The sequence below is a fragment of the Aptenodytes patagonicus genome, chromosome Z, assembly GCF_965638725.1.
Source record: "Aptenodytes patagonicus chromosome Z, bAptPat1.pri.cur, whole genome shotgun sequence".
Lineage (NCBI taxonomy): Eukaryota > Metazoa > Chordata > Aves > Sphenisciformes > Spheniscidae > Aptenodytes > Aptenodytes patagonicus.
Genome location: NC_134982.1, coordinates 67,926,494 through 68,214,851, shown reverse-complemented (window position 1 = coordinate 68,214,851; position 288,358 = coordinate 67,926,494).

Sequence of the window (288,358 nt, the reverse complement as noted above, 5' to 3'; positions counted from 1 at the left end):
GAGAAGTTTTCTTCATACCTAACTAATCTCCCCTACTACCATTTAACTATATACTTTGTCTCAAACTTGGCAAATATGGAGAACAGTTCTTTCCCTTCTTTGCAGTTGCATTTTACAGAGTTACATTGCATCACATCTCTTCTGTTCTTTCCTTTTACCACAACACTCATCCCCACTGTTTTTGTTTCTTGATCATGTTTTAGAATCATAGAATTATTTAAGTTGGAAAAGACCTTTAAGATCATCGAGTCCAACCATAAACCTAACACTGCCAACTCCACCACTAAACCGTGTCCCTAAGTGCCACGTCTACGTGTCTTTTAAATACTTCCAGGGACGGTGACTCAACCACTTCCCTGGGCAGCCTGTTCCAATGCTTGACAACCCTTTTGGTGAAGAAATTTTTCCTAATATCCAATCTAAACCTCCCCTGGCACAACTTGAGGCTGTTTCCTCTCGCTCTATCACTTGTTACCTGGGAGAAGAGACCGACACCCACCTCGCTACAACCTCCTCTCAGGGAGTTGCAGAGAGCGATGAGGTCTCCCCTCAGCCTCCTTTTCTCCAGGCTAAACAACCCCAGTTCCCTCAGCCGCTCCTCATCAGACTTGTTCTCCAGACCCCTCAGCAGCCTCGTTGCCCTTCTCTGGACACCCTCCAGCACCTCAATGTCTTTCTTATAGTGAGGGGCCCAAAACTGAACACAGTATTCGAGGTGCGGCCTCACCAGTGCCGAGTCCAGGGGCACGATCACTTCCCTGCTCCTGCTGGCCACACTATTTCTGATACAGGCCAGGATGCCATTGGCCACCTTGGCCGCCTGGGCACACTGCCGGCTCATGTTCAGCCAGCTGTTGACCAGCACCCCCAAGTCCTTTTCTGACAGGCAGCTTTCCAGCCACTCTTCCCCAAGCCTGTAGCGCTGCACGGGGTTGTGGCCAAAATGCAGGACCCGGCACTTGGCCTTGTTGAACCTCATACAATTGGCCTGGGCCCATCGATCCAGCCTGTCCAGGTCCCTCTGCAGAGCCTTCCTCCCCTCAAGCAGATCAACACTCCTGCCCAACTTGGTGTGGTAATTTTCTATCTATCTGGTCACTTCTATGCTCTCTTTTCAGTTGAGCACATCTTACAGGCCAGCAGGATCTTCCAGGGCTGTGTGCAGGACAGAGGGATTCCTCTGTGTGCGTGCTGCATCCCAGCGTGCAGTGCTGGTACCTCACCTTCTGCTTGTGGTCTCTGCTTATCCCCAGAGCCAGAGTTACTACCTGGCCAGTGTGATATATCTGCTATATGGCTATCCCAAAGTAAATGCAGGATTTTATTTCTGTCTTTATTGAATTGAACCTTACTTTTCTTCTTCTCTATGTCACCAATCCACTGGAATCCTTACGGTTTCAAATCATATTCTCCAGTGTGATTTCAGTACACCGGTATCTGTAGTCTCTGAATTGGGTCTTTTCTGGCATCGAAATCATGAGTGAAATTAGTGAATGATATTTTGATACCTGATTCAGTAGGGTGGTAAATTTAAATTTTGGGATATATTTTTTGTGTTAGTCATTACTGAAATCCTCATAGATAACTGATTTAATCTCTTACTATCCTTTTCTTCTATCCTTCCTATCCCCTACTGTAGCTTGCTTTTCACCTGTAATGTACTTTTTTATCAAGGAACTGCTAAATCTGTGAATTATTTTCCTCTTAGATTTGTAACCTACAGGGCGTAATCTACTGCTTATATGAAGTTTCCTTTACTAAATTGAGTTGTCATTATTTTGTTAGTTTCCTCTCATAAAAAAGGCTATGTTTACAGATAACATTATTTATTACTTCTAGTAACTATCTGCTTTCAAGTGCTAAAATACTTTTGAAAAAACAATAATCATCATGGCTAACTTTGTTTTTCAGGCTCGGTTTCTATGAAAGTGTTTTTAGGGCAAAACAGCTCATCCATTTTTGTGGAAAGACTTTCAGGGTTTAGTACCCCCTTAACTATTTTGTGTTCTTTCTAGCATTGGGATCCACTTGCCAAAGCAGATATCATCCATGTGGATGTGTGGATGTAATGTGATCATTTGTCATACACAAAGGGTAAACAGCAGCATTTTGACTCTATCAATCGTACCTGTGTAATACATTAATATAATTTTTTTGAGCAAACTATGCAACAGCTGGCAATAGAGATGAAGATCCTGTAAAAGAGTGTGACTTTGAAAATGTAATGAAACTGAAGAGGTAACTGCAGCTTGTGTCTATTCAGAATGCGGAAAGGCTTTTTTTTAGGAAAGAATGTTTTTAAAGTTTTAAAAATGTCTGGTCATTTGCAAAAATTGAACCAGTTTATAGCGTGATTGAGAATGGACCTGTGCATGCAGAAAGGTTGGAAAAGAGTATAATAGCTGTTGAAATGCTGAGGGGAAAAAAAGGTGACTTCACTGAAATGTGTTGGGTGACGTTGCTTCTAGACTGCTATATAATTCAGTTCCTATTAAACCAGTAAAGAAATATAGAGAAATGTTTGGAACTTTTATATAATCTTCTGCTCCTAAACCCCTTAATGATTGCAGAAAACTTTCAATTTTGACTGGAATATAAAGGAACATTGAAGTATGAGTATATTAGTGTTAATTTTACCAATATTTCCAGGTAAGAAGTGTTTTGAATAAGAATAAAGGACTTTGTAACTCCATAGTAATGAAATAATCTAAACTAAGTAAGATCTGAGACTGGTTTGATCCTAGCCAAATCCACTGCATTTGTTGTCATAATTGCTACAGATGTTAAGGAACTGTGACAGCTTGATGTAATCTCTGATGGGTCAAGATGGAGACAACACCTTTAAAGACTTTACTTCCATCATGTGAAAGAGTGCTAGAGAGCAAGTGACCATTGTCCCAAATACAAACTATGTGGGAATCCAAATAAATTGAAACATGAAGATTTTGTGGATGAATGCAATAAGTGGAATTGGCAGTGTAATGGCAACAAAGCCATGTACAATGCTCCTGGCCAGTTATGGAGCATGCAGCTTTTTCAGTGCTAAAGCAGCCCATTCCAAAGGACCTGAAATGTTTTGAATGGCTTAACCATGGGCTACCATTATGGGAGTGGGTGGGGAAAAGGAGGTGGGAAGGGGGAAGTGTTAAGGCTTGTTACCCAAGAGATGCAAAACTTGGCAAACTCCAGCAAATCTAGTAGCAGTAGTTTAATCCTTAAAACATGTCCTTTTGTTAGGCATGACCCATGGCAGTTGGGAAAAAAGACCCACTGTTCTGATGAGGAAGGGTTTGTGCTGATGTGCTGGGTTTTGTGCTGGAGTGACTGAAGTGTGGGCATATTTAACATACCCAGAATGGAAACAGAGCAAGACCTTCTAGCAAAAAGGCAGTAGTGGACACAGTATGAGTGTGTGACTATCTAAACCGTCATGGCTGTTTGCTAGCTGAAAGTGAGCCAAAACCTTACCAAATACATTTTAAACTCCATACAGTTTAACACGTTTGCTGAAGAAAGCTGTCTAAAGATGGCATTAGCAGCTTATGAAGGTAGGGTGTGGTGGAATTTGGCTCTGATTTGTGCTGGTCACCTATACACACGTGGTTCTGAACATGCAGTTTTCAGATGAGTGATGCATGTCTACCAGACTGATGAACTAGCACCTGGTTGTGTCTATGGAAGGGTCCTTCTAGAGAAATTTAACAGTTATAAATATTAAATCATTTCTACCTCAACTAAAACAATTGACTTTTTTTTTCCAGGAAGGAAATGTTTGTCTGCATGTGTGAGATTTTCAAGACATAAGTTGTTTTCAGTTGTCATCTTCCCCTGTCTTTTTGCTACTATATTTTTTGCTTAGTGAGAAAAAATACAGAATGTGCACCCAAATTATTCCAATTAATGAGTCAACTTCAAGCATTCTTTCTTAAAATACAGTTGTCTGCTACCGTTGTTTGTGATACCCCCAGTAGGTTTAAACTGCATATCACAAAGCATGGTATATCTGACTTTCAGTGTTTGAAAACCAGAGTTCTGTAAATGATGCAGTCAATACATGTGAAACACTTGTATTTAATAAGGACTTGCAGAATCCATGCTCTGAGTATGACTTCATTAAACTGCAAATGGCTTGCAGATTAAGTTATTGATCATCTTTTGCAAGGCCTTGAGATGAAATTCTGCAGATCAGATTGAATTTGAATCCTTAAATGTGCTGCGAGAGACATCCATTTATAGTAGCATTTTGCCAATCAATGAAAGTAGGAAAACAGTACTGGAAGAACTTGTATATTCATTTGGCTGTCAGTGTAGCATGAGTACCTCAGAAACCTAAAATTTCACACCATCCAAGATCTTGAAAGCTACATATTATTATCCTCTCTATCCCATTTTCCAGACCTCTTCGTGGCTCTGCTCCTCATGCTTTTGGTACTTCACTCATTATTACTGAACTGAGAGCAATGATAATTTCTCACTGTTGCTGGTTTCCAATCTTTTTGTAAATATGATGCATCTGAGAGAGCAGAGACACTGCTATCATAGTTATTCTTGTTCAAGGACACCACACGGTCTGCAGGCCACATATTTGTGAAGTAATTCTTTCGGCTTATTGGACACCACTCATGCAGCACGCTGACAGGGCAGTGAGAGGCAGTGAAAGCTTGTGGCTTCTGTTTCTGTCCCCTCACCTGCTTTGCAGCATCAGAGTGACTCCACTGCTTGAAATGCTACTTTTGTTGAGGGTACAGGATGGGAAGGAGGGCTCAAGAAGCTCAGAGGAGTTGGAAATATAATTGACAGGTCAGAGTTTTTAGTGGCTCATCTTCTTTTTTGAATCACATGACTCTCCACTAAATAGTCATTAGACAAAATATATAATGATGCTTAAAAAGACAATCGTGAATAAAGAGATACAGTTTGATGTTCTCAGACACTGTGGGTGTGCAGGCCAAAGTAAGGTCCATACTATAGCTCCTTCTGACCATGCCTTCTTGCTCTCAAACCTCAGGAGGAGAAGGAGAGAGGTCATAAATTTCATGATGGAGGTAAAATTAGCATCCATGGAAAGTCCTTCATGAAGTACAAGTTCACAAGAGTCAGTCTTGTAGACTTTATTACAGTATTATGTGAACCTTACAGAAAAATTTTTAAAAATTATGTTTTAATAAAGACACCTGTCAGTATTAACTAACATTAGGTTCAATGCATTTACTTTTGTTAAGCATTTTTACCCTATTAAAATTTAGTTAATTTTATTGTTGCTGAATGGGATGTTCTGTGATTGAAATGAGAGTTTGTTAGTTGGTAGATTCCACTGAACAATATTGATTTTCATCCTTCTTATGGAGACATAAATATTTAGCATTTCTTTTTCTAAATTAAATGAAAAATATGCAAGATGTTCATTAATAGTCGGAGTACTATTGCTCTTAGAATTCATTTTGAACTAGGTATAGTGGAAGGAGATTGTGGAAAAATCAGAACTTTAAAGCAAATAACACAGATTTGTAAAAAGACATTTAAAAAAATTGTTAAGGTTTTCTGAGAATCTGGATACCAGAAATCACATAGCTTGAAAGTTCTTGAAGCTGTTGGGTCCTTTCAGATCTTAGCTTTTTACTATTATTGTAAGGCCTTTGGCCTCAAGGCAAAGGCAAGAAATTTTAGGTACGATATTTATAATCACATATGTGAGTTGGTTATAATGTAATGTACTTTGTTTATATCCTAATTTTCATTGTGTTAATGGGTCTACTGCCTTATTCATCCTTGAAACTACAGATAACTTTGACTGAGTTTTTCAAAATGTGGTCCCAAAGCATGATTCTAAAACTAAGGATGTTAGCCGCATGCAGAAAATTAAGAAGTTGTATTCACAAAGTTTGTGATTATGTACACCCGCATAGTTATATTTGCATTTTGAAAATAAGATGATCTGTTTGCACCTGTAGATCCTTGCATGGTCTAACTTCTATGCATACATTAGACATCTTGCTTTGCAAAACTGGCTTCATACTTCTAATAGAATCATAGAATCATAGAATCATTGAGGTTGGAAAAGACCTCTAAGATCATCGAGTCCAACCATCGACCCAACACCACCATGCCCAATAAACCATGTCCCTAAGCGCCTCATCTACTCGTCTTTTAAATACCTCCAGGGATGGGGACTCTACCACTTCCCTGGGCAGCCTGTTCCAATGTTTAACCACTCTTTCAGTAAAGACATTTTTCCTCACGTCCAATCTAAACCTCCCCTGACGCAACTTGAGGCCATTTCCTCTCGTCCTATCACTAGTTACTTGGGAGGAGAACGACACCCTCCTCGCTACAACCTCCTCTCAGGGAGTTGTAGAGAGCGATGAGGTCTCCCCTGAGCCTCCTTTTCTCCAGGCTAAACAACCCCAGTTCCCTCAGCCGCTCCTCATAAGACTTGTTCTCCAGACCCCTCAGCAGCCTCGTTGCCCTTCTCTGGACACGCTCCAGCACCTCAATGTCCTTCTTGTAGTGAGGGGCCCAAAACTGAACACAGTATTCGAGGTGCGAGAAACAAATTCAATAAAGTGTTTGACATGTAACAATACACAATGTAACAATACACAATGAGTGCTTTTATGGCATTATGTAAATAATGAATAGAAATTTGGAAAGTTGAATGGGAGTATTTTAGTACCAAGAAGATACAAATCATCTTGAGTTTTTTGGCTGTATAAAGTGTTAGTTAAGAGAAAAAAAATGAGTTAGCTCATATCTCTGTAACAAAACGAAGATCCTCTACAGAGGAGACCTCTCTCTGTGCCTTCCTTAAAAAAGATAGTTTATTCAAAGAGTATGTTGACTTTTTGTTGGCACCAGCTGTAGCAATGTCAGACACCACAATAGATCAAGTATCTGTTTAAAATAAAAAATCTGCTAGTGTATGAACTTTTTTTTACACAGATCCTAGACCACCATGGCATAGAATGTGAGTAACCTCTGTTTTCTTGCAACCTCCTATTTATGAAACTTATCGAAAGAGGGGTCATCTATTCAGATCACTGTAGCCTTGCCCGCTCTCAATCAGTACCCTCACTTATTCAAAACCATCTGGGTTAAGCTGAATGTTGCCATCTTCCATACTTTATGTGATGGCATCTGGTCCTCATACTTTGTCATCTGTATTCTCTCCACCACTGGAAATCTTGTAAGTACCTGCTTCAAAGAACAGACAGGTTACTTAATTCATTTGTATGATGATATTAATTCCATCTTCTTGCAATATGAGTAGCATTCCGTTTGTCTTGTACCCAGTGTAATTTGATTTGGTATGGTTTATTTTGCATGTTATAATTTTAAACATATTGGATGTTTTCATTTAATTCTTGTTACATGTGTGTAATTGAATTGGATCTCTTCTGTGGATTGAGTTATTTGTGTGAGCTGAGGTTTGAAATGTTGGTACTGAGGTGTTTACCAGGTCAAAGTATGTTGTTTAAAGCAGTATCTCGGTTTTTGACAGTTTGGATGACATAAGAATAAAATACCACAAAGGCAATGGAAAACAAAAAACTAACGGAGAGAGAAAAAAATTCAAATTAGAGCAAATAAGAATTATTCAGGCTTCTGCAGTTATTACTGGTTTATGTCAGAAATGAGCCTGAGTATAATTAAAAGCTGATTTCAGAATTTATCCACAGCTTTCTTTTTAACATGAAAAATATGCATGTGATTATCTAATTATCTTAAACTATTGGAAAGAAGAATTACTTTCCCCAAATTACAAGCTCACTTTCCAGAAATGAGACTGTTAAATGTTTGCTCTAATGTTTCCAGGGCTGCAGTTGAAACTTCACTGTTTACTTTCTCCAATGGTTAGGTGCTTTTCTCTGGAGCATGAAAGCCCAGTTGTTCTGCTGTTCTCTATGGCCTGACCAAACAGTTTAGGGTTTTTTTTAAAGGAAGTTACCAAAGAACAACTGATCTGTTTCCCTTCATAAATCTCAAAGGCTATTCACTCCAGTGCTTTAGCAAAAAGACTTTTAAGTGCATCAGCAGTGTAAAAAGTTCAATTCACGTGTGTTTGTTTGCTCTAATTACTCTGATCTTGATTTGAAAAACCTGTAATTTGGATCTATTGAATCAGGGGAATTTTCTCCCCCAACTAGCTTTCTCAAGCCTACAGTCACTTGGGGCCTCTTTTCCTTTGTGCATGTGTTCTTTCTGGCTGTAATCTCTGGTTTCGTTCAGGAAATTGTCCTCCAGAAGCACTTTGGGAATACCTGCAACTTTCAGACTATTCAGGTCAAATACGACCAGAGGCCCTGTTACATCCTGGTACAAAATATTTTAAAAAGTGGGGAATATAAGCACAAACCATCCTGTCAGTGTCCTTTACCTCACAAACTGTAGCTGCATGAAGGGAACCAAAATAACACTCTTTGCAGCACCGGCATGCCTCTTGTAGGGTCCAGAAGGCAAATACTGAAACTGCTGGCATTTTCTATCTGAAATTTTATTGGGTTTTGTCTCTGGACTCCTACCTATCCAGCCAGGTCCTTGCTGGAAAATGTCCCTTCAGCCTTTAAAAAGGAGAAGGTGTTAGCAATCTTTCTTTTGTAGTTCATGTGCCAATCCTTTCTTTCTTTTTCTCTTCATTTTATAACTGAGTTAAACATTCGTTTAGAAGGAATTCTCTTGGCCCCTTAATGACTGAATGAACTCAGCTAGGAAGTTAAAGGTGAAACCTACTATGCCTTTCTGTCAATCGCTTCAATTAGTCAGTTGCTCGTATTGGACCTCCCTGAAATTGTCTCTTTTGGTCTTTACCACCCGCTTGCACTTTTCCCTCATGTGAGCTTGAAAGTTTGTGTCATTTTTGATAGTAATGAGTTAATAGGGGAAATATACCATGCTACAAGTCAAATGAGCACATAGATAATGAGCCAAAGCATCAATGCTTGTGTAATAGCTGATTGTAGTTCTAGAAGGCTGTAAATAATCTTTGAGAGTATACTGAAGACAAATTTATTTTGACAGTGATGGACTCATTGGTTAGAAGTTTTCAGATGACCTTTATCCAGTAGTAAGTTGTGGATACCCTTCTAAAGTTGTGGGGAATGATGTAATTTGTGGCATAGTGTGATGAAGATATAGCAACATCAACTCCTTCCACCATTTCAGAATGTTTTTCAGTGTTTCCAATTGTGTGTAAATCCATGAGGCGCTGGATTATGCTGGAAAAATACTGGAAGGCAGATATGTCTCAAAAAACAAAGCTGTTGAACTATTTTTTTTTTCTATTCAGACAGTTAAAGCTAATAGTAATTACACCTAAAAGCAATGTGTTGGTTCTTCCCTGACAAGGTGACAAAGTCTTTCAAAATCTCCCCTCACTGACAACACAGAATAAATGCATACTGAAGTATAGTGATTGTGTTATAGTTGTGTTCGTCTAAAACTGTAAGTGAGGAAAAGTTTTGGGATTTGTTAAACCAAGTAATAGATTTGGAAAAACAGAAAATCCATTATATATTGAAATCAGATTACATTCTCCAAAACTTCAGAAAAACACTGGAGGTTTTTCTAAGATGTTTACAGAACACATACTTTTATTTACAATGACACATTTTTTCTTTAAACGTAGCTGCATATATTACTGTGAATAAGGTGAGATTATTTAAGTGAGATTGCTAGGCGTTCGTTCTTTTTGTTCAAGAATGTCTACATTTACACAAATGGTGTAATGGTGCTTTCTGAAGAAAGATATAGTATACAAAATTGCTGGATGAAGAATGATAATCCATCTAATTTATTTTCTGAGAATGTAGTATACTGGCTGATTAACCTTATTGGCATCTTTCTTCCACTTGCAGGGTGTAGCTCTGGAAAGGGATTAAGTGAGAGACAAAGCTTTTATTTTTTTAGAAAATGCTGATTCTGATTTTTTCATTGGAAAGCAGAGATAAACAGTACAATCCTGTGTATAGGGGTGCTTATATGTGAATGTGAGTGGCATATATATGTGCGTGTGCTTGATATCTAAAATTTTTAGGAATTGTGTTGCAGGAGTGGCAGAGGTGAAGGAATAAGGAGTTTCCGACAGGAATGTGTCGAAGACTCTCGGTAAGGACAGTCATTTCAGCTGCAGACAGCAGCAATTTTGGAATGCAGACCACACAACTGGGATTTGTATGTGTGTTTGATTTAAAAATAGAACAAAATGGGAAGGCTTAGAGAAAGATGTGAGCAATGACCAGTCTCAGTAACTTGTATGGCTTTTCCACATTTTGTGGAACAAACAGCTATTGAAATTTGAGCACACAAAGCATGTAGTAGATTTAGTAATGACAAGCAGTGTCAGCACACTATAATTAACATAGGGTGGTATAATTTATAAGGAATGTACTATGCAGTTTAACACCAACGCAGAGAGGAGAGAAAAAATTGTTATTCTGAAAAATCAAAAGTGTCTCTTATCCTTAGATGTAAGCATTTTATTTTTCAAATGCTCATTACATTTTTTGTCACTAACAAAAGACCTCAGTCATTTTGAGTTAATGCAGTGGCAAACAAGAGTGAGTCATGAAGATGACCTCTGTCCTTATGCCTCCATATTAATCTGAAAGGGAAAGTCTCAGCAGACTGTTTTTACTGTACATAATTAAGCAATTCTGAATGCTCAGTGAAACTTGAATGGTATGGCATAGAGCCTGGTAATATGACAGTTAATGAGATGAGAATTACACTTATTCTGCCTCTATAATAAGTGAAAGCTTTTGCCTTCAGATTGAGGGCAGACAGATACTGAGGTATTCATTAAAAATGCTAAAACCAACAACAAGGGCACTGTTCTGTGTGTCTCTGTTTTATGACTCTCTCCAAGAAAGGAGAAACTAGATGAAATTATTTCTTAATTATACTTATTCAATATCTGTAATAAGCTGTGACATTTGCATTCATGGTGGACAAGACTAAAAAGGAGACATTCAGGAAACTGCTGACAACACAGGGAGTGATTTATGCTGCTGTATCTTTCTTTCAGAGTCCAAAATATTCAGACTGGCTGAAGCTACATAATTAATTTCACTCTATGTCTGTAATAAGAAGATAATATTGCCTTGAAAAGACCTTTTTGACTTTTTCTCTGCTGCCTTTCTACATTCATATTCTAAATAATTCTCCTTTGTGTCATTCTTCTACTTGCCATTGGTGTTTCTTGCATATTTTCAGCATGATGTTCTTTGCAGCTATGTATAATACATACTTGGGGAAGGGTCTCTCCAATGAATCACCCAACTTGACTGATATTGAGAAAATGTATTTGGATTTTCAAAATTGCCTTGATTAATGTTGGTAAGCACAACTACATTTAGATTCTGTGTTTTTAAAAAATTTTTCAAAAAAAAAGATCATGAAAGAAAGTGTTGTGAATGATTTTCTGAATGTTTATTTACATGGTATTAATACCGGAAATCTCAGTAATTACCTAGGGTTAGTTAGGTTGGTTATGTATATTTGGCTGCAGTCACAGAAGTCCAGACACCTCCCCAGAGAAGAACAGTGACAAGACCATGTCCACATGTGAAAATGTAATCAAGGCCAGAGCTCTAAGCTGTAACCCTGCAAGCCTACTGACACATCACTGTTGTGTTCAGATTAGGGCTTTGGTCTTAGATTGAAGGAGGCAGCTGGGGCACATTCTTCTCCACACTGCTCTGTTCCCCTGGTGACTTGAGCTAACCTCTTTGATTTCTCTCTTAACCTGTTTACACCTCATGAGCATTCAGAGTCTCTCTTGCCTGGTTTTGCTGGCCCTCCTCCAGCTGGAGGGATTCTGAGATGCTGCATGGAGACTATCCAGCCCCAGGTTCATAGTCTAACTGCTGAAAAAGGCTGTGGATGAAGATCCAAACCCAGACTTAGACCCAGGCATACATTCCTTACAGGTGTACTGTATTGTTCAGTAATTCAGAATCCTCAAAATTCAGAGGAATTTTGTCCAATGTTGGATCACATGAGCTTACTGTCACTGCTTTTTTTACAAAGATGCAAGTGAAAGCCAACCAATTTCAAATGTTTTGAGCTCTAGAGGGATACTGGTTAATAGGTGACTTATAAGTTACACAGAGATTAGTCTTTACCAGATGGAGTCATCTCATGATCAGCGGTTCATACAAAACTACTTTTGTCAATTGTTCCAAAAGGAGATATACATGAACTTCTGATCCACAGAGATTTGTTCTGTTCCGTTTTTCTTAAATTGAAGGGTACTTTTGCAAAAAGACCAGGAACTGCATGTGCCTAAGATGTATTTCTTTTATTTTGCAATGGCTTTCAGAATGATTTTGTTTCAGAATTTTGTTTCATAGTCAAATTTATAACAAAACTAATCTGTAAAACATGAGGTTATACTGTAGTATCAGCAGAGGGGTTTAGTTCAGATGTGATGTATTTTAGAGTACTTTGAGATGTTAGGCTTGAATCCAGAAAAGTGGAACTTGAGGTAAGGGTCCTGATGATAGCCATGTAAGCTTTGCCTGAGAAAGGGTTGCGGGACTAGGGGTGTTACACTGTTTGTTTTTCACTGACACTCGGTGTACACTTCAGGAGAGAGAAATGTCCTTTCCTGTTGAATTTTTTTTCCCTTGATTATTATAAATGCTGCAAACAGCAAGTGAATTTGTGGAGGAGGGGAACTGAGAACATTTTGTAATTCTTGAAAGGTTAATTGCACTATTTATAGACCTAACTGCAAAGGGAAAAAACTCTCAGCGTGACCCAGCAAGGTCAGTGTAGTAATAGCAACCTAAATGGAGCTCTGACCAGTCATGAATTACTGTCTGTGATACTGGGAATGCTGACAGTTCAATCACAGCACTGTTTCAATAGAGAACTCCATATATTTAAAGCGCTGATACTGTTTTCCCTCTAAATGACAGGCTTGACAGATGGGCCGAAAGCACTGCAGACGTTTGAACAAGGAAATAGAGAGGGAGCCTGCTGGAAGCAGGGCTTCACGCAGCCAGCCGCAGATGATGAATAGAGTGTGATTGTGTCTGACAGGTAGTAATATAACTATTCATTCACCACAGAACACCTGGAGCACACTATATTAAATGGTACAAGATGGAGAGATTCTGTGACAGGAATGGGAAGTGTGAATCCCACGCTGAGTTTAGGTACAGCAATATAAAAGGTCAGGGGTCGTGCAATATAAACTGCCTGAGAGAAGGCTGTAATTAAATTATTTGCTTACTAAAGTCTTTCTAATGTTTTGCTAACATGTTGCCAGGATCATTATTTCAGCATGTCTGCGTAGCTGAAATGAAAATAACAAACGCCGCTTTGCTGACTACCGTGCTCCCGTTTTGTGTTTGCAGGCTTGCTAATCAAAGTGCCATTATTATTGCACAAAGCTGCTTCAGAGAGCAGGGGTGAGAAGGGGCAGAAATGCCTAATGGCATTGTGAGTCCTAGAAGCTGTGTGCTGTATTTTGTCTCATATTCTGAAGCTTGTAGCTGACCCTATTTTAGGGCATTTGGGGCCAAAAATCTGCTGTGTGCAACAGGGCCCTAGAGAATCAAAAAATACTGCACTCGTGGGTAATGTGGGCTATGGAGCTGTGTAACATCACGATTTTTTTTTGTGTACTGTAGCTTTAAGTTCCTAAAAAGCTTGTCTGAGCTGAAAGAAGCTGCCATTTTCATCTTGTTATGAGACAATTGTAATTCAAAGCCAGAGAAACTTCATTTTGTTAATAATTGTTTTGTTCTGTTTCTTTACTGAGGAGCACATCATGCTTAAAGCCTAGAATCCTTCTTTATGTGTAGAAAACCATGACCTGAGATTAGATCCGATGTCAGTATGAGTTGGAACTGAGCAGCAATAAGTTGGCTTATTATATTACCGAATGTTTTCCAGACAGGAGCTATGGAAAACTTCAGGAACACTTGATAATCTATTTTTGGAGTATACCTGGGATAATTAGAAACTTTTTGGAAAATTTCCATGAATATTATTGTGTGAGAATATGTGCTTCCAATAAATAATATCAAAAAGGAAATCTTGAAGTGAAGATTTGTACTGCAGTTCATGTCTTGCTGAGCAGAAGTGTTAACCAATCTTTTTCAGTATACTTGTCATCTACCTGACCATTGACAACTCTTAAAATGTAATCACAAAAATACAGTGTTCTTTTGAAAATATAGACAGCTAATGCACATATAGTCCCTTCTCTTGTATGTCCAAATGAGGGCTTTACTTTTGCAAGCGTAGGTGAAAAAGCAAATAAAAAAATCAAGCAGGCTTAAATTTTATTTATTTATTTATTTATTATTTCACTTACAGGGAATCTGGCTCATGGTATAATTAGAAATGTTACTGTGGAGGTGGTCATGCATCATATCACTGTCTTTTGACCTCAGATTTTTGAAAAATGTTGAATAGAAAAGTTTATGTTAAAAATATTACTTTTGTCAAAATTTCAATGTCTAATGAATGTATTGATTTTTTTTTAAGTCAAAAACATCAGAAGGGATGACTACCTAAAAACACTCTGCTTTTTGCTAGTTGAAACATCTAATTTTATGTTAGGTACTTAACAGAAATATTTTAATTTCATCCCTCACACTCCATACATTATTTGGCATTATACAGATAAATTATTTCACATTAAAAACTTATGTTTTCAAAGCAACACAATGTATAGTATCAATTAGTTATTTCTTGATTTTTCAGTTTGTATATGCTAAAATTGTAAGTAGTTTTTAATACTGGTTTGAAATAAAAAGCAGAGTTACATTCTGCCATAGAATGGACATTCCAGTTTCCTTTTTAATGTAAAATAGCTAGTGAGGTTAATCTTGTTTTCAGTGCAGTTGAACTCTTTGATCCTGAATCCACTCCACTTAGTTTTTTGCTTCTACTTTCCCTCAATGTCTTATTATAGCAATACTGACATATTTTAAATTGTTTTGAAATTGTTCTGCAAAATGTTGATTCCAATTGGTATTGCCAAACACTATGGTTGGGTGATTTTATTTAGCATTTCATGTATTTAGATAATCACTTCAGATATCTCATGCAACATAATCATGAGAACCATACCTCTAAATATACACAGTGACATGACTGTTGACTTGTCTTGGAAAGTCCTTGTGAAATAGAGTATTTAGTTGTTGATTTTCCATAGAAAGATATTCAGCAGCTTTCATCTCAAATTAGTTTTGCTTGTCACTTTATTTGGTGAATTCTCTGGCTAGGTCAGTTACTGTCTGAGTGCTTACTTAGTGACCTTTCCTGAAAGCAGAAGGCATGGCAGGCACTCTTTCCTTTTTTTGTTTTCCTCCTTACATTTCCAAATCTGGCAACATAAGTAGTAGTTAAAGGATAACAGTAAATAAGCAAACTTAATTAAAAAAAAAAAAAAGAAAAGGAAAGAAAACCACTTTTGTGCCACTAATTTTTTTCTATAGATTCAGTATCCCTTTTTCATGAAAATAAAATATAGAGAGAATTGTTCTATATGCCTAGCAAATTAAAGAAACTGCTCTTGAACCTCCTGCTGTTAGACTTGGTATACTTGGCATTTGTCAGGGAGTGGCCAAAAGCATTGCAGCTGCTAGGAACTCTCTGTTTCACCAGAAAGATTCATCAGGGTTGAAACTGTATTGGACTGTTTTCTTAAAAAAAATTGCACCACCAGATTGGCTGGTGCTTATTAATTTTCTGTTCTATCTTAGACCTTGTTGCAGCCCAAATTCTCATTCTGTTGGATCATCAGAAATAGATAATAAAGTCAAAACTTCATTGACATACAGCATGGATTTTTTTAAAATTTATTTTAAACAAAATGAGCAATATTCCAGGTCTGCAAGTCAAAAGGGTCTATGCCTCTTTTCTTTGTCTGCCATCCATTTGGGAATATTAACTACAGTGTTTGTAACTCTGCACTGAGGCTGCACCTTCTTTGAAGAAATTATCTGCTTTTTTAGATGTTTTTTACATTATTTATTTTAACAAACAGTTTATCACAATTTATTGTGTAAATTATTAGAAATATCTGTCTGTTACATTAATTTGCTTGGTTTCCTTAATAAGGAAAGGGACATCTGATTATTTGGTATATAAGGAACACGGGTAATGTACAAAACAGTGTCACTGAGCATGAGAGACCTGCAAAGGTTTCTGTTGAGGGAATTGAAGACAATTGCAGCCTTGCATTAGCAGAATCTTAATTACCAAATAACATTGTTTTGCCAGGAGCAGAGATGTTTTTTCTTCCTCTCAATGTTTGATGGTTCCTTTCAGTATTAAAGGAGGTTGCAGATATGGCTGAAGGAAATATACCTGGTAAATTCATAATCTTTTGTGGGTATTTAAAAACTCTCCAGCAGGAAGAAAATTCCTAAACTGGGTGATGTCATTAATTTAATGTTTTGCAGTAGGATGCAGTGACAAGAGATGAGAAAAATTGATATTTTTACTGAGAGGCTTACATTCATTTTGCTTTTCAGTGTCTATAAGAAGTTACGTGGTAACCAAATGGTCACCAAAACAAGGACTTTATGCATGGTTTATGAAGACTGCTGTGGCTATAGAAGAGTAAAGAGTAAGCCATAGAATGAGGCTATCCTCCCTATCTACAAGATAGTTTCCCCTCAGATAGAAAGATGTACTCAACTTTCATTCCAGTCAGTTCTTCCCTGAATGGTGGATACAGTTAAGTCAACTTTCTCTTTTTCCTAGAGCAGTTCCATACAGCACAAACAAAAATTTTGCTGTCATTTTGTTTGTGAGTCTGTCAACATCACCATGTGTCCACATCACATATGAAAAGAGGGAAGAGAAGATGAAAAGTCTAACACCGATATCTCTTGTTCTGTGGATCTGCATTTAGTGCATATTATGTAAAGTACAGCAATGATTCAAAATAATTTCCTTGTCTGTTCTCATTTTAACTGTCTGATGAGATACTCAGATGAAACTGTCACAGTGGCATTCAAGAGAGATGCTTGAAAGTTGAATACCTTTGTTTTTCAGATCTCCCATATGTACAGAACTTCTTTGCATTTCTTGTGTTTGCTACTAAATTGGATGCTGGGATGCACGTGGCATGTGCTCAACATTTTAGGACAAGAATACTACCACTTACTGAATAGACTAGTGGATAGGGATTCAGGAGGCCTGAAATTTCCCTTAGCCTACCAGTTGCCCACCAGAGTCATTGGACCATATCCTCTGTTCACATCAATGTCTAAAACTGATTGAGGAACTTTCTTGACAGTGAATGTTCATTCTTCAGGTGCCTGCCCTAACTGAGTAGTTTAACTGTAAAGCTCATCTTTGCATGGTCAGAACCACATGAATGTATGTCTCCTCAGGATTCATCAGATCACGCAGATGTTCTTTCATCTGCATTTTCTCTGAGTCCTTAATACAATTAATGTCCTCACTTCACACGTTATTTCAGGACAGAATCAGGCTCCCTAAAGATGCATTTTTCCCGTTTACTTCTGGATCTCTTCAGAGAAGGGAGAAGAGCAGAAGGAAGGGATGTGATGTGGTGTAATGTGATGCTCACCTTTACACAATAGTCTATTACTCATCCAAATGTGGAAAGAGTCGCTGCTGGAAAAAAAGAACCTGAGATTTGCCTCTTCTGGTGAGTGCAGTAACAACTAGTCTACAAAACTATCCTATTCTTTGTTGCTCAGCACATAGTGACTATAGGACCGCGTCTTTTGTCTGAGGAACAGGCAGCTTGCTAGTTAGGGTATTTTCCTGGTAGTTAGGAGCTGTGGATTTAAACTTAGACTGAATTTGGGTCCCCTGATGTCAGATGAATGGTCATATCAGTTTGCTTACCAGTCTGTATCATGCTCTTTTTTTTTTGTTTTCGTTTTCATAAAAATGCAAATCCTGTACTTTCAATGCCATGGAAATATTATTTTATTTCTTTTGTCATTTGTCATAAGACAAATCAGCTGTTGAATACAGCCCAAGTGGCATGTGCAGGCTATGATCTGGAGCCATGATTTGCTGAAAGAACAAGAATGTTCTTTACCAGAGGGAATTTAGCTGATCCTTCAAAGACAGAAGTAGTATCAGCTATGTCCCCCAGATTTTCTCTCCCAGTGGGAACTGTCCCAGTTTAAACATAAGTGCATCGGAAGGAATTACATAAATAAGTAAAAGTTGTGTCTCCTCCTTCTCTCTCCCCTCCCCACAACCAATGACTAATGAAGACACTCTCTAGGCTGAGACCAAATATGCCTTTACGGATGTTCTCTCATTCAGTACCTTGGGGAGGAGCTTTCTTAAGGAAAAAGTGTGGAACAGTTAGATTCTGGCACTTTCTGTAACCATTTCTGTTAGTGTCCTCTGCAATTGCTACTGGTATGTTTTCCTCCCACCCTCCTTACAAGTGAACTTTTTCTAGGAGATCATGGGTCTGACATACTTTTGATTAAGTACTGAGTACTCTTTTCCTCCAGCACTTTGACAAATTATTTCTTTGCTAATTTGTTATTTACCCAGATGTTTTCAGTTCATGTATCCCCCAAGGGAGGAATTTTATCCAGTTACCTACTAATGTTTGTAACTTTCCTTTTTGTGTTAACATTGTTGGTTTTGGCAACACCCTACCTTTTGTATCATTGCTCCCTTTGAAATGAATAAATGTCCTATATTTTTTTTCATGTAGAGCATGCAGATCAGAGTGCTATCTTTTATTCATATGAGAATTTTATCAGAGCTAGCTGGGTTATTGTCATTCTTTTTTTCAAATTACACGTATCTCTGCAACTTGCAAATTTTTGCTAAGTGATGTAATCTATTGCATTTCTTGAATCTCTTTTCCAGTCTCCAGGCTTACCTTGGCCTATGTTTATCACTTCCCTATGATAAAACAGTTTTATCACGTCCATGTGTTTTTTTACTTTGATCCTAATTTCCACATGTCTTTCTTCTTCAAACATTTTTTCTTGTAATATAGCATTTTATTTTCTGAGCCATGTCTTTCGAGCAGAGTCCACCCTTGTTGGAGTTTCTCTATGGACCTGGTGACTTTCTGTGCTACTTCTCACTGCTTGTACAAAGGGCTGACTCTGGTTCTTCTGATGGGTTTGACATGTTCCAAATCTCAGTGATAGTTTGATTTCATAGGGCAAATTTGGCTTTTCAACTTTATGTGAGTTAGAAAAGATTGTACTTTTCTATGGTTCAAAAATAATTTTTGTTTCCTAGTAAAAGGTATTCCTAACCAGCCTTGTTTCTGTATGGAACTTAGTACTTAAATTTGTATTAAACAATTTCATTTATGTAATTAACAGAAGAATATTTAATGTATTCCAGAATTGGCAGTTAGAAATAAAGCTGCCTCTAGTCCATCTTCCTCTCTTCCTAACATCCACTGCTTGCAAGTGTACAGTTGTTCTCTAATAAGCCTTACTTATGTAACATACAATACTCCAAATTTCTGTGAATTTCAGCTCTGAGGAGGATTTTAACTGGTTCCTGCTTCTAACCATTACTTTCAGAGTTCTTTTATTCAGAGTTCAGAAATCATTCAAAACCTGGCTTCTGGCTATTTGCTTTATTGTCAAATATGAGCTTTTTTGTAGACAACAACCAGTTCCAGTTGGTTTATGTCAAAATCTCTTCAGGCACTGAGAATGGAAGTAAGAGAACTAGAAATTTAGAAGTGGTTTCAAAGCTATAGGAAACTAAAGTTGTTGGTCCAAATAAAAAAAACAGTTGGATTCTGGGGAAAAAAAAAAAGTAAGATAGAGCTGGATAATTTTGTGGAAAGCTTTGTATCTTATCATGGCTTAAGAACAGAAACCATGAGCCAGTGACACAAAGGATCCATTCTAGTCAGGGGCTTTGTGGCTTAGCACAGCTTTACGGAGAGAGGACCTGGTTCTCAGTGCTTCTTTTTATCTTGCCATTTGTCAAGTGCACAGAGGGTCTACTGGCCAGAAAGTCTGCTGGGGTCTTAGTTATGTCAAAGTGAACTACTGATACTTTGGAAAAAAAATAAGGAAACTGTTATTGTTTCAATTGAAAGGGCAAAGGAACTGCTGAAAACTCAAGACCTTTGTTTTATGCTGAGGTTTTTTGGGTCCTCCAAATCTTTAACTGCTATGGTTAAAGGTTTGTCCATGGTGCAGCACTTGATTGCTCTTTTCCTGGTGGAGGCCCATGGCTACCAGCTTACAGAGGTAAAGAGAGACACTACTACTTGACCCTGATAAGTTGAGAGACTCGTCTACACCCTGAAAGCCTGAAAGACTTAAATGTGTATCTACTGTACAATACACCACAGTGCAGGGACCTCTTATACAGTGTTGATTGATTTAGCATTGTAACGGGAGACAGAACAGCTGTAGTGGTACAGTGTTGTATTAATATTGTGACAAAGAGGCACAGTAGTTTATTGGATGTATATCCACTGTCCTTGTTGCTGCTTCTTGCTATATACGCAGGACTTTATCTTATTTCATTTCTTAGCCTATCGCTTTCGTTGAACAAAATTTTAAAATCTTTCAATATAGCCTGCCTTGAAGTAGGTAATAAGAAAATATTTGCCTGTTGTTGTAGCTTAAAGGGCTGCAGTCTTGTTTGTCTTTTTCATACTGTGCTTTGTTCTGGAAGAAGTGCTCCTGTAATTAGACAATTACATACATTTAAGTAGAGAATTGCACATTTCTATGTGTGGTAGTATAGACTGGATAATATACCAGTTAAATAGTTAAGGACCAAACTTGGATCACGTATGTTATAGACTCTTCCGTCTTTGGTAATGTCTCATCTTTATTGACTGGAAGAAGTGTTGAAAGGTAAATATCTTCTTAACGTCCTTTGTGGTGAATATTGTTACTGAGGAATCTTTCAGCTTCTCTGAAATGTCACCTTCATTGTTTATAGCTGCCTTTCCTCTTGGGAAGTCTGCAAAATCCATCATTGTCATCTGGACTTTTTTCTTCTAATAAGTAATTTCTTATGCATTTCTCTCAATGGATTATTCATTTATTAAGGTTTTGTGTAGCCTTCCCAATTCCTGTCTTCTGTTTTACCCTGTACCATTTTCTATGTGACTAATTTGAACTGTGTCTTCTCAAGCTTTCATGTTAGCCTTCTGTAACCCTTTCAGCTGAATGTTTTTATGGTTTTGCCACTATCTTGCTTTTGTGTTTTTTTGTTGCTATTTTGTCTAAAAGGATGTATCTCTGCTGTGATTTCATGCTGGTATGGTTAAGCAGCTTAATCCCATTTCAGAGAATTTCAGTCTCCGTTTTTTGCTCTAGGATGTTCTTGCTTAGGTTTCTTGTCCGAAGTTTAAGTCAATGGTTCTCAGTTTCAGTATTTCCTCTTAAAACAAATATTAATTTAAGCAGGTTGTGGCCAGTTTTACTCAATGGATGATCTGCAGATACTTCCTGGACTTGTTCCTGATGTTTAATAATAACAAGCCCTCTTGTTCACTCCAGAACTTGCTATTCTGAGCAGGTAAATACAGATATAGATTCTGAAAAAAAGTTGTGTGATTTAAGAAAGAATTTTCTCTCAAATCAGATTGGCAGGGACTGTGTGAGCAGAGTAAAGGACTATATTTATTTACTGCCTTACTGTGTGGTATGGGACACAGGGATGTACTCAGTGTTTTTAATGTATGGAGAAACATTTTTTTGCTTAAGTGTAAGGTAGAGTTGGAAAAGATGTCCAGTGGACTCATCTGAAGTAAATGTCTATTGCAAGGTGACCTCTAATTTCGGGGACTAGGCTTAATGACTCATGGTCTGTTCCAGTTCTATGGACTTTATCTGAAGGTACAATTTGACCAATTCTGAGCTATAATATAGTTTTTATTTATCACTGCTTTGATCATGCTTACAGCTGTGCTCTGCAGGTTTTTCATGATCTGGAGATTACCAGTGATACCTCTTGTAATTGTAACATTTTTGAGACTTTGTCATCTTTTTATTCAGAAAAGGATCTGGTTAGCTATCACTGTGATATCAATTATGTAATAATCATGACACTTCAATGAATAATTCTATTGTCATTCAACTGTCTATATCGGCAACATAGTATCACTGAAATGTTTCTGATTATCCCTTACATTTCTATATTTGATGGCTATGGAGACCGTAATTTGTGTGTTTTACAAGTGAATGTATTTTATCCCTTTTCCTTTCTACATTGCATGCATTGTTCAGCCAATATACTTGAATTTATGTTCATAGACTGTAAGCATGAGACATCACTACAATCCATAATCAGGCCATTAGCATTCAGCTCATGCAAGCCAGTGTAAGTACAATTTTCAGTGGCCTAATGTAACAGGTAATCATAAATTAGTATTTGCTTTAAAACAACACCAGATTACGCAGCCTGCATGCTTAAGGAGAATGACTCAGTAAGTAGTGCAGCTCTGTAATGAAGTGGGAGCTCATTAAACAGATGCTATCTACTTCAGTGATCTACATAAGCGGCAAACAAACCAAATGGAAATGTTTCAACAGAACACTGCAGTCAACCAGAACAAGTTCAGGTTCATTTACTGTGGCACCATCTACAGAAATTAGTCACAGTAATAATTGAATAGTTGCTCGCTAATTTATCATTTTACATTTGTTATTGCATTTGCATAATGTGTTGATTTTTTATGTCTTTGGTTACATTAAAATGCCCTCATCTGTGTATACAAAACGAGAACACAGTGATTTTAAGATTCATCAAACTGGCAGTGTTCAATGTTCAGTGCATGGACTGTGTTTTTTAAAAGTGTCTCTTTTTTCTGGTTTGTGTGCTACATCTTTGCAAATGCAGGCTTGTAATTAGTATTTAGGAAAATTGAAATGTTTATTTTTTATGAATTATGCGGATAAGAGCAATGACTAAGCATCCAGTATTTCTAGGAGTAATGTGCTAGAAATGGCATTGGATGCTTTTTCAGTAGGCAGAATAGACAGAAATAACAGTCCTTTAGAACTGGACTCCATGCATAATTTCAAAGGCCAGTATTAGTTTTATAGTGTATTACCTGAAGGACATTTTGCTGACTTTAGAGGTTTTGCAGCTGCTGGGGAAAAACAGTACGGTATAACATTGTTATGCAATTCTGTTTGAGATGAATGAGATGGAAAAAGGCTAATTACTAGAATTTGAAAAATAAAAATAATTTTTGTCATAGTTTCAACAATCTCTGATATGCATTAGTTGCAGGTTTTACACAGTGTGTGTGAACTATAGCTTCTAAAATGGAGATAAATGGGTTCTCATTTTTTATATGGTGGTATTTTTATTACACTGTTTCTGGTAAGTGTTGATGCAGCGAGGTACTATTTAGTGATACAACACCAGGCAGAATGCTTTGCTGCTTCAATGAGACTTTTAATGTTGTTAGACCTTTTGAACACTTTTTATAATGCTTTATCTTTTGTTTATATCTCTTCACTTCTAGGAGAACTTTGATCCCACAGATACATCTGTTATCCTGTGAATTCTGACATGTTTGAGTTTTTGTGTCCTCTGCAACAGCTTTTACTGTTGTGAGCACTTGTCAAAAATACCTATTTTGTAAGTAGCCAAACATAGTGCTTGTGACCTGTATGCAGACTGTGTGTAGAGTAACTGTAGTAGCTTTCTTTTTCTGTGCAGATGTGTCATACATGGAGTCCTAATCACCAAGCATGTGTAGATGATCTCACTGTTGGTGAGGAAAAGAGAAAAATTTACAAAACACTAGTGCTTAGCTTAAAAAAAAAAATAGGGGCAAACATATATTTATCAAACACCTTCCAGCAAAACTGGTTAGAGTTCTTACAGGAAACAAACCCATATACTTGCTAGTAAGATGCAAAGTGTATTGTCAAAGTGAAAAGCACTTTCTGTAAAATGTTCACAAAACATTTTCAGGCCACATTTTCTGTAAGTTCATTCATGTGTTCCACAGAATGAACACATGAATACAGCTACATTTATAGCTAACTCTGCTTCAATAACCTGCAGTGTTAACAATAATTCTGTTGAGATAAGTAGTTAGAACTTGCACATTCATGAATACATATCAAAACAATGCTAACAGCAACAAGTAGTAGTTAACAATACTGTAGTCTCTTTGTGCTAATCTACTGAAAATTTGCATGGATATCTGTTATAGGCATAGATTTGTAAATTATCAGCTCTCTGGGATTTTACCTGGGTTATTCAATAATTGCAGGAAATTTTAGCATGCTTTTTTCCTCCAATCAATTAAAGGAACTAGAATTTTGGTTTATAAACATAAGCTTACATGAAAACATGCATACTCCATGTATCTGATGTGTCTAAGTAACTGGAATATACCAGGAGTATTGAACTTCTGGTAAAGGCCTACTTTATACTTTCAGTAAATATGCCTATCATCAAACTGTGGGAGACAAAGTAAAAAATTTTCAATGACAAAACTGTATAAGCCTTTTGTCATGGTTTAACCCCAGCTGGCAACTAAGTCTCACCCAGCTGCTTGCTGACTCCCTCCAGGTGGGATGGGGGAGAGAATCAGAAGAGTAAAAGTGAGAAAAATCATGGGTTGAGATAAAGACAGTTTAATAGGTAAAGCAAAAGCTGCACATGCAAGCAAAGCAAAACAAGAAATCCATTCACTTCTTCCCCTCAGCAGGCAGGTGTTCAGCCATCTCCAGGAAAGCAGGGCTCCATCATGCGTAATGGTGACTTGGGAAGACAAACGCCATCACTCCAAACGTCCCCCTCTCCCTTCTTCTTCCCCCAGCTTTATATGCCGAGCGTGACATCATACGGTATGGAATATCCCTTTGGTCAGCTGGGGTCAGCTGTCCCAGCCATGTCCCCTCCCAACTTCTTGTGCCCCCCCAGCCTACTCACTGGTGGGGTGGGGTGGGGTGAGCAGCAGAAAAGGCCTTGACTCTGTGTAAGCACTGCTCAGCAATAATGAAAACATCCCTGTGTTATCAACACTGTTTCCAGAACAAATCCAAAACATAGCCCCGTACTAGCTACTATGAAGAAAATTAACTCTAACCCAGCTAAAATCAGCACACCTTTCCAGCTTATGGAGTATACCAGTACAGCAGAAGAAAGCAATAAATCTGGAAAATCTAACCCAGGGTGGCTTCCTACAGTCCCTTTCACTTTATTAATCTAGTTTATTTAGAGTATTTTAAAAATAGGCCATCAAGTTTCATGCTGTTTGGATGTTTTTCCAGCATTTCCTCTATGAAGTGGATGAAAGTGCTTACAAACTATCCATATTCCTGCGTCTGCTAACGTGTAAACTATAGTTCTGTGTGCACCTCATGAAGATCTAGGACCAACTATATTGAACTTCCACACTTAGTTTATATTAACATTCAGTTGCACATTGCAGTTCTGCACAAGAGTGATGAGCAGTTATTGACACCAATTGAATTTAACTTTTTTCCGACATACAACAAGCTTCTGGTTATATCATTATCCTATATAGTTAAATTCAATCCATATAAGTAGCACCTCATTAACAAGAGGAATGAATGTAACTGTGAAGGAAATGGCTGAAGAGAAGCACAAAGAAGTACAGGTTGAAGAAACTTTCATTTTAAAATGATACTTTAATATTAGATTTGTAGGACCTTCTGCCCTTCTTTTGGTTTACTTTTCCAGTCTCCTGGAATAAATCAAATAAACTCTGACTCAGATAAATATATTTATTAATTTTTAACAAATAGGTCTTAACAAGTCTACCTTTGAATTTCACCCTAGATTAAATCCTTTCTTTGTTTAGTTATCCATCCCTCTCTGAAGATTGCTTGTGCTCCCACCCCCTTCCCTCCCTGCCCCCGCCCCCGAATAACTAGAACAGTATTAGTACAAGCTCAAGAGACCTAGATGCTTTCTTTGCTGAAGCTCTATTTCCATCACCAGGAAGCGATGATGATATGCAGCTGCAAGAGTGTGTTTCTACCAAGTCCACTTGCGAATGACCAGTCTCCCCTTTGGAGAAGACAGCATGACATCTATTTTCTCCTCGGTTTGCTTCATATATTATCTGCCCCTTGCACTCCAATCTAGCTCTACAGTTATTGAGACTTTTCATCTGGGGCATATCTTCTGATACGTTTGCTTTTGATGCTGAAATTTCCATTGATAGCTTTCAAATGCTCAGAAGAATCTGCAGCCACAGCGTAGCCTATAATGTAGACCATTTCACATGTGCAGATCTATTTGAATAGATTAATAGCACTGGTGGAATGGTGATCATAGAACTTTGATGCTGGTTTACCTACCACTTTTTCAGTGGAAATTGTGTTAAATAGAGTGCTTATTGATATTTTCAATAATAAAAATGGAAAAAAATATATTTCCAAAACTAAAAATAGGTCTACACCTTCTTTTCCTAACAGATCCAGTAAATTCATTGTAGTAACTTGATTAGTTATCTGGAGAAGTATTTGCAATTACATGAAAATAATACAATAAATATATGACTTATACGACCTTATTATTCCTTTCTCTGCTTTCTGTAGTTTTGTTGTTCCTGGTCTCTCCCTGGGCTTAAGGCCATCATGTATTTATGTTTACTGAGCACACTTATTACCAAGCACACTTAGCTTCTCTTCTGTCTTGCATATTTTGTTTCAAGCTTGTCTTTCTCATTCTGAGTGTATCAGTATCTACTGCCTAAGTGTTGCCTACATTGTGGTTTTGTGCTTGCCATAGACATCTGCGGCAGAATGGACAAACCTAATATCTCACCGGGGAAATTCTGGCTAAAAGTATTTACCAAGCTAAATACAGCAGCTTATAAGATATGGCAACTTCCAAACTGAAGCCATTTACAAGTTTTTTTCTATCACGCCAAGTGATGAGCATACAGAACCAGATCAGCTCAAGCAGCAGTTTTTCGATAGGTGCCTTATCTGCAGATGGTTCTGGGTCAAGCTTTGTGGAAGGGCTGTTTGATGTATAGTGCATGTTCTGCTGCAATTCAACCTTGAAATATGGGGTTCAAGTTTGCCAGTGAGGATGCTCAAGCATTTATGTTTTCATCCATAGCATGTGCCTAACTTTAAAAAAAAGAATGGTTTCTGCAGTGTTTCAAAAATATCACAACAGACAGAAAATGTGAACCATTATTAATTATGTTAATATCAGCTTAACTGTCATTGTTGGCATCACTGAGAGTGAGTCTAAGCCTTACGAGAATCCCTTGAATGATTGTATGACAGTGAATAAGGTTACAATTTTACAAAAAGCATAGAATGAGGAGTATCTGCTCTTTGGGAGTAGCTAACCATTTCCTTCTGTGATAGCCAGCCAATGCGGAAATTGGGCATACACTGCAGGCTAATGAGCTGCATGTCAGAAGGTGAGCAAAAGAAATCACTAAAAGGGGGGTGGGGAGAGGAAGAACCCTCTCCTACTTGTGCTTTTCAGAAAACAGGAGAAAAGTCAAATTTCAGCCAGGAAAGAGATGTCAAGAAAGATAAAGAGGTATCTGGGCTTTAGTCTGTAAGCTGTTAGAGAAAAAGGAAATAGATTATTAGATTACAAGGGTGTAACAAGCAAAGGTACAGGTTAGATAGCTTGGTAAATGTGCAAATTATGCTTGTGACAGTCAAAATCAAAGGAAAGTACAAGCAAGCTCGTTTGTTTTTCATAAAGAGCAGTCTGTAATGAATAGAAACTGAAAAGGTTGGGCAAGTGCAAGGTAAAGCTAATGTGGACCAAGTGCTGGCGATTTGATTTGATCTGGGTTTGAACCACATTTGCAACTCAGCAGTGATTTATGAATACATCTTTTCGTACCAAAAGTATGAGTCTCTGCATGTCCTCTTTTTCCCTTCTTTGATACTTTTCAGTTATTCACATTGCTGCTACTTACTCCCTGTGAAGTGATTTAAGCCTAGGTCACACAGAAAAATGATCCAGAGGACTTCTCAGAGTGTTTTACCTGTGTTTTCAGTGGCTGAACATAACTCTTACATGATTAAAGGGTTTGTCTGGCAAACTGGATTTTTAGAGAAAGGATGTGCTTTTACAGATCTTTGCTCTTTTGCTTTCCTCCTCTGACTTTAGGCTGTCAGTAGCCAACCCTATTTGCCATTTCAGTTATTTATTTTCCACCCAAAGGCTTACCAGCTTTTTGAAAAACATACCCTCTCCTTCCTTTCCTCACCCTAAAAATGCCAGTCCAGGTCTATCAAACTCAGGTTTTTTTGCATAATAGTTTCCTTTGATAACAAAATAAAAATAAAAGTGTGTGGTGTTTACTTTTACTCTGCTCCCACTGTATTTGTTTTGTGTGCATAGGAAGGTCTGGCTTCTTTTTGAGTTTGGGAGTGGTCATGGGAGATAAGGGGAGACATTTCACAGAGCATCTCCTAATGGCTGCCCCTGTCCAGGTATCGGAGACTGAGGAAAACTCTTCTAGCCAATTTGCTGGTTTTGGAATTATTTCAAATAGGTTTGCTTCAGACTTGAAAAGAGGGGATTTTTGGAAGTTTTTTCAGAGAAGCTGAAAACATGGGAAAACACTGTGTTTCTGAGAAGAAAGGAAGGAAGGACAGGAGAACATGAACAAGACCAAGATTAGAAGAAAGAGATAGTATTCAAAATGCAAAAATGAGTTCACTGCTATTTCACCATTAATCTACAGCATTGTGCATATAACAACCCAGAGTAGAAGAAATATATGATGTAACTTAATTGACTGCCCCTCTACTGCTTTCTTCCAAAATAAAAACCAACCAACCAAACACGAATTTTGTTGAAAGAGTCTAGGAAGAAATGGGTGTTTCAGATACTCTGAGACACTATGCATATACAAAGTCTCAGCTACAATTTTGAGCTAAGGATAATTGACATAAATGCAGAAATAAGCAGAATAAACATGCGCTCCAGACCTTGCAGGTAACTTGAAATCCCAGTCATTCTTACTTCTTGTTATATTCAATGATGTGTCTTCTTACTGAAGAGAAGACAGGGTACAAACAGTACTGCAGCACTCAGAGAAGCTGCTGATTCTCTTTAATATCTTTTCTAGTCAGAATGTTGTAACTGATCAGTTTTATGTGCTTGGAGAAGAATTTTCAAAATTATATTGTGTACATAGGACATTTTTATGTGAGAAGCAGAAGAGCTTATTTTTGGAAGACAGGAGAGGAGCAAGAATAAATTGCCTCAGCTTTGTCCTAAGTACATTAACTTGCTAGAGAGATGAAGAAAATGACAAGAACAAAAATTGCAAGGGCTAAGTGTTACAAATTTTGTGTCTGTCAGCCAGAAAAACAGAGTGTCCATGGTTGTCACAAGAGCACAAAGGAACAAAGAAGACTTCTGGTTAAAGAGAGAGATTATAAGCCTGGGAATAAAGAGTTTAGGAGGGAGCTGAAAATGAAAACTTAACCCACACAAAATGGGGACAAAGGAGAGTTGTGTGTTCAAAGAAGGTACATTCAGAGCCAAATGGAGTACAATGATCAGTGGAAACCTCAAAGGTGTGGTGTGCCTGGGGTTCCTTAGTGAGTGCCCTGGTCTCATGCTTTGGGACAGATTCAGAGGTGATGTGAAAATCAAGCAGCAGTAAGTGGGCGGAAGGAATTCAGCACCCAACTTTGAAGCCTAGAAAATGCAAGTTAACAAATGGTATGTCCTTCTATCCATCCCGTTTCTTTAATACATTTCACTTCTAGGTCCTCTGTGTAAGTGGCTAACTTGACCTCCAAATACCTAAAGCGTGAAAATTAGCTGTTGCCTGAAAGGAATATTAGTTTACCAACGTTTGGGTGTAACTCTGGACTGGTGTACATAGCTGGTGCATCGAGGTGAGGCACAGAAAGGGAGAAAAGATGGTTTACATGAATTTTGACTGTACTCTGAATTAGCCCTTATGGACTCTTGGTGTTTACGTATGTGTGCATATACATACCTATGTACGTACATATGTATCTAAGTGATGGTGGGAAGTGTGTAGTGATACATTGAAACTTTTATTTCTTGAACATAGCTTCAAAATGAAAGAAATAGTGTGTTAGTGATGAACTGCTATTGGGGAATCTTATTCTGGGAATCAAACTAAGTATAGGTGTATGGGTAGAATTTTTAAACTGTGATTTTAAAGAATATTAATATTTAGGAATGAAATTTACACTGTAGTATTTAATGCTTTTTTAATCCATGAAAGCTTAGTAATTTAACACAAGGGAAAAAGTTAATACCAAGAACTACCTTTCTCTGTCAAATATTTCAAGTCTCATTTTTATAGATTATTAAAACTGCTTTGAACTATTTGCCTGTGATTTTTTTTTTTTTTTAAAAAGATATTTTAGGGCATTACTATCTGACCTGGAGTCTCTAGCTAAAAAACAAGTCAGTGATATGAATGAAGGCAAAAAGAACAAAACTGCAAAATTGCCAGGCTTGGGCAAGTTCCATACACAATGACAGTACTGTGATAAGATATTTTTTTTTAGCTATGTCTGATCTCTTTGTTTTCACAGCTTCTCCAAAAGAGAATGGAAATTCAAGCATGGGTGATGTTAATACCAGAATTCAAAACTTCAATTCAAAGCAATATTGAAATAATTATATTATCACCATGTTTACTTGATTGTTTGTAGCAAAATATAAACTAAGGCACATATGCCGGGATCTGGATGGTGATTCAAACATACATAAGGACCTACACACCTACCTTTCTGTCTATAGCCAAAGATGTGGGTATATATATATACACACACATACACACACACACACACACATTTAGATAGCACCTGCCATCCCAGATATCTGGGATGGCAGGTGCTATAACTAACCAGCTTCTTTTCCTATTTCTTATAATTATAATTGTTTTATTTATGCAAGTTTTTTCTTTTTCTGCCATGGTCCCCAGTTTCACTTTTGATGTTTTTCTCAACTGTCTTTTTTGGTTAGAAAACTTCAATCAATTTGGCTGGCAGAATTCTCAATGTCATAAAAATGATAATCAAAACTATAATCAAAATTAGTATCAAATTTTATTACAGGTAAGCAAAGAAGGGGAAGAAATACATCACTGAGCTTCACCCAGACATTATCTAAGCAGTTCTGGCAAAAATGGTATAAACCCATCTTCACTCTCCATGGCACTGAAATAAGATTGCCAGAAAATGAATTAATTTATTGTTTCAGTTGAGAAAGAAATATTTAATGTAAAATCCTTGTAGGGAATCATCAGTCTAGTTGCAAAACTAAGTCATAAAAAATTACCAGTTTGACCTTAAATCACAAGAAATAATTGGGTGTATGTATACTACACATCAGTAGTATAAATTTCTAAGGAGATTTGTTTTACAGTTGAATAGATGCTATAGTCAATGCCAGATACTAAGCCTCAAGGCAGCCAGCTTCCTGAACAAAATTTTGCAACCTTATATTGGTTTCAGTCATTTTCCCCTGTTCAATAGTCTTGTATGCACTACCCATTAAAAATGCATTGTTGATGGAACTGATGTAGATCAATGTCAGAAGTCTATTTTTCATGCAGACAGATATATTTCAGAAACAGTGGAGCCACTTTATTACTGAGGTAAAACCAGGACTTTTTTGTATGTCAGGTTTAGGCATATAATAAGGTCCTCCTATGCTGCCAACTCTCTCATTTTAAAATTGAACAGAAGTCTTCTCCAGTCAGCCTACTGGTTTGGAGTCCACTTCTACTAAATCTGAACAGCAATAACAGCTCCATACACTTTGCTTTGGTTCATTTATTCATGAGCGCCTGAAGTGCTGTCATTTGTAGGGCCCTTGCACTATTTTGTAGAAAGATGATTTGGTGTGTCAAGCATGTCATCATTAGAAATATTTGTCATTTTAGTACCACATATATACATTTTGTGTTGGAAAAATAGAAAGCCTGAAAGGCAGAGCACACAAGAAAGTAGTGATATTCTGGATGTGATGTTCAGAAAAAGTCTCAGTGAAAAGAAAGTAGAAGGGAAAGGCAATTGAACAGTGCAAAAGTTATTTTCTTTGGAAGATTTTGTACTTATTTTAAGCTCAAAACAGTGAGAAAATGGTCTGCATTGGAGCTGGTATGGAATTTAGGGCCACCACTGATGAGGACTGGGCACCTGCACATAGTTAACACAGGCACCTTCTTTTACTTCTGCAGTCCTGGCATTAATACCTCCCATTATATCCATTCATTTTTTTAAGAATCACTTCTTAATAGACTTTCTTCTTGTAAGAGAGCAGTGACACATAGACAAGGTCCCCATATATTCTTGAGTTCTGCTCCCTCAAATATTTTGGACTTATATTAGCTTATGTCAGAAGAGTGAAGGAAAGAACAGTCAATTTTCTGCTTTTTAGTCATTCAAATAAATTGTGGAGAGACAGAGAGATATTTCTCAAGTGTTCCTCTGGATGTCCTTATCACTGCAAAGAAATTATTCATAGTTTGAATCTGAGGTTTCTTCTCATTTATAAATAAATGAGAAATACTTTTTGGATCTATAACAATGAATTCTAAAGTCTGCTAAGTAAAGAAATGTTGTCCAGTAACTTTCTTCAACAGCAATATAAACATTTCTGCCATTCAGGCACTAAAGGTATAAGCATTAAGAAGCAAGGGTCAGATTTCTATGCTGGTAATATAGATGTGTTTCACTGTAAGAAGCATAGAAAACATTTCCACAGCAAATCTGCATTTCAGCCTTTCAGCAATGGTATCCTATGACCTTTATAGCATACCTATTTTTTAGCAATTAGACAAAAGATTTGTTGGGCAATCAAAAATGCTTTGAGCATGTTTACTGGAAGATATTTGCCTTTGCAAGCCTGCTCTGTAATTAAATTTAAAAAAAAAAAAAACCAAAACCCAGTTGTAATTCTTGCCACCTTTTCTCCTCTGTGCTTTCTATCTGTCAAATGTTGTTACCATACAAATCATGTTATCATGTTGTTATGTATCTACAAATTAGCCTTTTATTTCACTCTGATACTACAGCAAATCACCATATAAAGTTAATTTCAAAAAATATAGTTCTTGTGTACTCCTTCTGGCACTCAATCTCAAATGTGCAATGTAGGCAAAAGGCAATAAACAGGCAGAATTCATTTTTGCAGCTCTCTGAAGCTTGCATGCAGGACCATGGAACTGGCCTCTATGGACTGAAGAGGTAATAAAACTTGAATAAAACTTCATAGAAGAAAACTGAGCTATTCTCTTCCAACTATTTCAAGCTCTAACAAAAATCAAACTGGTAGGGAGCGATAGAAGAGTATTCGTCAGTGGAGGGCATGAAAAAGTTTCATTCTCTATTGGTTGCTGTATGCCAAACTAGAATTTAATAGGTATATTGCTTGCTATTTGTCTTGGTATAATGATACCACAGAAAAAAAGAGAGCAGATAAAATACTTTCTTTCAGAAAAAATTTATTCATTTTTACATATGTTAGATGGAAAAGAAGTGCTTTTTAATGCCAATGGGACTGAAAGGGTGACATCTCACAAAATTTCAGCTTATGTGTCTGAGAGGATCTTCTGCTGTGTCTCATGGCCTGAGTCTCTGTCTTCACAAAAACCAGCTGCACTGTTTTAAGCTGAAGAGAATAGGTGACAAAGTTTCAGGAGGAAAAAAAGCCAATTAAGATTCAGATGTAATACATAAAGAAAACATTTAAAAGTACATCTCAAAAGATCAATCCTCTTGCCTAAGCTAAAGCTGTGTTTCCACTCTGTGAAGTGGTGTGACAGCAAACATCTTCTTTTAGGTCCAAAACAGAATTATTCTGCATTTTTTTCTAGCTGCAAACCACCTGAATTATATCAAGGCAGCAATGAATACTGTAGGATTTGTCAACTGCCACACAACTGGGAAAAATAAAAGTCCAAGTGTTCTAATTTTTAGCATTTACTGTCATTCATGGTTTAGTCTTTGCTTGTTTTTAATTAAAAAGTTTGTTTCATTTATTTACTTGTTACACTGATAATGCAGTAATTCATTGTGGTGTTTTCTGAAACACAGTACTATCCAAGAATAGTTAGCAATTGGTAGACCTCAAAGGGTTCTGACTTTTTTTTCTTTTTTCCTGAGATTATCCGTGTCAGAGTGTGGTTCCAAGTGCTCTGCTATCTTCAACTTTGCAAACATTTGTTTTCTATTACTATTCTGTGTGGCAAGAGAAGAAGGGAGGGGGAGGGAACCCAAACTCTAACAGATAGTTATTTGCACTAGGTTAAACATAATCAGAAATGAATTTAATTTGAAGGAACAGAAGAGTGTAATAATATGCTTTTGTAAAAAACAGGACTAGTTTTCAGACAGACTCTTGCCTCAACTAAATCCATATACATTTGCAGTGCTCCATGCTTACATAATTTCATCCCTGTTGACTAAAGTAATGAATGTGTTGACAAATACACTGAGACACACAGCCCTTCTTACATGAATCTTTTCCTACTGAAAGGATACTTATTTGGATGTGGTCTTACTGTTCACTTTTTTGTTTTAAGAGCATGTGCCAGGCATGTGCCAGGCATCCAATAATTTGATTTTTCCCTGTTTGCATTTGAGCTGTGTGCTTCCATGTCTTAAGAGTAGTGTGAGTACCAAGTGTTGCCTTTGGGTTACTGTGAAGCGTTGTGTGAATGGTTATGTTGTATGTCATAGCTCTTATTAACTCTAGTGCCATTGCTAATGTTTTAATGGATGCCTATACGTGCCTTGAGGGAGTAGTTTCTGTGTTTTACTAGCGTGATACACAAAAATGCTCCCTTTCTTTTGCCTCTATTATAAATTAATACATGCCATCAGGGGACCTCTTATGATGTAAAATTGTCATCTTGTGAACAGTATGGATGAGATCCTATGAAAGTGTGGCTGAGCAGCTACCCATCCTATGAACAAAACAAAACTCTCTCCCTGCTAGCCCCTGGTGGCTTGCATTAATTTGTTATGAATAATTCACACTCCTTCATCATCACAGTTATTATTCCTTCCCTCATCTTTTGTTTGCCAGTTTTGAGAGGCACGCCCTCCACCGTGGCGGAGCGCTCAGACAAAACCTTGTCTCCCAGCCCCCTGGCAGGGCTCTTCAGCACTGGGCGATGCCTGCCTGTCCCCACACCCAGGTGGGATGTCACACCTGCATGGGGAAGGACCCTGCTGGGTTCATAAACCTGCCTGCATGCGACTTCCAAATTAGTGTTTTAATTGAGAAGCTAATGGGTTAATCAGGATCCCGCCTGATCAGAGCGTGTGTTGCAGAGTGGATCAGCTGCCTGGCAATGACACCTGCCAAAAAGAGGAGGATGTGCGATGCAAGCTCTTATCTTGTAAGAGTTTGGGGAAGGGAGCTGCTCATTTGCTGAGCCTCTGGGTCTTTCTTCACCCAGCTGAAAGTACTGCAGGGCAAACATCAAAGGGATTCCAGGTCTGACTCTGTAATTGTAAGGCTTCCAAAGTTCAGGTGCTTATTTGAACTTTTTGAAGTCTTGCTTTTGCCTTGTAACCCAAACAGGTTGTTCCCTACCCTCCCTCTATTCTCCTGACCTGCATTCATGTCCCTTCCTAAATCCAAACTACTTCATTGACTAATACTTTTTTTCTCAGCAGGCCTCCCCTAATCCAATTTCTTCTAAACAGCTGACCAAAGCCCCCTCGATTTTGGCAACACTCGACCAGGAGAGATTTAGCTCTCTGTCAGTCAGTCTGTGTTGCTCTGCTGGTATCTCAGTTCAGGGTTTGCTTTACCTTATGCATCCCAGGATGCATTACCATCCCAGAGAAACAGCAGAGCACAAAGTTGAGGACACTTGACTTAACACAAACTACCTGTCGGGTTTTGGGGTTTTTTTGAGAACTGACAGGGAAAGTCTGCTGTGGTCATTTTGGAAGCTTAGCTGTTTCTCCAAAAGCCTTGCAAATCTGTGGAGTTTTAGAAGTGTCTGAGCTTTAGCCTGAAGCCAAGGCTAGCTGTCTTTGAATGCTGGTAGAAATCTCATTAAGAAATCAACAAAACTCTGTCTCACTAGTTTGAGGCAACTCAGAGTTGCATAAATAAGATCTTTGGCATGTTAATAGGTTTTCTCAAAGATACAGCGTGTTAAGTATTTTCTGTTTATGCAAGCTATGCACTTTGGTTAAAAAGCCCTTCCTATGGCACAATATATGACTTTGCCTGTTTGCTTAAAAAAAATCATTGTTGCTTTGATCATATTTCTGTGGTACTACCTGCATGCTTTACTATGCACACAAGATTTGCAAAGCCTAAGCATCTCTAAATGTATGCTTGTATGTGTATATTTCCAGAAATATTTTTAAAATCCCCCTCCCATGACTCTTCCCTGCATTCTGTAGCTTTTGCAGTTGTGCTAACAGCTTGTTCTGAATAGGAGTTCTCTAGCTAGACAGCACTTTTTTTTCTCCATCTACTAGAAAGAGAATGACAGGACACTGACATTTATATACTCATCTCTTTATGCACTGTGTCATCTGGCACTATTGTATTGTGGCTTACTTATTTTTAACAGTAAAACTACTGTGACACACAACGCTCTTCAGTAAGCTGTATGGAAGAACCTTTTTCTGGACAAGCACAATGGACATGTAAGCAGGTGAGCCAAATGTCAGGACTCAGATTTTGCAGGTGTTGAAATAGCCTCTCATTTGTTGCATCTTAATGAAATACAATATCCAATACCTAGTGGGACAGCCAAATTGCACTATTTTACCGTGTTTTGTTTCTAAGGCCAGTGTAGGCTGTACTGTAATATCTTGCCTCTGATTTTGGTAAGATGAGTCCCTCAAATCCATTCTCTACTTTGTTGCATCTTGAGGCAATTTGCTGTAGAGCAATTAAACTGTCCTTTTGCGTGGGAACTGAGACTTCTTTGACAAGCTCTGTGCCTGTCATCCTGAGACCATGTAACTAGTCTGGTTTTGATCTTTCAGCAAGACTGTGCTGAGACAGACAAGGCACTAGTTAGATTAGTTAATGTGATTTGTAAAAGGGGGAAACAGATTAGGATCAGGAACTCCATAAGGAAGGAGTTTATGGCAGAGGATATCAGAAGGTAGATCACACAAAGAAATAACTATGTCTCATTTTATTTGGAACAGAGCAATAGTAGAGGACAAAAATACATCCCCTGCATAATGTTGAAAAGGCTGCCTTCCTTTTAAAGGAAACCCTGCTCATCTTTCAAGTGATCAAGGCATGAAGGTTTATGTTCACTGTCAGGCTAAAACTTTTACTTTGTATCAGAAAGCATCTGAATGCAATATTTTATTTGTTAATTAAATTGCTGATGCAGCCAGTAAATACACTTTAAAAATAGTACTACAAGGTGTAATAAGTTCCTAACCAGACAATAAGGCTGAGGAAAGGTGAAGTTCATTCTTTGAATTTAATAGACATCATCCTTACTACAGCAGTATTTTCTTACAGTTGCTCACCAAACTGCTGTTTGCAAGCCCCTGTACTAGTCGACTTTAACCACTGTATGAGATGCTGGGAGAACTCTCTATGGGACAAGGTTTGCCAGGAGTTTGTTGAAGAAGTTGTACTCGTGGAGTCAGAAATCTGGAACAGTGGGACTCTAGCAGCTGCATGGGCAGCATAGTGATGGAAATACATCTTTCCTCTGCTGAGATGCTGGTGACCTTGCATATCAGCTTTGTATTAGAGTAAAAATCAGAAGAAATTGCACAACACACCTGATACTTAAAAAGTCTCTTTAGTTGTTTATGCTGTAGACAAGTCTTTGTGTGTATGTGTACAAATATACAAATACGAAAGTATATATATCTATATGCATATACAGATCTATACGCACACTTTTTTTTTTTTTTTTAACTTAAACAACATAGTCTAACAGCATGCCAGACAACCCCAAAGCTCAGGTCCATGTTCAGGTCCTAGAGAATGATGCTCTTTGAAGAATGGACCAAAACATAACACAGAAAACACACAGAATCACAGAAGAGTTGAGGCTGGCAGGGACCTCTGGAGGTCATCTGGTCCAAACCACCTACTCAAGCAGGGCCACTTAGAGCTGGTTGCCCAGGACCATGTCCAGATGGCTTTTGCGTAACTCCAAGGATGGAGACTTCACCACCTCTCTGGGCAACCTGTGCCAGTGCTCGGTCACCCTCACGGTGAAAAAGTGTTTCTTGATATTCAGAGGGAAGGATCACCTCCCTTGACCTGCTGGCAATACTTTGTGTAATGCAGCCCCGGGTCACATTTGCCTTTTTTGTGACAAAGGCACATTGCCAACACATGCTGGCTCCACCAGGACCTGCAGGCCCTCTTCTGCAAAGCTGCTTTCCAACATAATTTCATTTGGTAACTTGAATCCTGACACTTTTTCATTAAGAAGTCCTAACAAAAAATTTAAGATTTGGTCCTCTAAACCACAGCATGTGTTCTTCCACGAGAGTCATATCTGGGGCAACCACATTGCCCTGACAGCTGCAGAATGTGCCTAATGATAGAGTTCGGTAAAGTTATTAGGGATTATGAAACTTGGTTTTACCTATAGCACTGTAGAATGGCTTATGCATGGAGTAAAATTGCTGTGCTTCAGGGTAATAAAAGTGTGAGCATTGGTAATAGCTTGAGTATGTTATTTGCAACATAATAGTTTTATGTCATCGTTAACTTAAAATGGTTTGGACCTGAATTCTTAGCACTCTTATTTAACTTTTATATAATGTATACTAATGCTCTCTAATTCTCTTCGTATAATCCGAGGTTGAGGAAACAAATTCCAGAAGAGAACTAGAGGGTATTTAGCAGCCAGTCAGAAACCTGACCTGAATATTATTTGCATTTAAATATTGTAAAGCATACACAATTGGAGTACAAGAGAATTCTTGAATTAGAGAATTTAAACTCTGTAGGCTTTTAGGCTCATTTCTGCTAACCATGAAATAGGGTGCCAGGAACCTTATCAATGGGCATAGCGGCATGCCTTAATTTGTCTTCACTTTTAACACTTGGAAACACATGTTGGAACAATGTGTCATTTAGAGCTGGGTGAAATACTCCCTCTCCTGGGAGCCAGAAGTGGAAACAGAAACCTGCTTTGTGCCTGATTTTGGACAAGGATTTCAACAGAGACCTCCCACTTTCCATGAACTGAGATGAACTCCCCAGCAGACTCTGGGCTCAGAGAGGTGGGGTTCTTTCAATCCTTTCTTTGGGGTCTGTGCCTCTTTGCATAGAAACTAAAAAGTCATTAAACGACTCTGCAAAGTGACTCCCTAGGGTGTCTCTAAACTGCTGATTAGGACACTCACCTCCTGCTGGGATAATTCTTTATTGAAGGGGGAAAGTGTTGACTCAGGCATCTTTCACCTGACGGAGAAGGGGTGGGGACCTGGGGCTCCCATGGCCTGGTTTGGCAGGCAGAGATTTACAGAGGGAATTATGGAGAGGAAAGATGTGTGCGTGTTTGCCCCCCAAGGGACTCATGTGCTTCAGTGCAGTGTGCTGTAGCTGGAGGTAGCAGCATCCTCTGTCACTGAGACTGCAGTGCAGGCACCCACCAGGACACCAACTCCCACATCAGGTTGGGGGGGAAGGGTCCCTGTGCCGCTGCCTCTTCCTCCAGTGACTCCAGCTTTCTTCTCTGCTGCCCAGGGTGAAATGTTTCCATCAGAGTCCAGCAGGACATTCCAGGCAGGATGAAATGCTTCCTGCCTCTGCTTTCTTTCATTAACGCAAGAAAAAGGATAAAATTTAATTCAGCCTGGATCGAACCTTTTTTTTTTTTTTCTTCTTTCACTTCATCTGTTCAGCTGAGAAATCAATTATTTGCACAGCCTCAGTATCAGGAGAGAGATCTTCTATTACCATTTCCTATACTGAAGAGCTTATTATGACTACATAGGAGTTATTGTATTCAAAAGCAAAGGGATTACAAATATCTCAGTGTCTTCTATAGCTGCTAGTAATTATATTTGCTTCCAGCTATGTTACAACCATTAAAGTTCATGTTTAGGTTATAACATTCCTTGTGTGAATGTTTGCTTTTAATTAATAGAAGGATGTGCTGGGCTTGTCCTTCCACAATGTAGACCCTAAACCTAGCAGAAACAGCTTACAGTAATGGAAGAGCTCTGAAAAGCTCTTTACTGTGAGAAATGTGGCCAGAATTCCTTGACTTCCATACTACTAGCCAAAGATATGAATGCTTGGGATTTTTTGTCCTGCAGGCTGTATTAGGTAACTTTGTTTTACTCTGCATGAAATGCAGCCCCTGACTTTTGTCAGCTGTCTGTATTTTTTCCAAGCCAGCAAAGAAATTGCTGCTAACAAGCAAGCAGCGGCATAGTTAAAATTCAGTGTAGATGATAGCTGGAAACATGCTGAGGGTAAAAGGGCTGCAGCCACTTCAGCTCACTGTTCCATAACAAACTACAGAGCTTCTAACAGGACTAAATGTCCTGGCTCTTCTCCCCCACTGTGGAAATGATCTCCCCCTCCCTCCCCTCCCCTTCTGTAGGGATGAGAAAAACTCGGTGCAATCTAAACATTTGCTGATATCATCTGTCAGAAATAATCCCTAAAAAAATATTAAGGGAGAGGGGAGAACAGAAAACCTCAAACCAGTGTTTAGGCCATAAAGGCCAAAGGCATTTGTGTTTGTTTCAAGATAGTCGAGACCAGAGTGGAGGTCTGGTATTTTGCTGGTGACCGATGAAGAAGAGGGATTTGGCTGCTGGCAGAACATAAAGCAAAGCTGACAACAAAGCTTTCCTTTCATGCTATCCAAATGAACACATTTCTAATCTGAAATTCAAATACTTGACAACAGAGAGCCTGTGAGCTGGGCTTTGAACAGGAAATTGCTTCATGGTTTTAGCATAATGAATTAGGCAGTTAGAGTAAATCCATTTAGAAGGCACAGAATGCTTTCACATGTCTTGTGAAAGTTAAAAAAACATACTAATTTCCTAAATTTCTCATGAATTGCAAAAATGTCTAAATGTTCAGTGCAAATGTGGTTGTGCATGTTATGTTTGGCTTATTGCAGCTATGTAGTTTGACTCTTCTATTTTACAACACACTGATTATTTAGATAAGATTGTACCTTAATTAAATGCCATAAATAACAGCTAGGACATTCTTTGAAAACCAGTGCTCTCACCAATAACGAGAGTACATTAATTAGTCCTGACACGCTGTTCTGGTCAATTACTATTACACATTCTGGAGATGCAGCATTAGGCTGAGAAAACAGCTGGGGTGGAGTCACACCAAGAAAATCAATAGAGGGATTCTCTGAGCTGTGTACTGACAAGCGGCAGTTTCAGTCTCATGTTTTGGACAACACCGGACCCATTCTACATGGTAGCCTTCATAACCCTTCAAGGGGACCAAACAGAGGCAGTGTCACAGGTAGCATAAAGAGAGATGCTGTAACAGGATGCAGAGTGAGAAGCTGTTGTTTCTTTTGTGCATGTGCCTGACCTTGGAAATCATTTGTCAGGCCTCCTGGGAATGCAATGTTCCTTTCTTCTGTGCTTTGCTTAAGCAAACAATTGCAAATAGTACCACTTGGAAAGCCAAGGTTAAATGCATTCCAGTCAAGTTTGCGAAAAGGAGTGGGGTTTTTTTGTCTGGGTTTTTTTGTGGTTTTTTTTTTTTTTTTTTTTTTTTTTTTGTGATAACCCTCAGCATTTTATTAATATTTTGGAGAAAAAGTTCAAGTTCTTGTTTTTGAGACTCTGTTCTGCTGCAATGGCTAAGCCCGAGAAGACACACTGAGTGTATAGGCAACTGCATAATGGCTTTTCAACAAATGCATACAAACAGATAATAAGGCATGACATTCTTGTATTCAGAAACTTACTAGGTATCACAGCAAAACCACTTTTTTCCCATGGAAACAAACTGAGTAAATAAATGGATTTTATTTTAACACATTGTCTTTAACTTTCCCATCAGAGATACCATGGTAAAATGTAATAGTTCTTTGGGTTGGCATAGTGATAAAAGAATTATGATGGATTATTTTACAAAGAGTTTTTAAATCATTAATGAGTGTCAAGCACCTAATTAATGTTTACAGTTAGGAATGTAAAGGAAATCTGTCCTCACTTTCTCACAGCTGCTAAAATATGAATAGGTCTTTTTAGGTCCTTGGAGATGCATACTGAGTATATGTATACAGGCATCTGAACGTATGCATGATGAATTAAACTGAGAAACACTGACATTTAAATGCATTAAAACTATACTGAGTTGGAATAATAATTATAACCAGCAGCACAATATAAATATTTAAAGCTACTGTACCTATGCAGTAGTCACAGAGGCACCAGGCTGAATTTCTCAAAAATCAATTCTGAATGGCACCTCTAGCAAAATAATGGGATATGGAAAGAAGGCATCTTCAAATCATTAATATGGAGGAAAATTTAAACCTGCGTTATAGGCTTGTTTCTAGGTACCAACACAAACAATAGGTTTCCATATCAAGCCTTTCCATATACAAGGATGGCATAAATATCAAGCAATGCAGCTAAGATCTGCCCCGCTGCAAGATACTCTACTGCTTGAATTACTCCACTATATCAGAGAGAGATATTCAGATTTTTCCATTTAAGAATTAGCTGAGAGGAAAACAACTTTTTTTTTTTTATTTTTAACTTGTCCAAGAACATGTTTTTCACACAGTATTGTACATTATGTAGGAAACAAAAGCAATATTCTGTGAAAGAATTAAAGATGGATATATATATATATATTTATAAACTCTTAAATTAGAGCAAGATGTCCAAACTAGTTATTGGTGACCTATAAAGATATTTATGTTGTGCTTGGGCAAAAAAAGTTTTCATTAATTTTCACCAAGTACCATTCTTTGTGATTGTATGCTCATGTCAAAATCTCACTGAAATTTATGAAATTATTTGATGGGCAAGGAGGATTTTGCCTGCACATGGACTTTGGGATTGAGTCCAGACTCTTATGCCCTGACACAATATAAAGTTCCCTTATGAGTGAGGAAGTTGTTTAAAGGTGAAGTAAAAGGTGTTAAAATACTAAAAGCTTAGGCTGAAAGAAGGACATCATGTTATGGGATGAGATAAATGTACTCCGCTTAGAAATAACTCTCTGGATGAGAACTAATTGCTAAGTATTATTTCAGCAAGAAATAACAAGATGAACCAGCCACACTTACTGATTGCTATCAAAAAATAATAACTAATTTCTGACATCTTAACTCTAGATTCTTGGTCAGCTTTAATTAGTTTACTATATCAAAACACTGCTTATTTTCCTTTGTTTCTTGCTTGTATGAAAAAGTGAAGAAGGGAAACAGATTACAGTCTTTCCCTTCCATCTGAGGGAAATAATTCTCTTTTCTGCTCTAGTTTATAAATTTTTTGTAGTAAAATTGCTGTTTAAAACTCTGCCAATAACACTGTCTAAAGTGTATGACTACTCTTAAAGTGCCTAAATCATAGTATCTGATTTTGGAGATGCCTAAGAAGCACAAGGTTTATATGTGGTATAACCCTGTAGCTCTGCATGGTATAACCCTGTAGCTCTTCTCACTGGAAGATCTGGGTTGCACTGTCTAGAGGTACAGTGTAAAATTTGAAATCCAGCGAAAGCTTTGAGCCAAATTTCTGTCATCTTGATCCTGCCCCTCTCTGAAGCACAAGTTACATCCCTTCTTGCTTTGTAATGACATTAGATAATGTTGGGAAGGGGAGAAGCTATTTAAATTATGACAGATGTCCAGGTTAATTGAAGGTTATCAGTGATGACCTCACTGATAACTCACAGGGTTTGTACTGCAGTCTAGGGCAAAACATGGCTCCTGCCTCCAGTGTATTTTGCTTCTTGTGTTAAGGCTTATGAGGGATTGTGATGGTACAGCTCTTTCACACAGCACCTGCACTGGTGTGTCTCTCAGCTGAATGTGGTGCCTTAGGCCCCTTTCACAATGCAGGAACAAAGATGCTACCTTTCACGAATATGAGTTTCAAGATTTGATCTCAGGTGACCCATCTCATTTCACAGGTAAGACAGAATTGCACCATATTCTTTCATATATGTGAAACATGCAAGTATTTTCATTACTAAATTTTCACTGCTAAGTTTTCTCTCTGAAGAAATGCCTCCAAATCAAAGAAACATCTGTGTGTTCCATAAGTTGACTACAGTGACTTTTAATATTGCAATGTGAAGACTTTTGGCAGAAATATGTGATAGAATAAGTCTTGGATAAAAGTTTTAAAATATCATAAAGCGATTTAACACACACAATGTATTAAAAGCAAATAATCAGAAACTGTCTCTCAAACAGGAAATAAAAAAAAATTCTGTCTTATCAAAGATTCAAAATAGAAGGTGAATTTATACTGCAGTGACCAGCTTTCTTCTTTTCCTTGACCCAGTCTGTATTAGAAAATATTTGATCTCATTTCTTCTGCTGATCCCCAAAAATGCAGCCAGCTGTTAACCTTAAGTTTAAATACTCTTACATTGCATTTAGGTTTCAGAATTATTATACGGGAAAGGAAGCTCCTTAAAGGCAATCTATCCTGTGAGTGAAATATGAACAGAGTTGAAATGCACTTTGATTACACTAAGGTACTGAAGCAGGTTGAAATGAGATTCAATAAAACAACGTTTTCAGCAAATTCAGTGCAGTGATGAACCAGTGCTTTCCCAAACTGATTAACTTGTTGAAGGGAATACTCTTACTGTCTGCTAATTGTCAGATATGTCTAATTGCTTGGAAATGAAATACTTTCTGTAGCAGAGAAAGATTCAGGAAATGCTATTAGATAATTAAAGCATAAAGGTCATGCACAAATGTCAAATCAATAAGGACAGTAAACATGGTTTATCAACCACGCCAAGTACATTTTTTCAATTGCAAAATGTAAATAGGTTTAGAATAGAGCAGTCTGTGGGATGATGGATAGGATACCCGTAACAGTTTAATTAACTCCAGTTTCCTACATGTTAAAGGTTTCTTCAGTCCACTGGCTTATGTAACAAACCCTCTTAGGATTTCATTAGCTGTTGCTTAATATGAAGCACAGGATACAGTCTTAAGGGGTTACATTTTGCCCTGCCCTTCTGTTGAGCTAAAAGTCTTATCAAAATACTATCTCTGTTTTCTCTGCAAATATCCAAGTATTTTAAAGTATCAGCTGAGGATGTTGATTTGTTATTTTGCTTTTTATTATGAAGAAATAAATGGCAACAACCTCTAACAATGAAACAGAAATGCTTCTTTAACTGCACATAATTGATTTTATACTGAGACTACTGTGTTGGCTCAATGACTGTTTGATGTAAATTTTCTCCCTAAAATCTGGGCTTAAATTTTACTCAGTTCTTCCAATTTCCTTTGTTTTTTCAGGGATTTGGATACTTTATGGTTGATAGCAAGAAGAAAAACTGCTTTTTTTTTTCAGTTCAGAAGACATGATGAAAAGAGAATCCACACCTGGAGTTGCAATAAAATTAAGCCTTTTTTTTTTTTTTTCTTAGCACATAGGGTATTTTTCCTTACAGCTTTTTGTCTGATAAAGGTTATTTACATGTTCTATTTTAAATGAATAAATTCTTCCATTCTTAAAGCAAGGATTCTGAAGCTGGGGCAGCCTTTTCTAGCTATGTCTACTAAGGATGGCTTTTTTATCCCTGTAGAAAGAAAAACATAAATCAGCTGGTATTCAATTTGACTTTGGGCAATTAAATTTATCATTAGCAAATAAAAGGGTTATTTAACCTTTAACCCTAACAGAATAGCTTTATTTTAACTTTAGAACAGAGAAAACTTTTTTATTTAAAACAAAATACTATCTAGTTTTTCATGCTGCCCCTTTAGAGCTATAACACAGGAAAACATCACATACAATCTCAGTTAATAAAGATCTATTTGCTTACAGAAGCAGGCTTTAATAATGCTCATTAACACCATTTTCTAATGTTCCTATGGGAAATGTGATCAAGCTCTCTGTTAAGGACTTATTTCATTTAAATCAGCAACTGCTGACCTAATTTTTACATAGCATACTATGAGGAAGTGTATTTTGATTCTGTAATGACATTTTGGTTTAAGATGAATATATGACAACTGTATTTCGTATACCTTGGAAATGACTTTCAAAAACATCCACTGTCAGTGCATTTTAGAACTACTCTTTTAAGATGCTTCTTAGTGTCTCCAGACTGAGTCAGACATGCATGACTGTCCTTATAAACAATGATTTAGAGGAAGAAATTCAACACTCGAGATTTGCTGCTTCCATTTCTCAATAATTTTGTGCTTTCCTTGCCCTCTGCAGTGTTATCAGTCATCCATGTCCCGGGGGAAATACTACAGGCTTGAGGTTAAATTAAGGTTCTATCTTCAGTGATTGTCTCCAGCAAACCCTGTATGTTCCCAAACAAACCTTATCTGCATTGAATGCAGCCTTAAATGCCAAGGGACAACAGGGACAGCTTTCTTCCTTGTTGACAGGAGTGCTAAGATTAATATAGTATAGTGTTTGAAAGGGAGAAAAAGTAACTGAGCTTAAAAATAAATTGTACATATATTAACCTATTAATCAGAACTGTGCTCTGAGGTAGAGATTAGTTTGGGAAAAACATTACCAGCCCTCATCTGTTACTTGAGAGAAAAATAATGGTGGATTCAGAAAGAAGTATTTTTACTACATCTGTCTTAGTTAGTTTTGCTAACTAAAAAATCAAGCCTTTTTGTGTGCTACATGTGGGGCACCCTGAGACTTATTTCTGGATATAACTCAAGGAGGTCCCTGGCTCAAAAGATGGCATTATGTGGGCTTATCAAATAAAAGCAGCACAAAATCATAAACTAATTCAATAGAAGGCTTTTCTCAGCTGCTCTGAGGTAAGGTGATTGTAAATTAGGCTCTTAGCAATTGTATAGTTGTGTATGTGCTGAATGGCATGGACTAAGTGTCAGGTCATTACTAGGGTGAAGAACCTTGCAAGGAATGGACTTGCATCATGTTTTAATAGGAAATGTTTTTAAAGAGCTGTGGGTAAGTGGTTAACCATAGGCTAGCAGGAGTGCCCTTCAGGGCTGCTGCTCCACACACCTGTAAGGATGGGTTTGTGATGGGGGACAGAGCTTTCTGGGGAGCAAGAGCCTTCCTAGGGACAAGCTGCAGCAGCAGCATCAGTCTGACTCACTCATCTGTCTCCACAGTGCCAGAGCTGCCACATTTGTTTCTGCTGGCTGGAAAATGGGCATGGGGCAACACCTTCCCAGCCGTCTCTCCAGGTTAATGGTGAATGTCAGGGGTGGACCCTGAGGGGTAAGTAGAGTATATTTTAAGAAAGGGTTTACTTGTTTCACTAAAGTTAAGAACAAAATTACAAGGTTTCAGGTGCAAGAATCAAATCCAAAATCTATTGTTGTTGACCTACAAGATGAGTTTGAAAATGGGCTTGATACAGTGCCACATTTTGACTCAGTGTAAACTCCATTTATTTTTAAAATAAAAATTTACTTACCTCCTTCACAAGCTAGAAGATATCACAGAATCACAGAATGATTGAGGTTGGAAGGGACCTGTGGAGGTCATCTGGTCTAACCCCAAAGCTCAAGTGGGTCCATCAAAACTGGTTTCCCATGACCATGTCCAGATGGCTTTTGAATATCTTCAAGACTGGAGACTCCACCACCTCCCTGGGCAACCTGTGCCAATGCTCGGTCACCCTCACAGTGAAAAAATGTTTCCTGTTCAGAGGGAACCTTCTGTGTTTCAGTTGGTTCCCATTGCCTCTTGTCCTGTCACTGGGCACCACTGAAAAGAGCCTGACTCCATCCTCCTTGCACCCTCCCTGCAGGTATTTATATATATTAATGAGATCCCTCTGAGCCTTCTCTTCTCCAGGCTGAACAGTCCCAGCTTCCTTAGCTTTTCCTCACAAGAGAGACCCTCCAGTCCCTTCATCATCTTCATGTCCCTTTGCTGGACTCTTTCCAGTATGTGCATGTGTGCTGGTTTTGGCTGGGATAGAGTTAATTTTCTTCATAGTAGCTAGTACGGGGCTATGTTTTGGATTTGTTCTGAAAACAGTGTTGATAACACAGGGATGTTTTAGTTACTGTTGAGCAGTGCTTACACAGAGTCAAGGCCTTTTCTGCTGCTCACCCCACCCCACCAGTGAGTAGGCTGGGGGGGCACAAGAAGTTGGGAGGGGACATGGCTGGGACAGCTGACCCCAGCTGACCAAAGGGATATTCCATACCATGTGACGTCATGCTCAGTATATAAAGCTGGGGGAAGAAGAAGGAAGAGGGGACGTTCAGAGTGATGGCGTTTGTCTTCCCAAGTAACCGTTACGTGTGATGGAGCCCTGCTTTCCTGGAGATGGCTGAACACCTGCCTGCTGAGGGGAAGTAGTGAATGAATTCCTTGTTTTGCTTTGCTTGTGTGCGTGGTTTTTGCTTTCCCTATTAAACTGTCTTTATCTCAACCCAAGAGTTTTCTCACTTTTATTCTTCCATTTCTCTCCCCTATCCCACCAGGGGGGAGTGAGCAAGTGGCTGTGTGGGACTTAGTTGCCAGCTGGAGTTAAACCACGACACCATGACTCTCTTGTAGTGGGGAGCCCAGCACTGGACACAGCACTCCAGGTGTGGCCTCACCAATACTGTGTAGAAGGGAAAGATTCCCTCCCTTGACCTGCTGGCAACACTCCTCCTAATGCAGCCCATTCGCCTTCTTTGCAGCAAGGGCACATTGCTGGCTCATGTTCAACTTGGTGTCCACCAGGACCCCCAGGTCCTTTTCTGCTGAGTTGCTTTCCAGCTGGGTGGTCCCCAAGATACACCAGTGCATGCGGTTGTTCCTCCCCAGGTGCAGGACTTTGCATTTCTCCTTGTTAAACTCCATGAGGTTCCTGTACTCCCACTTCTCCAGCCTGTTGAAGTTCCTCTGGTTGACAGCATGACCCTCTGGCATATCAGCCGCTCCACCCAGTTTTGTGTCATCAGGAAACTTGCTAAGGGTGCACTCTGCCCCATCATACAGATCATTAATGACAATGATAAACAGGATCAGACCCGGGTTTGATGCCTCGGGTACACTCCGAGTTACTGGCCTCTGACTAGACCTCATGCCATTGATCACCACCCTCTGGGCCCAACTGTTCAGCCAGTTTTCGGTCCACCTCACTGCTCAACCAGCCCATACTTCAACAGCTTCTCTATGAGGATCTTACGGGAGACAAAGGCCTGACTGAAGTCTAGGTAGACAATATCCACCACTCTCCCCTCATCGATCAGGCCAGTCATTTCACTGTAGAAGTTTATCAAGTTGGTCAAGCATGACTTCCCCTTGCTGAAGCCGTGCTGACTACTCCTGATGATTTTCTTGTCCTTCATGTGCCTGGAAATGGTTTCCAGGATTAGCTGTTCCACCACCTTTGCAGATATCACAGGCAGGTTGATCAGCCTGTAGTTCCCTGGGTCCTCCTTCTTGCCCTTCTTGAAGATAGGATTGAGATCTGCTTTCCTACAGTCTTCGGGCACTTGTCCCACTTGCCCTGATCAATCAAAGATTATTGAGAGTGGCCTCATAATGACATCTGGCAGCTCTCTCAGCACTCATGGCTGCATCTCACCAAGGCCCATGGACTTATGTATGCCTAGTTTGCTGAAGTATTCTCTGACCTGATCATCTTCCACCAAGGGTGCATCTTCCTTACTTTGTAAATGGTAAATTTTAAAAATTTGCAATAAAGAACTGAGTTTTTTTAAACAGGAAGGAACTGTTATTCCTCCCAGTGTACTCTTATTGCAATGTTGCTGCACTATGACATTTAAATTTTAAATGTTTGACTCTTTCAAAAATAGTAATAATTATGCCTTTTTGTACAGCTGAAAATTCACCTTGAGAGTAAATTTTTATAAAGGAAATGATGAGTATTTCTGAAGAATGGCTTGGGTTTCTTTCAGTGATCTTAAATATGTGGTTTTTAGGGGTGGGAGAAAAAGGTGTGTGAGTGTAGGGATCTGAAAAAGAAGCTTCCAAAGAGTTACAGTATTTCTATTTGCTACTTTACGTCCTCATCTATCCTGTCTCTGTGTAGATTACAGCTGTCTTTATAATGCTACTTTATAAGTGCAAATTATATTACTTTCCCACTTACCACCTTTTTCTCACTCTTTAATGGATGTTACGTGGACATGTAACTCATACTAGCAATCTTGTCACTAAAGAATTTAGTGTGGAGATATCTGTGGGAGCTACATTTGCACCAGATCTGATTTATTTGAGATTTTTTTTTCCTGTGGGTGGGAAGCAATAGCTTTTTTTTCTCCCAGCAAAATAATCAAAATTATCTGTGCTGCTGTATTTGAATAGAGTCTCAGACCAATGCCCACATGTAACAGGGAAAAGAAAAGCATATTTGAACAGAAATTACGTATGAATACTTTAACATATGTTACACACATTTTCGTTTTTATGATCACCCTGTCACCCTGCAGTAAATGATAGCAGAAGCTGGGGCATGGCAAGCAATGCTTTTGCTAGAGAAATTAGTGCTGCTGAGCCAGGATGCTATCTTATTGGAATTAGCTTATGTAGTGTGTGTGCTTGTCTGTTAACAGAGGTGATCACAAACCTGACTGCCTGTTTCCAACAGAGCACTTGTGTTGGGGCAATAGGTTCAGTCAGGAGACTAAAATGCACAGAAAACTACCATGCTCTTCCCAAGAAATGTGAATTAAAAAAAAAAAAAAAAAAAAAGCTTGATATTTTTGTGTAAACCAAAGACTGCTCACTTTTCTAGAAAAAGAACTTGTAACACGTGTTACAGTGCCACCAGGTGCCCCCTGCAATAGCAATGTATTCAGACAGATGTATCCTAATTGAAGTAATCCATCTCAATCAACTGAGCTGAACAACTCAAAGATGTGTCATGAAATGATGTGGTGAAAATTCCTCAGCCTTTTCCCCCTGTATGCTTGCATTTTTTCACTGTTATGCAAACTGGAGTGTACCATTTAGTCTATTGGGAAAGAATTTGTCCATTCCTGGGACCAAAACAAAGAAGTTCATCAACATAATGGGTATTATTAGAACAATTAGAAAATTTTCTCATGATAAATTTGTTCTTATGTATGGAACTACACAAACACATTAAATTACATTAAATAAATTCCTGTGAGAACTTGTTCTCATAATATCATCATCTTTGTCATGTTTTAGATTGCCATCTGTATTACAACAATAACAGTAAAGAGTGATAAAATATGTTTAATCCACAATAACAACTTGTTTAACAAAAATAATCATTTCCTCATTCCTTGACTTCTGCTAAAGGATCCATGTGCAGCTACCTAGTTCTTTACAATTTTCTGAGGTTCTCACAGGTTTTCTGGCTGATCACATTATGCTGGAAGAAGGATGCTCTTTGCATGGTTTTCAGACCTGTTGCTCTCCATGAACAGAAGAACCTTCGCCATCTCTCTGTCCAACCCCTCTGTTTAAAGGACTTGCTGCTTTTGCAACTGCAAAGGTTACTAACTTGCTCACAACAGTAAAACAAACTGCAATGTGATTATTTGAGCAGTTCTGTTTGTGAGGCTGGAAGTGCCAGGGAGTGAATGGATCCACCTGATTCCCTGATGCTATGTGCAGTATATGTCTTTACTTCCACTTGTTGCCAAAACTTTCATCTCAGTAGTGTTGATTTGAGGAGGACATGAGGTTTATCCTGGTAAGAATGCTGTTGTCTGTAGCCTCAGTGTATGTCAGAGCATCATTCAAAACATGATAGTCAGATTTTGGCTAGGAATAATTGTTAATGGACTTAGGTGCGTCCTGTTCTGTGCCTGCCTGTGGGGTTTGTTAACAGAGACAAAGACAGTGTGTAACAGGTTGTTTTTTCTCCATCATCTCAGTGGGTTTTAAAATGAAGTCATCTGACTATAGGTTTTGAGATTTTGCGAGGACTGGAAACATGTTTTGTGGTCCTGCTGCAGAACTGAAAGTCTCAAGTAATTACTGGCTTTGGCTGACAGAACTGCTCCAAGATCTGACCTGAGATTTTTCATGAAGGAACGATGCCTTTGGCTTGCTTGAGTTAAAGACGCATATGCAACAGTGACAGGCCTCCATCTCCAATTTAATTCTTATAAAAGATTTTTTATTTTTCTTTCAATCTACTAGGGAAATAAAAAAAAAAAAAAAATGAAGCCTTCTATGCTTAGTATTTGATGTGATTTTTTTTCTGCTACTTGTTTTTACTGCAGTATACACTAAATGAATATTTTCAATACCAGATTCAGGTAACTTCTCTCTACTTGTAAATATTTGAAATATCAATGCTAATTGAAGAAAAGAATTCTGGTTTTTGGTGATTTTAGATTGGCTTTTGTAAAACTGTCATAAAAATGTTGCATCCAAGACAGCTAATGTATCCATTTTACCTTAATGGTTATGACTGATACTGAACAAATGGATATTCCATGCTTGGCAAAAAAGATTCCTGGGGCCAGAAAATGCCTTTCAAATAATATTTTTTGTCAATTAGTGGCCTACTGAAGTTCATTTGTCATTACCTTCTGATCCTAAAATTTACCCTGACAAGAAGTAGAAATCTGGCTGTTTTTTAGAAATGTGGGAGACCAGCATTGGCCCACCAACTAGCTGTGATGAGTTTTTGGCATAATTGTGATAATGTACAAAATATTAACTGTCAAACTTGAATGAAGTTGTGACTGTGAAGTAATCTAAAAAGACACAGTTATTTCCAAGACACCTCACACATTTGGAAAAGGAAAGGTTAATAAATCATTATAATTAGTATCTTCTTTTTATCATATTTGCATTTTTCAGCTATGAATAGTTTGCTAATTCCACATCAGTTACAACTTCAAAGCAATTGCCACGTGAGTAATTTCTGTCCCTGAAGAAATTGAAACTAGGTTCTCTCTCAGGGATTTTAGTGACATGAAATCACTTCCATATTATGTCAGGGCTACTATAACTGACTATTTCAATCTGAAGGTCACTAGTTTAAGCATAATTTTGCCAGACATGTTCTAGCAAATGGTATTAGCAAGTGCTATACACGCTGATTTTTAAGCCATGCTTGCCAGATGTTACCCAAGAAGATACTGCTTGACTCATGCAGAAGGTGAAGATGTTCCAAATACGTATTCTGCAAGCAGATTATGCAGCTCTGTCAATGAAATCAGTTTGAATTAGACCAGTTTGATTATTGTATGGTCTTAAGGTAGAAAGATAAAAGTATACCTGTGTTTCTCTAGAGGCTTTCACATTTTTTTTTTTTGTTGAAGCTTTGTATGCAGCTGATGGGTTAACTTTTACAGTGATTGCACAAAATATGGTTATGTTTGTGTATATAAATGGCACATCCACTTTTGCATATTCAGTTCATAAAGACTATGACTCTTTTGTTCTTTCTAAGGCAGTGACCACTAAGTGATGGTTCTTCTGTTTTGAAAGAAACAACCTTTGTGTTTGTGTTATTTGGTTGGGGTTATTTGTGCTCTTCTGTTATTCAATATGAAAGTCCACTTTTTTTTTCTTCCAGCTTCTTGCTTTCACAAGTATTTTTGTCATAGGTAAAGTAACATTTAAACTACTCCTACCCCAGATTCTCTTGGTTTTGTGTCTGTATGAAAGGAAAAGTTTTAAGATAAGTGAGGTAAGCTGTGGCCCAGAGCCATGTGAAGATGAAGTGTAGCCAAGTCTTTTGAAGGTGGTAATGGAGAATCATTACTACTTTACTCTGAGACAGGTTTCCATGCTCTCTAGTGTCTATGTGTATCGCATAATAACAATTTATTCTGTTCACCAGAAATTTTTGTTCTCTGTTTAGAAGCTGTAATAGTGCTATAATATTTATCTGCAATGAAGATTATCTAGGGAGCTCTGAATAGGACTGGAAAATGCTTTATGTATCTTCTCCGTATGTTGTCAGAAGGACTGTGAAGAGTAAGTCACTAAGTGATATTGAGATTCTTTCCTCCACATAGCAAAACCCACTGCAGTTCTTCAAAAATCTATTTCTGTCTGCCTGTTCTCTTTCCTATCCTCCCCACTTTCCACAACGTTACTTTTAACTAACGAAGTCTTCCATGTAAGCTTTTTAAGTGTCTGATTAGGTTATGTCCAAGCACATAATACAGGTTGACCCAATCAAACATTTGAGAAAACTTTGATTTTTGTAGTTTTACTCAGGCAATTCTCATATGCCTGTTGCTACTTGCATGACATCTTTAGTTTTTGATGTGTTCTGTAAGTGCACTTTGCTGCACATACTATTGATCTAATTATGTTCCAACTTGTAGGGGAGGAGAAATAAGTTCAAGTGACTCCTGGCATGCAGGTTTTAAAAATAAAAACCCCTAGTTTTGTTTGTTTATTTACTTACTAATTGGTTTGCATATCTTGTTAAGAGTTGAAACTAAATTTCTTTTAGGACCAATAATGCCAACATGTAAGTATTGAAACAGGACAAAGATCTGCATCAAGTATATAGTTGATATCATTAACATTAAGTTGTTAGGGCATTTTTTGTTGTGAAAACATTCCTTTCTGGTAATGTTTCACTTAGTTTAATTTTAAATTTAAAAGTGCTATAAAGCATATTAAATATAACAACAGAGAAAATGGGCCATTTTAATTTAATATAATTTTCCAGCTTTTTTCTCTCAGGTTGTTTTCTTTGTTTTTCATCAAATATACAATGTAATAAATGTTTCCTCTAACCACTTAATTTTTCTTTTTGAAAATATTACTAATAAATTTTATGATACATTGTGGAAGCACATATACATATATTTAGGTTTGTAATTACTTTTGCCAAAATGTCACTTTGGGAGACTTGGTGCATCAAGTAATTGGAAGTAGCCAAAAAACATATTTCCATTACTGAATGTCTGGAAGTAATTTTGTACCAGTCCAGCTCCAAATGAACTTTTGTTCACATTCTCAGAACTGTGGACAGACGTGGGATGTAGGATGACATTGGAGAGACAAATAACTGAATAGTTGTGCCGTGTAATGTCACTTTTTATCCATGGAGAACAGGGTTGAAGTTATTACGTAGGAAATGGAAAATGAATATGTGCTAATAAGTGACTTGAATTTAATAGCTGCTATCTTTAGGGTCATATCATGCATCATTTACAAATATTTCTGGCCCTGTGAGTGACCAATGCAACCATGAAGTTTCAGAGACTTGTTATCACCAGAATGTGTGTTTTCAGCAGTAAATATCAGAAACTTGTTGCTCTCCTGGTCAGTCAGCAGGATGAGTTCTTTTTATTCAAACTCTTTGTACATATTAAGTAGCTGAGATGATGCATTTTCAAAGTCTGTAGGAAACTTCAATAATTTAAAGAAATATATTGATCTTATTAAAAACCCTTATGGATCTTTATTTGGATGGGTTCAATAGCAGAGATGAAAAATTCACTTTACCTTAAACTCATAATTTAAGTTTCTCCTAGAGCTTTCTTTTAATGACAGTTCACTATGCTGTCCTTAAAATCCTTAATTTTCAGAGACAGATTTGAATTGTGCTGGATATGATTAGAACTCTCCTTATGAAACTGACTTCCCTTGGAAATTTCTGTATGCTAAAATAAAAATGTTCTGCAGAAAATTCCACTCTGGAATGGCAGGAGGAACAACTTTGTCTGAGTTGCCAACTGTTTTGAGAGTTTACGTTCCCATGTTCAAGCAGAGTTCAGTTTCTAAATCTTTCAGGATCAGGTACCTCTCTGAAACACCCATTTCTGCCATTTGACTCCTCCCTTGTAGTCTGACAGGCCTTGAAGACCAGGGCTGAAAACCTGCTGCTGAAGGGATGATGCAGTGGCATCAGGCAGGACAAGGCTCTCCAGGTGACCTGGCAAAGCTCCAGAACAGGACTCCTGACAGCTGATCTACCAACATCAAATGAATCAGCTCATGCCCAATGATGGCTGTGGGTGCTGAACTTCCAGCCCCTGGCAGCACAGTGCTCCTGTGACCCAAGGAAAAGCTTCATGGTGGTGTTTGTCTGCTGCAGCTCCTTGTGAGCTCTGCCCAGGTGATGTCTGTTCATTTTTGTCCTATGAGGAAAGCAGGTCTTTCTGTACTGAAACTGTGCTGCCAGTCATCTTGTTTCTGCAAAAAGGGAAAATCTGCCCAGTGGTGCTATGGCAAATATGTGCGTGTTGTTCAGTTCATATTACAATAATTACAGTGTTAAGTAATGGGTCATTGATGTTGCATGACAGCAGATGAGTAATGCTTTTGATGATGTTAATGGATACCAGGAAAAGATTTCAAGGAGTACATTCATTTGATGCTGTTTTGCTCCCCCGCCCACAAATTTCTTCAATTTGAAGTCGGCCTCCTACAGCACAGGAAAAAATCACAGTCGCAAACAGTGAGCCATGAAATATTGGCTGGGAAGTTGGGGCAGTTAATTCAGACAAGTACAGAGCTGTTTGGATGTTATGATTAATAAGGAAAATATTTTAAGCCGGCATGACAAACCGGTGCAAAAGCCTTTCAATGAGATGTATTTAAATTGCTGCACTTAAAGTGAACAAACTAGATTGATGTAATGTCCCCGTGTAGACATGCCCTTGCTCTGCTTGCCTCCCTGCTTTGATCTGAGATCAGGGAGCGAGATGAAAGCAGAGCAGAAGAGTGCTCCCTATTGTAGCTCCGTAAGTGATCACATCTATCTTCATGTGACGCCATGGCAGCTGAGGCCAGCTCAGGTGGCGGAGCTGATTTCCCACAGTTATAAATGCAAAGGAACTGCGGGCAAGGAATTTCAATGAGGGGCACTTGATTTTGCAACTTGTTTCCAAGGCTAACCAGCAGGCCCTGAGTCAGCCAGCTGAACCTCTTGTGCTGCCTATCCATTTAGCCACGTTTTTGGGAAGGGGTTGCATTAGAGACAGCAATGAAGATGCAGGTCCCCTGTTCATTTAATGGCACAGGACATATTGTTATTTAAGTGACATACGCAAATTAGGAGTAGTTTCTTAAAATTAATGTAGCTGTTCTGACATAAAAAAGCAGAAAGGAGCAGAGTGTAATCGAACATGTTCGTTATTGATGTGATGTATGGGAAAATGAATGCACGTTGTTGATAGATCTGTGTATACACAAGAAATTATAACTTATTTGTTTTCTACTAGTAGCAAGGAACAAGAGTCATGATCCCAAACATACTATGTTAGGTGTCACATGGAAAGACTGTCTTCATCTAAAAGAGCTTACAATACTGACTATACAGCTATAGTAATCCTGCTTGACTAAGCTTGCAGGGATGCAGTATGATTTGTTTTCATTCAGGATGAAATTTTTTTATTCCCTGGTGACTGCAGTGTGGAGGAAGTAGTAAAATCTTGTTCTTCTGAATTTCCATGACCTGCTGGAAGCAGTAATGTGTCAGCTTTTGCTGGAAAACAACACTGCTGGAGCACTAAATCACACCCTTTTGCAGAAAATGTTGAAATGAACTCAATGTTTATAACTTCCATACAAAAAGCCTTTTTTTCTGCTCTCCATGGATCAAATTTTTTTTTATACACACACAGAAGCTAGCTTCATTTTGCACTTGATAAGTTGTTGCTGTAATTTTTTCATTGTTTATACAATAACAGGGAATTACTCTTTGCAATCTTTAAAGGTAACCATCCTTCACAACAAGAATCTTTGCCTATTCCAGTAATGTAAATGGAAATAAGACAGCATATATCATTTTTAAATTAGATCTTTTATAGCCCATAACTGCATAAGGGTCAAAAGCTTCAAGTATGTTATAAATGATTTCTTCATGCAAGCAAAATGGTATCACATTCACTTACCTTGTCTGTAGATTCTCCATGAGAATTATTGACTGAGATCTAGGAAGAGAGTTTATTTTATGTTTAGAAACTCATTAATATTGCAAATTAGTTCCTTCAACTAAATGATTTGTTTTTCTCTTACCACCATTGATCAAACATTTCCATATCAAACCAGTAAGAATTGAATGAGAATTCAGTAATCTGAATCAGTCCATTCAGACTGTTGTTTTTTCTATAGCAGTGGCTGATGATGGTTGCTTAAAATCCTCAAAATAACCTGAATTGGAGGAATTCCCTGTTCTGTACTGAATTAAATGTCATTTTGAGTACTAGAGAGTAAAGGAAGATCTTCAACAGTCTCATTTTCTTACTTTCTATCTTATTGATTGGGGTGCACCCATGAGAAAAGATGAGTTGCTTGAAGGATGTTAGTCCAGTTTGACTCTGGCCATGGACTTTTCCCACAAGACTTAAATATTAGTTTTTGTCTTCTGGAGAAGTAGTCCTGTGGCTGCAAGAGCTGCCAGTAGTTACTGCAGTTGTGAAAGCTGATTCTGAGTTTGCATGAGAATGAATAGCTTTCTACTCAGGCATTTCATTTGTACTAATTTAGTGCTTTCCACTGCACAGATATTTGGATTTCTGAAAGTGGGCAGCACTAGGGAAAAGGTGAGCCCTTCTTTATTCACTAGAAGACAGATGGAATGGAGGCAGACAACAAAATTAGCTACCTCCCTGGAGGCTATGGAAAATAGTCTCCATTGTAGTTCAGAGCTGGACTTTCATGAACATAGACAATTGCATGAAATTGGGTTGAATTATGGGTAGGTAGTTTAGTAAGATGGACTACTGCCCACTGGGGAGAATTTTGGAGCTGTGAAAAAATGATCTCTGATAATGATAATAGATGTAAAGATAACAGTTTGTCTTTAACTGCAATGACTTTCCAAGGTTTTGGCCTTGTTTCTTTTCCTGAGCATCAGACTCATCTACATAGAACAAAAGGAGAAATGCAAATAAAAAAGTGTGTGTGTGGGGGGGGAAATTACATACACTTGCACTTTTAAATAACACAAACAAGTAAATTTTATGTAATTTACCTATTTCTAATCTGAATGTTATTTAAAATATTTAGAATTTGCAATGTTAATGCAGGAATCTAGGGCTAATAACACAACAAGTAAGTCTAAATAATAGCCTAACATATAATTCAATTATAGCATACTTTAATATAATCAGTTTGTACAAAAACACATTAAAAGAGACAATCTGTCTCATTAAAATTCAACAGACATTTAGCTCAGCTGGAACAGAACTTATTTCAGCCTCATTCACACTGAATTTTCAGATAGATTACAAATACTCAGGCTTAAACAAAATTAAATACAAAATACTTTAAGAGCTACGGCACTGAAAATATTTGAGTGGCAGCATCTGTATATTTTTATGACATACTGTATCATTGCCTTTTCAAATTTGAGTAAATTACAGTTTTGCAAACCATAATTATATTGGATCATACTTGATGGTTACACTTTGTAATGCTGAGCCAATATTAATCAAGTTTCTCTAAATTTATATATACTTTCTCCTATCTCATGTTGGTATTTATGTGCTTTGGGTAATTACAGTCATCTATAACTTTTATATGTGGTTTAGTGCCACTCCTATAAATCTATACATATTTGGGATCTAAACTTTCACACTATGGTTCTCATCACAGCTCTCTCAACTAGGCGATACTTTTCACTTATTTACCACCTCAGAAACAGATCAGATTCTGTTTAAGGGAAGCATCTTCAATTTAAAGTGTTACAGAAAGAGGGGGAGATTATTTGCCAAGGCCTCTACCTGCTGCATTACTGAAGACTAAAACACTAGGATTAATATTATTTGTATTGAGAATAATGAACAACAACGAAAAAAGATAATTTTACAACTTTAAGCATGCATTTTTTGCAGGTCTCAACTAAGGCAGAGGACATCAGTCTCTGTGATGAGAGAAGCTATGTTAGTAGTCTGAAACCTATCTTTAGGAAATGTATGTCTGTGTATGTGTGGTGTATGTATGTCAGCTGCTCTCTGAGCTCTACCCCATGGAAGCTGCGCCTTTTAACTTGGGTTTGAGCTATGAGATGCTGTACCGGCCATTTGAACACCAGCACTGTGCTTGACTAGATTTCCTAATGATGTTCTCCCCCTCTATCCTGTAAATTCTTGAACTTTGAACTAATTTCTTGCTAGCTTCATGTGAGCAAAGGATCACATTTCTAATCAGCTTCTCTCACTGGTGAATAGTGCAGTGACTGGTGAAAATCCAGCTCTTTCTGGACCACAAAGTTGTTCCCTATTTAATTTAGGGACCTCTTTCAGCATGTTTCCCCATCCTCCTCTGTTGCCCAACTGGTAAATTTTTCTGCTTTTTCGTTTGATAGTCTGAGTTGTCTTTGTTTTGTAGATAAAAGAAAATGAGCTACTGAGATCTCCATGTGCTCTTTTACAGTACATATTGGAGAGAGAAGCAGAGCTGGGTTTGATTCCCAGTTTTTCATTTCATCTAGTAGGGCAGGTAGTTAAATTTTTCCTGTAGCATGCTGTCCAGCAGGCAAGAGCAGCCTGCACGTTGCCCCTGGAGCTGTTGGCTCTCGTGCATTTCGACAGTAACGAGTGCCCGTGATTTCCTCTTTATCCCTAGTCCTTCTGTTTTTGCAGGAAGACTTACTTCTCACGGTGATCCTAGTAGCTCTCTAAAATTTGTGAGATGGCTGTTAGACTTCACTGCCTCTTTTTCTATTCTTTCCAAATGTAGATTTAATGATTGTAACTGGGATACAACTACTCCAGCCATATTCTGTTATGCTTAATAAATGAGGATCTTTGGCATTCAGCATCCTCTCTGAGTCTGTTTCCATGTTTCTCCTGCTCCTTATGGGTATAAATATTTCTGTGGATTAATAATTTTCTCATTTTTTGCTTTTCATTTCAGAGCTTTTCCATTTCTGCTTTTCTGGGTGTGTTGAAGGTGGATGGGATTTGCACTAGGTGAGAAAGTTTTCATCATTTTCTTATCTCCTTTTCATTTATTTGCAAGGATGGGTGTGGAAATCTGGTCCAGGAGCCTGTGTGTGGAAACTCACAACCTGAGAAGGGAATTATTTACTGAATCTGTCCTCCGGCCTGATATATCTGGGTGACCTTTCCCTGTATTCATTGTCAGCTGTGGGTGACCTTGAGATGAAAAGTGAGCAAGTTTTGCACGTCCCTTAGCTTTGAAAGTTGAGTTAGTCCTGGAGGGACCAAGATCTGCTGTAGCTTGTAGCTCCAAGGAAGGGTGTTCACGCTGATAATCACAAAGAAGCAAAATGCAAAGGGTTTCACACATCAGTCTGTGACAATTTACCTGACTTCCTTTCTTGGGAAACTGTCCCTTTGCTCTCTGAGCAGAAAATCCTGTTCAAAGAAGGACTGTGGCCAAGACAGCCAGGCTTGGGGAGAGGAGTTTGGACCTAAGGCTGTTCAGTGAAGGAACTGTGGCATTGGCAGCAAAACCTTGTGCAGAAGTAATACAGGCTAAATTTTCTACCAACAGAGGCTTTTTTCCTCCATAGAAAGAACAAATCACAGAGAAGCCTGTGTTTTTAAAATTATTATTATAATTTTTATTTCTTATTCTGCCCCCAAAAGTTATCATTGAATGATTTGCTGTATACTCCTAAGTTGGGAATCATTTAGTTGACTATTTAAGCTATTTTGCTATGAAAGGAGATGTTTGTAGTTACTCGCTGTGCTCTTAGGAGAAAAGAGAAGATTATTGCTCTTATCTTATTGCTGCGCTACTTGAATAGTGTTCCTAGTGCTGGGCTCATTCCTACCTTGGATCTTGAGTTGCTTTTTTCTTTTCCAATCCACTCCACTTTTGCTTTAAAGGGCTGGCAACCTAGACTTCAGTGGTTGCAGTAGCAATTCTGTAACATCTGCCTTTCAAACAGATGATTTATTTTTTTTTTTTAACACAAACCCAAGATATTACAGTAGGATTAAGGACCTGCAATCTGTCATTTGTGGTGTACTGCCTTTACTGGAGTTAAATTCAGCTAGACTATACAATGACATAACAATTATATAGCTTTAAAAAATGTGTGAAATTCTAGGTTTTATTTTAAAGGCAAATAATTCATTGAATGGAGATATTTTACCTAATCACACACATGTTAAAAACAAGTTCAAAACGCAAAAAACATAACATCCCACCTCTGATCTTTTTTCATGTTTCAGTGATGGACCATTTTTCTTAAGCCAAAAAGAGGTAAAGCACATATGATTTTTATGTCATTTGCCTTACCCACAGAAGCTGCTTTGTCACGTTGCTAGCATTGTATAGATCATTTGTACTGGAGAGGAAAGAACCGAGAAACCAATGAATTGCAGCTGCTTTTAAAAAGGAGCTGAAAATCAATAATAAATTATTGTTTTCTATAACAGTTTAGGTTCCCCATGCATCCCCTCTGACATGTGGATGTAGCTATAAATTAATTTAGTTTGAGGCTGTAAAAAACCTAACTTTCTCTGGACTGACTAGCTGATGTGCATTAGTGATATAAAAATAACACACGTGGGCAGGATAGCTTTCGAGGAGCGCCGAACACTGCAAGTTATTTTTATAGTTTAATGAGATATAGGCCCATACTTCCAGAGGGAGACACAGTGAGCAGAGCACTCTATAATTTACTGCTGTAAAATGATCAGGATTCATGCTGTCTATAAAACATGAAAAACATTCTTCATTCCTTACCAATTAGATCATTGTTACAACTCTCGGTTCCTTGAGCTTAAAAGAAAATTCTAACTGCTAGACATAAATGAATGCTGCGGTTAAATTAAACCCTTCAACAGCCCAAACAGGCTTGAAAGAAATGCCTTCTGGATGTTATTAACATGCATATTTAAGTGCTATTTTTAAAATTTAACTGCAAGCCATAGCAAGCACAAATGTTTATAATAGCTATTTCAAAATTGAAACATTACTTTGAAAAGCATTTTCATTGCTGTTAATTTCTTCCCAATAATTTTATTTCCACATTTACTATTGCTGATTTTTTTAAATTTTATTTTTTTGCATGTGATGACAGAAAACTTGTGCTGAAGGCCAAAGATATTGTATTTTTCCATCCTTGAAATGTTGCTCCCTTAAAATACGTCACATACCAATGCAAGGCTCAATTTCTTAAACATGTCTGATTTGCTAAGTGAGCAATCCTATTTATTTCAGTGGGACCCCAATGTAGGGGAGGTAGATGCACATGTTTGCAGAGTCAGTGTTTTGGTCTTGTTCTTCAGTTTACAGATTTATCTGCTCACAGCACAAAATTACCCATGGCTTTTCCTTCAACGTAGGGAGCACAAAGCAGCGTGGGGGAGCAGGAGGTGAGGAAAAGAACAGATAGCAAAGGATTTTGGTTTTCTGTCACAGGTTGCTGGTGTGGTTAATCTTGTCTGCTTCTGTACTCCACATTTTCAATTCTTTTGCAATTTGGTCACACTGACAAGCCACAAACACTGCTTGTTCCTTACAAGAAACATTGATTGCTAGACAGAAATGAATTCAGGGATGGCTGAGAGGTGACCTTGCAAGACTTCGAAATATCAAAGTGTGTCATTTTGATATGCCTGATAAAAGTGTCATTTAAATATCCATGGAAACTAGCTTTCACATTCAGCTCAGGGGCTTTGGTCATAAACAAAATACTGGACTGTGAAGGGATTTCAAAGATATACCTGGTCCTTTTGATCTCTGCAGCTAATTCTTTCCCTCAACTCAGTCCTTAGGTAGGCTATTGAAGGTGCAGCTAAGCTAAATGTTCAGTGGAAGCGCTGTGATCTGTTTACTGCTTTGTTGTTCTCTATAGACTACTGCTTCCTGTGAACAAGGAGAGTGTGGCAAAACACACGTGAATCCCCTCCTCTTTATCTGAAAATTAAAAATGCATTCATCTCTGCATATGTCTGTATTTGCATGTGATAGGTGGGAAGCAAGCTAAACAGTCCTATATTGCCAGGGAGGTATTCAAAACCAGGCAGCAAAATCAGTAAGAATTAGTGTCTCATTTTCGCTGCAAGTTTGGAAATGTGTTTGTGCTGTGCACTGTCATCAGGATGACTCTCCAATGTTTCAGTTATGTAAACAGTATTTAAGTATAGATGGTCATTTAACTAACATAATGAACTATGGAACTGTTGATACAATAAGTGTATTAAAGGAGATGAAGAGTAGATATTCCTTCTTTTCTGATTTTGCACCAGCTGAGTGAGACAGGTATTTTGCCAGCCTGAGGACGAAGGTTAGAGTATTGTTTAATATGACCTTTTAAAGATCATCACTGTAGAAGTGAGAATTATTCTCTTATTACTTTATTATCTTGTTCAGCAACAGATTTGTAAAACTAGTTATTTTCTCTCATTGGCAGTACAAAAACATTTTTCCTGCCTTTTAAAATGTCACCAAAAGTCTTTGGGGAATGGATTGTTGTATCTAGGCGTGCAATGCTATGAGAAAATCCTTGTTATTTTGATGTTTTTCCTTAGCTTCATAATTATTGAGTAGATTAGCATGCAAAAAAACCTCCAGTAAAACCAAACCCAGTGTTTTAAAATACTTGGCACCTTTTGTTGATTAAATCTTAATCAGGAGTTTCAGGTTTTCTAGAGGATTGATTCAACAATATCTTCCTAAATTTTTGGTCTTTTTTCAACACTTCATTGATTTTTTTTTTTTTTTTTAAAAGCTTTATACCATCTATGATGTACAGGCCTTCAGCGATTTTCTTGAGAATGTAAAAATGACAGGTTCCTTTTCACTAGCTGCTCTTTTTCATAAAAGACAAACATAAGAATAAGAATGTCATTAAATTGGAATAACATTTGGAATAACTAATGAAGGACATTGTTACTTTTATGTGAGAGTTTCAAAGCATTTTTAAGTGCAAGTTAATTGAGCCTATTCACACTCTTTGGGGTGAAGTGTTAATTAATATTATCCCCTTCATCACAGGCCCTAGCTGTGAACAATCCTGGGCCTCTCCTAGACAGTAAAACCAAGCAATAAACAGCTGTGTGTTTTGTGACTAGATGGCACTGATGCTTCCTTTGAAAATGTGATCCTGCTGACCTCACTAAAAAGACAATGCAAGGAGCTACCTTGGAGCAGGTGAGAAAGTCCTCAGAAGACAGGTTAAGACAGCCAGCTATATACAATTTCTGTTCACCATCGGTCTCCTCCAGGGCTCTGGTGAATTTTCCAGTGGGTACCAAAGTCATCCTCCTCTGTCATGTCAGCCCTGGCCATGTGGCAGGGCTTGTCACTGCAGGAACAGCACTGAGTAGAGCAGGACCACATGCTCCTGCTGCAGGTGCTCAGTCCCAGGTCATAGCCTCATCTTTGAGAACAGCATGTTTTTGCCAATGTATTGATCTAAGAACAGAAATGGTCATTGTGTGGGCACAAATTCCATTCCACAGTAAATGAACTCTGCTGTAAGGACAAAAACATCCAGTTTCCAAGAGTTTCCATCTTTTGTCTTCTTCCTGGGTATAAACATAGGACATACGGAAAGAGGAAGGAGAAGAGATGGAAACTGTCATACAGGTAGCAGCACAATGAATGTAAATTAAATTTCTAGCTCTGCCAAGACTGATACAACAGAGGAGAATAAGAAGGTTTTAGTTAAGGAAAGAATCTAGTCATGGGCTGAAGTAACAAAACTTATAAAGCCTATTGTCCTTCACCTAGCTTATTTATTTTAATTTTGTAAGGTGTAGGAGCTGGAGTGCAGTAATCTACAAAGAAGTCCCATAACATGGCCTGAATTGCACAGCAGCCATGTGCAACATTAGGTTTGACTTTGCTCCGTGTGAAGGAAAAATATCATGCCCCAACTCCTGGAGCAGAGTTGGGGAAGAAGACCAATAACTGGTAAATGCCAGGAGAAGTTTGTGACGCTAAGGCTGATGGCAACTGGAAATAAGAAGCAAACTGAGTAGAAGTCTTTTAAAGATTTGACATGCAGAAATGGTGGGTGGAATATGGAGGGGTTTTGCCCATGCTCTTGCCTTTTGGGGAGCAGTCATGCTTCATGAAAAGGTCTAGAGTAAAAAGAAGTTTTTGCTCACTTTGGTTGTGGGGGTAGTTTCTTTGATCTCCCACTTACTCAAGCAACTTCCTACTGCTCTACTTCAAAGCAGAGTTTTGGAACTCCAGGACATTTTAATAAAGTGTCCTCAAAAATGTTGTGCCTGTTGGCTGTGGTGGTGGTGGGTTCAGAATTCATCAGATGATTCAATGCCACAGCTGCGAAGGAGGTTATGCAAGAGTGGAAATGGAGCAATCCAAGGAGTAACTTGTAAATGTATGTGGTCAGTCATATATACATTATCACAGCTTGCTTTACACTAACTCTGTCCTTGGAGAAGGGAAAACAAACCAAAGTTGCCTGAAACAGTGCAAATTGAGTGTGTGGGGACAGGGAGGACAGGTTTTTGATGTCCTAATCTAAAATAAATGTATGGTCAGACAAGGGAAACAAATAATGATGATGAGATAATCCAAACACTAGACAAAGCAGCTGTAAACTGATTGATTAGTCTCGTTTTAAAGGACACTGCGGACACACAGTAACAAAGTACAGTGCAGGGAGAATTTTGAAAGCAATGGAAAGAAAGGGCTTTAATGTTTCAGAACTCAGATCAAATTAAAGATGATACTCTTTTCTACTGACTGAGACTGTAACTGAGCTGTACAGTTAGATCAGAGAGCTTGAGATATGAGGACTTTTGCATGCCACATAAATAGGGCTTTTTCTGTTTTGAGAAGACCCTGTGGATTTGGAGCAAGCCCAATCCGTCTCTTCAGTTAGCTAAGAGCCAAATCCTATCTGTGGGTGAAAGAGGTCTGAACCTGATACATTTGTATTTACAAGAAGGGAGCTGTGCATGGACATTCAGTCTTCTTTGCATCCTGAAGTGGCCCTCCAGGGTCTCTGATGTGGTCTCGAAAGGAAAGGCTGGAGTATGCCTGGTGTGTAGGTGATGCCCAGTGTGTAAGTGAATATATGGCTTCCTTTGTCAGAAGTCTACATATTTTGAAGCACAGCATCCTTTGTTGGCAATGTAGTCTGGCATAAAGTTTGCATAGCTGTTAAAGCTGCAAGACTGCTGCCCTGGGGCTCCCTGAACATTGTGGAGAATTTGGTTCCTCTTTTTTTTCTCCATTCTTAGGTGACTGTCTTCAAGGCAGTGTAGTGTGGGGACGTAGAGCTTGATCAGAAAATGACTAGAATAAATGATCTACTATAAAGTTTCCAAGAGGCTGTCCCTTCTCTTTCACCTCACTTTGAGTTTGATTTTACTCCTCTCTGTTTCTGCTGCTCATCTCACCCTCTCCTTCCCTGTCCTTTTCTGCTTAGTCCCTTTTCTGCCTCTTTTATTTATTCTTCTTCTATTGCAGACATTCTCTTTCCTATGCCTCTTTCTTCCCTGCAGCCTTTCCTATGTCCTTCCTTTATCTTTCATACCCAGATGTCTTATTTAATCTACTCTCTCTTATTTTTTTCATCCACATATCCTACCCTTTGAGCTTTTGCTTCCTATCTCTATTTAGTAATGACGATTATCTCTTTATGTGAGGGGATTGGAGATGTACAGTTAAAGGACATACTGTTTCTCTCCTTTGCACACTCTCTCCTTGCTATATTCACTCAGCAAATTTTTTCCGGTCTTCTCTTCCTACTCCTGGGCTGCACACCCTGAAGCTCAGTGCTTTGCCAGTTTTCTCCAGGAGGTTGTGGTGATTATTGTTTACCATCTTGTGGGAGCTTTTTCTTTCTTCACTTGGCTTTCCTAGTTTCTCCTCCTCTTCTTCTCCTCTTTCCCACTACTCTTCTTTACCTCTTATCCCTCCATTTTCTCCTCTTTCAGATGAAGATTGCTTCACAAAAAGGGAAAGGATTGCAAAGGTCGGCTAACATGAACAGCCCTGTACCCACCTTTTACACACATTTAAACTAACTGCACAAACCCACAGAGAGTATAATGAGGTGAAAAACAGCAGGAGTCTAGATTTCCCCTGGCTGTCTAGAAGTTCTTTGTTTGCCAGAACTCTGACTTCTGGTGAGCAGGAGGTTTAATCTCTAACTACGAGTTTATTTGCAATTCATGAATTTCTTTGTGAAATGGACATCTGAAATAGTCGAAGGATGCTTCACAACGGGGTTGGGGTACTGTAGCTGAAGTTCAGCGTGGCCTTGGACAACTTCTGAATCACGAGCCTCCTTTGTCCAAAGGCTGATTTTTGTTCTGTGATTCTATTTCATTCTGGTGGTCCATCTTCTGTATTGTCTGTGAAGCCAGGTGGTGAGGACCTTGATGATTTTAATGGAAAAGTGAAGGAGCTGGAGAGAAAGCAGTAGGCAAGACTTTTTTTTTAAGTGCATAACTTGGATGGTCTCTCTACTATTGATTTTTATTACGGGTTTTTTTTGTTTGTTTTGGTTTGTTTTGGGGGTTTTTTTGCTTGTTTTCCTAATCCTTAAAAATCGAGAATGAGAAATATTCTGGGAAGGTCAAGAGAGGGAGTCTGCAGTGGCATGGCATGCATAATAACTTCTAGTAAATTACAGAAATTTCATCATAACTGAGTTGGAAACTTCTACGAGTTAGAAAATTGTCCTGCTGTGAAATCACCAATAAATCGAGTTCTTCTTGTGTATAGAAGTGAAGCAAAAAAAAATAGAGGAGGAAGCCAGAAGCAGTAAAAACACAAAAGATGAACTGGAGCTGTCTGCTATTGAAACATTAGTCTCATTACTGACCTAGTCCTCATTTTCTAACATAATATGGAAATTAGGGCCTATATATGATACCGGTTTGTAAAACCAGCAACTGTTTTTATAAAGTGAATCTTTTGCTTTAGCTACATCTCCAGGGCAAATAGTAACCTACTCTGTCATGTTTTTATTCCCTTTCCCTCCCTACTGCTTGGTGGGAAGAAAACACTCTCAACAGACAGTGCATCCTTTCTTTCTTCCTTGGAGTCAGTTGGAGAGAGGTGAAGAATGAAGGGTGATGGTGCTGTATCCCTGCAACTAAATGGACGTGGGCAATAGGACTCTTTCCCTCCTCAGTGCAGTGCAGAGGCTAGGAAGGAACCACTACCTTCTGGACCAGCATAAAATGCTCCTCTTGACTATGGACAGATAAGGAAACTCATCCTTCATGTGCATGGTAAGTGTCAGGTAAACCGTTCATTGACTTCTCTCATGACTTCAAACACAACGTCAAGTTGCTGCATATCAGCTGAACTGCAGTAGCTGGCTGTGTGCTTGCTTTTAGCTGTTGGCAAAGTAAGGTAAAAGACCTTTTCTTAAACTTAAATAAAAGACATTTAAATCACCTCACATTTGCAGTAGGCTAAAAGCCAACACACAGCTTATTACACTAGTGCAGCTGATAGAGAATTCATCATGCTATTGCAACTTGGTCATGTAACTGACCCCTTCCATAATGTCTTACAGTGATAAGACAGCTTGTAATGGGATTTGACGTAAGCATTATCCAGGATATCCTAGTAAAAACACCTGAAAACTGAAGGTAGTTCATAGTACAAAGGGCAGCTTCATTAATTATTCTCCACGGCTAAGGAAGGAAAGTAACCCCTGTAACGGCAATGAACTAGGCTGCATTAGCAGACAAACTCTGCTTTAGCTTTACTAGCAAACTCCTGAGTCAGTATTGTTTGGTGTCATGAGATTTCTTCAGCCAATACAGCCCTGGTTACAGGTCTATATAGACATCCTTAAAGCTCCCCTAAAAAAAGGTGGTGTTGCATCTCCCTAGTTTCTAGTAGCAAGTTTCTGAGGACTCTCACAATTATAAGATGTTTTTGCCATTCTCTGTCATTCATTCTGTTTAAATTGATCTGAGGCAGCACAGATTTTAACATGAAAAATAACCTAATTTCAAAACAGCAAGGTTTTTAGGCATAAGTGTATTGCCTCAAGCTTGTGAAATTACCAGCAATGATTGAAATCTGGCTGGTTTTCCTCCAGCTGGGCTGTCTTTCTCCTGCTGTTGGTGGGGCTTAGGAATGATACTGTATCGGGATTCTCATTGACATCCACCATAATCAATGTCTCTAATCCGTGTTGCTCTGCTGGCATCATGTGTGGAACAGAGCAGAGTGCCTGGTCAGCACAACACAGAGACTGGAGGAAAATGAAGAAGGGAGGGAGAAAGAGGCAGGGAAGAGACTGGAAACAAATTAAAGAGTCAAGTTTGAAAAAGCAGAAAAAGCAATCTTCAGGTATTTGTTGCAATTCAACAGGAATGTGGTTAGATTTTGCACTTCATGCCTTCTGTCTCTGTGAGCACTTCATCATTCTTGTTTTATTGGCATCAGTGTCTGCAGCAGCATGTGCTTGAATTTGATGTGCTCAACTATTCACTGGAAGTATAGTCTGAAGCAAACTAGTGATGCAGAAGGTAGTTAACAAAGACAGCCACTCACAGAAACCCACTTGAAATTTGGTACTGTATTCTGTATTGGAGGTTGATTTGTGACCACCATGCAGTTTTCAGACTATCCTAACTGTGAAAATAATCACAAGTTTCAAATAACAAAATTAGCTTGAAAATGTTGGATTTTACTGAATAAAATTGTACCTGAAAAAGTGTAGCTCAGTAACTGGGCTAATCATAGGGAATTACATTGAGGGAGAGAGCAAATGAGCACAAACACAAGAAAAAACCATATATAAACAAGGAAGCTGGAAGTAGAAAATGTCGATGACAAATATTTGTCTTAAATTTATGTAACAAAGCAATGCTTCAGGTACCAGTACCCTTTATAAGACTGGAAGAATACAGGTGCCTAAAGTCTCGCTCTGCATGGACTGTTAGAGAGTTCATGGTGTGTCATTAAATATACAGTTTTACGAGTCTTTCCAGGCCAAGTTTAATGAGCAAAAATGCTTCCTCTCTGATCTGCAGCTCAAATTTCTACCTCAGGTCTTCTGTCAGCCATCTGCTAGTCAACGAAAACAAGCATAAAAAAAGTCTATTTGACACAAAGCTTTATGTAAACTAAATTTTTTATTAGTCCTTCCCAGATCACAAGTGGCATATTGATATTCTGTTCCTATTGTTAGTCACAGCATTTTTGGTTTTGGCCAAATTAATGTTTCTTGCTTAAATTCTCTATTTGTACCCTTTTTCTTTTCAAAAAGTGAAGCTCAATTATTTTTATTTTAGTAATCAGTGATTGATTTTGTGAACTAATGCCAGTTCACTGCAATTACTTTAGCTCAGCAGCAAATGGGAAAAAGAGCCTCTGTACTGGTATTCTGTGCCAAGTAGATTATGCTTCTTTAAAAAGATACATAGTCTTGCTCTTGTGTGTGGAAGGATGATTCAAAATTATTTCATTATATATCAAAGGCTTTCCTCTGTCTTTAGATCTTTATCAAATACTTTTGTGAGACACTTTTGGAAGGTTCTGACTTAGGGAAGGTAATAAGATGGTTCCCTTTGAAGAAAATCTAAACCCACAAATGAAAGAGTTTGTGCTTTTGAAATGCCATAAGAAGAGTTTTTATACTGATACAGAGGACTGTTCATGAAGAATATGATCTGCTTAGAAGCAATTATCATTTAACTGTTTAAACAACAGCATTTGCAGAAGAACACATTTAAAAATAGCTACCTATTTTACAGTTATAAGGCTGTAAAACTCTTTGGCATGGCAGAGGTCTCACTTCTTAGAGTTAGAAACCATGCCTGCAGTAGTCATAGTATGTTTGTTGAATGAAAGGTATTTCACTTAGGAAAATTAACTTCATCACAACAGGCACTTTCCTTAGGGGAATAATGCATAAAGAACCAAACCATGATTTTTTCAGCCATTGGACAGGAGGTTAAAAGAAAGGATAGAGCTAACAGTAACAGCCAGAATTTTTTCTTCCCACTAGTTCCAGGTTAGCTTGTAAATAGTTTGGATTTGTCATGTTCCTCAGCTGACTGTGTACAGGGGTTAAAGTGACTGTGAAGAAGATGTGTGGTCCAGTAGTCTGTGCATGAGTTCCAGGATAGGTGTTGAATCAGTGAGCATACTTATCTCTTGTTCCCACTTGCAGCTTCATTAACCTCAAAAAAGGTTGAATGAGGTAGAATAGGTTCATTGATATCTATTTTCCATTTGTATTTAATAGACATGTTTCAAATTTTTTTAATACATAGTGTGTATTTTTTCATGGACCCTTAATTCTTGTTTAGGGTGTGTCTGCATTATCAATTTGGTTTGGAGCAGCATCAGCATGATTTTGAAGTAACTTCTCTAATTTTTCTCCATTTGCCTCATGTTTTGTTGGGTCTGTAAGTGGTTCTGAGAGCACAAATTTTATTTCTGTCAGGAGAAGCTGAGGTACTTTCATATGCACTGGGGACAGAAGGTCTCAAATCCATGTGTGGGACAATAAAGTCCTCCAGGGGTTACAGATGCATGCTCATCACTAGAAGACTCTCAAACCCTCCAGCTCCTGTGAAACAGCGAGTGGTTCACGTACTACGTGGAGGGTAAGTGCTGTGTGTGCTTTCCCATTTGCCGCTGACTCCCAGCCCTCTGCTGACTATCCACCAGTGGATGATACACCTCTCTGCATCCCCTTCCTCAGCTGCCTAGTTTTTGGATATGAACATGTTTCTCTGCTTTGTGCATCCTACATTTTGTTCCACCCCTCCTTGCTGCACCTTTTTCTTTTCTTTTCTCACTGCAATCTGCAGATAAGAGAGTGCCAGACTGTTCTCAGAGATGTACAGTGGTAGGATGGGAGGCAACAGTCATATGTTACAGCAAGAATTCCAGTGAGATATCAGGAGAAAATGCCATGGAGGTATTAAAACACTGAAGGGGGTTGCCCAGAGATGTTGTGGAGTTTGGAATGATTCAAAGCTTGACTGGTCACAGTCCTGAGCAACTTGATGTTTGTTGGCCCTGCCTTGGTTGGGAAGTTGGACAAGGTGCCCTGCAGAGGTCTCTTCCAACCTGTATCGTTTTATGAAAGATAAGTTCCCCTCACTCTTGAGCTTGGGTATGCTTTTGACTCTCCTTGAACCAGACTTCAGTAAGCACATGTTCTGTTTGTTGCTGTCTGTGGCCTAACTAATGCTCGCAGAGAAGCTAATATGTGCTTTTAGTCCTCCTGAAGCAGCGGTAGTATGCCTTGAAATAAGACCATGTTTTTATGTATTTAGTGTACAGTTGGAGGTATGTAAAAACAATCAAACAAACCCAAAAAAACCCTGAAAAAACAAAAACAAAAACACAAAAAGAAACCCAGCCAACTGTTCCCTCCAAAACAAGACAAAACAAAGAAACCTGAGCCCCCAACCTGCTACTTAGGAGAAGCGAAGATATGTGTGGATAGTACAAAGATAAATTTACCCCCAAACTCCTTTAAACCTATTAGTTTTCTTGGCCTTTAATTTTCTGTGGATTTTTTGAGGACTTACATTCAAGGAATGTATCTTCAATGATTTGCAGGTTACATGAGCTACAGGTTTTAGATATGAAAATACAAGATACATATTGTCACTCTTAGCAGGAACGTGTCTCAAAGACATCTTCCTTAGAGATACCGTGGGAAGACAATTTGTTTGTATGAGTTTTTATTTTGTTTAAGCCAGTATCTGGCACTAGTTTAAACTATACTGAAGTAAACCATCCCTGAGTGAAATATGTCTATACAGAGATTTCCAGAAGTTTAAGTAGATCTATTTAAAAATCCCATGTCATGAAGAGCCCTGGATCAGAGATACAGCCATCAGATAAAAAGGCAGTTGGCTCAGATGGAGACAAAGAGCAACAAAAAAACACAAATATAGGATACAGAGTAATAAAAATACATCAGCACCTGAAAAAGAGTTTACCTGCCTCAAAAGATGACTGCCAGCAGGAAGAGCAAAGTTCCTTACTTTTGAAGTAAAACGGAAAGTTTTTCCTAGTGCCATTGAAATTGAGATCTACCTTAAAAGGTTTGTCTTAGCAAAGCTGTTAAGCATTTGTTTCACTTCAAATCAGTGAATAATTGCATTCACTTTTATGGACCAGGGCCAAAGAATAATCATGTTGAATTAATTATAAATGCAACAGATATTATGACATAATTCCCGCAATTGCACACACTGAAAATTATGAACGAGTTTTTCCTTCCTCTGCGGATTTTTCCTCTTGAAATGTTGCTGCCATGTTTTTGCTTTCATCTCACCTCCATTTTATACAGTGTTAGTTTTTTTGCTGTTTATCTTCTGACAAGTATGTTTCGAGACTGGGTGCCACACAATCACTTTTGGTATTTTGTTTGAACTGATGTCGATATCTGCCTGAAAGCTTTACTCTGAAATGTGACATAAACGTACTTTGATTCCAGCATATTTGTATCTCAAACCATTAGTACCTGATGTTTCATTTTTGTCTTCTGATATTAGAAAAAGGCAACTTGGAAAATAAAACTTCTCAAATCCTAAAGGAATAAAAATATTTTTAGGGCTCTCCCCACAAGTATATATAAATGACATTTTTATAGATATTAACAAATACTTCTCTTGCAAATAAAAATAATTGCAAAAATTTCAGTGAGTAGTTCTCAAGCATCATGTTTTATGAAATGTCAGTTTTTATAGATAATATACTTTAATCGGTTTGGGGACCTTACCATCTGTGCTATGGGAAAAAATACTTTAATTTCTCTTAATTATTCCTGTGATACATGAGTTGCAACCTTTTTCAGGGACAAAAATAAATGCTGGTTCTTCCAAGAACAAAATGTGTGCAGTGGAAATACAGAACCCGCACAGTGGTATTAAAGCAACCAATGTCCTGAAATGAGTAGATCAGCACAGGCACCAGGGAGCAAATATACTGCATTCACTTGGGGTGGTTTGGTTATATACAGTAGTGGATAAATATCCCAGTAATTAAACAGGAATACCACAAACAGTTTAGATGGAAATAACAGAAAAGTTGTGCTCTGGGATATCACAGGAAAAGTAACAAGCCACCAGAAAGGTGTTGTATGGGTTTTTTGGGGTAACGTGCTGGGGACTGTCTGGCAGCTGCTTGCAGAATGCTGGTGCCCTTCTTTAGGAGCATCTTCCTTATGACAGGTTGAAGTCAGCAGTAGAGGCAAAGCAGAGTCTCCATGTTAAACATCTTTTATTTAGGAGAGACAGCCACAGACAGTGGAAGAGCTGTCCAAGGCACACGGAAGGTCAAAGAAGGGGAGGGTTGGCTCCTGCAATGAAACGTGTGTTGTTTGCAGCAGGGCATTATGTGTGGTAAATACATTTGAATTTCTCCATCAGTTTTTCATTTAGGTGAAACGGGTTTCCTTAACTGCAGGTTTCTAATACTGAAACTGGAAGTAGACTGCCTGGGCTGAGAGGGCACCTGTCCTGTGCAGCGGGTGCAGGTCTGGTCCTGTGGCAGCCTAGGCAAGATTCTCTGCAAACCAGCATGTGAAAACACAGTGGTGGTGTAGGGGGATTTAGGACATCTCTTTCTTTCCTAACATAGGTGTACCCTCCAATTTGCTTGTACTGAAGCAAGTCTGAACACATTCCTCCCATCCTCAGAGCATTGCTGGAGAGCTGAGAGGAAAAATGAACTTTGCACCCCACAACACTCTGCCAGTGCCAAGGAATAACTCTGCTGTAGCGCCAGCAAAGAGAGCAAGGGCTGAGCAGAGCTGAGAGCAAGCTTATGCCCTGCCAGGGACCAGTCTTTGGGAAGAGGTTTGTGCCAGTTTCCAGGGCACTTTGCTTTCTGGTGTCTGTCACAGTAGCTTTTATTCAGATTTCCTTTTCCTACTCTATTCTCTTTTCCAGACTAACACCTCTCATGCTCCATGGTACCCCCTTTCTGGTCCGTTCTGGCTTCTGGTTAGATGTTTCTGTTTTCCGGCATATGCACCCCTGTGTGGGGTGGGAAGGTCACTGGGGAGGTGCAGACACAGGAGGGGCTCAATGGGGGCTGCAGCTGTCCCCTAGCAGAGGAGCTGCACACATGTAACTGCATCAAAACTGGGCATGTGCCATCCACCCCGAGGCCAGCCACCAGGAAAATCTGTCCCTGTGGCCAGCACCTCTGAAAACCTCAGATCTTGGATTCACGTGATCTGGCTCTCAAAGTTATCTTTCAGTTCTCTTAGAAATGTGTTTCTGGCTTCCCTACATGCAGACAAGAGCCTGGAAAGATTAATTCAGAAGGATCCAGTACCGGAAGTTAAATAAACAAATTTTGTAATTTTTAAGGATATCAAGACTTGTAAAAACACATGACACTTCTCATGGTTCCATTTACGATTCCATGACTATTTGGCAATATTGCTCTTTGCAGGTAACCCTGTCCTTTCTTGTTTGTGTTCATTGTCTAGCACTGAGGAGACTTATGTACCTTATCTACGGCAAGGGACTTAAGTTCGATGTGGTTTATTCATTGTATCTTTCTTTCCTTCTCTAGTTCTCTGTCCACAGTGTTATATTGCCCCTTTCTCTGTTGTTACACTACTTAATGGTCTATTTTTGAGGCACTTTTCAAATGCTTTAAGAAAATCTAAGTAAATTCTATCCACACAGTTACTGCTAGCAACTCCTTTAAAGCACAAACAACTGATCTCAAAAGAACTCTGATGTGATTTTACATTTAAACTCTGCTCATTTGACCTTGCAGAATTAGTCTTATCCTGGTCTTGTACTGTTATATCCTTAATTAGGATCTCAGCCCATTTTCTTCAGAACATAGAGATTTAGCTTATGAATCTATAGTTTCTATGACACCCTTTTTTCTAGTTTCAAAAAGAAGTCTCTGATTAATAATTTTCCAATTTCTGTGAATACTTGCTGTTTCTATGGATGCAGCACATACTGTATCCTTGCCAGTGTTGCCACTGCTTAAAGCTGTTCTTTTCTGAAATGTCAAATGACTTCAGTTTCTCAAATTTGTCAGTAATTTTCCTCCCTGTAATTGAAATGTTTTTCAGGGCAAGATTCCCTAGTTTGTCCTGCGCTTTGTGGTTAGAGATTTCCTTGTCTTTCATGGTAAAATGGGGATTATGGGCAGGAACAACTTTATTTCTAATTTTAATTTCTGCTTTAATGAATGTTTCTACTTGTCATTGCTAACAGCTTTAAAACCTTCTCTTTTCAAATACATTTCTAAAAAATTTTGCTTTGATATGAACCCCTTTCTACTTAACTTCCACTTTTTCATTACTTTATCATAATATTCCAGGTCTGGTTTATAATTCTAATGTTATCAGTAGTGAAAAAGACAATAAATGGTTACTGGGGTTTGAGTCAAGTTCACAGAACAACATTTAAACAATCTTTTTTATATGGCTATTTTAAAGTTTCAGGCCAACTCAGGCAAAAGACTTCCTCCCTCCAAATTAATGACTAAACATTATTAAGTCTGGTCTGGAGATTTGCCACTTGTTTTGTACTGGGTATACATCTTTGACTCTTTACTAAGTTTTCTTATCACTTTCCCTAAAAGGAAGATTAGAGACATTTTCTAAAGTGCTGAAATGTCAGTTTGCATGTGCAGGCCCCAAAACTTAAGATTACATCCTAAATAATTTAATATGTCATTCAAATGTATTAGAGCTATGATAGAGGTACATTCGTTTGAAGTTTTCCTTTGAAAGCAAGACGAAAGCCTGGCATTCTTGTCATTCTTCTGCAGCACTTTTTTCTTGCCCATGATATATAATTTGAACTCTGTCATCTGTTGCCCTTTAATCCTCCATTCTTTTTCTTAAGAAGCCTTTTTTCTTCATCACTGTGATCTCAAAATAAAAGGCCTCAAAAGATTATTTTAGTTTTGACTTAGAAAACATCTTAGCTTCTATTTTGGAGGGAAAAAAAATGCATAGAAGTTATTTTTAATGTTTGTGTCACTTTAGGAAATCAAGATATGAACTTCATTTTGATGATTTTCCTTTGTAATGACAGTTCCAAAACAAGCCTGTTCAATGTAGTCTAAATCTCGGATTCATTTTAAATATGCAGTACAAAAATGTCATGCTGGTTGCCAGAAATGTTTGAACAACAGTGAGGACCAAACCTCCCTTAGGCTTAAGGACCTAGAATGCAAAACTGGAGTGCATACAGTTAAAACAAAGTATATAATTTGATTATACTATTAAGTGTATTTTCAGACTGTTGTGCTAAAGTTGCAAGTATCTGGGAAGACTTCTGAAAGAGACTTCTATTGGATAATATAGGACCAAAATATTTAATGTTTCAAATGAGGTGAGGTTAAAAAATCAAACCAGATTAAAATATTTGGATCTTTTGCAACAATTGCCATGCTTTACTACAGCTCTCTTAAGCTAGCCTGAGTAGTGGCTGATGCAACAATTCATGGACACACAGGAAATTCAAGGAGCGAGCTAATTTTGGGTGGGAGCAGCACAGAGCGTTTTTCACAGGAGGCTTTCAAAATGATGAAGGAAGCTCCACTCATTCCCTCTCTCTTCCTTTGCAGGTTGATGGGAATAAGGACAAGCTATACCTTTCCCTTTACTGCTGCCTTTGAAACGGGTAATACATGCTTCTGGACAAGGAGTCATCATGAGGAGGCTCCGATGAGAATATTATTCACTGTAAGCACAAATAAAAAACAACAGCCTCTGATCATTAGCAAGTCTTTATTTTCTAACAATCCCTGTGCTAAAACTTCTTCTTCTTCTTCTTCTTCTTCTTCTTCTTCTTCTTCTTATTATTATTATTATTATTATTATTATTATTATTATTATTATTTTTATTGTTAATTTTATTGTTATTATTCTTTTTAAGGCACATCAAGATGGGGCCAGTCCTGCTAAGTTTGGCGGATGAAACAAACGTCAGGTAAAAGGAAGAGCTATGATGTGGGCTAGGAAAACTCAAGTGATAAATCTGCCCAGATTCTGTTCAGATGGAAATTTGTGTTTTAAGAATAAACTGCAAAAAGCTTGAAACAAATGCCAGGACTGTGAGCGTTCCATGAATCATCTCTGAACCTTTGTTATATATGTGCCACCCACTTATTACTTAGCAAGGAGTATAATTAGAAAGCTGGGCCTCTTGCAGAAAAGAAGCCTTACTGTGATTTTAGAAATATCCATTTCCAATCTGATTTAATTTACTGGTACACACTTTGTTCCAACTATCTGGTCTGGAGATGAATTGCTTGTTGGCCCCATTGTCAGAATGACAGCATGAAAAGGGAAGCATGTGGGTTGTAATAATAATGTGGTACATGTGTAGGTCAGAGAAGCAACAGATTAACATTCCAGCAGATGATTTCCCTAGGGACAACTCTTGAAAGTATCAAAGGCCAAAGATCATGACACTGGTAATGTGTCTAATGTTGTTGGCAAAATAGTTGCTTGTATTTGTCAGTTGTGGGGGTAATGCTTTTTCTCTTTTTTCAATTAGGTAGTGAAACCTGCTGTGAACACTGAAAAATTAGCTCCATAAATATTAGTCTAATTATAGGTAGTAATGGTGTTTAAATCAACCAATTGTCCAGTCTCCATTATGTCATGTATTAAAATGAAGGAGAGTAAAACTAATGGATTAACTGAAGAAGTTTTCTTTGTGACCCAAAATTTTGGCATGAAAAAGTTCAGGAAATGTGTGAAACCTTTTTTATTGCAGGCAGTGCACAATGGATGCTATGCTTCATTTCCGTCACAGGAAGTGTAAAAGATGGGAAGCCTGTGTGGATGAACAAAGAGCTCCTGGCCAAACTCAAAAAGGAAGCATAATGAGGGTGAAAGCAAGGATGAGTAACCTGGGAGAAATATAAAAACATTGTCTGAGCACCCTGGGATCAAGTTAGGAAAGCTAAAGGCCAAATGGAATTGAATCTGGCCAAGGACATCAAAGACAACAAGAAGTGCTTCTGTAGGTGTATAGGTGACAAAAGGAAGACTAGTGAATATGTGAGCCAGTTGCTCAATGAGGCAGTGGACCGGGTTACACAGGATATGGAAAAGGCTGAGGTACTGAGTGCTTTCTTCAGCTCAGTCTTGACTAGCAAGACTGGCCTTCAGGAATCCCAGGTCCCAGAGACCAGCGGGAGATGCTGCAGCAAGGAAGATGTATCCTTGGTGGAAGAGGATCAAGTCAGAGAATACTTCAGCTGATGGGATGCACTCATGAGTGCTGAGGAAGCTGGCAGATGACATTGTGAGACCACTCTCAATAATCTTTGATCGATGATAGCAACTGGGAGAAGTATCCGAAGACCGGAGGAAAGCAAATGTCATTCCCATCTTCAAGAAGGGCAAGAAGGAGGACCCAGGGAACTACAGGCCAATCAACCTGCGTTGGTATCTGCAAAGGTGGTGGAACAGCTAATCCTGGAAACCATTTCCAGGCACACGAAGGACAAGAAAATCATCGGGAATAGTCAGCATGGCTTCGGCAAGGGGAAGGGCCATGAAGAGGATGAAGGGACTGGAGCATCTCTCACAAATGAGGAAAGGCTGAGAGAGATGGGACTATTCAACATAGAGAAAAGAAGGCACAGGGGGATCTCATCAATATGTACAAGGATATGAAAGGAGGGTGCAAAGAGGCTGAAGGCAGGCTCTTTTCAGTGGTGCCCAGTGACAGGACAAGAGGCAATGGGCACCAGCTGTCACACAGGAGGCTCCCTCTGAACATCAGGAAACACTTTTTCAGTGTAAGGGTGACCGAGCACTGGCACAGGTTGCCCAGGGAGGTCGTGGAGTCTCCATCCTTGGAGATATTCAACAGCCATCTGGACATGGTCCTGTGCAACTGGCTTTAGGTGGCCCAGCTTGAGTAAGGGGTTTGGACCAGATGACCTCAACCATTCTGTGATTCTGTGAAATTATAGTATTTGAGCAAAAATGCATTTTAAAAGTACTCTAGTATCAAAAGTCACTGGAAAAAACAGCTTTCTGGGCTTCAAATCATGTGGGCCTGCTTGGTAAATAAAAAGACATTTCATCTATCTGCCAGCCTTGCCAAACCCAAGCAGAGGTCTGAAATTCAAGATGAGTGCTTTAGTAGTGAAGGAGGTGTTTGAAAATGATTGAGACTAGAAACTGCTAATGGACTCTTTTAATTAGCTTAAGGTACCAAGATGAAAGAGTCAGCCCTTTTCACAATCCCAGCTGTTTTCACTGTGTGTGGTATTTCTTTCCCCCGCAGATGGGATGTAGGTGTGCCTAACCAATACTTCATTGTACAGAAACAGAAAAACTGATTCTCGATTCATTTCAATATATGACATATGGGCTGCAGTGAGCAGCACTAACGTGCTCAAATAGCCCAAAGCAAGTAGTTTAATAGATTCCATGACTACTTGATGAATCTGAACACAAAAGAGGGGCCAGGGGGACTCTGGCAAGAAGTAGCAGGAGGAAAATGAAACAGGGACATACCATGAACCAAAGGTTTTCTCCAGTTTCTTAAAATATTGGTATGTCTGCTCTGCTGAATGTACTGTTTCTTTTAAAAGCTTCTGGAAATACTCTTATGAAAATTCAAAACACAGCCACAAATCATTTATAGGAGACAAAAAACAATAAGTAGTGTCAGCACAGAGGGATATATTTTACTTGGCCGTGTCAGGAGGAATTATGGTGGGCTGTGATGAGTGGAATATAAAGTAACATAAGTTGCCTGTTGACAACAGGGTTTGAAATTATAAAATGTAAAACCAATGTATTTCCCTCACAGTATCAAACAGCTGGGATTTTTTATATCTAGTAGCAGAATACCATGTCACTTTTCAGAGCCCCATAATTCTGTAAGCATGTTTAAGTACATGCTGTTATTTATTTTATTTGTTTATTTGGTTTCAAGAATTACATAGATTGTGATGCACTGAGATGCAAATACAAGAGTAGTGGTCAGCATTTTGTTGAAAGCTGTTATCATAGATAATTTTCTGGTCTTAACTTTGGTTTTGGTCATTAAGGGGATTGCATTTAATATACTAAAATAACTAGCAATAGTACCACCCTCTTATGAATCATCACTGAGCTAAAAAATCCTGTAGGAATCTTATTTTTTTATGCTATTTAAAAATCTAATTATAAAAATAAGTCTTTACAAGGAACTGACAGCAACTGAGTTCAAAAAAGAGCTTTTTGAATGACAGATGGTAATAAGCAAGTCAGACAGTTAGATGATAGTTTATGTGCTAGACATTATAGGTGTTGTAACTATTGACCCACGTTAATGCGGTTACTCTGGCAAATAAAATGCAGGAAACAAAGCTACCTAGAACGACTCTTATCCCGGCTGCTGATTAGTAGAATATCTGTCAGTCAGCAGCAGAATCTGGTCAGTTGCCAGATCTTAAACCTTTACCACCTTGTCTTTCCCTCTTGGTCCCTCTTTTACATGCTTTGCCATTCCTATTGCTGTCCTCTCAATATGCCTGTTTATTACCACTTTGATATTTTTGGTAGGGAACCTGATTCTGACTAGTAGAGCTATTAGGGTCAAGAGGAAGCGGAGGTGGTAGGGGAGGGGAAGGTATTTACCTCCTCCTGCAAGAGGTAAATGAGTCTTTTGTCTACAAGGCACTCTAAAGGCCTTCTACAGAATGGTGACAAAAGAAAATGAGGTGCAGTGATGGGAAAGGCAGCAGGGAGAGTTGCAGGGTTTGCCATCCATATGAACTGACCCCATCACCCATAATTGTAACACTGGGGGACAGCTAATAATCAGTAATCTGAAAACCTGTGATTCAAGTGCGGAGGAAATACTTGGGAATGGCAAATACATGTGAAAATATTCAAGCTTGGTTTGTGAAATATTTAGCTTTACAAATGTTTCAAAAGGAGTAAATTTTTCCACCTTTTGTAGTAATTGCACTGGGATGTGCAGTTAAGACGCAGCCGTTACTGTGGTTCTACACACTATTGCTTTCTGCCACATTGTTTTGTGTTGAATAAAGCTGGCATGGCTTTTGGGTCATTGCCAGCTATGGGAAGTATGCCTGCACTGGAGAAATGGGCTGTTAGTAAGTGAACCAGCAGGATTACAGCATTTCCTCAGTAATTATGATGGGGTGATTATGATGTTCTCTGGCTACATCTCTCCTAGTTAATCTGTGTTATTCTCAAAACCAGACCATAAGAATGGAAATTCCAATCTTCCCAGGAGAGAAAGAGAAAGCTGACTGTCTATCAAAGTCGTGCTTTTTAAACTGACTGCCTGTGTAGGGTCAGTGAGTTGTACGGTGGACGATGGTGTGGTGAAAATGTGGATGGAATTGCAAGGCATATGTTTTAGACAGCCACGTCAAAGAGCACTGAGCAGATTCATCACTTGTGCTGCCTGAGGGGTGCCTGAGCTGTTAATGGAAGACATGTGCCCATTGCCAAAACAAGCTCAAAGTGGTCATAATGCAGGAGGTATTGCGTGGGTCCTGTGGCATAGCTTATGACATCATATAAGATGTCCAGGTACGAATTTGTGATTTCACTTTTAAGTCCTTTGGATTCTTTCAAAATAGGAAGAACAGAATTTATTCCCTCTGTATTACCATAATGATACATCCCCCTCATTATTTCCCCCCGCTGTTGGTTGCCCTTGCTACACATGACTTTCGCCTTACTTTCTAAAACTATTCCTACGCTAAACAAAGATGAAGAAACTGAGTCAGATGCAGTCACACAGGATTCAGTGTGAATATACACAATCTGCTTTTTGGTGATCGAAATCAAGCTGGTAATGCATGTGGTTCTTAACAACAATTCAGCGAACATTAACAGTGCTTATAATTGCTGCTACTGCTTTTTTTGTGAAGTAAATTTAAAATAAAAAAAGAAAAAGGTGAACTCTTCAGTGCATACTGAACTAGCAGCATTGGTTTTTACTGTAACCTAGGCTGTGACAAACAAACTGTTGTATAGAGCATGGTCCTTAGCCAGCTTGTTGTCAAACAGGAAAGTTCCTTGCATGGATGGTGGAAATCAAACATATAGGCATAGTCCATACAGAAATCCCACCTATTTCAAAGTAGTCACCAGCACCGTTACTAGAGGCCTCATCTAGGACACTGTGATTGGGAGGGGACAGAACTTCTTCAAATCTGTACTGGGGATAATGAAATATAGCAAGAATTGGTTGTTAGGTATGGGGAAGTGTGTTGAGAAGGCTATTTTAGCAGAATATGTTCCCTTTCAGAACAGTTTGAGTAAGCGTCTTGCTGGGAAAGGCACTTGGCTTTGTGATCAAACTGTGGGAAGGAAAAAAAAATTCATCCCACTGCATGTTTAATTCAGTGTCCAGGCCATTTATGTGGCTGTGGTATATTCAGACTGGGGAGAAAGTAAAAGCAAGGTCACCTGGCTCCTAGGTGAGGACTCTAATCACTGAGCTAGCAGTTGCTTTGGACTAAATAAACTCTTCACAGACATGAAGTGTGATTTCCCATTTTCCCTGAAAAAATGTAATTATTTCATAATGTATTTACATGTAAATAATATATATATTTCTGAAAGATACTGGTTTCATCCTGATGTGAAATAGGTTAGTGTCCCACAGGATAAAAAACAACTTCCTGTGAATAACGCTTAGTGACAAACCTATTTCTCTGTTATTTTCCCTTGTTTGCCTACTATGTTCAGGAAGATTTGGGCAGAATGAGTCAGCAAGGTGATGCCCACACTGAGCTCAGCACTTCTACTCCACTTGAGAAAGCTGAGGCCAAAAAGAGGGGAGGAAGATGCATTAACAGATATCAAACCTAGTGAAATACTGAGGAAATGAAATCAGGTTAGAGGAACGAGAACACATGTTCTCCTGCATCTGTTGAGAAGGAAGGAGGACAGGTAGGTGGGTAGAAAATAAAGGCAATTGTTCCTAATGGGAGGTTGTATTCAACTCTGTTAATTCTGGCAGAGTGGTTAAGTGTCCACTGCCCAGTCTCCACTGCAGCAAACCACACAACTCACTCGCACATGCAGCAATAAAAGGTGTGTATCTGGCATACTGGTCCCCTCATCTTTCTGTTCTTCCTCTTCTTTCCATACTAATCTTGTTAGTGTTGTGTATGCACTGGGATGTCCTTGTGTGAAAGTCCTGGATTTTGCCCATCCAGTGGTTTATCCATCCTGCTGAGCCTCACTGATGCAGCACATGTTCTTCGCAGATCAAACCACTCAAAGTTGTTTTATGGTTTCCTGTAGTGTCACAGAAGGTTACATGGAAGACCAACTACAAAGGACGTACTTCAAAAAACAGGTTTGTCTTCATTCACTACATCAGATCTGCTATTAGTCTTACTTGGGCTTTGTGCATAAGACTGAGTTACATCTGAACCAGACAACTTGGATGTTCTTCAATTTTTCCTAAACTCATTCACCTATGCCAAGGTTACTTGTGCTTCACTCCCTTAATTTCTTATTAACTGTAATCCTGTTCATACCCTGCTGGTAGCTCAAATACCTGGTTTCCTAATATTTCTTACTGCTGAGTTCAGCTAGGACTGGCTTTCTTTGCTGCCCTACAATATTGCCAGTGCCCATGTGCCAGCTGGCAATAAGCATTTAGAAGCTGACACAGGCTAATGATTGATGTAGACTGAAACTAATTGCTCCTAATGGGAAACATGGCACTTTCTGGGACCTGGGACTTCACTGGGTCCTGTGGAAAGAGGAGGCACCATTTTTACCAGTGAGAGCCTGCAGCAAGCAAACTTGACAGACCATCTAAATAGTGACTGGAGGATCATAGTGGAAGGTCTGTTTGTACCATGTGAGCTATTATGCCAACAACAGTTGCCTTTATTGGCCAAGTGCCAGGGAAGACTGGCAGTGTGTAGGACTTTTTGCTAAAAGCAGGTCTGAACTATTAAACCCATGTTTTATTGCTCAGATTTTCAAAGAGTTTGCAGAGTGCTTGGAGTCTGGCCAAAGAAATACGTTCACTAAATCAACCAATGGACAATGTAATGTTTTAGTAATATGTTACGTTTCCTTGGCAAACCTCAAAAATGTAGGACTTGCATCTCTCCTGAACACACTATCTTTTTTAAAACAGGCTTTCTTTTCTTGGCTGTCAGTTGCATTGTGTGCTAAATGTTGGCAATCAGTAATAGAGTGCAGAGAAATCAGAAGAGACCCAGTCAAAGGAAGAGACAAGACCTGAGGATCTACACTCGTATTTTGCATATGTCCCTGGTGACTAAAGCCACTAGATGTGGCTACAGTCAGGAGCCATTTCAGGTAAGTTAGTTTTTCTCTTCTCCAGCTTGGGCAGCTGGAGGAAAGATCTTAAGTAACTTTCTCAGGTTGAAAAGCAATCAAATATACCCTTCAAATATGCACCTAAGCAGCTAAGCACCAGCATAAAACATGGTGTGATTTCCATCTGTGTGGTGCAGTTTTGCTTCCTGTTAACACTGCCTGGAATCCTGCTTCCTTCTTGCCACTGGAAGATCATCATCCCATTATTTAGAAGTTCGGATATAGATTTAGATGTCAACATACAAGGATTCATTGTTGAAATATTTGGTTGTGATTTGGTGCTTGGAAATCAATCAAAACTGTTTGAGAACATGAAACAAATACAGGCAAAGTGTTCTGTTTGGATTTACTTGGCTCAGTTCAGTTTCAGATGACAAGCTTTTTTACTAATCTTCCATTTGCATTTAGGTGCCATGTACCTGTAACGCAAAATTGGCTTAGACTTGTTCAGAATCAGAGAAAGGAGGCGAAAGTTATTGGAAGTTTACACAGAACTGGTGAGCAGAGTGAAGGGGGAACAGGATTTAACTACCAGGTAGTAAATGGCCTTGAACAGAAGAAAATTGCATTGAAATGAAGCAGCTTCTTTTGAGACAAAAGATACTGAGCTAGCCTGAAAACAACTTCTGTGCCTCAAGCCTTTTTCTTTTGCCTTAGAAAATTGGTAAGGATAAGCACTGCTTGCCAAACAAGAGTTTGTCAGCTGTCAGCAGCACCTGGAGGTGACAAAACCAAAATCCAGTTTTTGCAGATTCTCAATAGTGGCCAGTTGTTGAGTTGAAAAGAGAGGAATCATCAAATGTTGCTTATCAAACAAAGACATAGTTTTCATGCTCAGCACCTCAAAGAAAACTTAGGTTTTCAGTTCTTAGGACGCAAAAAAAGACCTTTGTTCCTCTGAAGTAATAGCAGGCGATGTGAAATGAATTTTAATCAGGACCTGCCAATATCTATCAGTGCGCCGTATTTCATATCACAGATAGTAAGAATCTGAAGAAAATGACAGACTGGAGAAAGTAAAATCTGGAGGCAAAGCACAGAGTTTCCAGTATCCAGGTCAGATAAGGGCACCGAATGTCTTTCAAGTATCAGCAGTGCCTTCCACCAAAGAATAAAAAACACAAGACAACTCCTTTTATACCTATCCTTAATATGATCCTGTTTTTTGAAGGATTTTTTAAAAAGTTGTCATTAAAACCCAAATGGAATGAATGTATTTACAAAAGAAATAAAAATTTTAGCAAAACAAATAGAGACATGGTCTGTAATATAGCTGCAAATATTCAGTGTTTCCTGATAAAACTACTTGATGCAATAATGGAAAATATGATGTAGAAGTTAAACTTAGAAATACAGAAACCAGTTGCATGAATCAATAACTGTCAGTGCAGAAGCAGTTAAAATCAGGATAATAGGAGAGACAGATTCAAGAAATAAGTGGTGATTCTGTTATTCTTGTTTTGCTCACGTTCTGGGAGGTGTTTTGTCTTAGTGTTCATCTTCTGTAACATGAAGTTTTGATGAATCTGGTAGGAAGACATGATTATTTTTAAAGGCAAACAGATTAAATAAGAATGACCTCAAGATTACTATTAGCTCTTCTGCATGTGGCACAAAACTGGGGCATGAATCTCAGTTACAGACATCAAGACTCTAAATGTTCTTCTAACACAGTTTTGGGGGAAATAACCAATCAATGCTATTAAACTCTATAAAAAAGGAGGATGACAGACAAGATAAAACAGGTAAGATGAGCCAGAGCTTTTATTATTTCATCTCCAGTTCTCTGGGGTCAAAATCTCTTACTTCATCTTTTCTAAGTAAGGCCAAGCTCTCTGTTTATTTTACTTCAGGCTTCAGGACATAAGCCAGTCTTCCTAAAATATTATGAAGACATCTTGTCTAAGTGTTTTTCGCTATAATTTCTCTGAAGCATCTCTCCTGGTCACTGACTTAGCTGTAACTTGAGTGTCACTCAGCAAAGAGACTCCTGTGTTCCCAAATTCTTCCAGGGGTCCCAGGGATATTCCTGTTTAGTCTCGTTGCCAGGCTTCATAGCACTGACCATCATAATGATGAAAATAATGGTGAAAAAAAGGGAAGCAGAATTAGATGGATGGGTGGAAGGAAAACGCTTTTGAACAGTGTCTAATGGGAAGAAACACAAGTTGTTATGTACCAAAGAGAAGGAATTTACTCTTTTCAGATGCCAATGCACACTCTCACTGCAACACAGGACAACCAATACTTACAGACAGGTATTTCTACATATGTACGGCCATTACAACAACCCCATGCAGCGCTACAGGCTTGGGGAAGAGTGGCTGGAAAGCTGCCCAGCAGAGAAGGACCTGGGGGTGTTGGTCGACAGCCGGCTGAACATGAGCCGGCAGTGTGCCCAGGCGGCCAAGAAGGCCAATGGCATCCTGGCCTGTATCAGAAATAGTGTGGCCAGTAGGAGTAGGGAAGTGATCGTGCCCCTGTACTTGGCACTGGTGAGGCCGCACCTCGAATACTGTGTTCAGTTTTGGGCCCCTCACTACAAGAAGGACGTTGAGGTGCTGGAGCGTGTCCAGAGAAGGGCAACGAGGCTGGTGAGGGGTCTGGAGAACAAGTCTTATGAGGAGCGGCTGAGGGAACTGGGACTGTTCAGCCTGGAGAAAAGGAGGCTGAGGGGAGACCTCATCGCTCTCTACAACTACCTGAAAGGAGGTTGTAGCGAGGCAGGTGTTGGTCTTTTCTCCGAAGTAACAAGCGATAGGACGAGAGGAAATGGCCTCAAGTTGCGGCAGGGGAGGTTTAGATTGGATGTAAGGAAAAATTTCTTTACTGAAAGAGTGGTGAAACATTGGAACAGGCTGCCCAGGGAAGTGGTGGAGTCCCCATCCCTGGAGGTATTCAAAAGACGTGTAGATGAGGCGCTTAGGGACATGGTTTAGTGGGCATGGTGGTGTTGGGTTGACGGTTGGACTCGATGATCTTAGAGGTCTTTTCCAACCTCAATGATTCTATGATTCTATGATTCTATGGGGAGTGTGGACCCACGTGTCACAGCACTGAGGCAGAGTAGAGCACAGCTGGAGCTGGAGTGAGATGGCAAATGCTCTTGTCCCTTCCAGTCATCAGACTTTTGTTTTGACATCACCCTCAGATTCTGAGCAAGATTTGTAAGATTTCTTTCCTGCCTTTTGTTCTTTTCTCCCTCTTCCCCTTCCCCTGTGTCATCTCCCTCATTACTCTCCCTACTGAAAAAAAAGGTAAAAGCTAGACCAGTGGCTATAGCTCTTGTTAACGTGCTGCAGGGACAGAGATGTGTCTAAATCAAGATTCTTATGCTTGCAGCTAAATGCACGGAGAGCTAAAATGAGTGTGTACAACACCCACAGTCATGCACTTAGAGAAACTAACAGAAAAATACTCAGAGCTGAAAACAAACATCACTAACACTGAAAAATTTATCCCAGGCTTGTGTTCCTATCTGGGGAAAAAAGTGCTAGGAAAAAAGGGCATTGTCCTGTGACCTTCTCACAACACATCAAGATTTTCTATGTCCCATAAGGATCTGTTTGTTTGTTGATTTTTTTTTTCTTTTTCTGAAAGAACACAGAGATATTTTGCAGGTTTCTTATCAGGCAGTGTTAAATGCAAAATGGGTGTTTACCATCCAGTTCAGAATGAAACAACTAGACGCTCTCAGGACACTGCAACCTTATGATATGGTTCAAAGTCCCTGATGGTAAAAGCAAAAGGAATATTTATCCTTCAAATATGAAACAATACTTTAATTGGCATGGAAAATGCTGATTTCACACCTCCCTACAAACTCCTTCTCAAATACTGTCATAACCATCATATTCCCCAGAAATTCCCATTGCAGCTCTTGCTGAACACAGCAAATCTAAAATGCAGGCATGACTAGAATATTGTAATGTGCTTGAAGGGAATCTGAAAAATAACCTATGTTATTGTAGAGAGTTTATAAGCACCGAGTCTGTCTCTTGAATCAGCCAAGGAAAAGGCATGCTGTCTGCAAAAAAACATTAAGGAGCTGGACAGATTTACTCATAGCTAAGGGATGCACATCATACTGACTATAAAAATCTTGTGAAATTCATCATGCTTGTGTTCAAATGAACTGTGCAACTTTAACATCCTAAATTACTCTTCTCACAGTGCCAATCCTATCCTACTTTCTGGGCTAGTAACAAACCAGAAAAACTACTGAAACAAAACCTAACAGAAGAACTCCCTCTTTAAACATCTGTTTAGCCATCCACATATCTATTCTTTGTATTTCTACAGTGACTATCTCCTTATATCTTCAGTTCTAAGGGCTGGAGACTAAGAGGACTTGAGGCAGCATTGGATGATGGCATCAGGAGTGAATTGCAGAGATTCCTGCCTCCTGAAGTGCTACAAAAGCCACTCTGGAATTTCTTACTGCAGTTATGCTTTCTCCCCACCCTGTAATCATAAAAGCCTGCATTGCAAACCATGTCCAGTTACTACAGGTGCAGAGGAGAGCATAGCTGAGAGATTGTGATGAGATCTCTGATTTCACAGTGCCAATTCCTGATTATGACTGCACTTCCTGGATTTATTATGATATCATAATAAAGCAATACAACACATTAAATCCCAGGACAACCCCTTGACACATTCTGGCTGGGAGGGCTTTTTGACCTTTTTTTTTGTCGACAAATAGTGTCTTAGATCAAATTAAGGTATGGGGGGTAAAAAGAAATATTCTGGTTTTGTGTAGACTTACCAAACTAAATGACAGAGTTCAAGTCTGAATAAGGCAAAAACATGAAAAAAGACTGTTTTACATCTTTGCAGCTGGTTCCAATTTTCTTCTCCAACCCCCTTTTTTTTTCTGCTCTTGTCTGAAAGATGACAGTGGAACAAAATATCTTTTGCTTCATCGATGTTTCTCACCAGTTTTCCATTAGGAAGACCGGTGTGTGTAGAGGCTGACTGATGCCTTCAGGATCAATACAGATCAAATCTGCTCTGGCTTTGTGTTTCTGGGAGACAAGCTTGTCTAATGGTACAGCTTTGTTGCAGTGGTGTTGCCATTGCTTCCCAGGAGCAAGACTTTTTGTGTACTGTCCTCCAAATACAGGTGAGATGGGGGCATTTCCCCATTGAAAAGATGGAAATGCATGGTAAAAGTATTCTGTTTACCAGGGAAAGAGGATTGTATCTATCTTTCTCACTCATCTAGGAAGCTCACAAAAAACCTGTGTTTCCACTGCTGGCATCCATGCTGCAATAACATGGAAAAAAACTGTCAAAAAATCTGTATTTTGGCACAACATTTACAGTTTTAGAAATATTCCACTAAAAAATCATTACCTTCCTCCTGTTCCTAGGCCATTGATTCTCCATTTCAACATTTCAGCATTTCTCAGCACTTGAAGAAATCTTTGATGTTTTCTTCAGTATTGCATCCCCCAAATATAAACTAAGGATGCAACCCCTTCACACACCCCCAGCCCACAGCCTTTTCTGTGTCTGAACAGCTTTTTCACATCTCTCTACACACTTCCCTTCTGAGCTGCCCTCTCACTGTGAGCCACAAATCCGCATAGCATCCCTGACTACTTATTAAGCTCTGAGAATGTGTTCCCTAACATAAAGTTATCAATTTAAGGCAGTGGCTGCTCTCTTAAGGCAGTGGCTGCTCTGGAGAACTTAATCGAAAACGTATAAGAGAGAAGGACATAGCACTGTGAAACTGAGGGAAAAGATTAGCTTTCATATACCAGTGTATGTATGTGTGTGTGTAGCATGATTTTACTTGCTGCCTGCACTCTTTCCTCTCTATTTTCATAGTGCCCTGTCCTGGTTTCGGCAGGGATAGAGTTAATTTCCTTTCTAGTAGCTGGTACAGTGTTTTGGATTTAGGATGAGAACAAAGTTGATAACGCACCGATGTTTTAGTTGTTGCTAGGTAATGCTTACACTAGCCAAGGACTTTTCAGCTTCCCATGTTCTACCGACTGAGAAGGCTGAAGGTGCACAAGAAGCTGGGAGGGGGCACAGCCAAACTGGCCAAAGGGACATTCCATACCATGTGACGTCATGCGCAGTACATAAACTGGGGAAAGCTGGCCGGGGGGGCCGCTGCTCGGGGACTGGCTGGGCATCAGTCGGCGGGTGGTGAGCAATTGTACTGTGCATCACTTGTTTTGTGTATTATTATTATTATTATCATATTATTATTATCATTTTATTTCAATTATTAAACTGTTTTTATCTCAACCCACGAGTTTTTCTAACTTGTGCTCTTCCAATTCTCTCCCCCATCCCACCGGGTGGGGGGGAGTGAGCGAGCGGCTGTGTGGTGCTCAGTTGCCGACTGAGGTTTAAACCACGACAGTCCTTTTTGGCGCCCAACGTGGGGCTCGAAGGGTTTGACATAATAACAGGTTAACCGGAGTGTATTAAGGAACTTATATCTGTTAGTAGTTGTGGGTCACAATGTTGGTTTCTCTGTTCTCGATATTGATTTGTATAATCTGCATCGTGCTCTTTTTCCTGCTGTACGTTAAAGATTGGTGTTGGGTTTTGCAGTTTGCTGTGGTCTGCAGTGAATAGTAATGTCTCGCTTGTGAGGTTTGTTTTTAGAACATTGACCTTGACGTTAGTGTGGTATGTAAACTTCGCAATGAAGCCGTTACTGTACCACGGAGACCATTTCGTGGAGACAACTAGCAATTGCAGTAACTTTTCTGAGAGTTTTTTTACAGAGGAAATACAGAATGGCAGGGTCACTACCTTCTTCTATGATGTTTCCTCCTTCATTACAGTAATTTTTCAGTATTTTGAACATCCTTGGGCAGTTAAGATACTTCTATTAATACTTCTTGGGAATATTGTTTCGGTTTTGTCTAAAGTTGGGAAGCAATTTAAGAATATCATCCAGAGATCTGCCCCAAGGCTGAATAGTTATGAGTGGCAGGGTGTGTGGGACAAGATGGGCAAGTACCTAGGCCAATGGGCACCCCCAGTGTTTTGGAACTTCACCCCTGAGCAAGTGCAGAATCCTGAAAAGTTAGTAGAATATTTGGACAAAGTATGCTGTCACCCTGGCAACTCCAGAGAGATGCAGATCATTGCAACGTGCTGGGGCCTGGCCCATGCCTACCAAGCCCTGTTCAACACCATTCAGTGCCCTCAAAGGGAAGAGAAGGTCTCTGGCTCTGACAGTAAAACGACACGCACTGCGGCCACTCAGACCCCGGCGACAGGCTCTGCGGCCACTCAGACCCCGGCGACATGCACTGCAGTCACTCAAACCCCGGCGACATGCACTGCGGCCACTCCAATCCCGGTGACAGGCCCTGCAGCCACTCCGACCCCGGCAACAGGCCCTGCGGCCACTCCAACCCCGGCGACAGGCCCTGTGTCCACTCCGACCCCGGTGACAGGCCCTGCGGCCACTCCAACCCCGGCAACAGGCCCTGCGGCCACTCCAACCCCGGCGACATGCCCTGCGGCCACTCAGACCCCGGCGACATGCACTGCGGTCACTCCAACCCCGGCAACAGGCCCTGCAGCCACTCAGACTCTGGTGACATGCACTTGCACTGCGGCCACTCCAACCCCGGCGACGTGCACTGCGGCCACTCCAACCCTGGCAACAGGCCCTGCGGCCACTCAGACTCCGGTGACATGCACTTGCACAGCGGTCACTCCAACCCCGGCGACATGCACTGCGGTCACTCCAACCCCGGCAACAGGCCCTGTGGCTGAACCAAAGAACCAGCCTGTGCTGGTATCAGTCGCTCCTGTACACAAGAAGAAATTTCGGAAGCGGAAGTCGGCTCGTTTAGTAAGGGAGGAAGAAGCTTCTTCTAAAAGGGAACCGGAGGAAGAACTGTACGAATACCCTGGAGAAGGGCCATCACGAGAACGGGAGGAGGAGAGCCGGCCGCTGACCAGGGAGGAGGAAGAGGAAGAACTCATAAACGAGGCAGTGACCGCCCGATCTCTATCCCTGAGTGAGCTGCGAGATATACGAAAAGATTTCAGCCGCCGTCCAGGTGAGCATATTGTCACCTGGCTGCTCCGATGCTGGGATAATGGGGCCAGTAGCCTGGAATTAGAGGCTAGGGAAGCCAAGCAGCTGGGATCCCTTTCTAGGGAAGGGGGCATTGATAAAGCAATTGGAAAAGGGACACGTATCCTCAGCCTTTGGAGGCGACTCTTGTCAAGCGTGAAGGAAAGGTATCCCTTTAAGGAAGATGTCATATGTCACCCAAGCAAATGGGCCACCATGGAGAAGGGTATCCAGTTTCTGAGAGAATTAGCTGTGCTGGAGGTGATTTATGATGACCTGAACAATGAACAACTATCCAAAGATCCAGACGAAGTCAAGTGCACATGACCCATGTGGCGGAAGTTTATAAGGAGCTCACCATCGTCATATGCCAATTCATTGGCAGTGATAACCTGGAAAGATGGAGAAGAACAAACAGTGGATGAATTGGCTAGTCAACTAGTGGTGTTGGGTTGACGGTTGGACTCGATGATCTTAGAGGTCTTTTCCAACCTCAATGATTCTATGATTCTAACTCCGGCAATACGAAGAAAGTCTTTCTTCCTCCCTCATCTCGGCTGTGGAGAAACTGTCCGAAAAACTGTCCCGGGAGATCCAGCAACTCAGAGAGGATAGGTCCTACTCCTCACCTGTACGGACCAGTATCTCGGCTATTAGAAGTAAGCGTTCTTTTGCTCAAGAGAGAGAATATAAAGGGTACACACCATGGGGCACCCTATGGTTTTACCTGCGTGACCACGGAGAGGACATGAGGAAGTGGGATGGGAAACCTACCGCAGCCCTAGGGGCACGGGTACGCGAATTGCAAGGGAAAACAATCACAGAAAGAGGTTCTTCCAGGAAAATTGCTGCTCCAGTTTCCAGCGGGCAGTTCCCCAGAGAGAGTAGAAGGGCTGACCTTACTCTTGATCTTAATGAAGAAACTTCTGACTCGTACGTACAAGAAATGAGAAATGAGTACTGTGATGAGGATTAGAGGGGCCCTGCCTCCAGCCAGGGGGAGGAAAGGGACAACCGGGTTTACTGGACTGTGTGGATTCGGTGGCCTGGCACATCAGACCCACAGAAGTATAAGGCTCTGGTAGACACCGGTGCACAGTGTACCCTAATGCCATCAGTGGCAGCCATAGGTGTAAGGCACACAGCTGTCTACATCAGTGCATGTAGAACTCAGGTTCTTATTTAAAAAACTAAAAAAAATCTGTATTTTTGTCATGACTGGATTTGACAGGTGGGAGGTTTGTGCACATATGTACGCAAAGGAGATTTTGGTTATGGAAAGAACAAGCAAGTCCTTTTAAAAAAATTACTTACACCCCCCACCCCAGATGTGCTTGTTTTCAGTAGATATTTATGTTTACCACAGTTTTTCAGTAGCGTAGTGACTGACAATTTGCTTTTCAACCTGATGGATAATTTGTTTTTTAATTAAAAAAAAAACAGCAAAAATTGACTTGCTCAGTTCCAGGCACTGTGGCTTCAGCCTTAGTATTTAAATGAGTGTATTAATAGAGTGTGCATACTCTGTTAGCCAGCCTTCCATTTCCAGGTCCTCCCCTCATTGTAAAGTCCTCATCTGAGTCCTCAGGCATTCTTTTCCCCATGAGCTCTCTTTCTGCATTTATGCAAGAAAAAAGTAAAATGGATAATAAAAGAAATTGGAAGCTGTTCGTGGAATCCACAAGCCTCTGGTAATATGGTAAGGAACATGCCTGCACAGCATACATATATACTAGAACAGCCAGTGAGAAAAATAAAGTAAGAAAAGATATTATGAGGATATGCATTCTCGAAGCACATGGGTACAATAGAAATATAGGGACATTTCTTTATATTGAGCTTCGGGGGATGCTCAACAGGTAGAATCAGACTCCTCATGTAGTAACAATTGATAAGGAGCCAGCCGAGCCTGGGTAATGAAATATTCTCTTTCAAGGTTAACAGTGGACTCTCCCAAGGCTTTTCATTCCTTACCGAGTTAAGTTTTCAAGACAGCATTTGCCAAATGTGGCTGGACCTGCTCGTTGTCTGGCATCGAAGAGTGCAGGTGAGAGTTCAAGGATCGCCACTTCCACAGTTACAAAGCTGCACATAAAAATGTCTTCTATGCCTTAGCACCAATCCTGCCATAAGGCAACATTATTCTCACCTTCTAAATAGCCTAACGGTGATTGAGACAGCTGAATAATGTCGACTGGAGACAGATAGGAAAGTCTGGTAACACAGTTGTTTCCAGGATCTTAGGTTCTCTGCTTCTGGTATTGATGGGTTTGGATAGACACAGGATCTTACAGGCACTAATAACTGATAAATACTTTGCCTTTTTTTTTTTTTTTTTTTTTTTGGGGGGGGGAGGGGCGGGTAGAGTTCATATTGAAAGCCTGCAGCTTCAGAAAGCCTGATCCACAGATTGGGCTGTTTAACCAAACAAGATGTCTAATAAAGGTTGTATGATAAGTCTTAGAAACTTGGAGGGCTTCCCTGGATGAGGCGAGGGCCCCTTGTTAGGAGGCAGAGAGCTAGGAAGGTGGCACATCAGTATTTGTTTCCCACCTCATGTGCCAAAGCAAATCTGATCCCAAACCACTTCCATTTCTTTTGCACATTCATTCTCTTATGCTCACCTGGAGTTTGAGCTGGAGACAAAGTTATAATAGGAGTAGGCAAACATCAGCACTTGTGCATTTCTGATTTTTCACGAGATGAATGTACATTTATTTCATGTAGCAAATGATATTGTCTGGGTTTACTTTCCTATGTAAATTGAGTATTAATGGCAACTTTAATTCTTAAGGTCTGACTTGCGATTTCATGGCTTCCACAAGCCTATCATTTCTAACAGTGTACAAACTGAACACATTATTGCAAACAATGTATTCATTGATTGTAGTTCATCTTTCTGTTTGCATGTTGTTAACAGCATGCAGATGAATTAAAATGCATTTTTTGTTTGCTATTTCAAATTGTTCAAGCACTTTATCTGTTAATTTAAGGGGGAAATACATCAGAATAATGAAAAAGATTGTCACAAAATGTAAGTATTTGATATATGTGATATGTGATTGGTTACCTTTGTCATGCGATGCTGTTTCTGTTTCATGGTTTTGTTATTGTAATTTTTCTAAGCAAAAGGAGAGAAATCAGAAATTTCAGTATGGCTATGGGAACATTTTTGAATAAAAGACCTCACATTAGCACATGCACTGTGACAGAGCAATGAAGGAAATGATTTGCGAATTTTACCAAAGAATGACTGATACCTGGGCACTGTAACAAATTATCTCTTTCGCTAGAATTATATTCTTCTACAGTCTTTGTTCTTCTTTAAAACCTGGTGCAAAGTCTTTTCATGTGGATGTGTAACGTTCCATAAAGGAGCTTGTTCGTGTATGTGTGTATTCCTTTATGTAAAGGAGCCAGGGATTTTTTTTTCTGACTTGATGTAAAAAATATATTGTTTGGTGAAATGCTTTACATGTGCCTTGAGGGTGTCTCAGTTATACATCTTTTCATATAGGCAGAAGAATAAAAATATCCATTAGACTGGGTATAGTTGTAATTGCCCACTAAAAAAACCCCCACAACATCTCATGATCTTTTATACAGTCATTATAAGTTACAAGCACACTTATGCTCTTATCATTTGCTGTAAATTCAGTTTTGGTAGTGACTTGGATGCATCGTAAATATCAGTATGCATTTTCTATACACCTGTTAACATTCATAGAAATAACTTCAGATTCCTTACAAAATGCATGTATTGAGCTGTGCTTGCATAGATAAATAGATCGATACTGAGAAGCCCCTAGACGGAGGTGAACATCAAGTACAAATGCAGCAGCACAGTAAAGCATCAGCACAAAAAGTATCATACACAGTAGAAACTGTGAACTGAATATATTCAGAAACAACATTATATCCTCATTCTGGATTCTTCAGGTTCTCCTTGTGTCAGGGAGGAAAAGTAACAGAACTTTTAATATCTCCCATTTGTCACGCTTACCTCTGAGGTGCATTGCAAAAACACACAGCATCGTAATTGCACCATAAAAAGGGATTTATTTATAAAAGGGAAAGCTAGACCCTATGGACTGTGAACCATTCACATACTAACTATAAACCGAATCAAATTAATCTAACAATTCCAAAGGGAGCTATATACTTTAACCAAAGTAGGGGAAGAAAAGAAGCCCACAACATTTTGATAGAAAATATGCAGCATCATGTTAAGCAAATGGTTTGCTACTGAGTAACAGTTTCTAATTTATGTGGCAATGAATGAGTGTACTAATTAGACATAAAATTCATATTTTACCAGAGTCTGAGTATAAATTGGTATCTTGATGTGTTTCACTGTTTTCTACTAGCTCACTCAGAAACAATCTCAACTGACTTTGTTCTATTCTAAATTAAGATAGACCAGGTCCCACAATTTTGCTGGAATCAAAATAATTAGATAGCCCTGTATCCAAAGAAGTGAGGCCTTTTTTCACTTTTGCTTTGATAAAAAATTACTTTCCCCCCAAATTCTTACTACTGGGAGAAGATTCTTTACTTGGCTACTGCAGTTTATAGCCATGTAATTTTACTGAGCTCTGAGTTGTGCCTGATTCACACCAGTGAGAAAGGACAATTAACAGCCCTGTTCTCATTTTGTTTCTTTGTCGCCTTCGGTAGCAAGTGTGGGGGAAGCAAGGGTCATTTATCCCAGCTAAATTTTCTTGCTCTCACTATAAGTGCACAGCTCTCATTTACTGTCTGTGACCCAATGACTCTGGCACATCCCCAGGCCAGTAAGGCAGGAGGCATGGTGCGACCCCGTCACTCATCTGTAGAGGGGCAGTGGCAGCAGGCAGCAGACTTTTGCCAGTTTCTGCTCAGCTGCTCTCCTGTGGATGGCAGAAAAATCCTCCAGCAGAGGAGAGAGGAACCACGGCAGAAGGAATTGGGGTGGAGTGCCTAGGAGAGGGAAAAGCAACATTTGCTCTTTCATCTCCCATAGAGCAAGCCATGACTATGCCTTGCGGAAAGTTACGTATCCCTCCAGAAACCGGAGTCTGACAAACCGTCCAGCCTTGGCCATAATTGCTGGCTGTTGAGTCTGAGTTTTAATATTTTTTTTGTTTCTATTACAAATTAAATACAAACCTTCTCTGGCAATATGTTGTATCAGGACTGTATTCTAGGTCTCATATTTTGCCAGGAGTAGCTTGAGCCAAAAATTGCAGAAAATGAACATCCTTCACCTGGGATCAGATTAATATCTGCTGTACTTACTGTTGTAGGTTCACAGAATCACAGACCGAGTGAGGTCAGAAGGGATCTCTGGAGGTCATCTGGCCCAACCCCTCTGCTCAAGCAGACGTTGATTCTCAGACACAGTCCCATGGCCATACAAACCAAAACCCTGTTGCCAACACCAGCCCCACAACCAATGGTTGACAGGCATTATCAATGGCCTCCTCCTCTCTCCATACTGGCAGGGCTGAGGAGAACATCATCTGGGTCGCCATGCCCCTGCCTGTCACCCCTAGAGCTCTGTAGTCACCTTTGATACTCTCCAGGTTGCCCCAGCACTATCATTGCTGCCCACATATAAGAACATCAGGGGGTACTAGTCAGAGGGTTGCACAAGCCTTGGCAGTCTCCCCACACCATCCCAGATCCAGGCCCCCAGCAAGCAGCAAACTTCTGTAGACAACAGGTCAGGTTGGCAGGTGGGTCCATCTGTCCCCCGCAGCAGGGAGTCACCCACTACTGTCACTCACTGCTTCCTCATGGTGGTCTTGCATGGTTCAGGGTCAGCTGGCCCAGATGCTTCACTTGAAAGCACAACTGGTTTCCTCAGCCTTGAGGGCAGTGAACCTATATTGTATCTTCTGCACTGCCAGGGACAACTTCTCCACACCTGCTGGGCAATGTGCCCTGTGGCACATCACCACCATACCCAAGAACATTTAGGCCAGTCTGAACTCAGAGGAAGACCCCTTCTTTGCACTATTCTGCCCAAACTGCTGCCCTTGAGATCTGTGCTCTGGGCCTGGCTCTTATTAAGGCTTCTCCATAGCACCAGCTAACAGGGTGCTTGACCCTCCCTCATTGTGGAGTGCCTGAAACAAAGGCTCCTAGCACCCTCAGTCAAGGACAGCTGGCCAAGGTTTGAGGCTCCATTCCCTGTATCTGCTGGCCCAGACAGATAGCTGTCTCATTAGGTGGGCATACTTATTTGTTTGGGGTTTTTAAATCTCGTTAAAGGTAAAAGTTCTGCAAATTGTAGTACTGTTAGAGACGAGACTCTGTGTTACTGATTAGTATCCTTCCTGAAACCCTCAGGAGACTAATTGTTGCTCACTGCTCTCTGTATGTTCTTCCATGTGTTCACCCCAGATGGCCAATTGATCTAATTTGATGTCCAAGGCAGCCGCAGCTTCTTGTGGCCTGGCAGATATTGATGTGTTGCAGCAGCGTGATTACAGATCCTTCCCTTCTGGATTGCATTTCGGCTCCAGGGGAAGGCAGACAGATCCTGCTGCCCAGCCCAAGGCGAAGAGTGATCTGTATGACCACTGAGAGCAGGCACTTTGTCTGCAGGAGGGGAAAAACGTGCTGCTTTTCGTTGCTGCTACTTTTTCTCATTTTGAGAAGAAAGGGTTTGGATCTTTTAATAAATATTTGGATTTAAAAACCTGCTACTTGTGATAGAAGTCTTGGTTTTGATTATACAAGTTTTATATCAGCTTTTAAGTTTTCAAGGGCTATTTATGATGAAACTCAGTCAAAGGCTAATGATATTAAGGAATTCTGATGCTTGATTTTTCTAAGGACTACTCAGATGAGGTAAAATATTTAAAACTTCACAGATGTTGCTTTCCAGAAAGGAAAGCTAGTCCTCTATTTGTAGAAACATAAATTATAACTAATTTTGTATATTACCCACTGTATAAAAACCTTTGCTTCTTTTGCTACAAAGTATTTCTCTTCCAGACACCAAATTTCCCCCAAAATGCTGCTACAGGTAATGTTCTTATCTTTTTTCTTTAATCACTGCTTTAAGTATGGCAACTGCATTGGGCAGATCTCAAAAGTCCTTTGAAACTGATTAAATTTTAATTGTAGAGGGAAGAATAGAATTAATAAATGCCCAGCTGTGTTTCTTGATCTCTTTTCTGGTTTGTAGTTAGTAGAAGATAAAAAGAGGCAATCACTCTTTAACCATGTAATTAATTTAAATATCGGAATAACTTAGCATTCATGAATGCATCTCTGTTTTATCTCCTCATTTTATATCTTTGTTTATCTTACCATAAAATGTGCAAATTCTGTTGATTTCATCTATGTCCAGGCCTGTGGCTGCAAAGGAAGGGAAATAATTTTAGTTTTGCTGTTAGTAAAATAAATATACTGAAATTTGTATGCTGGCCTTTGCTTTTGCGGACAAAGGCATTTTGACTTTTAAGGAAAATATCAGTGGCTAATGATATCCGACCGGTTTGATTTACACTAGTGATGATGTTTTCATTAGTCAGAACAAATGATTAATCTCTCCTTGCCATAGCGGCTGTTGTGCTTTCTCAACCAGCCATTTTTAATTTTCAGGTTGACAACCAGTCAGAAAGAATCCATTATGGATGATCAAAGCTTGTGCGAGATAGTTTTTGCCTCTAAAATGACGAGTGGAACCAGTCTGAAGACTGGGGAAAGTTATTTGTGCTGTAATCTGTGGGTTTCAGTGCCTCCTGCTTGGCACTCCGCGTGCTGACACCTACCTCATTCTTCCCTGCACTGGCAAATTTTACTTCTTTATCCGCTTTGTCAAGGTAAGCGGGATAGCCAGGAGGAAGCCCGTCCAACAAACCCACTGTGGGTGAGAGGAGACTCTGCCAGGTCCCCTCCCCAGGCAGGCACTGCCCTGTGATCTTTGAAGTGGTTTTGGTCCATGCCAGCAAAAAAATCACAAATCCTAAGCATGGTTTGGGAATTACCATGGGCCAAGCACCATTCCCAATAAGCAGTTTGAATGTGCCAGGGCGGGGTTCATGGTATGCTGTTATTTATTGGCATAGACACAGCCTCTGCTATTTCATTCTGGTGGGCCTGGCGGGATACACAGGACCCAAACCCTTTGGCTGGCTGCACGCAAGTCTGCCCCGGACCTGAAACTAGTACAAATTAATCAGTACCAATAATTACCAATAAATTCTTCTGTGACATAAGGTTTGCTAGCTTTTCACTGAGACTTGTCAGACCCAGGCTGGAACTGTAGCACCATAGTATTTTTCAAATTCACAGCATTTCTGCGTGGTGTGATTAGGGATCACAGCAACTCTACTGAGCCAGGAGTTAGAGTAGGTGCCGCGGTAGGGAGGTAGAGACACCACAGCCACTCCATGAATTAAGATGCTGATGCATGGGTCTGACCCGGGGTTTTAACTAGCTCAGGGCTTTCCACGCACAGTCTGCGTGTGGGTGGTCAATCTATCTCATCTTGGAGAAAGGTGAGAAGTTTTATTACCTTCAGTTGAGGCTTTTAAAGACACAAAATCTTAAAAATCCCCTTCAGGATGAAACTCATATATGTGCATACACATACATACACATATGCACACATATATATATACACATATATGCATACTTTTATATCTATATACACACATATATATGTATTTCCCTTAGGAAAAAAGACATCCTCTAGGTGGCCTGTTGGTTAGGTTACACAGTTCAAATTGAAAGACAAGTTCAAGTCCCTGCCCTGAACCAGACAGAGTGTCCTTAGGGTAGTGATTTTACATTCCCACAAATTCACAGTTTTTCTTCCAGCGTAAGAACCAGACCAGGTCATTCAGGAAGCCATGGAGACTTCGCATGAGCACGGCATGCATGCAGAGTAAACACTGCTCTTCTCCCAGTGCTTCAGTATTGCCCTTGTTTGTTCTGCCTTCCTACATGGAAAGAAAAGATATTGTTTTCAACTGTACAGTTACAGTCACATTTTAAGACTTTAGAGTACCTCACAATATCCTTATTAAAGGATATAAAGATATTATTTTTTGAAAAAACATATTTAATTTCCTGTTGTTTGTAAGATAACGCTATATATTCTTTTCTAACAAGGCCAGTATAATTCCTGAACAAAAAGAGAATTTGAAACTTTTTGTTAGTAAGCTGGATGCTATATATGATTTTTTATCATGGCAGGAAGTTTACACTCTTTTCTGTTGCATCCTTTTTATGGTATTTTTCTCTGTGAGAAATTACTTGCAAAATTGTTTTTGTAGTTTCTACACTTCAGTTAATTCTGGTAAGAAGAAACAGAGAAAATTGTATTTATTTGCTTATGGTAATTCCCCCAATCTCAAAATGTGGTGTTCCTCTCCCCCTCAAAAAAACCCAAACAAACAAACAACCCCAACCATGAAAAGAAGTATTCTCACATTACAATACCAGTTTTATGTTTTCTCAAGGTCTAATATTTTCTGATGCCAATGGAAAAAAAGCAATAAGGAAAAAATACCATTCAGCTTGTAGTTTTAGGATTTCTTTTTTTTACTAAGAAAATAAACATTCTGTGTTTACTTCTGTCCACCTACTTTTGGTTCATGTATTCTGCTTTTTCTCTGTGTCTTAGGTTCTGAATGGACTTTTACCATGAATTCCTTAAGCACAGGCAGAAATAAACAGTTCATTTGCAAGGAAAATTGTATCCTACAACTTAGATCTGTTATTCTAACCAAAAAAATCCTTTCTTTCTGACATAGTCAAATCCGTAAAGCCTTATCACAGAATACCCTGTATACAGAAAAGTTCGTAAACGGAGCAGGGTAGACAAGACATTTATCTTCTGAATAGCTAACATACTCTATAGCAAATTTTTGTTTGCATAATTGTAATGGCTTAACGCAGCAATTCTACTTAGCTGCTCCGGTGGTTTCAGCAAGCCCTAGAGTTTACAATCTACAGCCCAGAGTTTTGCAATCTCTTGGTGCTAAATGCTTCCTCAGTCAAAAAATATCCCTGGAAATGTCTGTGCATTAACACCACGCGCTCCACCCCAGTGTTAGACACATGCAAGAGAAGGTGGTTTGGCTGGTAAAGGCTGGTGAAAAAGCTTGTCTTTTTCTCTGAAAACTGTAGCAAAACTAAAGGAGAAAAGGATGTTTGACAAAAATTTTCTTTTTCTGAAAAACTGAGTCTCACTTTCCTGATGTTTTTGGCCTTTCTTTAAATGGAAACACTTTCCTGTACCACTGACTGCCCTTGTGACAGACAGCTGGACAAGAGCATGCACCTGGCCATGAGGCACCGCAAGAGATGTGCTCGGGCTGTGAGTATTCTCCTTAAATAAACAGTTGGGCCATAACCTAGATGAACAATTATTCCTACAGCGGTCCTGTGTAAGAATCAGAAACTTTTTGGGGTACTGGAATTATCCATTGACCTACTGAAGAAATCAATTGTAAATCAACTATGTGGAAGAACAGCGGAGAGAGGCAGTGTTCAGCCAAGATTTGTGGCAAGGTTGTGCTGTGTTCTCAAAGGAGCTGTTGAATGCTTGCATAGATTTAGAGTTGTCCTTGTGCCGGGACATTGGTATAAAATAGGATAGAATTTCAGTGGGGAACATAGCTTGTTTTCTCTATTACAAAATTGTGTAATTTTAGGCTATTTTTATCTGAAAATGGAAACAATCTTGCATTTAAAATGCTGCAGGATAAAGATTTGTAGAGCCTTTCAACTATAAGTAATAAGAGGATCTTTATTTTACTGATTTGTGGTCAAAGTTGTTCAGTAGAATAGGTGAAAATGTGCTAACATGTTTATTTTTATGAAAAGAGAGAATTTCCTTGTGTCATTGAAAGAAAAGGAGCAGAGCTAGTCAGCGTACACAATTTGTAAAGGGGGGTGGGTGCTGACTGAAAGAAAAAAAAGGTGTGGAGACTGTTCATTGCAAATATATTGCTATCTCTGTGAAAAGAATAAACATTTGGTGATACCCAACTAATGATCTTACAGTAAAAGCAGTTCCAGTGGACTTGCAGCCCTTTTTTGTTCACATTGACAGGAGGGTATTTCTAGTAAGTGCTTCCAAAAAGAACTAACTTAGAAAACTTACAGAGGAAATCAAGCAAGATTTTCTTCTAAGGGTCCTCAGAGCTTGATTACACTGGTGTGACCAATCTGCTATAAATCCATGGATTGTTAAAGATTTTACTAGTTTTATTTTTATTTTCTATTGTGACATTTGTATATAATTATATGTTTTCTGTCTGTGTTTGGGCTCTCTGTCTAAAATGATAAACCCAAAATGTCTTTTGTGGGCAAAACTTGACAGGGAAGTCTTGGGCAGTCTTAATCTCTTTATACGATACTTGTTTTTTAGATTTGCATTGTATTTGACCAACTCAGACCTGCATGCACAGTTTAAGGGACTCCAAGTTGATGTAAATAAAATACGTGCCAGGAAGGCATACTTCAGTGGTTCTAATTTCTTAAACATGTTTTTGTGCCCTCCTGGTGATGACTGAGTTTCTTGCTACCTACTGTTGAATCCCCTGAAATATGAGTAATGTTACCACTGTGTCCTGGTTTCGGCAGGGATAGAGTTAATTTCTTTTCTAGTAGCTGGTACAGTGTTTTGGATTTAGGATGAGAACAAAGTTGATAACGCACCGATGTTTTAGTTGTTGCTAGGTAATGCTTACACTAGCCAAGGACTTTTCAGCTTCCCATGTTCTACCGACTGAGAAGGCTGAAGGTGCACAAGAAGCTGGGAGGGGGCACAGCCAAACTGGCCAAAGGGACATTCCATACCATGTGACGTCATGTGCAGTACATAAACTGGGGAAAGCTGGCCGGGGGGGCCGCTGCTCGGGGACTGGCTGGGCATCGGTCGGCGGGTGGTGAGCAATTGTACTGTGCATCACTTGCTTTGTGTATTATTATTATTATTATCATCATTTTATTTCAATTATTAAACTGTTTTTATCTCAACCCACGAGTTTTTCTAACTTGTGCTCTTCCAATTCTCTCCCCCATCCCACCGGGTGGGGGGGAGTGAGCGAGCGGCTGCGTGGTGCTTAGTTGCCGACTGAAGTTAAACCACGACACACTGACACTGTAGGATCCAGTGAAGCTAAGAAAGATTGGATGGACAAACTTCTACAATTACAGGCTCATGGATGTTTTGTTTTCTGCGCCTATTTTTTATGGAATGCTATATCCCAGAAAAAAATGCATTTCAGTTGTATGTCTGTATATAGACTACTGAATGAGTATGGTATCTGCCATTACTGTGTAACTGTAGCAGTGAAAAAGCTGATATTGGATTTGAACCCCCTTGTGCCAGGCATTTTGCAACTTCAGAACAAAAGTACTGATTCTCACCAAAGTTACATTCTAGATGTCCTTTCCTCTTAGGCAGAAGGCATTAATATGAATAATGTTATCTAATATTACTAGCACTAAACACTGTCATTTTCCCCAACTCAGAAACTTCAACAAAGTTCTTATTATGGCTCAGCATTCTGTGAGTTTCCTTCCCTGTAAGTCACATCGGTCCTTTGAAAGTATGGTTTTCAAAATCTTTTCTTTGAATGATGAATAAAAGAAGTTGCAATGTTTGTCCTTTTCATTAAAGATCTCATTGTTTAAGATTATGGAGGTAAATAGGAGCTGAAGGCCTGAACTGAGGTTGTAGCACTTCATAAAAGAGGTGAAGAGCGAAGTGTTTTGCCTTGTCAGCAAGATCCTGTTCTTCTAAAACCTGTGAAAGTGCCATTGTGTATGTTAAATAACTGCTTAATTAAGGCCTGAATTTTGCTTTTGCACCAAAAACCTGTCCAAAAATTCTGTTTTATAAGTGGCTGCAAAAACAGGATTGTGATTTATATTTTTGGTCCTTTTTGACAATGTGCTAAGAGAGTTTCAGTAATAATAAATTGCTTTATTTTTATTGACTTTCTCAACAGGTACTAGTGATAGATGTAACAGGTCATTTTGTCCCCTGTTGTAGAGAGTGGGAAGAATTCAGAGCTTCTTGTCCAGTGCACTGTGCACTACCAAATACTTTGTACTCCCATATCCATGTTCAGAAAAACCCAATCAACATTTTTAGACACTGTTTTGTTTCTTACACTTACATAAACCTAGAGCAACTATAATAACTGATCTTGCTAAAAAGCTTTCTAGTGGAAGGAAATTCTGTCCAAAATGCTGGTTTGGTCTGATTTCATCAACAAAGTTGTGGAAAAGATTCAAGTGACTTTAAAGTATTTTCTGTTGATTTCATTATTTTGATTTTACTACTATGTATTATATTATGAGATGTTGAAGTCTGCATATTTCAACTTTAATTAATCTCTTTCAACTTTGTTGATGAGGAAACAATGGCAAATACTAAAAATGGCACGTATCAGACTTTTCTGGGTGACCCAAGTTCTGTGAATAGAATGCCATAGTAAAATCTTGGGGTGGTGCTTCTGCCCTTGTTATCTGTAAATCAGCTTTACATTCCCTCCTTTCACTTAGCACTGCTTTGGTCATAGTTGTTAAAGCGACAACTCTGACCTAATCTAATTTCCTAAGTAACTTGAGTAGCAGGTCTCATTGCTACATCTAATGCTCTTACAAGTAGCTTTGGGGCACCAGGGTTTTGCCTTCCTGCAATTCAAAAGTGTTACTATGGCTAGGAAAATATACTTGACTTAGATTTAAATCCATTAGCTTGGACACACATAGGAGGCAAGTTTGTTAGAGAGTGTCTATAAATGTCCCAGATCAGGGTCCCATACTGATCTGGGTAATGAGTCAGCACAGCCCTGTGTTTAAAGGAATAAATTTCCAGCAAAGCTGATTAGCTTAGGCATGCAATGTATATCTCAGCAAGGCATATTGGCCTGGCCAGTGATGTGCTTAGGCAGGACACCAGTTTTTGGTCTGGTTTATGCCAGCCAATTTGGAGGGGTGTTTGTGGGAAAAAAAATTAGGTTTGTCTCCACCTACTTTTGTGTTATATAAGTAATTGTACTTAGTATATGAGTTTAAACAGGCAAAATAACTCATCTGTTACGCAAGATAGGGTGAAATACAAAACTCTGTGACTTACAGAAGTTCAGTATAAGTTATTTCCTTAACCTTGTTAACTCTGAATGCTATAAATGTAAAACACATTCTTGTCCCAGACACGAATCCGGATTTTAAATCCTCAGAATTCTGTTTCATTTTGGCCAGCCATAGCAATGATTTCTCTAATCAGAGATATCATTTTTGTGAGCAATCTGTTTTCTATACAAATACATTTGCAGAAAAGCTTTCTTTATTGTATTGGAGGAAAAGGTTTTTTTTTTCAGGAAAATTAATTGCTTCTAAACTAAAATATTTTCCTCAAAAATGGACTTTTCAGTATTTCTACTAGAAACTAACATTTCTTATGGAAAATTCAATGAACATTTTTCTGGTTTGTTTTCTCTATCTTTTTTTGTAAAAAAAACTGTTCTAGAGAAGATGAGGTAGAATTATACACTTGCTGAATTTTGTTACTCAGGCTGCTGTAGCTTGACTTGGCCAGATGAGCTACCAATAAAGTTTTTACAAGTAAAATCCTTTTATATGTGTTTTTGGCAATTTCTTGTCTTCAGTTCTTTTTATTTCTTCCTCTCTAAATTCCTCCCTGTAAACCAGAAACCTTGGGACAAATGAACTTGTATTTAGTTGATCTCAGTTCTTCCATAAACTAGCCAAATACTTTTAACCCGAATTCTACTGTGCAGACTAGAGATATGCTATTTTCTTCTCTCCAGGGGCATAGTGAGTGTGTATTCATTATATCTTCAAAAACTCTCAGTCTGCCATAGTAGGAGACATACAAATGTTGAAAATGAGGGAAGGAAAAAGAGAGTAAGCACTACCACAGTATATGTATGGGATTACTTGTAGAGGTAATGAGGTTTGTTGATTCCTGATTAAACACCTCCAGGCAGCAAAGGTACCTCCCTGGTTTCTATAGCTGTTCCTAAGGTGAGCTCAGTGATAACCATTGCCAAAAGTTCAGCTCAATGTACAATCACACTAGATAGTTATAGATCATTACCCTTGGCAAACTTATGCTGCATTATCTAATTACCCACTTTCTTCTGTTCTACAAGGACTGTGTAAGCCTACAATATTTAAAATACACATAAAAACCCAACCAACTTTTAAGTACAGGTAATTATTATACCATAATTGCTCATATAGTACCTTGCCAAAAAATACTGGGTTTACTTTCCTTTCAATCTTTTGATTGTTGCCTTGTGGTAACATGTACAAACCTCAGCTATCAGTCATCCATCCTGAAGCTACATACTCTGAAAGAGCAAAACATAAAGCTGGTCATTGCTTTAAAATTGTTACAGTTTAAGTGGTGATCAACAACAGCTGATAGTTTTTATGACAGGTAACCATACTTTAATACAACATTGTATTTAGGAGAATAAACAAAGTTATCAAAGTTATTCAGCATTTTGATAACTGCAATTGCTGGAAGTTCAGTTTGTCATTTTTTTATGTGAGGTTCAGCAGTAAATCCTTACATCTTGGTGATCTTTGATTGTAGTGATCAGTTTACAGATTTATGTGGCTTTCATCAGTAAGGAGAGGGTACAGTGTAAAAGACGTTTCATACCATCCAGAATGAATGCAACAAAAGAACAACATAATGTAAATTCTGGGTTAACTCCATGTGTATTAGAAAAATAAGTAATATACTTCATGTAGGTATAGATCACATGATATTAAAAGCAAAGAGGAAATTAAGTATTATTTTATACCTAAGTAAGAGGAAAGACTGAATGAAATGTCAGGGCATGTTGCTTTTCAAAGTTTTTCACAGCTTTAGGCACTCAAAACTTCATTCAAAACTGTAGTGCCAAGATATACGCTTTTGATATGTAATCTAGTAAGTTTCCTGTTCCAAGTTTACCAGTTGCTCTTAGTTCCACAGTTGAAATATTGCTGTGAACTATGAAGTATTTATCTGAAGATTTAAAACTTAGGACAGTGCTTGCTGACTGTATTTACAGTATCAATTGGATCACAAAAGCTAGTGATTTCACTAGTTTCTAGAAGAGAAATTATTCTTGATTCTTTACGGAGTCTGATGCAAATTATAAGGTGCTAAAATTATGCTAAAGCCAAAAACAAAAGAAAAACTTGTATTGGACAGTAGGTGTGACTAATTATTTGAGTATGTTTTTACCAGACTGAAAGCAACCTCTAAAAAACGCAAGGAGACACATCAACAGACCAAAACTTTTATCAGTTGTGGTAAGAAGCAAAGTAAGTAGATAGAGATGACGTATTTGATATCATTTGACAGGCTACTGATGATGTTTTCTAACCTGAACAATGAATGAAAACATCTGTTCATATCTCCAGATACAGTCAAAGGGAATAATTTTCTAGGAGATTTTTGGCTTTTTGTGGTATATGGTCAAGTGTGATGTCTGACACTGAACTTGTCAGATCACTTTAAAAAAAAAAAATTATTCCATGGTTTTATTTCACAAACTTTCTTTATGAGTTCTTTCCTAGGTGCCTTGCTATATCATAAGTCAACTTCAGTAAATGGAATTACTTCAGGAATGAATTTGGCTTCTTGTTCTTCCAGCTTGTTCACTGAAGCATAAAATGAGGTAGAAACTAGAGATGCAGAATTGCTTCCTAAAACCCAAACATTAAACTTGTGCAGACACCTTGAGGGCAGGTTTTGTAAACAGTGGGATTTCATTAGCCCTGCTGAAAACCTAATTTGGCTGGCAGAAAAATACCTACAAAATAATAGGCCAAATTTTCTAATAAACTTTGGTTCCTGTAGGCTACCAGAGTGGAGAAAGATGGGTCAAATATTAGGAATATAATCTTACCAGGGCGATTATTAAGGATGATGCTTTTCTGAGACAAATTATTTGCACACAGACAAAATAGACAACTCTGAAAACTAAAAACTTTACTTCATTTTCATTTATATCTGGGACAGATTTATTAGCTTGTGTACCAGAGTTCAAAGACAGAGATGAATCAGTTAATGAAATTGATAATACTTATATAGTCAAAGAAACAAAAACATGCCTGTAATTGGAAATGAAGTTTTATTTCTGGGTTTAATTTCTAGGCATATTGTTATATGATCAAAAACTCTTAGCTAAAATATGACAGACTCTCCAACTTATGGAAGAATTAACCTTCCCAGAGACATCCTAGAAACTTGCTGAGTCTGAAACACTTGAAAGAAGTGAGCATAACAAAATTAAGAAATTGTCTTAATTTAGATTCTCAAGAGTGCACACTTTCTTTCAGACACTGTCCTGGAAAAACATAGGCGTGTGCTTCCATTGTGTGGAAGCTTCCACTTGCCAGTGGAATTCACTGGCAAATCAGTGGATGTCAAAATAAATATGTGCATGATTCAGAACAGAGACCTGCAGAGCAAACTCTCTGGGCCAAATTTGTTCATAAATCCATGTTGTTCGATCAAATTCTTATTTTTTACCAATAACAGGTAGCATCAGCATGAGAATATGACTGAGCGAGGTGTTAGAACTACAGCCAGTTCTTGTATTGTTTATTAGCTTAACTTATCCATGACATGGTCCCTTTCCTTGCAGGATTTTGACAGACACTTCTGCTTCTCTGCTGGCCCCACTAGCACAAATGTAAGGTTTGGGTTAACAAAGCATCTCAGATGTGATTCTCTCACAATAACAGCTTTTATCACAAGACTTCCATCCTTTTGGGTTGCATCTGGATCAAATTTAGAACTAGAACATTCTGGTTTTGGCCCTGAACCAAATCTTAGCTTTCTAACTGAGAACCCTTCATCTTGACATGTGCATTGCAGTTGGATTTGAGTTCCCAGCACCTCTCTGACATAAATGTAGAGCTTTCCACGCTTTCCATGTCACTGACATAGTTGTTGCTCTAAGTAACAAATGGTGGAAAATGCACCTTTCCCCTTTCAGTTTTCCATGCCAGATTCAAGTTGAAAATCATATGTAGAAATACATAATTTCTAGAGAGTCAGTTTTTGTGCTGAAATCCATGTAGTTTTTGAGACATTTCCAATGAAGTGCAACCTGAGATATGTTTTCCTTATCTTTCTCTTTCCTTCTGTTAAAACACAACCCTCAAATCTCTGCCTTTTCTTTACTGAAAAGGTACCTCAGTATGCAAACGTAGACACTAGCTTCACTGTTCCTGGGACATATGAAGGCTTATCCCAAAGAGCCATTGTAGGAAGTATGACAAGAATGCTGACCCTTTTTTCTCCTTGATGACTTCCTTTTGGTAGGTTTTTTGTGATGGAATAGCTGGGAAAAACTTTCTATTCAACATGAAGCTATGCTAAAGCTGTGTACCCAAGGCAGTCCTCTTTTCCACTTTTCAATCCATTTTTCTATTCCTAACTTTGCCACTTGCTCACTTTATGATCTCGAGGAAATCTCTTCTTCCCTCTTTCCCTTTCCTTTCCCTCTTTCCCTCTCCCAATTTTCTGCATGGATGCTAAGATCTCCCTTCATATGCTGAGATCTACTGGTAGAAAAGTGTTACACTGAGAATGTTTTTATACTTATTTATAACCAAAATTCTCTGAACATACGAATCTTCTACAGAAATACAAATAAGAAAAAGTACTGAAACAAACTACTACCTTGGTCAGCTAGCCATAGTATTTGAAGAATCATAAAACCATACAGGCAAAACTGATTTGGTTTGAGTGGCACTATCCCAGGAATGTGTTTGTCCCAGTTGTGTTTCCTATGAAAGGTAAGCTCAAATTACATCTCTGTTCCCTTTATAGTGCCACTAAATGTAGAAATACTTTTATGGGGATAATATAGGATATGCACTAAATTCTTACAGGAATAAAAGTTGTATCATATTCAAACTGCATCGATTAAAAATAAGAAAAATAACCATCAATTTTTTTTTGTTTGTATCAAGGTTTTTCTGTATCAAGTTCAAGTTATGATACACTAGAAACTTATTTTGAACCTGTTGTCTTATGACATGATTAAAATATTCTCCTGTAACTTGTAAATTTACATTTGTCAACATCACAAAATCAATACACATTTCAACGCATCTAGTAGTATATGGCCACTAGGGTCCTCAGGTTAAAATGACATCAGCAGTAGAGTTCAGGGTTGGCAGGTTTCCTTTCTATACTATATGAGACTCCTGGTAGTAAAATTTTCATTAACATCCATAAGCACTAGAAATTATCAGAGTTTGCTCAAAAAATTAAGTGAGGAATGTGTATCAGTGCTTTATAGAGTAGGGTAATGTCTCTATGAGCTATTATTGAAAGGTATTTGAGTAACCACTCAATTTTTTATAGAGAATAGAAAGATATACAACTCCTGGCAATGTCACAGAACCAAAATGCATGCTTCATTTCAGAAGGTACAGCAGGTTAATTTCAGAGGTACATTTTTATCTTTGCAGCAAATAGCCTTTAAGTCTATATCAGGCATTTATAAATGCATTGAAATTGGGTCAGTGCTAAACTGTAGATCACAGCAGCTGAGCAGCTTTGACACTGACTGGTAACAGGGAGAAAAAGAACAGGATGAGAGTTGATGATATAGTACACCTTGTAACTTCAGCGGGTAGCATAGCAATTGGAGAAAAGCTGGAGAAAAATCCCCTTGTTGACTTCATAACACTGGAAATGTATTTAGTCTACAACACAGGTTTTATACCCAGCTTGCAGAATTGCAGAATTTTTCAATTTGGTGTTGCTCCAGGTTAAAAAACATACCAGCTGAAAAATGTGGATTGGAATCCTTTGCCATCGGTTCTTAATATAATGACTGATTTCCCACTCTGTATTCAGCAAGCTGCAGGCAACGGGTTTGAACAGAATCCAGGTGGAAGTAGGCCAGACACGTTAAATTTAAGACCTCTATTTCACAACTCCCTACAGAAATTGTGCAAATAATGTAGCTGAAGTGCTTTCTACATACTGTGTAACCCAGCTCTTTTGGCATTCTCATTAATTCCTTGCCCTTTTCTGCTGTATGCACCGTTAAGAAGTACACTAAGAGGAGGAAGGAATCATAATAGCATCTGTCAAGCATTAGATGTAAAATGTTCTTGTATTTGTTTTAAATTTTGATATAAACAGCAGGAAAAAGACAGACATTCATATACTGATGTGGTAAGTAGTCAGGCTTTTCAACTTAATTGTTATTTCCACACCTATTATCTGGTTCGTGCTGCCAGCAATGAAAATGTATAGCAGCAATCCAGTTCCCAGAGCTTAAGTACATTCTCCTATTTACCTTGAAGTCCAGACTTAATAAATATACTTCCCTCCTAAATCCTTTATGCCTCTTTCTGAGTATTGTGTGGTGGTAAAGCTCTGACTTTTTAAAAACATAAATAATGAGATGATTTTCACCCAATTATTTAGCCTCTTGTAGTACACGTTACTGCAGTGGAGGCTTCCAATGAGAAACGCAATGCCAAGACTGGCGCACTGAATTTTCTGCATGCCAACAGAAACCTCATCCTTGCCAGATGGAACTAGCATGTTAAATAGATCATTTTATTTCAAATGGAAACATTTGAGTGACCGCTTCTGTGCTATCTGTCTTCCTGTTTAGATTTTATTAAAAATTTGCACTCGAATGACTGAGAGTGTAGAAGATCATGCTAATGAATGCTAACATTATCATTTAGAAGCCAAGTTAAACATGTAACAAAAAAACCCAAGCCCAGATAGAGAAAACTAAGAGTACACTGAATCCTTAGTAGAACTCATGGGTGGAGTTAGGGATTCTGTAAAGACAAAAAAGGCTTTGGACTAAGATTCAATACAAGTTCAAAATATGAAATAGAAATGGGGCAGCACCAAAATCTTGGTATCTGAAAATCCCACAGACTTTGACATTAATTGTATTAATTTGTTCTAGCTGAGTAACTAGCCCTTTGTGTGTTTGACATCTGTCTGTTATGAACAGGAATGGGTTGGATAAGGTAGAAGGACAGATTTGGATTCCCTGCATCTTAAACAGAGGAGGATCTAGCATATGCAGCCAGTGTAAGCACATAAGCAGAAGGCACAGTTATGTGATTGTAATAAGTCATTGTAGATTCTTGTTCACTTTGGATTTAAGAGTCCTTGTTCCTCCCTGTTACAGGATTACACAATATCAAATAGACAACATTCTCGTTTCTCTTGTTTAGCTAGCTTTCCTAATATACAAATTTACACTATTGAAAAAAGTTCTTTAAATAATTATGTGAATCCAAGAAAAAAGATACACCATTTTTGGTGGTTTTTTTAATGGTTTCTTTGACCATGTGCACAGTTGCTTTTGTATTCTGTGATTGAGAAAATTATTTAGGAAAAGCAAAGACTCTAACACTTAAGAGACTGACATTTAAATTAACATGTGAAATATGAATGTATGCTCATAAAGTGAAAACTAGAAATAATTCTATTTGGTCTGACACATGTTCAGTGGAAATGTTGAATATCTGCACCCAATCAACAGAGAAGTAGTACAAAGATATATAAACTTGTATACTGAATACGTTCAGGTAAATTAGGACTACTCAGATATTGTTTCAGTACAAAAGGACTACTTCCCATACATAAGTTATTTGTTGTAAATGGCTTGTCAAATTTCTGGCACATTAATGTTAGCTCCATTTAATAACCAGAAGGATAATGCAGAGCATACACGAGAAATGCTGAATCTTTTCTCCGTATTCCTTGTGCATTTGACTCATATGAAGGTTACTTTGCTTTCCCCAGCAGCCTCAGGAGCTGGTGGTTGTGTAATCTGGTCAGTGAGCTGTGAATAAGTAAGAAGGAGAATGATATCATGGGCAGCAATAGAAACCTGGGCACTGAGGCAGAGATACTTACGTATGCTGATGCTTTTATTTATTTGTTGTTTGTTTTGTTTAGTTTTGGTTTTTTTTAACAAACTACATTAGGTACCAGTAAAAAGACACCACTTTTTTGGGTTAGCCCCTTGGGTTAAAAAAACCTGTTATTGAGACATGTCCCTGTGTAAAAATCCTTTACTTCCTTTATTTAATTTCCTTACCATAATTCCTCTTTCCCTCTTGTTCATGTCTAAATAGTTACATTTTTTTTGTTGAGTTCATTACATTACTTCTGATTTTTATTATTATCTTTGTTCTTATTCAAAGATATTTTCTGTTTAAATTGCATAAATTCTAAGGTACTCAAGATTACAGTTCCTGTGTGTTTTATTTCATTGTTTCTTCCCCAGTCTGTACATTTCCTGCCCATCTCAGAGGGGTGCCTACTGTTCTGGTAAATAATGTCAGCTCAGAAACCAGTGTTCCTTACTCCACAGCTACTTGTCTGGAAAGCAGCAAAAACAGTGCTGCAGGTGAAGCTGGCACCCTGCCCACTCCAGTCCTGATAGCTTCATAAATCTTGACCCTGACATAGCCCCACAATTACATTTCATGACACAAAGCCAAGCAGTGTTATTCACCCAGTGCCCTAATTTACATTTCCCAAGAGAAAAGAACATACAGATAGTGTTTCGGAGCTCTTTTTGCTTTTACATTTGTCTAAAGGTTAGTTTCAGGTCAAGTACAAGAAACCTGGCAAAAGGAGTGGTGGTGATTAAACTTTAAAATGAATTAAAACTAAATAAAGATTAAGGAAAATGCAAGACTTAAGCTCTCATTGTTCTTGTGCCAGCTGGAACTATAGATCAGTGTATATTCTAATATCAGAAATAAGCAGCTGCTATTTCTTTTGTGGAACAGAAAATAACTATTATGTTCCTTTTGCTGTGTCTGACAAGGCAAACTTTTCCTGCATGTAAGTCCTTGATATGAGTTTTGTGCTTATAACACCTTAAATAAAGAAAGACACAACTTGAAATGTTCTGAGAAAAGTACACTGCCTTTTGCCTCCAGATATTATAACAGGACTGGGATTTACATCACCTAACTTTAGACATCTGCACTGCATATATGTGCTTCTGCTCTGCTGCTCCGGCTGTCTTCGTAAGCAGTAGGAGGAAATAAGCACAATGAGGCCATGGCTCACATCTTCCGTAGATGTCTATTTAAGATGAGATGAGTTGTTCCCAGAAGTGTTTGTTCATCTAGTGTCCACTATAGAGGAAGTCTAGGCAATTACTGCAGATGGAGATGTCTACACTGGAGATGTCTAGTGTCAGATGACCAGAATGCCACCCTATTCTACTTAGGCCAAATGTGATAGAGTTTCCAGTGAGAATGTTCAGTGCTGTAAAAAAGACCTTAGAAGTATTAAAACCACAGTGGTTTTCACTTAGAAGAGTTTATGGTCATTATTGTCATGCTGTATGTTAGAATTAATATTTTATAGGATTGTGTTACCACAGCTTCTGGGGGCCTACACATGAGCTGAGGTTTCCCTCTGCTGAGCCCTCCATAAAGATGCAAAGCACAAATTTGGTCTCTGGCCAGCTTGCCATCTGGTCTACACAGGAGATTGGGAGCAAAAGGCAATAAGGAAGTGATACAGTTAAAAACAGCAGCTAATAAATTGGACGCACTAATGGGCTAAGTGTTACCCAGCTTCTATTAGAGAAAGGGCACTCATAGGAATCATTTAAAAGATTATAAGGTAGTTCTGTGAGTTTTGCTAGGAACTTCTCCCAAGCATAAAAAGGATCCTGGGTTTAAGTCTGAAGCTGCTTGTTTGGAAATTCACCAGATGAATTATGAAGGAAGTAATCATGAGCTGGAGGTGGGATTCAACCTCTTGAAGCGGAATAAGAGATAATAGTTAAATAGGGCAAGGAAAAGCTGTGAACAGCTACAAAAAGTCACTTATGTGGTGGTAGAGGAGGGAGAGGTTATGCTGCAATGCGAAGCATTGCTTATTTCACTCAGTGAGCCACAGAAATGATCTTTGCAAGCAGCAGTATTTCGAACACACCAACACATTGAGGTTCCTTTTGTCAATTCCAAACAAAAGAAAGTTACAATAATGAAGACAGTAGATGATCACCTGGACAAAAATTTTAGTTGTGTGGAGGTGTGGAAGGGCATGTTTGGAGGTGCTGTGCAGCAGGAGTCTGAAAAACCTTAGGCATACTCTTGACATTTGAAAACAAGGAGCAATCCAAGTTAAAGATGACATCTTTGTGATATGAATACATATGATACCATTGTCCACAGTAATTGAGTAAGAAAGTAGCAGAAATGCCTCAGGAAGAAGATGTAACCATTTTGAGCTTAATTTGACAGTTATCCACAGGAGGTCAAAGAGGCATGCTGAGAGTTTAGTTTGGAAGAGAGTTAGGTCTGGAATAAAAGGGTAGATTTTTGTCTCTGCAGCCCAGAGATAGTAGATGAACTTCCAAATAATATGGTGGCTGTGGGGGTCAGAAACATAGGATAGTGGAGCTTTGGGGAACCCCAAAATGAAATTAGGATGGGGGATTAGAAGAACCCTTGAAAGGTCAATACTGAAGGAATTGAGGGAGAACTCAGGGCTTGCCCAAGAGAAAAGGGCATGTCTGCAATCCATTTATGACCTCTCTGTGCCAGAAAAAAATGGAAAATAAACAAATTGGACACATTTTGAAAATAAGCCACACCACAAGATTTCTGATTGGGCTCGCAGTATCTGCCATCGATGAAAACAAGCTTTCAGGGCCTGAAAATCTACAAAAAGGAATGACAAGTCTAGAAATGTGCTTAATGGCTTGAAGAAGGACCTGTTAGCAAAGGGAATGTTCATAACTCTCTGCATCATGGGGGACTGGGCTTGACGATCCTTAATCCAGGTCTTTTCAGGCCCTATATGCCATATCAACATGTGGGAGAGTGGGTTATCGCTTAGTCCTACTGTCATTTTAGGCAGTGAAGTACTTAAAGGGGAAAATTTGTATTTTGGATAGAATTGACCAATTTTTATTCTTCAACAGTTGTCCATCTATCTGATGAAGTTTGGTTTTGAAACGTATCCCATCTCCAGCTGGAGGGAATATGGACAGGACAAGAGGTGTCTAGGGTTAAAATCAGATAAATGTCTATTTGAGTGAGTATCCTCAAGTGTTTGGAATGCAGAGGATACCCTGAGAAACAAATAAAGCCATTACATTCATTGTTAACAGAATTAGGCATCACAGATGTTTCTGTAATGCACAGATTGCTGCCATCTCAAAGAAGCTTTTCAGCTGTCCTTGCAATTTTAAGAGTAAAATATTCTATTAAAGGAACAAGTGAAAATAAATGAAACATATCATTACTTTTACAATGGACAAATTGTCGATTTGTCAAACCACAGAGACAGGAACTCTAAGTTATAATTCTCTTTCCCATTTAAGAATGTGTCTAAAGAAATAATTAGAAAAATACAAGCCATCCCCCTCTCTCAATGCCTTCCTGAAGCTTCCTTTACAGACCCATTTTACTACTTTTTTGTTGTTTTTATTTTAATCTTCCTGTGCTTTATCATAGGGATCATTTGCAGTTGAAAAAGAATATTTAGGGGTTTTAGTTTAACAGTTCCCTTGTAAAGTGAGGACATAGTAGGCTTGTACAAATTTCCTGCAGCTTGGATGTGCCAGACTTTTACAGCTGCATTCTTCTTTATCAACCTATCAAAACCATTTAGTGCTATCTTTCAGCAAAGCTGTGAATTATTTATCCCTTTGGATTTGGACATTTTTACAAATGTCAATGTAGCTGCAGTGTGCAATGAAGCCAATCATTTAGCTACCCCCTCCATTATGTGAAATAATAGTGCATCTTTTGTCTGGACACTATTGATACAGAAGTGAATGAGCCATGAAATCAAGGTGTGAATTGCTGTAGGACTGTCTGCCTCCCTTCCCCCTTCCTTTTTTAGAAATTTTCTTGGAATCAGATCCTTGGTAAAAAATTTTATAATGCTTGCACAATCTCACAACTTGTTTCTCAGTATTTTATTACCCCTTAGTTATGAGAGATCGAGTTTATGTCTATCTTAGACATTATAGAAGGCAACCTTGACCCAAACTGGAGTGTGATAAATGACACTTCTAAACTCATATTACACATGCTCTCACTCTCTGTCATTTTGAATTGTTTAACAAAAGGAATAAGCAAGTTTAGTAACTTAAAATTCTATTTTGTAACCATTGTCTTTGAAGGAAACTAGAAAAAAAAGACAGACATTTGCTTCTGTTTTTCCCTCAGAAGTATCATATCTTGTTTTCTTTTAGTGACAGATGAGTTTTAGGTTTCCATCACTAGGCTGTGTTTTTGCATGGGGGGTGGGAGGGAGGAGTAGCCTACAATGGGTCAAGAGTACTTCTGAAAACAAAGAAAAAAGAAGTGTGTAGTGATGAGAAACTCCAGAGTAGTGCCAGATAGAAAACTTCTGGTAACATTTTTCTTCCTCTTCTAAGAGCTTAGTGCAAATGTAGACCCCATTTTTTAAAATACCCTGCATTTCCTGCTGTCAGCATGTAAAAAAACCCTGCATTTTTCTTAATAAACTCATCAGTTCTTGCATTTTCATGGATTCTAGTCACTGACTAATGACCAGGCTATCATTTGCTTAGGTTTTGGGGGGTTCAGTGTGTATTGTAGAGCTGTCCCCCACTACTTCCACTGCAGTACAAAAAGCATTGCAAAAGTAACGTTTGAGCTGGAAGAAAACTGACTCTCAAGCTGTGTGACCATAGTGCTCCCAGTAATCCCAAGCCAACACTAGTCCTGGGTCTATCTGCTGAGTTGTGCAGTGTAGCTTGCCACAGGATGGGTGAGGAATAAGTGCACCTGCCTCAGGGCAGGGTGATCTGCTCAGGTTCCCCCAGTCTGACATTGGCATGATTGTATAGGATTCACAGTTAACATTTCCTTTTGTCATGAAGTGGCTTTTAGTGTTCTGCTTTTTCTTTCTCTCTTAATAAATACTTTTTAGCCAGCAGTGCTGCAACAAACCACATGCTGGGAGGCAGCAAGAGGAGCAGTACTATTTTCTTTTGAAGAAAACTATCGTTTTCATTGTACTGATAGTAATTTAGTCTTTCTGAGTGTCTGTTGAAGGAAAGGAGTGTTGCTCTTGAACTCTACTTTCAGAAAATGGATGGTGAAATATATGCCAGAAGCAAGACGATCCATAACTGATTAAAGAGGTCAGTGTCTTATCCCTTAGCTTAGCACATATGTCACTTTTAGGTCAGTTGTGCCAAGCCAAAGGAGTACAGTTTCTAGTTGGTCCACTTTTTGTTGCTGTGCTCTTCTGTTGCTGGCATTATTGAAGAGCTCCTTGCTGACCTTATTGATTAAATTAGGTTTTTGTTTCCTTTTTCAGTTCTATCTGTAACCGTCCACCAAATCTGTTTATAAATCATCCTCCTGTTGCTGCTGTGTTCAAGTTAAGGTGGAGGTGGTTGTTTGGCTATTGCAGTACTTGGGGATGAAGTGTCATAAAAGACTTCATGCAAGCCATGAGAATCACTGTCACCCAAAAAGAAGAAAACTTGCAATGTCCTAAGTTACCCACCTCACCTTCTTAAAAATTCTTCCTCTCTCCTTCTCTGTGATTTCATTGGCAGACATATATTAATTTTGCAATGTCATTTGGTAAGCATTTCTTCTGGCAGCTGTCTGTTGTCCTGAGACAGGTCCACATCCCTGCACTGGTATCTGTGGGTCACTTGGTGACCTGGATTGGAGAGCTGACATGAGTTTAAAATAGCTTTGCAAAAAGTCACCTAGACCAGTTCTCCAGTCTGGTCTGCAATGTGACCAAAATTCACTGCATTTTGCATGAATGACTGGCTTTGCCACTGAAAGCAGTATTCATTAAATTATGCGCTCAACACTATTTGTTGACACTTATAGGACCCCATTTCCAGGTTGGAACAGAACTTAGTGTATCAGGATCTAGATTAATTTACACGGAACCCTTTTGTTTACACTTAGCTAGTGGGTTATTCCCCTGTTTCCCTTCCCACCCTTTTCTTTGGCCAAAAGCTACATAGTGAAAAAAGACAAGTGCCTAAAACTATAATGAACAATAGCTGGATAAATGTATTAACGTCTCCATTGTTTTTACTATCTTGTAGCATTTGCATTGCTTTTGTAGCCTTGGAAATATCCAGGGTATCATTTAACTGTTATTTGTTTTGCTTTGAAGATCTCATCTGTTCTTTCTTTATTTACTGTGAAATATGACTAGTTTAAAACAACAAAAAAAATCTGTTGTAGGCCTTGATGTATGTACTTATTTGGCCCATTTTTCGAAGCTACCAGCACCACTTTTTCTCATAGGTCCTTTGGAGTGAATGAGAAAGTTACCATTTATTTGACTAGGAGCTAGGCTTTCAGGCATTCCCCAAATGCAGAGAACTGCCAGAAAGATTTACAGATTTGCTACTAACTCCCTTGAGTATAGAGCTGATTCAGTTAAAGAATTCTAAGTGTGATTCAACACGTCTCTGTTTATGCTCAACAGCACTTGTGCCCAGAGCGGGAAGAATTACACAGATTTCATCACCACTAGCAGGAAGAGCATAGATAATTCCTACCATTAGCATTATGATGAAAAATTGCCCCAGTGTGTTTGATCTCAGAATTTTCCTATGGGCTCTTGCAGTTTTTCCACTTTCATAGTTCCCACTTAGAAGATAGGTTCTTTCTTTATGACATAAACTTTTTCCATAAGTCTAGTCATTTCTCTTTCTTTATACTCTTCCCAAAGTATTCCATTTTTTGCCAAGTTTTCATTAAAAAACCCCAAAAAACCTCTTTAACTTTCATGCCTGTGTAGAACCTTTAAGTGCTTTTCTTAGAACAAAATTATTTTAAGTACAGTAATATATCAGCAAACTGTAAAGCATTTGACCTATCATGGTGAAATGGTGCTTGAAAACATCTTCAAATACACCAAACAAGAAAAACATATGTAACAAAAAATCCCATAAACCTTTGAACTGGAGGCTTTCTTTTGGAAACTTCTGTCTCTGAACATGAAAGAGGAGATCAGACTATACATATGTGTAACTAATACAACATTGATTCCCTAAAATGTTACTGAAGACTTATTGCTTCATACAGAAAATAAGTACAGAGTTTAATGGATGTGTTCTTGGAAAGGCTAGTCCATGTACATAAATAATATTTCACAGTTTTATGTATAAACCACATAGTAAGCACGTAGATTATGGTTATATTAAATACCATATTTCCAATACATTTGTTATGAGAAAACGGGTATTAGAATGTCTTTTGCTATGGGAAATGGTATACAACCCTAAGGAAAAGATGGTATATTGCTCTATGAGCAGCTAAGACTATTTTGAAATCATCAATAATTACCCCAAGCATTTACTTAAACATATTTAGGTATAAGCATGTAGCATCCGTCAGTACCTCTTACAAACAAGATGATAAAAAGTGGATAGTTTTAACTGGAGTTCTTTCTGTTATTAACTGCATTACAAATGGAGTCTTTGCTTCTGCTTGGCCAACAGAAACAACAGTTTTTTTCTCTAGGTATGCCAGATGCAGAATTTTCCCTTGTAGTTGCCTGTAGATTTTGCAGTTCTAATTAAACTGCAGCAAAGTTTTCTTCCCTGTTTATAGCACCCTGCCACGCTCAGCTCATCCAAGGCTACTGGAAGTCCCAGGCCACTAGGTCTCCTGAGACAGGGGCAGTCTGTGGTGCCAGGCTGCTGCTGCAGGTTTTGGACTTTGCCGAAAAGGGAGTGGTGAGGTTCTGCAGCCCTTCTGCAAAAACATGCCAGATACAGCCCATCGATCAGCTAATCACTGCCAGGACCAACCACGCTCATGGGGCAGGGAGAGGCTTGTGCTGAGCTTCACCTGTGAAGTACAGGAGCTGGGAAGGGTGTACAAAAATAAATGTGTTGCAGGTAGAAGAAGGAGCAGTAATATAGGATCTTTCTAGCTAATGACTGAGAAATCAAGGCAAACATTACCAAAATGTGCTGAGGATTTAAAATTATTGACTTTTCCCTCTTATCCTCTTTATGCTGGGTACTTTTACAAAGAGCTTCACAGGTGCAGTTTAACAGTTTGTTAGTGCTTTATATCCCACCTAACCCAAGTGACAGGAGATAGACCGCATTTTTAAGTAATAGCTGAACAGCATCCAGGCTTTGCGTAATAAGCTCTGAATTTGTAGTCACTGTTCTGCAGAGTCGTGCCTAGGCACTTCCCATGTAACTCTGGAAGTACCTGTATCACTGTACTGAAGCTGGGAAAGTCTCCAACAAAATTATAAATGCAGAGGAATCTGGCAGTTTGAACCCAAACCTCTCCAGTTTTACCCTGTTGCTCTGAAAGGGCCATCCACAGAAACCTCACACCAGCAACATGGTGAGAACTGCTTTCCCCACTGCCCTAAAATCATTGACCTTAGCACAGGTTTTGTCTCAGATTATCAACAGTGAAGGCATATCTCACCAGAAAGACTCAACCTCACATTTAAAAGACCCAACAGATGCATTTTGCAGGGATGAACCAAAACAAGGATGGGAGAGTGAAAGGCTGAGGACTGGGAATATTAAGCAGAGGAATGAAAACAGGAAAAAGAGAGAGGGGAAGATTTTGCTTTTACAAACAACCCTGCTTGTATAACTAGAAATGTAACGAGAAGAGCCAACATAGTGAGTTCCTCCTAATACATGTACTCTTGCTTATTTTTCAGAACTAGACAGGATTATCTAGCCCCAGTGCTAACAAATTATTAATACCAATAAATTCATAGAAAGGAGGACAGTTTGTCTTTAGTTCACTGGTGTAAGAAGTTTTATTTCTTCTTTTGTCCCCCCTTTAATGCATGGCTATTTTACTGATAGCTGAAACCAACCAAAAGTCATTTATTAACATTGCCAAAAGGGGCCTGTGAAACAAACATGAATAAAGAGATTATTTTTTCAGCTACAAACCTGTGGTTTGCAAATTGAAAACAAACTGGGGAGGGATTTGATGGTTATGTGCAAATCCTCAGGGTTACTTGATCATAGTGTTTTTGAGTGGTCAATTCCAGATTTGTCAGTTTGGAAGAAAAGCATCGTAGAAAACCTTACCTGCGTCCAATCAAAAGGCAACTACCGTACTCTCAGAACTATTGCTAAGCATAAGACCCCACAAAGGTAAGGAAGCATATTAGACCATGGTCGTTTGGACAGCTTGTTTTCAGCCAATATTATGTTCTTACAAGGAAACGCTATATATTTGATGGGATTTATTTAAAGACCACAAGATGGTGCTCATTCAGGAGCTGATGAAAATATGTTTGAGAGCATACAGAAAGTCATTTAAGGATTAGGAAGTCTATGAGAAACCCTTGAGACATTTGATACTGGCTTCAAATGAACAGGAACATGGAAGGACCTTTAAGGCTTATAGCACATGCCAAAACCATCCAGACCAGATCAAGCAAAAAATGCTATTGTTACTAGTCCAGGAAATACAGATTTCTAAAACAAATAAGCCTTAATTTGTTTACAGAAGGAAAGCTCTATACCCGTTATAGTCAGCACCATCCAAACATATTTTATGAGATTGGGTATTTGATGTGTTTCCATCCTGGAGGGAAGGTGACATGCCACAGCCCTTCCCCTATGTTGGCATTTCCTAGAGTGATGGATTTGACTACTGACATGCTTAATGCCAGGTACCAAGATGCACATACCGAGAAGCACCGGACCTGCTGTGCAGTTCTGCACTGCCTTTCTGTCTATCCTCAGTAAATTCAATATTTTCAGGAAAGGATTAATTTTCTTGTCGCTGATTTACTGATTTATGTGCAACATGAACAGTGTATATGCAATAGATTCATTTGGATATGCGCAGCATTATGGTAAGGGAAGAGTTTGAGATGTGCTGAGAGATGATGGTGGCTAAGACAAACCTATTACCATTTCTCAAAATCTCCCCATCCTGCTAGGAAAAACAGTAAGAGCAGGTTTTGAGACTTGCAGGATTGTCTGGGTAGCCCAAGTGCATCAAGCATATTGGTGTGATTTTCACTACTCTGAAGTAATAGTCTTATAGCAAATTTTACTGACCTATCAAGTAATTTGTATTTTAAGCATGGCAAGTACAGCATAGTATTCTCTGACAGTGGGTTCTATTTTAATGGTTGTGAATTTAAGTGATTTAAACTGAGGTAGGAGTTTAGATATACAACTGTTACTCCTTTTAATCTCCAAAAATTGGTAGAAAATGGTGTTGGAAGTGCCCACAGAAAAAGCCTGATTATTTAGACCCTAACCCACATTTAAAAGAGTAAGTTTAGTTATTAGCTTGTTATGAGTATTTTTGTGTTACAATAATGTAATTTTTTAAATGCTTTCCTTATTAAACTTTGCCTTGAAAAGGAAAGTTCTGGCAATGAGGAGAAAAAGGGGGAGGAAAACAAGGTGGCCACAAGACTGTCAGAGCTGCTGTTGTGGGTGGAGTGGAGACAGGCACAGAGTAAAGCAGCCCTCTGCAAGTTTAGACACCGAACTATCATCGTACACCACAGACATATCTGGCACTCCCAGGTCCCTTGGCTGTCTTTGGGCCAGAGCTGGCATATGCCAGCCTTCTCACAGCAGCCTCCAGGGAGAGGAGTCGCTGTTTTCTCTCCTTAAAGTATCTGCTCATGCTGTTATATCCTTCCTGCTCCTTTTTCTTTTAAGTCCACAGTACATTTCTGTTTGTCAGTGGTGTCCAGGGGATTAAAACAAAGATAGAATAGGAGATACATTATATGTGTGCACATCCACATTGTAAATATATATTTATATTTATATATACGCATGTGTGAATAGATACATATATAATTATTCAGATAAACCAGTATCTGGTTTCTCCTTACTTGGAGATTGAGGTAGCAGCACTGCTAGACATTCACAAAGGTTGTCTGTGTGAAAAAACTATTGGTTTCACACTGTGGCTGAGCACACTTAGACCCCCTAAGCCTGAAGGCTGTCAGAGTGTTTTCCTCTTCATCTGGTTAGTGTTTATCTAAATACTGATTTACATTTAATAAAAAGGATTCCCTTTTTGTCCCAAAGGGAAGGACGGCCAACTGATGGATCACAAGAAATGTCATTAACCACTTAGGATGTTTTGACATCTTGCTGAAGATTGCTTCATTATCAGTGAAATGAAATTGCTATTCTTCTTGTCTAGTAACTAATATTATTTAGAGAAAGCTATTGCTATGACAAAGATACTATGAAATGCATATTTGAGCTACTGAGATATAAATGTTCTTGAGATGCTTTGGGTAAGGTTATTAGAAAATATGTACTTTTGGCATTTTCTTATGTACAATTTGTGTGGATATTTTTACTCAAAGATTAAATTTTTAAATTTTCAGTTCAAAGATTGGTTTAATAATAAAAATAAAAGCCCCATCAAGTAGGCCAGGTGGAATGTGTTTAGACACCTTGCTCAGATTTTCTTTTGCTTTAGTTTTGTTTTGCCATAAAATCTAAACTTTTACTCTTCAAAGCAGTTTGTAGGGTAAAGCAGAATGGATTTCATCAACCTCCTAAATTACTTTTATTTGATAAGACAATTGGCAAATCAATAGTCTATGAAAATTGTAAGATATATTTAAAGACTGGATTTGGCTTCTGTCTTTGCATAAATAATGGAAATAATAAGCATCCAGTTCCAACAAAAAAGGTGTAAATTTACCACAAAATTACAGCTTAAAAATCTAAATAAAATAAAATAACTAAGAAATCATTTTTAAGGTGTTAAAGAAGTAACCGTTCTACAAATTAATGATTGAGGCTCTACCATAAGGTCCTAGATAGCTAACCAGGTACACAGATAATCTTTTCAGGTCAGTTTTCATTCTGTACTCAACAAGTGATAAAAAGTTCAATTAATTTTTGTGTTAATTATTTTATTTCCTAAATTAACATACTATTAAATGATGATACCTACAATGGAGTAGTATGTACCAATGCTTTTGCAGAAGCTGGGACAGGACATTAGACTGGCTGGAAAACAAGAATTCTGGGAGGATATTTGGGTATGTCTAAGTATGCTTCCCTAGAGCACGCAACGGAAGAGAAGTAAAATTTTCCTTAAATGTTCTTCAAAAGTTATGTGAGTGCCTTAAAACGTTCACAACTGGAGGGTTGTCCCATGTCCTTCATGAGTGCCCTAACCACCAGGCGGTGGGCTGCCTTGGGACAGTTGGGACTCTGTCCTCCCTCCTCTCCCTTGTTTGTTTTGCCCAGAATTTGCAAAAAAAGATGTTATCTAAAAACTGTTATCCAGCTCTAATAAATATTGATACCCAAACATTTCAAATAAAGTCTGTCAAAAACTGAGTGAAATATGGTCCCTAAAAAAGACCTCTGAATAAAAACCACAGCTCCAAGCTTAGATCTTTTCCCAGACCTGAACTTAGGGACTGTATATTTCCTCACTAATACGCTGTAACAGTTAGATCTTTATTACGGTCTCTAACCACAGTTTTTGGAAGACACATGTGGTACTGCTGGAGAACTAAAGCATATGTGTCAGCTCCTGCTGCCAAACAACGTTGTTCTTGGCATCAAGTCACTTGCCTGTGAACTGTGATTGAAGCTGCTGTCCAAAGTCAGTGGCCAAAGATCAAACGGAAACTGCTGAAAAGCTAAAGAGCTAAACTGATGCATCTTGACTTTTTGAAGGACTAGTTGTGTGTCAGAATCTTTGGAAATACCATTTTCTACGCTTTGTGTGAAATTTCTAACAGTTTTTGGTGAATGAATTTCAGTTCACTGCTTCTGTGGCCTGAGAGAGGAAATCACCTATGCAAATTGCCATCACTTACTTTGTAGTCTTTCAGGTTCAGCCTTAATTTCAAACTGGTTTCGCTTTTTCTAAAGCCTTTGCTTGTGTGAGTCTGCAAATGAATCTGCTTAACAAAAAATATTACTATTTTTAATTGATTTTTTTTTAAGTAAATATATTGAGATTTCACTTCCTCCCAAAGCCTCCACAGTAGATATCATGCAGCAGATTTTTCTATGATGGCCACTTTAATATTAACTCTCCCAGCAGGACAGCTGCAAAACAAGGTTTATTATCATGGCATTTATTGCCTCTCTACCTGAAGGATCTCAAAACACTGTGCAAGCTTTGACCCAAGAGTTGTGCACCTAGGCATAGATGCAGTTTAATTCTGTGTCTTGAATGGATCTGTGAACATGCTTGGGTCAGTTACTGAACTGGGGTTGTAAGCTTAAAACACTACTGGAATGGAGGTAATGGTAGCATATCCCCAGTTCCCACTATGCTACAGAAAAGGAATGAAAAGGAAATCATTGACCAAGCTCAAAACAAAGGACTGTTCTTTAAAAAAACCCAAACCCCCCAAACCCAAACACCTTATGTCTGTGCAAAATGCAGACTCCTTTTGTGAAGCTTCCCCAACAGATCTAGAGAATGTATGCTCTGGTTTGCTTCTGCAGACTGAAGTGTTCAGTAAAGTTCTCCTCAGGTACCAACATGGAGCACTATACTTTTATACCAGTGACTGTAAAAAGATGTACTCGTTATCAGAGACAAGTTATGGGATTTCTTCACTGAGCCCAGGGAGATACCAAGGTCACACATAGCTTCATCCAAAAATTATGTTATTGTGTCCCTTGGACAATATGAAATGGATTGGAGGAACACCATTCTCACATTCTGTGTGTGAGTGGTGAACCTTGAGTTCTTTTTACTAGTTTTTAAAACTTTTCCATGACTGGATAATTTCCTTAAGAAAATACAGTTTATAGATGACAGCAGCACTGTACTTTAAGTGGCAATACACAAAGGTATACCTATCACATTCTGGCAAGAGACTGCTTGACAGTGATGATAATGACCACAGTCTAAAAGCCAGCAGCCAACAATACTCCTGTTTTATCCATACAACTTAATGTCAACACTAGCAAATCAACCAATCACACACAGAAAACTATTTGAATATTTGCTGTTTCTTCTAAGTGCCCTCACTCATAATAGCTTACATGAAAATATGTTAGGTTTTGTGATCCCAACTGATCCTTGTATGTTCCCACCATTCTATACATTCCTACTATTTAGGGCCTTGAAAGTGTTGCCCTGCATAAGAATATTTGCAGTGTAATGAAATAAATAAAAGGTTTAATACCTCTTAGTATTATGGCACAAAGCATATTAACATTCATTACACTCTATTTCTCTCAGTCTCTGTAATTACATAATATTGAATCTATTGCTATTTTATGTGAAAACAGTAGCTAGAGATATTTTACTGTCCTCATCTTAGTCAGCATGACATTTTATTGGCAAAATCTACTCATATAAAACATTACTTTCTGAAACTAATGCACACAAAATTACCAATCAAGTATATGAAAGAGGAATAGTGACTTCCCTGGTTTTAAATGAAGACTAATATATTTTACATTCTTCATGCTTACTGCTTTGTCTCATTCTGAATGTATGGCTCTGTCATAGTCCCTGAGTGCTCTGAATTTTAAATAAAACCTTAAAAGCTGATCTACTTTGCTCATGGTCTGTTACACTCCTCCACAAAGCCAAATCAGCTAACCCTGCAAGCTGAAAAGGGGAATCCTGAGTGGTGCAGTCAGCTCTTGATGGTTTGCAGAAACCAGATCTCACAATATAATGTGTATTTTTGTGGTGTTTGCATGTCGATATATAAGTCTATTAGGGAAAGGTGGGGAGAACTGAGAACTAGACTTTACTAAAGAGGAAAAGCCACAAGGGAATGAATGGAATGAAAAAAAAAGTCTCTCTGGATACATGATTGAGGACAGGGGTAGTGTTTCTTCTTCTGGCCAAGTGTAATCCGCATAGTATTCGTAAGCAGCCCCATGAAAGGGAATGAGAAAATGCAAGCAACAAGGGGTGAAATTATTAAAATTATAAAATTGTCCCTAGGAAGAAGATAGAAATGGCAAAAAAGTATGGGCCATGGCTATATTTAGTACAGAGAAACACAATTTTTCTGCTGCTTAGGACAAGCACCCTAGGCCATTCTTTATTTAGACTTTAGCTCCACTGTTCCCTCTGTATGAAGGTTAAGCTCTTTTTGCTGCAGCTAGATTAAGCCCAGATTAGGTATTTCCACATTTCTCCTGTCGTTTGTATAACTGGATGTTGTATAACATCTACTATATTCCTGATCTCATGGTATAGTAACGGGGCACCTACACTGGGTCCATGCCAGGCTGCACCAAAGAAAGTATATGTACTATTCATGTGGGCCCTAAACTACCAGCTGCTGTGCAGGATAAGCTTAGACGAGCTTGATCTGGCAGTGACACAACCTTTCCTCTCCTGTCCACAATGTCAATAAATTTGATGTTCTAAATCTACCCAAATGCGTGGTCTTATCTCTAATCAGAAAAGATTGAAAAGAAGGGCAGCACTTACCCCGTTTTTTTTCCTGCCTAATGGTTATCAGAAGGATGAAGGATGGGAGCTGCTGCAGGAAAAGCGTAGTATGAAAAGCGCATGGAGTAAATACAATAGGAAAGAGAATTCCTCTTGAAACATAACACTGGCAGTTAGCAATTGGGAAAGATATCAGAGAAAATTAGGATTGTTTTGGTATTTAAAATCCACTTCTTCCATTTTTAGGAGGAAGAGGAAGAAGTCTGAATAGCTGTTTCAGACTTGTTTTGAAGGAGACGACCTGCCAGGCATTGAAGACCTGTGGACAGTATGAGTATGGCTTCTGGACTCAATGTTAAAATATAGCTGGGCATGAAGAGGTACCAAACCTCATGTGAACATCACAAAACAGCGGGTCTCATTCTCCTCTCAAGTGAGAGTAACTGAGAGGGAACTCTATGAAAGTCAGTGAAAATATGCAGAAGGGACAAGAGAATCAGGTCTAGGATGATTTTTGATGGACAAATGCCTTCTGCCAGCTCTCACCCTGTCCGCACTATAATGCAAACCCTACGGCAGCTCTTTTCAATTATATAGCCAGCTTATGACAATCTTGGTCAATGTTCCCTCTACAAGCAGAAACTGAGAATGCTAAATGAGACAAGCAGTGACTATTACTGTTTATTATATTCTGCACATATAGTTAACCTCAGAACTTATGGGCTTTATTATTTTGAGCACAAATCTCTCTTTGGAGGATAGACTAATATATAATTTTAACTTACCATTTTCAAAGATATTTTCTTTTAATTCTGGTGTTACTTGCAAGAGTGTATATTCAACTCTAAGAAGTGAGGCTTCTCAAAAACCACGCGTGCACACACACACGTTTTTAATTGCTTGGTGTTTCTTAAATAAATGTTTCATAAGATTAAGTTCTGCAGGAAAATGAAGCTGCTATGTCACTCTTGCTGTGCATCCAGAGGCTTTTTCTGACAGTGTATCATTTACAGAGTCCTGAATCCTCATTACTGTGCTCAGCAGGCAACAGGAAACTGCTGTACTGATAACAATCCTCTTATCTGTTTTAATGAAAACTTAATGTCCTTTCTTTCCCTCTACACTTACAGAATTTTTAAATAATTTATTTTTCTGAATGGTACTGGTCATCTAGCAAGCATCCAAATCATATTGTCTTAATCCTTGGAGAAAGAAATAGAACAACTTTACTGTGAAGGTGAGCCCAGACTAGACTGTCTCTAAGTCTTTGACAGTTTATCACAGAGAAAATGTTCTTGGGGCATCCTTGGCATGTACAGGTCTGTCAAATACTTCACTGTACATTTGGAAAGTGTTAATCAAAGGCAGTGTAACAAATTAGAATAAAACATATTATCAAGATTCTTCTCTTTTTCTCTTTCTTTTTTTTTAATGCAAGTAACATTTATTAAGAAGCTGCTTTTCACAGAATGGCTTTTTTAAACATTCCTGATGTAAGAGTGCATCAGTTATGTCAGGACCTATCATATGTGTTTTTGAGATGGCTAGACAGGACATGATTGTGTTGACTGAAGTCGTCCACTGCCAAAAATATATAAAAACAGGCTCCTTATATGTTCCTTTCCTAAATTATAATTTCGGTAATGTTAGTGTTTGAGGAATTGTTGGAAATCAGTTACTCATTTCTGAGGCCTGAAGTGCAATGTGGAGCTCTCTGTGCGCAAGAAAAGGCAGATCCTTTTTTTGCAGCCCACATACATGCCTTTTCAATGTGTGAATGTGTGAGGCACAGCACAAGTACGTACAATCGCCCCCTGATGTGCTTATTTATTCATTCTGATCTAAGTCCTGGTTGGTTTCTATATAGGTGTAATTTCTCAGGCTCAAGTGTATTTACCTTTGATTTATGCTGGTAAATCCACCATGCTGGGTGCTCACAGTCCATTTGCTGCTAGCAAAATTCAGAGAGTGGCTTCGTTTCACTGTATTTTAAAATAGTAGGATAACATGTAGGCTTTCTGAAGTCCAAAGGGAAAGCTGTCACAGAGTGACCAGGTGTGGAAGTTCATCTCACATCTTAACCCAAACCACAGCTGAAACAATCAAATCTCGTGATAAGGTACAACCAGGATGAAAATCGCATGAATTAAATCATAGTCATGGACTGATGGGACACCCTTCCCAGGTGAGATTCTTGCAAAATTGGTCTTTTTGAGCAGTCATTCAGTATTGCATCTTTACATAGTGATAGAAGTGAGAATATGCAAAGGCATTGGAATCAAATAAACGTAAGGAAACTTTATTTAAATTTGGGAGCTAGGTCTGGAGAGTACTTCTCCTTTTGCCCAAACTGCTTTATGCGTTTCCTTTCCTTATGTTGCTGAGCTCTAGGCAGCAATAAAGTTCTGCTGCAGCCTGTAACCAGCAACTGCCTAATGTCTAGTTTCAGAATCAGATATTAAAGACAGTGAGAGGTCATTCTAGACCATTCCCAGGAGCTGAATTTTGCCTTCTAGTGGGTTTCCTAGAGCTTTGCTATATTCAGTGCTTCCCACTTGGAATTTTGTCTGCCTAATGAATAGTATCACTACAGAGGATAGTTCCCATTATGCTACCAACATTTAGTTTTTTCACTGATTTACAACGATTAATATTCACTGTGCATTGAAAATAACATAGAGTTTCATAGTTCTGGGAGTAATGTATTTCTAAACATGTTTCCTGGTTTTGGCAGGGATAGAGTTAATTTCCTTCCTAGTAGCTGGTACAGTGGTGTGTTTTGGATTTAGGGTGAGAACAATGTTGATAACACACCGATGTTTTAGTTGTTGCTAAGCAGTGCTTAACACTAGTCAAGGACTTTCCAGCTTCCCATGCTCGACCGACTGAGGAGGCTGGGGGTGCACAAGAAGCTGGGAGGGGGCACAGCCAGGACAGCTGACCCCAACTGGCCAAAGGGACATTCCATACCGTGTGACGTCATGCTCAGTACATAAACTAGGGGAAAGCTGGCCGGGGGCCCACTGCTCGGGGACTGGCTGGGCATCGGTCGGTGGGTGGTGAGCAATTGCATTGTGCATCACTTGCTTTGTGTATTATTATTATTATTACTACTACTATTATTATTATTATTGCTATTATTATTTTATTTCTATTATTAAACTGTTTTTATCTCAATCCATGAGTTTTTCTCACTTGTGCTCTTCCAATTCTCTCCTCCATCCCACTGGGGGGAAGGAGTGAGTGAGCGACTGTGTGGTGCTCAGTTGCCAACTGAGGTTAAACCACAACAAAATGTTAAAAAAATAAAGTATTATGGCTATTTTAAAATTGCAGTAATAGGAGCTGTATATTTTAAAAGCTATCAGATTCCATTGCAAGGCAGAGACATTGATTCCTTGTTCCCTTGATTGGATCAATTTTTAATGAATGAAGTTGCTTTATTTTTGTTGCAAAATCTTTGGCATTTCAGGTTATATTATTAACTGAGCAAGCTGAGCGATTCTGTCACTTGTGTAACATAGGTATTTAATAAAAGAGTTTCATCAGAAGTTTCTGGTAGAGTTTTCTCTTTAAGATATACCACTGTTCCCATGAAACCATATCACTTTCCCAGTCAGACACCAGTAGAGTTACAGTCAAATAAACATCTGACAATGGCAATTAAACAGATCTCAATAAATTTATAAAAATGATTGCATGCTTTTGCCCAAAATTTAACTGAAAAAGCATAAACTAAAAATGGTCTTTGTATCAATCATTATTTTGTCTAAGTCCTCTTTTGCTTCACATTATATCATTTGCAGGTTGTTGTATCAAACATGCACACTACTGCAAGAAGGAAGTTTGCTTTCCCAATAACTGGAAGCACATTCAAATGAGAGCAAAAGGAAAATACTGCTATTTTACTGGAATCAGCTCATCTGAATGATTTATCAGAACCAGATTCCATTCTGGGGGTCAGAGTGAAAAGTCCTAACTCCCCCCCTCCCTAAAAAAAAAAAAAAAGAGGAGGGAAAAAACACAGACAATCTTACTTGAAATAAAACAAAGGTATTTGCAGGTCATTACACCTACATTAACTCCTATAAAATCATCAGATAGAATACATTAAACTTTCACATAAAATCTTCCTTCTAAAGAGGCAGAGGAAAGCAGTAGCAGATACCTAAGGAAGACTTGTAAGAAAGTCTTTGCAGCAGTTGTCATGCTACTAGTCAGTCAGAGGACTTTATTATTATTCTGTGTTAATGCTCAGAAATGGCCTTGTCTTAGCCTTGTACAGAAAGGGAATTGTGAGTCAAGCAAAGAAACTCTGAAAAAGACTTTGTGAAAGTCCAGCAAGAGGAGACAACTTTTTTATATGTGTTCATACACAAGAGGATTTCTTTTTTCAGCTAAAGGATAGAGAGGGTATCCTCAGAGTTTTAGCCCAAAGAAATTGTCCAGGCTTTAAGAAGTGTCCTTTTAAAGCTGGCTTATTAATGATAGCATCCTGCAGATAATACACATCAATGACTTCAGCTTAGACAGTTGGGATTTGAATGTTCCACTGCCACATGTCCTTTTCAAGCAAACTATTCAGATAATAAAGCTTTCTTTTCCTTTTTTTTTTTTTTTTTTTTTTTTTGGATTTGGGAAGTGCTATCAAACTGGGACCTCTTAATGTAAAAGGATTCCTCTTTTCTTTTTCTTTCTAAACCTTGTTAAGGAGTATAAGAATAACACAATGTGAAACTGATTTCCCCTAAAAGATAGAACAGCAACGTAATGAAAATGAAGCAGTAGTGTTGCAGATTGTAATCCTTCCAAAGGATAAAAGAGCCAGAGTTGAAAGTGAAGCACTGGCATATGCTGCCTGAGATGAAAGCTACTGTGATAGGTATCGGTATTTTGACCTAATGGAAGATGTAAAGAGAATAACGAGGTTACATGACCTCACACTAGTTTTTAAATCACTGCTTTCTTAAAGGAGCATTTTGTTTTCAGCAGCTGTCTACCAATTATGTTATCTAATGAAATACCCCCTCCCCCAAACCAGTGGTCTCCTTTCTCCCTTTCTATGTTTAAAAAAGAAATCAGAAGAAAGGCCTCATCTTAACTTCAAGTATGCTTTAGATGGATTTAAAGTAAGTTAATTTGAAATGACAGTAAATAATCCTTCACCATTCAGTCACTGGTTTTACATTTCTCTGTAATTATCATTGAATAAGCTTCTTTTTAAGCACGCTTAATACATAGGGTTTTTTCTTCCTTTACTACTTTATGCCACAGATAAAAATGACATTTCTGTAAGGAAACCTAAGCCACTATTCTTTGCCTTTAGGGACCTGTTCAAGTAGACTTATGAATTGTTCAGGTATTGTAAGTGCCAGCCAATGCAGATTTTCACCGTGCTTCCCTGCCCTGCAACGCTCCCACTGCTTCAAAGTAAATAACTGTGTCCTGCCAGCCACGGCTTGATCAATGCCTTTATGGTGACACAATAAGCTCCATGAAAACAGCAAGAGAAGAGATGAGGGTGATTAACACCAGTGTAAAAACTGTCTGCAACAGGAAAGAAGTGAGGGGATAAAAACGAACGCGTACCTGAGGATCCCATGGATGGGTATTTGTGCAGGGACTGCGCTGACACCTCAAGTAAGCTGTGCATACTCTGCTTTATTCCCACCCTTAAACATCACCCTTATTACCTTATTAGTAGTTCCTTCCCGATGTATGACCCAGTCTCTCTGTAAAGGAAGGAATCCATGTAGCTCATTTTTCTACGGCACTTAAGGGTCATTACTCCAGTGCTGCAGCAAATGTTTTATTCATTTTGCCACAGCCCAATTTCTCTGCTAAGACTTTTGTAGCAAAATGCTACACAGCTCAGCAGAAAGGTGATTGATTAAGCAAGAAGGAGCAGAATTTGGGCATCCTGATAAAATTTTCTCAGAGTCTGCTCAGTTATACATCAATCAGTTTTATTTAGGTAGTAACACTTGAATACTAACTAGGCGATTTCATCCATCGGAGAAAAATGGATGACAATACCTTTAGGTTAATATTACTTGAACATTTCATTCTTGAATAATTTATATCTGTAAGTGAGCATCTGTCTCTTCACAATTGTCTTCAGTCTTGCTAAGGTGCTATCCATGCAGACCATGCTGGTCTGAGACAGGAAGACATGGTCCTCTGAGGGTGAGTGCAACCAGTAGCAAAGATGCACTTTGGGCAAGCACAGTAAGGCTGTGCACTGGGTGAAACGTGCTTAACTAACAAAAGCCCCACCTAATCAATAGAACTGCATCTAGCCCAGGGTTGCAGGGGCACAGCTGTGATGGTCAGGGTCGCACCGCTGCAGCCCTGGGCTGCCCGACAGTGCCAGCAGCTACTTTCCCACAGGGAGACCCAGCACCAGGCTGCAAGTGTGTCCTGGCTGCTAAACCCAGGGCTACGCGGAGCCAGGCTCTGGCCAGCACAGCTATAAAAAGGTCCTTTACCCAGTTGGTTTTGTACCAACAGAAGTGCTCGTTTCCTTCTATCAAGGAGCTTTTCCAAGTAGCATATCCACTTGCAGTGGGAAAGGCGGGAGGCCTCTTTAGCTAACAGAAACATTGGCTAAACTGCTTCAGATACCTATCAAAGAGAAAAAAAGCTGCCTAATTTTTAAACTAAAGAATAACGCTTTTCTGGACTGAAACTGATAGGTACATCGTTACAGAAGTTAGTGATCCCTTTTTCACTTTCTATTACAAAATGTTTAACTGCACTCTAAATTAAACAAATCTATCTCATATTACTGAGGTTCATAAATGCTATCCACATAGCACAGAGCAAAGTGTTTTGATTTTAATTTCTATATAAATAAAAAGTGATAATTCTACAGAAAATTTGTGTAATAATGATGAAATATTAATTACCATATAGTGACTGTTTGTATAAAGTAACTGAGTGCCTTTTTGCAGGTCGTCAAAATCCAGGGTTCATTTTGGTGCCTTTGTGTCTGTCTCATCTACAAGTATTCCAGTCAACCCACTGAGAAATGTTTTTGTCTCCAGTGTTTAGCTGGATTTTAACACTATTTAACTCGAGTGGACTGGGGAAAAAAAAAAATCTAATTCTTGGGAATTTGATTGAGGAGAATGTGATACAATTTGGATTGAATGTGCTCTGGGCCTCTTTAGGTGCACTTGAGCCAAACAGAATTGATTTGTATTGGACATATGTGTAAAATTATATAATGGACTGACCTTTGTAACAGAAATACATGGCTCATTCTGAGGCGCAGATTTCCCAGTGATAATATATTTTTAAAAAGAAAATAGGGGGAAAAGGTAACCAGATCACATCAGTCAGAGTAGTTGAACTGAGCCAGGAATGTGTCAGCTTGAATTTCCTTCTTGTCAGAAACACCCTATATTATCAGCAAAGAGGAAAAACCTATTACCATTACTTTTACATTTCTACATGATATAAAAGAGAGAGAAAGAAAAAATCCTTTATGATACACTTGGTTAAAAGTCTCCACTGGACCAGAAAGAGTTTTCTTCACCTCATGAAACACAAACACTTTTAAAGAGCTACATTCAAGCCGCTGTTACTTACATAGTCTTGCTCCAGGGAAATATTTGACAGCTGTTAGAAGGGAATACAGTTGTGTGCTGTAAAGACCTATTCATAGGGCTTGTCCCAGTGACAGTGGATACCCGATACTCGTCGGCCCGGTCTTGTAAACTCATACATATATCAGTCAGAGGTGCAGGGAGAATTTGCCACTGTAAAGCCTGTTCTTGCAGAACATACAGCTCATGCTATATGCTGCTGGATGGGGAGGCCACCCGCAGCCACCAACGTGCTGTGCAGTTGGTTTCACCATGGGACAGAGGGACCTTGGGAGGCCCCCTGGTTGGGCTGAGAAGAGGTCTATGCGCTTTCGGGGCAGTGATGGCAATGCAAAGCTCCCTCAGGGCCAGTATTAGCAGGATGCTATTGTACAGACTTTACCTTTGAGTTGCACCTACAGCACCTCATCACAGACATCTGAGGGGCTGGGTGAATTCTGGGTGATTTTGAAAACGACATGATTTTCTAATTTAGATAATGAAATGACCATCAGATTTTAAAACGTTGGGAACAGACAGGGACAATAACTGTACATCTAAAGGTTCCAATCTCACCTATAATTCTCAAGTAACAGTAAGGCAACTGGAGCTTTTTGATGTGGGTTTCTCTGTTTATTTATGGGTAATTTTTCATGTCACTTATGCCCTTGATCCAGACGTGTGATGGACTTGTGTGCTGCAAAAATCTGTAACTCTACCGCTTGTGTATATAACTGATACTCCAGTGGTGACAGGCAGTGCTTCCACGTGAGCTGAGGGGCTACTTCTTTCTGTTGCCCTGGTGGATTGCCTGCCTGCCTGCCTGCATCTAAGGGCAGCACTGTCCCAGTATCTTCTAAAGTGCTTTAAAAACCAGAAAAACACACCGAGCAACTGAACTAAGGCTCTCTTTCTTGCTTTTTAAAATCCGCATACGTATTTCTTATAAACTATGTCTTGATTTGCTTTATAATAGGACATCAAATCTGAAGGTATGGTAGACACACAAAGGAATGGTAAACTGAACTGTATATGTCAAAAGTAAAGAAATAGGCTCCTGGGGGGAAGTCATAGGGTTATGTGTGTGTATATATTCAATTCCCAAGGATTCATATGGGAAGACATAATTTACTAATTCCTCCTGTAGGTTTTATTCCCAGTTTTATCAGTATTTTTGTTTGATAATGTCCTCACATAATTTTTTTTTTTAATTCAAAATACTATACAGTTACAACACGGAAGATGTAGAATAAGTTATGTAGGAAAATCAGAAGGTGGATTATTTTAAGTGAGTATAGTGTTGATAAACTTATTATCACAATACAAATTCACACATGCTGGGTATTTCACCAGATGTTGTCCACAAAATGTGCAAGGACCTTACCTTTGTCTTTTGAAGTGACCCTGATAGAAAAGAAGCTCATGAATAGTTCAACACTATTGAGCTGTTGACAAGAGAAACAGAAATCTATGCCCACTTTTGTCTAAAGTTTTAAACAATTATATTTAAAGGAATTTTCCTATGTTTTTTCAGCTTACTGTTGAGGAAAGTTTCTGTTTCTTTTTAAATTAGTGCCTCCTGGTCTGTTGGTAAGAGTCATAGTTTTTTGTTAGAAAACATGAGCAATGGTGGAGAAAGTTTCTTTTAGATGCAGATGAAAATGCTGCGTCTACTTCTCACTGCACTATGTACACTTGAAGTACAGACTTGGGCAAGGAGCATCAGACATCCACATGACGTAACAAGTGTTACACTTTACAGTGGGGTCTCTGTTATGGCTGACATATGTCTTAAATAACATGCAGCCAGGCAGTTCCCTATTGACTTTACATCTGAGATGGATCAAGAGTGAACTTTATTGAACTTTATTTTACTCTTGACCATCATTAACTTAAACTCACAAAAATTGACTCCAGATCCACCTGCTTCAGACTATTGTGTAGGAGTATTTTTTGCTGCCAGTTTCATCCTGTGTAACGTAAGTGTTCTCCTTTTCCTAGTTGTCCCAAAAGAAATAGAAGCTGAGAGGTTAGCTAGCTCTTTAATATCTCTGGACTCATTTTGCTCCTGAAGCTACCGAGGAACAGGAAAATGCCTACCCGTGTTAAAAAACCCCAGAGACTTCTTGGGTTAGCAGATATACAAATAAAGACGTATTACCGAAATCTGAAATATGTTTCTGTTGATAGCATGCTGACAACAAACTAAATCTATAAGTGTCTGCTTGTCAAGTTATAATGTTCGTGAACACTTGAGAAGTATGTAACGATGGACCTTTACAAGCAGATATTGTTCATTTATAACTACACTGTGATACTGAAGGTATCATTTTAACAGCGTGGCTTTCTGAAACACATTTTACTAGATAATATAATCTATGTTGTTGACCTCACCTGAATGGCAAATGTGACGTATCTTGCACGAGCTACCCATGGTGACATGGTGGAACAGACTGGCACAGGTAGGACAAAGAAAGTCCACAATTGCTCTTGTGTCTCACACCATGGCTCTCTGAAGCCCAGCTTTAATGAATATGTAAGACTTTTTTGAAGTGGTCTTTATCCTAAAGGCTGTTTTCTTTTTCTAAAAGTATTCATTTGTGTACACACACAGACACACAGGTGTGTGTGTATATACACATATGCATGTGCAAGCTATTTCTGTAGAGTCAAATGGAATTTGGATCGAGACTCAAATCATCTAAAACACCACATTCTCTTCTTAGTAGAAAAATGACCTTTTCACAAGTTAAATGTACCTCTTCAAATGACAGCTCATGCAATGAGAGGTAGCAGACTTGAGAAACTTGCTGACAAATGCCATCCTTGTTTAATTTCAAGGATCTAGGGCAAAGGGCATGTTGGAAATTATTAGGTCAGAAAAAAACTGACATGTCAGACAGGCAGGCATTTAAGCTCCACAAAGGACTTTTGCAGGAAAATAATTTAATTCCCATATTAGAGTTATATTCTGCAACTTTGATATGTAATAATTTCATAAGCTATTGCCTTTGAGTTTCAGCATACTATGCACAGGTTCTGAATGCAGTAGAATCCTCTTAATTGGAGCAGCTTGGAGATCAGCCTATCGTCCTGATTAAGAAAAGACACCCCTAACTACAAGTCTGACAAAATTCCTCTCTGAATTTTTGCCTGGCAGAACTGATTATTTTTCTGCCATGCCTAAGAGTCTAGGACATTTACTGACATAATAGCACAGCAAAATCTTCAAAGTCAGATGAAATGCTATGTTCTGTGTAAAGAAGATTTTTTAAGTTAGGAATTTCTATAAAGAGGGACACAAATTTAGAATTTTACATCTACTTGATTTATTTAATCTGACCCAAATTGAATTTTGAAAAATAAAAATGTGTAAATAGTTCCTTTATTTTTAGGCTAACCATAAAGACAGTTAGAATGCTTTCACATGTCAGCATCTTTTTAAAATTTTTAAGAAAAGTGAATTTCTAACTGCAAAGCAGTTTCTACTTTTTCAAGTGGCTATATGCAACAGTAATGTAATATTGTCACATAACAATCATGCTACTACATAACACTGAAGGATTTTTTGCAGTCATTTGGTGGGTTGCAGAATAAAGGATTTGTTCATTACCTTGCCAGGCAGTATCTATTTCTATCTACCATTATGAAACTGAAATGATTTCCCAGGAACACACTGTTAGTCATTAGCAATAATATTGGGCTATGTTATAATTAAAGTAAAATAAAATGTACTGTGAATATAACTAAACAAAATATAAAAAGTACAAAATACAGATATATCAAAACCACAGCTTCCATTTCAGAAATAATGACCTTTATAATGTAAACTTCCGGAATGGTGTAAGAGGCAAAGAAAGTAAAAAGGTAAAGGGACCTAAAACTATCTTTCGACAAACAATACTTGTTCACTTTGCTTACGGGGATATTTTGGCCAAACAATCGGGCAAGTCAGGCTTAATGCTATGTCTCCAGAAAGCACATGGCTTATGTAAGCTCTTTAAACCACAGCCAGATCTTCATATCAAATACATAAGTGCCTAAGATGAAAATATAGCTAACAGTTGTCTGAAGGCTAATGCCATGACTTGTTGTCTTCCATTTGTCCATCAAAACACAAAGTTTACCACACTTTGTTCAAGGTGAAAAAAATTTTGTTTTCCCTACTCATAACCTAGACCCATTCCTAGGGGTATGTACACGGAGAATAAAAATTACACAAATAAGTACACACTTGTGTAATGCATAGGTATTGTGTATCATAATAAAGCTCAGTATGTAGTCAACTTTCAACTTGTTGTGGTGATGAGATGATAAATATTTGGTACAGAATGATTGTCCACTGATAGGAATACTGCTGTCAGTTTTTCAGGAGCTAAATGAGAATGATAGCTTTTAACACACCATTATTAACTTATGTTAAGAACAGCCTGACTGAAGATATTGCTGTGCATCTTCTTCCAGAAAAATGGTCACATTCAGTCAATCTGGACAGTGTGAGGTAAGTCCAGCCTAAACTGAATCTTATCCTATTGTAAACAACATTGTTTAAAGGCTTTTTGAAAAGATTATCATAGAATCATAGAATCATAGAATCATAGGATAGTTTGGGTTGGAAGGGACCTCTAAAGGTCATCTAGCCCAACCCCCCTGCCGTGGGCTATCTTCATTATCTCCAATAGCAGTTGATACACACTTACAAATGAGAATTTCCTGCTCTTGAAATTGAGGGTCACCTTTAGGTTGGAAAGTCCTGACTGATGCCGAAGTCGGCAGAAGGCTGACAGCTGCCCTTTGTGGCAGTGACCTCGCACACAGCTTTGGGATCACCAAAGTGTCCCTTCTGCTTGCATACGTTGCCTCAGACTTTGGTTTGTTCCTTTGCAGCTGAGTTGAAGGAGATGGTGTTGGACTGAGAAGAAAGGTCCATAACATCTGCTCATCAGTGCTTGCACCTAGAGCATACACACGCCCTTCAAAAATGCTGTGCAGGTGTTATAGCCATGATAGCTCAAGCCTTTATAACAATTTAGAGTAGCTCTTGACACCTGCTACGGTCTGAGCCATGGAATTGTTCCTACAAAGTGACTGTATATATGATCTGCAGCTGGATTATAGCTGGCATGTGGTTTTGAGCCCCAGCTTCAATTACTTGTCTGGACTATTCTGTTTTGTGTTTTTGAATTACACTTTGGCTAATTGCACAACAGATATATAATGATACAACTGCCTGAATATGAGAAAGGATCAGTTTGAATGTTATGATTTTGGGGTGGATTAGTGTGGGAGAAATTTTTGGCTTTAATTCAAATGTTATTTTAAAATATATTATTACACTAAGCGAGAGTGAAAGAATGGAGAAGGTAGATCTATTACATACCACAAGTAAGGATATTTAACATATACAGAACTGTTTGCTGTATAAAAATATACATGTGCAATTATAAAAAACAATCTGTTGCTTAGCAGTTTATAATGATTTTCTGAACTTGCAACATTGACCCAGAGGAGCAGTCAGAGAACTTTTCATTTTGTGGTCAGCGGCAAGTCAAGGCCATTATGTTCTCCTCCAAGGAACTCTTGGTACCATCTATTTGGCTGCCATGTGAAATGCATGAATGAAAATATTTTGAAAATTGAAAGACTCTGTTCTTGGTATCAGTTCTCTCTCTGGTTCTTGGGACTCTTCAGTTCTTTGGACAAGCCTTCTCCAAGCTCTGTGTGGATGCTTCCACCCCTGGGGAGACCAAATTAAGTCCTGAACTGTGAGTGATAACATTCCTTCTAATGCTCTCATTTTTAGTACTTACTTTCTCAACTCAACATGTTTTAATATCTATATAAATATGTAATTTGCTTCGGGATCCTGCTGAAGTCTTTGCTCCAGCGATATGCTGTGGCAGTGAGTCCCAGGGAGGGGCTGTACACTGGGGAAGGAGCTTCAGTGATTAGAGGGCTGTGTTGGGAGCTACAAAAAAAGGTTGGCTTTGACCTCCATCTTTGCCAAAGGCTGTATGAATTGGGCCAGGTCTTGTAAAGTTATTTATAAAAAGAAGTTTAAGACACTTAAGAATTTTGTTAGACGTTCCTGACTGTTGCTATAAGGGTCCTAATTTTTTGGACATGACTTTATCTTCAGACTCCTGAAGATCTCCTTTATAAAGTTCTCTTTACCTCTGTGTGATTCCAGCTGTGCCTAACCCACCGAACTGATTACAGCTCACAGTTCCTGAAATTAATTCTTCTGCACAGCGCAGCCAGCATAGGAGCTTAGTCCTGGCAGGAGGAGTACATCTCCTGGCATGGCATTGCACCTGGGCTCACCGGCCCAAATATATCCCCAAAGTGTACTGTGCCATAGAGCCAGCTGCAGGGCTGCAGGTTACCACAAGTCCCCAGCTGCCGGAGCAGGATGTTTCACTGAGGAAAAGCCAAACCAGCCCAGCCTCCAACATTGCTCTGGAGATGTCTGAAATGTCCTTAATAGAACCCCAACAGTAATAATAACATGAATCTGGTCCTGAGGACTAGAAATGTACTTGGCCTCCATGGTAATGACATAGAGCACTTCATCTGAGACAATTAGTCAAGATTCTTATTAATTAGTGATTCTTATTAATTAGTGGGAAATTTTTACTTTTAGTTTTTGCCTTTAGAGAAAGAATGGTAGCATTATGCCTGTAATAAGGTATACATAGGAAAAGACCAGAAGTATTAAGTTAAGCAGTGGCCCCAGCATAGTAACTATGTCAGTGGTAGTGCATCTGTTGCTGAAACATTCTGGTCCTTTGTATCTCAAGAAACACCACAAATTGGCTGAGATGGGACTGTCTGTATTAGCATTCAGAAAGTTGACAGGTGGAAATACAGAGCACAGGATAGTCCTAACACTCTGAAATAAAATTAAAAAATGCTGCACAGGTACTGTACCAATTAGTCTCTCTTGCTGTTGTCCTCAGACAAGCATTTGCTTCCTTATAAATGATTTTCATTCCTTCCAATAGCTTATTAAGAACAGTGTGGTTAGAGTAGTTCTTGCTAAGTGTGATCTCTTTTACAGTCTCTCCATTAAGCAGGATAGTTGGGGAAACAAACAAGTAGTAAAATCTTTGCCCCCCTCCCCAGATAAGAAGTGCTATCAGTTTGGGGCGGGGGGTGGAGGGGAAGGGTGGCCATAGTAGACCTGCATTCTAATGTTACCTTGGGATCTTTTGGGTTTGTTCTGCTTACCTATGCACCATGCTGAATATTGCCAGATATGCCTGTTTAACATATGTGAATGATCTGTATCTTTTTAATCCTTTAAAATACCTTAAACACTGTCTCATATTTAAAGTGTCCTAGCTCTTCTTGGGATACCAATTTTATTCATTACTAATGCTAATCCAAGCTGACTGTTTAGATAATCCTTTCTGTCTCACTGGACCATGAGAATGTGCTATACTGAAAGTGGGGATAAACTCACAAAAGAATCTGATGTACTACAGTTGTTCCTACAGATATCTGATCCCAGCTTCAGGTACATAGGTTATTCTGAGTATAAACTAGACATTTAAAGTGTCTGTTTTCTGAGCTGCCTTTTTTGGCTGATAATTTACAAAATTTATATCCCCAAAGGATACATTTATATTACTTACCATAATCTGGAGAGTGCTTTACTCAACAGTCTGGCTAGATTAAACTCACATATTTGTCCATGTTTGTAAGGCTACTTCTGCCATGCTACTACATCAGTCATTCTGATTAAACATTTCTGGTTATATAAATAATGTGTTGGTTACTCAAATTCTGTTAGAATCTGAATTGAGTTGTGTGTGCTGTTGGGCAGTCCCCTCGTGGAAGACAAGTTCCAAAATAGCTTTAGATTTTTCAGCTTGAATTGGTGATGGCAAATCAGAGTACCACAGGGCAAGGATGCTGCTGGTGCTTGCTTAGCAAAAGGGAATTGCTGCTGAAGTCCTGCATTAGCTATGGTAGTGTTTTGCTGGAAGACAGTGTTGCCCCACTGTTATCATGGAGAAACTAACACATTGTCTTCATATTGAAGCTTGGAAGAACAATACTAAGTTACATAGGCATTTCATGTCTTTGTATATGCATCTTCTTGCCTATGTGTGTGCACATAGGTGGCAATTGTACTCCTGTGTTACATACTGACAGTACTGAGCTTTGCAGGGTATACAAGTGCAGATCAGAAAACTTAAAAGCCGAAGAATGGTTTATGTTAGCACGCAAACAGATTTACTGTGAATGTGATTTAAAAGTTAGAAGTGATAAAGCCAGGATTGATTTCTTGATCTCTCTCTTCCTGCAAGATAAGGAACTTTATGTAGTAATAAGTATAGTTTGACTTAGTCTCAGAAAATATGTGTCAGATGCAGATGGGAAGATACCCTGACATAGTTCTGCAATGAAAAGAAAGCTGTAAAGATGCTTTAGTATCTTGCATGGTAACAATTAACCTAGATTTACACTAGTATTACAGGTAGCCAGTAAGGATGGAGTGTCCCAAGACATTGCAGAATATGTTGCCAAATGCAGTTAGGGAAATATTTCCAATATTAGTATGCATGTTAAAGTGGATTAAAAAACGTATGAGAGATTATGTGGGAATTGTGTTATATCTACAGAAGAATTTATCAAGGAATGACTCTCATGCCATCCCGTCTCCCCACAATATTTTGTATAAGTAATGCAGATGTTAGTTATTCGCATCATTTCTTTTCCACTTGTCAAACCATAATTATGTAGTGGTTGCTCTTGCAGTGGAAGCTGCTGTAAAAATCAGTTGGTATGTTTATTTCACTACTGTTACTTGGTGTTCTCATCATAGAATATAAGCTGAAGTCCTTCTGCTTATACTGGAACTGAGCAGGATTGATACAAGCTATGCCTAAGGCATAGCCACCACCCTCTTATTTTCTCATTGAACAAAATCTTGTCTGTCTGGTCCCCCCTCTTATTTTGCACTGCTTTGATTGTATGCTTTGGGGGTCAGAAACATATATTTTAAAAGTTTATGTGGAACTTGATAGAATGAAGCCCTGATACGGCAAGTTCTCAGGACTGCTGAAATATCAGTAGTCAATAACAATCTGAAGAATAATGATAAAGCTTTTAAGTTGTTGACACTTAGAGTCACATCTTTCTGGGTAATATGCAAACCACCCTGATAATGTACTACTTGGCTTGTAGAGTTTGTTGCCAAACACAGGATAAGTAAGAGTAAAAATTAGTACGTTTTAAGGAAGAGGATATGAAATACAAAGAGAAGTAAATTGTTGTGGCTTGTATCAAATCTCAAGAGTATATTTTTTGAGGTCTTTACTTTGATTTGGTATAATTTTATAGGTATTTTATAGGTAACATAGATGGATCCAAGCAGATTCATATCTGAGGCTTGGATTTAGACATCTAAAAACTCAATTTTCTAGCCAGTGTCAGAGCAAGTTTTGTGTGAGCTATGTTCGGTGCTGTACTATTCAAATAAGTATTCAGTCAGATCTGGAGCCAGAGTAAACTGTTTTTGACACTGTTTCCCACAGCCTTCTCCTGGACAAACTGGCAAGGTGCAGATTGGATAGGTGGTCTGCAAGATAGGTAGGAAACTGGCTAACAGGCCATATTCAGAGGGTGGTCATCAATGTTTTTTACTCAGGCTGGCAGCCTGTCACAAGTGGGGCCCCCCAGGGATCAATACTGGACTCCACACTGTTCAACATCTTCATAAATGATCTGGACGACGGGATTGAAAGCACTGTCACCACATTTGCTGATGACACCAAACTGGGTGGTGAGGTGGACAAGTCAGAAGGGTGAGCCAACTTAGACCTGGACAGGCTGGAAGAGTGGGCTAGCAAAAACAGTATGAAGTTTAACAAAGACAAATGCAAAGTCCTGCACCTTGGATGGAATAACCAAAGAGCCTGATACAGGCTAGGATCTGTGTGGCTGGGAAGCCGCCTTGTGGAAGGGGACCTGGAGGTTCTGGTGGACGGCAAGTTGAACATGAGTCTGCAGTGTGCCACTGCAGTAACAAAGGCAAATCGGATCCTGGGCCGCGTCTGCAGCGGCATTACTAGCCAAGATAAAGATGTGATCATCCTACTCAGTTCACTCAGGCTGCATCTGAAGTACTGTGTCCAGTTCTGGCACCCACAATTCAAGATAGATGCAGACAGACTGGAGAGGGTCCAAAGCGGGGGCCACAAAGATGATCAAAGGACTGGAGAACCTGTCCTGTGAGGAAAGGCTGAAGGAGTTCAGGCTTTTCTCCCTGGAAAACAGAATGCTCAGAGGGGAACCTCATCACAGGATTCTAGTACTTAAAGGGTGGCTGCAAAGAGGACAGAGGCTTTCGCTTCACAAGGAGCCATGTGGAAAAAGACAAGGGACGATGGATACAAGCTGCACTGGGAGAGGTTTCATCTCAATGTAAGAAAGATTTTTACAATGAGAACAATCATTTGCTGGAACAACTTCCCCAGGGATGTGGTAGAGTCCCCATCACTGGAGGTTTTTAAGATGCAATTGGATAGAGTGCTCAATAATCTCATCTAGGCTCCCTTTCCCATAAAATGTTGGACCAGATGATCTTTTGAGTTCCCTTCCAACCTGGATTGTTCTATGATTCTGTGATTCTGCATATCTGTAGGAGGATTTCAAGGAGGTGACCTCATGCAAGCTTGTGTTATTCTCCATGAAGCACTCATGTGAGTTTCCTTGAGACTGTTAATAGAGGAATTGGGGGAACAACAGACACCAGCGCTTCAAGCCTTGTTTAGCTTGAACAGTCACAAAGGACTTATTGTACTTTATGTCTAATAGGCTTTGCTCTGAAAATCTTTAGCCATTAGTGTGCCAAATATCCTTCTCCTTCTGCCGTATCTTATGTTCAGCAATTGCATTAGCTAATAAATTCCATGTTCCCTTGAAATCCCGTCTGTCTAGGCCCAAGTCTGCAACAATTTGGACTATAACATTTTCCTCAAGACCCTCAGTTCTGCATTTAAAAAACATGTAGAGCTATGGAAACCAGCTGCTCTGGAGTCTTATAAACCCCTTCTCTGTATTGTCCAAGTCAACATGACTTATGGATACCTCTTTTTTTGTTCATTATAATCAGAAGGTAACAACTCACAGAAAATGTCTGCTGCTCTTTGATCACTCTCTCACAGCCTGAAAAGTCTGGCCTGCTTCATTTGACAAGAGAAGTCTGAAATGCACAGAAAAGAATATAGGATTTCAAAATATAGGAGGCAAGGGTGCACACATCAAAACTAAGGGATCGACAGGCTGAGTCTCACTCGCAGAACTAGAAATGCTGAGGACAGCTGCGGAGACAGAGAGCTCTCTCTCTGTGTTTGCTGTGTTTTATAGCCTGTGGTGTAAGTCTGTCTTGTGGTTTTGTCTCCCCTGAGTTTATTCAGGTGGAGGTATAAAGCTGATGAGTGCTGGAGAAGGTCAGTGTTACATATTCATTTTGTTTTCAATAATTGATGATGTTTCCTGTTTCTGCTTACGTTAATTGCTCTCAGGTTTTGGAGAATTGCTCAGTGAGTTGCCTTTTAATTTGTTTCTTTAGAAAAGCAGCGTGCTGCTTTTCAGGATACTGTAAGTAATGTGTTCCAGGCAGTACTTTCTAACTGGAGGTTAATAAGGGTGCACTGAATGCGTGTTTGGGTGCTATTGCCTCTCTGCATGTGTGTGTGTGTGCGCGCGTGTGTGGGAAGAAAGGAGGATGAGGTGGAGGAGTGCAGACAGTGAATAGCCTCAGATGCCTCTGTGCTGGTGTTTTAAGGTATAATTTATGTTCCCCTGATGTTTAGGGCTGTATATTAAGGCTCTGATCCAGTACTCAACTACTGCCAATTTCAGTATAGTTGGTATTATTTAACACCTGTAAGGACCTGGATCACAGATAGCAGTTTTGATTTTTCTAAGAGGCAGGCTTAATTCCATTGTGTAATTTATCTTTGGTTTGCTTTGCTTTGTTACAGAAACAAGAAGAAAATAAGATTTACAAACCCATGTTAGCTGAAATTCAAGCAAAATTGTTTTATGGGTAACATGTCTACAGAATAACAGTACTATATTATCCTAATAATTTCTCGTTCCTTACTGTGCCCTTTCATAGGCAAACACAGTTTCTACAGTTTATAATTGACATGCCAGTGAGGTTCAAAATGTGCCGGAGGTACACTTTGTGAGTGGAATGATATGACATGATTTGATTAAAACAACTACATCTGTGTTATGTTACTATCTTGGGCCCGAACTTTCATTGTATCTAAACTTCCTGGAAGTCCAGAGAGCCTTGCATTTGGGCTGAGTCTGGAGTGACATAAGCCAACTGATTTATCTGGCAGTGAAAATCAAATGAAGGTGGGGGAAGGCCTGAACTCAAGGTCTGTCCCACCAGGCAGTCTGGATGGGTGCTTTCCTGTTTTATCTGAACTGTTCAAGGACAAGGAAATCCCTCCCATTTGGGGCGATGCCTATTGACTACACCTACTGAAATTTACATTATTGATTCACTTTTCTGTGGGAGAGCTTATTGGCACATGACCTTTGCAAATATTTAATGATTTTTGGGGGATCAAGTTGGATGTTATCCTACTGTTTTCTTTTTTCTATGCTGGAAAATAATCTACCTGCTGGCTTTCAGTTTCCTTACTGTGTCATTGTAGCATGATGAGACTGGCCCTATTTTTCAGTGTTCCTGAAGGAATAAATATATTCCACAGTTTTAAGTTGTCTGTCAATTCTTGTTGCTCTATCTATACATTTTTCAGGAGTCTTTAGAGCTTTCATTTCCCTATAGCCACCAGTCTCCCTGCCTGTGGCTTAGAAAAGGACGCTGGCTTGGCCCAAGAAAAAAGCATGTTGAAATGTCTGAAGAGCCAGATACCAGCTATACGTTAGTGTTGATAAATCAGTCCTAGTGGCCCACCATGTTCTGGTTTATAACCCAGTAGCAGCCACTGCATGTCTGATTATGGACATTTCCCTTGGGTGGGTGATAGCTTGGAATATGAATCTCGGACTCCTGCATTGCTAAAAAATTGTTGTCAAGAAAACACCTGATGTGGTAAGACACATCTCCCATGCTCACTACAGAGGTGTAGAACAAAATCTCTAATTGCTCGCTGAGTGATGGAGCTTGGGAGGGGCGCAGGCTGGAGCATGATAGCTTTCCTGGGCCAAAAAAAAAGTGAAAAAGAAGGCAACTTTCTGGCCAGAGTGGCTGCAGTGTTTGTTATTGCACCGTGTGGGATGAAGACCACAGTAGTCATTGGCGCTCTGCATTCCCACACCCAACCCTATGGAGTGCCAGAAAGGTTTGCCACGTGGGACTGCAATAACCAGCACACCTGGTCTGCTCTTGCAATCTCTTGTTGTAAAGGCATGTGAGATAACTAGCATGTCCAAGTTTGGTCTTGCAATTTGATTACCCTGGCTAAAGTCAAAGGGAACTATGCCTACAGTATGGCTGTGACTGTCCTAAATCCCATGAGCTTGAACTTAAAATCAGTCACACACACCAAAGGCAATAGAAATAAAAGGGGGGTTCTGAGTCAGGTGAGCCCCCATAGTTGCATGTTCCTTGCATATATAACCCGGGAGGATTTCTGAACCAGACTTTGTATATGGACATAGTATGGACTGAATGTTGTTGAGAACAGGTAATTTGAGAATATATATCTATAGTGTGTATGTTTTTTTCAAAAAAGGACCTATATTTTAAAGTAGACAGCTAGTGAAGTCTTACCTCTCCCCCTTCAAAATAAAAGCTCTTTTTATGTCAAGGAATTGACGTTTTGACCCTGACTCATTTCCTTGATGTGACAGAGACGTGTATGTTTCATCCAGCTTCTAAAATATGCCATGCAGACACAACCTTTCCACAGTTTGTCATTTTGACCTTGTACCTCCTGGCCAAGACCTTTTGGCTTTGTATCTCCCTGGCAGAACAGTCCTTGGCTGCTGGCAAATACACTGACTCAGTGTTTTTCTCCCGCCACTTCTGCCAGCATGTGGGGAAGCCCCGAGAATGAAGTTGGTAACGATACCACCTGCCCACCCCTGGGAGGAAGGCTGTGGCCAGCCCAGCTGCTCTCACAGGGTGTGGATGACATCTTCTTTCCCTGTAAGGGCAATTTTGTCCCCTCCAGCTCTGGGAGAGAATGCTAGCCTGATCTGTGCCATCTATTTTTATATCTGTATCATCTACTGTGTCTGAATATCCACCCAAACACAGACCACAAGTCAATAAGCCCAGCTGTTTGGTATTATTTACATTATACTGGCATCTCTGCTGACCTAAAGAGCAAAAGAAAATAACAGGGCATATTTGAGGCTTAATAAAACATTGCAGTAGGGAGTCCTTTCTAAGCCATTAGAAGCATTTGCTGGAAGTGCATTTGCTGATTTAACAAACTGGTTAGGACAAATGTTTAACATGCTGTTGTAATGATATTCAGATGCTTTTCTTAGTATTTGTTGATCTGCGAAAATGTGTCCTTGCCCAATTGCGCTAGAGAGTGGGATTAAATAAATAAATAAATGCAATGTGATGCGTTTGCACAAAAACAGAACAGTGACTGCCCCTGACAGATGGAAAAAAAGTCAATATGATGTCTGAGACAGCCCAGGCTCTGCACTGCAGAATAAATTACATGATTCGCTGAATGCCTGGGCTTCACACAGACATACACAAAATTGGAAAGATAAAAGCTTGCATTGGCTTCAGATGATATTTACTGCTTGATGGATTTACTAGCAGCCCCAGTACAGTCATACTGTATTGAATTATTGGCCTCTATTTAGCTGTGTGTCCGTTGAAGCTTGAGTGTCCATTTAAGCGTAAGTGAGCTGGAGCCCTGCCAAAGCTTTTTGAAGCTTTGTGTACAGAGGAAGATGTGAGCTAATGGCTACTAGCTTGAATAACAGGGAACTTAAGGATGCTGGGGGTAGACAACAAAGCATAAGGTGCATTCTTATCAATATTAATGCCAACATAAATATTAATGCAGGCTGCCCGGCACATAATTTTTGAATGATTCTTGTTTTCTTTGTATTTTAACACAAATGGCTGGAAATGACTATGATTTCTCTCCCTCTCTTTCGCTCTCTCTCAGAAGAGGGAGTTTAAGAAAGACCATTAGCTTTACAGCTATCCATTGTTGCAGCAGCAGGATTTCTACAAGGCAAAGGAGGCAAATGAAATGCTAGCTTTAAGAAGTATACTACTACCAATAAAATATCTGATTAGACTAGCAATATACTGTACAAAGCTATTGTTACAGATTCATTATTATACTGTACCAAGGCATTTCAGTTAAGAAGTAGCAGTTCATTTACAGTGAGCCCCACGAGATGGTCACAGCGTTGCTGTAGCTACAGCACAGGGAAGGCAGGCTGAGTGCTTAGCTGCTTAACGCATTGGCTTGTGCTTCAAGAAGCCTGGGGCTCCGTTTTTGGCCTGGACCTCGCACATGATGAGTTCAGCTTGTATAATGGTTCAGCATGCTGAGGGAGGGGGACTGCCTCTGAGAAATGGCTGTCAGATGCAATGCTGCTGGCAGAGGGTTTATCCAGTTAACAACACTTCAGTAAAAGGAAAATAACCCTGAGACTGCATTGTGCTGATCAGCTGGATTGGCAACAAAAATTAGTAGGTTTTTGCTCCAGGTGAATTAGTTGCAGTGGCAGTGTGAAGGAAAGAGACAACGAGGAACAATGTGCTGGTGGGAGGAAGGAGGCACACAGACCGGAGAAGGACGAGATGTTATTTTGAGACATGAATAAAATGCATCACAAATCTTCCATCATCTTACAGATAACATGCTCATGTCGAGGACTCTGACTCATGGTCTCTGGCAAGCCATAATGGGGATATTTACAAGGTTATCACTCTCAGCTGTCCCTTTGTGCCGCTGCCAAAGATTACTGCCCTGAAGTGGGCATAGCAGATGTGAATATACACTGGTTCCTCAGCTGCCCCAGTTCAAAGCCCACATACTAGCACAAGCCGTAGCAGCAGAAAATGCCTCAGCTGAATCCAGTAGAGATAGTCAGAGCCCACAGTTTTGTCCATTTACTTCTGAAGCAAGTCTGGTGTTAAGCAGCTTTTTTCTCCAAATTTTCAGGGGTAATGATAATAGAATTTACACATTTCTGGACTTTACCAATAAAGACTGTTTATCATTGAATATAAAAGGGAGGGAATGGATCCACCTGCTCCTGATAAACTGAAACAGAGAGAGACTTAGGGTGAAAGATCTCTTGATCTGGCATTCTGATAGTTTTGTTGTTTTCTCCTCACCTCTTCCTTCCTCTGAAATCACTCCTTGCTAAAAATGAAACCGAGCTGACCACCGCTATCTGGTGGCAGAGGGAGCGATCCCTCTGGACCCTGGTGTGTTTGGGTCACGTGTGCAGAGCCAAATCAAAGGTCACTTGAAACTCAGGTAAGAAGAAAAATATCTTCTATTTCGAAAAGGCTTTGGAGACATGTATCTTTCGTAGTGTGAAGGGCCACATTGCAACTTCTATTGCAGCTGCCTCTCCGACACTGTTCCTTACTGCCAAAGGCCCTCTGCCTTTAGGTGCTGTGAAGCGAAGATTCATGCTTATGCACCACAGCTTGATGTTCACCATGAGCTTTTCAACTGGTCGATATGAAATGCCATTACCTTCATGTCTTCTGTCATACCAAGATCCGTTAACAGATTTCAAGGAGGATCAATGCCAAGACAGAATGATAACTACTGAATTTCATCTCAAAATAAATTTTTTGCATTCTTAGCTGATAGCAGGACTCATGAGAATGTCTGTTTAATTAATTTCTAATAGGGATGGAACTATATAATCTCTGGTAATGTAATAAAATAACAAGGAATTCTCCAAATTGTACATTATGATGCTGCAGAATAGTGCCTGATTCTTATTTATGCTACTGTCTCCTTACATTTTTCTGCAAAATTAAAAAGCCACAGAAAGGTGTAAGTTTAATGAGCATCCTGGCTAAGGTTTTCTTGCTTGCCCAGTGCCAAATCCATCTCTTCTTTGTAATACACAAGAAGGGGAATTGCAGCTCTTGTGTCTTGGTCCAAATGTCTATGACTTCTCTAGTGCTTCAAGGTCAAATGTCAATCTCCTGCCTTCTGGACATCCTGACTGTAGATGTTCCCAGATTTAATGTATGCAATCTATTCTAATTATCTTTTTAAAAAATTCAAAATATATTTCACCCACGAGGGAAAAAAAAAAATCAAAAGAAAGTCCCAAGCAAATGTTAAGCAGCATATTAATGAAGCAAGGCTAATTGCTGTGAAAAGAATAGTTATCTGAGTTCCAAGATTAGTTACATGTGCTCTGGTTAATAAAATGAAAACCTTCCATATTTGAAAGTCCTTTGTCTCATCCAGCTGTTTCCAGTTTGTCTGTCATTCAGTGTTGTGGAATACTGTGTCTAAAATCCCTTGGAAGGCAGTGGGTATCTTTTCACAAAACAGTGTGTTTGCACAGTTTAATACTCCTTTATTCGCTATCCTGTAACAAATAAACTGTGGTAAGAGCATTCCTTATTTCTAAACCCACTTATCCCTTCTCACTAATAAACATTAATAAGCAATTGAAAATTAATTGTAACAGTTTAGTCTGAAAACCTTTGTTTGTCTTGGATGGAGCTTCTTTCAGTTCTGTAGAATATAGTTTAGTCACTTTTTGGAATGAAAAGAAAAAAAATGCATCATTTTGCCTATGTTAAATAAATTCTATTAAACTCCCTTCTGAGAAATTAGCACTCCACATGTCATAGGACAGAAAGAATATGTGGATTTTTTAATGAGAAAAGTATGTTTTGCCACCCCTGTGAACAGTGACCAAGGACCATAAGGTCTTGAAAAAGCAGAGTTCATTTCACAATCAGCAGGGTTTTCTGGATTACCTGGAAACTCATTCGGCATTGGGCAGACCTTATCCCAGGACTGAACAGGACTTTCCAAGTAAGTACTATACACGCGTGAACATTTTAATGAGTGCAAGGACTGTCTTTCACCCTTTCATGAAACATTTGTTGATCCTAGGCACTATGGGAAAGAAAGTTACCAAATTTGAATAGAGTGTCAAGAGCAAAATTTCCTTCTTCTACCAGTATTTCTTGGTATCACTTGCACACATGCTTATAGTTTGCCAAATATGTCTTCAGGAAAAATTTTTCCCAAGGTCATGCTGGCAGGCCTATTGCAGTTATTTTGTCTTCCTCTGTGGCATAATCTGTCTTCTAAAGTCATCTAGTAATTTCCACATTTCCTGCTACTTCATGGATTTAGTACATTAAAAGTGTCCTTGTTCTTTTCTGCTTCATTTCCTGTGACACTTTATAGCTTCTGTGGCTTTGGTTTTGTACTAAAGGTTTTAATTTTGCTGTGGGGTATTGGAATTTTATGGCTGGCAGAGCGTGTGGGGGATGTGAGGCAGGGGCTCTGTGGACCCTTTTGATGACTGGCCGGTTGCATGATTATCTGCCTTTGCAAGGGGCCGGACGCGCCAGCTCAGGCAGCCCCCACCAGTCCCACACTCCAGTGTTCACTCCCAGGAGTTTCCTCTGAGCTCTTCCCGGTGTGGTTCCCCCAGCTCCTGATGCCCTCCCCACCAGCAGCCTGCTTTTCTGCCTGTAACCTGTCAATTCTGCCCGCTCACACCCGTCTCCTCTCCCGGCGGCCAGCAAAAAACAAGGTTTATGAAGAGTGTAAGTCTCCAGCAGATTTCCCAAGTGACACCGCTACCTAAAGATCCCTCCCCAAATAATACATCTGGTGATATAAAGAAGGAAACACTGCAGGTTAATAAATCCCTAAAGTATGCTTAGGGAAAAACAAGCTATTAAACTGAGCAGGTTTCCCAGGTGGACTAGAGATAGGATAATCATGAAGGTTTTCTATGATTTGGGAATTGAATAACATATTCCTGAAGTAGAAGTCCCCTGTTATATATGATTATGATCTTTCCTATTGACAAATACACAAAATTTTTATAAAGCTCCTCAGGTTTCAGAATATGTGAATTATGTAAGTGAAATACAGACTTTACAGCTGGGTATCCAGATACAGACATGAGCCACAAATATTATATATTGCCACATAGTGCTAATTGAGTGTACCCTATACTGTATATCCAGCATATGGTAATTGAAGTCTTGCCGTGTAAGTGATGTGAGTTCTGAAACAGGAACGTAAGAAGAAGAATAAATGACTCATTCCCAACTGGTAAAAAGTGATGGTGGCACTTAAGTTTCTTATTAATAAACTGGTAGAGATGATAAATACTATGGTGAAAGTATGCACAGCAGAAAGCACAAGTGCTGAAGTGATTCCATAGTGAAGAAAACTGTAAAGAGTTTCATAATACTGTAACAAAAATGAACAACCAGTAACAAATTAAATGCAAGACAGCTATGTATGGTGGAAGGAATGTTTTAAACTGCTGGTGGGTTCTGTGTTGGTCACTGCTTCTGAAAAGCCAATGTGGGCTTCACTGTGAGCATCTCAGTGAAGTTGTCCATTCAAAGTACACACTTGCAGTCGTAAAAATAAATAAGAGCTCTGTCTAGACTAAATTTGTTGCTGTGGCTGCTAGCCCACAGAGGCTGTCCAAGACCAGTGAACTATGGAACCATAGAACTGGCTAACTGAGCTGAAGTATTATATACCTTCCAGAAAGGCCTAAAATAATGCCCTGGTGTGTAAGGAATGCCCTTCCTGTGGCCAGATGTCATAAACTGTGTCAAGCTGTACTGCAATCAAGTTTCTAGTGCTGATGTGTAGGCTATTGCTGGTCACTTTAACCTGTAGAATCTATATATGGGGAACAGATTTTCCTAAGCTAATTGCAAGGTTTTTTACCAAGTGCCTTGCAAGTGCCTGCCACAGGGAAATTGCCTTTTGAGAGGCCAGGGTTCATAAAGGATTAATGTCTGGACAATCTATGTAGCTGTGTCCTAAAAGTCTCATAAGCAGGAGTAAAAGTTCATCTTCTGCTCTAACAGTCAAAGGAAAGATGACCGAATGAAACAGCTTGATCAGAGAGGAAGCCACAAGGATTTTGCTTTTTAAGCTCTTCAGGTGTGGGAGCAGACTCTGGGAAGAGTATTGCTGCTAGAGACTGCATGGGCAAGGCTCACTACACACACCTTTGCTTGGAGGGACACTTACACCTATTAGGAGGAAGGTCTTCTGTATATGCAGTTCAGGTCTCATTTTGCGAATACAGCCTGTAACAAATATCTCAAAATGGAGCTGGGGAAAAAAATGCTGACAAAACTCACATTGCCTCTACAAATGCAAGTGCTGGGTGGCTGCAGTTGCAGTGGCCACAGGAAGCATGGCTTCTGCCAGAGCTCATCACAGCCAGTTTTTACTAGACTTCCAAAGGCACCTCTGTGACCAGGGGACCTTGTTCCTGCCAAATGTCAAGTTTCTGTGGTACTTTACTCTCCAGCATGTTAATTCTGTTTCTAGAAAAAGTTACAGCAATGGAATTAAAATGGGGAAAATGTAGGTTTTTGCTTCAGCTCTTCAAAATAGCCAAGTCAACATCACTCAAACTCCCAAAAAAGGTTTTTCCCTTCAAATAACCCTTCTGGATGCAGACTGTATGCAGCTTTTGCTATCTGTGTTATTTTACATTTTCCCTTGTGATCATTTTAATCATGTAACGCACAGAGTAGGTGTATAAAAGGCAAAAAATGAATTCATTCTGAGGTTTTGGAATAGGTTTTTCAGTAAGGCATGCTGTATATGGAGTAGCTTCCTTCCCAGTGTAATTGCAGTTATATTTTTAAATAATGAAATATATCACCCCATAGAAAATAATAAATACATTAGTTCAAAGCAAAACCAAATGCTTAATACATATAAAAAAGAAATACGAACAAAAGAAGTACATCATTGTATCACTAGTCTTTCCAACTGAATCTTTTCCAAAGTAAATCAAGAATCTTGTTGAAATTGTTTCTAGTTATCATGATCTCACTGGGAAACGAAAGGATTTTCTTCAATAGCCTGTTATAACTCAGTCATTATACCACAGTGAGGTAATTTGCTAAAACAGCTGCCGCTGATGAGCAAACCTTTCCATCTGGCAGAACCCAAATAGACACAAACAAACTCATGTCAGTTTTTCTTACCAAAATATAAAATCAAAATAAGCTCCTTCTGCTCTGATGGGACGGGCCTTTGAACTGCAGGAACCAAGATTTGTTTCTTTTTTGATGCCCTTCTCTTAGCCTCATAGCCACAGACTTGGCCCTGGCTGCGGGAGTGTTGATAACATGCCACCTTTGAGATGGATTACAGCATAACTGGGAATGTGTTTGCAATATAAACCTTCCACCAAGGAACCAGACAAAATTAACACTTGTTGGAACTTGTTAGCTTTAGTGAGACAGCACTTGTGGATAGTTTGTTTTCATAGTAGTTTTTTTTTTTTTTCTTTAAATACTCTTTTTTTTTTCAGTGTGCTAAGGAAATTTCCATTGTTTCTTAGTAAAACCAAGGTACTGCTACATGCACAAAACCCTAGCTATAGAGACTACACTTTTCACAAAGAATCAACAAAGAAAAAGACTGACATAACTTTTGCACTCTCAGGAGACCTGTATAGAGTTGTAATCTCTAAAATTAAAACTGAATGTGACCTGGCTTTATGTCAATTGTTTTTCTCTAAACCATACAAATATTGTTGTTTTTCCATGACCATTTAGACTCAGATAGAATAACCAAATTTTCTTTGTTTTTTTTTAAACAACACACATTTTGTCCTCTGTAAGTCTTAACAGTGTATGTATAATAAATGAGCATATGTATTTCATATGAGCATTTTAATTTGTCATTAGAAAAGTCTTTGCAAGCTATTGTGAAGACAGAATTCATATTCAAAAAGGCATTTCAGTTTGTTACCTTCTCTTCTTAATGGAAAATGTTGTAAGCAAAGTTTAAAAACATGGTTATTAAAATTAGTGGTGGGATGAATTCCTCTGTCTAAATATTTTCTCAGCCAAGGTCCTGGTGTATTTTAAGTGAAGTCAGTGGAAAGTCTCCCACTGGCTTCAACAGAAGTTACATCAAACACCAAATAGGGAAAACTTGGATCCATGTGTAGGTCTGGATCCAAGTGTTGCACTTGGGTCCCATTTCTGTAATAAGTGGTGCCAAAATGCTAATTCTGGAAAGTCTTAAACTTTCAGGAAGTTCAGCTTGGGATTCAGATGTATCTCTGCACACTCTTAATTCTCTGAGAAGGAAACCTACGCCTATGGAAGTGGTTTTCCTAGTACACGGTATTATAAATGTGCTTAAAATGTTGTTACCCTCATTAACAGCCAGGTGAATATAACAAGGTCCCTCGACACTGCAGTGATGAAAACACAGGGCCAACAAAGCAAAAAAAGATCAAAGAAGTACCTGGGGGAAAATCTGCCCTGTGACAACATGCTATGGACCTCGTTCTGTAGACTCCCTCCAGGATTTGGTCACAGTCTATGAACTCTGCCTTGTAGAGTACTTGGAATCTCAGAAATTTAATAAATGACCATTAATAAAGTCAGAGTTCTGTCTAGAATTGTACAAATCCTTGTACTATAAAATCATATCAGCACTTTGGGAGGAAGGATATTATGAACTTGTAATATCAACATATTTAATGTTCTCCTTGACTGCTGCATGTAATGTAAATTTAATGTACAATATGGCAATGTTGTGATACTCGGCATTGTCCAAAAGTATTGGTTGCCTCTTGTGTCTCTTTCACCCATATGCTGTGTATTACTGGTAATGAGAATATATGATTGAAAGCAAACTTCTCTGTCAGTGGTCTTAGTCTTGTGCCAGCTGTAGTTAATGAGAAAGTTTCTTTTGACTTCAAAAGGAAAACCACTGTCAAATACAGGAAACACAGTAATAAGATCTAATAGTTAATTATACAAAAGAAAGGTAAGAAAGAAGTTTCTGCCAATCAATCTACTGCTGAGAGGATTATGAAGCATGTTTTGCAAGAATAAACCTTTCCCTCTAAACACAAACATAGCTAAAAAAGATTAAAAAGCAAATATCATGTTTACTGACATTTAATGTGCCAAGATCTAACTGTGCACCTGTTTGTCAGGTATCTTTCATTCCATCTACTTACATTCCAGCTCCAGATATTCTATATTAATTTAGCTGGATATTATTTTTATACCAAGTGTATCACTTTTTAGTAAACCATGCTGAGAAAAGCTAAATTCAATTCACATATTTTACAAAGAGCTTTTTGTAGACAACAGGCGTGGGAATAAGACAGATCAGTATTTGGAAAAAATTACCTGGAACATAACCATTTTGTGAGTCTTGAAGGTGTTTATTTTAAGTAATAAAATGATTTAAAAAGTCCTTAGATGAAATTAGCGTTATACAAGGAACAAATGGTGGCACTGGGCAATATCCTCTGCTAATATTTAATGTTCTGATTTATACTAGCTGCAATAAATAGCTATAATCACACTGTATCTTAATTTTGCTTTACACTTTTCAAATACATCTGTGGTCAAGCTTAAAGGAACTAGTTTGCAGCAGGTTTCTTAAATATTTCAACAGTAGCAATAATATAGCTACTGCATGCATGTCTGTGTGTTGTTTTATGCATATGGATTTGATTTTGTATTTGTTACAGTAGATAGCCTGCAGCATCTAAATTTTTGTGCGAAGAAGGTTAACGTTGCCCACAGATGCTGGTGAGCAAGAGAGAAAATACTCTGCTAGCCCTAATATCTTTCAAAAAATTCCCTGCTTTGGGGGAGGGGTGCTGATTTCATTCACTTCCAGGTAACTGTTATGCTGTCCTTTTCCCTAATGGGGTGGAAGATTGCCTTGGATGAAACTAAGTTTTGACAAAAATAATATACTTACAACCTAGCTCCTGCCTGACTAACATAAAGGACCTTGTTTTGGTCTTGCTAACTTTGCCAAAAGCAGGTAGGTGGTTGTTCTTTATCAGACAGAGGTATGAAAAAGAGAAGTTATATGTTGTTATTGCTTATGAACAACAGCATTCCCTCCTTCACAGCCATAAGCAAGGCCTTTTTTTTTTTTTGGGGGGGGGGGGCAGGTTCACAGTGACAGAAAGAGAAATGACGCAGGCGGATCCGTACCTGCATCTTGGCTGGATCTCTGTGACCCTCGAGGAGTCAGCCATCATATCTTACCAGCAATCGTGGCCAGTAGGTGAGCTCTGAAACCTCCACCCCTGCATGCTCAGTTCCCATAAAGGTGGCTGGAAAAGGATAGCCTGTTTCTTTATTTGGGTCGAAACACTTCAGTCATATTTTTCAGGATAGCCTTGAACCTGTTGTTGGGATCTCTGGCCTTTGTTTGATTTTAACATCACTAACACCAGGCAAGAGCCTGTTAGAAGCACAGACAAGTAAGAGGGTTTGTTGATTCAGAAAGAAATCCCAATTATTAGTTTTCTGAGACAAGTGAATTCTGATATAATTATACTGCTCTTTTTCCTGATAGTATTTACACCTGTGATAGAGATTTCTGTAAAGTACATTAGAGTTAACTGAAGAAAAGACAAGATAAAATCTATGGGGAAAAGTTTAAAATTCTCTGTGCAGTGGTCCAAACTCACAGCTAGACTTTATTTTCTTACATTTTGTTATTTATATCAGTTGTTAACTTTATTTAACTTTTCTTGACATTAGAAATGGACTCAGCATTCCCATTTTGAATTCAGATTTGCAAAACCCCAAATTTCAAGGAAGTTTAACTCTGGGAGTTTTGTTCTGGCCTCTTATAAAGAACAAAATTCAGACCTAGCTTTAAGTTCTGACATACCTAGTAGTTAGGTATTGCTTTTGACCCAGATCCTTTTCTACTTATCATGTAGCTACAGGGCTTGCATTTCCAGAGCTTTGTACACTTATGACTATGTAGTGTTTACAAGATGTTATTATTCTGATCTGTGATTGTGCAAGGGGAGGGGACATATAACATCTATATTTTATGTTTAGATGATACTCGTAAATATTTGGCAGCCTTTGTGAAGTCATGGTTACCCTTCAACCAAAAATGTTTTTACACAGTGAGTCCATTCAGCTTTTGAAAGCCACACTTACAGCATTCTTGCACAGGAAAGTCCTCTGGAAGTGTGGTTGTAACAGTACAGCTTCCTTACTGTTGGTCAACGTAGCTGGGTGGGAGTGGCACATCACAAAATCATCAGAGCCAAGAAGTGAATTGTATTTTCCAGAAAGCCCTCATTACAGAATTTGTCAGTGAGCACCAGGAGGAGAACAAGACCTTCCAGAAACCTGTAGCTCTGAGAGCACAGCGATCACCTGCTGCACCCCTCAGCCCCGACCAGAGTGGAATCCAGTTCGGTGCAGTGAGAATACACACATCTTGCAAAAATGCATATAATTTTTTTTCTTGTGGCCAGAGATCAACCAGGCAATTTAGAGGTCAACAGTGAATATGTGGTAATTTAAAAATTATTAACAGTACTTTCAGCTGTGACTTCAAGACTGAAAACTACTTGGCACATGGAGCAATTTTATTGGCTGTTAAAACATTTTTAAAGGGTAGAATAATATATAAGGCTTGCTCTGCTACACAGTATCCTTAATGGTCAGCTTTCTTTTAATCAGATTCTAAAATATTAATTTGCTGAAGAATAACACTACTTAATTATAAGAGCTTTAATAAACCAAATCTGTTGGTTGTGGATGTCTTGGGATAATGAAATTCTCAGGGGTAGTGAGGTGTTTTGCTTCTGCCTCCTAATTGGCCAGGATTGTGATTATTTTATGATAAAACTGTACCTCCTGCTAGGTTGCACTGCTTAATTAACGTACTCTTTTTCAAAGAATTTACCAGCCCATGAGAAACCAGGCTGTAACCAGATCTTAGACTTGTACTACTGACATAATTTAACATGTAGAAAAGGGTTTCTTTTCTGTTCTTGGAGTAAAAAGGTTGGAGAAAGTTGATCTTCCGCTCCACCTTATTTCCCTTTTGCTGGGCAGTTTCAGCTCATCCATTATTGCAGCGTAGCATGCAGCATTTTTATTTAGCTGTATCTAATGCATACCAGAACAAGGCAAGAGACTGAAAACTTCAGTCTTTAGCCCGGTTGTAGGAGGTGGCATTCAAATGTCAATGTTTGTACAGTTTTAGCCTTCAAGGACTAACTCTGGGAAGGAATGAGAGTATTGTAGTTCAGTTTCTGTGGCAAGCTGGTCTTTGCCACACTCTCAGAGGCTGCCAGCAAGAGTGGTGAGTAGGATGATGCTCTCACTGTGGCTGCTGGGACTTACACAGATGCCCACAACATGTTTCACTCTATTGACCTGCCCCTGGTTTGGGCTAATGACCTGGAGGTTAGGGGTGCCACAGCTGTATTACCCCCCACCTGGCCCAGTAAGTGCATTAGCAAAGCCCATCTCCACGACTCTGCATGTACAGTGCCAGATTTTCAGTTGATTGCCTCTCACTTCCCCAAGGATTAATTTGATACAAGGTAACATCCTGGGATTTTAGGCTACCTGAGAGTCTTTGGAAAGTATGGTCCTCCCTTGCCTGATGTCTTCTGCACTGTTCTTGAGCAGGGTAAGTGTGGTGGTGAGACAAAAATAACGCTATGATAAGTAAATCTCCGCAATGCTCCACACTGATGCAACAGCAATGAACTTAGAGCTTTCACACTTCTAAAAATGAAATGTTTTGACCTGCTGTTAGATTGGTTGAAGGCTTCTTCGAACCAACTCCAATTTATAAGTATTATGTTGCAAAAGCACTGATACCATCAGTGATAGTGGCACCCATTGGAATAGAAGTACCCTACACCAAGCACATTTTGAAAATAATGTTACCACCTAAAAGCTTCTCTCCTGCAGAAAATAGATTGTACAATAGCTTATCAGTCAGAGAAGAGTGCACAGGAGAAAAAGGGAGAAATAAAAATAATAAAACCCACTCCTGTGTAGAACATTAGAAGCGTGGCACTAACAAAGACTTCCCGTTCCACACAGAATTAGTGCTGGCAGAGGCAGCTCGCGGAGCTGTGGGTGTACTCAGCTGTGCAGAGCTGATTATAGAAGATGAAAGAGCCTGGCAATTTATTTCATCTCACGCTGAAGCACTGCTGACAACTGAAAGTGAGGACAGAAGGATCCATTTGTTCAACTTCTGTTTTAGAAAGCAGGCTTCAAATGATAGCACAGAGAAAGTGGAGGGAAATGCTGTGGTGTAATAAAGTGTATATTTTTTATTTTGCTGACTCCAAGATATATGTTTTCAGCTGTTGGGGGGTTTTGTGAGGGTAGATTTGATATTTGAGAAGCCTGCAACACCATGTTGCTGGTGAAAACAGTAGGTGGTGTTGGCCTAACTTAACACATGTAATAATATGTTATATACACGGGCAAGTATGCAAATGGAGAAGCAACAGATAGATATGTATACTTGTTTATATATACATAAAAGTAAATATATTTAACACTTTCCATTCTACTGTACTGTGGCCTCAGGAGTTTCATAATCCCTTTCAATGCTGAAATGTTTGAACTGGGATATTTAACTGTAGTATTAACATTTATTCAGCAATCATAATAGTGTATAATTCCTGGCAAATTGGACGACGTATATTTTACTCTTACTGCATTTTTCATGCACTAGAGCTTCAGAGATAGATGGCAGGAGCCCTTAAGTAGGGGACCTGTGCAGGTGCATTGGCTAAGGAACAGACAGGATACAAAGTCACAGTCTGGAGATGCAAGTCAGACCCTGCTTACCCCTCATCTCTGTGCCTGTGGCAGGCGGAACAAGAGACAGTAGCCTTAAACTGCGGGTGGAAAAAGTCACATTTCAAAGCAGAAGGACAGTGAAACATGGGAAAAGAGCGCCTGGGAGTGTCGTCCGTCCTCCCCACCCCCTGCACTGGAAGTATTTAAGAAGGAGTCGGACTAACATCTGTCAAGGCTGACAATAGTATAATTGATCCCGCCTTTGGGCAGGAAGAAAACTAAATGATGTCTTGAGGTTCCCATGGTTCTCTGTGTATGGTCATTATTTTCAAGGACTTAATCTTTATTTTTAAATTGTGGTTAACCAACCATGTTGTTTCCCTTCAGTGCTAAAACATAGTTTACAAGTAAAAACAGCCTTACCATGTAAGAGAAGAAAGGTCTGCTGAAACAGTTGTTACATTGAAATCTGGTTAAAATCTGACCGTGTATTGTGCATGTATCCTAAACATCACATGCAGTCAGTAGGATCTGGCATCTCAAAGGACTGAATAATGGCTTCTCAGACTTTACGAATCGAGACCCAAAAGAAATGACATCCCTCCTAAGATTTTATCACAATTATGTGTTTGGTTCTAGAATTATTACATACATACAGGCCAAATTCTCTTCCTTCAAATTCCAAATTCCTGTTGGTTTATTTTTTTGCCACCACAGAGGCACAGCTAAACTATTATCCCAAAGTGAACTTAATCAATTTTTTAAATTTCTGGTCTGACAGGACAATAGTAACATATAGCTTCAAACTGATCTGAAACAAACAAAAAAAATGTTTTTTCTTATGAAATTAGAATTCAGCAAGATCACTTTAGTACCAAAAGATGTATTTTGCTGAAGAAGTTCAGAGGCTTTATAAATTGAAGCACTGAAAATATCATTTTACAATGATCAGAATGAAAAGTTTTGATTCTTTCCATGTTTTTAAGGTTTTCATTGTCAAATTTATGTGAACAATGCAAAATTCATAAAATTCTTCAGGTGGTCTGGAGCTGTTTCTTAATTTTAGGTAAAATTTTTCACCCAACATTATCAAGTATGAAGTCTTCCAGGAAAACCAGGTTAAGAACAGTTACAAAAAAAGAACAGACAGACTTATGATAAAAGAGAAATTATGCTGAATTGCAGCTTTTGTGTAAGTTTGCAGGGGCAGGTGCAGCAGCAAAGTGAGCTGGGGCAGGCTGTGCAGTTGCTAATGCATCATATTAAGATAATACTCATGGGAGGCTACATTAAGCTAGATTAAACCACACGTATAATTTTAACCATTGTTGCCCTTTTCCGCATTATAAAAATCTCTAAAATTCCTCCCCAAAATGTATTTGAGTATTTTCCTTGCTTCCAGAATATCACACTTCAGCATAATAATACGAAAGAGAATTTTTCTGATGCAGCCCCTTTTTTATTTACTCTCCCTTTGCAGGTTTTCCCTTACACACAAACTTTATTCCCTGATTTTTATTACGTTAATGTGTATTTGCAGTGATGATAATAATTTTTGGAATATCCTCCCATATAACAAAAGGTATAGTCACTGAGTCACAAAGTATCCAGGAACAGAAAGGTTAGAGCTTTCAAGGATGATACTTCTCAATGCTGTGACCTATAGAAAGAAAAAATATGGTGCTAGTATTTATCACAGCAGGTTGCCAGGTAAACAACCATTAGTCATTTAGTAATTTAACATACAAAAATCAATTAAATGTAATCATCCAAATATTCTCAAGTGCTGATTTGTGGACCTTCTGTACAGTATGCAGTGGTGTAGCAGGAAGAACACAGACGGATATCTGATTAGGAAATTGGTCACTGACTAATGAAAATCGGTTCTGCTTTGCAAAGCAAGGAACATCAGACAAAATGGCATCTTAGCTTAAGCAAGTGATTATCTACATAAAACAAGCTGCTTACATGAATTGTAACACTTCCCCATTTGCTGTTGTCATTCCATGTCCTTCCAAACCTGAGTACCTGGTCCTGTTGCAACTCTCTTCCGAAAGCAATGCCTAGGCAAAATTAAAATCCAAGAAACAGTTCCTTTTAGCTTTTCTCTGCCCCCTTAATAGAGAGAGTTGGACTCAGCCATGGCAAAATGTGGAGGAGAATCACACACCTGTAAACAATTCAGAGGGTTTGGGACCACATGCTCTGCTGCCCCCTCCCCCCCCGCCAACTCTAGGGCTTCATGGCACCCTGCAGTAAAACCATGCCTAATATATCATGATTCAGCCCCCAGGTCACTCAAACACCCTACAGTGTAACCTGGTTTACTCCTATTATTTTCATTAGAATTCTTCATATAAACTGATCAGCCTTTGCTAGTCCTGTGTTGCAGTGAACAAACACTGGGACAGAAGGTTACCTGGTACGGTGCTGCACAGCTGGGCTGCGTGTGAGGGAGACGTGATACTTTTTGTACCAGCTGAGCATCTGGTACATACATTTGAATCCGTGTTTCAGCTAGTTGATTTGTCCCTACTGTGTTCCTAAGTCAGCAGTAACTACCTCAATGTCATCACATCCATAGATGGAGGAATTTATATCATGTGTATTCTGCTGGTTACTTCTAGGTTAATCATTTTCTGTTTTAAATCAATATTTGAGAAAACAACTTGGAGAAGAAGGAGCTTCAGCATATGAATAGTAAGAATACAGACTGTGAATCTGGATGGCAGTAAGCACTAACTGCAGACAGCATCCATTTAATTGACACTTTTTCTTTGTATATGGTCTGTTTGGTCCACCTTTTGACACTGGTTTGCTACTGTCTGCCTTGTTAGCATCAAATTATAAAGTACATATTATTTTAGAAAAATGACTAGATGGTAAGATGTCATTTCCAGCTAAGATAATATCCAGTTTTAATGAATGTTGTTTCATGAAGAATTGTGCTCATAATAGCTTATTTCAGAGTATGTATAACAATTTTGTCAAGCAACAGTATTTCGATAGTAACTGCTTTTGAAGAACTACAGTAGATGCTAACAAAATTATTTTTCCAACATCTTTTTGGAAACTGTTTTTTCATAAATTCAAAACCAAAGTGTATTTAATATATTTACCAACTGCCTTATTTCAATAGGTATAAAAATCAGCTTTTCTTTTGTGGAAGCAGTAAGGTTCAGCTCAAACTATAACATAAGTAGTATCAATCTAAGTCACATTGGACAAGTATTCATGTTTCAGAAGAATAGCATCATCATTGACACGGTGTAGTGTTCTCTGTGACAGAAGATGGTGTCCTTCATCAGAATAACATAAACCAAAATGGTCAGAAAGCCAGTCTTCTTCTGTAGGTGATTGTATCTCCTTCAGTTAGGGCCATGTTTGCAGGACTGTATTGGGAATTTCTGTTTTGAGGGTGAGCAAATGAAAGCAAGAGCCCTGCAAGCCCTTTACCTACAGTGAGCCTGAGAAAGGTTCTTGAGTCTTTAGTCTCTACCTGCAGCACCTGTGTGCTGCACCTCCTCACCCTGTGTGAAGGCATGACGGTGAAGCAGTAAGCAGTTGGTGTCCTTGCTCTCACTCCTACTGTCCAATTCTTACTATCATATGTGGAAGTTGTTGACCTATACAATATAGAAGAGACCTGTAGACTTCAAAACTCAGTATTCATATCAATTCATATCATATGGAATGAAGAATCATGCTTGCTTTTGTCTGTGGACTATGTATTGTGGGTGAACTATGTATTGTGGGTAAACTATGGAAAAAACCTACAGTGGCAGCTGATTTCATCACTATTAAGTCAGTGCTATCAAAGAAAGAAGAAGATAACCAAGTTTGTGAGTTGTGGAAAAGTGCTATTTGAAAGACGACCTCCCAGAATTTTCTTGTTTGGAGGGGAGCAGGCATCTGTGCTGTCTTTGAAAAGGTTTGGATATGTGGGTAAGGGGAGGGAATTCAAAATAATACATGGGACAGAGGTGGTCAAATAGTAAAATAGCAACTCCATTAACACTGAATCTTTTCAAAAGCTCAAAATCCTGAGTCTGCTTCTGAAAGATACCAGACTGATAAGTCTGAATGAATTCTCTGTTGGCGATTCATTTAGAAAGCAAACCTAACTCATTGTAATGTGGTTAGAAAATACACCAGCCTCTCAAAAGACATAGGAAGCATGAAAAGGAGAAATGAATTGCTTTTTTTCCTTTGCAGCATTGACCTTGAAGGAAAAGTTGCATTGAACAGATCATGGAGTGCTATTCATATCTTAGGAATATTTCTCAGTGTAACAGTAAATGACTAAATGTGTTTATATTGCCACCAGCCTTAATTCCCAATCAATCTAGTGTCTCTGATTTTTAACCTAATATGATGTCTTTTCCTTCAACATTTATAGCCCTTTGAATTATATACTGGTGTAATGATTATACGCTAGAAAAGTAGAAGCACGAGATGAGGGTAATTTATTACTACATTTTGTCTACCTATTTAAGAAATTAATTCCACATCTTCTGAAGAAGTGTTCCGTAAAAAACTGTTGTTCAGGCCACTATCTGTCATATTATGTACATGCTGAGACCTTAACAAGCTTGGATTACAAATGTATTGATGCTCAGACCTTTAATAAACAGTGCCAATTATTTTTTTAAAATAGTCATCAAAAATTTTACAGTTCAGTCTGTTTTCATAAAACAGCTAAGAAACTTTAATTTGAATCACTGCTAGAAAAAAATCTGGTCCAAGGTAAGCTGATGGTGGTTTGGATGCTTCAGCAAATGTCTGAATACTGTGTAACAAATTTTTACCTTTCCAATGCGTTTCAATCCAGTTACAGGAATGAACATTGTTTTGCTGGAAAATAAAGCAGGAATGGTTATTCTTTTCATAATCTTACTACTCCCTTTTTGTGCTCTAGCAAATGCCAGCAAGGAATACAGGGAGTCTCTGTGTGCCCAGAAGGTACGAGGCTGGTTAGAAATGGAAGCCAGGGTAAACTGATTTACTTAAGGATTGGAGACTGTGATAGCTGTAAGAAAAAAACAAAGTATTGGTCAGTTAATATGGAAACCTGTGTGGCAGAGAAAGGTCTGTGATCTTTTATGTAGGGAATTATCCACAAAATTTTAAAATACAAAGAGGAAAGAGTCATTGTGGGATTACTTGGGCTGTGGTCCTCTCACACGCTAAGTAGTCTTGTGAGGAGATTATCTCTGGCAGTATTTCCCGTGCAGAAGACAGGCATCTTCCAGGGTTTAGCTCTTGGTCACTCCCACAGAGGAACAAGTCATGAGAGAGCGAGGAATAGTCTAGTGGATAGGATGTAAGATAAGGATTCAGTTTTGCAGGAAACCTTGACCCAATTCCTAGTCCTATTTTAGACTGTAGCCTCGCAGAAAAAAATTAATTATTTTATGGCTCAGTTTTCTATCTATTTTAGTACCTACCTACATCCTAGAATCATCAAAAGGTAAATTCTGTTAGCTGCTGGGAAGGGAACATCTCAGGTACTAAGGTGTCAGGGCTGATGGGAGTCTTTGATAGGTAGGTAAGGATATGCAGTAGTTGGTCAAGGTGGTCAGGTTGCTGAATGATCATGGTGAAAACACTGTCTGTCTTTCAACCATCTGCCCACATACACTAATCTCAGGTCTACTCCTACAAGCATCCTTGCAAGACCATGATATACAACTACTCTGGTGCCTGGGAGTGCCAGCAGGTCCTGATGCAGCACTGTTGATACCATTAAGCTGTTACCATGCTTTTAACTCATGGAAAATAGCAGCCTACCAAACAACTCCTGAGCACATTTGGGTAACTAGGCTGTCCTGTGGACCACTCCAGGAGGCAGTTTGCTTTGTCTTCCTCTTCTGGAAACAGGAGAGCTCACTGGTGAAGACATGGGCTGTGCTGTCCCAGCTGGGCTTGACACCCAGCAAGTCTAGTTCTTAACTAGACTTCATTAACCACATAGCTGTGGTCTTTCAACCAGCATTGGCTGGGACCTTGTTTCCTGAATATGGGTGTTTTCTGATGTGATGCAGTGCTTTCATGTCTCTTTCAGAGACACAGATTGTAGCTTTAGCCAAATTAGTTGAAATAATACAAGCAAGTCTGGATGATCTTAATCCTCCTGACCAAAGTGGTAATGGCCAGTATTTTGTCTGATGGCATTGGCAGGAACCAAAACTTTCAGGGTTCTCCGCCAGCAGCCTAACCTTCTTGTCTGATTCTTTCCCAAAACTATTGGTCTTATTTCCAGTTACCAAGACTGCCACATGTAATTGCAAGAGGGGAGAAAATTGCCAGCATAGATGATCAAGGTGATCTTCTAATTTCCTTGAGCCAGAACAATGAGAATAAGTCTAAATAGGAAGCCAGAGAGAAAGAATCCATACAACAAATCTGGTCCTTGTTAGTATTACTGATACATGATAGCAGTTTCCTTGTAATATAGCTCTGAAAAATCACTGCAGACTCAAAGTGATTCCAAAACATTCAGCAGTACTTGAAAATGAGTGCCAAATACACAATTATTTTCTACACCTTGGCCTCCACCTCACCCCAGTTTGCTGTTTTACATGCCATAATAAAGCAGAAGAAAAAATAGATTAGATTGAGAAGCTGTATAAACCTTTACATATTCCCTTTCTTTTACTAGCATCTTAATTTTTTTTTCCTGTGTGGGCTGATGTAGGTGCCTGCTTATGTCTAACTCTTTTCTAGTGCTTTGTCCTCATACAAATAATCATGAAAGCACATCAAATAATAACAGCAGGGGAATTACTATGCTGCCAAAAGGTTCCCATCAAGCAGCTAGAGTGTAGTCATCATTATAATCATTTTGAGATGTTGAATGTAGTTAAACCAGCTAGCTCAGCTCCTCTGAAATCTCTGAAGTTTTTCTCTTAAGAGTAAAGGAGCTTCCAACTATAAATAAGGATCAGTAAAGTGTACTAGAAAAAAATTCCATCTCTGTCACTGCGTGCACATATACATATATGTATGTGTTTGTGTGTGTATATGTTCAGTACCACAACCATGAGATAGATATTTTTTAAAGGTTTAAATATTTCAATGTTTTCCTTTTTTACTTCAAGGTTTTGGCTACACTTCAAGGTGAAAATGTGGAACACAACAAGAAAGGGATGTCTGTTTTAGCCTTTCTCCTTAATTTTCACTGCTCCTCCAAATGCAGTTCTATGTAGAAATGCTTAATTTAGTAGAGGATGTTAAGCATTCCAAGTGATATTTGTGGTTAACTGAATAGTGTAGCAAATTGTCTTCCTGTTTTGTGCTTTTTTGCAACCATTTATAAAATGGAATTATATGATTCTACCTCACAGATGTGCAGTGAGACTGAAAATATAATTTTGACTCCCTTTAAAGAAGGGAAATTAACTAAATGTGCCAAGTGTTATGTGAGTGCTGGTGTTAAATTAGTGTATTTTGTCTTTGGCCTCTGAGTCTTAATGTTATTTGCAGAGACAGCTGCACTTGTCAGTCTCTTCCTGAAGACTCATTTCATTTTCTTAATTTCTGCTTTGAGAAAACTTCATTCATGACTCTCATTTTCCAGTAAACTTCCTTTTTCTTTTTTTTACCCTCTGTCTCTGCTTGTTTGCCCCTGTTAGCTACCTTTTGGTTTTTTTAGCTCTGCCTCCAAACTACCCAGACTCCTTTCTCCAAAACTCTGCTCACACTTCAGGAAATATTTTACATCTAAGGCTATTCCAGTTCTCCAGATCTTCCTTTGACCTTCTGACAACAGTGTTGCAGGCTTACCTCTGGCTGATTTCCTCAAGTCCTCCACACTTCTTATTCCACACAGATAGGAAGTATGTGTCGGGGAAAGAGAAACGTCATACAATATGTCAGCTACACTTTAAAAATACCTGAGGTAGATAGCATTTATGCTAAGGCACTGTGAAAATGCACAAAGTTCAGATACAGTAAGTCTCAAACAATGTTATCTGTTCTCTGTGTTAAATGGTTTAGTATTTGCATATTAGTCAGCCTGCAGATATAGGCACAATTCCCTCTGCGTTTTTCATACATATTTCTGACATGCCCTCCAAGTTCTGAGTGGTCTGTTTAGTGCTTAAAACACATAATGGGAAGGAATATATCATAAAGAGATGAGCCTGTAATGTCTACACTTCACCGTAACGCATGTGGCATATCTGTTCCTGCCTCTTAGAAGGTGTTTTGGTGAGCCATGTATTTCACAGAATATACCACAGAGTCCTTACTGTGAAATATGATGATAAGGCATTAAGCAGCCATTGTAGAAATAGATGAATGGAGAGAAGTGTAAATGAACAGCATAAGTGTACAGTGTCTCATCCTTAATTTTTATTCTATCAACAGTACTGACAGTTTATAAAAGGTGTTGTAGTTACAAATATGTGTTATAATTCCACTACTCTAGTGTCATTGAGCTTCTTCAGAAAATGTAAATCATTGATTTGTTGGAGTCACAAAGGTATGTAACTTGGCTGTTCCCAGAGTGATGGTCATAGTTCTGAAATCACAATGAAAACAAAAATAGCAAAGGTATTGGGAGATAAATTATTTTGTTCTGCATCCACATTGTTTTACTACTGTGTTTATAGCATGTTGTCATGTACATCTAAAAGAGGAGAATGAGAAAAACAAGAACAAGCCCTTTGATTTTGCAACTCTGCAAATCCTTACTCAGCTGAGTGACACTCATCCCTGTGGTCCATTGAGTGGCCAAGAAACCTGACTTGCAGCAGGGTTTTCAAGGTCATATTCTTATGTTGTCATAAAAGGCACTCATTATTTTGATTTTCCTTTTGTTCATTTGGCACAGGGACAAGCATCTAACATTATACACCTGAGTTAGGACCTTAATTGCCCTTAAATAGTACGTTATTTAGGAAAGAGAAAAGACAGAGGTACATTCAGACTATGATTCAGAGCTGCACGGTGCTGATTAGCCCTTTGGAGGTGACCAACCCTCTGTGGTCACACTATAGGTAGCCCAGAGTGAGTGAGGTTCCTGGCTTTGGTGTCTCAGACAGGTGCTTAAGGTTGGGTCATGTGAATTGCCTCTTTGTGTCTGCTCCTGCCTTCCCTGAAAGCATTAGGAATCCTTTTGTTCATTTGAACAGAAATAGAAAAAGCTCGCTCTCTCTCTCTCTCCTCTATCCAACCCATAAGCAGAGTTTAAGATATAACTTGAATTTCATGACCTATTTTTTTCTGCAATTCAAATTAGCCTTTTTTTAAACCTCAGCATTTTCAGCTATTGCTACAGAAATGACAGCGCTTCTTTTTTGAAATCTCATTAGTAATGTTTTGAAACACTCTTGTTTACAAAAGCTTTCCTCTTATCCATTAAAACAAATGAATGACTTATCAGATTTCAGAATACTTGTAAGGTGAGCTTTACAGATACCATTAAATGTTAAAAGCTGTTTGCAAGAGCAGTGTGCCTGTCTTCAAGCATTCAGCTCACAGTGTGCTTTCCCCAGATCTTCAGATTTGTGAGATACACCAACAAAATATAGAAAAAGGATTATCCTCATTTGAAATAGGTCAGTCTAAAGGTGAAATCTTAAGACTGGTTATTTTAACTCTCTGGTGTTCCCAACAAAGTTCAGGAAGGTTGAGAACATAATACAGGAAAAAATGGACCGAAGTACAGAAAAGATTAAGTGAGCGAACTGCACAATCACGACCCTATATATAATAAAAACGTTTTCTGGCCAAAATTAAGACTGCTGTTAGACATACATGTACAGATTAACTGCAGATATATACAGCAGTGTAATTTTTGTCCACTCTGACTTTTCTACTGCTTGATTAAAAGACTAGACATTTCCCCTTGAGATTCACTCCTCTGCCTAATGTGCTGTAATTGCAACAGAGTGCTTGGTACAGCAGCAACGAGCTCTATTCTGTAATAAATTTAGGTCACTGCAGAGTTCATCATGTAGTCCATGGCAACAGAAGATAAAGCGCTGGTTAGTTCATCTCTAGCCTTTAGCTGCAGTGTCACTGATTCTCCTGTCTAATGATATTAATAGAGCTAAATGTAGGCAAATTGTACAAGTACCAAGGTCTCTTCCTTCCTACTGTGTATGTAATATTTCAGCAAGAGAAAACATAATGTAGCAGCATTATAACAGAAATGTGAACCAGAAGAATTCTTAGCCAGGAAAAAGACAATCACATTTTACCTTGGAGCATTCCTTTCCCATTACCATATAATCTCTTAGATCAATATTTTTGAAATCCTTTTGTTTTTACAAACCCCTACACTTATTTCTTATTTCTCTAGTGAAAAACAGATGGAAATTGTGCAAGGCTTTCAGAAGTGTTGATTGCAATTGCTAAGTATTTGGAAACGAGTTTGGGGAGCACTTTGCTACAAGAAGAGGGTTTTTTCTGTCTGCTTATTTACTTGACCTTGTGCTTGAGAATATTTTATTCATTGAGCTTGTTTGTAAAGTGGCCATTCAGATTAAATCCTAGCTACAGGTCATTTGTAAGTTTTTTCACTTCAAGGTTTTTTAAGTTTTATTACTTCACCATCTGATATACTCAAACACCACTAAATGCCTATTTCTATTCTCATGCTGCATTAGGAGTATCAGTAGGATTGAAATACTGTACCCTGGTTTGCATAAAACTGTGCACAACTAACTTTTTCTTCATTTAGTTATGTATTTTTATCTTTTACTGTTGCTGATGATGGTGCTTGTTGATTACCATATCTCCCATGAAAGGACTGAGAGAAAAGTTCAAAGCGTTGAAGCATAAACATAAAACAGTGGGATCTGAAAAAAACTGGGGATGGGGGTATGGTTTGAGTTTAACTTTAACATATATTATACTTAGAACTGGGAACAATGAACTGCAGTGGATTGCAGAAGTTGGACACGGGGGTTTTTTTAGCTTTGAAGATCTTAGCCTTAAGAATCTCAAATATTTTTGAAGAATTTAATAATAGTTTTATGCAATGCCATATAAATCTCTTGTAGTTGTGAATGTCAAGAAAAATCACAAAAAGGGCATCTTACAAGAATATGGAAAGCAGAAAGACGTGAGTAAATTGTCTACCAAAATAAGGGCGTCGGGTTGCATCTGTCTTAGCTCTTTGATTTGTGGCAAAACCGAAGTATTGAGTCTGCATGATTAGGATGGATGTTTTGAAGGGAATCTAGGGAAGCTAAAAGTTTCTTACCTGTAACCTATAGGTTCTTGAGCATTCATGATATCATCTGGAATTTCCTTGTAAAACTTTTCCCTTGTAAGTTCCTAAGATGGAGCTTTTTTAAATCCGTAAGTTGATTTCTGTTTGCGTATCTTACTCGACACCTCAAAGATGAAGTCCAAACCGTTACTTGTGTGGTATTATATGACCAATGACCCACTTGACTAAGCTTTTCTCTGCAGGTTTCTCTAATTATTCTTCAGTTTTCAGATTTTTTTCTTTATAGAAGAGCACTTCTGAAACATATGGACCCTAATATTCATTACATATAAACTATCTTTAGTGAAGTCAGTGAAGCTGCAAGAATTCGTATCAACTAATGAGCTGATCCACATTTTACACTGTTCTTGCTTATGGAAAAGGTTAAGGTTTTTAAGACACAAAAGCCCATTGGATATTCTATGAAGCGGTGTTTATCTTGGGGGTTGTGTGTGGAAAAATATGCTTTTGAAAGAGAAATAATGAAAGAAATTATATATATGCTTATATCTTGTTGATATGATTTATATGGTGCAGAAAAGAAAGACAAAGGGAAATTTCAAAGACTTTTCAGACCTCTACATTTTCAGACCCTTTCACCAAATATAGCTCTGACCTGAACCTGCAGCCATATGATTCAAGTAACTCCTATTTAAAACAATACTGAACTGATTATGGCTCCTGAGTTTGATTCCAGTTCTGTGGTGTGTCAATAACTTTGAGTGAAGTTGGTGAAAGGTACTAAGATCTTGCTGAGATACAGGCTTTCCATGTCATGTCACTTTTGTTTTCCACTTTTAAGAGTACAGAGTAACTGTTTTAATATGGCTTTTCCATCCTTACCTTATATGTTTCCCTTATCTTTCTACAACATTTATGATAAGATCTTTCTTTCAGGACTGATTTCCTTTGCACTCCAGCTGTGCTTACAATTCTGTTCTTAGATTCCCTTTTTCCAGATGTCTCTGCTGTCAATTTACTCCTGTTTCCACTCACTCAGTTTTTTCCCCAAGTAAGGATATTGTTACAGACCTCAAGATTTGTCTTTAGATAATCCTGTCCCCAGCAGTCATGACCATTTTATTCTGTTTTTATTCTGAGATTAAAAAACAAAACAGAACTTTCTTGTTTCAGCTGTAGTTTTATTGCTAAATGTCCATGATTTTCTTGAGTGTCTTCGATGTGCTGGAATTTGTTTCTCACATAAGGCAAGCAACTCTAATGTCAGACGACAAGGCCCTGCTGATCATCTGCAGGTTTCTAACAATGTCAGACTGAATTTTTAAGATACTTGCAAGACAACCATCAATAGAGTCTATAATTCAAGATCTTAAGATAGACATAGTTTCAGGATAGCCGTTCAGTATAGATTTTTAGGGATACAAATTTGTAGGGAAAATTTTACTTTCTGATGCAAAGCAGTCAACAACTCATAAATTGGAGACAGACTCACATATAATGAAGGCTTCATACGGTCCTACTACTAGAATATAGAAGATTAATGTTAAACTTCGGAATTTAATATCCCAGTGCCTTATCCACTATCATGATAGAATGAAAAGAGATTGCCGTCGGACAAACAGTACTGAAAGAAGATTAAGTTTGTGACATTATCCTAACTGAAAAAAGTAATTGATTTTTGATAGATGTTTTATTGCTGATGGAAGTTATGATTTTATGAACTAAGGAAGGAAAACTTCACTTAAGACAGGCGGCTTTGCAGAAAATCATCTGGGTATTTCATCTGGCATTTTAGAAGTTTTACATAGTTAAACCTGTTTTGCTGGTTTAAATTTAAAAGGAATTCAAGCCTTTTAGAACAATGAACAAAAGCTGACTTACCATATTCTTCTGTGTCACAGTGGAAAGTTTCTGAAGTCTTTTGGTCTTACATATCTGAGATATTTCTGGAAGTCTGAGAGAAAATTACTACCTGGAGAGAGCCTGTTGTTTTTCTGTTTAGAAACCTTGAAGATGGCCAGAATCCTGCTTTGCAAACTAGCTATATAAAGGATGACAAGATTACACAAAGGTTCTCACCAAACTGTGGGAAATGGGGAAAAAAGTTAAACATGTGATGACCAAGTGCTTCTTACAAACCTGCAGAGATTTCAAGATTTTTATAAATGCTGGGATTAACTGGAATAACTGAGTTGAAGGGTAGTAGAGTTTTACTAAACGTACATACTTTTTCATTTCTTTTTCCCAACATAGTGTGACCACTGTTAAAGTAAAAATGTTCATCAGTTTTCACTGAACAGAAGTGCCTGAGTTATTAAGCACTTATTTTACATTTACTGTAAGATTAACTTAGGTTTTCAGAGAATACTGAATCTGAATGGATAGTAAATGTTATTAACATACTGTCACATAGCACATTGTTATTTTTAAATATGAATTGCATAAATAACTGAAATACAAAAGAAAATTTGTTTTCTGTTAAAATGTTCTGACTGTATCTGTTGCATTCTCTCACCTGGGCATATCACACCCTAAATAATAAATACTGGGAGCTGTCCTGTAGCAAATAGTGTGATCGTCACTGGGAACTGGTAGAACGTTAATGGCTTAACCTGCTTTTAAAATAATGCTGAGCTTGGGAAATAGTAGTATCCATAAGCTGGTAAGAAAATCTGCCTCTTCCAAGCATTTCTCACAGGGTTTTCACCAACATATGCTTTTGTTTCTCTCAGTATTTCACCACTGCTTCCTCTTGACGAGTTTACCCTTCTTCTCAACCAACATAGGTTTAGGATTAAAACCTGAGGCTTACTACCAAATTTAGAAGAAAGAAAACAAGTCGATCTGAAGTTTATACCTGCTAGGCAAAAAATACAGGGACCATTAGCCACAGAAGTGGATTTCTGTCTCATATCCCTTGTAGGAATAGAAAATGGTTTATTTGTTGCCTATACACTGTAAACTGAGAGACTTGATCTCTGAGATCAGTCAGTAAAAGCTTCTACTTATCTACAAATCCTGGATTCAAACCCCAGTGCCAAATAATTGCCCATAATTTTTGTGACAAATGTAGACAAATCATGATTGATGCATCTCTCCATACCTCTCTTTCTCTCCCCCCTTCCCTGCATAATTACCAACCAGGCTAAACATTCCCTGCAGGCAGGGAAGAGAATCTACTATCAATATTTTGATGATCCATTAGTGCAGGTCGTATCTGATTGAGTTTTCTGCTTGTTCTCTTGGAATGTAACACTCTGTGACCTTGAAATATGAGCATTAAAGACAGGATACCTTATCTTGCTACATGTCACTGTCACCAAATAAAGCTTCTATTATGGGTGCTTTGAAATGAACTGGTGGTGAAAAGAGAACCTCTACTGTTAAACCTACCTTAACACAAAGTCTGTGTTATTTATTTACGATGTTACATGAATCATCTGCACTTTCTGTGATAAGCCCAGCACTGTGTGTCTTTCATTTCAGCTGACATTTTGCTGCCATTTGCCAGGCTAAGTAACTACTGTGCAATCACTCCAAGCTGATGCATGGTCATTGTTTTGCACAAAATGGATATTTAACTCAGCTGAAAGACCTTTTTGAAGAATATAATTTGACAAAGTAAATTTTTGCTCATATATGAGATATCAAGTAGGTCTGTACCAAATACACTTTTTGAGATAGCTAAAAGGATTTCTGCAGAGAATTTGACAAACTATTTTACTTCTGTGCACAAAGTAAAAAAAATGATTAGTTTTGAGCAAAAAGGATTTCTCAGAGTAATGAAGGGCTTTTGTTTGGAATTATATATTCCTAGCCTCGCCTGATAGATGTTTGAAAGCTGTGTCTTTGTAAAGACAGAAAGCTGTCACTTACGTACTTTTGAATGTGTTAAAAAGGATCTAATAAAATGATATTTTTCTGTACCTTGTATTTGTTTTTTTTCCCAGAGATTTGATTATGAATCACAAGGCCAATTCTTGATAAACCTACTGCATTTCATGATTCTTTAGCTTGCTTGATCATGCCTTAAAATGATAGAATCATTGGGTATGTTATGCATAGAGTAATTGAGCATTTTTGTCTCTCTAACTGTAAGAGGCAGAAAATTGAACACATTTCAAGGATAAGAAGTTTTGCCTGCAATTGTTTAGCTGCTGAGAAAATTTGCTGGCAGGTTTGCTTGGATGCTTATATTCCTATTTGAGCCAAAAAATAAATAATAATAATAATAACACAAGCCATAAAAAAATGGACTGGAATTGTCCACAACTGACAAGCAACTGCTAGTTAGAGATTTAGAGGCTGCTGGTTAATAATTTATGAGCTTCTTATGCAGTACACTATGTGACTTTCATTTTCTTGTTCATGGAGCATATCAAATGCAAGGTGTTACTTGTAGGTCTGGACAGATTTTTCCCATTTTTTTTCTCTTCCAGTTATTTGTTAAATACCTGATGTGTTATGCAGGATTTGGGGGGGGGGGGGGGAAACAAATAATTCTAGCCTGAGAAAATGCCATTGTGGCATTCATCATCACTTTGTGACATTTGCTGTCCTTTTATTAAACTGCCTGGCATTTCATGAAACCATGCCCAGACTAATTGTACTTTCATAAACTGTTGTTTTCCCCTCTTAAATGATTTGGTAGTGTTTTCCATGCAGGAATGTCAACATGTTTAACAAACTCTAATGACTAAAGCTTTGAAACCCATCCTGATGTAGAGTAAAAAGTCTCTTACCTGTCCCCAACTTAGTCTGAGACACAGCTTTTAATCGCAAGACTATGGGCATTCTATCCAGTTGAAACCGATGTTGAATGGCATTAATGATGTTGAATGGAGACAGCATTGCTTCAATTTAGTGGTCTAGTTTCAAAACCTCCCAAACATCTTGACTTTTGCTACAAAGATTTCTTCCCTTTCTACAAAGCCAGTTTGTAGTCTTCAGTAAATGTAAATTGGCAAAGGTGGATCCAGTAGTGTCTTTGCCTGACGTCACATTTATTTTCTCCTCCCTGCAGGATGTTTTCCATCATTCAGCTCTAGTGTTACAGTTCGCTGAAGCTCATTTTCCCTTGCAGAAAGGGAAGAGAGCAGACTTTGGCCTCTTCAGGGATCTGCTTGGTAGAGTGCCATGGGACAAAGCCCTGGAGGGAAGAGGGGCCCAAGAAAGCTGGGTAATATTCAAGGATCACCTCCTCCAAGCTCAGGAGCGATGCATCCCAACAAAGAGGAAGTCAGGCACAAATGCCAGGAGGCCTGCATGGATGAAGAAGGAGCTCCTGGACAAACTCAAACACAACAAGGAAGCCTACAGAGGGTGGAAGTGAGGACAGGTAGCTTGGGAGGAATATAGAGAAATTGTCGGAGCAGCCAGGGATCAGGTTAGGAAACCTAAAGCCCTGATAGAATTCAATCTGGCCAGGGACATCAAGGGCAACAAGAAAAGATTCTATAGGTACACTGGGGATAAAAGGAAGACAAGGGAAAATGTGGGCCCTCTCCAGAATGAAACAGGAGACCTGGTTACCCGGGATATGGAGAAGGCAGAGGTGCTCAATGACTTTTTTGCCTCAGTCTTCACCGGCAAGGGCTCGAGCCTCACTGCCCAAGCCGCAGGAGGCAAAGGCAGGGACTGGGAGAATGAAGAGCCGCCCACTGTGGGAGAAGATCAGGTTCGAGACCATCTAAGGCACCTGAAGGTGCACAAGTCCATGAGACCAGATGAGATCCATCTGTGGGTCCTGAAGGAACGGGCGGATGAAGTTGCTAAGCCACTATCCATCATATTTGAGAAGTCATGGCAGTCCAGTGAAGTTCCCACTGGCTGGAAAAGGGGAAACATAACCCCATTTTTAAAAAGGGAAAAAAGGTAGACCGGGGGAACTACAGGCCAGTCAGTCTCACATCTGTGCCTGGGAAGGTCATGGAGCAGATCCTCCTGGAAGCTATGCTAAGGCACATGGAGGACAGGGAGGTGATTCGAGACAGCCAGCATGGCTTCACCAAGGGCAAGTCCTGCCTGACCAAGCTAGTGGCTTTCTGTGATGGAGTGACTACATCAGTGGACATGGGAAAGGCTACTGATATCATCTATCCGGTCCTTTGTAAGGCCTTTGACACGGTCCCCCACAACATCCTTCTCTCTAAACTGGAGAGGTATGGATTTGATGGGTGGACTGTCCAGTGGGTGAGGAATTGGTTAGATGGTCGCATCCAGGAGGTAGCAGTCAACGGCTCAATGTTCAGACAGATGTCGGTGACGAGCGGTATACCGTAGGGGTCCGTATTGGGACCAGTACTGTTTAATATCTTCATCAGTGACATGGACAGTGGGATCGAGTGCACTCTCAGCAAGTTTGCAGATGACACCAAGCTGAGTGGTGCGGTCGACATGCCAGAGGGACGGGATGCCATCCAGAGGGACCTGGACAAGCTTGAGAAGTGCGCCCATGTGAACCTCATGAGGTTTAACAAGGCCAAGTGCAAGGTCCTGCACCTGGGTTGGGGCAACCACCAGTATCAATACAGGCTGGGGGATGAAGGGATTGAGGGCAGCCCTGCCGAGAAGGACTTGGGGGTGCTGGTGGATGAAAAGCTGGACATGAGCCAGCAATGTGCGCTCACAGCCCAGAAGGCCAATCATATCCTGGGCTGCATCAAAAGAAGCATGGCCAGCAGGTCAAGGGAGGTGATTCTGCCCCTCTACTCTGCTCTGGTGAGACCCCACCTGCAGTACTGCATCCAGCTCTGGAGCCCTCAGCACAAGAAAGACATGGACCTGTTGGAGCAGGTCCAGAAGAGGGCCACAAAAATGATCAGGGGGATGGAACACCTCTCCTATGAAGAAAGGCTGAGAGAGTTGGGGTTGTTCAGCCTAGAGAAGAGAAGGCTTCGGGGAGACCTTATTGCAGCCTATCAGTACTTAAAGGGGGCTTATCAAAAAGATGGCGACAGACTTTTTAGCAGGGCCTGTTGCGACAGGACAAGGGGGAATGGCTTTAAACTAAAGGGGGGGTAGATTTAGACTAGATATAAGGAAGAAATTTTTTACGCTGAGGGTGGTGAAACACTGGCACAGGTTGCCCAGAGAGGTGGTGGATGCCCCATTCCTGGAAACATTCAAGGCCAGGTTGGATGGGGCTCTGAGCAACTTGATCTAGTTGAAGATGTTCCTGCCCATGGCAGGGAGGTTGGACTAGATGACCTTTAAAGGTCCCTTCCAACCCAAACTATTCCATGATTCTATGATTCTATAAAGCCAGCATTGGTAGATTTTTACAGCAGCATTGCGCAGGGAAGTGTTTGGGATAAGGTCCCCTTAACAAAGGAGAGGCAAAGAACAGCAGCCCCATAGTGAACCTGCAATGCACACGAAACCCACAGGTTGATCTGCTGCCTCCTCCCCTGCCCTCTTTCAGGAGATGTGACCCAGAGGACCGACACGCTGTGGGTAAAGCAGCCCCAAGCACGCCAGTCCCTAGCACTGTGTGCAAGCTGAAGGAGAGCTGCGCACATCTCAGCTCTCTGGCTGTGATGCCGCATGTCTGCTTCTCAACACCTCCTCCTGCAGTTTTATCTGGTCCTCCAGGACTCCCCAGAGGCCTGGTTTTTGCTTTGGTTTATTAAAATCACTTTCCTAGAGGCATTTCCATGAAAAGATGCACATTGGGCCCGTCCCATTAGGACGAGTTTTACAGCATATCTTCTGACCCTAGAAATTAGATGATAATCTCAAGATATTAATTCCTTGGGAACAGATTATGGATGTAAACACCTATCTGTGGTGGAAATACTAGTCATCTGTTAGTCATATAAAAAAGAAACGTGAGGCAAACAATCTTATGGGCTTGCTATCTTGTCAAAAATAATTGGCTCATTAATCTTCACTATATTAATTTAGTTGTATTATGAAGGTCAAATTCAAGAAGATCCTTTTGGGTTCTCATCAAGTTAAACACAGCTCTCTATATATTTACCAGAGTTTCCTTCTCTCTAAAAATAAAATTTCAATAACACCTTTAGCAATTAATTAGGGAGAATAACCAGGGATATAGTGAGAGACACAGAGTAAACAAAGAGACCACACAGATGCAGAAGAAATAAACACTGCCAACACACTCTTTGTGTACATCCCTAACATTAGTTTCCTGTGAAACTAAAGCTTGTTTATGAGAATAATATTACCAGATTGCCTTATAAATACAGATTTACCTATGAAATCTATATGGATATAATCTGAGGAAAGGAAATCAAGCAAAATCGCAGCTGAATTTTGGAATAAAAAAAGTTTTGACTGGTTTATTGGTATTCGGCCAGTTATCTCACACACACCCCCACACACATCACCCCCCACACACATACCCTGACACACACTACTGGATTTGCTGGACAAGACACAATACATGATTTTCCTGTGTCCTTAACTCCTTTTCCATGATGTGGTTTCCAGAATTGTGGTTTGGGAATTTCTGTAATTTGTAAAAATATGGAAAAACTGACCTAAGTAAGAAATCTTAGTATTTGTTCTCCTTTGCCAAGTGATTATCTTGGACTGCACGTTAACCGCTGAACAAGAGTGCACTTGAGGAAATGCAGAACATTAACATGCATCTCCAAAGCCATTAACTCTCTATCAAACTTCATACAATGTACAGACATTGTTCTGACTTCATAAAATAGCTCACAAAATAGCAAGGTAAAGAACTTGTAAGAAGTTTCAACACAGTAAAGGGAAGTGGGTGATATAACAGCTGCTCAGAGGAAAAAGAGTAGGAGCCAGCACTGAAGTTTATAGATGTAATCATTTCAATTTCCACTTGTAAAAATTTAATTTTAGGTAGTTGGTTACAGTTTTAGTTGCTTACAGACTCTACAGTTTAGTCCAAGTCCATGGTGCAGCATTTTTGGTTGTATGGTTTTACATTTTCTTCTTGTGCTCTTTCTAACCACATGAATTTAGATATACTGAATATTTTAGTAATCTTTTTTTGCCATTCACAAGCAAGTTGTCAATTCCCTAAAAAGGAATTGTCTAGGACAGATACTTCCTTGCCTCTTGAGACTTATCTAATTAAAGCAGATAACTTACACTCATTGCATGTACACTTGTTATTTCAAGACTATTTTTACTTGCTGCCACCAAAATTTGTGATTTCGCCTTTCACATTTCAGAAATCTAAGTCCATCACATGCAGTTTCAGAAATCCCAGTCCATCTGGACCTCTATTCCAGCACATTCAGCTTGTACAGTTTCTTGAACTTAGTTCTTCTTTTGCTTTCAACAGCAATTTATACCATATACATATACGTTAGTGTGAACCCTACTATCTTCCATAACACAGGCCAGTAGAGACAACCAGGCATGGTTATGCAGGAAAAGAATGAAAGGGAAAATGCAGAACAAAGGGTGTTCTTGGGTCATGAAATGATACCTGTTTAAGTGTGACTCTGCCTGCATTGGGTTGCCACTGTACAGGAAGTGCCACAGAGCTGTAAAAGCTCAACTACAAAGCCATCCGTAACCAGAAGGCTCACTGTGAGCATATTGGTCTTACTGAAACTATTCCTTAGATATGACTGACACTTGAAAAATATTTCCAAAATGCCTCTAGTGGTTTTGTGAACGATACGTGGCCAAAAGAGATGTATACTTGCACTGCACAATGTGCTGTTGTGTAGAAATACCTTAAATATTCTAAAACAGGTGTCCTCTTGCAGCCAATAAATTGAAAGAAATGGCCCAGACTAATCTGTACAGACTCTCCTCTTATACTTTTCTAAAAAGTATTTCACCTTGCCAGTTTTTACATTATTGCTTATTATACAACTTAATCCTAATTATTTTTTCATTAGTTTCCTCTGACAGGTTTTTGAACCATTGTTACTTAATTGTTTTGGCATATCTAGTTCCCCAGATGCTGTAAGCTATCACCTTCATCACTTCATATCTATTTCATACTTTTCCAGATCATGACAAACAATCAAACCTATCCAGCTAAGCATGTGTGTGGAGAGCTCTCAAGGAGAGCCTACTAGAATTAAAGTACAATGTGACTCAAGCTCATGGATAGAAGATGAAATTTGTAGAGCCTCTTTGTTTAGTCAGTGGGTGCTGTCCTCTTTATCTTTTTCTTCTTAAGCCAAATAAATCTCTACTCACACACTTGTCCTTGGTACAAATTGTAAATCTATAGGACTTGTCTAAGTAATGTAAGGGATCTTTCCCTTACCCACAGCAGCAGAGGCCTGGGAGAGTTCAAAAGTGGCTTTAAAGCTATGTTTACTTCCTCTTAACATGTGGGTGGCAATTTCTGAAACATGAATTTTCTTTTATGTTGAGAATCTGGAATGTTGCAATCTGTTACCTACAGGTAATTATACGTCTGCTCTTTTTTCATCTCAAATATAAGATATTATTTCATTTTGTATGTATATAGGGTGAAATGCAGGTTATGCTTGTGCCCAGTTACTTTGAAATGAAATAGGTATCATGTCACAATATTTCTGTGCAGTGTTATGAATTCTTTTAAACAGAATATTACTACTGAAAAGAGGCTGAGCATTGCTCATGGATACGTCTTGAAAGTCCAGGGAACCCAAAGGGCATCTGTTTCCTCACCACAACCAGAGGGTTTGTGGCAAGATAAAAAAGAAAAGAAGAGACTTTTCCATTTCCTCCCATTGCAGCTTTCCTTCTGGTTTTCTTACTGCCAGATAAGACACTGCAACATAGCCTACCCTTTTTCTGGAAGCGAGTCTTAAATGCAGTTTGGAAAGTGAGTTCACAACAGCGCAGAGTCTGCCTTGTTGCACTCTAGATTAACTCTTCTACTCCTGTGGGTGCTAGGAGAGCATGTGTTCTGAATAAGCATGACAACACAAAATTAATCCCATTTCTATAGCTTTACGCAGTTTTTACAATTTAATATTCTGAAATGATGGATGTACTGTCGCCTGGAACATGTACTCTCTTTAAGCAAGGTGCTGGTGCAAAGTGTCCTGTTGGGAGTGATAATAAGACTTGTAGCCTTTACATCATCTGTTTCTTAACTTAGAGATGTAGTTTTGCCGTGCCGTCAGCATAATTCTTTTGTATGTGGAATTTAGAGGGGTTGTGTGAATGTTGTAGTCAATGATCCTTATTAAGCTAGTAGATTAACTTGGAGTAGAATAAGAGTATAAAATAATTACAGAAGTAAAAATTTACAGAAAGGAATGTGTGTTGTTGATGTCGTATGGCCTCAATTTGTCCACATCTAGCAAAACTATCTTTAGCTTTCAAATAAGTGCTTTAATTTAGAATTCTTTCTGCATATTTTGCTATTCTAGTTAGGCAGTTTTTCATAATTGCTAACATTGCAGCAGTTTCTAATTGGTCATAGACTACTGAAAAACAGACATTTTTGAGAATTATGTTTCATATAGATAACTATAGAGATACAGTTGCATAGATAACGCCTATACAGATACAGGGACTTAGATAAATTGAAAAATTTCTATCACAGCTCTTTGAGGTTTTCTTCTCTTACACAAGCAGATACAGCTTGTGCACCCTTCCATTGAGTGTGCACTGGCTGAGACAGGTATAAAATCAAGCTGGGAAAAAATGTAATATATTACAACTAGGCTTCATTCCTTACATAATTTATGTCAAAGGTTTTGCATGTGAAGGAAAATTATCATGGTGTCTTTCTGTTAGACCTGTTAAAGGACAATAGTAAAATGTATTTCTGCCAGCATTGTTTCACAGCTTGTATTTGCTGGAAAATGCTGTTTTATTAGCACGTTCCCTCAGTCTGAGAGACTATCAAAGTGTGGATCACCTGTGCACTGCTAGTTTTACTTTAATTCTTTATTTGTCATTCAGTGTGATCTAAACCCCCACTTGAACAAATATATGTTTTTCTTCACTCTTCATAAATGGCTTGCAGTGTGATGCACGATTCACTAGCTTGCTTTGTGGCTGTTCATGTACTGCTATTCAGTGATCTAAGGGACAGGGCACTACAAGGGTAACTTCACTTCTGTTCCTATTAATCATCATGGGATACAAATAATAGCTGGTAGCATTTGTTAAAATTAAGTTGAACTACTCTGATTCAGTTAGAAGCTTTTGAAACTTTTATCAAATGCTGTGATAGCATCAGCATCCTCAACAAATTCTGCCTATTCTAAGTTTCCTTTCTCCTTCAAATAGGGGTGATATTTCTTCTTTCCCATCACAACAAAAAGGTGCACTCTTGCAGGGTGAAGTGGCTACCATAATACATCTATTCATTTTTGTGAATAGCAAAACCTTTTAGTAGGTTCAGAGACATGGCTGGAAATGTGAACGAGAGGCATCTTGTTTTATTTACAGTGACATGTAGACAGCAGGCAGACAGCCAACTTGTTTATTTCTGTTCATATTTATTACTGCATACTATAGCGCTGCAGCTGATTTCCAAACCTCTTGGCATTTTGTGTAACACAGGTTCTGGATACAGTGAGTCATTAATATTATGGAAGGACATTTCTTTGATGACTTTTATTATTTAAAGGTTCTGTGGAAAGCACTAAATGTTAAGATGATAGAATTCCCTGTCTCCTGCCCTTTCATCTTACTCGTATCCAAACCTCCTCTAACAAAAATATTGCAGTAAGTTGCATAAGGCACTGCCTTGTCTTTGCTATCTTCCAAAAACTTTCTTTCCCACTGCAAACAGCAATTTTCAGCCTGCCCTGCCCCCCCGCTCCCCGCACACTGATTTGTCCTTTGTTAAAAGACCTTTTGTTCACCTCTTGTGATGATGATAAAACAAAAAGGAAGGAGACATGCACAATAATATATGGCCATTGGTGCCAAGGCTCATTGTCCTGTGTTGTTGATGATACAACCACTGCCCTTTCCCCTACTGTGTCAAGTGCTGTTAAGCTGCCAGCCTACAGAATTAATAATATTGCTTGCTTTCCATGCTCTCTGTTTCCACCATTTACACACTTTCTCCTCAAGAAACAAGTAGAAAAAAACCCCAGAATTTAATTAATTTTTAAGTGAATTTTCCTACCCATGTTAAATGATTCATATCAATGCTGATGGCTATTTTTAAATGCTTTGCTCTTGCTCTCCTTTTAGTCACTGCAGAGTAGTCCATCCAATCCTTTTAAGTGTGACTTATTCACTAAGAGCATTTCCCATAGCCTAAAAATGTCTATCACTCAGCTATTTCCACATCTTATCTGTGCTGTTCTCCTTTTCTCATGGCTTTTAATCAATGTGTCCTTAAGTAAAGGACAGTATTTACACCCTGCATGGTAAATGAAATACAGATTTAAAAGCTGAAATAGATATTCTGTTAGGGTACATGCATGAGCAGGTGCAACCTTAATGAGAAATCAGTCACTGGACTGATGGGAGTGAGACCCCTTGTTTAGCTTGCCAGCACCAGGCATCCCCCTGAACACCTAGGGGGCAATGGCAGGACTGGTTCGATGCCCCCCCCAAACTTGCCTTGCTCATGAAGAAAGACACTAGCCTTTGTCTACTGCCCTCTTGCCATGGTACTAGCATGATCGGGGTCCCAGAAAAATGTAAATGATACCAGCTAGTGCCTTTGTGGGGATGAACGTGAGGAACGAATGGAGAGGCTAAAGGTTTTTTAGCTCCATACTTTCCTATAAATCTATGCCAGGCTACACACAGACAACGGAAAAAGCTGTAACTTCTGTTAAGGAAAAAGATACATAACCCATAGGATCCGGTCACAAAAAGACATGGGCCTTTTCCCTTTCTTACTATTTGCCGGTGAACACCACCTTTTCCACAAAGTGTGTACAGCTGGAATGGGATTTTTCAGACGTGGTAAGGATTATCCTAAATCTGCTCCCACCAAAGGCGGTAGTAAAACTTCTACTTCTGACAGTGCCAAGAACTTAGGCCAATTCTGAGAACAGTGGAAGTCTTATCTTTGGCCTAGTTAGGTGTTTGTTTTTGTTCATGTCCTAGGAGGATAATAACGTCTGTTTGTTGTTCCTGTCATGGTTTAACCCCAGCCAGCAACTAAGCACCACACAGCCGCTCACTCACTCCCCTTCGGTGGGATGGGGAAGAGAATTGGAAGAGTAAAAGGGAGAAAACTCATAGGCTGAGATAAAGACAGTTTAATAGGTAAAGCAAAAGCTGCACACACAAGCAAAACAAAACAAGGAATCCATTCACTGCTTCCCACCAGCAGGCAGGTGTTCAGCCATCTCCAGGAAAGCAGGGCTCCGTCACGTGTAACGGTGACTTGGGAAGACAAACGCCATCACTCTGAATGTCCCCCTCTTCCTTCTTCCCCCAGCTTTATATGCTGAGCATGACGTCATATGGTATGGAATATCCCTTTGGCCAGTTGGGGTCAGCTGTCCCAGCCATGTCCCCTCCCAGCTTCTTGTGCCCCCGCAGCCTACTCGCTGGTGGGGTGGGGTGAGCAGCAGAAAAGGCCTTGACTCTGTGTAAGCACTGCTCAGCAGTAGTGAAAACATCCCTGTAATATCAACACTGTTTTCAGCACAAATCCAAAACATAGCCCCGTACTAGCTACTGTGATGAAAATTAACTCTACCCCAGCCACAACCAACACATTCTCGAAAATAAATTCTAAGAGAAACAGTATTCTTGCCATCTTTTCTTATTATTGTTTTTACTATTAACTGTTGAGTAGTGGAGCATTTTGATATGGCATGCTTTTTCCTAATCTTCCCTCACTTCAGGTAACTACACTTATAAAATACTATGCCGTTGCCCAATCTTCTTTCTTTTTACTTTTTAAATAATATGAAACACTCTGTGTTGTGCATTTCTAAGAACAAAGCTCACCCATTCTTCACATGCATTGTTTTCAATGAATCAGTTATTTACAGTGCAACCCAAGAGAGTAATGTTTTTTTCTGACTATTTGCAATACTGTTCTCCTAGTGCCTTAATAAAGATGAACAGTATTTAACTGCCAGGCATCAGAGATCTCTTTATTTTAATTAGCAAGGGTGCTTTTCCTATCATTTTCCTTGGAACAAAATATATCCTGGAAGATTCCTTACACTGCTCCCCGAGCTAGTGATTTGGAGTGAATTAAAGAAAACATATTGTGAAAGGTGAATAGCTAGGGAAAAAAAATAAGGTCTAACATTAAACAATATAAATGTTTCAGCCTTTTACTCTATCAAACCTTAGGGCAATGTCTTTTCAATGTCATGCTTTAGTAAAAGTCTTTTTAGCCCATGCATATCTTTCTAAACAAGACAGACAAAAGCTTTTATTTTAAAAGCAAACAGCTAAGTGATTTGCTGTACACTTGCCATGAATAGTAACGAGTAGATTTGTGGTGTGTTCCTCTTTTTAATTAGCACATTGCTATAACCTGGCTGCTGTTGTTGCTGTATGGATGAGTACTGTCTTATTACAATGCGTCTAGAGGATACCACTTGAAGCAGTTCATGAAACAAGTTAGAAAAAACATACCATAGAGTATTCTTGGGATTGGTTTAAAATACTTCAATGTTTTACTCATTTTTTTTTTATGGAAAGAATTAGCTGTTAAAGCTCTGAGTAAATCCAATTGTAGGTATTGTGTTGTATAAAAATAACTTTAAAATAGATTTTTGTAAACATATTTGGGAAAGGGTTATTTTCCAGAGCTGGAATGTATGTATGTGTATATGCTGTTTTAAAAACAAACGCATTGTTGGACTGAGTTCTCTTGTTACAAACCCTTTCTGTATGCCTTAAATATAATGAAATTTCAGGGTTTCATAATTGAATAAGATGGAAAAGATAATTTTTAAAAATCACATTCTTGATAAATTTATTTGATGTACTATTTTAAATGCTTTTCAAAATTCTCACAGCTGTTCCAGACAGAGCAATTTTAAAGTAGCAACATTAAAGTAGAAAAACATTATAGCTATAGTTGAATGAAAGGGAGAATGAAGACTGACCAGAAATTTTGTCATGAGTTTCAGGCAATGAAAGAATTAAAAAAAAGAAAGGGTTGGCAAAAGGGAACCTGTATTTCATGATCATAGCTGCACTTTTAATGGACACTTCTGGTGATTCATGAAAATATCCTCTCCAAGATAATACATACCATATTTATTACATAAACAAATCATAAAAAGATATCAAAGAATAAAATAGAATGGGTAAATCAATTGTAAATTTCTTCTCTTGCTGCAGATTTCAGAAATATCCCATTTGAAGACTTTTACCCAACTTTATTCATGAAGTCTTCACACTCAGGGGAAGTTCGAGATTTTCTCCTAGTGTTTTTCCATATGGGCGTAGAGGACATCTGTTACTTCTGATGTTATTTGCCCCAGGAATCCTCTCTGCCGTGTCCTGTGGAAGGTAAGTGTAAGTGTGTGTCCATATAGGATTCACTGAAACCAGGAAAAGGGACACGCAAATGGTCGTTGCTGGTTTTGCATTTCTGCAAAGTTAGTAGTGGATCCTCACTAGAAAGCTGCATAAAGCATCTCCATTACCGCACAAGGAATGTGACCTCCTGAGTTATGATTGATATCAAAATTATGATTGACATCAAAGTATCTAAGAGAGAAACCAGGCTTTTAAAACAAATTCTTATGAAAATATCAGGACTGTTCAAATACCTACAGTGTGATGGATACTGTCCAGAATTAACAGAAATGAGGCTGTCTTATGACCTGCACTCTCTAAATCATAGTTAAATGTTAACGCAAATACTTTTGTCAATAAATAAAACAGAAAGATATTAGAGAAATTTACCGTACTTTGCTCCAGAATTCCTACTTTTCAAAGTAACTTATTGGTCTTCAACAAGTTCCACAGCAGAAGAATCAGGAAGTATTTGCTGTATTATTCACAGCTGGGATTTTTTTCTTTTTTTTTTTTTTTTAATGAGAGACATTGGGAGTTCACATTTTAAAAGCATCAGCTGAGTAGGATAAGCAGTTAGGTAAATACAAACACCTAACAGTAAATAAGAATTTTTCCAAAATCATATGAAGACCAAAAGTGTTTTCTTGAGACATACATATGTGCAGTCATTCATAACAGTGTAGAAATGAAAAGAGTGGACTCAACTTCTCAGTTCTACACAATATAAGTAAGTGCAAAACTATGAAGGCTATTTTATATATATATAAAAATATGTACATTTATATATTTACACATAGCTGTGTGTATGCAGACCTATGGATTTCTTTTAAAGGTAGCTAGTAATTCTGCATACTTTTTTTTGAAGGGGCTGTATTTTCAGATGGTACTATTTTGGTCACTTGCAGTACGACATTCAGGTCACGAAATCACACATTGCTTTTGGATATCTTGTTCAAACATCCAGAAAGAAACAAAGGATGTTATTGTATTAGCTAAGAACTAATTGTTACTCATTGGTAGTGAAACCCTGATTGAATTTACAAACTGTGAGTAATGAAATGGTTCTAAACCCTTTTATATTCTAACATATTATTTATATATGGCATGTATGTTGCAGAAAAATTACCCATCTTATGGCATTAAAAACACTTCATGGGATTTTGTATCCAATTACCTGGAAAAACAAGGGTTCAAATATGGTGTCTGAGAAAGGACTGAGAAAGAGGAAATTATTAAATTATGCAATAATATTATGAATTAACTGTAAAATAAATTTGAAATTACTTAAAATCCTGTGATCTTTTCTGTTAAAACTATGTAGATGTACATATTTTTATAGAATATATGTAAAATAAATGTAATAATTATGAAGTCTGTTTTCTGTTGACTGTCTAAGGTTATCAGATGTGAATCAAATACTGCCTCTAATAAGATAAGATGCATGTTTCTAATCTTTCGTGAGTGAAAAGTGTTGATATTTAAGATGTCATATCAAACTGCCTTTGACCTAGGACAAAAGTTATCCAAAGGTGTTCCTGGAGGTGGATAAGAGGCTACAAAAAGTTCCACATTTGGAAAAGAGAAAGAAAAACTTGGCTTTGCTAGCTGGTTTTCAAAAAATGGAATTTTTCTGATGCTTCTTGGAGGTTTCAAATAAATGCCAGAGAAGGATAATGAGCAGAGAGCGGACTGCAGTCAAGCTGAAAGGTGAGTAAATATTTTACATAGATATTGCCTTGCCATATATCATGTATCCATATAATTTGTCTGTACAACTAAAACACACAGCACCCATACTGAAGTATGTCTGACTTCTCCACCACAAAGTACATCTGAGTGTGTAGACACAGGCAGCTTAATGTGTCTGAAATTCTTCCAGAACTTTCTTTTAATAGCACTTCACCTACAGCTGTAACTGATAGTGCACCACAGTGATGTGACACCTTTCCTGAAAGGTCTTTTGTGGAATACATCTGCTGTACAGTGGGAAAACAAAATATGAGTCTTGACTAAATCTTGTGGTAGAAAGGACTCAAACTGGGAAACTGTTCAACACAATTTGCATATTATGCAGATGAAAACCTAATGACAAAAGAGTGTATTGGCAAACTCTGCCTTGTTATCTGGCAGTGATGTGTATAACAGCATGGGGTACCTAGGCATAATCTCTTCCGATGTTATTTCGCAATTAAAAAAAATAAAGTCAGAGAAATGCAGTGAGAATCACATATGTAAATAAGATTCACTTGTGACAAACCACGTAATCCCATACAATCCAAGTAATCCAGTTCACTTTGGGACACAGGCATCATGATTGTATGTTATTAATTCTGAATGGTGGAAGAGGGAAAGTAGCCAAGTGCCTACTGAATCCTCATTTCTAGTTTGAGCGGCTGCTTCTTCATCCTTGCTTGCCAGTTCTGAGTGTATTTCAAGGAACATTACTGAGAACAAAATCGAACGCCATCAATATTAATGATCTGAACTAGGAAGATAGCTTTTAGTGTGCAAATTAATTACCCTAATCACAGGGTTTTTTGTATCCATTTTAATGAAATAACTATTTATTTCACTGAGTCCTGAGCTTTTCTTTTGCAAATAAGGCACATTTACATGATAAATACATGAAATTTAAATGGATGACTAAATTAAATTGAGGGGGGAAAAAGACCTTTTTAAATACAATTTTCATAGGAAAAACAGCTAGATTAATGGGTTGGTTAGCTGACTGGCATCTGTGATTAAATCTTTTTAATGTATGTCAAATAGAATTTAATGGACCTCAAGAAATGTCTACATAGTAATATTCAGGGTTTAGTGAAGATGCATTTTAACCTATTATTGAAGTGTAGACAGCTGAAGGCATATTGCTTGTTGTTGGCCAGTACAGTATAGAGACATTATGGTTGGAAATAATAGTAATATAAATTTGCATTTCTCCTTTCCTGTGTTGTGTGCCCTTTCTTCTGAAAATAATTTTTTCTACCTACAGGAATTGAAAACAAGAAACTCAACGCTAAAATGGTGGTTCTGATTGTTTGCATAGTCTTCTGATTTCATCACGTGCACATTAGTTTCATACTGTTGTTTTCTAATAACGACAAGAAAGAGGGAAATGCTTAGTTCAGAGGGACTTTAAATGTATCTTTTAGATTCTATGTGTTTTGAAAACTTTATTTATTGTGGCAAAGCTTTGAAGGGCTCCATATTCAACAGAAGCAAGATTTGAAACACATTCCAGCTCATTTTTTGATAACAGTCCTGCAGAACAGAGCATCTCTCTCCGCTTGCTTTTTTCCCAGTCGAGCCACCAGAGACATCTCCAGCTTCCTTTGATTTGAAATGATCAATGGCAGCTGCGGCAGGCAGGCAGGGTGCCCCAGGCACAATGCAAACAAGTCTTTCTCTCAGCTCACTAGGATTTACATTTCAATTGATGCCACATTTTTAAAGATAATTATAACCTTTTTATATTAATATTTTTCTGTGGCCTTTCTGATATTTTAACAACATAAATATTAATTTAGCACATCAAGGAGAACAAGCTTTCTTCACTGCAATCGCTTGAACAAAAAATCTCCCAAAAACACAGGGCATCTAACATGGCATCACAATCTCTGAGCATTAGCCACACTTCGAAGGGGGGCTTCTGCTGGATTTGATTTTGCATGGCCCTGCACTGTTTTAAAGATTACCAGAGAATAACCTTTCCTTTTGACTTGAGACCAAACTGTCCTGCTGCAAAACCAGAATGTGTTTGCTGTCTGAGCTGACATCTGCGACTTATGCGCCTCCAAACAGTGTGTTTACCATGGTGAAAATTATCAACTAGATATAGCTGCCTTGATAAAATTGATTTTTTTGGAAAGAAAAAAGGAGGACATTGCTGGTGGTGGTACTGAGAATTTCTAAAGAGTTTTGCGTTTCATTACTGCAGTCTTTTTTTATTCTTGTTACCCCTCCAGCCCTTTATATCCTTCCTCTTTTGTGTCAGGAAAAGCCATCATAGTGTACAAACAGATGTTGCTTTACCTACCCAGATCATATGTTGGATCCTAATAATTTTTTTTGCAGCCTGCCCTGTAAACATGTAAATGTTTAGCATGTAGCATATTTGACTTATTTTTTTAAATCCTCCCCACTCCTTTTTTTCTTTTCTTCCACAGTTTCTCATGCAACTACAACATTCCTAACCGCCCTTCAGTGCTGAGTATCACTCGTGATTTTTATGTTCAAACATGTGTGGAAATTATAAGTTTTCCATAGCAACTGACAAATAGGGGAATTAATGTATATTACAGAGAAAATTGATACTAGTACCCATCAGATGTTACAAGGAGGTCATTCTGTTGCTCTTCTTGATAAAGTGCAGAGTTACAATCATTGCCTTGGAATCTTTTTATGGGCAAGACCTTCATTTCCTACACACCAAAGCCACAAGCTTGAGCATTGCTTGAAGCTGACTGGGGGAATAAAACTGCTCATGAAATATGCATGACTAACACATATGCTGCCAGGGGAACTTAGTGTATTATGTATGACCCTTCTGTAATTGTAAGGAAATGATATTCATTTAAATGGATGTTTATGACAGTTAAAGGTACACCTAATGAGACAAAGGTCATATGCCTAAAAACACAGGGTTAGCCCACTATTCCTGGCCTTGTTTGAAAAGGCTATACCTTTTTCATAGTTGTTTCTCCAGCACATGTGATCTATATTTATGCAGCTTAAAAGAGTCCCTGTCTTCTGTATTTGGATGCCAAATGCAGTATTAAACTAAATGCAATTCTAGTATTATATGCATACATCTGGGAAATATCTAGACAGCATATTAAGATTTACATCAAACCTAACTCTCTTTTTCTAGCTCCTGTTGTTTGGGGCAGCTATAGATTTTTTATTTTTATTATTATTTGCCTTTATGAAATGTATGTATTTTTATTTTTTAAAAAATCAAACCCAAGTCTCCTAAAGGGGATAGCTTTTTTCAGCTTACAAAATAACTGCAACATAGCTTGTACGTTTCTGCTTCTATCAGCCCTCCTCCATGGCTGGAGGAGGGCTCCTCAAAACAGGTTTTGAGCAGTAAGTTTTAGTTTGTTTCTTCTTAAACTGTAGCATTCTTATAGTATGGATCTGGCTTTATCTTTGCATGAATACATTCTCAGAGTTTAGGGAGAGATGTTACACACAGCATCCTTCAGTGAAAGACAGATTTGGTGCAATAAATGAACCTTTCGATTAGTGCCACAGAGCTTCACCAGAGGTTCCTCTCTCAGAGTTATGGGTGTCCACAAAGATCCCTGAAACTTTCTTGCAGTGCTTGTGAGAATGAATCTACAGCCCAGCAAAGCCTCTAAGTCAAAGAAGAGAAAACCAGTTTACCACAATTCAAATCACTGATAGGAGAAGCTGACAAATTTCAAGACCTGTGACTGCTCCAGAAGTGAAGCTGAGTCTGGATGTTATTATGCTCAGGGAAGTGGGCCAAGTTTGTCTAATACCATTGATTTAATACCACATCATCAACAGTACTGATAAATCTAAAAAAAGTCATAGTGGGTAGATACTTGATCTTCCTTCAGGCCAAGAGAATATTGACCAGCACAGTACTGCTGCTGTACTATAACAGGCTTGAAGCCAGGTTGTCTAGGGTGGAAGAAAGAACTGCAGATATTTCAGAAGGTTTTTTTTTATACTATGTCCAGGAGAAGATGGTTTGAAAAAAGACAGATAATTAGTCAGGTGTCAGAAAGCTCAAAAATATCAGCCCTTTCCCCTCCCCATGCCCTGAGTTTCTGAAGAAGCACAGGCTTGGAGATTTCTGTTTGGCCTTTCCTCTTTAGGATGGACATGGGTCCTCTTCAGACCTGGGCTTCTCCTCATTCTCCTCAACATGTCATGCCAGTTAATAGTCACATAGAGTGCCCGCCCATAGTCCTTGAAGTTCATGAAAAACCTGTTTTTTTCACTTAGGTTACCGTGTAACATCCATGAAACCCTGAAGTCAAAATAATTCTCTTTCCGTTTCTTGTAGCAGCAGTAAAGGAGTGGCCTTGCAACTGCATCCCAGAGCAGGTTCATTTTTTCCGCTGATAAGAGAGATATCACTCAGTCTGCTGATGTAAGTTCAGGGGAAAAAAAAAAAGCAAGCCCAGAACAGTTCCACCATAAATAGTTTCAAGATGTTTAATTATTAAATTGCTGTTTCATTCTATCTGATATGAGAAATTCTCTGCATGAGAATATTTGTACTGATACACTAACAAGAGTTATCATGGGGTTACACCCATGTAAACAAGAACAGAATCTGATCTGCTTTTTGCAGTGCTTTTTTTGCAGAGCTGAGTTCAGAACATGGGTCTCCGAATCCAGTCCACTCCATGAAGCAGGGTGATGTGAAGATTGCAAAAGATGCAGTATAACTTGAAGAAAATCTACAACTGTACAAAGCACAATCTACTTGTCTTTTCAATTTATCTGTTTTCTTGCGGCATGGGTAGCATGCACCCTATTCCTGACAGTAGCTCCAGCCCGTTTGCCTGCTGTCAGGGGCTACTAGCTGCTAAAAGTTATCTCTAAAAATCCACCTCAGGTAAAGTGAACAGGAAAAAGAAAAGAAAACTGGAAAAATATGCTGGACACAGTCTCAGATGGATGTTACTAACACTACATATTCCTCTGATTTAGCAATCAACTGAGAATTTTTTATTAGTCTTCTGTAGCAAAACCTTACATAGGAGGTTACAAGTTTTGGTTGTAACCAGTCCAAGACATCTGTATATAATACCAAATATAATACCAACAGTGACAGCAGCATAAGGAGCTCTAGTGGACACTGATAATTCAGTTGTGCTGCCTAAATCCCACAGGTACACCTGCAAGCTGCCTCTTAGCCTGAATAATCAAAGGAAAAGGGAAAGACTAGTTTGCTGGAGGTTTTGGAAAGCTGGAGGTGGTTAAAACAGCTGATAAACCTTTTTCCATTAAAATCTGAAAGAAGGGAAGAATTCAAGAGCCCACAAAATGTGCTTAGGTGAATGAATCACTCTCTCTTCAAAAGCAGAGGTATATATTGCAAACCATGCTTTAGTGTTCTGAATACACTCTGACAGCTTAGACTGCACACACCTCTTCTGAGCCTAGATTTTATGTAAATTAATTAAGTTAATTAGCAGGAAACATTGAACTTATGCCATTAAACCTATTCCTGTCCTTGAAACAGAAACAAATTTTCCCAGCACAGTCAGAAAATGGGAAAAGGCGTTGTTTGTTTTCTTTTTTTTTTAATCTCGTGAGGAGATACTCTATCTTTTATCCACCTTGCTACCTAAATAGAAGCTGTAAGAAGTCTGTCACTCACAAGCATACATTTATACCAGGCACCATCCGTAAGGAGTGCATCACATCAATATGCTGCTGCCTGCCAACGGCAGTGATTCCTTTTCAACAGGCATGAACTCCCTGCACTTTTCTTTTACTCTGTGAATTATTAGAAAACCAAGAGCAGAGATAAGAATGAAAAATAAGAAGAGAGAGTACCCAGCATGATTTTGAAATATTTTATCAAACAATTTTGCCTGAACAGTACATGCACAGGAAGATAGTGGGTCTGTGCACACTGTATAAGTTCCTTAAACAGACATACAGATACACAGCGTTTGTGTATCATAATGCTCAGAGTGCTGTGGAGATAATGATTCACTATTCTAACTATGCAGATTGCTAGAGGGATATTCTTGGGATTATCGTCACTAAGTCTGTCTTTTTCTTTTTTTTTTTTTTCTGAGATCAATTATGAAACAACAGTCCTTTTCTTCTTGATATTGTTTATTTTTTGTCTTTTGATAACTCTAGGGCTTTCCCTGCCTTTGTGGTATGGCAGTGGTGAAAAATTCATGTGAGATAAAGCTCAGTGCAACACAGTTCCAAAAAGTAATTTTTCATGCAGCTGCTGAGGCTGTTAAAATTGCAGAGATATTACCTATCTTAAGGTATGAATTAGGTGATTTCAATTACCTTGTAAAATGTTAGCGTTAGAAGCAGGTACCTAAAAGGACCAAATACCCCAAATCCTCTTCAGCTCTGCCTTCCAAGTGATATGTTTAGCTTTATTTTTTACACTTGCAGCATTACCTGTAAAGCATTCTAAACCAAATAGTCATTTGATAAAACAATTCAAAATGTCTATTGGGGGCAATGGGACAATTTCATTTCTGTAACATTTAAGTTTAACCACTCCTAAATAAAAAACCCACGTGCTTTGCAGAGGACATTTTCCATGGAAATATTCTCCTTACTGTTGGTTCAGGTCATGATGGTAAGTACCATTGTACTACCATTTTATTTTATTTCAGAATCACACTTTCAAAGCACATCTTCTGATTGTTGACATTTACCAGGCAATGGCACACATGGCGAAGCAGTGTTGTAGTGCATGAACTCGATTACGGCATATGCATCTAATGCACTCCCATTGCTAATGGACATCAAATACACGGGACCCGACTGGAGCCAGTCTTCTTGAACTGGGTATAAAGTGCTCTTTGCCTTTTCAGAACCACCTAAGTTTTTCTATGGATCTGCTTCTAAGGTGCTTCACCCCTTGCCAAGGTACACATGGCCTGAAGCACTATGAGCTACAAGAGTGCAAATCTGACTCTCCTGGAACAGATGGCAAAAAGTCTAGTGACACAGGCAAAATGAGTATGCAGCGGTTAATTGCATTCTTGGCTATTAAAGTAATAATTCTGACAATGGCAAATAAAATGGTGTTGTTTATCAATGGTTTTGTTTCCAAATTATTTTGCATGCACAATTATAGCTTGTACCTTCATGTTATGCCTAGATTTGGTAATTATTTTTTTTTAAAAGATGACCCTAGATGATTCCCTACTTATTCTCCTTTTGTGGTTTGTGGTGGGGTTTTTTTACATTTATTGACCATTCACATACACATCCTAGTTCACAACTCAATTTTAATGAAAACTTCTTTTCACTCATGAGGTTGGTGACTTCTTTAAATGTCGTTTTCTTCACTACTCAGAATTTCCCAAGCTCTCCTGAGTCTAACTTTAATTTTAACAATGATCAGTTCATACAAATCTATTGTCTTGCCTACAAGAACTGTTCATTTATTCATAAGGTGCCATCAGTAGAGATGGAGCAAAAAAGGACAACCTGAAAGTCATCCTGAAACAGCAGCAACCGATAACAAGTTGGGACAGCCCATTATTTTATTACCTAGAGCCATATGTCAAGGAGTAAGAAAGAAATCACAACAATATACTGAAGTGCTGTTGTGTATAGAGTCTGAGAGAGATCTACTGAATAGTAAACCTTGAATAATAAGAATTACTCTTCTGAGTATTTAATGCCAAAAGATGATAGAAAACAGAAAGCAAAAAAACCTGCAAATTAGAAAGATTTTATAATTTCATGTCTGTATTCTGCTAGGCTAGCTACAGCCAAGAGCTTTTTAATCTTCTCCCTGAAGGATACTTTGAAAACTTACCAAATAAGCATTATGCTATGGTAGGAGGAAAAAAAGTCTTTGTGTATGTCGGGGCTGGGAGGTAGGCAGGTGGAAGAAAGAAATCGCAGAATCAAGCTACAATGAACGTTAGTGTTAGCATGCGTGGATATTGCAAACAACTAGGAGATCAGACAGTAATCAACAGTAATACTGGAAACCGCAGCCTAGGCTTCTACTGGCTCTTAGTCGTTTAGGAGTATAAATGTATACAGTTGAACGATAATTTTCTTTATGGCCTAATAAATCTGCCTAATATCATTTCCCCTGCTGTATCTTTTCTACACGCACACTAAGATGTGTGCGTACACACACTTATATCTACCTGCGTAACCTGATTGTACTTGGAACCAATTCCTTCTAGAACAGCTTCCCTGCTGTATCGAGGTTACTAGTACAGTTTCAGCCATTTATACATCTCAGACGGACTCACAGAGCCTGTTCTTTTGCTCAGTAGGAAGTCTTCAGAAAAGGTTCTCAAGCAGGGTCTAACAGCATCTTACTTATTGGGAGTTTATTTTTTCCCTTGTCAGGATAACCATTTTGTGGGAGATATAACCAAGATCTTGAGACTGCCTGCTTCTGGCTCAGTCCTGGTACCCAGCACTTGAGGCATCTGTGATCCTCGGAGGCTCAGCAGCAGTTCCTGCAGCAGGCTAGCTCACACGGCTTGTAAAACAAAAGGAGTTTCTCTGAGCAAGCTTATCTGCATTAACAACACTTGATTCTAGATAGTTGCAGTGCACCAACAATTCAAACTAAAAGAATAACTGTGGCTGAGCAGAACAAACTTCCAACTGTGAAGCAATTATAGTGCTGTTGAATGGCTGATTGCTTGTGTGTGGTCCCCTTGGTTCCCTGATGCGGTGTGCTTATAGTTTTGCAATTGGATAAAATAGATTGGAATGAGTGCTGTCATACAGAACTGCCAGCTGTTCCACTGTTAATAAAGACACTATTTAGCTATTAATACATCCCATTCTTCTCTGCTGTGCTTATTCAAACAAACTATCTTTGTTTGTAGAGAGGGTGTGACTGCACCTGTTCTGGATTCAGGAATCCACAGCCTATGAGACCCCTTGATACTCTTCAATAACAATGCTAGTTTCCAGCCAGAGCTCCATACAAAGACCAGACAGAATGGGCTTGCTTTTCCAACAGATTTAACAGACAATGTTCTAAAAATATACGGGCTTTGGAGTTAGCTTCCTACTACTTGTGCTTATGCCTTTACTTATTAAACCAGCTAGTTCACTTTTAGTACGAGGACCCTTTATCAGCACTCAAGTTTTAATTTTTAGTACGTCATAGGAACAAAAAAAAAGTGCTAAAATAAGTAGAACTTGAGGGGATTGCTTAAGTCATCCTTTGTATTAGATTTTACTGGACAGTCAAGTCTTGATTCCTTGCATTCTGAGGTAATGGAAGAAAAGGGCCAAGTCTTCTGGCATAAGACCATTGCAGCCAGCTGACTTTAATTAAAAGAGATTTATTTTTAGAATACATGGAATATTTTCCATCTATATGGACTCCCTAGAAACTGTATTTTGTTGTGTTAGTAAAAGAAAACTGATGCTAAACCTGGCTTCAAAAAAAAAAAAAAAGCCATACTAGAATAGCCCTAAAAACCTAACTTCATAAATTTGCAGTGATATATGACTGGTGCTTTTTTAATAAGCTTAGATGCTAGAAGGAGATGAAGGTTGCAGGTGGCCTGTGATGATCCCAGGTCCTTCATTTGGATCCACTAATGACTTGCAATATGAACTTGGGGAAGGACTTTCTTTTTTCTCTATAGAGAAATGTTGCTGTTATGATCAAGTTCAAATGTGGGAAAAGTTCACCATAACTGCCAGTGGTGGTTACCTAGGTTATAGATAACAAGCACATTTCTCTAGTCTTCTTCCACATTGATTTAAGCCAATGACAAATACTCTGAAAATCCCTTGCCTTCTTTAGACAGTAAGCTTGGAATAGAGTGAGAAGCTATCTCCCTAATATAATCCCATTCCTAAAGCTAATTTGTAGCATATTAAAGCAAATGGCTCTATTAATTTTAATTAATGAGTAATGATGCGTAATGTAATAACTGCAGACTAAATATCAGTCCAGACCTTGGATCTATGACTGGCTGTGATAAAGGGTGTGAAAGCACTGCTTCTTGGCCTTATATAATGTCTTCAAACTGGGAAAAAACAAAAAATCACTGCTAAAAGTCAGTGCTGATTACTTTAGAGCACACTGATTAAGGGTTTTTTGAAATAATCTGGGTTGATTAAATAAAATATCAGTACAGAGATACTGATCATTGGTTGTACTTTTTGTTTAAATCTAGGGCCAACTTTCAAATACAAACTTAGATATATAAATCCTCTGAGAAACCCAAGTATGAGTACCTTCCAGGTAAGCAAATAACCAAAGTGAATGCTGGGATACGGCCAAGAAAAAGAAAATGTTTTCAAATTCACTTTTAACTAAAGTTAAAAACTCCATGTTTTTTAAGTTTTAAGTTCACAGAAAGAAGGAACATTTATTTGTACTTGCCCAAAGTAAATTATTTGGAAGTTTTCACAGAGTAGTTACATATTGTTTTAAGATAGTGTTTAAAAGCTAAGTAGAAAAAATGTATAGTTTATAACAAACAGTAAGAATTTGGCTACAGTGTGTACGTGCTAACTGTCAGCAAAAAGAATTTACTAACTCTGAGACCCATATCTCTGGCAAGAACTAGATTTATTCTCTAGAATTATCCACTACTTAACCAGGCAAGATATTAAGATGAATACTAGTAAGAAGCTGTTTCTTTAAGTCATTCCCTGCTCTGGTTTCATTTTCTACTGCAAATTTTGGAGGTTCCATATTTGCAAGATGGGTATGAGGGTTTGAGAAAAGTGGGCACAGCTCTGACTAGTCCTGTGCTTGGTGCTCAAGGAGTGGGCTGCAGCTGCAGCTTCTGACTATGCCACACACTTTCTGAATAAACTTGAGAAAAACGTCTCATCTCTGGAGCACCCATATCTAAGCACAATAAGAAATTGTGAAGACAAACCTATTTATTACTTTCAAGACCTTCCATCTGTCTTCTCTGTTTAGGTGGGAAGCTCTTCTGGTCAGATGCTGTTCCTTAATTTGGGCCTATATAATGACGAGTGTAATGAATAGCTATTTATGGTGGTGCTCCTTTGTGTTAGTACAAATAAATAGATAATAAAATAGATGATGAAATGTCCTTCATGCCTTCATGCCATGTGAAGATCATTCAAAAATTATCTGCCTAGGTAATTGTTTTGTTGTCTGGCTCAACTTTTCTTTAAACTCTATGGGAAATAAAAACAGCAAATGCAGTATTTTGTGGGCTGCACAAAAGAAAAAGAGAGAAGAAAGAGGGAGGTAAACTAAAAGAGCTAAATATAAATATAAATAATACAAATATATAGCATAAGCTTACTTCTCCTGCTGAGGAAAGAAAGCACTTGAATTTGTCCATCCGGTGCAATTTGTTTTAACATTCCATTATTTACAAATATAATGTATCAGCTCACTTGTTGGGGGTTGCATTATTGATGTGCTTTTTTGTTAAACTAGGCCAGTGAAATATTTAAACAGAGGCATTTTGTAATACGTATAAACAGAGAACAAAATGAAAGGAATCTGTGCTGATGACTTGTGAAGGTTACATTAAACACATTTATTCTTAGTTGCAGATTGCACTTATGTGTGAGTCTCGCAGTATAACTCTGGGTTCAGTTCTGTCTTGTTAATCAGTTTTACTCCGATGTAAATCCTTTGACTTCTTGGAGTTACTCCTAATGCATAGCAATGTAAGCAGGAAGAGATCAGGCCATGAATGTTTTTCCCATATCTGTAACTTGTCAAAAGATAACAGCTGAAGAATATTATCATCTCTAAAGGACTGAAGCAAATATTTGTAAATGTTAATATTTTGAGAGAAGATGAGATTTTACTTTTCCTAGAGGCATTTGTTTGTAACATTGACACATAATAATAAACGCCGCAGTGAATGATAAAATGTCATTTACAAATTCTGACTTTCTGAATGTTTTTCTACAGAATTGGCACTGAGATGATGGATAAACCACCCGCCATAAAACATCTGGGATTAACCTTTAAAAAGGATCTAAACCTGCTCCAGCTGATGTCATTGCAAAACCTTTGATTACCTTGAAAGTGAGCAGGAATGGGCCACAAGTCAGTGTTTTCCTTTTAATGCTAGCCTCACTATAACATTTTCAGAGGACCCCAGTGAGTTTCACCGTATGCTCTTACATAAACTGCACAGCATCAAGCTTTGGTGTTTGTCTCTTCACACTGCATTGCTTGGAGCCCAGTAAGTGACTCCAGAATAACAAAACAGGACAAAGCACAATACAGTGAAGTTGAATTCCAGCAATAAAACCAATTCTATGATATAATCGTGGGTAAAATACATTTTCATTTGTGATTAACTGAGCCTTTTCACTCAATGCAGGATGGTCTTTTGTGGGATGTGAGAAAAGGACAATGTGAAGATGCCCCCCTGGGTTTTTAGTGACATGAAGTTCAACATTTTAATGGCAGAAGCCCCATATCAACAGCAAGAATTTCAAACCACACATTGATATGGGAGTTGAGATAGAGGAGCATATAAACAGTTGTAATCCCAGTCTGCATTCCTGTATAATCACATCCACTGTTTCTCCTGACCTCAATTCAGGAATGCACCCATGCTCTTTAATGTCTCTTGTTGCACCTGCTCCTTCAGTCATATTTGGAGCTGACTGAACTACTCATCATGAGCAATTTATCAGATCTGCTGAGGGGATTTTTTTCAAAAGAGTTCAGGGACTCAGAAGCCAGAGATCAATTTCTAAAAGTGACCCAAGCATTTACGAATCTAATTCAGGACCTCATGACTCTGGTTCCTAAGGGCTTATGTCACATTTAGAAACAGGACCTGTACTTTTACCCCATCTTGTTTCTCACTTCATGGTAGCACTTGAGTGCAAAGCTTAGTTTTTATTCATTTGTCTACTTTTCATAATTTATTGACAATCCATGCCTTTAATACCTATAAAGTCGGAGGGGATGTTATGAGCTGTTTGTGTATGCCTTTGAGAGTCTCACTTGCTACACCTGTGTTTAGTCACCTCCTTTCTGTGGTATGGCTTTTAAAATCCTTTGAAATGGGAGCAAGTTTCAGCAGAAATCACTAGGGTTTGCATCTCCCAAGTAGAAGATTGGGAGCATTTAACAGAAAGAGAGAAACTTTTAAAAAATGCAGGTGAAAAAAATGGTAAGAAAATCTTTTCCTGTACTCTTTTCATGTCTTCCTGTTGGCTGGTTTCCTGGAATCTAGTTTTAAAATACCTGGGATCCTTACAGGCCAAGGCAGAAAGGAAGATATAAACCTGATTTATTGGCTGTCTAGGAAACTTTACTTTCAATTTTCCCTTGTCACATTTCCAATGAGTAATTGGCCACCCTAAATATAGGATGGCCAGGTAGGTACTTTCAGCATCTGTACACTTGCTTGTCTGATAAAGATGAAGTTCATAGCTAAATGTTCTTCCTTGTGCGCTTATATCAGATTCACTCAATCAAAAATTTCTACCTAAGGTCTCATGCATAATTATAAAAAAAAAAAAAAAATTAAAAAGTGTAGTAGAAAAGTGACCAAAAGATAACCCAAACATTCCAGATCCAAGTTTGATTTCACAAGTCTCTCTGTTATATCAGTTCTACCATTTGTGTAGTTTAAGCTTTATCCATGTTTCTTTTTTCATCAATAAGCAAGCACTTTTCCCTCTTTCTTACATTCACCCTATCAACCAAATCCTGTCTGGTTCTATTACCCCCCCCCTCCCCCAGACTTTCAATCCCCCCACAGACCTTCAACTCATGTATTAAAAAACCAAGAAAAAACCACAAACAAGTGCAAATAGTATATATGTTTACTTTAAGATTTTGACCCTTTTGGCTTTTCCAGCCACTCTTCCATTCCATTCTCTTCCATTTCCATTTCTCTTTCTTTTCTACCTCCCCACTGATAACTTCTCCTTCTCCTTTGCATTCTGATGTTTCCCATCTCTTTTATAACATTTTGCTGGCACTGTTTTCAGTTCAGTTCTTCACAAGTCCATTCTGCACTCATTTAATGCCATTAGCCCCACTAGGACAGAATACAGCTGCAAACGCCAGTCAGCTCCTCTCCCTAATTCCTTCAGAGCAGTTCCTTCCTTCCTTCCTTTCTCCCTCCCTGCCTCCCTTCTTCCACATCTCATCACATGTTCCCTCCCACTACTCTGCTTCCTCCCATTTCTCTTTCTTCCAGTGTAATGGATTCTTTAATTTTCATCTCTGCTTCCTGCTTCTTCTGACCACCCATCTTCCTGAACTACTCACTCAGGAGACAGTGAAAGAACGACAAAACTTGATGGAAGCAGCATGCTGAAATACATACATACATACATACATATACATATATATATATATATAAGGCAATGCATTGCAAGATGGATTTAATCTGTACATTTTCTATGCGTCTGTGCAAAACAATTGCATTTTTTTTGACTACTGCTGTTGTGGTATTTATATCACATAGGAATGCAGAAGAGAATAGCATATACCCTCATCAAGCTTCATTAGTGATATAGCTGTTGCAGCACTCGCTAGAATGGACTGTACTCAAGGAAATGTAATGCTGAAGAATCAAAATTCTTTGATAGTTGGTAACTTTATATTTGTTCAACATTTGCATGCTTCTGCCATACCAAGGAGTTTCTTTATCTTGTGCTGTGTTGTTACCAAATTGCTTCCATCTGTAACTTACTCATATGAGGCAAAAGCTTTTAAATATGTTTGACAAGACAACTTCTTTAGCAAAGTCATTAAGATAAGAGACCTCTTCAAGGGTAGAAGTTATTCAGATTATACACAAAATCGCTTGTGTATATGTACCACGATTTTTCTCTTCTCTACTCTCTCTCTCATTCCCTTCCTTTCCCTCCCCTCCTTCTCTTGGGGGAGGGAGGGTGGTGTTCTGAGGGGTGGACGGAACTGTTCCTTCAACTAAATGCAATACAATGTAACAAAGCAACATATTGCCACAAATAGTGTATGCCTCTGTCAGTGTGCAATGCAGTTCCACTCATGGGGTTATAAAACACTGAAAATGGAAATATTGCCTAAGGAAAAGTTTTGCATTCTAAGCTCAGAAGTAATCTCAGAGACAGTGGATATTAAAAAAACAACATACTACTTCTTCCTTTAGAAAAAGACAAGTAAAAGTAGAAGGCATGAAGTCACTGGGCAACCTATCTAGCAGAAATATGTAGGTTAAAAAGCTGAACATAATGCTCAAAGGCAGAAAGAGCAATGCTGCTGCCATTATCTTACTGATTTCTTTGTGTTGCAATACAAGCCAGCAGCATTTCTTATAGTTGTGTTTAGAACTGTTAAAAAAAAAAGAAAAAGAAAAGGAAAAATAATAGAGGACTGAAAAGACCTTTTTTCTCCTCTTTTTAGTCTGTAAAGAAGTAAAAAACCAGACCACAGATGTGGGGAAAAGTGTGCTTTTCCTCCCCTTATGCTGGGCCTGAGTAATACACATTTATGTAACCTGAACTAACAGTTCTCCAAAACTGCTCTGTGGGGAAGGGACCATAGCTCCTTGTTAAGTTTTCCAGCTTAAAAGAAATGTTAATTTCCAAGATGGGCAGAAAACCGTTGGGTAAATATTACCTTTCTAGATTTTGGTTTGCTGAATAGGACTGTTTTTCTAGATTGTAAATGATTTGTAGGGTATACTTTTCTTTCACTTGTCCCATTAAAGAATTAATATTCAAACAGCCACTGTAAGAGTAGTAAGTAACAATAAAAACAACGTTGTATTCCACAGATTTACTGGGAGGACTGCCCATATTGCCTGTCTTACTGGCAGACTAACTCCTACCAGTGCAATATTTATTCTGAATGTAACATAAAAATAGATATGCAATATCTATTAAAGATTTAGCAAAGAAACCAGCATGCACATTTACAACATACAACAGTATGTGAGATACAGCTGAATCTCTCTGTACTTGGAACAGGTACTATCTCAGATGTACAACCATTTTTAGCATGTGTTGTCTTTTCCAATGGCTACCTCTGTAAGTCTGATTTCTCTCATGGCAACACTTTGTACACATTGAACCCCCCATCTGTAAAATGGCAATTTGAAAGGCACTTCCTCCAGCTATGCTAATGAAGGAGATGCTACCAAATTCAGTACTGGCATAAATCTGCTGTAGTTAGCAGGAGCAAGTCTGACCTAGTCGTTGAATGTGAGTACAAGCATGCAAAGAGCAGGAACAAGCCAATCTGACAAAATGTGGCATAGTGTAGGGTCTCAAGAGTGCTTAAGACATCAGCCCCTTTTAAATGTCTGCCAGGAGTCTGGATACAGAATGTAAGTTACAGCTTACTGAGTTCATAACAGACTGGTTTCATTTTGCCACACGCTCCAAGAGCTTCTAGCTCTCTATTGCTTGTGAATGGCTCCTGTAACTTGTGGCAATTCAGAGCTCAGGCACTGAACAAGGCTGGGTGATCCCCCTTTTAGCTGTATTTGTTTTCAGCAGGCCTGAGGCTTGGACCTATGTGACATTTCCTGACAGCTGAGCAGCTCCCTGAGAGGCATATTCAGGTTCACCCATGATAGCTGTAATAACAGGTGACCATGATAACAGGTATGAAGGCTTGAAGCAGCCTTAGCAATGAGGCATGAAAAGGGTTGTGTCCATAATTTTAAACAAACAAGCACTATTGTGCAGGATACTGATACACAATTATAATCAGCTTATTCAGGGATTGGTAGTATTCATCATGCTGTTAGTACTGTAAATTTGTACTGTTGTAGATAGTAGTCATACAGCTTGGAGCCTTGTACCTTCACTTATTGTTTTCCCTGTGTTATGATAAATTTTCAGCAACACTTGATTAAAACTGCCAATTTGTTGGGTATAAAGAAAATCTCTCGACACTACCAGGACTAATTATGTTGTCCTTGCCAAAGGGGTAGTTGAATAATTGCATGCGATTATTGCACAGCTATGGTGCTTTTCATGTCAGTGGCAATGCAATGAAGATTGATTCCCTTTAATTAATCATTCAAAAATAACCCCTCATATCATTCCTCAAATAGGAGCAAAACATGTTCCTACATCTTTCTTCCAAAAGGCTCCTGGATGCAATTGGTTCCCTGATGAGATAGCATTGCAGTGCATGTGTGTGTGTCCTAGATAGGAGGGCCTGCTTTGTAATTATTTGGTGATCCTACTCTCCTTATTCTTTCTTCTTGTTCTTGAACATGCTTTATAATTTTGATAGCCGCAAGCACAAGAACATAGCAGAAGAACCTAACGGTTACTAATTACACTCCAGACAGTTCATTAGAAAGAGTGTCACCAACTCTGAACTTACTTATATTTATCTACTACTTCCCTGTCCTTTCGAATCAAATGGTCTATGCGATCATGCACTATTACATGGTAATATTCATTATTGCAAGAATATCTTGTCTTCATAAAATAGTTAGTAGTCAGTGGATTATATCCTGCTGTAACTGCCTCTCTCTGTCAATATCTATATTAGTGACAGAAGTTAACCAGCTGTATTTGTTTCTTTTTTTATATCTATATTTTCTAAAGTCTATAGCACTCATTTATAAGGAAACTGATTCATCATTTAATTTTCTTTATATATGGATATTAAAATCTCAGATAAACTAACAGGATGGTATCTTTTAAGTGGATCAACCATTTATGATATCTGATACCATAGAATTTTTTTTTTTCCAACAATAGCTTTATAGGTCTTCTTTTGGTATTGTAAAGTTATTTCAGAGACTGTATCACTTTAAGTAACATACATAAAGAGCAGAGGTAACAAACGTGGATTTAGGAGCATAATTCATGTCTATTTCTAACTAAGATTTTACATAATCTGAATAAATCTCATTGTTAAATAAACAATGAACATGTTTTTTATTTGATTATAAAATATTTGTGTATCTTATGACTCATAAAAATGGGAGGAAAGAGGCTGATGAGCAATGCTACACACAATCATACATATACATGAATTTGAATTGTTCTAACACATTTTGTAATTCAAGATTTGGAAAAAAAAGTTTAGCACTTTCACCACATTATAATATTAGAGTGTCTGTTTGCATGCAAACCTACACACAGGTTGTTTCCATAGTTCTTCTAATTAAAGGTTTATGTTTATGCATAATTAAAATAGACTACAACAGCTAGGCTGCTATCTAACTGCAGGACATGCATAAAAGTCGTTATGCACCTAAGATATCAAACCCAAATAATTGTTTGTATCGTTTTTGTTTACCACTTACGTGTGTTGGATACTATTCAGCACTTTGCCTGCAAGTGTACTCAATGACAATGGCTCCTGCATGTCGGAAGATAGGGGGATAGGAAGGAAAGTGGGTTGTGGGTTTGCAAAGTTGCAACCGTTTGATTTAATGGGAGCTGCTGGGATAAGGACGTAAGTCCTGGCCAAATAACTTTCAGATGCTAGCAGATACAGCTGGGAGGAATACAGGGAAGTGGGATTTAAAATTCCCCCATTGCCAAATCCAGTCTATATACCAATATAGTCATGGACAAGTCTCCGAACTGCAATTGAAAACACAAAATGAACCTTTTTTATCTGTCCTGGGGGAGGTCTCGAACAGGCCTGGTGAATTTAGCAGGCCAAGAACAAATGTCTGCACCCCTGTGCACATTCCTCTCTCAATCACTGTCAGGTAGGGGCTAGTTTGGCTAAGGGAGATTTTCAGTGTAATGAAATGTAAATGCAGAGGAGTTTGGAAACTTGGAAACACCCATTCCTTGACTCCAGCTCAGCCTCCATGCACACCACACCATGAAGACACCATCCAGAAGGGATTCCTTCCTAATGACTCCATTCTCTGTAGCAGAGGTTAGACGTGCCTCCTTGCTTTAAACCAAAGAAGGTAAGAGGTTTTGCCTTTAGGAACAGTAAGGAGAAAAATTGAGCCATAATAGAATGTGTTAAATTTCTTATTGGAGACAAGTGCTTGGACATTATCCATGTCATACCAGAAAGGAAAATAATGTTTTACCACTCTACTTTCCAGATTACCAAACCACCTCTCTAGGGAACCTTTTTAGTACAAGGAAATACACAAAAGAGAGGTAGCAGTGAATGTAGATGTTATGAATTCCTTTGGGGTGTAAGAAGCTGAACCATCTATTTCATTCTTGCAAAAGCTGGTTTCTCTATATGCTGATTGCACATTCATTCTTTAATCTTTATATGTTTAAAGTTTAAAAAAAACCGTGACCTAAAATTTCTCCTGTAAATTGTTGAACATTTGCAACAGATATAGAAAATCACAGTTGGAAATCTGCTAACACTATGAAAAAGTAAATTGGAGTCACGGCAGGAAATAAACTTTAATGTAAGGACTTGAGATCTCACCAGAATGCAAGAGCATATTTTGTACTAAAAGACATTATACTGCCTGTAAACTCTTCTTTTAGAATAGAACCTTAGGTTGACTAATACATCTGCAACAATTAGTATTAAATTCTCTCATTTTATGAACCAGAACTACATATTTTCAATGGATTTCCTGGGGAATAATGCCTATGAACCCCAGAACCGTTGATTTCGACTAGAACAGGTCGAAATAGAAAGCTTTTTTTTTTTTCAGCTTGTTGCACAAAGGACTGTCATGGTACAAGATCCCATTTTTTGTTCCTGCCTGCCAAATGGAGGCTTGAGGTAAAATGAAAGCACAAGCAGCTCCATTTAATTAGCTATACATTTTTGATGGAAAAGAATGAACCTCCCTACAGCTGCTGCGTTTCTTTCGGCAGCATGTTATCAAGACTAACAAGGCAATAGCCTCAACATAGTGGTATCAGATCATATGTATATAAGAGCTGATGCAATTTTTTCTGCAAATTTTTATTTGAGTACAAAGCTCCAAACTGTATTTGCCTTGTTCCTGATTACCAAGATTGCTAGAGCAGTTTTAATGCTAAAAGTCCAGATTTGTGACAAAGCATGGTGTTTATATTGTGAGGATGTATTCCCATGATATTATTATAATCTTTATCACTGCAGAATGTGAGTGCTTCATGGTTCCTGTTATAGTTATTCTTATCATTAGCATGAGCAAGATGGAAGTGCCATTTTTCCATACTGTACAGCTGGGGAGCTGTTGCTCAAAGAGGTAAGTATCTTTCTTCAGGTGACCTAGTAAAACTGCTGCAGCTCAGGGCTTTGTGCACAGGTAACCCAAGTCCTGGACCAGTGCTACAACAGCGTTTCATCTGAGTGGTGAAGGTAGAATCCCTTTGATATCAGTCTGTCTTTACAAGTTAGCCCTTTTAATTCTCTTTCTGGTCTCACAGATTTTGGAGGTTTGGGCCTGTCAGTGGCCCAATATCCACAGAAGGGGCAGTGAGTGTCTCTAGCCATGCTATGCAGCCCCCTGTGGACAGCAAAGTCTCCTGGGTAGAGGAAATGGCTGAAATGGGAATGGGATAGTGCACCCACTTTATCCCTTAATGATGCTTTAACAAACTGGGTACCCTTTTACCATGTGGTTGTTGTGCTGTAGCGAGTGCTATGGGGGCTCTGAGTATGCTGAGCTTTTCCAGCAGAGGTTAGGCATCTCTCTATTTCATCTCCAGATCATGACACACAATAGCAGGTGCCAAGTGTTTACTTTTGCAGATTGGGATGCTTTTCTACATCGTCACTTATTTGCATTAGATATCTAAGAATGTTTCAGGGCAAATGGGAAAGTGTGTAGTGAATTAACATATAAAACATGGATTTTCTTAGTCACTTCTCTGGACTAAAATGACTTAATTTTTGCTAGGATGTATTGTAAATGTCAAAGCACGTGCACTAGAGTGGAAGAAAAAGAGGTTTAAAAAGCTGGCTATTGTTTCTCTGTTCATCCTTGTATCTGCTTTTATTAACAGAATGACAGAAAATAAAATTCTTCCGCATTCTCCATTAAAGGGAACTTGGCAGCTGTTGCTGAAAGGTATTTTGAAGTCAATTAGATCAACACTTTCCTTTGGAAAGAGCAGTGTACATGTCTGATAATGACATAAAATATCTATCTTTCGACCCTGTATTTACAACATTGTGCCAAGTTCTGAATGTGATATACCTTTTAGCTTTTGGTACTAGACTTGGAATGACTCCCAAGCAAGGTCTGATTCTGACCTTGCCAAAGTGGTGTGTCTCCGCTGACTTCAGGGAAATTATTCCTGATTTACACTGACAAGTGAGGTCAGAATCAAGACAGCAGTTCAAGTGAAAAGTGTGAAAGATGGCTGAGATGAGGCCTGTCTTTGGCTGTGGGGTGTATTGTGGGCCAACCACTTTATTGAAAAGGTAAATATATGTATGTTCAGGTCCTGAAGATGCAGCCGTTACACAGGTATAGCCAGCTGTCTGTGTTGTGGGAACATTGTACCTGTTTCATTTGTTTGGAACTGAAGCACTGAACGCACAACACTTATCCTTATTTTCTGTCACCAATAGCAAAGGAAATTCTGCCTGATGTGACATGTCATTTGAAACCAGCAGACAGCATTTCTTGGTTACATTATATTCCTGGGTCTGTCAAATGACTGGCAAGATAAAATTCATTTTACAATTAACTTTTTAATTAGTGGGTTTTTATTTCTAATTTCAAAGTTTTTGTTTTACACTAGTTAAAGGCAAATAAGAGGCAGTGAGAGAGAGGTTACTCAACAAATATAACTTTGTAGGAGTAATCAAACTGGCCACAAAACTGACTCAAATTACAGAATAATGAAGCAATGGGATAAGATTATAATAGTAACTGTTTTTTTAGTAAAAAGTCATGTGGCATTTTAATTGCTGGACAACAAAAATCTGGCTGCTGCAATAAACCCTTTAAGTAGAACTTGGTGTAAGCAATGTAATGTCACATGCAAAGGTATGCTAAAAAGCCATCCAGTCATTTCATGATGGATATATTAGAATTGTCTTAACGAAGAAAGAACTGACCTTGGAGAAATTGCTACAGTTCAGAGATATTTCTACAAGAAATCCTTTAAAAAACAACTGTCTCAGTGGTAGGTTTGAAGACACTCCAAGGTTTTGCATGCAGGGTATCAGAAGTCAGTTTCTATGACTGGTTTGGGAATCATCAAATCAAATGCTCATAATTATACTGCAAATGTGGTGTCTAAGACAACACAGGTGTAGAACTGCAAACCTAGTTTTGCAAATATAGTTTGTTGCCTCTACTAAGTTATCTGCCGTCAGTCTTTGGCTTAGGAGACCAAAGGTGCAATAGATGGCATTTAACAGCATGTGGTTCAAAAATGCCCAAACTCTCATCAGTGAGAGCAGACATACCTATGAGAGGCAAAGCAGCCTATTCTGAGATTTTAGTTCAGACATGGGTGCAATAATCCTAAATTATCTCTGTGCCGTGTCTGCTGCTAAGTCCTGTCTCTTGGCATGGGTTGTTAGCTCTGGTGTAGCGTCATGCTTGATGACACTGATACTGCCAATTCCTGAGCACCAAGAAAGCTGGAGGTGAAGCTAAAATACAGTCTTTCTGAGGTAAGGATATATTCCCTTTTTGAAGAAGAGTAGACTAGGCAAGATAAAAATGTAGTGATTAGCCAGAGATTTCACAGTGGCACAGATCAGAATAGGATGTAGGGGCTCCCACTGTTGGCTCTCCATTCTTCCCATTAGGTCCTATTAAAATATTTACAGTAGGAACTCATGACACAAAACTGGCATTGTCAAGAAGGACTTAGTCACAACATCACAAGTCTGCATGTGACACTGTACCTAACAAGTGATTTTCACCACATGAATTCTCACATTACTGTGCTGAGCAAAAGTGCCATTTACAGGTGAGCATTATTTCCATGTTGAGAAAGAAAAGAATCAGAGACTTGGTAAAATGGAAATACTCTGAGCAGATGAAAAAAACTATATAAAAAGATGAACAATAAAAACACTGCAGCAGCTGTAGCACTGTTTTGTAAGATGACTACAAAAAGAAAATAAGCTGAACATGGGAAAATCTTATTTGGGAGCAATAAAGACTTGATGTATACTCAACAGAGCATTGTTTTCCAGAGTTTAAAAGGAAAACATCTGACAGTAATTCTTCCATAGACAGTCTATCATCTAACTATTAGAATCTTAGAATATAATTAAAGATTAAGAAATATTACTTTATGCTACATTGTTAAAATTCCACCATTTCTGGCAAACGATATAATAATGAAATTCCCTATTTAATTACCATCTGCATTTATCCAACAATTTAAAATTAGAATGCAACACTACACATTGATCTTCTATTGATAGATATCATCTATGCCCTAATAAAGTGACAGTCTTTCAAAAATCTACCAACAGAGACCTTTATAATATATGACATGGTTTAAACATATTTTATTTAATGCCAGAGAGAATTTGCATTTCATCTCTCAGCCTTTTATGAAGCTGCTGTAAATGGTTTAGCTTGGCTTGTAGATTTCAGAGTAATTTCATTTCAATTTGAGCTCACTTTTGTATAATTCCTAGGTTTTTTTCAACTAGATGCAGACTACTGACAGTTAGCATGTGGAATAACATGTCAAAAATGTGGGATGCTTAAATTCATGGTTTGTGGATTTAGTAAAGATGCGAAATAAAGTATTTGATGCATGCTAACATTGCAGCAAAATGTAAGTGAAACCTAATGGTAAAATGTAAATGAAGCTTAATTGTTTACTATGCACTTGTAGTTGAAATCCTGCTGTGTAATGCATGGCAGAACCTTTTCAGGATATGTCAGAGCTCCAAAACAAAGTCCAAGACACTTTCAAATATCTTGATTGTTCATGAACCAAATGTGGGAGAGCTTTTCAGATGAAGAAATGAGTCTTCTCTACTAGAAGTCTGAAAAGAATAGTCCAGGAAAACACAAGAAACATTAATTATTTAAAAAACACCTAGTTTTAAAATGCATTTTAATTTGTCTCCCAGAAAATAATTAAATAGCAAACTTTTGTTGTACACTTTAATGGCTCCAAAATGTTTTATTTTGGTTTCAAGGGGAAAACCAGCTTCCTATCAAGCTCATTAGTCAGATAAGCTTTCATTTAAAATACAGTCCACTTCAGTGGAATACTTACTTCAAATTCCTATACAAAGCCTTCTAAACAACTAAAATACCAAAACAGTTAGTCAGCTAAGACATCAACAATTTCTCTAGCATAGTGACAAGCTGGCTTCAAAATGACATCAGCCCATGTTAAAAGCTGGGTTTTTTAAGACTATTTTAAGCTAAATGTTGAGATACAGAGGAACCAGTTTTTTTCCTCCCCAGTCATTAGTATTCAATATACATTAGGTGTTCTCTTCTGAGCGTATTACATTTTTTAAAACTGGGTCTAACGTCTAGCCAAAAATATTTAATTTTCCACCAGCTAAAGGAATATTTGCATATGCTGAACGCCTGATTCTGTTCTTAAATTTGCATAAGCTACATTTAGACAAAACAAATGTCCTTTTAAATAACTGATAGCACTTCAGCAGTAAATTGCCAACTTCAGATTCTGCTCTCAGTTATGATCAGAGTTAATCTCTGTGTCTGTGCATTTGACAGGGAATATGTTCCTGGTTCTGACCGTTACCATGAGCTGTTTTCACAGTAGTGTAACTCACTGTCCAGTGCAGCTGCTTCTTGCTTTTATCAGTATGAGAAAAATCTACGTTGAATGCATTGTCTTTTTCATGACACCCCATTTCAATGTAAAAGAGTTAGATGGTGTATTTTATTAAACGTAATTACAAAAAAGAACACATAAAACCTAAGACTGCAAGAGTTTTCTTTCAATGAACAAGTGTTTCTTGGCATAATTGTTTAACCAGCCAAAACCTGGATATTCTCTGACTGTGTCAGTTCCAGAATAGTGAAAGAAAATTTAGCAACATGTGGTTGCCACTGCACTCCACTGTCTTGTTGAGTGAAATATTAACTCTGTGACTGTTAAGACACCAAATACTTCATGTCTTCCCATCTCTGTTTTATGCAAGCTTTCCCAAATACCTGAATCTTCAGGAATTGCCTGGTACAGTCCAGCACATGTAACAGATGAGGCAGGGGGACTGCCTCAGGTTCTCTGTGCCTAAGACAACCGAGTATTAACAGCCATGCAACATTTTGTGGCTATAGGGAGGTACACATCAATGTATTCAATGGAAGTCTGATAACGAAGGAGAGCCATTACTGAATTTATACGAGTCTACGGCTTAAACGTCTATTTTCTTCCTTGTGCTTGGTCACACTGTGGTTTTTGTATAACTATATAATGTTTCTCTATGTCCTAGCATTCTGATAGAGGAAGGAGAATGTGTTTCTCCTAGAATATTTTCATGGGGAGGGCTGAGTTTTATTTCATTTTTTAACTTCAGCTGCAGACCTCACAGAACCCCCCCTTATTTCACATCTTCTGCCTGGCATGCAGATTAGGACTGAGTCCTCCCTATTGAATCATTGTACTTTGTTATGGGTCATAACATAATGTGATTTCACACATGTAAGCGTGAGGGACTTGTCATTGTAGTGCAATAGAAATATTGGAGTAAACTCACATTTGTGGAAATAGTGAATGTAATATAAAAGTGCTATGTTTCTGTTGCCATATTCATTGCTATCTAGCCATGTATACATTTAAAAACCATAACTGGAAAGCTTGACCAGATTGTTGTTTTACTATGCCATTCTTTTCCACCTGAAGGATTTATTTTCCCTCCTCAGGCTCCTTCTGGTTCTGTGATTATCCAAATAAAGAACATGAAGTGCTCATGGTTCAACTGCCCTCATGCCCAGATGCCAGCCGCACTCCTGCTGCTGTGTATAGCTACCCTCCTTATCCTAGGCATTATTCAAAATCTTTTACTATTTGTATTTTAAGGGCAGTTAATTGTTATTATTATTATAGCTTTTTTTTTGCTATGCCTTGTCACCTGGGTGTGAGACAGAGGGCTGTGTATCATCGAGGATATTCTCATTACAACTACTTTTTACTTAATGGCCTATATAGTTGTAACTATAATGTTACCTTCTGAAAGCATTCAGTGAAAACCTCTGTCAATAACATTAACTACAGCTTAAGCACCTATGCTTTTGCTTCCGTGCTATACCTACACGATAAAACGCTCAATAACCTGTATCACTGGAAGAATTAGAGTTTTCTCATTTCATAAGTATGGTGCTTCTACTGTTTTGGAGTAATTTGATAATGGATATACAGTACTAACTGGAGTGGGCTGAATATGGCAAAAATACTGTTTTAAGGACTTTACACAAGCAGTTTTTTAACTGCACTAATTATCAAGAGATTTTTTTCATTTTAACATCTGTTTTCATATTAATACCAAATCATTCATGTGTTAACAAGTACATTCACTTTGACTGTCTACTAATTGCTGTTTCTGACTCATCCTTTTCCTGTTCTCAGAAGTTTCAGGCATCCAATCAGAATACAGAAACAATACTTAAACACTCAGGTAATTATTTACAGATCACAAAAAATGAACAGCAAGTAAAGTGAACAGTGTCTAAATAATCCATTGATTTAAAATAGTCCATCCAGACTATTCATCTGATCCTTATAAATAAGACAAACATAAAAATCAGGCCTGTGTCACAACAAATTTGAGTAAGATAAAGGGTTACATTTTTCAGCTCATTTATTTGCAAACCTCATGAAAAAGAATTAGTTTCTTCAATTCTCTGACTTCTGGAAAATACATAAAACAGAGACTATCTGGAGAGCAGCCCTGTGGAAAGAGATCTGGGCGTTTGGATTGTTGGCAAGTTGAATATGAGTCAACAGTGTGCCCTGGCAGCCAAAAGGGCAAACTATGTCCTGTGGTGCATCAAGCAGAGCATAGCCAGCCAGTTGAGGGAGGTGATTGCCCCACTCTGTGCTCCAATGGTGCATCCCCACCTCGAGTACTGTGTGCAGGTTTGGGCACCTCGATATAAAAAGGACATCAAACTATGGGAGTGTGTCCAGAGGAGGGCGTCCAAGATAGTGAAAGGTCTCAAAGGCAAGATTTACAAGGAGTGGCTGAGGTCAATTGGCTTGTTCAGCTTGGAGAAGAGAAGGCTGAGGGGTGATCTCATCGCAGTCTACAACTTCCTCAAGGGGGGCAGTGGGGAGGGAGGTGCTGATCTCCTCTCTCTGGTGACCAGCGACAGGACACGATGAAATGGAATGGAGCTGCATCAGGGGAAGTTCAGATTGGACATTAGGAAAAGGTTCTTCACTGAGAGGGTGGTCGGTCACTGGAAGAGGCTCCACAGGGAAGCGGTCATGGCACCAGGCCTGTCAGAGTTCAAGGAGCGTCTGGATGATGCTCTTAATCTTAGGGTTTAGTTTTAGGTAGTCCTGCGAGGAGCAGGGAGTTGGACTTGATGATCCTTATGGGTCTCTTCCAACTTGAGATATTCTGTGATTCTATGATTCTAACGCTTAAGATGATAAGCACTATTCTTTCATAAGCTGTGTAGCTCTCAATAATTTAATAGCATATACGTATACCCATACACATATATGTGTACATGCTCCCAAACCAGAAAAGCACTTTTGCACGTGCTTAATTATAAACATGTGAGTGGTCCATTGATTTGAATAGGACTACTCACATACTTAAATTTAAGCATCTGTTTAAGTGCTGTACTTAGGACCGAAGACACAGAAATAAGGATAAAACCCACAGAGTTTCATTCAGTCCCTACTGAAGCCAGTAAGACTCTTGCCACTGCCTATGGTGAGAGCTGGATCAGATCCAACTCTGGATGAAGTGCTCAGCATAAGAAAGCCACTGAAATGTGCAAGACATTTGTAACTAAAAACATATCTGAAGGAAAGCGACGTTTCCTGACATGTAAGCATGAGATTGTGCTGAATCTGTGACACTGAAAGGCTATTATCTATATTCATGTATTATCTAAGGGGAAAAAACTAGCAACCATCATGGGAGTGAGGCCTCTGAGGTTATGTGGAAGAGAAAAAAATCTTAAAAAATAAGGCTATGCATTGCATTTAGGAGGCAACAGTAACAAAAGAAAGCCACTTCTCCTTAAATCACACTGCATCAAATGCATATCTGAGGTGTTTTGTTTAGCTTTCTTTTTGTGCCAGCTGAGCAATTTTTGAGCTATTCCTGAATACTTAAAAATAAAACATTCAAGTACTAAATGTGAAGTCATATTTTTCAAGCGTAACACCCTCAGGTAGCTGTTAGCAGTCTCTGGAACACAAAATTATTTTGCAGCCTATTCCTCCAGGACTATCTATAAACAAATTGGATATTTCAGTGGGTTTGTTTTCTGCCTCCTGGCTGCCAGGGATGACCGTATGCTTAGCACCTTAACTTTCTTCATATGATGAAGTGATCTAGAAAAGAAAAAAAAAGAAAAAATTGGTCTTTATATAGAATACATAAAAAAGGGCTTTTCTTTGTCTCTCTTTGAAAGCCATCTTCCCTCACCCCCATCTTCATACTTCATCCTTCCTTCTCTCGTCTACTCAGTTCTTTGTCAAAGTAAGTTTTATCATCTGGCACTTGAAGTCCTTCAGAGCAAGTGTAAGCCATGAGGTGAACTATTTTTCTTGATCTATATTATCAACCAGAAGAAAACGGAGAATAAATCCTGATTCAGGACTAGTTCTAAACAACAGCAAAATTGCTTGAAACTGAGGTACATCACTTCGGCTTTTATAGTCCAAGCATATGAATGTATATTATACAGCAAATTAGCAGCAAAATATGTACTGTGTATGTACATGTATATACTAAACATCATTATTTTTCCATTAAGCAGTTAATTTTAATCTTAAAAAATATCTTTGCCCCATAAAAGGATGTTCAACTCATTTCAAGGCAGTTCTTCTCACCAGTTTTACATATTAGTTTTACACCACTGAGTAACTTCTAAACTACAGCCATAACATACAAATGCTTTAGGCACCAAAATTACCTCAGAAAGGGCCTATGTGAAAGCAAATTACGCATGACAAATTCAAGAATATTTGACAAAAGTTTCTATCATTCAGTGAAGACTTGGAGTCAGAGGAAGGAAAGTTGTCTTCATATAGCTCTAGAAGGTATAAAAGTTACTGTTCTCATTTTCCCTATATAATAGCACAATACTTTATGTATAGGTCATCATTACTCCAAATTTCCAGTAAGATATTATCTTCTCAGACTACTATGCACACATAATTATTATTAGAATTGCAATATCAATTGTGGACCCCAGTCAAGACCTAAAGATTCATTTGCAGTAGGTGCTATCCACAGATCCACTCATAAGGTCTGGAGGAGTAACTTGATGGCAGTTTCCGTTGTACCTCCATTTTTTTATTTGAAGGTATGTCTAAATTATTTGCCTTATTTAAAGAGAAAAACATTTTTTTAATACTGAGCTCTTCTGTGGTACACCTAGGAACATAAGAAGAAAAAAAAATTTAGAACTAGAAATTAAAAAAAAAAATGAATGGACTTTTAAATTCTTTTACTGAGATGCATTTCTTGGGAGAATTTTGCTTAAGCTGATGTGGTGGGTTGACCCTGGCTGGATGCCAGGTGCCCACCAAAGCCACTCTATCACTCCCCTCCTCAGCTGGGCAGGGTAGAGAAAATATAATGAAAGGCTCGTGTGTTGAGATAAGGACAGGGAGAGATCACTCACCAATTACCGTCACGGGCAAAACAGACTTGACTTGGGGAAATTGATTTAATTTATTGCCAATCAAAAGTCAGAGTAGGAAAATGAGAAATAACAAATCTCAAAACGCTTTCCCCCTACTCCTCCCTTCTTCCTGGTCTCAACTTCACTCCCGAATTCTCTACCTCCTCCCCCCGCAGTGGTGCAGGAGGATGGGGAATTGGGTTGTGGTCAGTTCAGCACACATTGTCTCTGCTACTCCTTCCTCCTCACGCTCTTCCCCTGCTCCAGCATGGGGTCCCTTCCACGGGGTGCAGTCCTTCAGGAACAGACTGCTCCAGCGTGGGTCCCCCATGGATTCACAAGTTCTGCCAGCAAACCTGCTCCAGTGTGGCCTCCTCTCTCTCCACGGGTCCACAGGTCCTGCCAGGAGCCTGTTCCAGCATGGGCTTCCCATGGGGTCATAGCCTCCCATACACCTGCTTCAGCATAGGGTCCTCCACGGGCTGCAGGTGGATATCTGCTCCACCGTTAACTTCCATGGGCTGCAGGGGAATCTCTGCTCTGATGCCTAGAGCACTCCTTCGCCTCCTTCTTCACTGACCTTGGTGTCTGCAGAGTTGTTTCTCTCACATATTCTCAGTCCTCTCTCCCGCTGCAGTTGTGTAGGGTTTTTTTTCCCCTTCTTAAATATGTTATCCAGAGGCACTACCACCATCACTGATGGGCTCGGCCTTGGCCAGTGGTGGGTCTGTCTTGGAGCCGGCTGGCATTGGCTTTATCAGACATGGGGGAAGCTTCTAGCAGCTTCTCACAGAAGCCACCCCTGTAGCCCCCCCACTACCAAAACCTTGCTATGCAAACCCAATACAGCTGATCCATGTAGTGGCAAATCAGTGAATTCTAGGGCTGGACATATGTTTGTAAGAACCACAGTCTACAGGTGCAGGGTATATCCTACGTGGTAGGACCTAAGTAGAGGCACAGGCTAATGAAAATCTTAATCCAAACAGTGGAAACGCTCAGACTCTTGTACTGTGGCTTGTAGCTGTTGTCCCAGTCTCCACTGCAGAAAACACCTTTTTAGTATTGGGAAACCAAAGCAACTATGTTTTCCACTGACTATATAATAACAGCAGATATTCCTCAGTGGTTTGTAACTGCGTAACAGTGCATGCTGCTTGGCTTCTTCAATAAGGTGAACTTGCAAAGCTGGGTTTACATAAAATGTTTTGATTAGCAACACAACAAAGTGTACAAATTAAGTTCATTCATTCAAACATGGACATTAATAGAGCTCAAAAGAAATAAAAAGGAAAAAAAGAGGGATGGGGAAAATTTTTCTATTTCTAGTACAGCTTTCCAAACTTTACTTATGAACCACGCAAACAACATTATACAACCCAGACTAGCCCAGTCTATACTGTTGTGTTGGTGAAGGTTTGCCTGGTTTCTGGGGGAAGCAGGCTGTTATTTTCTTCCTATTTCTATCCCTCCTTTCTTCACACAGAGGTCCTCAAATGGAGAGTGTGTGGCAGAGTCCAGCTAATAGAAATTAACAAGAGATGGGCTGGCAGTGGTGCTTAGTTTGTGAGATCTACACAGCTAGCCCTCCAGCTATGGAGTTGTGTCCTGAAACCTGTTTTATAAGGGAGCAAATCCTGCCTCTCACCTTGCTGCTGGCATGAGGCGAAATAGGAGAAATGACACAAAGGAAGCCTAATGGTGATACTCTCCTCCAGAGCTCCCTTGAGATGAGGGAGAACTCAGGTGCTTTGGGGCAATATGATTAAGCAGATGTAATCCACATGAATGAAATGTAAATCTCAGAGGGAGTTTACACAGTTTATTCAGGACTGTGGTGTCAGCCTTACAAAGTGATTTCATGCCAGCTGGACTCTTTAAGTTCCTCTACAAATACACAAGTTCTAATGTAAAATCCACACAATGAAATTTAGTGGCTCACAAGATTTTGGGAGGTTTGCCAAACCAAATGGGGTTATTCCTAAACTTGTACAGCTCCATGTCTTACATAAAAAGGGACATTCAGTTCAAAATGCGTTCTCCTGATATTAAATAGATTTCAGTAATGCTGCAATCCAGGATCTGTTTAATGATGCTAACCTACTTTCCGATGCAAATATTTTACAGCCATTCAGATATTTATTCATGGGCAAAAAAACGTTGAAATCCATACAGGTTGAGGGAGCAGAAATCAGAAGTGAGACACACCACGTGTTCAAAGAACATCATTCCAGTCCACCTGGTTTGCAGTAAGGGCTAGTTTTAACCCCTACAGCATTCAAATTCAAAACATATAAGCAATTTTGTCCTACAAGTCCTTGCTGTTCTCAAAAGAGGCTAATTCAGCATTTCAATTTCCAACCATTATCGTCTGCTCCTTTTAGTTACTTACAGAGTTTTGCACATCTAGCAAAATTGTATCTGACAAATAAAACTATTGTTATGTTTTGCATCTAAAAGATCATAATCACTGTTTCCACCATGGCCACCCTTTTCTCTCATGAGCTCCCTATGCCTTAGGAAACAGGCTTGTTTATAATTAACGAAAGAAATGGGTGACTTATTTTTAAAGATGTCTTCCCCTTGCTAATAATCTGGTTTTCATGAACTGCAGCTGCTCCAGCTTTAGAATCATTGATCTATCATGTGCATAGAGACACAGTTCTTTCCACAAAAAGCACATAAATAGGTAAAGCAATCAGATAATTTCCTTTTGGAAAGCTGATCTATGCTCTTGGAATTGCTCATGAATACCTCAGGTGGTACTGTGCAAGCAAACTCCCAAATAAATTGGCTTTTACTCTGTTTAACACAGGCAATAATTTCTTTTTAGGGTACTTCATTTTCATTTAGCCTCTGCTTCAGTTCTATGCTGACACTTTGCATTAATGCAGCCATGTGTTAATTGAACATAAACCACAATATAAATGCAACATTTCTGTCCTGAAATTAATAACCATCATTTGTAGACCACATCATGTATTTTATTGTAGGAATAATTTACTGATAGGGTATTTTATGCTTAGCAGTGATTAAGAAACTGTGCAATTTACAACAGAAACAAACGGAGCCATATAAAAAGGGTCATAAAATGTGTGTAGATGTATATAAATTTGTTTATAAGAAACACAAATTAAAAATTTAAATGCTTCTGTAATATAAGGCAAAGCAGACAGGGCTTTTCATATTATTATCCTTCAAACTGATATGCAACCAAATAAAAGATCCAGATTTACAGGAGGATTTGCTTTATATAAAAACAAACCCTTTCACTAGATGGAAGCATCTGTTTCAGCCATTAATAACATGTGTAATGTATACGCTGCTTTGAACTAAACACTTCCATTATAACTGAAAGCCCATTTACAGAGAAAGAAGCAGTGCCCGACTGTGATCAGTCATAGTGTCACCCTGGCACACGATAACTGCTGCAGAGCTAGGAACTTGGGCATATGCTTCACCAAAAGCCTCTAATGTTATTCTCAAGCAGCAAGGGGGAAACATTCAGTGCACCTTGACACCATTAGTGTGGAAAGTAGCATAAGTCCCTATGATTTGCTTGGCAAGTTGCACTTAGTGCTGGTACATGTTTATAAAAGTTAAATTGCTGCACTGAAACTAATGCAAAAGCTATATTCTTGGTTTATGGTTTATTAGCACCTCTCTCGTGTTCTCTTCTGATAACAGCAAAATGCCATCCTTTCCCCATTCCCCCCCCCCATTGTTTCTTTTTAAAGGTTGGAGCAAAAGCCACTTTTGAACAGTTTTAGGAAGAAGTCCACAAGGGTTTTTTAAGTTTTCACAATGCAACTTGAATGGGAGAAAGCCCGCACCTGCATTATTGACCTTAAATACTGTTAGCTAATGTAGCACAAAGGCATTCAGCAGATTTTTCACACCAAAGTTTTCTGGGCAGACTTCCAAAACATAGCAGCAGTTTATAATGACCCCAACTTTGTGAATGTGAATGGAGCCATTATAGGGTAATCGTCTTTCCCGAGCTTTAAGTTACATTTAGCGGCTTAGACTGAACTAAGGATTTTTTTTCTAAATTACAAGTTTTAACTCCTTATAAAGTTAATTTGTCTGCAGTTTTTTTTCAGTAATGCACAATGAAACCATTCCTAGTTTGTCTATGTAAGAAAAGTCTGCAATGGCTTGACAAACAAAAATACTGGAGTGCTGTCTTTGATGAACAGTAGGAGATAATTTTATAATAAATTCTGTGCTTGGTTTTGCTAGTGTCCTACAGTACATGATCAAGAAATGTGTTGAGCATGGGAAACTAATGCATGTAGGGCTGGAGGGAGGGATGCAATTTAATTGCATAGCTCTCTACATAAAATCCTTTGAACTATTTCCTGGAACCTGTATAGAGTAAAAAACACCTGGGCTGATGCTGGGTGTTCTTTAAACCCCTCAGCTGCATGATAGGGACCCTGTAAATGCAGGGGTTACCCCTTCAGCATGATTCACATGGCAGAGCTGCCTTGATAATTTTGTATTTTGGAGTGGTGCTGAATCCAAGCTCTGCAGATGGTAAGCTCCCAGGACTCAACAAAGTCGCACTGAAAGCCTGTCAGCAGAAGTTCACAGAAATCATTATTTTTCTGTGAAATGTATTAGTATGATCAGTTCAGTAATTCCTGTGATAATGCAGTCTCCCAGAATAGCTGCACCATAGCCACATAGTTCATACTATGTTGTTTAAACAAAGAAAAAGAAAACAATCTATTTTCTTAGAGTAAATATATTTTTTTTAGAGTATTAGAATTTTTGCCTGTGGGGAAAAGAGGTGACCCATTGGGGGGAGGTGAAAGGCCACTTTTATATGCCCACATGAAAAAGTCATAACAAACTTCTGGAAACTGGAAGTGCATAAGCATCTCATGAGAAGCCAGACCAGAGAAAATTCTGTTCTTTAATCTAAATCATGTCTAAGTGCGATTAATACTCTACTGAGTATACTGTGATAATAGCATTCAGTTTTACTCTTATTTTTGTAGTTCAGGCTATTAATATTTTATGGAAGAAAATACAACGCATATAGGAATAAAACAATATTTTATTGCTTGATAAGATGGCTTACATTTCCTTCTTGTAGCTGAAAATCAGAAATTAATATTAGTTGAATTACTAAAACAACTACATTTGTCCTAAAGCCATGACAGAGTTTGGTAAGTCAGTAAGAGAAGGGTACTTGTGTCGCAAATACGTGGGAGGCTCTCAGACTGTCAAGCAATTAAGTGGACCTGAATAATACTATGTAATTAAGCTTCTTACTGCATAATTATCTTTATTTTAAATGTGTCTTTTGATGAAACATCTGTTCCCTGCTCTAGATTTGAAAAGATATACCCATGCACATGATGAAAATGGTGCTTGTGAGGCCATCACACATGGTACTGCTGCTCAGTTCCTTGGCGACAAATGTTGTAATTTGTTCCATCTTTGCGTGCAAAAGGCAGGTGCTGTTGCATCCATGGCCTGCTTTGCCTGACCTCCACTCTTGCTGCAGCTGCCTTTCACATTGTTACCCAGAGAAACAATTGTGTTTGACAACCTGGCTGAGGATTATCATACAGTGAAGTGGGGAAGGGACACTCACAGTGTAAGTACTGTCAGAGCTCTTGAAGGTGGCTATGCCAACCCCCTGGGCAGTAAGAGGGGGGAAAAAAGAAAATCAGGCCCTAATAATAGGATTCTAGGGTTTTTTTCTTCTGATATCAAATATTGTTTGACTGCTGCTACAAAGAAGGCTGTTGAATTTCTGTTAAATATATTGTCTTTTCCCAGATATTTTCAATTTATAGAACACTGTATGCCTTCATTTACAAGCTACAGCCTCTATTAAATAGAATTACCTTCTCTTACCAATTTTTAAAGCAGGGGGAGCTTCTACTAAATGTAGGAATTATTTTCCCCTTGGGCTTATATAGTACATGTGCTACTAACTGTGGATTTCTACTAAGAATTTCTTCTCAGCAAAACCACATGAAATATTGGTGATGCTTTTTTCTAGGATCTGAATTGTGCTTGGCAACTGTAAAGGCCATGGTGGCAGCTTCCATCTACTCTCTTTGACTCTGGGATGCTCAGGAGTGCATCCTTAGGCTTCTCAGAACTGTGCATGGCCTCAGATGAGATTTCTGTAGACCACCAGACACAGAGACATCTGTGTCTCATTATCGTCTCTTCTTTGTGTGATATTTATGTCTGTATCTACAGGAGGAGATCATGTACAAACATTATAGCAGCCTATTTTGCAGTCCCACAGGGTCCCAAACACAGGAGGGAAAATTACCCACTTTCTGGTTGAACAGACACTGTAGCTACGCTGCCACAGCATGGTTCACAGTCAGGTTTAAGGTCTTTAAATTTGGCTCTATTTAGTAAAAATGAACAAAGGCATAGCTGTTAACTTCACTAGGAGCTGGACCAGGCTCTTATTTTTCAGTACTACTCTAGTACATGCTGTTAAACCCTTTTTTGGGTGCGGAAAGTGGCAGAGAGTAGCTGAACACTGTGTTTGTAGTTGTAGAGAAAGGTGATGGCAGAATCAGAAATACGTATGATTGCTCCTGGGCTCTCACTTACCTGCTCCACTACCACACAAAGCCTCTTTTCTTTAATGATCCAATTCATTGCAAAATAAACCACACTGGCTAGATACTAAAAGCTCAGCTTGATGGTTCTTTTAGATAAAACATGCCAAGTAGTTGAGACATATTAAAACTGTGCATCGTTTATGTTGGTCAGCACAGCTGAATGAGCTGTTGAAAATAGCCTGGGGAGGTTTATAAACAGGCTGACATGCTGCAGTATTTAGGGTTCCCAGGCACAACCTTGACTAAATTTTGAAATGTTTTGGAAGGAAAGAGTTCTAAACAGCATCCTGTCAGCAGCCCTAATTACTGTCGTGTATCCAATTTTCAAAACAAACTCTCATCCACTCTGCTGCAGGATTCCTGAGGCAAACCATTTGGCTGGGGTCATTGTCAGAGTTCCTGGACCTTCATTTTTCATGACAATGCCTACTAACACCACTGTGAACAACTTTATCCCTAGCATTTAAGGTAGGGTGAGGGACAGGATAGTGGTATTATCCAAATGAAACTGAAGTCTGGAGACACTGTCGCAGGAGAACGGACTAGGATGATCAGACACTTGTGAGAGGAGAACAGGTCTCAGCTCCCTGCAGCAATGAGAAGCTGTCTGGCCCACACAACACCCAGTTAGTACTAGTCATCAAACCTGGGCCTTTTCACCTAAGAACCCATTATAAATCACTGGGGACAAGACATACTGTCTCCTTACTCCCTTACCTTTTTGGTCTGCCAGGCAACAGGTCCCATCATATTCAGGCATCCAGACTGCAGCCATTTCCTGAACACAGCATTTTACCTGAAAAAGCAATGTGTAATGCTGATGGAAATGATAATAATGTTAATGGCAACGCATCATGTCGCCCCCTATTCCCCACTTTGACCATTGCATCCATTGTCACCATATGCATTTATACATTGCATTATCCCTTTAAAATTGTTTCTCCAATGAGATTTGCCTCTGATTTTTCATGATGATGGATGAACATAAGATCCTTTTTGAAATTGGTAATAGTTATAGGGTAAAACTTTTGAGAATACCTCTGAAGAATTTTCAGACACCTAAAAAAATGGAGGCATAGGCCAGCAGGAACCTCATGAAATTGAACAAGGACAGATATGAACGCCTGCCATGGGAAGGAATAACCCCTTGCTGTGATACAGGCTGGGGACTGCCTGGCTGGGGAGCAGCTCTGAGGGAAAGGTCCTGGGAGGTCTGGTAACAGCAAGCTGAGCATGAACCAGCAGTGTGCTTTGGCATGTATGAAGGTCAATCATACCCGGGGCTGTTTAAACAGGAACATGGCCAGTGAATCGCTGGATGGGATTCCCCCTCTACACAGCACTCTTTAGACCACATCTATATACTGCATTCAGTTTTGGGCCCCCCCAGTACAAGAAAGACATCAATAAACCAGAGTGAGCTTAGCAGAAGGCCACCGAAGTGATTGGGGCTAGGGCACTTGACCTGTGAGGAGATGCTGGAGGACCAGGGCTGGTTCAGCCTCGAGAAAAGGCAGCTCCTGGGGCACCTAGCAGCAGCCCCCAGGGCCTATGAGGAGCTGGCAGGGAGCTAGAGCCAGGCTCTTCTCCATGGGGCACAGCAGGAGGGTGAGGGACACAAAGGGCTGGGACTGGCCGTAAGTAAACCTTTCCCCAGAATGACAGGTGAGCAGTGGCAGAGGCTCCTTACCTCCCTGAGGAGCCTGGTCTCACCCCATGGCTGACAATGTGAGCAACACGTTAGACCAGACACCTCCTGAGCTCCCTCCCCACCAGAGTTATCCTCTGCTTCTGTTCTGTGATTTTCCTTGGATGCAAGAGACCTTAACCTGGAGTTGGTTTGTAAATGTACTGAAAATTTATAAACACTATCAAGCAGTGTGGGTTTCATTTGAGGGAGGGGATGTTAATAACGAGATCATGTAGTCCTGCATTGCAATGTGCTTCTGGTCTAAAGCTTTCTTGTAATTTGTTTATAACTTTCCAAGCCTTTTTCCATTCAGGCTGAGTTTTCCAAATGTTTGCAGTCACATGGTTCTTTCATTTCTGGGAATGGTCTTAGGGAGAGATTAAGCCTGTCATCACAGCTTTTTCTTTAGAAAGGTGCCATTTGGAGCAACAGATAGTAACAAGGCCGAGGACCAGTCCTTGCTTCACAGGTGTGCCTTTTTTTGTCATTGTAAGAATAGTCCTAAATTTAGACAAATTATAAAGCTGTTGAAAAATGGAGTTTCAGACACCCAGACTATTTTTAGACTTGATTCACCAAAATGGAACTTTAGTACCCAAGGCTGAGCCGTGTGTCTCTCCTGCTGCCGCTCTCCATACTGCTTGCTTGGCCCTCCTCTGTATTCTCTGACAGAGGCTGGTCCCAGGCCAGATGAAGGAGAAAACAGCCTGAGTTTAAATCAAATTATTTAAGCTTCAAATAAGTTAAGGAGCCAGGGAGGGAAAAATAAAAAAGTACAACTGGAACATGGGTTTGGTAGGACATTTGAAGTGGGACCTGGAAGAAGTAAAACTAAGTAAAATATCATGAGGGAGAAAGAAGGGAGGAACTGAGAATTAAGGTCCTTACCAAATCCCTACAAATGCAAAGTTGCCTATTTTTGTGTGGAAATGTTTAACACTAGCTGTATTGAGCAATTTTGCTCTTTGCTAGCTTTTTACCCACATATACAGACTGATCCCTCAGTCTTTCCTGAGGGTTCCACTGAAGTCAAAAAGGACAAAATAAAAGATACGGCTTGCTATTTTAAATTGCAATTTGGGGCAAATATACTTTATTTAGGTGGCAAAGATATAATAGGATATTGAAATTACAGTAGCATTGTCATGAATATGTTGAATTCATGCAGGGTTTTTAATATAATTTCCACTTGTCAACATCTATTCCAGACGTTTTTATTACTAAAGACAGTAGCAATTTAGATAAAATGTATTTTATGAATACTATCTATCCTACAGTCTTCTCTGTGAAATACTCACTGCATACAGAACTTTGCTTTTAAAGACTTTGAATGCTCACATAAGAAGTGCTTTAGTTTACAATAAAATGTGCAAATTGCAAGCCCTTTTTGTGTGCACTGTATGCAAATTGGCTTGATTGAACTCATTTGAATGTCTTATATGCTGGGTGGGTGTGTAATGGCTAACAAGCTTTTTTTAATGTTCTTTTATGGATTTTTTTTTTCAAAGTGTGTTCCAGTGAAAACTCCTTTTCATATATTTAAAAAGCCTGTCCAGGCCATTTCATTACCAAGGAGCAAAGATGAAATTTTAGAAAGAAAAGCACCTTAATAGAAACTGCTCCGTGGTCCCTTCTGTCTTAGTTCTGTTCCTGCATTCCCCACAGGTCAGTTCTAATTCTGTCTCTTTCTCACCTTCTGATCCTTGCAGACTGCACATTGTCCAAGGTATGGATGGCATCTTTCTCCACAGAAGGTCCAGCATGAGAGAAGAGTGCTGTCACTGAATTGATAAGGTGAAAAGGACTCTTGTTTACACTGATATGGATCTGAAGGCACACACTGGAGGCTCACCACCGTGAAACTAGTTTATGTGAGAAAGGGATTAGGCCCCTGGAATTAAAAAAGAACTATTTTTAACTATTTTTTTAAAGTGAGAAAAAAGGGAGAGTAGGAGGAAAAGCTGGTTAGAATCTAGCTCTGATTGCTTTTGATGAGAATTTTTCAGTGTTCACACAGGCACTGCAGGATCTGATTTTTGATTACATGAAGTGCCAGTGGAAAAGGCTGTTTTCTATGTGATAACCTGGGTGGAGAGAGTATGTGTAGCAACCGATTATACTTTACATGAGTTTTAGGTCAGAATGCAGGTCACAGCTGGAATGGCCAGTTAAAACCTTGCCTCTCTTTGGGGAATTTCTCTAACACCGTAAGCTTGACAGTCAGTAATTTTACTGTGGATATATACATTTGCTAAGCATGGTCTTCTCTGCAGAACAGCTGGAATTGCCACTCAGGGCTGGAGCTGCACCAGTACTCGGTCTCCACCGATGCTCAGCCCTCAGCCAGGAGTGAAATCTACTATTTTTAAAGTTCCAGGAAAAATTTATCAAAAGACACTAAAATTTTTATGAAAACAAAACAAACAAACAGAAAATTATTGCTGCATTCTTCTCTCCTCGGGATTTTCAATAAAAATAATCGTTTCTATACAATTTCTCCATTAATTAACCCAAATCTTTGAAAAATCTTTTTGCCTATGTCCATCAGTAATTTTTGACACTGATGGAAAGGCTTTTGGCACTGGGACAATCAGGTAGGGGTGGCTACCCAGAGACTGGAAATGTAAGAGGGATTTGGAGCAAACAGAGAATCCAGAAAGGAGGAAGGAGAACTGCAGAAAACTGATGATGTGCTGAGGGTGAGGGGCCATTTGAACAGACGATGTTGAAGCAGCAAGTAGAGAACTAGTAGCAGGAAAGATGTGCTGATACAAACAGAACAGAAAGAGAGATCATTCTCATTTCCAATAATGCTTTTACTCTATGCCAGCATTATGAAACAGTTATGTAATACAATGCAAGTTTGACTTCCAGCCACTAAACATTGTCATTTCATGAAAAAGGGATGTTTTGCAAATATAAATTCGATTTTGAGATTTTATAGGGAAAAAGGTTCTTGAAGCCACTTGTGCCCACACCCCTTCATAAAAGCTTCTGAAAGATAGTGTACAGGGTCTAGCCCTCTGCCTTTAAATACTTTTTTAATTTGGAGAGGAGCGGGACGAGACAGTAAGCAAGAGAAGAGGGAGGAAGTTTCTATGATACATTAGGATATTCATATTTCAGACTTAGTTTGTCAGGCAAAGAAGAGCTTCTGTGTGCAAAAATATGTGTATGAGAAAAGAACTAAGTGGAAAACATTTCCTTGGATGATGGTAGGTGCTTCAGGGTGTACCTGCCTTGTTACCTGGTCTGAACCCTAAATTTCTTTGTAGATGGGTATCATTCCCCACTTGCTCAGGTTTGAGCTCTTCTGTTGCTTAATATGTTCATTTGAATGCTCTCTGAATTCTGGATAGAAATAAAGTCTCCCCTAGAAAATCATACCGTGATAGTTTCTGTGAACATCTTAATTTTCGTCTTCTTTCTGTATGTTATTATTAAAGCCTCATAATTACACTGTAAGTTATAAAAGCTATCTATGTCATGTACTTAACAATCCACATGCATTTTTCATATAGCATCTTAAAAAGTGCAAGTTCAGGCCCATAACAATAAGAGTGTAGGGACAAGAGGAGAAAGAACAAGGAAGCATGAAAAATCTTGATCTTGCTACAGACTGCTGTTCTTTGAAAAAAACCCTTGCAGAATCTGTCACAAACTGAACTTTTTGTTAATCATGATCTCTGAGAATTGATGATAGCTTTGTTGGTTTTGATCCTTTGAATTTCAGAGTCTTTGTGTGTACCACAGAATGTGTGAGGGTTTGGTTTTCAGGTTTTTTTCCCTCTTATTGTTGTGGTTTATCCCAGCAGGCAGCTAAACACCACACAGCCGTTCACTCACTGCCCCCGCCACAGTGGGATGGGGGAGAGAATCAGAAAAAAAAAAGTAAAATTCGTGGGTTGAGATAAAGACAGTTTAATAGGACAGAAAATTATTATTATTAATAATAATAATAATAGTGATAAAAGAATATACAAAATAAGTGATGCACAATGCAATTGCTCACCACCCACCAACAGATGCCTGGTCAATTCCTGAGCAGCGGTCACTGTCCCCCGGCCAACTCCCCCCAGTGTATATGCTGAGCATGACATCACATGGTATGGGATAGCCCTTTGGCCAGTTTGGGTCAGCTGTCCTGGCTGTGCCCCCTCCCAGCTCCTCACTGGCAGGGCATGGGAAGCTGAAAAGTCCTTGACTAGTGTAAGCACTACTCAGTAACAACTGAAACATCAGTGTGTTATCAACATTATTCTCATCCTAAATCCAAACCACAGCACTGTACCAGCTACTAGGAAGAAAATTAACTCTATCCCAGCTGAAACCAGGACACTTACTTGTAAAAAGGGTAATTGAGTTATTGGGACAAAGAAGAAAGTTGACTTAGATTCCTTTGTTATTTGGATCACTTGTAATCCAGGAAATGGACATTGGATTACAGATGTCTTAGCATAATTTAGTGGTAAAAGCACGTGAAACAATTTATATTCTTCAAGGCTCTTGTTCTTACCTTCCTCAGTTCAGCAAAGAGAAAAAATGAAAGATAATAATATCAACTTTGAAAGAATGACTAAAAACATGATCTTATTTATATAGTACATTGTGTTAAAAAGGGTGTATCACTGCCAGACAAAAATTACAATGCCTTAAGTGGATATGCAAACAAAACAGAGATTTAAAAATTAAAAGGTCTTTCTTATGGGCAATATTAGTTATTGTTCTGCACTCTGAAAAATATTATTCATATTAATCTGAAATATACATCTGTTATCCAGGTTACAGCTAGTTATTGTAATGACTTCTGCCCTAGCTGTGTTATTCTAGTTTGTATTGCTCTTGAGTTTTCTCCATTTCTTGTTACACAATTGTACCTAAAATGTCATTAATAACTGAGTTCCTAATTACTATCCCCAAGCCCTGGATAATATTTGTATCTGCTGTTCTGCTTATGTTTCCTAAATTAGAATCACCGTTCTCTGAGATACACATGTTGCACAGTAGTTTACTAAAACTAACCCATGACCTTTCAATAAATGACTTCTATGCTATCTTTTGTCCTTTGATAACTCAGGGCTGCTTTTGTCTTTTACTTGGAGATATCAAGAGACAAATGCAAAACCTATTTCTAAAAGGTCCTTGGGGATTTGCTTTGATTCAATTTCTTTTAACAACATGTAAGGGAATTGCCTGAGAGCACCTTCCTTCACTAATATCACTTAGGATTAGTTTAGTCACCTCTGCTGCTAGAGTTACCTCACCTAGCAATGTAAACAGTACCACAAATGTTGGGGAATAGCAACTGATGGACAAATATATAATCTATTTTTGCTAAGGACTCTTTTCAAGGTATGAAAGCCAGATGATAAATACTTGCATTTTTCAAGCAATTGAACTGAGTTGTAATTGTGTCTCTCCCATCACTCTTAATGGAAATTGTGCTTATTACAAGGGACAAGCAAGAATTATTTTTTTATTCAAATTGGTTTATTTTTAAGATAGTATTTTTAAGATTTTTTTTTTTAGCACTTGGGGAAAAACATATCTCTTTTGAACATATTACTTGAAGCTTTTGAAAAACATTTTTGTGTGAAACCCATTAAGGAAGGCAGTAGAGGTTGAGGAAAAGATTCTAAATTGAGCAGTAACAAGGATAAAATAGGCAAATCCAAAATTTAAGGCATTATTAGCCATATTTTCAGTTTGCAGAGTGCTGTGGAAGAGTTAGTAAGCAGCCTTTCTCTCTCTGGGCAGTACTGCAGTGCTGGTACAGCCAGGAGCAGGACCAAGCCCTCTTGGCAGCCAAGCATTACTCCACACTGCCTCTCCTCTTTCAATTCTGTGTGCACTCCACCCTATAACAGTGGTGCTCAGTGAAGAGGGACAAACACCAAGCAGGCACTTCCAGAAAAATTGTTCTGGGTGTTTTCCTCAGTATACCTATCTTTACATAACTACTTTGATAAATGTTTCCATAAATAAGATTGGGTCATATTGTTTTCTTGGGGGGGGAGGCAAAAATACATTTTCTAAAACCACTATAAATTCTGTCCATGGGATTCTCATCAATTTATGCTGTATGTACCATATTGGTAAAGAGGCCTCTCTAGTTAGAGCTGTCTTGCAGTCTCCTGAGCGTTCACACTGGGTTGTAACACAAATCTCTTAGCTGTCCTTTTTTTTACATAGTCCTCGCTGGTTTACTCTCCTGATGGAAAGATAATTTTGTTTTGTTTTGTTTTGTTTTTTGCATTAGCAAGTTAATCTGACTCACTTTGCAGCCACGTGTTGTGGAAGCTGGGCAAGAGCAAAACGGTGAAAACTGGCTGATGAGAGCAGATGGAAGGGCAGAGTTTTTCCTTTTGGCTGCAGTTCTGTCTTAGACCAGCTTAAGCCATCTGTGAACCTGCTCACTTAAAACTATCGTGTTGCCTTGTTCCTTTAAACCTTTTGCCTCTCCTTACTTGAAAGACTTTCCCTTCCATTCTTCAATGTTTGCCAAGGCTTGTGGGAGGAGGGAGTGAGAGGAGGTGAGGAGGAGGAGGAGGAGGAAGAGGAGGAGGAGGAGGAGGAAGATAGTGCTGGGGTTTGAACAATTAAGCCTTTTCTTTGGGAAGGCAACAATCTGTTTCACTGCCAGCTCTCCCTTTGGGTGTGTGGAAGGAAGGGTTCTGCCTGCATTGTCTGCTTCCTTTCCAAAATCCAGATGTCTTTGCTTATCACAGGGAAAAATATTTGGGTTTTAGAGCATCTTTTACACTGAGGAAAATACACATTCATTATAGATTAATGGCTGGCTACAAATGACTACAAATTCCAGTATGTAGATTTCCTGCCATTGTAAATCTCACCTAAGTGGTTGGTCCATCTTTTCCTTCACATTTCTTCTGACTTTATGTCACTCTTCCATTGCATTAATTATTTTCCATCTCCTCTTGACTATTGTTGCTTTGTCTAATTTTTCTCATAGAGTGTTTTGAGATTTGTAAAGCACTATGTAAATATTAAACATTAAATTGTAATTATGAGCTCTTAAACTTAGTTTCTATTGAGAGAGTGATATTAATATGATGCTCTCAAACCAATGAAAACAAAATGTTCAAGCAAAATAAGACCAGCTTTTGGTACAGAAAAAAATTCCTATCAACCTTGTTTTGAAATGAATGGTAGAATAAGTATCTGATTAAGTTGATAAATGTATTACTTTGATGAAGCTGCCACTCATGCTGACTCCTATCCTTCCTTCTGAGATATACAAGGGTATTTCTGTTTTAGAGTGGGACATACTCCATGCAGGTGTCAACCTTTTCAGCCACCCTCTCTTGTAAGTTTGTAGCTTTGTGTAGAAGTTTAAACTCCCCATGAAGGTGAGCTGTACAGGGAAGAAGCGCTGTGAGCTCATGGTTCTCTGCAGGCTCTGCTGCAGGCAGAGTAGCCTTCATCGTTTAATAACAGCTTCACAACTCTTCAGTGAACATGAATGAGTGTCTACACATTTGTTTCTAAAGAGGGTCTCTGAAAGGCACTAAAACTGAACACATGCTCTAGCATTAATACCTTTATCTGTATTTTTTTTACAAGCTAACAGCAAGAAAGAATTGTCAACTATGCTGACTTGTACCCAGGAGGTTCAGGATACTCTGCTCTATACTAAAATATTCTAAAGGTTCTGCTCTAAAATATTATCTTCTAAAATAGCTAGAACATGTGTATAGTTTAAAATGACAAAAAAAAATGTTCTTGGGTGACACTAAATTGGAATAGCTGTGCATGAATCAGTCAAGTTATTTTAGATTTGTAAGAAAATAACAAATGTAAAACTAGCTTTCCTTAAAAAAGATACAAATCATATTTTGCACTGAAGACATTTGTACTTCTGGCTTTTTTTTTTTTTTTTAATTAAACTGTAAGTCTAATTTGATGGATAGTGCAGATTAAAGAAGTGATTTTTGTGACATTTCTGTAAAGTAAAGTGCCTGTAGTACATGGAACTTTGCCACCTGAAAAATGCTTTTGCCAGCATATTTTGTTTCTTAGTTTGGTTTGATATATCTTGACAAAAACACTCTTTCTGTCTAGGCAAGAACGTAGAATAAGCCTGGTAAGCTTGAGTAGAATAGGCTTCACGCTGTCCTTGAAGCATATACCCTGCCAACTCATTGTATAGTACTGACTGCAGGACTTATGACAAACAGATTACAAAGCTAGTTTATTCAGCTATTGTATTTTGTCTGAGTCCTTTCTGAACCTGAAGCCGTCATTGCAGCAGGGTGCACTAATTGCTCATTTGCTGCAGTAACCTTTTCAACTGGACAGCATCTCATGTCTGATTTCATGTTGATGTCTCTTTCCTTTAATTACAGTGTGCTGGCAGGGAGAGAAAGCCTGTTGGTGTGAAGTGCCTGCAATGGGCTTGCTGTGCTCTTCAGAGATTTACTCTAAGAACAGAGTAGCACGAGTGTGTCTTTATTTTTATACTTCGTATTCTTGCCAAGCTTAAAGGCAGTAGCATAAGTACATTAATGGAGTATGTACATTGAAATTCCTTTAAAAATCACTTGTGAAAGAAGGCAATTGCTCAAATTAATTTGGGAAGGTATTGCCTGTTCATATATGAAAGGAACTAAATATGATCAGAAGGGGTGGGAGAGAGGAAGGAATGAAGAAAGGAAGGAATCTATTACCTTTCTTTAACGATTCTTTAAACAACCCAGAAGTAATTGTTTTTACTAATGATCATAGTAATGATAATTCTTGTTTCTTACACTAAAAATATTGAGACTGTAAAGTCTTTTTTTTTTTTTTAAATCAGCCCTAAAATTTCATTAAGCAATGCAGCAGGGTAACTTTTTTCTTTTATTTTCAAATCTTTAAATGTCTGTACCAGGATAGATATGTCTTTCTCTCGTACTGCCAAAGGATAGTAAGAATTGGCTCCCAAGAGCTGACTAGCCAGAAATGGGAATTAGTAGTCAAAGAAGTTTTCCATGATGGTAATGATTTTTTCTGGTTTGAATATTCTTTATCACAATTTCACTGATGCAATTTAGAATGTAAACATGGTATTTGTCAACATGACTTAGTACCATCACAGCTAAATTATTACGAGGGTTATTCTGCACAGCGACAGCCTGATCCCCTGTGGTGGGAATTCCAATAAATGTGTTTTAATTCTCAAAATTAAAAATCAAAGGAATATCCAATAATCAAGGAGGTGAGGTTTTTTTGTTTTGTTTTGTCTTGCTTTTAATGAAACTGCTGCAGAAACAAATTCTGTCCTTCCATTTAGTGGTGATGCATCCAAAGAAAGTTTACTGTTTCCTCTGTGTAAATCAAGAGGGCTTTGGCCACTGGGCATTAAGGACTCTTTACATCTCTCAGTGTTGTCTATTAAAGCTTATGATTTTCCTGCTTAAGTGGAACTAAGCAGGAAAAGCCAAAAAACCTTCACCTTTGAAAGGTAATTTAGCCAGGTAGAATCTGAGTACACGGTACATGATTAAACATAATGGAAATTATCTTCTGTCTACTCTCAGCCCAGCCTCCAACCTTCTTACTGCAACCACGTGCCTGTAACTAAATATGAGCATGATGACTTTCAGACACACTCCAGTAGTTGAGCATCTGCACCACTGCACTAGAGGCGGTTTCATTAAATGTGAGGTTTTAACAGTGACTGCGTATAGGACCTGCATTGTTCTGCACTGTTATCTTAATCCTGTTGGAATACCTCTTAAATAATTTAAAAGCTGTAAGTGAATTATGAAAGCTATCAAATGTATTTCTGTTAAAGTGAAAGATCTTTGATATTAAGTTAGTTGTTTTTACTTGCTCAGCAAACTGAAGGTTAAAAATGAACTAAAGGAAGAAAATTTGGAATCTATCCATGTCTTGAAATGTGTTAGAAATGAACGATGGATGTCGTGTAGTTCCTCTTTCCTTTCCAGAGGTTTATCATCAGTATTTTTATACACCATCTTAACAGTCTGTGGATTTTTTATTGCTAAGCTTTACCTAGATGCAAGAACTTTAGGTGAAGTCAGTGAAATGTGCAGAAAAATGTCCTAATTTGTGATGTGTTTACTTGTGGTTTGGCCAGCTTGAGGTATATGGTTTTTTCTATGTTTTGGACATTTTTTATATATCTTTATCTAAATGCTAAATTCAGTGCAATATTTGTGTTTCAGCAAATAAAATACAGACTTAATAAAATCAAATATCAAGGAGAAGATATTTTAAGCCTGCCATAATATTTATATTTTGCACTTATTCAACTTTCCATCTTCAGCTACTGAGAGGAAACATGACAGAGAAAAGGTTTTCTATTGTTTACTTTTGACACATACAGCAAGAACAAAGAGAGCAATCAAAGATTATTCCATGAGATCCATCCATCTGTCACAATGTTTCATAGCATACCACTGTGACTGCAAAATCAAGCATGAAAATTTAAAATAAAATAAGTGTAAAATGATTTTTTTCCCTTTAGGTGAGTAAACCCAGTGGTGAAACATATGATCTATAACCAAGCTGCACGTAATGCAGCCCTAAAGACTGTCATTTGTACTTACACTGAGATTCAAACTAAAAGTCTGAAAGTGTCCATATTAAGAGATTTTGTCACAGCCTTTGTCTAGTTACAATGATGACAAGTAAAACTATAGGAAGTTATGTTCATTTTGTTTGCACTTGAAAAAATAGCAACAGGCCGGTCCAGCAGAGTTGAGGGTTAACTAATAGTCTTGAAAAGATGCAAGTAACTCTTTCTGCCTAGAAAATGCCTAGCAAGGCACAGAAGGAAAGGGGAAAACAAGACAGCAGTCCAACATTAAAAAGTATCCATTTAACACATTAATTGTTGCATTGCTGCATTGCAAAATGTTACATTTCTAAATGAAACCAATATTAACAAAATGCCATCTGTGAACTGCTAAGGAAGGAAGGAAAAAGAGCTGAGAAGTTCTGACATAAAAATAATAAGACTAAAAATATTCCCAAAGGATGAAGTTCCTTATTACTAGAAATTACATTTGACAGATGTCAGTTTGTCGGCAAGAGTTGCTTCTCTTTGATTTTTTATCCATTTGCAGAGATGTATTAACTGCTTTGGCAAGACAAATTGGCATAATGAAGACAGGAATATTAACTGCTTGAGTTTGAAAACCACCCCCAATTTCATACTCATGATTAATTTTAGCCATACATGGCAGCAGTTAGATCGCTAAGAGCTAGACGTGTGATCTAGCCACTGGAACAGTCTTTCGCAGCATGACAGCAAAGTAACTCACTTGCATTTGCCACTACCATTGAAAACAACATTTATAAAACTTCATCTTAATAAAAGTGCTTCTATGCATTAAGAAAAAAATCCAATAGAAATACAATGATTTTGTTCTTATCTATGTTTTTGTCTCGTCTATTACTTCCTATAAGACCTGACCAGATCTGACAGATCTAAGTGGAGCAGCTTAAGAAACTACTGGCATTACCTATGAGGGTATATTACAACTCTCCTGTTTCATACTACTACTCCTCCAGCAGGCCCAGAAGTCCAGAAAAAGCAGTGACACCTCAGCAGGTCCATGCACATTCTGCAGTGTTAGTTTAAGCTCATAGTCACTGCAAGTTTGCAGTTTGCCACGTGACTTTGCATTGAAGGTAAGAGGTGTGCACAGGTGATGGCTGTGACAGTGACAATTCTAGAAGTAGCAGCAGACAACTGTGATCATCTAGGGCTGTTTTAACCAGGTATGCTTGTCCATAATCTACAACTGGTCTCTCAGTCCTACCCCAACCTATTTTGGAACCTCCTAAATTTGTCCTCTTCAAAATTACACTGTTACTTACTAGGTGACTGGCGTATAGCTAACGACTTGCAGGTGGGAACAGTTGAACTTGGTATGAAAGCTGAGTTGCTGCAATGTGGTGCTCACTGTTAGTTTTTCCTTTGCCTCTTCCTAGCACATTCCAAATTCCAAATGAAGTGATATGTCCACAGTTATCTCCATGAAGAAGATGTTTGCTAATGATTTCCATGAGATATATGTCAACTTATTTTTTACCATTTCAGATGATTGCTTCCATTATGACGTAAGCCATGAACTAAGTCCATCTAGTTTACAGGTATAACTGTCCCTTCTGTCCACATTATAAACAATTTTATTCTGATACCCAAGATATTTTCAGTTAAATTTATACCATTCAGAAGGAGTTTAAGCTGAAGCAACAACCCCTTCAGACAACTTATGAGTATGTAAACATGGGCATGCAGAGGTTTATGCTGTCAAAACTGTATTAATTAGGTTTTTATCATATTATAAAGGAGAAGATGGAACAATATTTCTGTGTAGTCAAACCACTAGAGATGACTTCTGCAGGAAAATTCACCACATCTGAAGGAGTAAGTAATCTTGTAGAAACAGCTCCTTTTTCAAATATACTGTTCCACTTTCACACTTCAGGAATTTCCAAACTAGATCACAGAAATATTGACTGAGAAGGTGAGAGGGAAAGCAAGGAAATCCATACAGCTTGCATGTGATCACTTGTATGAAGAGCAGCAAAACGCAGACCCAAAAGACTTTTCCCCCATTCCATATGAAATGTCTTAAGCTATGTAGGAGGAAGGAAGAGGGGAAGAGAGAGACAGAAATGAACAAATTCATATCTTTTAAGTAACAAGTCAAACTGGCCTCACAAAGAGTGATGAGAGAGCTCCAGCAAGACTGAAGGCTGGGGAAACATTACAGCTGTGGATCCCTTTATAGCAGAGTACTGGTTCCAAGCAGAGTGCTGGTTCCTAGAAGTTTCAGGCTACCTGTAAGCTGCTGTGAACATTGTGTTGTTGCCACCCTGAACCTTCACAGATCATGACTCATCCTCAAAACTCTCACAAAAGTGATAGAAGAATGGAAGCACAAAAATCGATGTTGCGTAATTTTTATTTGGCTTCTGGATCTTAACCCTCCAAGGTACAGTGGATTTGCATAACCCCTCATTTGGCTGAAGACCTGAGAGCACTTAAAAAAAAGAGAAGAAAGCAAGTAAGCAGGGTTGTCACATAGCCAATTATTTCCTGGAACTACAGTTTAAAGTAAAGCATCAGTTATCATAAATCTCTTAATAAAGCTGTGTAAAATGGCAGTGTTACTTCTGCCAACAGGACATCTGAGACCTCTGCCCACTGCTTCCCAGGGACATGCTTGTTTCAAGAAAGGACACTGATGAGGATAAAGGCAGTGTGAAGGAGGAAAGAGAGGCTTATGACATCCAGGAGGAAGCGCTGAGACAACAAATAAGGAGGCCAAAGCATGACAAAAGAGAGCAAAGTTAAAGAGAGGGAATGCAAACAAGGAAGCAAGGTGATGTTAGGAAACATAAAAAGCATCTCAGTGTGGGAGGTATAAAAACCCACCAGGATATAAAAAGGAAGTGAGAGTGAAGTAGTACTGTGAATGTCTGAGCTCAGGACATGAAGGAAGGCAATGTGATAAAGGGATAAGCAAGACATGGGGGAGCACTACTGACAGGGAGTACAGGCTGTGCAAGGAAACCCTTGCACAGAAGGAAGTGGACTGTGTGGGCAAAAAGGAGACTAAAGAAACATAACTTCATGAACAAGACTCGGGCTTGGGAACATGGGGGCTGTGAAACTCTAAGGAGAGATTTGAGACAGTGTGAGGGCGTATAAGGCGTGAAAAAGAAGAATACAGTATTTTGAAGAAGACAGGAGAAAAGATATTAAAGGTAATATGAGAAGCAGGAGAGATTATGTATCTTCGCACAGGGGCCTGAATAGAGTAGACCTGATAAAGAAGCTGTTCTGATGGATAGGACAGGCAGAAATCCAACTGTCTTCCACCAGTGACTGGGGGAGCTAATGTGCAGTCAAAGAGCCAAATCATAATTTGGCATGTGCAATTAGTATTGCAGTTGGAAATGGAAATACTTAAACTTACAGCATTTACATTAAAGGGCATGGCAATGCACAATAGTTTCAAAAATTGGAAGGCAGAAAGAATAAAAATAAAGGTATTTTTAATATTTCTTGTGATTTTTTAGAGCCAGTCTTGTGATTTTTATGGGGGTTTCATTTGTGAGTTCTGAACACAGGGGATTTGCAGTGAGTTATATTTCTTAAATGATTTCACTACACTTTGTGGAGGAGAAGGGTTAATATCATCAGTTAAGAAAACAAACTTCAATTTTTCATACTTTTCATTACATTTTAAGGTCAATGCAATTCTTCTGATAGCAAAGCTGAATGAAGAGGTTTTGGCAAGCATGAAGTGGAGACTGCTTTCTTAAAAAATAAAGTAGACAGTGGCAGATTCTGTTTTTCAGAACGCCATTTTCATTCCCATTACTATACAACATACTCTGCACTGTTTGGCTTTCATAATATGCAGCAATGCCAAGTTATGTCCCATCATATGAATTCAGGAGACTTGATGTAATCTGGCACATCATCACTCACTGATTGTGTTGCCTGACCAAATCAGTGCTTTCCAAAGTCTTTAAAAACAAACAAACAAACAAACAAAAAATAACCCACCCAAAATCAAAATCAAAAGTAATAGCAAGTAATTAATTATCATCACAAAAGGGCTTTAGAAATCAGGCTGTACTGGAGCTGTGTGACACTGGCCTGGCAGCGTCAACAAGTGCTGATGGTAACAAGTATGAGTGTTCATTCCATTTTATCTTTGTGTGACTCACATTTAAACATAACCATATAATAATCCAAGCTGCATATTTCACAATGCACTTTCCAGAGTGCTCAGGCTTATGTCCCCTAATCTTCAGAAATGACCCCAGTGAAATATATTTCTTTCTATATTTTAGACAAAGAATGATTGCAGACAGAACTACAGTTAATCTACACTAAATTTCATTGTATGAATATTAATGTGTAAGATATAAAGAGCACACAGAAGTGGTCCCTTCGTGTGTCCATTCTCACAGGAAGTATTTCATCTGGCCATTTGGAATGGACTCACTCATCCAAGTACATAGCAAAATGCACATACAAGGAAAAAAAATCCTTTTTGAGTACAGTAGGGGCAGAGTTTTACTCCAACAGTTTCAATTCCATAATTTAAAAATTATTCCAGATTACGACCTCAATCTTGCAAAATTTCAGTCTCTCACTGTGAACAGACTTGTAAGTAATTATCTGTTTTCAATAATGACTTTAAATGATAGAGCTGGTATGTTGTTCCTGTCTGTTGGTAAAAAAAAAAAAAAAAATTACTGTTACATCTGTAATAAAAATATAATAAAATTGTATAAAATTTATATTATTTCTTGAAAGTCAGAATTATTATAAAAGCCTGGAATAAGCAATTATTGGAATAATACTTGATTCCTTTTTCTTTTGTCTAAATGTTATAGATAATGTTAGTACAGACAGTTTAAACTCAAAGCTTTGATTTATATGGTTAACAGATGGTCTGTTAGCTTGTGTTTTGACCTTGGCCAAGGTCTACTCAGTCTTCATGTTACTCATCCGAGTACACCTTCTACCTGATGCCAAGGAGCACATGTATGGAGGAAGGAAGATAAACTGCAAAAGCAGGATAAAATTCCTCAGTTCTGTGTAAGTATTCACAAGTCTTAGAAATAATCATAGAATCATAGAATCATAGAATCATTGAGGTTGGAAAAGACCTCTAAGATCATCGAGTCCAACCGTCAACCCAACACCACCATGCCCACTAAACCATGTCCCTAAGCGCCTCATCTACACGTCTTTTAAATACCTCCAGGGATGGGGACTCCACCACTTCCCTGGGCAGCCTGTTCCAATGCTTCACCACTCTTTCAGTAAAGAAATTTTTACGCAGCCTGAAGGAGTGGCTGATATTCATTTCCCACTACTCTCTCCAGTAACTGGGGAAGAAGCTACAGATACAAAAGTGTGTTTTGCTCTGGCTCTGTCTTTTATATGAAGTTACAAAGGGAGGGGTGGTGAGGAGGAATGGAGTTATTGTCAATCTGTTGGATCTTGAGAAACTTCATGAACTGAAATGGTTCTTTTGGAGCTCTTTAACTCAGTCATAATGACATTCTTCCTGTTAGGAGACACAAAATAAACCTGAGAATCTGTCTGGGTTTATTTTTTTTTTTTTTTTTTTAATACAAATACTTTTTTTTTTTTCAGTAGTATGCTAGAGGTGATTATACTGTGAAACAGTTTGATCTACTCCAGAATATACAGTTGACCTCTTTTCCTTTCTATGTCTGGGTATATGTAATCTGGTAATGGAGCCCACACAGTCTGTAGGATAACAGTGTATTTTCCCCCCCCTCGCCCCTTCCTTTATCTCTCTCTATAGAAGGCTGGACTGATTAATCCAAATGTATCTACGTATGTTCATTCTGGATTTTGTATTTTAGTGCTTCATTTACACTTGACATGCCTGTCTGATAATGCTTGTTAGTTAATATATTTTTGGCAAGATGGGAACCTGTAGCTTGGTACAACTAGAAATAAACCTTTCCATATTTTAGGGTGGAAAGAGCTGCTTTAGCATAACTGATTGCAACAATTAGGGGAACATTATTGCATTACAGCTAAATTCTGATTTGATGACATGTGGCCTGGAGCAGACAATAAACTCCTTGCTCCAGCATAAAAACATTAATCATTCTCTAGTAAAACCATGAAATGTCGACATGTACAAATCTAATTGCAATAATGACCTCAAATTTGGTCATTTCTTTTGCATTAATCCCACTAGCTTTGGTAAAACTATCTAATAGAACCATAGAACTCTGACATGAATGGGTCTAATTGTAATAATCACTCCAATCATGGGTATTTTCTTAAGTTAATCCCACTAGCCTTCATTAAACCTTCTGCCAGGAGTTAAATATTTACTTAGGAAGACAGTGCTGTTTAACTAACGTTCAATAAAATCTTGATTCTATAACAACTTAGGTTTTGAAAGTGAGAACAAAACCCGAGAACAAACTAAAATGCTTGTTATTTCAATTCATTTGTTTTTTCTTCTGTGCAAGTCAAATTCATCTTCCTAAAATGGAAGCTCCAGTCTCTTATTACCTTTATTGCAACCAGCTGCTTTTTCAATATTAGTATTGATTTTTGGTTTGGTTTGGTTTGGTTTGTTACCATTCTGCTCTGCTGTTCAGTCTGAGTTTTAACTGCAGTGTTCATTTTGGGCCTGGGGCAGTTTACAAATCATTTCACTGATATTCAGTAAAATCTCAGGCTTTATTATTTTCTGTGGCAAGAAGAATGCCTTCTGATTATCCATGTAAGCTTGTTTTCTTTTTTAAAATAGCAATTGCTTTCCAGAAACAAAGACAACTGTTACTGTGCCTCTGTGCAGACTGAAGATAAATCCCAGCAGCAAATTCTCTCAGTTGTAATTACATTGAGTTACATTAATCCTGGTAGAAATATGAACTTCAGTGCCTTACAGCAGTAATGAATTTGGCCCATTGATGTTAAATCTTTTTTCACATCTGTTGTGGCAATATGCAAAAGGCAAATACCCTTCTTCTTGTGATAAAAACAAAGGGTTCTTCAATAAATGTGAAAGGACTATGACCACAGTTCCATGGTCAGAATAGTGCTTACATTCATAAACAAAAGTCATAAGAGGGAAGGGTACAATACATAATTTTCTGAAAATTTGTTGGGACTTTAGCGGGTAGGGTCTTGACCCTTGATAGTCATAGTATAAAAACAGTAAGTAAGTTTTGGAGTGATGAAAAACTGTATGTGAATAGGGCTTTTTAGGTATGGATCTCCCCTTTTGCAACCCAGTGCTTAACCCAGGTTGCCTCCCATCTTCCACGTTAATCAAACAAATTTTTCCTTGACTGTACTGGTGATGCCCATGTGGACACCTCAGCTGCTCTGAAACTGGATTTCTCATGCCTGGTGCCTTTTAGTAACTGTTCCTGGGAGTAGCATTCAGCTCCTCTAAATTTAAACTTCTACACTGCAGACATATCCAAATCTGTTGTCTAGACCCCTCTTATAAGCACCGGAGAGAAACAGGCCCTTGTGGGTACTCACTTCAGGTATTTCAAACATCTCCACTAGGGTGAGATTATGGAAGCCCTGGAAATGCCTCTGTCCCTTGACTGATTACATAGGGAGTATGGCTAACTACTTCAGCTGTAGATGCCTATAAAGTGTTAAATGAGATGACTTCCCCCACACCTCACTTAAAACTTACATTCAGAGCTCACACTTGAGTTTTCTGAGATTATTGGGCCAGTTCAGCCACAGAGGCTTTCTAAAATGTCCTTTGTGGATGTGAAAGGTAATGAGGCCTTGAGTCCTCTGTAACGTCAACACCAAAGCCAGTCATAAGAAGCAAAAATATGTAAACAAACTTTTCTACCAATCCAATCATTTTATATTGCCCAAACACAGAAATTATTCACAGTCCCTACATTTGTAGAGGGCTGCTGGTTTTCAGACTGCCTATTTCTGGCTTTATCTCTGTTAACAACTGTATTCTTCTTGTCTTTCTTTTCAAAATGAAGAGTGTAAAAGGTAATCTGCTTCCAAAAGCATTGTGTCACTGCTAGACCTATATGGTCTTTGACAGTGAACTGCAATTTATTGTTTATCCTAGTAAATCTGCAGGGACGAGCAGAGAAACACAGACCCTGCCCTCACCAACTTCCTGACATGTCTGCTGGAGGCATAGTGTACTCATATAGGAGAGCACAGTGGCATCTATGCATGTCTGTGATGGGAAATGGATCTGATGTAAAATGAGTGAAGAAGCCTTCAGGATTAATTGTTTGAGGGAGTTAGGAGAATTGATGGAATATAATCGACCATTTTCTCACTCTTGACAAAAGTAACATTTAATGCAAAGCTCAATAAAGCACTACACTTGCCACCTAGGTATAAAATTGTTGCTAGCATTAGCTATACAGACGGGGTTAATGAAAGAGACACTGTACAGTGTGCTTGAAAATGTAAAACAAGTCTGAGGCCAGCGTGGAGTAACTACAGAAATTGTGACTGAAAGATGGCTGGCTCTGAGGTAGAATCTTTATTAATGTCACTGATATGTTAGAAAAACCTGTTGCTTTCTGAGAACTAGACTTCAGGAGCTGTTCAACAGCAGTATATGTATTTTAAAGCATCTACATAATCACTACGTGAAATGTGTAAGCAATCAGATGTGTGTGACAGGCAGCTTGTGCTCACTCTTTATATACTCATTGGCACATTTTTTTGTAGACAGGAAGTCTAAAATCATACTTTTTAAATATAAGAACCAATATTCTGGTTTCACTTCATCATTCTGAGACCAGGGACCCTAAGCACAGCCATAGTGCCTATTTGATCTAGCTCTTCCCATAACTACGTGTCATACTTTAGTTTCAGAAAAAAACCTCAGATTTAATATTGGCATGGGGTAAAAGGGGGGATATAGAGCTTAATCCTTACAAGTCACTAATTTTCAGTTCATTTGATGGCAAAGGCCCTTTCATCACCATTGTTAACTGAAGTGCCAATCAGTCTTACAAGTCTAATTGCAGTAATGACTAAAGGATTTTGTGGGAGCCTTCTTAAACTTCACCAGTAGGGTTAACAGGGCCATGACTCTGTTGACTAAAAGTGACACTCAAATATGCATGCAAAAGTCCCTTTAATATCAACAGGAGTTCTGCTTCTGTGTCAGTAATAATTTGGTCTTTTCTTTTTAGTATTACATCAAGGTTATATTAATTAAGGACACTAGTTTCCAACAAGCTATATTCTTGTGGAGTTTTGTTGTGGTGATAGACTTCCTATGACACGGGGTTGACAAAAAACTTGCATAGTCTTTTACAGTTTTTTCATCTTTAAAGTTTAGAGTAAGTCAGTGTCTTTACAATCATAATCCATTTGCCAAAAGGCCCTTCTTAGAACATGACCTCCTGTTCATTATAGGTTTTGAAGTTTTTTTTTAAAGTGGAAATGAGTATTACAAGAGGAAATGCCTATAGATTTATTTTAATCTGTAACATATGGTGAATAGTTTTGGCCTAACTCCAAGATTACAATCCCTGATATGAGAAATATAGCTCAGGAGAAGACAGGAACATAGTTCTTAAAGCTGGACTTATGCAGGAAGAAGGAATCACGTCATCTCTACCCTATCTACATGTACCGTCCCAGAACTGCTGTATTTCAGCACAGCATATCAAACTAACTCACACAAGATGATGCTGTGATCCAGAAAATGGGAATGGTTCCAAAAAGATTTAGATTATCTTCTGGAAAGGAAGGTAACAGGGTGGAAAACACAAGGTTCTATGATAAAGTGATGATGTTATTAAAAGCTGTGATGTGACCAAACATAAAAATCACATCTTTACTCTTGTCTTTGTATTCAGTCTTTAATCTCTCCTAATGAACTCAGTAGTTGTAACAGTTCAACTTGCTGAGATACTGAATTAGAGTTCCTATAGGAACCAAGCTGGTTCCTATTCCAATTTTTTTTCAATTCATAGTAGTTTTAATTCTTTTCATTCGTTTTCTGCAGCATGGCAGCAAATAAAAAAGATACACTGTGTAAAAATTAATTTGAACTACTTCTAGAAATAATGTGGTTTTCTACTTAGGCTGCTTTTTTTTTCCTTAATTCTTACAAATGTTAAATTTCTTAAAAGAGGAATTTATTTTGGTTCAAAACAGAGTATTGGCTTTACTATGGAAAGATTAAATCCCTTATGATTTTCTGGTACTTTATTGAAGAAGAAGTCTATGAAGTAAAAAAAGTGGAAGAAGTGCATGACAAGGATCACACTGTAACTGTCATCTCCATTTAATAGACCAAATAATTTTATTACATGTACAGTACAGGGGAAAAAAACAGGTACAACATTCCACATATATAGCCCAAATAAACATCAGCTGCGCACAAATAGAAGCAGTCCCAGTTACACTAAGCACTTCTTTTCAGTGTGAATTCAGATAGTTCTTTGACACGATGCTGAATGTGATCTGGTGTGTGCAACACTGGGCAGTCATTTGTAGTTAACACTGTGCCAGTTAAGTTTTTACAATCACATTAATGTTTTCTACTGAGTCTACGAGCTCTGTGTTTAGGAAAAATAAACCCAAAATACAATCATAGAATTGTTTAGGTTGGAAAAGACCTTTAAGATCACTGTTAACCTAGCACTGCCAAGTCCACTTCTAAACCATGTCCCTAAACACCACAGCTACACGTCTTTTAAATCCCTCCAGGGTTGGTGACTCAAGCACTTCCCTGGGCAGCCTGTTCCAATGCTTGACAACACTTTTGGTGAAGAAATTCTTCCTAATATCCAATCTAAACCTCCCCTGGCACAACTTGAGGCTGTTTCCTCTCCTCCTATCGCTTGCTACTTGGGAGAAGAGACCGACACTCACCTCGCTACAACCTCCTTTCAGGGAGTTGTAGAGGCTAAACAACCCCAGTTCCCTCAGCTGATCCTCATGAGACTTGTTCTCCAGACCCTTCACCAGCTTCGCTGCTCTTTGTTGGACACGCTCCAGCACCTCGATGTCCTTCTTGTAGTGAGGGGCCCAAAACTGAACACGGTATTCCAGGTGTGGTCTCACCAGTACCAAGTACAGGGAGACGATCACTTCCCTACTCCTGCTGGCCACGCTGTTTCTGATACAGGCCAGGATGCCATTGGCCTTCTTGGCTGCCTGGGCACACTGCCAGCTCATGTTCAGCCGGCTGTCGACCAACACCCCCAGGTCCTTTTCCAACAGGCAGCTTTCCAGCCACTCTTCCCCAAGCCCGTAGCGCTGCATGGGGTTGTTGTGACCCAAGTGCAGGACCCAGCACTTGGCCTTGTTGAACCTCATACAATTGGCCTTGGCCCATCGATCCAGCCTGTCCAGGTCCCTCTGCAGAGCCTTCCTACCTTCAAGCAGATCAACACTCCCGCCCAGCTTGGTGGCATCTGCAAAACTGACTGAGGGTGCACTCGATCCCCTCATCCAGATCATTGATAGAGACATTAAACAGAACTGGCCCCCATACTGAGCCCTGGGGAACACCACTTGTGACCAGCCACCAACTGCATTTAACTCCATTCACCACAACTCTTTGGGCCCAGCCATCCAGCCAGGTTTTTACCCAGCAAAGTGTACACCCATTCAAGCCATGAGCAGCCAGTTTCTCCAGGAGAATGCTGGGGGAAACAGTGTCAAAGGCTTTACCAAAGTCTAGGTAGACAACATCCATCCACAGCCTTTCCCTCATCCACTAAGTGGGTCACCTCGTCATAGAAGGAGATCAGGTTAGTCAAGCAGGACCTGCCTTTCATAAACCCATGCTGACCGGGCCTGATCACCTGCGTGTCCTGTATGTGCCACATGATGGCACTCAAGATGATCTGCTCCATAACCTTCCCCAGCACCGAGGTCAGGCTGACAGGCCTGTAGTTCCCCGGACTCTCCTTCTGGCCCTTCTTGTAGATGGGCACCACATTTGCTAACCTCCAGTCAACTGGGACCTCCCTGGTTAGCCAGGACTGCTGATAAATGATTGAATGTGGCTTGATGAGCACTTCCACCAGCTCCCTCAGTACCCTTGGGTGGATCCCATTCAGCCCCATAGACTTGTGTATGTCTAAGTGGTGTAGCAGATCGCTAACCATTCCCCCTTGGATTATGGAGGCTTCATTCTGCTCCTCGTCCCTGTCTTCCAGCTCAGGGGGCTGGGTACCCCGAGAACAATTGGTCTTGCTATTAAAGACTGAGGCAAGGAAGGCATTAAGTACCTCAGTTCTTCCTCATTCTTTGTCACTATGTCTCCCCCCGCATCCAATAAAGGATGGAGATTCTCCTTAGCTCTCCTTTTGTTGCTACTGTATTTATAGACACATTTTTTATTGTCTTTTACGGCAGTAGCCAGATTAAGTTCTAGTTGGGCTTTGGCCCTTCTAATTTCCTCCCTGCATAACCTCACACCATCTTTATAGCCCTCTTGAGTTGCCCCTTCTTCCAAAGGTCATAGACGTTCCTTTTTTTCCTGAGTTCCAGCCAAAGTTGTCTGTTCAGCCAGGCCAGTCTTCTCCCCCACCGGCTCGTCTTTCAGCACTTTGGTAAGGTCTGCTCCTGCACCTTTAACATTTCCTTCTTGAAGAATGTCCAGACTTCCTGGACTCCTTTGCCCTTCAGGACTGCCTCCCAAGGGACTCTGTCAACCAGGCTCCTAAGGAGTCCAAAGTCTGCCCTCCAGAAGTCCAAGGTAGCAGTTCTGCTAATCCCCCTCTTTACCTCTCCAAGAATCGAAAACTCTATCATTTTGTGATCGCTGTGCCCAAGACAGCCTCCAACCATCACATCACCCGCAAGTCCTTCTCTGTTCACAAACAACAGGTCCAGTGAGGTGCCTTCCCTAGCTGGTTCACTCACCAGCTGTGTCAGGAAGTTGTCTTCCACACATTCCAGAAACCACCTAAACTGTTTCCTCTCCGCTGTATTGTATTTCCAGCAGACATCTGGCAAGTTGAAGTCCCCCATGAGAACAAGGGCTAGCAATCATGAGACTTCTCCCAGCTGCTTATAGAATATTTCATCTGCCTCCCCATCCTGGTTGGGTGGTCTATAACAGACTCCCACCATGATATCTGCTTTGTTGGCCTTTCCCCTGATTCTTACCCATAAACACTCAAGCCTATCATCACCATCATTAAGCTCTAGACAACCAAAACACTCCCTAACATACAGAGCTACCCCACCGCCTCTCCTTCCTTGCCTATCCCTTCTGAAAAGTTTATAGCCATCCATTGCAGCACTCCAGTTGTGTGAGTCATCCCACCATGTTTCCATGATGAAGCCAATAGAAGGTGTCTCCCTAGTGTCCCTTTTTATCCCTTTTATAAGAGCTAGAAATGCCTATGGAGGCTGTGAAAAGGCCCATATCCGATGAAGAGAACAATCTGCTCATTCTGGATCTGCAGAAAATAACCTTTGAAAGATTCCTTCACAATCCCACAGAGATTTTGTGTCCACACCACAGAGCAACTCAGAAGCTTCTATAAATGTAATAGGCAGTAGCCTTCTCTGGTAGTAGTCTCCACACACAACCTTTCTGGGAAGTATAAAAAGAATAAGTCAAAGTGAAAAAAAAAGTGATTGGGGTGGAGATCACTACTGCAAGAAGGCTTATCAACTATGCATAAGAAAACATACTACACAAACTCTGTATAAAATTGTTCCAAAAGCCTTTAATTTAATCAGTGTGCTTGGGTGGTCATGAGCAGGGTTGCTTATTTTAACCCCCAAAATATTTAAATATGTTGATTTTAAATCAGTGAATTTCATCTAAGGAAAACAAGAAAGAACAGAAGTCATGTCTTTACATGGGAGCATGCATGCAACAGAATGCATGTGAACTGCCCTTTTGTAGCTGTCTCCACCAATATACTGTCTTCAACAAGAAATGTGCAAAGAAGAGTACAAGAAGAACATAAATTGCATTCCTAGCTTACTTTCCTGTCCTCCAACAATTTGCAGCCTAGGGACTTCCTGAATAATAGAAACATAAACAATAGTAAATAATTATATCAAGTAATATTTGTTATGAATTATTCACCACATAATATATATAAACAGTCTTTCTCTCATGCATACGCAAACCCATAAACTTTAATCTATGTTGCAATATTTAAATGTGTTCATAGCCAGCAAAAGAAGGCTCTATTCTCCTCTACGAGTGAAAGAAAACAGGAGAAGAGTCACAGGAGGGTTTTTTCATTTATTATATTTGTAGCATTTTGCAAAGTCTGAACTTGGAAGGCTGTTTCTGTAAGAGGAGAACTTGACAAGGGAGTTACATATATCTGTTGTAACCTTTTTTATTTACAGACAATATCTAGTCTTGCTTCCTTTAACATATGAGGAATCTAACAACAGGATGTGGCCTCATTCAGCCAACATCCTGTCCAAAAGGTATCTCCTTCTGGACTTTTGCTTCAGGGGCAGGGCATGTCTGTCACTGTTTAAGATTTCCTCATCTTTCTTCTTGTCTCCAAGACCAGCAGACAAATGCAGCTCTACCACATGGGGCTGTCCTCAGTTATTTGCTTTATTTGCTTTTAGTATCCAGGGAAACCCCCTGGACCATGTGATTCTGTTATGTTCACAACACTGTTGTGTTTCAGCTACCTGACTACAGAAAAGGAGTTTTATATAGCTATCTTAAGTAAGAGATTGTTATCTGTCCATCATCTTCAAAGGTGTTACTTGACACCTAACAGTACCATTTCTTGATCACATGGCATGACTGAAACTACTTTTTTAAAGGAAAAATAGAAAGGTCTGCCATGTTCAGAATGAGAAATCTCTAATTTATGCCCTTAATTTTGAGTATTTGTGAGCCGATAACAAAACAGGAAATAAATATGGAAGCAAAAGAGGGTTTTTTAATTGCTATTTGTTTTAACAAGATAAATGCTGCATGGCTGAAAATATTGAGGCAGCAAAGAGAAAAGACTGTCAGTAGAAGTACGGGGATTACTGTTTCATAAATTTATTCTCTAGAGGATTTAATCACAACCTGAGGTGAATAGTTCTTGACTGAGCTGTGCATCTGGAGGTAATCCTGTTAAGGGTCTAGTTTCCTGTAGATCTTACATAGTAACATAAGCAAGACGGTTGTGGCCACTTCTGCCTAGCAGACTGCACTGGTTCAGTAGGTTTCTCAGGTGTAGCATTTGGTTAGCTCTGTCCAATGGAGAAAGAGACAAGAAATGCCTGGATGAAATACAGTGGTATGGTGACTGCTCAAGTGTAGTGCCCTGCATGTTTGTGCTTTACTGTCTGTGCAGGCAATGAAATAAATAACAATCAAATGAACACCACGCTTGCAGTTTAGATGAGAACTATTGATCTGTGTAATTTATCTTCTTGTTAATTACCATAGATTTGAAACACTTTCAGCTGTGTGGGTCTATTCAGCTCAGCCACATGTGTATATTTTAACACATGAGTAGAACTAACACATGAGTAGTCCTATAAAATTGTGCCTCTCCCTTAAATATCTTGCCAAAGCAGGACCCAATTCCCACAGAAAAGATGTTTACTAATATCTTCATTTAAATATGCCTTTATAACGGACTTGGTTATATTTCCTGAATCCTTCACTTTGGTTAATTTACATAATCAGTAGAAATAACTCTACAAGCAAGGTGCAGAAAGGCAAGTTTTCTTGTAGGGACTGCTTAAGGAATTTGAACATAAACAAGTTCATAGCCCAGATGGGATATGTTTAAGGATGCTGGAAGAGCTGTACGATGCCATTGTGAGCTTGTCCTTTTTGAAATGTCATGGAGGCTGTGAGAGGTCCTCAATGACTGAAAGAAGACAAATGCTTGGCACTTCTTCGAAAAAGGCCAGAAGGAGGACCTGGAAGTATGAACTGGTCAGCCTCACTTCAATCTCCAGGCAAATAGTGAACTTGAAAGACATGAAGATGACTGGAAACAGAAGGTGAGAAAAAAACCTGGTTGGACATTTGGGCTCACAGGATAGTGATCAACAGTTTGAAGCCAAACTAGCAGCCAGTCATGAGTGGCACACTTTGGGGTTAAAACTGTCATGGAAAGTGTTCAACAACTTTATCAACAACCCAGCCACTGTGATGAAATGGACCCTCAGCAAGTTTGGAGGACACCAAGTTGGGGGCAGGGTGAGCAGCTGATACACTGGAAGACAGGCCTGCCACTTAAGGGGACCTGGTTGGGCAGGAAAAATGGGCCAGCATGAACCTTACAGAGTACCACAGGGACAAATGAAAAGCTGAGGTAGAACAATCCCATGCACTGCCACAGGCAGGCTGGCTGGCTACCCAACAGCATTGACAAAAAGGCCCTGGGGGTCCTGCTAGACAACCTGAACAAGTTGACTAGAGCTATCATCTCAGGTGCAAGCATGTGTGTCTGGAATATTTTCATTGATTTCAGTAGTTATTCTAGATTACTTCAGCAAAGTTACTACAGATTTACATCAGTATAACTGGGATAAAAAGTGAGCAGTACTTCCCTATGGTGGAAAGCAATATGATTGATTACTGTGTTTTAAGATTCCTTCTATACCTGTAGTAGCTTTGTCAGTTGTCACCTTAACCATCACACACAAACACACAAAAACCAACTGTGAACATAATTTTAACACCCAAGAAATTAGTCCAAGTGTTCAAATAGTTTAGTCATACTTTATTAAAACTCCTAATGCAAAAAGTGTTCTAATTCCACAACTCTGCAGAAGGTTATTTTGCAAATTGTGGTCTGTTTGCTCCACAGCAAACCAGGACCCAAGATTCCCAAATATTCAAGAACCTAAAAATGCATGACATTCCAAAGTGCTCTGCTTCATTTAAACTCAGCTGGAAAGTGAGCACTTCGGAAAATCATGCACAAAAAGGACAAAGATGAAACAAAGAGGAATATAACTGACCAGCACAAGCAGAACTAATAAAATAATTATCATAAGTGCAAATGCAATTAACCTTAACTTCACCCTGTGCTGCTGTTGCTGTCTTGGTTATTCTTTAATTGCTTGCCTCTTATTTAGATCATCATCTGTGAGGATAAGGAAAAAAGAAGGCTGAATAGGAAAACAAAGAACACATTATAATATTTTGTCATAAATATGTAATTAGTTGTGTATCGGGAAAAATAAGTGAAGTCACAGTTTCATGGCTCTGCTAAAACCTACACTGCAAAAAAGAAAGTAACATGCATCTAAGACATAAAGGGTGATATCTTTTCAGTTTTCTGTTACTAGGTTTATTAAAAAAAAAATTGAAACTTATTGTCATTGATGGCAACCCAGATCTCTGTAGGTAACAAATTCAGCATCAGCGCTACTGGTTTTCCATCTTATAGGTAAGGACTATATTTCTTACATCCTCCTGTGTTCAGTTTCACTTCATTTTCACTCACTAGTCAAGTCTTTATTTAGATTTCCTTGCACAGCTAACAAAACTGTTCATGGTACCTTCTATAGAAATGTAGCTCTTTACATCTTTGTTTTGTATTTACGTTGTTTCATTCAGAAGGGTGAACTGAGTGCTAACTGGCTTGTACTTGTCCTGTCCCCAGGCTATTGTGACTTTACATTTCCCATCCATGTGTGATTAATCATATTAAAATTTTCCAAGAAGCAACTTTGATCCCATGTCAAATAGACAAATGATATTTTTACAAAAATACTGAGCCAGTAAAATGGAATGTATTTCCTTTTTTTCAGTAAGCGACCTATTCTCTGTCCCATAATAACCAAGATTTACATTCAGCTTAAAAAGTATAGACAGCATTTTTCAGAGGCTTAACACAATTAACAAGACACAGCATTGCAGTCTTTCTGAACGGAAGTAGCCTCAAAGGAAAATAAAAGTAAAAATATAGCCGAATTCTCTACTCATGACAATATTTTCTGAGATCATCACAGCTGGGGCAACTATTAACAGAGATCTGCCAGTGGTTGGCATTACAATATGCCGCCTTCTCAGTCTTTATGCCAAATGTGATTTGTAATGGAGAAAGGGACCAGCTTCTATAAGCAAGACAATGTTCGGTTTAAAGCACTTGTTAAAAATCCCACTGGGAGACTTTATCTTTCTTGCATATTTAATCTCCTTGGAAGCTACCATCTGCACGTCACAATACCCTAACAGATAGGTGTGGATTTTTTAAATATCACTTTAATTTCAAAAACTGTGTCCTGAAACTTGTTTAATGTTTCTTACTTGCTTTGATTTAATACATTGTGGAAACGTAAAACAAAACTATACACAACACAATGAGGGCAGGAGGGGAATTCTGTAAATCCCAGCTCACATTTTACTGACATCTTGAATAGTGTTTTATTTTTGCTGAGGGTTTTTTTTTTTGTTGTTGTTCTTTTGGTCTTTTTTTTTAGTGTTGTATCTGAATATAAAATCAACTTTTTTTAGGCACTGATATGCATCTTACTTCATATTGTGATATCCTGTGCCCTGTCACGCTAGAGAAGCCTGCAGCTGTCTAAAGCTTAATTATGCATGAATGCAAAGCCCAGATGCTTGGCCAATAGTGCCTCAGCAGAGTATGGTTTCTCACTTGTTTTTGTTCGAATTCTAATTGGGTAGATTTATATTTCCCAAACCATTTTGCCCCTTGTGCATGTTCTTCTTTGCTTCTGTTGCCTTTGTTTGAACCAGCTTCTGAACAAGCCTTTTTGAATGTGAAGTGTCTATTAGATCTAAGATAGGTCATTAATGGATTTGACAAATCCTTTCACCTTTAAGACAGTTAAAAAAGGTACAGAAATGAGTCCCCTCCCCTATCAGTTCTACTCCAGATGGTGGGGGGGGTGGGGGGGGTGTCTTTCTTTTTTTTAATGAATAGTTAAATAGAGGCTGGCATCTGGGTTGAAACAAAGGAGGCTTGGAGCCAGACTTCTAAAAAGGAGAGTAGTATCAAGCAATGAAGTGCTACACCTGCTGAAGGGAAGGTAATAGAGGCACTGAAAGCACATTTGTAGCCACAATTACCCTGTATAGAAGGACTTTTGTCAATTGTTGTCAAGCAGTCATAGGTGGTCAATCTACAAAGTCAACAAATAACATTGTCAGGGGTGTTAAAATATATGGCCCTGTCATTTTATATGAATAGCACAAATCGGTGACAGCAATAGCACCTATTTTCTGAGAGCCCTGCATATTTATTCAAACTTATTCTCAGCAGCTAAACATTTAGGTTGCTGCTCTGCCTTTTGTTAGATTTATGGTGTCAACTCCTGTACATTGTAAAACACACTTCAAGTCAACATCTGCATGCACATCCTTTAGAAATGCATAGCCAGAAACATGGGGAGATTCAAAGGAAACCTAGAGGCAGGTGGCTAAGTCCTTGTGCTGACTGTCCTAATTCTAGGAAAATTAATCCTATTTGGGATGTGGAAAACTGCTGTTATGAGCAATGCAAACCTAGAAGGTGGTGCTGCTCCCATGAAATAGTACTTACCCCAGCACTACCTGAAGGATTGCTGACAAGGAGCGTGTTTATTTCCCCACCATTGTCTCCAAATTCAAATGCTGCTGCATAGAGGATTATTGCTCTTTAGTTTTTTTAAAGGTACAGAAGCTAGCTAGCTCCTCTCTACCATGATCCCAGTACAGTCATCAGCACCTTACTGGCAATCAGAGCTACTTCATACCCCATGTCATTTTGTAATGCAGTTCTGAAGATCGCAGAGGATATTAAAAACAGTTGAAGCAATGCACATCTCTGCCGCCTTTCTTCCCCCTTTCTCAAGGAGAGTTTTGTGTGGCAGAGAGCTGTCACAGCGCTCACCATGCTGCTGCCTGCCTTCCTCCCTTCCCCTCATCCACCTCAGACACAAGCCGTGCCTGGGAGAAGGGCAGGGGCTGTGGTATGCCTCCCTGCTGCTGGTCCCAGCCATTTTCCCAGTCTTGCCCAGTTGCTCCCCTCTGGTACAGAAAAGTGTCTTCGTGAGCTTGAGCCCAGATACTGCTTAAGAGTGCTATCCCTCATTAAAGATTCAGCACACGAGAAATTTGAATTGCTACTAATAAATGACCACTGTGCCAAATGGCTCAGCGTTTTGACACTTGATTCTCTGTGGATTTAGCTCTGTTTAAACATTGTTTTAATGTGATTTTAACACTGACCTGAATATGAACAGGATCAGGTTTTTCTTTTATGTCTCTTTCCTAGATTCTAGCACATCACGTCAAACAAGCTTCTGGCAAGGGCTTCTTACACCTGCAGGTGTTTCTAAATATGTATTTTAATGGAGTATAAAGGAATCAATTTTTTGTTCATAATGTATTATTCCCTGCTGGCCCTGACACATACCATTCAGCATATGTCTTACAAGGGACTGCAGGGTAACAAAGAAAAATAATATCCACAATAGATAAGGGCTGTTTTCCCCAGTGGATGATGGGAAAATGATTGGGTGTGTAGAGGGCAATTCCTCGCCCTCTTGAAATTTGAGGCCCAGAAAGATGGAGCTTTTGTGTGTCTGTTTTAAAAGGACTGAAATCCATTTACACATCAATGTCAGCTCCTGCTAAAGAAAGCCAACATTGTTGATGTTATGCTTGTCAAATACAAACAATTTGTTTTCAGGGGAAGACAAGTACAAAGCTTCTTGTCCACTAAACAGAGCACATTAAATATGACCCTTTCTCTGGGCACATGTACACTAGCACAAGAAAGCACAGGAGATATATAATTAATATTAGCTAATACACAGTAAGGTTAATTGTTGCTTCTCTGAACACTTAATCTGCAAGTAGTTGATAAATCCCACAATGAATAAAGCGCCTCGTATTTAGGTCACACAAAGTCATTGCTGTTTTTTAATTTAAACTGTGCACTAGATTAAAACACAAGAGTATTGCGGGAGGACAATTCAGAAGCAGTAGCAATAGGCTGTCATTTGGCGTAAAAAGTTTCCCCAGCACACCCTAGGGACATGTTAATCAAAGCTTTTTAATGGATTCAGTCTGATCTGTGACAGGCTTTGTTCCAGAGATGGCATTTGCAGGATAGAGCTGCAAGTTATCAATAAGACACAGTAATTGCTGGGAGTGATTGAGCCTTGTTCCTTAGGCTTCATACCATTCACTCCTTTTTATTATCAGTCAAGGGCAGAGATGTCTTGCAATAGGCAGTCAAGTGATGGCTTGTTTCTTTCTTTAATCCTAAACCATATAATGAAAGAAAATGAAGCAACATGAAAATTTGCATTAATTAAAAAACGTGTAAATCTTGTTCTTGTTTTTCCCCTGCTATGTTTTATATTATTTTTGCCAGGATTTAATGGTAATTCTTCAACCTCTATCATGAACTGATAAATCCTTTTTAAGCAGTCAAAGCCTTTCACTGCTTGGTTAAAGGCTTCAGTTCATCCATTGACAGTTCTTTATTAAGTTATTCATTATTTTTTTGGAAATCAAAGCGTTGGCACAATCAGTAATGACTAGAGATAACACTTATCACCTACATGGATAGTTAGCCCTACATCCATTTAGGAAAGATAACTCCCAACACTGAAATGAAAATTCTTCAGTGCTATTCAAGAAGGTAATGGAAACCTAACATTTTTATATAGTGAAAGGTCCTAATCCTCCCTTTGTAGCACCACAGTCATTCCCATAGTAACAGATTATACCTAAAACCACTAGGGATTATGACCTCTTAGTATGAACAAACAGAACGAAAAGTTGTTTAGAAAAGAAGGAATCTCTTTGATTAGTAAAAGGTAACACCAGCCAACCTCCTGTGTGTGCACACATAAGACAGACACGTACACAGCAGCTAAATTGATTTTTGTTTAAAGTATGAATGGACAATGAAAAGATTGTTAAAATCAATTTTGTTGGTTTCAATCAGGGTTTGTTTTGTGCAGCAACCAAATAAACTATAATAGATTCTGCCCACTGTATTTTATTGGTTTTTTTCTGGATTTATGTTTGTTGGAAATCAAGTTAAGGCTGAATTATTCTGGTAACCTTATTCCTGACAGTTTGGCCATGTTAGCAGGTGAAAGCTACAGCCTGATGAAAAACAGAGGTGGGGGAGTAAGGATTAGTCCTGTCTCTTTGTTTTTACTATCCAGTGAATAATTGGTCAGTGTAATAATGACAGATGATCAGAATATGTAGTTTTGAGGCTGTGTGATGAAAAAATGCTTTTGTTGAAACTTTTTTAAGTATTAGTTTCAAATGTAACAAGAAAAAAAGAGATTAAGTATTGTAGTACTTTGAGATATGTAATGTTCTTGATTAAATCTTTTTTTACTTCTAATGTTTGAAATTAACAGCCATTTTTACATATCTCCTTTTTATTTTAAACAGTTAAACTCTGAAAAGATTATTTCTTTTTTATTGAAACAACTTCTAAAATTTTGTATCATGGGAAACTTTTTTTTCTGTTGTACTTTTGACTTTGGGGGGGTGTCACAAAATTTCCTATGAAGCAGCAAATGTAGTAGCCACCCTGCCTATTAATTATGTTTTTACCTCACAAGGGAATTATTTGCTCTGTCTCTGTTTGTGAAATATTCTGAGGTTTTCAGTTTGAAAACACTAGAAATACCATTATCATCTTCTTCTGTATGTCAGTCGTGACTGTGCTGAAATTTAAAAAGCCATTTGAAATATTTGGAGAGTTAAAAATTCATAGATGTTAATTACAAATGAACTTGTAAAATTTCCATTTTCCATCATCTTTAAAAGCTGCTCGGTTTTCTTATAGTTCTGCTAACTTATTGCCAATTATTTCAGTGAGAAGCAAAGCAAGACACTCACTCTTACACATAGGAGCAGTCTGCATTTTATTCTGCTGTATCACAATATATATGTGTTCACGGTTTTTACTTTTAAAGACGTGAACAGTTCATGAACTACTCTGCATTCAGCATGTAAAAAGTGAAGCACTTCCACTCAGGACCAGCATTTTCCTGGTGATATGTAGTATGTCATTATTTTCTGCTCCTTTTTTAAGCTGCAGTTCATGTAGTAGGCATCTGGGCAAGAGAGGTGATGATGCATGAGTTGTATTATCCTGGGGCACTGGGAATATAACATGACCATCCATGTACCTTCCTGTTTGCTTGTGTGAGGTAAAAACATATAGCAAATAGTGATACCTTATTTCAACCTTTGCCCTCAAAAGTACAGTTTACTCCTTAATGTGTTTTTTGCTGTAATATTGGCATGTATCTAAAATGCTCTCTATATCGCAGAGGCGATCAGCTCCGGTGCAGGCACGTCCTGCAGCAGAGTGGTGGATCGCAGCATACAGGGGGGTATCCTGAGCCGGGGAACCCACAGGGGAGCGCAGAGACCTGCCGGGAGCCGGCAGCTCTCACGAGGGTGGCTGACAAGGTGTGGACAGTGCCAGGACTAACGGCTGCCACCCCCCACTCCCGCTAAAGGCAGCCCCAGAGAGCACTAACCACCAGGAGTACTGCGACCAGGACGGGCAAACAGGGCATGGCGTGTCAGCCGGGGCGTGGCACGGCAGTTTGCGCGGGAGGGCGCCTCTTCGAAGGAGAGGCATTCCACGGGCCGAGTGGGGCACTCGGCATACACATAACCCAGCAACTGGGCACAGGGCAAGGGCACTCATCCTACCCGACCCTCAAGGCAGAATGGTGGGCACTCCTCTGAGGGTAAAGGCCGTGGCTCCAGCTGGGGGGTCTGCACCACCTACCCCAGTGGTGGCCGATGCCTCCAGGCAGAGGGAACTGCTGAAGGGAGAGGCTGCAGTGCCCTCAGGCTGCAGGGAGTGCCTCGACCTCTCTCCTGGGGTAGGGACAGGCAGCAGACCTGCCTGCAAAAGGTGTGACCAGGTCGAGGACCTCCTGCAGCCCGTGGCTGAGCTGCAGGAGGTGGTGAGAAGACTGCGTAACACCAGGGAGGCAGAGAAGGAGCTAGATAGCTGGTTCCAAGCGCAGTCTGCAGTGGACCTGCAGCCCACGGCCAAACAGCCAAAAACTCCTCCACTGGCACACGCAGAAGGGAGCTGGGGGGCCAATAATGCAGAAGAACGGACGGTTGCAAAGGCAAGGACCAGCAGGAGGAAGAGACTTCCCCCGAAGCCTGAGGTGCCCTTGCAGAACTGCTTCACTGCTCTGCAGGCCAAAGAGGAAAGTCCTGTCACACCAGGAGAAGCGCTGGAGCTGAGTAATGCAGCCCGATCTGTCCCCCCCATATAACAACCAGCGCCACTAAGAAAAGGCAACGGGTGATAGCAGTAGGCGACTCTCTTCTGAGAGGTGCGGAGGCACCCGTTTGCCGACTGGATGCACTGTCTAGAGAGGTGTGCTGCTTACCAGGGGCTCGCATCAGTCCAGTGACTACTATCCGCTGCTGCTGTTTCACGTGGGCACCAGTGACACAGCCAGGAGCAGTCTGAGGACTATCAAGAAGGACTACAGAGCCCTGGGAGCGGCGGTAAGGGACTCAGGAGTGCAGGTAGTTTTTTCATCAATCCTGCCGGTCAAAGGGAAGGGGTTTGAAAGGGCCAGTCGAATCTGGCGAGTCAACAAATAGTTACGGGACTGGGGCCACAGCCAGGGGTTCGGCTACTTAGACCATGGGACTCGCTTTGAGAAACCTGGTCTACTGGGGGCTGATGGGGTCCATCTGTCAGAGAAGGGGAAGAGCATCTTCGGTCATAGGCTTGCCAAGCTGGTGAAGAGGGCTTTAAACTACAGATGCTGAGGGAGGGGAACCTCAATCCATCCCAATCCTACCAGTTTGATGCCAGGGCCAGCAATAGATGCCCAGAGCCTGGAGAAGGAACACAGGTCAGCAGGAGAGCACCTGAAGAGCAACACAAAGGAACTCCAGACAGTAAGACAGCTTCATCAGGGGCCCAACTTCAATGCTTCTATGCAAACACACGTAGCAAGGGAAATAAACAAGAGGAGTTTGAGACATGCACACGCCTGCAGGGCTGCGACCTTATTGGCATCACGGAGACGTGGTGGGATGGCTCCTATGACTGGAGTGTTGGGATGGAGGGATACAGGCTCTTTAGGAAGGACAGGCAGGGGAGACAAAGAGCGGGTGTTGCCCTCTATGTCAATGACCAGCTGGAGTGCATGGAGCTCTGCCTGGGGATGGATGAGGAGCCGACTGAGAGCTTATGGGTCAGAATTAAAGGGAAGGCAGGGACAGGTGACATTACAGTGGGGGTCTGCTACAGGCCACCTGACCAGGAAGACCGAGCGGATGAGGCCCGCTATAGACAGATAGGAGCAGCCTCACGCTCACAAGCGTTGGTCCTCATGGGGGACTTCAACCACCCCAACATCTGTTGGAGGGACAACACAGCAGGGCATAAGCAATCCAGGAGGTTCCTGGAATGTGTCGATGATAACTTCCTTCTCCAAGTGGCAGAGGAGCCAACGAGGAGAGGTACTATGCTGGACCTTGTTCTCACCAGCAAGGAGGGGCTGGTGGGGAATGTGAAGCTCAAGGGCAGCCTGGGCTGCAGTGACCATGAAATGGTGGGATTCAAGATCCTTAGGGCACCGAGGAGGGCGCACAGCAAGCTCACTACCCTGGACTTCAGGAGAGCAGACTTTGGCCTCTTCAGGGATCTGCTTGGTAGAGTGCCATGGGACAAAGCCCTGGAGGGAACAGGGGCCCAAGAAAGCTGGGTAACCTGTTGGAGTGGGTCCAGAAGAGGGCCACAAATATGATCAGAGGGATGGAACACCTCTCCTGTGAGGAAAGGCTGAGAGAGTTGGGGTTGTTCAGCCTAGAGAAGAGAAGGCTTTGGGGAGATCTTATCGCAGCCTATCAGTACTTAAAGAGGGCTTATCAAAAAGATGGTGGCAAACTTTTTAGCAGGGCCTGTTGCGACAGGACAAGGGGGAATGGCTTTAAACTAAAGGGGGGTAGATATAGACTAGATATAAGGAAGACATTTTTTACACTGAGGGTAGTGAAACACTGGCACAGGTTGCCCAGAGAGGTGGTGGGTGCCCCATTACTGGAAACATTCAAGGTCAGGTTGGAGGGGGCTCTGAGCAACCTGATCTTGTTGAAGATGTCCCTGCCCGTGGCAGGGGGGGGTTGGATTAGATGACCTTTAGAGGTCCCTTCCAACCCAAACTATTCTATGATTTTTCGTAAAATACTGAATTTTCATTAACATACATCTAGATTTGATATGCTAGAAAAAGGTCATGTGATATTTGACTGTTTCACAAAAAGCAGGACAGTTAAATATAAGGAAGTATTTTCTAGACTTTACAGTTTGTACAGTGGAATAAGTATTTAGCTACAATTGCTTAAAAGCTTGCAGCCAAAGCCAAGGAAGTTGAGTATTATCATAACTTACTACAAAGCAAATTCATTAATTTGCCTTTGACATTGTTCACCTGACAAAAGATGAAGGCTTTGTCCTAAGCATAACAATGTAGGAGGATTGTGATCACTGCAGTAAAGATCAAAAAACAAGGTTTGTCTGACTGATTATTTATTGTTCTTAATTTCCATATTATCATGGTCTCATATCACTGCTTCAAATTTGGATTCTTAGTGTGAAATAGTTATTGGAATGACTGCTGAATTCAGTGCAATGCATGGTCACACAAATGGGCCCTTCTTACTTCCCCTGAGAAGTGAGGAGTTGTAAAAAAGGAGAATTTATATCAATGTTGAAATGTCCCACATAGACAGCTTTTCATAAAGTGTAACTTGGTTGTGTTTCTGGAACAAGTTGTTAGATCCTGTATCCAAACAAAACCAGACAATTATTTCATTACTTAGCATATTTGAACAGGATCATAAGGGTATGGCCTCTACTTGAATGAGAGTGTAAAGCTCTTTCTCTGAGACATCCATCTCCTAAGGATGCTTGGAGACATTTTGGACTTTTTGAAATCCCTCATAAACATCACATTTCTAAGAATAACCAGATACAGGTATATTGTGATGATAACACTTCCTTTACCTCAGTAAAGTCTCAGATGACTAATTTTCCATCAAATTGTCACTCATGGAAGAAAACGCTTTCACAAGATGAGGGCCAGGGAGGCAGTTTCCGATCTAACTTACTGCAGTGTAATTCCAGAATAAACCTGATTGTTTTGGTGGAGATCACTGTGGATTTCTACTAATGTAACAGTCAACCTTAGCCCAAAGTTTTTATTAAAAAGAAATGAAATAAAATGCTTACACAGCACATGCAGACATTCAAAGGGAGCTAACATGAGTCTGGGAAGGAGAAGTTAATATAAGCTGTCAAACCACAAGGTGATTTTTCTCCAGTGACACAATGCATATGTTTAGCTTCCTTCCCGCCCCCAGTACATTTATATTTGCCTTCTTTGATTCTTGTCCTGCCTTCAAACCCTTTAGTGCCAAGGCCTGTATCTCTGTAGAGAGCCATTTATTTCAGTGAAATACTACAGAGGTGCAGGCTGGGATGCCTGTGAATTTTCCTGCAGGACAGAGGATTATAACTTCAATGTTGTCAACCAAAACTTTCCTAACTCTGCTGTCAGTCACCAAATAGGACTTTAAAATTTATTGTTAACTATTTATGGGGAAGGCCAACAATTTTTGCAGCCTCTTTCTTTTCCCTAATGTGTTTCCCATGGAGATGACCGCCAAACCTTTTTCAAAGGTGTGTAGGTCACACAATTTTCTGTAGAATTGAAATTTTGAAGGAAAAAGGTCTCTTGGGGAAAAAAAGGGCTATGTAAAACAAGAAAATGGGACTAAAAGAGTTCTGACAAAAGATGTTATAACAGACACTCTAGCAAATGGACATTAGAAGGCCTGACCTTGCTGGGGACTGAACCTTTCATATCCCAGTAACTTCATCGAGAGCTGAGTCTACTCAGTGTTGCAAAAGAAGAATTCAACACCTTTTAATGCATGGTGAGTTGTTTATGCTGGCTGTCAGAAGAGCTACGGAGGGAAAGCGCTTTATATGTTTTGGGAATGCAGTCTCATAAAAGAGGTATGAAGTGTGATGCCTCAGGAATTCAGGAGAAACCACTGGAGAGAGGCAGCATGGCTTGATGTTAATGTAAACTTTTGAATGAAACAGAGCTTTGGAGCCTGCCAAAAATAGAGCAGTTTACTGCCCTGTTACTGCAATAAAAACTTGACTTTCTGTTGGTTCTTCCACACAACATTTGAACACTTTATATATTTACAAACGTATTGTAAATACTCCTGGTTCTCACAGGAAGACAGAAAAGATTGTACTTATCTATTTTTACTGTTAAGTAGCTGAAGAGTGGAGAGACCAACACTGTTGGTTTTCAAGACAGCTCGGTACCTATTTAGACAACAAATTACAGTCCAAAGAACACAGTGCATAATTTTTCTACTCCCAAAAATATGGCCTTAAATCCCTAATGTTCATTGCTGTAGACTTTTAAAAAACAGATATTTTGTGATATTTTGAATAACTGCAACTGTCTTGCCTTGGATCAGACAAGGTAACTGTGCCAGAGCCAGGATATTAGATCATCCCCCTAAATATGACTGCAGGAACTCAGCAGGAACAGAAATTTATCATAAGTACATACAGATTTACCAAGGAGACTTAGTCCTCTCCCATTTTTTCCACATTATTGTTAGTTACCTGTACAGTTTGCAGCTTCTGTGTTACAACTGAGCAGGGGTTTCCCCCTTTGTTGTTTGCCTTCATGGCCAATTAAACAGTGGCTCCATCTGCCTTGATTGAAAAAAAAAAAAAAAAAAAACAAACCCAAAAGAAAACACCTATAGGTGAAACAGAGATGTCCGCAGACATGCAGACTAATTCTATATAAAAAGCAGATGCTGGAGTAAAGCAGACATAAGGATTGTCTTCAGTGGAGCTGAGAAACAAAGGAGATTTAGTTCAGGAATAGTATACACTATCAAAAACAAAACTTTAGTAAACCTGAAAGTTTAACTACACACATATGTTTATGATGGATCTTCTAATAAAACTGTGGTTGAGACAAATTTCCTTTCTAATCTTTCTTCTGAGTTAACACTGAGAAAAGATCATGGCTGTTAGGGAAGGCAGTACTATCACTGCCATGCTACAGAAATAACAGCTCATGGTACATATTTTTAACTTTACAAGTCTACCAAATTCTACCAGTTTTTTAAGCCACAGGAAATAATTGTTTAATGTCAAATGTGATTTTATGAGATCTATGTGATGATGAGTGTGGTATGGATGCTTGTCTTTTAGAAAGCAACCAATTACAAGCATAAAAGGATATTAAGTCTCTGAGACATCCTATCCTAGAGTCTAATTTGATGTGGTCTTGGATCTGAAAATTTAATGATCCAAGGAGAAGGTTTAACTGCAGTAAGACTTGAAATAATATCCCTTTAGTGTGGGAATATTGTTCTAAATGCCAAAAGCCGAAGAGAAAGACGATAAAGTCTAATGAAAAGAGTAATGAGATAGACTAAAAACTTAAAGTAATATAAGTTAATAAAATGTTATTATTCCATCTTTGTTCATACAAATATTTATCAGGTTGTTTGTCATCCCAGGACCCATCTTTTTCATCAGCTTAACGAAAGAAATGTAACAACAAAGCCGATCACTGTTGAGATTTTTCTCACATGCTGTAGCAGGGTACATGTTGCCATATTTGTCCTACTGGGATATCATCAAGCAAAGCAAGTAATATGTCTGCTATAATATTTATTAAAAATGTAAATGATGCTCAGAAATATGCTCTTTAAATTCATTTGGGAGAACAAAACAGTAAATATTAACAAATGCAGCCAGTCTGTTTCCTCCAATAACTACTCTGCTTCACTGAATTGTTTGAGAAGAAAATAAAAGCCCCTGCAAGGAAAGTATTACACTCTTGGCTGAAAGAAAAATTAGTGTGTGCCAAAAGATGTAAAATACTTCCTACTTATTTCAAGCGTTAACACATATTTTGATGGTTAATGCTGCATTACAATGAGTTTTCTACTGTCAAATGACATTCACATCAATGCCAAGCCAATTTTGTTAAGGTTCAGACTTTTTCTATGGTGAATAAGAGGAAAGTTCTTGTGTCCAAATAAACATTATTTTGTATTATTCCACAAAATGGTTGCTACCCTGAGGTGTCAAAAGGTAAGAGATTCATCACTAACAGTGTTTTCTGTCTCCTTGCATTGTTTAAATTCTTAGGGAGGAGAAGCTGAACTCATCTGGTGAGAACATCTTTAAAACACTAAGGTCCAGTTTTCTTTCTTCTTTCAGTCTACCTTTCATAATACCTTTCATTTTAAATATTTAAATTACTTTCCCCTATTCTTTTTAGACAGTATTTCAGGAAAATTTCTGATTGTATTTCTTCTGCTAGCACTGGGTGTAGCAATAGTGATTAAGGCTTTTTTTGGTCTTTGTATTTCATGAATGAAAAAAGGTCATTTTGGAGGGCCTGGAAACTGAATTCACCTGCCTTTCCACAGAAAGACAGTAATCATACAATTTCTCCACACTGACTTCTGAGGTGTCTTAGAGAGTGGTTCTAGCACAGTTCCTGAAATTGCAGTGAGCATGAGCTGGTCCCACTTACACTTGCAAAGAAAATTGTTCCTCCATGTCATATCATACTGCCCCGTTGCTGACATCCTCCAACAGCATTTCTTCAGGAGAAGCTCAAGTGCCTTGGAATAGAAATATAAAGTATGGCTTGAGACCACCTAGCAGCTCCTGGCACCTAACCAAGGAAAGTCTGTGCCTTCCTGCTTCCTGTCCCAGCCATCAGCTTCAACCTCTCACCACTGCCACCTCCAGAGTCCTCACCCTACCCTGAGATGATTCAGCAGAAAATTAACAAAAAAAAAAAAAAAGTGAATAATTTCTTCAGTTTGTTCTGTACTGGCTTTAAAATATCTGTCTATTTCACACTCATGATTTACAAAAGAGAGTCCACATGAAGAAAGAAAGAAATTGAAAAACAACTTTAAAACATGTAAAATATTTTTTCTCTCCAAAATTAAGGTACTGCTAAGTTTCTGCCTCCTAATTATTTCCCTCTGTGCATACAAGATTTGAAACTACAAAAACTGCTATACAAACCTCTAGATGTAAATTTAAATTCAACTCCAAACAGACCTATGTTCCTCTATCCCACTGATGTTTATCTCCTTATCACTCTTTCATACAGCAACATCTTATTAATGCTAAAACAGAAGAAGGACCCCTGTATTAGAAAGGAGTTTGGAATCATTAATTTAAATGAAAAATATAGAATACACTGATTTCTTGCAGTCATGATAAGCACTAACTGTGGGGTTTTTTTTACTAGAGGCTTCCTAGCTAATGAAAGAGAACCCTCTTTCATGTGTAAAAATATAACGGAGTGTAATCTGTGGAGTTGATGGAAGACTTGGAAGGGCACTCACAGATTCAGTTCTGGGAAAAAATATGAAAACAAAGATATAGCTACTTAAAACTAAGTGAAGGACTGTGCTGTAAGGGTATACTAGTTATTGTCCCATTAGTCCTTAGGTCTCCTTGCTGTGATGATTCCATGTTCAAAATGGTAATTCTGAATTATCAGGGAAGTCATTGTGATGGTTAATATCCAAATGGGCATAACAACATGACATGAACTATATTACATATTTTCCTCCAAGGCACTGGCATCTGTGTAAGAGTGCCAAGTCTTTGCACAAGGCTTCCACAAATCAATCAGAGATATATTTGCAATCTCTATAAAGTTACAAGAAATCAGATGGTGATAAAATTACCATCCAGTACACACATGCACACACACCACATAAGTCTAGCTTGACTTATGGATACCCTTAAACTAAAAATAAATTTAGCTCTGCTTTTGCCTGAAGAAAACAGGAACTTCTCACAGATGGTGTGTATTATTTTCCAGGCTACACCATGTCTATATACCCAGCAGCTCTAACCAAAGAGAATAAAAAATGAGTCATCTTTTTTATCTGATAATAACTCACAATACTCATGTCATGTTTTGTAAATATGGACATAAATTTGAATTTCAAAAATTTTAACAATATATCTGCTATGGCATAACATTCATGATATATGAAGACAGAAACTCAAAAAAGATTTTTTACTGTATGGAAAGCTGCCTTTTAAAAGAAATTTTTATTCTGGTGACATGTCATAGCACCTAGAATTTAGTAAAGACTTGAGGTGCTCTCAGTATGTTGTTTGCAGCTCAAGAACAAACATTTACATATAGGTGAGCAGAAGTACAATTTTGTGTAAGACACCCACCATTTCTGTGAGTGTCCACGCAAAGAGTGGACTAAAAGTGAACAGAATGTATGTTTCATTCACACTGTGAATGCATATGCATGAAAGAAATATTGGGTCATTTTTTTTTCAAAGATGCTTGCAATTGTGTAACTGTGCAGAAATTGCTTGTTACTACCCTACATGCATGAAATCCCAATGAACAGGGTCAGACCTCTGAATTCTACCTAAGTGCTTTATTGTAAGCATCAGTAACTACATTATAGATAATCATAAATGACAGTGTTGTAACTGTGCTGAGGTTTTAGTCTCAGGCTGAATTAATTCTATGCTTGTTTATTTCACAGACTTGCCTGCAACCTTGTGCAAGAAAGTTTGGAGAACATTCACCTGCTTTCCGAGACATCTAATTTTAGGACTAACCTCCTTAGGCTCCCCATATGACTGGATGAGAGTCAGGCTCCATGTGAGAGCAATATGGAGCAAGAACTACATTGAGCTTCTATGAGCTACACTGAGGAGGAGCTCATCTCTTTCCTTTGAAGACAAAGAGAAACAACCAGACTCAAGTCCGTCAAACAAAGATTGGGAGAACCTGCGTGATATTCTTTGTTTCTCATTTACAAAAAATTGGGTAATCTTCATGATTACTTATTTTATTGTTGTTTTAAAACACCTAAAGCATTTCAGGAGGAAGGTGCTGTGGAAATGTGTATTACTACTGTCCGTTATGATCTGAAGCTTCAATTAGTATCTGTAACTTGTAGCAGAGGTATAATTGCTAACCATCTAATAATTTATTTTATATAATACTTTTCCATTTCCCTGTAATCTCTCTTCTTCTCTTGATTGTCTGTTTTATTCCTTTCTTAGATTGCAGTTAAAATGGCTGGTACACCTGGCTTAGAAACACTCTTCCTCTTACTTTTTCCCCTGCAAAGTTTCTCTAAAAGCTTGTCTTCTTCTCTTTGCAGAGATGCTCATTTCCAAAGCACAAGGAGAATGGTCAGCTATGACAATGCAGGGACCAGTATCTAGATTCTGAATGGCACCTGTTTGATGTGACTAGATTGAGCGAAGAATGAGCAAAGATATGAAACTTTTCCTACATGAGAAATAGATTACATGGGTCTCCACCCTGAAAAAGGCACAAATGGGGCCATGAGGCTGGAAAATTGTAGAGATTCATTAAATTATGTGTAGCATAAAGAAGGTGAATAGGAAATTATTAGTTTCTGTTTCCTGTAATACAGAATATGATCTTATAATACAATGGGCATTAAAGAAAAATACCAGATTCAAAACAAACCAGAGGAAATGTTTCTCACACAATATATAATTATGCTGTAGAACTGCTTTCCTCAGGTGGCAGCCTGCTGTGTCTCAAAAAGCAGTTGGTCAAATGAATATTCTAAAGAAAGTTTTCTTAAGTCATCACATGGTTTAAACTGGGGTTTTTTGAAGGCTGTTAACACCTCTGGGCAGAAAATAAATCTCAAATGTTTCTATAAAGTAGCAAAAAGGTAGAGCTGGACAAAAGTACCAAAGTTGAAATTTAACTCTTTTCTTCTGCCCTCCCAGTTTTGTATGGTAAGAGAGTTATAGCGAAACCTGATTGAGTTCACTTGGTTGTCAATATTTTGGTACCCACTGAAATAGTAGGGAAAGAGAAGTTCAGAATTACTGGCCTCCTCCTTTGACAAGTTTTCTTTACCATACATAATGTTCAAGGTTTGCCATCCTAAGCACAATTCTTGTGGCTTTAAAACTGACAGGCAAACTCACAGGCAGAAACAAACTTCATGAGGCAATTAAAATTAATATTTGTAAAATCACTTGATAACTAACTGGAAATCAGTGCAGCCTGTACAGCCCAAGCCTATACAGTGGTGTTTGCCTTGTTACGCACTGGTGCACCCTGCACAGGCTGATGGGACAGTTCCTAAACAGCAGCTTTGACTATTCACTGGGAGATGAGGAAGGAATTAGTCTATATCTCTAACAGATCTCTCAGTACCTGACAGTCTTAGGGGAGCAATTTCTGTTTACAGCTGTTTGATCAAAAGTGATGGCAGTGATTTGTGGATTTATGGATGAGTGGGATAGGAAGCATCCTGAGAATTAACTCATGCAGTACCTAGTGGAGCTCCCTTAACTTCTTTCCTTCCTTTTTCATCCTGTTTTGGGATAATTTGTTCTTTAGGTAAGCTGAGTGGTTTTGCACCAGATTAACAGATTTTCAAGCACTAAAACCCCTTGTTTTACAAAAGTGAGAGCAATAACACCGTTAAAAATGTCTAGGCACAACCAGAAAACCCCAGCAGATGTTTGACCTCCTCACTAAATAATCCTTTCCAGTTCCTCAACCAGCTTTCTGAAACATTTTCTGAGAGGAACTGTGGAAGATGGCCAAACTGTTGTAACTTAAAATGCATAAATAGGAAGAGACCTTTGAGGACAGCTGAGCACAGATGTTGTTTATCTTGACTACAAAGTAAGTGAGAAAACATTCTTAGGACTCTGCATATCGTTACTAGTTTCTTAGGACTTCAATGTTGTCAGTAATTTGGAATCGAGTCTTCTTCATGAAATGGTATCAAACGGCCTCTCTTCCTAATTATTACTTGCCACTCCAAATAATGTACAGGAAAGTATCTGAAGTTAATAGACAGATGTCAAGAAATTCAGTTGTGAACACCCCTCGGATATCTTTTTTTTTTATATAACCCAGATTCTTGCCCATGCATTATGCCCACGTAATTCCTTTTCTCTGATTTCTTTTTTACTTTCTTAGTTCTTCTTCCTTCCTGCTTACCCTTCAAATAATTTTTTTTTTAATTCCAGACATGCCAAAAACTCTTGATCCCGTTCTCCTTATTCCACTCTGAGGGAGTAGAGAGAAAGAGATCTCTAACCCTCACATATTAGCAACATATGCTTCAGTCACTAGAGTTGCTCCAGAAAAGTTGTGTATTTCTGATGGAGAAAGGGGGGAGAAAAGAGGCTAATAAGCAAAGTGTCTGGAATTTCTTGGGTAATTTTTTTTAGTCTTTTACAAAAAGAAAATCAAAAGCATTATTCTTCAGTCTTTGGATTTTGGCCTTTGACTCTGTTGTCTCTGCTTTTTCAATGATGTAACAAAGGCAGTGAGAGACAGGAAAAGATGAGAAAACCTGAATACCCAAATATTTGAGGTATTTTTTCACCAACTCTGAGCATTAAGTTGAAAAGCTATTAAACTTTTTAACCTAAAGTTCAAAAGCTTAAGTTTCTGAAGCTAAAAATCTGTTTTTCATTAGAAAAAAAAAAGTGTGTGGACAAAAATATTCAGGGCAATTCCAACAATTATACACATTTAGCAAAAATGATTTCTATCTTAAGTGAATAACTGAACCAGAGAAAACAAAACTAAATTCTGTCAAAGCACAAAGGTGGGAGGTAACCTTCATTCCAGCTAACTTTATAGTTAATTTAGAAAAATAGGTCCTTCTAGGGTACTATTCATCTTAACCTAAAGTAGGCATCTAAAATAACTGCTTTTAGGGTGTAATGTATTTAATCTGTTTCTCTCAGCTGACAGTAAGGGAGCATAGAGTGACTTAGACAAATGTATGCTGTAGGTCTCCAAAGGTGAGAATTCCACCCAAAGGGAGTAATGCAAATCATATTACAAAATGAAATGTTTCAGCACTGGTCCACACCATGGAAGTTAGCATAGACTCTGTGCCTAATAAACCAGACTGAATCACTGGAAAGACTGCATAGTGCTTTAAAGGTATAAAGTGCTAAAATCACTATTTTCTGAATATGAGAGAAAAAATCGGTTGTTTGCATTTTTCCCTCTCTTGTTTCTGTGCAACAGTCACTAGAATTGAAACTGGTTTGATATCTCTGTAACTTAGCCACAAACACAAGACAAGAAATGGAGAAGCTAATGTATTTAGTGATGGGGGGTTCACTTTGATATCATTCTCTTTATGAGTTTAGTGAACACCATAGAACAGAGGTGCCTAGTATGCCACTTACTGATCCAGGAGCTTTGTTTGTTTTGCTGACTTCTAGCTATCTAGATTATAAGGTCTCTAGTGCAAAGACTACTTTTGTAATCTGCATTTCTACACAACGTAGCACAATAAAGCCCTGATTTTGATCTGTGCATGGCTACACTACCGGAGTAATAATAATTACTATTTTTATTATTATAATGATTAGGCTTATGCAGTCTCATGCATATTATGCAAACAAGTTTATATGAAAATTAATATTAAGAGGAAGATATTTGTTTGACATTCACTATAGCAAGAAGTTTTGAATGACATAGATGTAGGGTTGTCATGAATATGTAAAACATTGTGATCATTGTCGTACTTAGATAAATGCATTTGAAACAAGCTGGCTGTAAAATAATAAATTGGCAGTACAGAAAGTCATCATGATACCAGCTAAAAATAATAAACATAACTAATTATTTCAGCCTTAAAATGGTCCTGCCAAGTAATTTTTAATGAGGTATTATGTTCAAAAAATGCCCTTGTTTCTCATCATGTTTCTACATGCAACCTGCGAATAGCAGTCATTCTATTTTGAGATACTGTCTGTATTAGTAGATACCAATTTGAACATAAACTAAAATGAAACTAATCTTACATTTTCAATGTTCTTTAGCTATTTTGTGATTGTTGTGGAAAATGCAGGCAGATTCTTTTGTTGTTGACATCAGAAGTGGGGGTCACTGGGCCTGCTGAGTACATTCTGAGCTCAAGCAAAAATTGATTTCCTTTTTTTAAAAAGCAGCTGGCATTACAATGAATAGCTTTCTTTCGATTTTTCTTTTCCACTGAAGCATTCAGTGAATGCAGCAGGCATAATAGGCTGAAGTAAACAGTGTCAGGTTCTGTTATATCAAGAGCTCTTTTAAACTAAGCAGACAAGCTATCATCAGTGCCTGAAACCCTGTAAATGGCAGTAGAGACTGAAAATGAGTTTGTTTCCTGACAAGTGTTTTGACGACATTTTGAAGAATGGAAGGAGATGCTTTGCTAATTACTGTGGCTGCCACACGTTCAGTCATGATACTGTTTCATTAATGAGCAAATATAAACAGCCTGTGTAAGGCAGTAATAGAATTAGAGATTCAACGAAATATATGCCAGCAACTCAGACCGTCATAAACAAGAAAAATATAGGCAGATCTTTTCAGTTTGCCTGTGTTCACCTTTATTCATCAAAGGGGTCTGTATCTCTCTCTCAAATGTTTTTGTAAACCAAGAGATCTCCATGGTATGGCAAGCTAAGAGCAAATACAAAAAGGGTAGAGGTGAATTTTTTTCCAGTAAATTCACCAGTATGGGGTAGCTATCCTTTGACTGGAGTGTAAATTAAAAACGAGGAATATTTATAGCAATAGGTGAAATCAGTCTCTCTGAATGTGGTCTAACTTCAGTCTTGGTGAGGCATTGGATTAGAAGACTTGCAAAGCCATAGGTAATTGGGATTGAACATATTCTGGAGTAGCAGCAAGACAGTGCTAGTAAGTCATGACAACTGGAAAACAGTACTGCAGCTGACCACTACCCTTTCTGTAGTAGGTTTCAACAAGAGAATTTCAGTTTTGGCTAGATTCAGAGTTGGCTCCAGTAGTAGAGCATGGTTTTACTCATTAAGAAAAATACTTGGAAAAATCTTTTTTCACTCTTCAAGGAGGAAAGCCAGGTGAAAAAATATATATACATAACTTTAAGCTATCAGGTTGCCAAGAACTAGATCTCAGTGTTATGTAAAGTGGATGCTGCCTGTTCCCACTGTAGGATACAGTCTTCTTGTGTTACTGATCTTTGGAAATCTGAAAGGAAAATGTCTTTTCAGGCATATATCTGTCCTTTTATGACATGGTATAAAGGGGCATGTTGGGACCTTCCTTTTTGCAGTTGATAGTGGGGAAAGGAGATCCCTCTGTTTGTTTTGTACAATTCCTGGACTTTTCTTTACATAAACTCCCTTGCAGTGTTTATGTATAGTTCGTATCCAAAAGCTACTGTTCTCCTTCAAGAGAGAGAAGAAAGTTTCTTGCAGCTTCTCTGGTGACTTGTAGTTGCCAGTTCCAGCCTCCTACCTTATTCTTCTTCACTTTCTTCCGAAGTACACATGCTATTTGTCAAGTAATTAATGTTAAAAAATCAGTTTGAAAAAATGTATTTTTCTATTTTAAAAAATCAGCAATATTAATTAAAAAATAAGTGGTTGGGGTTTTTTTTGCAGAAAGGTGTATTTTTATTTTTGTGAATTTGGAAGATTTTGAAACATTTCTAATAGCATGACCAACACGAGGCAGTGTAACGTGACGGAATGATACTCAGAAATATCTCATAAGAAGACATGAGTTGAATATTATGTAAATAGTTAAGAATGTGAATGGAAGAAAATTAAGGGAAAAGGTAGTGAAGAGGATGTTAAGATATTAAAGTGAAAATATTAAAGTGATAAATAAGGTAAGGCTGGTAAGGCAAACAGACTTGCAGAGCACTTAAACTCTGCTAGTCACATCAAACTGAGCACTAGCTATAAAGGTAAGTATAGGCTGTGATGGAAATATACTGAAGTTGCATGTATCAAAGGTCCAATCTGAGTATCTAGATTAGGATTTTATTTCTCATATTGCTTTCAGTCCTTGTCCTCCAAAGCTTTGTTAAATTACTCTTTATATTTGTATTTGGGTAATGTTGAGAGTTTGATCTTCCCCAAACAGAAATTGTAAATATCCATAGAAAACCCACGTGAGAGCTATTATTCCACAATGTTACCACACAGCCTTCTGAATACTTTTGTTTTATTTTAAAGAGAGGCCTGTATTTGTTGCATTTCTGTCAGCTCCAATCCAAAGGTGCTTCTTTTGACCCGGTTCAGTAAACTCCTCGGAGAGCACTGCAGATAATGGTGAGGCTACATGACTTTTGGATCAGACACCACATAAGACCATATATCTTGATAGAGTGATTAAGTGAGTCCCAATGTGTTTGTTTATTTGGGACAGGATGTGAATATTCTCAGATGATCCTGTTTATCTCTCAAATGTGGCACCAGTGACACCGCTGTAGTTTTTGCCTTCCTAGAAGTCTGTAAGGCTGCTGTCTTTTGTTCATATACATATTAACCTTTTTTTTTGTCTTGGCCCCTAGCTCCAAAACCCACTGGCCTGGGGTTTTAATTTTCACTGAGCTTCCATAAATGAGAAAGTACTTTATAGTTTCTTAGGAATGCCATCTCTGAATGTTAACAATATGAAAGTGCCTGTCTTCCTCTGAGCCTTGTTCTCATGGTAGGACTCACAAGAAGGAACAGGGGACAACTGTGACTGCAGAGCCATGTTGTACCTTTGACTCTTGTTGTGTGGTATTGCAAAAGGAGTCTTCCTTTGCCCCAATGTACTGCTCTTTAGAGGGTGCCTAAATCTCCATGATGGAGATCAAGGCTGAAGATGTACCCCTACAAGTGCCATTGTGGAGAAGCAACACTGTCAATCAGCCATGGTTACTATGGCTACTATGACAGGTAACTGGGGATTTTTTTTTCTTTCACAAAGACAGTACTCACATTGGTTTACAGTGTGTGCTTATTACATTTAAGAATTAATTTGATGTTATAGTCTATATTCTGTGCATCCAGCTAAACAGAAATTCAAACAGTGAAAGCAGAAAGACATAATTATATTCCTTCAGTTCTGTAAGGGCTAAAAAGAACTTATCTTATTTAGGGAAGTTTAGAAGGTCCTCTGAGTCCTTCCAGGATGCCCCTTCCAGTTGAATGGATGTCACTGATAGCTTCTGAGGACAGTTTTGTCAGGCATATTGCAGTGAAGAGACACACTCTACATATGGGGTCTGGTTGGCGTGGGTATACGTTATAGGGCCTGAAAAAGGGGCAACAAGAGATCTTATTCCATTCCCTGCAATTCTGCTGTGGTGCCGAAGATCTGATTTTTGCCGTTCCTTGGGGAAGGCATACCAAGCGGGTGTTTCTGAGTGCTTGCACTTCTAAGCAGAATGTAATTATTGAGGAAATTAACTTCACAGCTAAAGATTGTGGTGTCACGATAATTTAGAGGAGTGGGAAGGATGTTTTCTGAGCAATCACTAATCTTTTTTTCCCCTTTCTTTTTGGTTATCACTTAATAGCATTCATTAAAACTGATAACAGGAATTGCTTCTCTTTAAATTTCCTACTGACTCTCAGCTTAGTCGAGTTAAACTTTTCTTGGAACAATTTATTACTGTCATGCTCAATTGACCTTCTTTATAAAAGTAATAAATCTTTTGTACAGGTTTATTCTTAGCAGCACTAGAAACTGCAAAAAATACACATGTTGCTGGTTTCTTGTTAAAATAATTGTGAATGCCAACTCTAGTTGTCAGGCACAACCTTTCTACCCTGATGAGTAGCAGCTTATTGAAGTTCTTTCTTGTGGGAAAGCAGTCTTTGCCTTTGGAGTCAAGATGAGGTTAGCAGACAGCAAAGGTGTAGGCTTCCATTGTTATCAAATCCTCGTCTCATTTTTTACTCATTTTCCCACTGCAGCTGGTAGCAAGAAAACATGCTGACTTCCAGGGCAATTGTTTTTCCTCTGTTTAAGCTCAGTGTTATAGCTACTGGTCATACCAGAACAAATACTTTGCTCATCCTTCAGACAAAACCACTCTATATGGGTTAATCCATATTTATGAAATTTTGTGAGTTTTGATCCACAGTGCTTTTCTGTAATATCCTCCCTTTGGGATGGCATGAGTGAAGTTGTTTGTCAAGACCCTCTCCCATTTTGGAACATAAAAGAGTGAAGTGTGTAATGGAGGAAATCCTTCACTCTATTTACACTCTGTTGCCCTAAATTAAACTACTGAAAATGCAGCAACATTATGCTTACTCAGGAGGTGGCAGTAGTAACTGGCGTCACTGGTTATACCTATTATGTGTGCAAACAGAACCAAAAAAGGAGAAATAAAGATGAGCTGCAGTTTCCTCATCATAAGCTTATAAAATGCGGGGTAGTCTATGAAAAAAATGCACTGGCTTCCCAAAACAATGTCTTTTAAAAACAATCATAGAAGAAGAAGGGTTATGAAACTGTACCACTGTTCACCCCAACAAGCTTTTACCCATTTTGCTGAAAGGACATTTAATCAAGAGCAAAGCCTCTGTCAGCTGCAGAAATGGCATAAATATAATTTTGCAAAAATGAAAGATATGCTCAATACATCACGTGAACACTTGTAGTCATCCAAACAGCATTACATGAATACACAGGAATAAAATGAAAACAGCATTTTACATTATAAGTTCATTTTTATTGAAGCAGTAAAGAGTCACATGACCTTGTATCTAGCCCTTAGGATAGCAATAGAACTCACTTTGACAGCCAGGCTGAAAAATATTGCCGTTTCACAGAGAAGGAAAAGTGCTAAAATTGATCCAGCCCTTGACTAGTGGTGATGAAAGTAGTACACAGGTGATGGCTATTGCAATTTAAATATCATATGCAGAAGTTTTTATTTCAACAGTCTCTACTTATGTGTGTTATCAAAATGGAGATTGGAAGTCAGTCCAAAATGCCATTTGTCTGTCTCTGACTGCTAACTGATTGGCTGCTAGAAAAATTCACTGGGCTGCACTCACAGTAAGGGACAATATTTAAGACTTTGTACAGCAGCAACATCCAGAAGTCTTTGACAGTGTAAGGTCTGTGTAGGTCTAGGAAGTGGGGATACTTGTAACCAAAGGTTAGGTGCATGTAGGAAACAGCAAATATAAATGGTGTTTTCATAACACACAAGGTCTGAGTGGCTGGTTGGAACATGCACACAACTGAACAACACATTCTGTTGTGGTCACAAGTGGTGCTGAATAAGAGCCAGCATGGCTAGCAGTTTATTTCCTGAACTATTATGACACAGAAGTGCTTTATGAGCAATTTTCCATCAAAATCTAAATTATACTAGTATGTATTTCTGAAGTTAGTGGAAAAACTGTTATGAAGTTTGCATGTTTTGAATTGGAGTAACTAGCGCAAAAATCTGATAGTGCTGTCCCAGAGGGGAGATTGGAACTTCCTTGGTCTTTTTCCATAGCTTTGAAATTGGGAAAAACATAGGTGACACAAGCAAGAAAATGTATCTAACAATGTACAATACAGCAGTTCCAAACGTATTAATTTCTAAAACATTTCTTATCTCACATTCTTACATATACATCCCAATGCAATTTTAAAAATGCTAACCATTCACATGAATGGTTTACACACTTAAACACTTTTTAACATTTCAGTCATACAAAATACCCAAGAGACAGTCCTGAAGTGTGAAGACCTTTGTTTATCTCTCTATATTGATATACATCAGAAATGTAAAGTATGGGCAAAAATCCAGCCACTGTAACTTTGCTATGTGGCAGGATTATCTGCTGAAGTGAAGTGATAAATCTTCTGCTAAATCCTTTAAATCCCGAAGCCAACAAGGTTACTATTCATGACGCTGGAAGGCAGCAAATGATGCTACCTGTAAATCTAACAAATTTTTTTTATCATAGGCCTAAAATATCCTTCATTAATCCTTTTGGCTAGTGCAATTTATGTAAACACCTCGCAATAATTTGAGTAGTTAAACTGGACAGAGTAAACCTCTTCAAATGAGTGCATTACTACTGCAAAGTACAAATCATGTGTCTGATAGCATTTAAAATTGTTCATAGAATTTGTTAAAAGAAAATAAAAATAAAATTAATAAGAATCAAACTTTCTCTGGCATCTGTGGTTTGACTCAAGGTCCAAGATGTGTGTTGGAGCCTATACTTGAAGGGTGCTAAAGAGCTATGGTTATATCATTAGTGCTCCAGGTTGTCACATGATAGGAATTCAATCTTCCCAAGAAGTTGCTGTCATGACAATATTCTGAGAAAAATGGTTATTTCTTTCCATGCTTTACAGACAAGTCTCTACATCAAAAAGCAGCATTTGCCTTTTCTTTTTTTTCTTCTATTCCAGTTGATGATACTGTTAATAATGGTCAACTTCACCATGCTTGTGTTTTCTCACTATTTATTTTGCTACGTTCTACATAGTTTTTATGACATAAACTTTAATTACAACAAAATTATCTGGATTCTACTACACTCTACCATACTTTTTCACTGTTCCCAATGGAAAACCTTTCATTAAAAAAAAAAAAGAAAAGATAACATGAACTTCTCAGCTGCTAACATTCAGATAATGGTTCCTCTTGTCCAAAGATGTTACTCATACTGTGCTTCTTTTGTAGTTAAGATATTCAGTAAAAACTGTGCAGAACTTGTGTCGCAGTCAGGTGAAAGTTAAACATCTGAAGACTAGTGTAGATGGTTTTGTTTCAGTTTCTGGGAATTGAATTAATAGTTTCT